The 284,996-nt window shown below is 45.9% G+C and overlaps 7 protein-coding genes and 1 non-coding gene across 20 annotated transcripts in view; 4 read left to right on the top strand and 4 right to left on the bottom strand.

Moving 5' to 3' along the window:
* Positions 1–2,006, bottom strand: part of Hsd17b1 (hydroxysteroid 17-beta dehydrogenase 1) — a 2,103-nt gene extending 97 nt beyond the window's left edge. Inside the window, exons 1-6 of the mRNA XM_051183384.1 lie at positions 1,694–2,006; positions 1,448–1,615; positions 1,132–1,311; positions 957–1,050; positions 425–599; positions 1–324 (exon numbers count right to left, since the gene is read on the bottom strand). The exon at positions 1–324 is cut by the window's left edge and continues 97 nt beyond it. Of these exons, the coding sequence (XP_051039341.1) occupies positions 4–324; positions 425–599; positions 957–1,050; positions 1,132–1,311; positions 1,448–1,615; positions 1,694–1,790 (1,035 nt within the window). The 5' untranslated portion in view covers positions 1,791–2,006 and the 3' untranslated portion in view covers positions 1–3. The remainder of the gene's footprint in view (positions 325–424; positions 600–956; positions 1,051–1,131; positions 1,312–1,447; positions 1,616–1,693) is intronic.
* A 492-nt stretch (positions 2,007–2,498) lies between these two features.
* On the bottom strand, positions 2,499–10,559 carry Naglu (N-acetyl-alpha-glucosaminidase). The gene is made up of 6 exons (XM_051177147.1): positions 10,123–10,559; positions 9,215–9,362; positions 8,003–8,149; positions 7,744–7,829; positions 5,644–5,900; positions 2,499–3,927 (listed from the first exon to the last, which is right to left on the bottom strand). Exons 1-6 carry the CDS (start codon positions 10,497–10,499, stop codon positions 2,723–2,725), a joined length of 2,220 nt encoding a protein of 739 aa, XP_051033104.1. The 5' UTR covers positions 10,500–10,559; the 3' UTR covers positions 2,499–2,722.
* Positions 10,560–17,757: 7,198 nt separating this feature from the next.
* On the bottom strand, positions 17,758–73,404 carry Atp6v0a1 (ATPase H+ transporting V0 subunit a1). Of its 8 annotated transcripts, none has more exons than XM_051177083.1 (22): positions 73,249–73,404; positions 71,267–71,426; positions 62,524–62,602; positions 60,637–60,734; positions 59,967–60,095; positions 54,568–54,671; positions 53,905–54,031; positions 52,062–52,144; positions 48,173–48,266; positions 46,519–46,731; positions 43,882–44,032; positions 41,560–41,699; positions 41,002–41,159; positions 40,168–40,258; positions 38,125–38,243; positions 37,078–37,294; positions 36,426–36,533; positions 35,522–35,596; positions 31,747–31,854; positions 25,598–25,715; positions 25,016–25,187; positions 17,758–19,209 (listed from the first exon to the last, which is right to left on the bottom strand). In XM_051177083.1, exons 2-22 carry the CDS (start codon positions 71,381–71,383, stop codon positions 19,116–19,118), a joined length of 2,595 nt encoding a protein of 864 aa, XP_051033040.1. In that variant the 5' UTR covers positions 71,384–71,426; positions 73,249–73,404; the 3' UTR covers positions 17,758–19,115. The 8 variants fall into 8 exon arrangements, with proteins under 8 accessions (XP_051033040.1, XP_051033049.1, XP_051033058.1 ...); XM_051177092.1 differs by having other exon boundaries at positions 54,568–54,650; XM_051177101.1 differs by lacking the exon at positions 35,522–35,596.
* Positions 73,405–100,626: 27,222 nt separating this feature from the next.
* Cavin1 (caveolae associated protein 1) lies at positions 100,627–112,886 on the top strand. Its single transcript, XM_051177071.1, has 2 exons — positions 100,627–101,268; positions 111,298–112,886. The coding sequence occupies exons 1-2, from the start codon at positions 100,792–100,794 to the stop codon at positions 111,994–111,996; spliced, it is 1,176 nt and encodes a 391-aa protein (XP_051033028.1). The 5' UTR covers positions 100,627–100,791; the 3' UTR covers positions 111,997–112,886.
* Positions 112,887–119,450: 6,564 nt separating this feature from the next.
* LOC127221793 (U6 spliceosomal RNA) lies at positions 119,451–119,559 on the top strand. Its single transcript, XR_007834497.1, has one exon. It is a non-coding gene; the product is annotated as a U6 spliceosomal RNA (small nuclear RNA).
* Positions 119,560–131,028: 11,469 nt separating this feature from the next.
* On the top strand, positions 131,029–181,293 carry Stat3 (signal transducer and activator of transcription 3). 4 transcript variants are annotated; one of them, XM_051177059.1, is made up of 24 exons: positions 131,029–131,246; positions 156,702–156,852; positions 158,463–158,607; positions 159,183–159,281; positions 161,418–161,513; positions 161,659–161,740; positions 162,038–162,132; positions 162,293–162,444; positions 164,686–164,844; positions 164,953–165,045; positions 165,681–165,740; positions 170,482–170,511; positions 170,605–170,698; positions 170,800–170,847; positions 172,829–172,912; positions 173,593–173,691; positions 173,778–173,913; positions 174,274–174,326; positions 174,566–174,660; positions 174,769–174,908; positions 175,243–175,452; positions 178,264–178,306; positions 178,646–178,708; positions 179,267–181,293. In XM_051177059.1, exons 2-23 carry the CDS (start codon positions 156,725–156,727, stop codon positions 178,668–178,670), a joined length of 2,166 nt encoding a protein of 721 aa, XP_051033016.1. In that variant the 5' UTR covers positions 131,029–131,246; positions 156,702–156,724; the 3' UTR covers positions 178,671–178,708; positions 179,267–181,293. The 4 variants fall into 4 exon arrangements, with proteins under 4 accessions (XP_051033016.1, XP_051033000.1, XP_051033007.1 ...); XM_051177043.1 differs by having other exon boundaries at positions 131,030–131,246; positions 178,596–178,708; XM_051177050.1 differs by having other exon boundaries at positions 131,030–131,246; positions 175,243–175,455.
* A 1,272-nt stretch (positions 181,294–182,565) lies between these two features.
* On the bottom strand, positions 182,566–205,076 carry LOC127216372 (signal transducer and activator of transcription 5A). Its single transcript, XM_051177033.1, has 19 exons — positions 204,838–205,076; positions 203,928–204,065; positions 203,483–203,639; positions 202,205–202,294; positions 199,786–199,960; positions 193,673–193,803; positions 193,323–193,474; positions 192,763–192,918; positions 192,259–192,438; positions 191,135–191,222; positions 190,919–191,041; positions 189,540–189,632; positions 188,204–188,410; positions 187,527–187,621; positions 187,300–187,430; positions 186,743–186,898; positions 186,117–186,168; positions 185,776–185,880; positions 182,566–183,976 (listed from the first exon to the last, which is right to left on the bottom strand). The coding sequence occupies exons 2-19, from the start codon at positions 204,053–204,055 to the stop codon at positions 183,814–183,816; spliced, it is 2,382 nt and encodes a 793-aa protein (XP_051032990.1). The 5' UTR covers positions 204,056–204,065; positions 204,838–205,076; the 3' UTR covers positions 182,566–183,813.
* A 9,161-nt stretch (positions 205,077–214,237) lies between these two features.
* Stat5b (signal transducer and activator of transcription 5B) lies at positions 214,238–281,551 on the top strand. 3 transcript variants are annotated; one of them, XM_051176532.1, is made up of 20 exons: positions 214,238–214,537; positions 240,263–240,441; positions 253,660–253,797; positions 257,795–257,951; positions 260,375–260,464; positions 261,211–261,385; positions 263,480–263,610; positions 263,809–263,960; positions 264,366–264,521; positions 264,846–265,025; positions 265,465–265,552; positions 265,629–265,751; positions 267,007–267,099; positions 271,507–271,713; positions 273,330–273,424; positions 273,617–273,747; positions 274,976–275,146; positions 278,287–278,338; positions 278,591–278,695; positions 279,169–281,551. In XM_051176532.1, exons 3-20 carry the CDS (start codon positions 253,670–253,672, stop codon positions 279,293–279,295), a joined length of 2,361 nt encoding a protein of 786 aa, XP_051032489.1. In that variant the 5' UTR covers positions 214,238–214,537; positions 240,263–240,441; positions 253,660–253,669; the 3' UTR covers positions 279,296–281,551. The 3 variants fall into 3 exon arrangements, with proteins under 3 accessions (XP_051032489.1, XP_051032472.1, XP_051032481.1); XM_051176515.1 differs by lacking the exon at positions 240,263–240,441 and having other exon boundaries at positions 214,239–214,537; XM_051176524.1 differs by lacking the exons at positions 214,238–214,537; positions 240,263–240,441 and adding an exon at positions 242,342–242,477.
* The last annotated feature ends 3,445 nt before the right edge of the window (positions 281,552–284,996 follow it).

Below are 284,996 nucleotides of genomic sequence, written 5' to 3'. Positions count from 1 at the left end.
GGCTTAGTTCTTTTGCTCATTACATGGTTTGTTCTGATCTGGTTTATCCGATGTGGGCCAGCACAATTCATATGCCACCCCCGGGGTCTCGCACCCGGGGAGGCAAATGAGGGAGCTGGAGGCCCTGTCCTGGTTCCCTGGAACTCCAGCCCCAGCCTCTGCACCCTCCTGCGCCTGCAGGTCAGCAAAGGCTTCATGGTGCATAGCTGCGACATAGCTGCTCCCGCTGGGATCCTCTGTGCGCGTTCGGACCAGCGCCAGGAAGCGGTCAGTGGAGAAGTAGCGCAGAGCTGGCTGTGGGGCTCGCAGCGCGGTCAGGAAGAGCTGCGGCGGGAAGAGCAGCGTGGGTTTGTGGGGAAGCCACTGGGGGTGCACCGCTGTAACCCACCCGGATACTGCGCCCTGAGGCTCCGTTTGTACCCACTTCCGTCACCTCCTCTGGGTCCTGCGCCTCGCTCAGAACTTGCTCATAGCCACGCTGGTAGTGTGCGAAGAGGTGGCGGGTCTGGGCATCTGCACGCTCCAGAGCCCCGCCCGGGCCACCCTCTAGCTTCTCATAGAAGGCTGTGTGCACTGGCCCGCACTCGATGAGGCTCACGCTGCGGGGTGGGGGGTGGGGCAACAGAAGTAACTGGTTGGTGGCGGCGATCACAAGCCTGACCCTAGCTTCACAAAGGGAGGACACTGAGGAGCTGTGCCCGGGTGGCAGATGTGCTAGAGAAAGGCTCCTATGTCCATCTGGGATCTAGTCATCTACTCTCTGTTACCCATCCTAATGTGCCTTAAGAGCTAGGATGGCTTGTGAAGTGAGATAACCCGTACCAAGCTCCCTGCATAGTGTCTGGCACACAACGTGAGCTGGAAAAGGAGGGCCAGAGGCATTGCTCTAGCGTGTCTCCAAGATCTGGTGCTGGGCTTCCCATGCTTCAAAGGGTTCTGGAGGGCTAGTGACTCACTGGACTCCAAAGGGTGGCAGCAGGACCGCTAGACTCTCGCACAAACCTTCGAGCGCGAACTTGCTAGCACAATAAACTTCGTGGAATGGCAGCCCTAGGACGGGAGACAAGGTTACAAAAGCCCTGGCATTCCTCGCCCTGGTCTGCACCCCATACTTAGCGCACTTTTGCTCACCCATCAAACCTCCTACACTCGCAGTCACTAGCACACGCCCGGAGTGGCGCCTCTTCATGTCTGGCAGAAAGGCCTGCAGCATCCGAACCGTTCCAACTACATTCACATCCAGCACAGCGCCCACTGCATCCAGCTCGTGCGCCTCCAGCGGCCCGAACAGGCCCCGGCCCGCATTACACACTGCAGGGAGAGAGGACAGACACGTCTCACACACTGCACTCTCCTCTCCCCGCTTGTCCTCCCATGTTCCCTGAACTCGGAACTTTCAAGTTTGGCTGGACACTGGGTAGTAAAGACGTGTTTTATGTAGGCTCACCCAGAACATCCACACGACCCTCGGTCACGCATGCCTGGGCAGCAGCCACAGATTCTGAATCCCTGACATCCAGTTCCAATGTCTCCAGGGAGCCAGGCGGGCATCCTCGAGCCCGGGCTGCCTCCAACAGTGGTCCCTGTGTCTTCAGGTCCCTCAATGTGGCATACACTGAAATTTAGGAGGGGATAAATGACTATCACTACCTGTGGGGGCTTGTCCCTGGCTCCATGCCTGCCCCTCCTGTACCTTTGAAGCTCTGGGACTGGTCAGAAGCCAGACGAATAGCCAAGTGCAGGCCGATTCCGGAGGAGCAGCCGGTAATGAGCACTACTGTGCGGTCCATGACTCAGAGTACCTAAGTTCAGAGCACGAAGGGTCCTAATGGCAGGCTGGGGCTGGGTATCGCTTGGCTCTGCTCCTGCCCCCAGTGCCCACCCCTTGTTGTGTCTGCTGGCAATCTCAAGGCTGAGCCAGGTCCCTGGCAGGCTCTCCCCACCCTGCTGTGGGTCAGAGCTGAGAAAAGGACATTGGTTGTGATACCAAATTGCTTTAGTTGGGGGATGGGGGCTCTACAAGTAGTAGCTGGGTGCTCGGGTGCAAACTGAGCAGTACTGGGCAGATCTGGTTACAGGGACAATACTTCTTGCTTCGGAGACAAGGGTCTTGCCAAGTAGACCAGGCTGGCCTCAGACTCACAGAGATCCACCTGCCTCTTGCCTCATGAGTGGCAGGATTAAAGGCATGTATCGCGATGGTTTTTTGAGACAGGGTATCTTATACCCAAGGCTACCTTCAGACTCATAATATACCTGAGGTTGGCCTTGAACTTCTGATCCTCCTGCCTCTACCATTACAAGATTGTTATTACAGGTGTGTGCCACCACATTCTGAAGGGACAATTATAGTTACCAGCTTGCTACTGTACACTTTGTAAGGTTGGGGACCAGTATTAAAACAGGAAAGCTAAAGTGAAGGCTGGAAAGAAATGCCTCCACACCAGGGTCCACATGTACACCCAAGCCCCTCCAGACACTCCATTAGTATATGGTACTTTAGTGTAATAGAGCCAGTCTGATTCAGCATTTTATTGCTAACAGAAAACGGTACTTTAACCCCTGGATCTGCACTGGAGGAATAGAGCAGCTCATTTCCCTCCAAGCCATCCATGTCGATCAATCACTGGTTGACACTGGCTTTCCCCCAGGTGTAAGGACCATCCTGTGATTTTTTTTGGGTTTGAAGACCTGTTCCAGCAGGTCCTGGATGGCTGATCTGTCACAAAAAGCCTGCCTGGGGGTGATATTTGAGGAAGATCTTCTTGGCTAGGTCCACAGTGTCCCCTTGGGGCTGACTCGGATACCTCTTCTTGTCCATAACGAAGGCCTGCTCCAGGGGGAAAACATTCTTCTCAAACTCATGCTGTTGGAAGGGGACGCCTCCGGCTAGGCTGTGAGCCAGGGTCTCCATGAAGAGACCCCAGCGTGGCTGGTAGTAATTAGCCACCAGTCCTGCCAGCTGCTTATTGGCATAGTCCAGAATGTTACCCTCAGGCCCCCACAGGGTCAGTTGGTAGCGGCTGTTCTGTTCATAAAACTGGGCCTCAGTTTCACTCACAGCCACTGCCCGGGCCTGATCCAACCAGGTGCCCAGCAAGAAGCGGCTGTCACTTGCCAGCAGCTCATCTAGCGAAGGCAGGAGTTTATAGGCCAGAAGGCCTCCAGCCCTAAGCAGGAGATCAAGCTCCTTATTCAGGAAGGCAGTCCTTGCCTCCTCATAGCACAAACTGACCAGCTCCTGCACTGCTTGGCGGGTGACATCCAGCAGGTCGTAGCGGAAGGCTGGGCTGGTGGTCAGGTTTGGAGCAGCTGTTAACAGCAGTCGCCAAGCCTCAAATACATCTGACCGGTTGTACCAGACAGCGGTACTCATCTGTAGGGACGGCCGCTTGACCAGCGGGCTTCGATTGTGCCCAGTGCACATTTCCCAAGAGCAGTTGTAGACACTCCTGAGCAGCAGTCTCCAGGCTGCCCCTGCGTCCGGTTGGGAGATGCCATATCGGCGGCTGGCAAAGCTGCTCACCCAGGCTGCCAAATCTGGCACAGGGTCCTTGCGCCAGCCCATCTCAGCCATGAGAGCATAGACCACTTCATTCTGGCCGATGCCCTCAGGGACTATGCCAGTGCCGACCATGGTGGAGTTGGGGAAGAGGCGGGCCGCCCTGGGGCCTTGGTTCACGGCCTCCATGGTTCCAAACAAACCGTGGTTGCCCCCAAAGTTGTGAAGCATGCACCAGATGAAGGGCTGGCCGTAGAAGGAGGCTGTGTGTATGTAAACAGGCTGGCTCTCAGCAAACAGGTCCAGAACCAGGAGACGACCACGAGGCACAGCTTCCAGCACAGCCTTGATCTGAGCAGGGCCCCAGAACCGAGGCTGGTGCTGGAAAAGCCAGCCTTGGAGCAGCCATATAGCGTCAGGGTCCACTGCAGTGGGGGGAGGGGAACAAAGATGATGAGAGAGGGGCTGATGTGGACCCTATTCTGCCTATTCTGTCGATTATCACCGGTCACAGCGGCTCCCATGACCGGTCTCCCTGCCGAACCACCATCACTGGGACCCTTCTCTCCATCCCATCTCCTCCAGGACGGTTATTATCCAGGACATCAGAGCTACCCAGAAAGCTTAACAAGGATGCCTGAGCCCCAAATTCTGGACCTGCTCAATCAGGAGATCCAGGGGTTGGGCCTGAGAATCCTCGTATTCTGGCAGTATTGGGGTTTAGATAGTGTTTGAGTGTGTTCCCCAAGGGTTCACGATGAAAAGATTAAAATGTCATGCCTAATCTGCATTGTGAGATAAAAAGGTGGAGACTCAGGTCTGTGAGCTGGCCCTGCCTGCTAGCAAAGGTTCTTAGTGCTAAACCTGAAACTCACTCTGTAGACCAGGCTGGCCTTGAATTTAGAAATGCACCTGCCTCTGCCTCCTGAGTACTGGGATTAAAGCTGTGCACCACCACTGAATGCCCTGGCTATAACTTTTCAAATAAGAAAAAACAAAAACAAAAACAAAAAAAAAAAAAAAAGAGGCTGGGTTCGGTGGTGCATGCCTTTAATCCCAGTACTGCCTCTGCAGGTGAATCTCTGTGAGTTCAAGGCCAGCCTGGTCTACAAAGCAAGTTCCAGGACAGCCAGGGCTACCCTGTCTTGAAACCACTCTCCCCTTTCAAAAAAAAAGTAAAAGAGGAAAGAGAATAAAGAAGGGTAGGCTCTGAGTGAGGCTTGGGCCTCTGGTTTTGGATCTTGCTTGGAGAGTGCTGCGCAGGGGAGCCTAAGCCACTATGTCCCTTTCAGGGTGACAGAGCACCCTCAGAGGGCTCTCCCTCACTTGGGCCCCTCCTCTTTGTAAGTGGTAGAAATGAGCCTGGGCCTCAGATCTGTTGGTCAGGATGGATGTGTAACCTCTGGCCTTTATGACCGATTTCAACAATGAGGCCGAGACCAAATAAATCTTTGTTGCTGCTGTTTTTTGTCTTTGTGTGGGTTTCATGCATCAAACCCAGATCTTTAGGTTTGAATGCCTTTGCTCACCAACACATCTTGCTACTGCCACCACCCTCTTCTGAGGTAGCTCAGGGTCTCAAGTAGCCCAGGCTGGCCTTGGACTCCTAATCCTCCTGCCTCTATCTCTCAAGCACTGGGGTTACAGGCATATGCCATCATGCCTAGCTTTTATAAAAATCTTCATTTATTTATCTTTCTTCCTATTTATTTATTTTGAGATAAGAGTTTCTCTGTGTTGCCCTGGCTGTCTTGGAACTTTTGCTGTAGAACAGGCTGGCCTTGAACTTAGAGATCCATCTGCTTCTGCCTCCTAAGTGCTGAATTAAAGGTGTGTGCCACCACTGCCCGGCTTAGCTTAAAAATCTTTTGGTAGGTTGTGCTCAAAGGCTTTTTCAAAAGGCTAGGCACCCTGCTCTCTGAGCAAGTCCCACCTCAACAAACACTGTGGGAGAGAATGTGGTCTCGGCCATAAGCCACTTGCCAATCTCTGCCAATCTCAGCCAGATCTCAGCACCCAGAGTGGGTAAGTGCGATGGTATGTGTGCGCAAAGACCTGTTGAGCTGCAAAGTGTGGTGTCACCAGGGTACAGGTCCTGCTCCCACCCATCCCCTCTCCCGGGGGGTTTCCTATCACCATACCTGCAACCATGGCCTCATAGACGGCAGCAGTGGCTTTGGAGAGGTAGGAGGGCTCTGAGGAGGGAGGCTGCATCTCATTGAAGGTGTCAGCCCCGTAGATATGATCTGTGCCAAACTCTTTGGTCAGCTCTTGCAGGAAGAGGCTCCCGATGAGGGGGAATACAGGGTCTCCTGGATCCAGAAGGAAGGAGCAGGAGTAGGAGCAATTGAAGTGTCCCCAGCTGCCCAACTGGGTGACATTAACCTGTGGGAACACCCTATGGGGAAAAGAAAAGGCTCAGGTTTGGTGGAGGCTGACGAAGGGGTTGGCTTGGTCTTATACCCTCTTCTGTCTCATATCTGTGGCTTTCTAGAATGTGTCTGAGTTTCACACGCCCCCCCCCCACCTTTACTCATACTATGTCCCTTGCCTGGTATCATTTCCTCCACCCCCGAGGCTTAACCACCTGGTTCTTCCTCCCGGTCCCTAAGAGGCTCTGCTACCTTCCTCTACCAATTATTGATCCTTAGGAACAGAGCCATGGGCTTGTCACCTAGGGCTAGGACCTAGCACAGGACTGGGTCTGACACCCATAGACACCTGAGAGAATGTTCCACTGTATGAAAAGAATGAGGTTCCCATTGCTTGGTGAGCAAGATGGAGGGGTAGCCAGGCCGCTGGTTCCATAGCCTGACTGTGGTGGGAGCCAGGTGCTCCCAGGTGTGACGGGGTCCCTGGAGGAGCTGGCAGGCTTCACAAAGAGGGAGCCTCATCTGGACCTTGAAGTCTATCCAGCCACAGAGGAGAAGACAGAGTACAAAAAGCAAGGAGAGAGACCAACACACTTCCGAGGGCGAGAGCAGCTACTCATGGACATTCTGTGCCTGCAATATGAGTATCCAAGGCCTGCAGGACAGCCGGTGAGGGAACTACCTTGTTACTTAGTAACTTTTTTTTTTTTTTTTTTTAAAGAATTCACTCTGCAGACCAGGCTGGCCTGGAACTCACAGAGATCCACCTTTCTCTGCCTCCCAAGTGCTGGGATTAAAGGTGTGCGCCACCACCGCCCTCACTGCCACCGCCTGGCCATTACTTAGTAACTTTTCATTCCCTTTAATGATTCTTTTCACAGTTAAGAGACCGAAGAGCTATGTCAGCAGTTAGCACTGGCTGCAATCAGGTGGTGGTGCACACCTTCAACCCCAGCACTCGGGAGGGAGAGGCAGGCGGATGTCTGTGAGTTTAAGGCCAGCCTGGTCTACAGAGTGAGTTCCAGGACAGCTAAGAGTACACATAGAAACCCTGTCTCAAACAAACAAGAGCACTGGCTGCTCTTCCAGAGGACCCAGGTTTGATTCCCAGCACCCACAGGGTAGTTCACAGCCATCTGTCACTCCAGCCTCAGGGAATTCGATGCCCTGTCCTGTTTTCCACCGGCACCAGGCATGAATGTGGTACACAGCAATACACACAGGCGAAAACTCCCATCCACATAAAATAAATTAAAACCTCTTTTAAATTTGGTGAGTTTCCTAAGTTTGATGCTAACAGTTTGGGAATACGTTAAGACGCATTTATTTTTATTTTGTGAGTATTTGTCTGCATTTATGTTGGTGACTATGTGCAGGCAGTGCCTGAAGGGTCATCAGATCCCCTGGAATGGGAATTACAGATGGCGGTGAACTGCCAAATGGTACTAGATACTGAACCATGGTCCTCTGCAAGAGCAGCAAGTGCCATCTCTGAGCTGTCTCTCCAGGGGTGTGTGTGTGTGTGTGTGTGTGTGTGTGTGTGTGTGTGTGTGTGTGAGAGAGAGAGAGAGAGAGAGAGAGAGAGAGACTGGGTTTCTCTATGTAGTTCAAGCTGGCCTGGAACTGATGGTGCCCCTGCCTCAATCTCCCCGAATACAAAGGTCAGAGGAGCTTCCCATCATACCCAGCAGTGATTCCATTTTACAAGCAAGAACAACTGCCACAGAGATGTCAAATAATCTGTCCAGGCAGTGGCCAATGGCAGGACGAGGAGTCAAGTGACACCAACATCCAGGGTTTCAGGGTTCACATCATGCTTTTCAGGGCAGACCTTTTCCCTTTGAGTGAGTTGAGTAGGGAGAGCCTCACCTGGTAATGGCCTTGGGGACATGCCCTGAGAAGGCAGGCAGCACTGGGATCATGCCAAAGGAGCGCATCCGGTCCAGGATCCGATGCTGGGGGCGGGGACAGAGGTCAATGTGACGGGACCTCTGCTGGGGAGGCCCTTGCTTATTCAGGGAGGGGTTTCCTGTGGACCAGTTAAGAGCCAGAGGCTAGCTAAGCACCACATCCCTGGATCTGAGACTACTCAACTCCCCATCCTGCCTTTTCTTTCTCTGCTCTTTACCTGCAGGTAGAGTTGCTTGAGGTGCCAGGAGCGGGGCAGGGGGCCACCCCAGGTGTGCAGGTTACCCATGCGTTCCCAGGCCAGGAAGGCGGGGCCGGTGAAGTACTCATCGATCTCTGACTGGGTCAGGCCCAAGGCCAGGTATACCTGCAGAAGAGGAAGAGCCCCCACAGCTACAAACACTTGACTCTCCAGTCGTCCCTTAGCAAATACACATTCATCACTTCTCTGTGCTGGCTACTCTTGCTACTAAGACAGAACTGGAATCCAGCCTACAGGGAGCTAGCTCCCAGTCCAGGAGAAACAGACCTGTGAGTAGAAGGCTTTGAAGTGTCATCTTTGTGGGATAGGGTCCAAGGGGGCTTCCCCTGTGACCCACGGAGGGTCTCCATGCCAGTTATTTATTTATTCTGTCAACTTTACTTTTGTGGCCTGGGAAGAGGCTGGCCTGGAGGCAAGCCTGTGGGGCATTTTCTTGACTGAAGATTGATATGCAAGGACCAGCCTACTGTGGGCGGTGCCATCCCCCAGCAGGTGGCTGTGGGTGTATGAGAAAGCAAACTGAGCAAGTCAGGAGGAGCAAACCAGTTATCAGTGTTGCTCCATGGCCTCTGCCTCCAGGTTCCTGCTGTGCTTGAGTTCAGCCCTGGTGTCTGTCCCTCAGTGATGGGCTGTGATTGGGATGTATAAGCCGAAACGAACTCTCTCCTTCCCAAGTTGCTTTTGAACATGGTGTTTTTATCACAGCAACAGAAAGCAAACTAAGAGAGTCTTTGAGTAAAGTTGGCTAAAGGGAAGAGAATAATCAGGGTCTCCCTTGCCCTTGGCTGGCTCTAGACTCACTATGTAGCTGAAGATGACCTTAAATGTGTGATTTTTTTTTTTTTTTTTTTTTTTTTTTTGAGAAAGAGTTTCTCTGTGTAGCCCTGGCTGTCCTGGAATGAAACTCTGCAGACTAGGTTGGTCTTGAACAGAGAACTGTCTGCCTCTGCCTCCTGAGCACTGGAATGAAAGGTGTGCACCATCCCCCCACCTGACCTTGAGTGCCAGGATTGCAGGATGCACCATTTCCAGTCGTTTCAGTCCATTGCTGGAGTCTCATCTCCAGGAAGTACCCTTGGGGTTTGTCCCACCCGGGGAAGCCTCAGTCCCCCTGGGCCAGTGGGTGTGGAAGTTGGGCAGAAGGGTATGAGGGACCAGATCGACACAAACCCGCTGCCAGATAGCCTCCTGGCCACTCCACGCCAGTGCCAGGTTGATGCCATTCAGGGCCATCCAGTCAATCTCTTGCTCCCAGCGAGCCCAGTCCCACCACACGAAGGAGTAGCTGTGTGTGCACACATTCTGGTAGAAGCGGTACCTGCAGATAGGGACACATTATTGGGGATGCATGGAATGCCTCACTCACCAGTCACCCTGGAACACTACCCACAGCACGCGCGCGCGCGCACACACACACACACACACACAGAGAGAGAGAGAGAGAGAGAGAGAGAATAGTGGGTAAAGATCTCAAAGTGGCTCATTCCAGATCCACTCCAGGTAAATCCAACACACAGTGAGTGCTGGAATTTCCCTCAGGGCTCCATAATTTAGTAGCTATTGTGGATACCTAACTTCATTTTCATTCAGTATGTTAAGACCCCCTTATTGTGTATCGTGGGGTGTCCTAGGATGTCAGTGCCATAAAGGCAAAATTGGTCTTTTTCCTGAAGTGGGTTTCCAGTTCCTATGGTTTGATGGGGGAGGCCGATGTGTGAACATATCATGTCTGGGGCTTCGGGAAGGGTCATTCCGCAGCATCTTCAGAGAGGTCGAATGCATGGGTCAGGAGAATGCCTTTCAAGTTCTACCATCCCGTGCTGATTCTCAATCAACATTATTTGCAGGTGGGGCTCTGAGAAGCTAAGTGGCTTTGCTTAAAAACACGCATCTATTAGATGGCAGCAAAGATTTGAAGGCACAGTGGCGGGACCCCAGAGCCAGCACTTCCTTCTCGGTCTTCCAGGCGTCTGTAGCTGTGGCTGTCCCCATTCCAGCATGGTGGGCCTCACCAACGGTGAGTGCCGAGGCTATCCCCAGCCGCTACCCCAGCCAGGTGGAACCCACAGCATCAATACCTGTTGGGCGTGGCCTCGGTCAGCTCGTCTTGCACGGCGGGCAGCGGCCGCGGCAGGTGCAGCTGAGAGCCGGACCAGGCCACTTGGCAGCCGCAGAAGTCGCGCAGGTAGCGATACAGCCCCGCAGCAGCTGCCACCCCCGTGGAGCCGCGCACACGCACCGGCGCCCCTCCGCCGCCGCTCAAGCTGTAGGTGTCCAGACCGGACTCGGCCTCCAGCGCGCGCTCTACAGACACTAAAAAATCGGCTGCCGGCCCGGGACCCAGCAGCCGGACCACCAGCTCCCGCACGGCTTCTGCCTCCCGAGCCTCGTCGCCCACCGAGCCCCTGGCCAGGAGTAGGAACCCCAGAGCCACGGCCAGCACCGCGGCTTCCATGATGCCAACCTTGCGGTGGACCGCTCACAACCAATACCTAGCTCAGGGCCAGGGGCGGGGCTGCCCGCATCCAATCGGTTGCGGACATTAGGTCACGTGGCCTGAAGGCTGGGCTCCAGCTATCTGCCAGGAGTCCTGGTTTCCGGACTCAGACCCTCCGGGTCTGCTGATCGCGCGCGTGACCCCATTTAACATTCGTGGCCAAATGGGACGCTGCGCATGCCCAAGCTCTTTCGGGTGCAGCCCGCTTCTCTTTCTATTTATTTGTTTTTTTTTTTTTTTGGTTTTTCGAGACAGGGTTTCTCTGTATTGCTTTCGATCCTGCCCTGGCACTCGCTGTGCAGACCAGGCTGGCCTCGAACTCCCAGAGATCCTCCTGCCTCTGCCTCCCGAGTGCTGGGATTAAAGGCGCGTGCCACCAATGCCAGGCCAGTCGCTTCTCTTTCATCCAGCCAGACACTCTTTCAAGCGATGAGAATTGAAGGCAGCCAAGGGCTTTACCACTACGTTCTATCTCCAACCCCTCCTCTAATATCTGTTTTTAAATTTTATTTCGTATCAGACACTGCCACTGCTACTGTTTGTTGAACCAGTGAAGGATGGTCCTAGCTGTCATTTGTGGCCAGAGACCTGGAAGTCTGGATGAGGGGATGGGTCTGTGGGAAAAGCACTTACACCTGAAGCTGGCCCAGCAGGAGTCTGCAGTCCCAGTGTTCTGTGAGACAGAGATGGAGACAGCTGGACTGGTACACAAAGTGACAAAAAAGAAGAAATCCTATCTGAGATAGAAAGTGACACCCGAGACTCTCTGTTGACACAAAAACATAACTCTCACTTCAAAAGGACCGAGAGTTTGTTCTAGAACCAAATATGAGTGACCATGGTCTGGGAACCGTTTTAGGTCTCCCCAAATTCCATGTTCCACTGTGGAAATGATTTGTGGAAGCTTGTACAGTAACAGAGCAAAGAAAGTCATAGATGAAGACATTTTTGTTTTCTTAAAATTTATCTTATGTGCATTGGTGTGAAGGTGTCAGATCCCCTGGCACTGGAGTTACAGACAGTTGTGAGCTGCCATGTGGGTGCTGGGAACTGAACCTGGGTCCTTTGGAAGAGCAGCCAGTGCTCTTAACCAGTGACCCATCTCTCCTGCCTCTCAAGACACTTTTCAAATATAAGACACTTCAAATACATTGCTGTCTCCAGCAAAGGTGGGTTATAGTGAACCTGGGAAGTGTCACAGGCTTCGGATGACAGCCTTGGCTTCTGGGATGATGGAAGCTGGTGGTTTGCTAAGTCAATGCATTCCAAAGGAAAACTAGTGGTCTGTACATTCCAAAAGATGTACCTAATTGTCAAAAGTTTTAGGTCAGGAACAGAGGAGGGTAGGGATCAATGGCTGTTGAGAAGGCTGAACAACATTTCCAATTTTTCAGAGCCCTGAAGTTCTGGTCAGCTGCTCAGCGTGGCAGAAGGTTCAGGAAAAACTGCTTTCCCCGAGCTCTGGGTCAACCTTCTGACCATCATGTGTGTGGGGGACACCTACACTCCCACACATATGTGTGCAAGCACACACAGAAAGAAAAGAATTTCACTCAGGGTTGTAAGGCTATGAAGAATACCAAGCTCTCTAAGGAGGCAGGGATATTTTATCTGAAACCCAAGGATGGGTAGGAATTTACAAGGACGAGGAAAGAGCGCCTTCTAGGCAGAGGCTGCACATATAGTTGAGAGTGGGGAGGATGATTAGCTTGGGGATTTGAGGAACTAAGTCAGTCTTTCCAGCTGACTCTCAAGGGGCTCTGGAAGCAGAACAGGGAGTTTTCCCCACAGCCTGGGAAGTGGGGAGGGGACCCAGCAGCAGCTGGGGGAGAATGGAAACTCTTAGTTCCCAGAGCTCCGAATGGGCCCCAGGAGATGTTCCAAGCCTTTCCAATGCTCAGGCTGCCTGTCTCAGAGCTCAGGAAAAGGGTGCTGGGCACTGGATGGGGACAGGAAGTAGTGGGACCCTGAGGAAAAACAGATTTTTTTTTTTTTTTTTTTTTTTTTTTTGAGACAGGGTTTCTCTGTAGCTTTGGAGCCTGTCCTGGAACTCACTCTGTAGACCAGGCTGGCCTTGAACTCACAGAGATCCACCTGCCTCTTCTTCCTGAGTGCTGGGATTGGAGGTGTGTGCCACCACTGGTGAACAGTTTTAGTAATTTAAAAAAGGAGGCAGAGGCAGGTGGATCTTTGTGAGTTTGAGGCTAGCCTGGTCTACAAAGAGTTCCAGAACAGCCAGGGCTATACAGATAAGCCCTGTTTTGAAAGACCAACAAAACAAAGCACAAAAAACCATTTTAGCTGGTGTTAGGAACATAATTTAAAAACTATTTTGTTTAACTCAAAAGCCATTTTAGGTGCCTTGGAATACGGAGAAACACTAGGCCTCAAAATCAAGCTCAGATACACCTAGCCAGGGACAGGCCTTGATATGGGAATGATGGTGTTAATATACTAATGAGCCAGCCCCAAGCGGTGTTGTGAGACCAGAGAGCACAAATTTACTGCCTAGTAAAATGATACAGAAACTGGAATTTGTTAATAGTCTATGGTTTGGCACTGCCCTTGCCCTGCTCTGAGACCCAGCTTCTCTGTGCGTGGCCATAGCTTCATGTCCAGTAAACTTGAGACATTGTTGCTGGGTCCACACACAGTTTCACCTAACAGCACTAAGCCATTGGTCTACACTCTGAGGGACCTCCTGAATCCCCAACAGTGCCATCCTTCCTCTTGCTACAGCTGAAGGACCAGGAAAGATCCCCAGTGGGACCCTGTAGCATTTCTGCCGGAACAATTGTTCACCACTCCGTGAGATGTCTGATTATCTTTTATATTAGCCCGGTATTTGTAAGGAATGTTTGTGTGAATACACCAAGCACATCTAAAAGACAAATCTTGTGTGGACATCCTAATTGTAGAGTGGACGCTTCATAGCCCACAGGCTATTCTTTCCACAGCTGGGCACGGTAGCACACGCCCTTAAGCCCAGCATTTGGGAGGCAGAGACAAAACAGACTTTTGCGAGTTCAAGAACAGCATTGTCTCAAAGCTAGCCAGGGCTACATATCAAGACCTGATCCCCAAGACAAACAAACAAACAAATCTTACTTGTAATTAGTCTCGGAGGAGGAGGAGATAGGTTCATTATTCATTACTCAAGGAGAAATTATAGATGTTAACACAAAGTAAGTTTGGGATGCCTTACTTTCTGGACCCAAGTGCTTTTTAGGAAAAGCCATTTTAAAGGACAATGCCAGCAACTTGGGGACACCATCTAGAGGGTTGTTGATCAATGAACTTCCTGCTAATCACAATATCTCCCTTTCCATTCCCCCCAGGGCAGCACTGTTGAAGGGTAGAGCCAGGAGGGTCATTGGGGCTAGCTGTCTGCCACAGCGGTGCTGGGGACAGAGCCCAGGTCTTCTGGAACTCATTGTGTATAGGCTAGCCTTGATCTCACAGAAACCTGCTTCTCAAGTGCTGGGCCTCTCTTTTCCTCTCTCTCTCTCTCTCTCTCTCTCTCTCTCTCTCTCTCTCTCTCTCTCTCTCTCGATAATCTCACTGGCTGGCCTGGAACTTTCTATGTAGATGAGGTTGGTCTCGAATTTGCTGTAGCTCTCCTGCTGCTGCTTCCTCAGTGCTGACACCCAGGACATACCACCAGGGCCGGCATAGAACTCACTTGTATTCCGGGCCTTGAGTACTGGTCCTTTCCGTGTGTGACGGGCTTTATTACTCTTTCACTAATGTGTAAAGCAAGCTGCCTGCGGGTCCTATCTCTGTTTCCATTTGTCTTTGACCACCCTGTCCCTCTGCTTACGCACTCCAGAATAACCCCAGATTCTTTCTGCCTGGCCAACCTGCTTGCTTGCCTGAAAGGCCAGATTCGACCTTAACCACTTGGTGTGAATGACTTTCCCTGTGTGGCCACCAGAGGGCGGCCTATACCCAGTGCATGACGGGTAGATTGGGAGCGGCCCCTGCAGTTGGGTCATTGCTTGCACAGCAGGACAGAGGCTGCAGTTGGGACGGGGGCGGGGGCGAGGGTAGGGGTGGGGATGGGAACTCTGTCCGGTAGGAAACTTCTACCTCTCATGGGGTGGGGGTGGGGGGAGGGGAGCAGCTGATTCCATCTTATGAAGGCAGTGATGGGATTATACCCATTCCTGTGAAGCTCGAGCCTCCCAGCTGACCCGTGGCCGCGCTCTCTGATGAGGTTGGGTCTAGGACCTCAGGATGCAGGTATTCCTGGACAGGCGCAGATGAATCAATCGTGAAGGGAAAAGGACTGTCCCTCACCTATAACCTCCCACACATTCCAGCCCTGGGCCGGATCAACTGGCTGGAGGAAACCCGAAGTTTCTAGATTCTCCTTGGCTCTGCTCTCTCCCCAGTTCCCATCAGTCAGACCTGAAAGGCATTTCTTTCCAAAGTCTTAGGTCCCACAGCCCTCCTACTTTACTCAGATTATATGCTGTGGAGGTTTGAGGGAGAAACGTCATCCATAAACTTATTTCAACACTTGGTCCCTGGTTAGAGGTTAGTGTCATTGTTTGGGGATGTTACAGAACCTTCAGGAGAGTGTTTCTCAACCTGTGGGTCGCGACGGACAACCCTTTCACAAAAGTCGCCCAAGACCATTGGAAACATATATTTATCTTGTGATTAATAACAGTGGCAAAATTAGTTATGAAGCAGCAATGAAAATGTTTTTATGGCTGGGGGTCAGACACCTCATGGAACTGTATTAAAGGATCTCAGCGTTAGGAGGGTGAGAACCACTGCTTTAGGAAGTGGAAAAGTTCATAGCCTCATCTTTCCTCCAGTTTGCCTTCTTTGCTTTCTGGTTGTGGTTAAAGATATGATCTCTCAACTTCCTGTTCTGACCACCTGCTGCCATGCCTCCTAACATTATGTAGCCAAAACAAAATCTTTTTTTTTTTGGCTTTTCAAGACAAAATTTCTCTATATAGTCTTGGCTGTCCCGGAACTCACTCTGTAGGCCAGGTTGGCCTTGAATTCACAAAAATCCACCTGCCTTTGTTTTCTGAGTGCTGGGATTAAAGGCATGTTCGACCTCCGCTGGGCTTAAGTTTTATTCTAAATCTTAAACTATTTTTACTATCAACCGTTGTGTGTATATAATGGGGTGTAGTGGGTAGATGATGGAGGTCAGAAGATAACTGGAGCTTTCCCTCTCCTTTCAACTTTATGTGGGGCCTGGGGGCTGTAACGGGCCATCAGGCTATTGTGGCAAGCATTTTTACCTGCTGAGCCATCTCACCAGATTTAAATTTTTTTGACAGTCTCTCATGTAGCCCAAATTGGCTTCAACTTCTGTACCTTCTGGCTCCAACTCCAAGTGCCAGGACTATAGGGATGTGGGGCCCCCATCTTATACAAAGCGAGGCTTCTGTGTGTGTTGGGGGGGGGTGTAGGCTGGAGAAGCAGCAGACAGGGAAATCTGCAACAGCATTCCCTTAGCCCGGACACAAAGTCCTTGGAGACAGCTATCTCTGAGCCTTTGCCTTCTCTCCAACAGTCTCAGGGGCTTTTACAGTTTCCTTAAATGACACAGTTCAGACTGACTGGGTATTGGGTTTTGACCTTTCTCCTATCTTTCTGTCTCCAGGCACTTTGATTCTGGCCTTCCATACACAAAAGCTTGCCAAGGGATTGAAGGCTAACATCTGCATTTTTATCTTGTTATTGCTTGAAGGCCACTGGAGTTGTATAGTATTAACTCTTCCATTTAGGTCTATGATCCACTTTTAATTCCTTTTTAGGTAGTTAAGACATAATCTAGCTATACAGCAAGTGCTAGCTTCAAACTCAAGATCCTTCCTTCCCAGGCTCTCAAGTGCTGGGCTCAGGGGCCCAGGCTCAGTGTTTGAGTTCATTTTTGTTACGGAGCAATCCACATGTGTCCTTTGCTGGTGGACACTCAGTTGTATTAGCACTAATGAAAACAAAGGAGTTTGTGGTGTGTTGTCTTGGAAACTGGGTCTCATGTAGTTCAGCCTGGTCTTGAACTTCCAATCCTGCATTTACCCCCAGAGTATTGGGATTATAGGCATATAGTGTCATGCCCAGTTCTCTCTTCATAGAATTATCTTGGCCTCTTTGTCTAAAATTCACTGACTGTAAAATAGGATTTAATCCTGAATTCTCAACTCTGCTATTCTAATTGAGCCTCCCTTTTGAATAGGTAATAGCAAGAGGTTAAGAGTTCATTAACAGAATTCCCTTGAGGCCTTTTATTTGAAGATCCATCTGGAGTTGGGGAGTACTGCTCCCCAGGTAGGTGTTCTGTTGGCTGGGAGGGGTTTAGGCTAGGGATAAGAAGATGGAATGAAGTCCGGCAATGGTGGCACACTCCTTTAATCCCAGGCAGATCTCAGTGAATTTGAGGCCAGCCTGGTCTACAGAGTGAGTTCCAGGACAGCCAGGGCTGTTAGACAGAGAAACCCTGTATTGAAAAACAAAACAAAACAAAACAAAAAACAAAACAAAACAAAACAAAACAAAAAGATAGAATAAACGATGTCCCAGCCTTTCCCTGGCTTTCAGGAGAAGCAGGTGTTACATTCCTCCCTCCCTCCCTCCCTCCCTCCCTCCCTCCCTCCCTCCCTCCCTCCCTCTCTCTCTCTCTCTCTCTCTGTGTGTGTGTGTGTGTAGGGGAGGCGTGTGCAGAGAAAGAGTGCATATGTTTCGGGGAAGGGAAGGTAAGTGCCTCCCACCCAGCCATCTCCCTGCAGTCTGCTGGTTTTTGGGCCATAGCCTGCCTACTTCAGCTCCTCACATTCTCCAGCTGCCCTGAAGAGTCTGCCAAACCTCTACTTACACCAAGGCCAAAGGCATTAGGGCTCAAAATAGCCAGGTCAAGGAGCCCTGGAGAATGCACACAGAGAGGAGTGGGGGCAGACACCCCGGCCCCTTCTGCGGCTGGGCAGCACAGCGGAGGGAAGGGAGATAAAGGCTGCCCGAGCTCTGCAAAGCTGACTTGGCTCCCAGGAGTGGGAAGGCGCCTGGGAAACTCGAGATAAGGTGCTAATTTCACAAACCAAGTGCCCAGCCAGGGCTATGGCAACTGTGGCCTCAGAGCAGGAAGAGAAGCAGAAACGCTGGCAGGAGGAAGAGGGTGTGGGTACCAGATGGGCTCAAGAGGCTGATCTGGAGTGACGACGGCTGTGCACTCAGAGACAGGAAGCTTGTGTGAGAGTCAAACACACTTTATTCAGCACAAGAATGTCTGAACAGAAGGCTTTGAGCAGGGCCCCTTACAAAGAGCTCGGCTTCAGGCCTCACTGTAAACAGAGCAAAGGTCTTCATGTAAACTGGACAAGAAAGGGGAGGGGCTCAGGACAAGGTCACAGTGGGCCAGCCCCGCCTGGGCGAGTGTGTGAGCAGCTCTCTGGGTGCCAGGGTGGGAAGAGGGGATGGGCCTTGCTCGGTTAGTGTTACCTCGCAGAGAAGGCAGTGGGTGAACTGAGGGGGAGCAGCCAGGGCTGCTGGGTCAGCACATGATTAGAAGGTCTGAGATTCACAGCCAGGAATACACTAGGTGGGTGACCGGGGCTTGGCAGGCCTGTACAGCGCTCACCACACCTGGTGGCAGCTTACTAGTCAATCACCTCCAATTAGCAAATTGTAAATGACACTGACCTTTCCTGCCAAGGACACCATTTCTGAAAACTGGGGTCAGTGTGGGAGTTGGGGGGGGGGGACTATCAGTGGGCAGATCTCGGCAGGCCTGCCGGCAGAACCAACCTTACTGACCACAGCCTCAGGACATCATGATCAGGATGGGGAAGGGTTCAGGGCTGCACCGGGAGAGCGCCAATTTTAACCTCTGCCCTGGGATGTAGGGTTGGGCAAGCCCCATTCATACAGACTGGGTGAAAGGTAATCTGAGGTCGGGAAGCCCTGTGCACAAGTTGGTTAGAGTTTCCCCTTCCCAGGGATGCTGTGCTGGAGAGGAGGGTGTTTAGGGGGGATAACCTTCGGGTGACAAGGAGAAATCACTTATCATGGCCCAGATGGGACCATTTGAAATCCCCATTAATACTAACTGGAGAGGGGTGGGCAAAGGGTGACAAGAGCATCTTCCTGACTGTCCTTGTTAACTGGAGTGGGATACGGTCCATAAACCATGTCCCCTACTAGGAAGAATCTGTTTTGATCCTCCTCCAAGGTGTGACCAAGACACTGGACTGAAGAGGGACCCCCTCATCCTAAGGGTTCTGTGCCCCATGTGGCCATGCAGGTTGGCTCACCATCAGAGAGTAGAACAGCACTGTCTGTCTGGAGGCAAGACTGATGCTGTAGGGATGGATGGGTATCAGGTACAGCCATCCAAATCTCGACAGGAAATCTACATTACACACAAGGCTTGGGGTAGAGACCCAGGGAAGGCCAGCGCCTACCTAAATGACTCATGGCTGGGACAGGGACGGCAGAGGTGACACAAATGCCCTGGTATCCAGGGATCACAATCAACAGGCAAAAGGGACAAAGACAATCACTACGGAAGCAGGCAGGAGAGCTGCTCTGGGCATTCGCACCGCTGAGGACTCACTCATCAAACTTCCCCTCCCGAATATGCTCAAAGGAGAAGGGGAGGAACTTGAAGCCGGCCCCAGCATAGAATTTATTCTGGAATTCCACCCTGGAAAGAAGAAGAGTAAAGTCACCATTTCCCAGGGAAAATAAGACAGGGCTGAGTGTGGTGGGGCATGCTTCACCCCAGCACAAGGGGACAAGGCAGGCAGCTCTATGGCCAGCCAGGGCGACACAGTGAGACCCTATCAAAAAATAACATAAAATGGCTCAGTGGTTAAGAGTGCTTGCTGTTCTTGTAGAGGACCTAAGTTGTTCCCAGCACACAAGGGGCTCCTCACAACCGCCTGTAACTCTAGCTCCTGGAGATAGGATTCTCTTCTAGCTCCCACGCTCTCACTCAGACATATAAAAATATTTTAAAAATAAAATAATAAAGCCAGGTAGTGGTGGTACATTCCTTTAATCCTGGCCCTCAGGAGACAGAGACAGATGGATCTCTGTGAGTTCAAGGCCACCCTGGTCTACAGGGTGAGTTCCAGGACAACCAAGGCTATACAGAAAAACCCTGCCTAGAAACCCCCCCCACAATAAATAGAGGGTCTTGCCGTGTTGCCCAGGCTCCCCTGAACTCTTGGGTTCAAGCCATCATCTTGCTCTAGCTTCTACAACAGCTGGGACTACAGGGGATGCCACCATGCCTGGTCCAGAGCAACCCTATTCAGATGTTTGTACTGCTTCCCCTCCAGCCCTGCACTCCTGGGTGAGCTTGAGAAAACCTCTTCATTGCTTTCTGCTCACAGTCCAGAGCTGCTTTTATCTAATCCATTTTAATTTATGGTACGGGTATACGATGTGTGTATGTGGTCCCTGAGTGTGCGGCAGCATGCGTGTGGGAGTCAGAGCGCATGCCCGTGGAGATGGCTCTCTCACTCCATCGCTCAGTCAGCCCCACCTTGTGCTGGATAGTTTTACGTCAACTTGACACAGGCTAGAGGGGTTCAATAGATGAGCTCTCAACTGAGAAAATGCCTCCATAAGGTTGGACGGTATGCAAGCCTATAGGAAAGGCACTGTCTTAATGACTGATGGGAGAGGGCCCAGTCCATTATGGGCGGGGCCGTTCCTGGACTGGTGGTCCTGGATTCCATGAGAAAGCAGGCTGCGGCTTCTGCATCAGCTCCTGCCTCCAGGTTACTGCCCTGCTTGAGTTCCCGTCCTGATGAACGGTGATGTGGAAGTGTGAGCCACATGAACCCTTTCCTCCCCTAGCTGCTTTGGTCACGGTGTCCCATCACAGCTTCCCCCGCAAGCAGGGAGACCTGGGAGTGAATGCTGGAAGTGGTCAGTTCAGAAGAGGAAACTCAGGACAGGGGCGGTGGGCGTGGGTGGGGTGCTGTGGGTGGGATTCTTCTCAAAGCAAAAATATTCTGCAGCCATAAAAACATCTGAGAAAGAATTCTTCTCTGGGGACCAAAAGGAAAAACAGGGCCTTAACTCTATTCCCAGGCAGACTGGCAGCTATTCCTGCTGGTCTCTTTGGGGCCTTTTCCAACTCAGAGGGGCGGGAAGAAGTCAGGAGCAGGTCTGCCTCACTGTTTCCTCCCGCACACTCCCCTGGCCAGCAGCCCGGCAACCAAACCACCACCAAATATGGGCAGAAACACGCATGCTTGATCCAGAAAAAGCCAGGCTGCCCTGGAGCTCTTCCACTAGGCACTTTTGCAAGAGCAGGCAGGGATGGGACTGTGGTGGGCTCCAGGGAACAGGAGACAAAGGCTTTAGGAAACTTCTAGGCCTGAGACTAATTTAGCCCCCAGCTCACCCCTTCAGCATTAGTCAGGGTTTCTATCACTCAACTAGAGAAAGTAGGTGGGAGGCGGCTAGTGGTACAGCAAAGGGTCCCTCGGTTCTGCAGTGTCTACTGGAGGACACAGTGGCAGAGCTATGGTATACCTGTTGGGAGAAGTGGGAAGAACTTTCCGTGCAGAAGTGATCATATGGTGCTTTCTCCTACCACCCTCACATTTGCAGGAGCAGGGTCCAGACCCAAGGCCTCCTGGAGAAAATGGAACCCAGCAATGGTGCTCTGAGCTCACATCAGCTGCAGAGTTCCAGGGCCCAGATTCACCCTACACCCTGCACTAGCTTTTAAGATGTCCCTCTGCAAGTTCCAGGAACAGAGCTGGCTCTGGGGGAGGGTGGTTAGGCTCCTGCTAGGCCTCATTCATGTATATCAAGGGTATCCCTGAACAAAAAATGGACATCTCTCCTCTTTATTCTACACTGTGTAGCCCAAGATTGCCAGCACAGGGTTCCAACTCATGCCTCCAGTTCTAAGAATGCATTCTGAACGACTCCCTGGCTGGCCAACCACGCAGGCAACTCTATCTTCCAAACAGGGCAAATGGAGCCTAAGTTTTGCTTAGATGGTTACAGAGTCACCAATCTGCTTGGCAAGCTCCTATTTGCCTCATATTTCTGCAATTCTGCTGTGTGGGCTGATAGACAAGGTCCCTCTGATGCTACCTGTCTCACTAGCTCGAGCACAGGGCAGTCCTAACCAGGGACATCTTGGATCTTTGAAAATTTCTGTTGTTGCTACAGTGCTTAGGATGGCAGCCAGGGCCTTATATATGAGGCCCCCATCTTGGGTTTATCTAGAGGTTAATTGAACTTTACCTCCCGCCCCGATAGTCCTCACCCCAAGCTCCCAGTACAGAGATGGAAACAACTTCCCCCTGGGTGCCACACCCAGGGAAACGTGCTTCCTGAGAACACACCCCCACGGCCTTGTGGGGTGAGGTGCTGCCTCCTTCAGCTGTCCCCTCAGCCTCTGAAGTGCACCTAGAAGCCAGCAGACGGCCTTGCCTGTCACCCTTCCAGCTCCAGCTCCTGGCAGAGGCCAGGAAGTGAGCCAGGGGCGCTGTGAGGGCAAACATGAGGGCTGTGTTCCAGGGCCCCTCTTTCTGGGGTTGGCAGAGGGAGGAAGGGGTTGTGGGGCCTTTCCCCTTCCTGGTGGGGGGTGATGGAGGGAGGCAGTTTTAGAGGAGGCTGGGGCAGCTGCTTTTCTGGCTCTGCCTCCACTCTCTGGGGACAAACATACATCTCTGAGCACTGCTGTCAGCCCAGGACTGTCTCCCGAGGATTTTTATTGCAGCATCATTGCATTCCTCACGCCTGCTCCCCATTCTGTCTCCTCAACCATCATCCCCCCTGGGAGCACAGAGGTATGAGCATGGACACACGCATGGACTCTACAGAAGGGGTCCTCGCCCCGGGTTACAGTCTACGCCTCATTCTGATGGCCAGTTACAGCCAGATCCCCGCTTTGTGTCTAATTATGGTGGGCATGAATGCCAAGCACACTTTACATGGTAGGTGGGGAGACACAACCCAGCAGACAGAAATTATGTTCTCAAACGTCACTGGCCTTAAGACAGTCACGTGTGGTTTATGTTACCAAATCAAATCAGAATCAAATTAAATGTTTTTCTTCTCAATCCCACCAAAGAAACGTAGAACTTGTATATCAGGGGAACACTAGGGGTGACAAGAAAGCTGTGAAGATGCTGTGTCTGGTGCTGGAAAACAGCAGAACTATCCCTGGGCAAGGACCCTTCCCACCCCTCACCAAAGGGCAACAATGCAGAGGTCCCTGCAGCCCTTGGCGCACTTCTGCATTGAGGCCAGTAGAGGGCTCACAAGCACCAATTAAACTTAAGCAGTGGTGTCAATGCCACCCAGCCCTCCAAAGCAGGATTCTGAAAAGTGCATGAGAAGGCTTCCTCTGTTTCCCCGCTTGCTCAATAATTATACTGCCACATAGACAAATAGAAGTGAGCATCTATCTCAAGCCTGCTCCTTGCGGACCATACCTAAGGGCACTCAGATGGCAGCATAGGTCCCCTTTATGGGCTCCCCATTCTCTAACCAGCCTAAAAAGTTCGTTTGTGGGGCATGCCAGCCATCTAGGTCTCTCTCTACAGGGAATCCTACTTTTCAGCCATTGTCTATTATGGTACATCAGGGCCTTGTAACAGACACCTGGTAAGTACATTATTTCCTATGTTCTCATAGTAACTCTGCCACGTGGCTATTGTCTTCTCTCTCCACGTGAGACACAGCTATGTTCAGAGAGCACAGGGTCACCAGTGGGGTCAGTTTTCCTCCGAAGCCTGCCTCACATCACTCTCCACTCCCCCATGCCCTTTAGGGAGCAGAGGAAGACACTGTCCTTGAAGTCAGGCCATAGGTGAGCCTGAGGGTGAAGCCATTCACCTGGTAACAAAACATGGCATCCCCAACCGCATCAGCCGGACCCAAGTGACACCCAAGTCAGGCAGCCTCCTCACGCCTGCGCTCCTGCCTGTTGGTTCTGACCCAACCTGCACTGCTCCTCCCTTGCCCAGAGTGGGAGGTACCGGGCCTGGGCTGCAATCACAGGGGTGGGGGTGGGAGTCTTCCCTCAGGTCCTGAGCTCAGGAGACACAGCTGAGAACAGGAAAGCTCGGAGGCCAAGAGGGACAAGAAAAAGTGAGTCACCAGCGGGGGCTGGCTACACAGACATTCCCTCACTGGAGTGGCTGAGGAAGTGTGCTGGGAGAGCTGGCTGATAACCCCAGGGCAGGGTGCCAAGCCAGCTGAGAGCACACAGCTCTCCCAACCTTCCAGTAAACAAACCACTGGGTACGAGAGAGGAGCCAGCTCAGAGAAAGCAGCTTCTACTGAAGTGCGGGACGAAGCACAGGCCTCCTAAGGCAGCTATGGAGGGAGGGCTAATGTCAGTCACAGCCTACCCCTAGAGTGCCTCAATTCTCCCCTGTAACTTGGCACAACCAACAGGAGACTCTTAAGGACACTTTCGATGGAGCCCAGGAACCACCTATCACCTCATCCAGGGGTCTCTGAGGCAGGGTCAGCGAGTGTGTGAGCCCTTCAGGGTGTGTGGTGAGAGGTGTTCTCATGAGTCATCTAGAGCGCCTTCCTGGAAGGGAGAGACTTCAGGATTAACCCTTCCCTTCAAGGGAGAATGGCAGCACGTCTGAGTAACTGGAGCTCTGAAGGGAGGAGTCTCGGGCAGGGCAGCCAGGGAAACACAGGCTGCCAGACTGGTTGTGTGGCTGTGTTTCAGGCACATTTGAGAAATACTCACACAAACATTAATCACTGTTTATCTGAAGCCCCTCCTAGCTGAGCATCTTGTGTTATTAAAGAATTTCAAAGTTACAGTTGCTTGAGTGAGTGTGTGTGTGTGAGTACAAGAGTGGACATGTGGAGGTCAGAGCACAACTTGCAAAAGTTGGTTCTCTCCTTCCACCATGTGGTTCCAAGGGACTGAGCTCAGGAAGTCAGGTACACATGCCTTTAATCCCAGCACTCAGGAAGCAGAGGCCTGAGGATCTCTGTGAGTTCAAGGCCAGCCTGATCTATAAACCGAGTTCCAGGACAGACAGGGCTACACAGAGAAACCCTATCTCAAAAAATAAAAAGAAAAGAAAAGAAGCAAACAACAATAACGCAAAACAAGCACAATCTAAAGCACCGAGGAATACAAAAGCAAGGGGCGGGGGCCTCTCCTGGAAGCACAAGATGAGCTGGCTTTCCCGGGCTTTCCCAAGGCTCCTGCCAGGGCAGGCGTGTGCGGTTGGGCTGTGAGGAGATCAGGCTAGGAGGGGAGAGTGAAGGAGTGAGCCGCCCCTGAGCCCACTCCAGGTCATGGGACTGCACTTCTCAGCTCACACCTCACCTGTAGAGGGGCTGGGTACTGGCACTGACTTCAGTGATGACTCCCCCCAAATCCTTCCTGGCCTGGCTTCCATTCCCTACAGGACACACTTCCGGTACAAAAAGCACTTGTGACCAAGGGGGTGGCCTGCTCTACCCTGTTCCACCTAAGACCCGTTGCCACTCACCAGTGTAACCGGAGTGCGTGGAGGAAGGCTGAGAGGCCCTCCATAATCAGCAGGATGGCCACAGTCAGAGTAGCAAAGGCGGTGAAGATGAAAAACAGCGCGAACCCTCCAGCCAGACTCCGAACATGCAGGCCAATGTGGATCACCATGGTCCAAAGTACTTCAGAGAGCTCTGGGGAAGGAGGAGACACAAGTTGCAGTTGAGGGGGGGTTTGATCTTTTCATTTTACTCTGCTACCATTTACCTGGGGAGTTCACTGAAAACTGAATTTCTAGCCCTGGCTGTCCTAAAACTCACCCTGTAGACCAGGCTGGGTTCAAACTCACAGATCCACCTGCTTCTTCCTTCTGAGGGTGGTGATTAAAGGTGTGCATCAGCACTGCCCATTGAAAACTGTGTTCCTGCAGTTTGGGCAGCATCACCCCAAACAGCTAACCTGAGTAAGAGTGGATACATCTTATCTGCACTCTGGGATTCAGGAACTGGACTGACTCCAAGCTTCACGGATTTCCATGCTGAGGAAGCCCCCACTGCTCTAAGGGAGCTGAGGTGGGAGGGGGGCCTGCAGAGAACACACTCACGTGCATGTGCGAGGCTGAGGGCCCAGAGTCGCAGATAGGAGGCAGTGTTGGAGATGCAGCCCAGGCAGTACTCGATGGTGTGGATGGCCTGGTGCACCATGGTGTCCGCAAAGTCAAACTGGCATGGGAGGAAACCACAGAGGAGACATCAGGCGAGGAGGGGAGTGTGTAGGAGTTGAGCCGCCCCGGGAGCCCACCGGGGCTGGGACTGCATTTCTCACAGGGGGCATCTCACCCCTGGAGGGGCTGGGTACTGGTGCTGACTTTGAAAAGTAATTTCAGCAATGACTTCCTCAAAAAGCCTTCCTGGTCCGCCTTCCAACTAGGCAACTCTAATACACTACACTGTTTTTTTTTTTTTTTTTTTTTGTTTGTTTGTTTTAAAACAGTTTCACTATGTAGTTGCAGGCTGATCTTCAACTTGGAACCCTGCATCCTTAGCCTTCCTGTGCTGGCTTTGCAGTGTATGCCACTGCATCAGGAAATTCCTATCTTTTTATTTTTATTTTATGTGCTCTTTTTTAAAGACATATTTATTTACTTTTTCGAGACAAGGTTTTTCCGTGTAGCTCTGGCTGTCCTGGAACTCTGTCTGTAGACCGTACTGGCCTTGAACTCAGATCCTCCTGCCTCTGCCTTCTGAGTGCTGAGATTAAAGGTATGTGCCACCACTGGCCCACCTCATTTATCTTTCTTGCATGCAATCTGTGCATCATGTACATGCAGTGCCTACAGAGGCCAGCAGAGGGCACCAGAACCTCTGGAACAGGAGTTAAGAGTCTGTGAGCCTCCATGTGGGTGCTGGGAATCGAACCCAGGTTCTCTGGAAGAACAACCAGTCTCTTAGCCAGGAAAATCTCTCTCTAGTCCTATATTGTGTATCTTTTTGTTTTTTTTTTTTTTTTTTTGACACAGGGTTTCTCTGTGTAGCTCTGAAATCACACAGATCCACCTGCCTCTGCCTCCTAAAAGTGTGGCATGTCCTCACCACCTGGCTTTACTGTATCTTAATGAGACTCTTTTCAACAATTTTTTTCTCTCCTTGATGGTATCTGATCTCCACAGTGGGGTATACTGAGTCAAGGATGATGTCTTATTATTATTATTTTTCTGTCACTATGAAAGAGCAACTTAGGGGAGAAAGGTTTATTTGGCTCACAGTTCAGGTTGTAGTTATAATGTTGGGGGAAGCCGAGGCAGCAGGTACTTAAAGCAGCTGGTCACATCCTCAGCCAAGCAGCAGAGAGCAATGTATGCATGTGCTGTTTGCTTTTTATTCAGTCCAGGACCCCAAGCACAGGGAATGGTGCTACCTACTTGTTTGCTTTGTTTTGTTTTTGTTTTTTGAGACAGGGTTCCTCTGTATTGCTTTGGAGCCTGTCCTGGGACTCACCTGCAGACCAGGCTGGCCTTGAACTCACAGAGATCCGCCTGCCTCTGCCTCCCGAGTGCTGGGATTAAAGACATGCACTACCAATACCCGGCTGGTGCCACCTACTTTTAAGCTGTGTCTTCCCACTTTAGTTAGCCCAACTGTGATAACCTCTCAGACATGTGTAGAGGCTTGTCTCACAGGTGACTCCAGATTTTGCAAGTTGAATTTAACTGTCAGGTGTACTCAACCTAGATCCCACCTGTGCTGGAGGTGGTAAGGACCTGCTGGTGGGCCTGGCCTTGCTGACCCCCGCTTTACCGTGGAGCATCTGTGCCTGGAATATGGCAAGGGCTGGCAGGGAGCTCCTAGGCTTCACTGTAGGGGAGGAAGCTACTTGCACACTGAGCTCTGCAGCCTTTTGAGATCTAGATAACTTCCTTCTTCTGTGACTTCTGAAAAGATCCCCTGGGGGATTTTGCCAAATGCTCACAAATCCCCACATGAAGAACCATGCGGGAAATGCCGTAGGTGTGGCTGGCGGTGCTGTAACCCTCGTACTGAGGAGGCTGAGGTAGGAGGACCACCAGCTTGAGGGCAGCAAGCCACCTTGGGGAAATGCCTCACTTCCAGTCATCTCTGTCTAACTGTGACTTTCTGGGCTTTTCTCTCCATAAGCCTCCCACTCTGAAAACGAAGAGTCCTTGTTAAGTTATCCAGAGCTACCTCAGTCCAGCAACGCTAAAAGAACACTCCCCACCCGGCTGCATGAAGTGATGGGGAAGAAAGTCCAGAGCTCCAAGGAGACCCAGTCTTTATTCCTGAGCTGAGCCAAAGTCCAGTGCTTTCGGTGTTTTCATCCAACCCAGTTTCTCTCATTAAAAAAGGAGAACCATAATCAGGATACACTCACTACATGAGAAAAAGGGTCTTTTCAGTAGAATGAAAAAAATAAAATAAAGGAGCACCAGGTATAGTTGAGGAGACCTGTGACCCCAGCACTTGAAGGGCAGAGGCAGGATGCTGAAGAGTTCAAGGCCATCCTTGGCTACAAAGTGAATTCTAGGCTAGCCTGGGCTACAGGAGACACTATGCCCATCCCAGTGGAAAGGAGAGAAGGGGTAAACCTTCACTTCCGGGCAATACCCCTGTTTTCTCTTTTTCTTCCTTCACATCTCCCCAGGAATGTTTTCTCAGGTGAGATGAGAATTAGGGGGAAATCTAGGCCAGCTCTCGGAAGGTGCCTGTCATTCATCGCAGGTCCAACACAGGCATCTCTGATGTGCATTCTGTCCCAGCTTCTGTCTGGCCTGTTTGTTCTTCACCCTGGCTTTCACCCTTTCACTCCAGAATGGCTTTTCTAAGACGGCTACACCATTTCCCAGGGGTTAAATCTAACAGACACTGAGTCCTGGCTATACTTTGTCACTGGGGCTGCTTCCTTCCTCCCTGAGATACTTCCTGTCATTTGGTCTTCCTCCTCCTCCTGACATTCCTTCCTCTGCACTGATCTCCTCCCAAGATGCCCGGAGTCACAGCTTCACCCCAAGCCTTTTCTGCAGGACTGACCAGGCTCACTGGGCACTCTGGAGTGATGACTCTCACACAAACACCTGTCTCTGTGCTGCCCATCCTCGGTTAGGTTAGCTATGCGGAGTCTCCTGCTGTGCCACAGCCCTCGGACTCAACCTCACTGGATGAAACACAGCGATCTGTCCTCGGGTCCCACCCACTCTGCTTACTGTCCCACAACCATGCCAGCAGGGCCTTCCCTTCCAACCCCAGTAGGTGACTTCACTTTAAGCTACCCAGTCCCTTCCTTAATCATATCACACTACAGGATGTTCTTGCCTCCAGGCAATGGCCCTCCCATTCCCAGTGTAACCTACATCTGTCCTTCTGGGGTTCCAGTAGTGCCCATGCACCTCAGTTTCACTACTCTGATGGCTCCTTGTTGCCAAAATGAGGCAACAACTACTATTGCCCTCTGCCAACCCCTCCTCTCATGAGTTCCCCAACCCCACATCAGCCCCAGCAAGGCTGAGCCACTGCTGAACATGGGCTCGGCCTTCATCTTTTTAATGCTGTAGATGCAGTGGGTCTGCCCTCTCCTCGCTCCCTGCCTCCCGACACCCAGCTCAGGGGAACCCTGTCTGGCACTCTTTCCAGTTTCTCCCTAGTGCCTGTCAGGTGCCCTCTCTGTTCCCACACCCATCACGGTGTCTGTCTCCAGACCGTCTCTCCATTTCTACAGCACTAAACACAGTGCTGACGTGCACACATGACCAAGCAGATGGGAGGGTGAGTGTGAATGAGCTGATGGGAGCAACTGGTGAGGACACAGCAGGGGGAGGGGCTGCTGACCCTTGCTGAATGGAGCAGCTTCAAAGATTTCCCAGATGCCAAGCAGCCTGGGTCTGGTTTGGACCTGGACTAGGTGTCTCTTAGGACTAGGGCACAATTGCCCTGCCTGGAATTATATAGAAGGCTGTACCACTATTTAAGAATCTTGTTTGAAATCATTACATATCAGTTCCCTAAACTTGGCTGTGGAGAATCAGTGCTGGACAGAGAAGCCAGGGAGAGAGAATTCTCTGAGTGTGATGGGTGGTGGCGAGTGGGAAGATTACACCACGGCCTATCTTCTTGACAGTCCACCTCCCAGGGACATGGCTATAAATGAGGACATTGGCACTAGATAGTTGACTAGAACATTCTGCTGCTGATGAGGGTACTGGTACAGAATGAGGTAGACATTTGGAAAGCAGTATTGGTGGTGGTGATGACACTGGGGAGGGCCAGGCTCCTTAGCAATATGGAATCCCATTCATGCCCCTTCAACCATGCCAGGCAGCTCAGCCAGCAACTATGCACAGACACCTGGTCCAGGAGTGATGGTTGTTGTTGATGCAGGCAAGGGAGCCTCCCCAGCTACCAGGGAGAACAATCACTGCCTGTTTCTACACACAGCAAACAGCAAAGGTTCTCCCACGGCCACGCCCTGCCCCTTGGAGAGACCAGGAGAGGGACGAGAACGGTTCATAGGTACAGGCATGTTAGAGAGAAGTTTGGGGGAAAGACGTAAACAGTGCAGGAACCTATCTCAAACCTTTTAAAACCTATCTCAAAATCTACATGTCGGTAAGTGAATGACTGCCCGGCTACAAGGCCTGGTATTCTAGATGTGGCCTGAACATTAGCTTTCTCTCCAGTCTGTTATTCCTTATGTACTTAACATATGAAAGCCTTTCATGCAGATGGATTGCTTTTCCCTGAATATATCTAAGAGGCAAAGCTCATTTTGAAAACAGTTCACTTCTCAACCAAGTCATGTGAGCTGGAACTGACTCCAAGCAAGGGTCTTGGGGCCCTAAGTTGAAGCACCACCAAGCTGATGGGGGCAGCAGGACGAGGCTGGCTGAGGAAGGGTAAGCTTTGCTGGGAAGCACTCAGAGGAGTGGGGTGGGGACCACCCCCCCCAGGTGGCAGAGCAATCAACACGTCACAGGAGAGGAAGTAGAGGCCCATGGAACTTAACCAGGCAGGCAGTGACTTCAAGAATGCCAGCACAGACATTACTTGCAGCTTGTTCAAACCCACTTTCAGAGGTGTGAGATCAGCAGTCAGCAATACAAGGACAGAGGTGACCAACATGAGGTGCAGTTAATGGAGATGAACTGTTTCAGAGTGCAGGCTCACAGACTGGTTAGAAATGGCCAATGAGGTGCAGGATGCATGGCGTCATGTGTGTGGCCCCGGGGTGCAGTAGGGTTGGCAGAGTGAGCACAAGGGTGGGAGAGAAGCCCCAGATAGACACAAAGGCTTGGGTCTTACCGCTTCGTCCTCGGTAGGCTTGAAAACACAAATTCACACTTAGTGGGAAGCTGTACCGCACACAAAGTCACAAGCTATGAGCACGTGCTACTGACTGTTTTGGGAGAGGATGGCTAACAGGGATGAGGTGCTGGAGGCACTCCTACTTAGCATACACGCAGAGGGGAATCACAGAATTAAGATATACACTTTTAAAGGAAACCCCCATTGCTTGAAATTGAAAAACAAAATAGAACACATAAAAACATAATCAAAGTGGCTAGATTGAAAAACGCAGCCTGGGTCGCTCACTGCTATTTCATTTGCTTTAAAATTAATATAATGAATTGGTGAGAGCTAATAGTTCAGTTTGGATGCATTGTGCCACAAGTGCTCGGGCAAGGAGAGTGAATGTAAATAGCCAGAACTGGAAGTGTCAAAAGGAAAGGCTAGGCAGGCCTGATTCCTTTTCACTATTACTCTAAAAAGATGACAGATGGCAATTTTTAAAAGCTCTTAAAAAACAAACAAAATCCCCTGGACCAAGAATGTATCGATGGGGTAGGCCTCAAAAAGAAATACTGAGTACAGCCAGTAAGCAGTGTGACTAAGGATTCTTGGGAGGATCAAAGGATGGAGAAGCTATTCTGAAGGCTCCCATGTTTCTGGTAACAAGAGGTGGGATGCTGGGTGCTGCCTGGGGAGGAGGAGAGCAGTTAGTAACTGAGGTCACCTGTAGCGCACCACAGATGGGCAGGATTCAAGACGAGCAGAGCAAAGCTACATGGGCTCTGTGGCTGCACCGAGATTAGAGCAGGGCCCACAGGGCAAGCCTAAAAGCAGGCCTGACAGGGGCCAGTCATTAGTGGTTTTATTTTTCAAGGAGATGATTGAGTAAGCCTCTTAGAAAACAAGACTAGAGCTGCCCAAGGTAGGAGAGAAAGCCCACAACACTGCATCTTACCTCTTCTGCGTCCTCTGAGTGGGTGGAGAGCTGGTCATGCTGAATTATCTCAGCATCCTCCTCTGTGGGTCCGTTGCCCACCCTGATCCCACCAAAGTTGAGAGTTCCCTACATAGATGAACAGAAAGAGTAGTGTTCACCTGGGCTTTAATGTGGCACTCTGTGAGGTGGGGAAGGGTGATGGTTAGTACATACAATCCTCAGAGAGGCATACATCCTAACAACAAAAGCAACATCCACTGATTGAACAAGTTAAATAAAAACCAGTAACTGTTCCACCCCAACCACCATCGCTCTAGCCCCCACAAGGGGCAGCCTGCATTTACCACCTCATCTGGTGATACCAGGACGGAGTAGCACTGCCTTGGTCAGCACTAACAGAGCTCTGCACGAGTGAGGAGCTGAGCATGGACATGCTCTCATAACAAGTACAGCTGGATTTCTAAGTCCAAAACTGCTGCCGGAACTGAAGATTAAACTTTCCAAATGGGGCGTGGGGGGACAGATGACAGCAAATGACATGATGAGTATACTCTAGTCTGATATGCTTTCAACAGGAGCACAAGGGTCCCAGCATCCTCTACCAGAAATGTACCAGGCCTGCCTAGGATCAAAGGACTCCCTAGATCAGGGAAACAAAACAAAATAACATCCTAATAGACACTCATTTGGGTAAAGTAAACCAAAGACCCCTTTTCACCAGAGGGTTCTGAGTAGAGCGAAGAGGGCTTAGGAAACAGCCCTGAACTATTTCCCGTGGATTCTATCAACCCAAAGCTGAGAATTGCTTGCCTGCAACTCGCCCTTCCCACTAAGCTCAAACAATGTATAAAAAGGGCTGGGAACTTCCCTGTGGTCCCCCATCTTAGTTTCACCTTTTGAAGCTCCTCTTCTACTACAGCTCATTGACCAGTTCAGACTCCAGGGTTTATGTAGGTAGACTCCTCTTACGAGGCTGCTCATAGAAACAGCCACAGGAGGAGCACTACCTTTTATTTCTTCTTCTTTTTTTTTCAAGAAAAGTGTTTCTCTTTGTAGCCCTGGCTATCCCGAAACTCAGGCCTCAAACTCAGAGATCCACTTTCCTTTGCCTCCTGAGTAGTGGGACTAAAGGCATTTGTCACCAGTTCCAGCTGGAAGTTACGTTTTCAATAGCTTTTCAAATGCTATCCTCGGAAAGTATATATTTAGTAGGTCTGAGATGGGGTACAGGAAGGCATTGCCAAAAAATGGTATAATCATTGTGCAGGGTACAACAAAATACAAAACACATTGCACCCATGGAGATTCAATAGTTCCATTGCTAGGGCGTCTATATTTATGAAATCCAGTAAGATACATATGCATCAGGATATTCTCTGCATTATTATTTATAATAGCAAAGAATTGAAACAAGTACCACACCCATCATTGACAGTGATTACATAATTTCAGCATATCCAGTGGATTTTAGAGAATGCTGGGCACTATAAAAAGATTGGGGAGTACTATGAAAACAACCTCTAAGATACACCAAGAGGTGGAAGACTGATTCAGTTTAAAAAGGTTCCTGAGCCAAGCAGTGGTGGCACACACCTTTAATCCCAGTACCTGGGAGGCTGAGGCAGGTGGATCTCTGTGAGTTGGAGGCCAACCTGGTCTGCAGCATGAGTTCCAGGACAGGCTCTAAAGCTACACAAGAGAAACCCTATCTCAGAATACCAAAACAAAACAAAACAAAACAAAAGGCCAGGCGGTGGTGGTGCACACCTTTTGTCCCAGCACTCAGAAGGCAGAGGCAGGCAAATCTCTGTGAGTTCAAGACCAGCCTGGTCTACAAGAGCTAGTTCCAGGACAGGCTCCAAAGTCACAGAGAAACCCTGTCTCAAAAAAACAAAACAAAACAAAAAAACCCCACAAAAAACAAACAGAACAACAACAACAACAAAACAAAAGACCAACCAAGCAAGCAAGCAAACAAAAAAACCAGTTCTTGATACATCTCTCTCCTTCTAGGTATACATACAAGTATTGACAGATGACAGACAGAGTGGTGGGGACTGAGGTCTCTTTCTGTTTAGTAGTACAGTTCTCCAGCCAAAATGTACCCATCACTCTCCTTCTTTCGTTCGTTCCTTCCTTCCTTCCTTCTTTCCTTCCTTCCTTCCTTCCTAGATTGGCAGGGTCATGGAATTATGGGCCACTTTAATTTTTTTCTTCAACTCCTCTCTTTTTTCCCAGATTCATAGTTTACCAGGTGATTCTGATACAGTTGGGTTTGGGAACCGCTGAAGCCTAAGCACTTCCAGGTAGGGTACAGGTGGCACCTCGCTACCTCCAAAGGGAGGACTCTAAGCATTCATTACAGAGGGCACAAAGGAAAGGCCACTGTCTCTTGGCCTGGGTTATACAGGGGAGAGGAGGAAGGTTTCAGAATTCAGATTCCCCAAACAGAGGCCATTTCTGAAGGTTTTCCTAACCAGCAGAGAACAGACAGGTTGGACCTCCCAGTCAGACTAATGAGTTCCCTGCAGAGTGCAGGGAACAAGAGCTACAGTAACAAGATGACAGACACATCACCAAAGATCGGAAAGGAAAAGCTGAACTGTGATTAACACCACTTACAGAGACAACCAAGGAGACGAGGAGCAGAACAAAAGCAGATCTATGCACTTAGCCTCAGCCCCTGGAGGATAAAGGTCCAGGGTCCTCCTTGGAGGATGGTCATACTGATGCTGTTGGGCTACTCTCCAGAGAGAGATTCAGCTACAGGACCAGTGACTAAGAAGACCATGAGTGTGAAAGCTTCCAGATGAGCAAGGTTTTGCTATGGAGTTTATCATGAAAGATGGTGCCAGACTTAAAGGCATCAAGAACTTCTCAGATGCACCTTGTGATGCTGAGATAGCAGCAAGAAAACTACACGGAAAGGAAATCAACGATGGGCAGTATGTGTTCCCACTGGAAATAATTTCAAATAGCATGATGAGAGTTTCATCTAGCATAAGCATGCATTTTCCTTAAAGGAGTATATGCTAAATAGAACAATCCTGACCAGTGAGATGGAAAATCTAGAATGCTGGACCCCATAGATACTAGTGCATTCTAAGATTCTGGTGAAGAGATGATTTCTTAGGACAAGTGCTCAAATGCCTAATGTTCAAAGCATGGTCACTGGATTGAAAGTTAGTATCAGACGAGGGGAAGGTCTGGGCAGATGGATTTGGTTGCTATGACAGGTGTGCAGCATGCAGGAGACATGTGAGAGGGGAGGGCTCAGTAAAACAGCTGAGTACACAAGGCTTTGGCATCCAGGAAGGGAGAGGGATACAGACCTTCTCTAGGGAAGGCAAGTCATGGCCAAGTATCCATTAAAGATGGACTTTCAAGTACACAGACATCAATGAAAGAGTCTGAGCCCCTCTTCCTCCATGCTGAAGAAAACTTACCCCACACGTCACAAAATACAGACACAAAAGTGCCTGAGTCCGAAAGCTGCTGTCTTCGAGAAGATGAAGGGACTTGAGGAGAAACAGCAGCCACTTTGCTCCTGAGGGTAGGACTGTACTTACACATCTGAACGGAAACTTAGTAGGCCAACGGTAAAGATGATACCTGAATCTATTCCTAAGAGGTGGAAGTCCTCTGTCATCGTCTCAGTGAGCAACAAGGACACACTTCTTGAGAGTACACGTGCCACACTCTCAACAGCATTAAAAAAAAAAAAAAGGAACTGGCTGCACTGTTTGTCACCTCTTTAAACCAACATTGGCTTGGCTGGAATTAATTGACTCACTGTTGCAGCCGATGCTGCCTCTAGTCCCTTTTGACTCGGGGCTGGGCTGACTGGGGCCTCCACAGGTTGCCCTTCCTGATAGTGAAGGGGAGAAAAGAAGGGAGAAGAGAACGAAAGAGGGAGGGGGAAAGGGAAGGGAGAGACGAATGGAGGGCACATGAAAGGATGAAGATGGTCGGAAAAGGGAGAAGGAGGGTCTTGTAACTCAGCTGCTCTCCAATGGGAGGGATCATCTCACAGCCATAGGAGTCATGCAACAAGATCTCTTGGGTTTTCCCAGGCAGTACAATACGCAAGCGTTATTGGATAGTCAGAAATTACACCCAGTACCGAACATTCGGCAAGGTTAGCTTTGTGTGTATGTGTGTAGAGCTGGCATACACACATACATTAAGTAAACACCTGTTTGTGCATACACTGCTTTTTAAAAGAAAAAAAAAATCAGTGTGCTTCAAATCAGACCCCTTTCCCAGATGAAAACATCATGGTCTCATTTAAAAAAAAAAAAAATGTCTTGGTGTCAGGCCTGTGGCTGCCCAGGCAAACTCACACAAGTGAGTTTGCCATCTACGGCTTTTCTAACTTTGTTTTGGCTGACGCTGCATCTAGACAGGCTGAGGCCTGGGGTCTGCTGAGGAGAGCATGACTACATCATGACCAGGAGAAGGAAAAACATATGATTGATTCACTCCAATCCAGTCACTTGAAGCTGGAATTCAGGTGTCTGAGCAACAAATACATAGTTCTCTGACATTGGCAGGCCTGGTGTTCATGCTCATATGTAACACAAATGCATTTTAAGAATACATGCATGTGTACACAATTAATTATGTCCTATAAAACTGCCTTGATCATGAACAAAGAAAAAAAATCTAGTAATCTTCAGCTATAGAAATACACTCACCAAATGCTTCTTCCTTAAGTACTGATGGCGCAAGATCAGTGGCTTAAACAGCAGCATCCAAGGGACACAAAGCATGGCGACCACTATGAGGAAACACTGAATTCCTTTCTGCAAAATAAGACACACGTTACTTCACAAAGTCCACTAGTCACATCATTTTCAACTATAGCACAAATTTTCCTCCAACAGAATTTTCTTATTGGTCTGTGAATATTACCCAGTTCTCTAAATAATGAGCAGGTGCCATGACAAACTCAGTAATTGCCCCATAAAATGCTAGTTCTAAATTCTGCCCTCTCTTTACTCATCTAATTGTTTGAGATAGGTCCTCATTACGTAGCTCACCCTGGCTTGGAATTCACTGGGTAGCCCAGGCTTGCTTAGCTCTTTGGCCCCTCCCACCTCAGCCTTCTGAGTGCTGGGATTACAGGTATGTGGGACTCGGCTTTACAATTTATATCCTTTATAATACAGAATTATAGCCAGCCCTCCCAAGTTAAGAGGGGTGGGGGAGTGGTTTGACTTTATATGTGGTAGCTAAAAGCCATGTATCACAGAACAGTGTTTGTTAAGCTTTCTTCAGGTCTGAGTTACATGTGGCTTTGTGACCTGGGTAGCCACCTACAACACCCCTCCTCTGGGGCTGACTCACCTGTCCAGAGTACAGCATTGCATTACCAGACTCTGGGTAGGAGAAGAGGAACATGTTTATGAAGTGGATCAGGAGGCTTGGTGCATTCTTAGAGGAATGGACATCGTAAGCCGTCCACTTGTAAAAGATAAGGATGACCAGGTAGCCAAACAAGGAGGACATGAAAATTATTTCAGGGATAAAGCCAAAGTAGATGTTCAAGGGTTTCTTGAAATAGCTAAGAAGGAAAAGAGAAAATGATATTAGGAGTGAACAGGCCTATGGCACTCGTGCTCAATAAATTTTCCTACACACTGCTCCCTCAGCTCTGTCACCTTAAGTAATGGCCAGAAGCACTGGGGACAACTGAGACCACACCTCCAAACTTCTGGGCCTCGAATGGATCCACCCCCTCCACTCTCTGAGAAAGTACCTGGGAAATCTGATATATGGACACAGCTTGTAATTTTGTATGAATTACACATCAAGGAAGAAGTTATGAGGTTGGAGAGAGGCCTTGTTAGCTACAAGCACTTACTACTCTTGCAGGCAATTCAAGAGCAAATTCCTAGCACCCATATCAGGCAGCTCACAACCTCAGGTGACTCTAGCTCCAGGACATCCGATGCCTCTGGCTTTGAGTACCACCTACACACAGGTACATGCCTCCCATATACACACATTTCAAAATAAAATTAATATATATTTTTAAAAATTAATTCACTTAGACTTGGGGTCTAGGTCCATTATAGTGTCTACCTGGCAGGTACAAGAACTTAGTCAATCATCATCTTCAACAACCAAAGATTCACTAAATTCAATGAAAATTGATGTGTCTTTTACAACGGCTTTTTTTTTTTTTTTTTTTTTTTTTTTGCACCTATAAACAGTTAAGGAACTAATATTAAGCCTCATTTAAGACCACAATGTCTGTACTATATATAGACTGCTTCTACAGTACAGAATGGAGTTCTGAGTTTCTGATTCCTCTCCAAAGGTGTGATGATGACTTCTTTAGGCAAAAGTTTATCTGAACAAATAACACAGTCTTCTTGGACAGGGACTCACATGTGGTTGAAAAGGCTCAGGCTGACTCCAAACAACATGTGGATGATCCCAAGAATAACAGACATCTTCATCTTGAAGGAGTTGAGGAAGGTCAGTTTATTGGTTGCGATGTTCCAAATCTGTTACAATGCAGGAAAACCAGAAGGTACTACACAAAGAATTCTCAAGTAGGAAGACACTATCCATCTACCTAAAAAATACCTTTTTGTTATGGAAAATTCTAAACAATTTATCCAAATAAGGATAATACTAAAACAAACTTTTATGTACCTACCATGCTTTGAGCATTCCCATCAACTTAACGACTCAGGGAAACCTGGTTTCTCTGTACTATCTTCCTGCTTCCATATTACTTTGGGCAAAGCTGAAATAGCCTACTGTTTCACTTATAAATATTTCAGTATGGATCTCTAAAAGGTAAGTGTAAGGAGTAAGGTTTTTCCACCCGCTGCTGGTCTTGTTCCACCACTGCGCCAGCCCCAATTAACACACATAGACTCTGTATTTGATATTATGCTATTGGCCTGTTACTAGTTTCTTATCAGCTAGCTCTGTCTTAAATATTAACCCATTTTTATTAATCTAAATATTTCCATGTGGTCTCATCTTACTGGGGAGTGGGGCCGGCGTCTGTTCTCCCCAGTCTCTCCATATTGACCCCTCCCTACTCTTCCTCGAATCCTCCTAGTCCCACCTATCTTGCTTTCTTATTGGCCATCAGTGCTTTAATCATTAACCAATAAGAGAAACATATTTACAGAATGACATCTCCCATCATCTCCTCTTTTCTGTCTAAATAAAAAGAAGGGTTTTAACCTTAGCATAGCAAAATATATCACACAACAGTTATCAAATAAGAATCCCAGTTAGTCCATTAACATTTAGCAAGCTATAAAGAAAATATTTCATCATCTATCCTATCTTTTTGAGTCTAAAGTCCTATATGTAACTTATCTTTAATCCTAACTAAGGAAAACTATAACCATAAGAATGACATCTCCCATCAGGTAAGCTCTTCTTTTTAAAACATGGCCACAATACAATCATCATATCATAAAAGTATCAACAGTGATATTTTGTGTATGTGTGTGCTAGAGTCTGAAGCCAGGGCTTTATACTTTTTTTTTTGTCTCTTTGTGTAGCCCTGGCTGTCCTGAAACCCTGTAGACCAGATTGGCTTCAAACTCACAGAGATCCGCCTACCTCTGTTTCCTGAGTGCTGGGATTAAAGGTGTGCTGCCCACCATCACCCAGCTGCTTTATACATCATGTATATACCAGGCAAGAGCTACACCATCGAGCTAAGCTCCCAGCACTCCTGCCTCTGGAAGCTGCTCTCCCCCTTCCCTATTCCCAGAATAAAAAGCCTCTGTACTTGGACCCTGTCACGTGGTGTCCTTCTCTCTTGCACCACTTTTAAATTACAACACTCACAATAAGAACTTTATCAAGTGAGCTCCTATTTTAATTTTTAGGTAGTTTTAGGGTTTTGGACAGGGTTTCACTACATAGCCTGAGCTGGCCTCATACTCTTACTACCTCAGTCCCAGTGCTGGGATTATAGGTGTGTACTTTACTTATTCCCACCTTAAACCTCTCATTTCAAGATCAGTTAAAAACTTCAAAAACGAAGCAGGAAGATTAAAAGGCTCAAGTCCTGCTTGAGCTAGAGTGTGGTAAGAACATATCTTAGATGAATTAAAAAAAAAAAAAAAAAAAAAAAAAAAAAAAAAAAGAGTAACCCAAGGGCTGGCATACAGCTCCAGAAGCAGAGCAGTGTCTAGCATGCACCGGGCCTTCTTTTTTTTTTTTTTTTTTTTTTTTAAGACAGGGTTTCTCTTGTTGTTTTGGAGGCTGTCCTGGAACTAGCTCTGTAGACTAGGCTGGCCTCCAACTCACAGAGATCCTCCTGCCTCTGCCTCCTGAGTGCTGGGATTAAAGGCATGCATCACCAATGCCTGGCTTGGGATCAATTCTTAGTACTCATAACAAACAAGCACCAATCTTTGGAGAAAGCCACATGTAGGAAAGAGGCACACTTACCGGATCAATGCCAAATGGGTATGGTCCACCAAAAACTCCAGGGATAGCTGGGTTCAACTGGAGAACAGAGCTCCCCAGAAGTGTTTCTTCCCTGGTTGGGTTAAAAAAAAGTCACATTTATTTTTGATGGAGAAAAGGAAACTACTACCAGGTCTAAAAACTGAGCACAAAGAAACTACTAGCTGGAGGGATGGCTCAGTGAGAGCATGCTTGCCTGGCAAGCAGGACTTTATATTCCCCAGAACCTGCATGAAAATCAGGCAGGTATAGCAGCCCTTAGAGGAAGTGGGGAGGGGAGACAAATAAGCTGGCCTGCTGAGCTAGGTGGTGGCTCCAAGTTCAGGAGGAAACTCAGAGTCTGCTGTGGGAAGAGATGAGTTAGGAAGACAATCAGTGTCAATCATGGGCCACCACAAACACTCACATGCATTTCCACACAACTGAACACACACATACACATCTCTGCACCACTGAACACACGCGCGCGCACACACACACGTATCTCTGCATAACTGAACACACACACATGTGCAAAAAGAAAAAAAAGGAGAAATTAGTAGCCAAGAACAAGAGGAAAGCAAACACAGAGAAAAAGTGAGCACTAACACATAGCAGGGAATTTAGGTGACTTGCTCTTAATTTACAAAAAATGAAATACATGTTTACATTCATTTATAGGCTCAGATCCTTGATACTTGCTGAACAAATCATATAGCTCTTCATAGACTGAAGCATAAATGAGAGGAGACAACACACCCCTCTGAAACAGACATTTTCAAGTTCAGAGCAGCACATATAAGGAATTAGCTTTGATTTTTGGGTTTTACAACTTACGTCCAGTTGCCTAGAGTGAACATTGGCCGAACACTCCACGATGACCCAAAGATATTTAGAGACTTGGAAAAACAGTCATTGTAGATGAGACCAGTGTAGATGGAGAATAGTCCCATAAGAAGAATAATGTATCGACCACTGAACACAGTGCTGAACATCTGGAGTCAGAGGACAGGAGTTATAAGAACAAGTGTGGCAGCTTCTGTTGTGACAACACTACTTACAATATGCCAACCATGCACCAGCCCACCCCATCCTGGCTCTGAAAGCTTCAACTAATGATCAAAATATAAGGGTAAGACGGCTGGGCGAGTAACTCAACGACATGGCAGAACACTTGTCCAGTCCCTGTGAGGCCCAAGGGTCAACCCCCACAACCACAAATGAAATAAGAAGAATGCTAAGTTAAATTCACTTGCACAGCTCATGGCCCCTTCAAAATTCAAACAACTTTATACCCTTTTTTGTAAATTCATAGACCTTTAGATCATTACTTTCATCATGAATGCTAGAGATATTACACAATTCAGTCCAGCACAGGAGTTACTGAAATAGTACCTCATTCTCGTTTTTCTGGGAGAGGATCCGGCTCTCCCTCAACACCATCCACACTGCAAAAAGGGTCATCAAAATGCCATGGCCAAAATCTCCAAACATCACAGCAAACAGAAAAGGGAAAGTAATGATGGTGTACGGAGCTAGAGATAAACCGGAGAGAAAACCATGAGCTCCATAAAAACCATGAGCCCCACGTGCCTCATTCTGTCTAGACTCTGAAGTCAAATGGGTGGCTTATTCCTCCATGCTGGATGAATGGACTCCCTCAGGGAACTCTGTCACAGTGAGATCCACACCCTCACAGAGCAGCTGATGGGCTATGTGCCACAGAATACTCCATACTATGAAGATGACAGGAAACAGGGGACCCTGACAACACTAGCTTGTTGTTCTATTCCCTTTCTCCAGCCTCAGGACTCTACTCTGGGTGAGGCCAGCTGTCACCTCTCTGTGCAGCAACCCTTTCTGAGCTGATAAGTCCTCAGGCAATAGGGAGAAGCCTGGAACCAGAGCCAAAGCAGGTCCAATAATGAACACTCAGACTCTTGAATTTATAATTAACTGAATGCACCAGAGACCTGACTTGTAGCAAAAACAGTTACTATTCCTGTACTTTTTTTTTTTTTTTTCTTTCTTCTTCTTCTTTTTTTTTTTTTTTTGAGACAGAGTTTCTCTGTGGCTTTGGAGTCTGTCCTGGAACTAGCTCTTGTAGACCAGGCTGGTCTCAAACTCACAGAGATCTGCCTGCCTCTGCCTCCCAAGTGCTGGGACCAAAGGTGTGAGCCACCACCACAGGCTCTATTCCTCTACTTTTTGTCTAGCCTCAGGTCAGGGAAACCAAGAAGTCATTCTAAAATTTATGACATTAAAAATATTTTTTTTGTTTGTATGTTTAAGAAGCTCCTTCAAAACCAACTGGTATTTTGTTTGATTCTTTGAGACAGGTGTTGCTATGCTGCCCTGTCCGGTCTAGAATTCACTATGTAGACCAGGAAGGATTTGAACTCAGAGATTCCCCTGCCTGTACCTCCCAAGTGATGGGATTAAAGACATGCACCAGCATGACCAGTGAATATTTTTGTTGCTATTTTGAGAGGTCAGGTATTTTGTAGCTCTGAAGGCACAGATAATAATCCAATAAGAAGCTCTCAGTGAAGCATTATTCCGAGATAGATCTGCTTATGTCTAATGGGTACACTTTGCATACCAGCTGAGACCTAAACATCTCTAAAGCAGTTGTCCAACAGGGTTATTAGCAAGACAGTGGTGGCACACAACTTTAATCCCAACTCTCAGGAAGCAGAGGCAGGCAGAGCTCTGTGAGTTCAAGACCAGCCTGGTCTACAGCAGAGGGAGTTCCAGGACAGCCAGAGCTACAGAGAGAAACCCTGTCTTAAAAAGCAAAAAACAAAAAAAAAACAAACAAAAAAAAAAAAAAAAAAAAAAAAAAAAAAAAAAGAAAAAGAAAAGAAAAGAAAAAGAAAAAATGAAAAAGGAGGAGGAGGAGTAGGGAAGAAAGAAAAGAAGAAAAGACTGAAATATCAGCCAAGTGTGGCGGTGCACTGCCTTTAACCCCAGCACTAGGAAACAGCAGCAGGCAGGTCTATGTGAGTTGGAAGCCAACCTGATCTACAAAGCAAGTTCCAGGCCACCCAGAGATATATGATGAGACCTTGTCTCAAAACAAAACAAAACAACAAGAAAAAAAAGGAATTTAAAACATTAAAAGAATCATACAAAGTAGTAGGCATGTCTAACCTTTTGACACTTTGACACAATGCTGCCATTTACAGAGTTTGTATTAGAGAACTACACAATTAAGTTAACAAAAAAAAAAAAAATTATAAAAAAAAAAAAAAATCCCCCAAAACATTAGTTAAATCTTCAATTTTGTGCTGGGCTCCATTCACAGCTATCGTAGGCTCAGTGTTAGTATTCAGGCATCTGTCCTGCCCTTGGGGTTCTGACAGAATGTGCCCTCAGCTGCAGCCACTAAGAGCACCACCTGTGCATATGCACTATGTTCCCTTTTAAAAAGCCCTGCCCACCTCACATCCCCCTCTCTCTCTTTCTCTCCCTCTGTTCTCCCCCCTTATCGCTCTCTTCTCTCTCCCCACCCTCTTTCCTTTCTCCTCTCTCCTGCTGCTCCTGTCTACGGAGGCTGGTCTCTGCCATTCCATTTTCCCTTTTTATGATCTCTTTCCCTAGTAAAAACCCCCTCTGCTTGAACTCTGACCCATGGCATCTTTCTCTCTCTCACTGCTTTTCTTAAATTACAATACTGCGGACACCTGCTAGGGAGAAAAGATGAAATGTTTTTACCTGGGTTTATCTCTCGGTAAGTCCCAATCCCATAAGCATCTACTATGTTCTGGAAGCCATGTGTGAACTTGTTGGTTTTGTTGTACGTTGGGGGAGTCTGATTTGTCTGCATCCTGTTCAGGATGGAGGGGACAGTAGAGCCGCTGTGTTCCTAGGAGACATCAGTAAGTGTCAAACTCGGGTGTCCCTTATGGCTATGCAGATACACATATGCATCACACTTGAAACTTCACCCCTAAACTCCAATCTTCTTTATAGCTACATTTCAATTCAACTAACAAAAATCAAGATTATTTTACAACTTTCTCAGTCTTTGGAAAAACTGGGACTAGATCTAAAATTGACAACAATTAAGTCTCGGAGCCAGGCACAGTACATGCCTGTGATCCCTGATGCTCCAGGAGATAGAGGCAAGAGGACTGATAGCCAAGGCCAGGCTGAGCTACACAGTGAGGAATGGTTTCCACAATTGGAAACTGCAAAAAGCAAAGCAAACTAGATATCTGCAGGCCAAAAACAAACAAACAAACAAATAAATAGTAAGCTCTAATTAAGCCTTAGGGAGTATATCATTATGGTGAAAAAACTTTAAGCCAGGCAGTGGCACACTCAGGAAGCTGAGGAGGAAGGATCACTTAATTCAAGAATTCAAGACCACAGAAAGCAAAACATGTTGTCTCTGCCTCTCTTATCCACCAACTCCACATTCCCTAAGGCCTGTGGTTCAGCTAATACTCAGGAAATGACCGGCTAGACACTAGCTCTGCCTCTGCCCACCAGTGTCATGGCAGGGCTCCGAGGGACTCCTTTTTCTCTCTTTAGGATCTCCTCTGAGGTCTCAGTGTCGCCGCTCTTGCTAGCACTCTGATTTCTTTAGTTTAGCCCCAGTGTCTGCTTGATATTTCCTCATAGATTTCTGTTCAGGGCCTCAGAGTAACTGCAGCTCAACCTGCTGTCCTTCCCTTTGAGAAGTTCCTTCTCCTGGGTTCTGACTTCCACAAACATTAATCCTCAGGTACACACAGCCTGGTGCCTCAGAAACAGTTTTAATTCTTGTTCCTGTGCTTTGCTATAAAACATGAGGATATGCACTCATTTTTTTTCCCCCTTCAGAATGTCTCATGAATTCACCATGTGTTCTCAAGTCCCGCTGCAGCCCTTATCAATGAATGACAACTGTGTTCACAGCAGCCTCATGACTGGCCACCCACTCCCAGCATTTGTCTGATCTTCATGGTCTGCTGGTCATGTTTCAAATCTGTTTTAACCACAGCTACATAACCCACTGCCTCTCTAGCCTCCTAGAATAAGTCATAAACCCTGTAACCTTTGAAAAATCATTCATAACTGGGCTTCAATCTATCTGATACACTTTTAGCTGCTATTCTTTCAGTTAAACCATTATAAACCCTGTTTTTTGCCTAACACCATGCACTACTGCACTGTACTTCCTTCCAGACTTTACACTTTATCTGTAGTGTTTTTCTTTTGTTTTGTGGGGTTTTGTTTGTTGAGACAAGATCTCATGTAGCCCAGGCTAGCCTCAAACTTACTACATAGCCAAGGATGACCTTGAACTCCGGATTCCCTTGCTGTTACTTCCAAGTGCTAGAATTACAAGGACATGCCAACATATCTAGCTCATGCAGAGTTGGAGATTAAACCATGGCTTCATAGCCAGGAGCAATGGCACACATCTTTAACCCTAGCAACCAAGTGGCAGAGGCAGGTGGATCTCTGAGTTCAAGGCCTGCTTGGTCTAGAGTTCCAAGACAACAAGGGCTACACAGAGAAACACTGTCTCAAAAACAAAACATACAAACAACAATACCAGGGCTTCGTGCATGCAAGACAGGCAGTCTCCCAGTTCAGCTGCTTCCCTAGCCCGGTCCATATGGTTTTATGCTTCGTTAACCATTGTTCCCATTCAGGTCCCTGGTCACAAGTCACCTTTTCATTGTTGGCTTATTCGTTTGCAGCTCTGGGGACTAAACTCAGGGTTTCACACATGCCAAGTGAAAGCTCTGCTGTGGAGCAACACCCCTTGTTCCACCAAACTCCACTTTTTCTTGAAGCTTTTTCTGGTTAGTAGGAAAAGCTCTACCTCCACCCCACACATACATCTCTACTCAGCCTAGACTGTCTTGTATGTCTGCCTGTCTTAATAAACTGTAAGGTACTTTTAGGCATAGCTTGCATACCTCTGTGTGTGTGTATACATATATATGTGACATACATATGTATGTATGTATACATATAGGCATGTATATGTATATGGCTATGTGTGCATATATACATACATAGGTATATTATACCTTCCCTGGCTTAGGTCAGTATCTTAGAAAGCAGCTGCTCTAACCACCAAGCAGAAGCTGTCAATCAGAGTGAGTCAAGAAGCTGATGCTCCCGCATGGTCTGCCCCAAGGAATCAAGGCCATGGCCAAATATCCCTTTGCACAACTAAGCTGCAGTTCCTGCTCTGTAAAATAAGGCCAGTCCTCCAGGCAACAGACAGACTATACTCTCAGGGTATAAGCACACACTAAAAAATCTGAAAGCAAAAATGTCATAAATACAAAGTTGGTTAATAGGAGGCTTTCCTCCTACCCACTACATTCATTGTAGCTGGATACTCACCGTGCCTCTTCTAAGTGCAAACTGGATGGAGTCAAGGTCAGTGACAGGGCACCACACTTCTGCAATCAGGCATTTCTGGGTCACATCTATGTTACACAGGTTCAGGGTATGGTAGATTGCCTTCATCTTCCGCACCTTGATGAACCAGACCCGAATGTTCTTAGCAGCTGCCTGCAGAACCCTCTGGCGGTGGTCCTCTGTTTGATTCAGAACCTTTTGGGAGAAGAGGAAATAGGGGAGAGATCTTTCTAACACAAGTCTTCCATCACAGGATAGGACGGCAAAGTGGTATCACTTTCTTCCTTCCTTCCTTTCTTTCTCTTTTTAAAAAATTTCTTTTGAGACAGGGTTTCTCTGTATAGTCCTGGCTGTCCTGGAACTCACTCTGTAGATTAGGCTGGTCTTAAACTCACAGAGATCCGCCTGCCTTCGCCTCCCGAGTGCGGTGGTTAAAGGTGTGCATCACCATGTTCAGCTGTGGCATTGCTTTCTAAAAAGGGTTGCCAAGGAACAGTCATATTCTTTCTGTAGCAAGATGTATTATGTGGGGGGCTTATGGGTTTAGGGTGGTAGGGGTTGGTCAAATTACAAGAAACATGAGTTCTTACAGTGCTAGGAACTAGGAATGGAACACAGAGCCTTGTACATGCTATCCAAGCATGCATGCTACCACTGAATTATGTCTCTATAGCTCAAGAAATTTGAGTTCTGGAGCTGAGAACATAATCAGTAGTAGAGAAATCTGCGTAGCAAGCATGAGGCCCAAGGTTCAATTTCTAGCAGCATCTCTCTCTCTCTCTCTCTCTCTCTCTCTCTCTCTCTCACACACACACACACACACACAAAGGGAAGGAAAATGAGCATCTCAGAGGAGGCAGCAACAGTTCAAGCTGGTGGGTCATCTACAGTGGGGGCTGGAGGGAACATGAGAAAGGAATTGAAATGGGAGCCATCACATATGTGTGACAATATGACTGCTTCAAAGAACTGTCTCCGAGGTGAGGGGTGCTTATTAGTGTTTTCAGGAAAGCAAACAACTACTACAGTCTTTCTTTCAAAAAGTAATATGCTTCCTTGGTCTCCTTTCCCCTCCAAATACTCACACATCATGACTCGTCCTTTAGAACCCTGTTAGGGCCATGGTGTGCATGACTTTTGCACTGTAGATTGATAAGAATCTAACAGTCTCTTACTTGACTCTGGGCTCGTTGGCCAGCCCATGTGGTTAAGATCAAAGGTAACCAGAAACTATATCATGCTGTTAAAAGTGGCTGCCAAGAGAGCATGAGGGCAGAATGGACTCTGAATTATTTGAGTCTTCTTTTTCTTAACTCAGCATATGTAAGAAAAAAATGTATTATTGGAAAAAACATCTCGGGTTCATGAGGCAAAGGGGAACGGGCTGCTCGTAGGCAATAAGGATCCCAGACGCATAGCATTTCTTTCTTGTTGGAGGATGACTAATGCTATTTTTAAGAGTTCTACCCTGAGACTTTTGCCAGTTCCCAGGGGAACTTAACTACCCACACACATTTCTTTTTTTGGTATCCTCAACTGCTGAAGGTGCCTTCACAGACTGTCCAGGACTCAAGGGAGCAGAGTGGCTCACTGCTGTCATAGTTCACAAAGTAAATTCCCATGGTCCCCCATGTACCATTTGGAGATCATCAATCCTGGTATTAACTCCGGAAGCCATTTCTTTCCTCTCCTGTGGAGTCTCAGGACAGGGGTAGAGGGAGGCTCGGAACCTGGAAGGGATAGGAACAGCCTTAGGAACACTGAAGTTTCTGAGTAGTTCTATTCACATCACCTCAGAAAGTAATCCTAACTTAATAGTAGTAAGTCAGTAGGATCAAAACACAACTAGGTCAGGCTATTGTGCCAATCAACACTAATGACTTATGTGAAGCAACCTACAGATAGCTACAACACTGGATAGTCTTGACAGTCTCTGTAGCTATGAGACCGCTCTGAGATTAAGGGGCTGGAGAGATTGCTTAACAGTTATAAGCACTTGCTTCTCTTTCAGAGGACCCAGGTTTATTTCCCAGCACCTGTGTGGTAGGTCGCAACCGCCTGTAATTGCAGTTCTAGGGGATCTAACACTCTTTTCTGGCTTCCAAGGGCACCAGGCATGCATGTGTGCATAAAATAAATAAATCTTTATCAAGGAATTTTGAAAACAATAATTTAAAAGCAATTTTTATCATGTTATTAGAGAAATATGGCACAGCAAATTTTCTATCCATAACACAAAATTCCACAAAGTTTGTGTAGTGCCTATGGCACTACCCTGGCGTGTAAACCCACTGTCCCTGGATAAAGGACTTGTGAGTTTGGTTGATTTTTTGGGGTGAAGGTATGAGTATATATGTGTGGTGTGCATGTCCTGGAGACCCACGGTTGATGCCGATAAGAAACTAGTAACAGGCCAACAGCATTGTATCTAATATAGCATCTCTGTGTGTTATTTGGGGCTAGCACAGCAGTGAGAACAGGCTGGAGGGAAACTATCCTAACAAAATGGCACCGCAATGTTTTTACTAAGAATTTCTGCTTAAAATTTAACAAAAGCTTAAGAAAGTGTCTTAGAGACAAAAGAACAGAGACAAGCAAGGCTTCTTGGTAACAGCATTTTTCTTGGTTGGACAAACAGAAATTTGCGCAGCTCCTTTAAGGGAGGTTTCCTGACTCAGCATAAGTGGCAAAAAACTGCAAGGCTTTTAAAGAGCTCTGCTAACTGAATGATACAAGAGCTGGCAATGGCAGTGACCACATCTCTAAGCCGGCAACATGCTGCTGGATGGCAGCGTAGACCCAGGCAGTGAGCACAGCTATCAGTTCTGGCGGTAAAAGTACCCACTGCCATCTTTGATAGATGACAGCTAATACAGCTGTGACTTTCATTTGACCAATGTTGTTTAGCAGATAAAAGACTCGTGGCCAGAAAAATATAAAGATTTATAGTAAAGACAGATTCAGATAAAGAAAAACCTCTAAAGGTTTACAATGTGTTTTAAAATATACGTAGGCTTGAAAGACAAAAAGAAACAGGATAAAATGGTTTTAAAAAAGAATAATAAAAAGACAAAGGGTAGCTGGGTGTGATGGCACATGCCTTTAATTTCAGCACTCGGGAGGCGGAGGCAAGCAGATCTCTGTGATTTCAAAGTAAACCTGGTGTACAGAGTAAATTCCAGAGCAGCCAAAGTTACACAGAAAAAAACCTGTCTCAAGAAAAAAAAAAAAAAAAAAATAGAAGTAAAAGAAATAGAATAATAAAAAAGTCACATGAAGATGGAAAGCACACAATGAATCTGGATACTGTATGCTATTGTGTTGTCTTTAAATTGCTCAATTACTAAGGAAGGAATAACTGCTACAATACACTTGATTATCAATGCTGTTAAATTAATCCAATTTATATATTTTAAAAAATGCTTTGACTTCAAAATTTAAGGACAAGGACAGGTTACTGGGGAAACAGATTTCAATTTTTCTTTCCACAGAAAATGAAAAGCTGTGGATTCCTTCTAGACTAACATGGTTTGATTAAGCAAGACCCCCTGAAACAATGTCCCAGGTGATCCAACATTCAAAACAGCTGGGACAAGGCAGCCTTACAGACCACTACAGCCAGGATTTCTGCCTCCTCTTAGGATCCCCAAGATAGTATCCCCTATCAACAGGAAGCAGTTTGGAAAGAATTATGCCCAAATTCCCAAATATTGTCTATAAATGTTTCTTTTCATTTAAATAGGCTTGGTTATAAATGATTAATGATCACAACCAATCTCTTTTTAAAGGTAAAAAGGGGATGATGGTATAGATAAAAATACTTTGTTCTGGAATGAATTTTCATTTATTGATACAAATTTAAGGTCAATTTTGTGATATGTATATTTCTCCTCTTGTTTAGGTATTGTGTTTATATAGCTCATTTAGAAATGTTATGTATAATAGATTATAGAGAGTTATCTATACTAGTCAAAACTTATAGTTAGGTGAGGTAGGTTTCCTAGATATACAGAGATGTAATTGAGATGAATAGGATTCTTCAAATCTTGCAAAGACCTACATAATATGGCATTTAAAATGGTTTAGGGTTTTTCTTAACAGCGAGGCACAATTGCTCCTGGCAACACCACCTACATCAGAAAGGAAGATGGACATCAAAGAAACTTGTTATGGAGTTTACTTTAATATGACAAGACTAGTCATTTGGGCAAGATACTGCTCTTGTCTGGACTGTTTGATTTTATGCTGTATAAACTGGACATGCAGGACCCACAGGAAAGTGACTGCTGATACAAGATGGACATTACTACAGGGTTTCTGCTTCATGGAAGAGTCTGCCAGACAGTCTGCAGGACACAGAGAAAAGTGACTAACAAACTGCCAATACAGGTGGGCAGTTTAAAGTTTCCTGCTTTGCTAAGGAGTCTGCCAGACACACAATGACCTATGGGCTGAAGATGAAACATTACAGAAGAACTTCGGGTGACTGAACAGGTGAGATGTCTCTGTCATTTCTAGAGTTTATGTATTATCCTTCTGTGGTCTTTGAAGGAGTTGAAGACAGATAGTTATAGTTTTTCTTAGTTAGGATTAAAGATAAGTTACATATAGGACTTCAGACTCACAAAGATAGAGTAGATGATGGAATAGTTTCTTTAATTCTTGCTAAATGTTAATGGACTAAATATTGTTAACTTGTTTGATAACTGTTTTGTTATATATTTTGCTATGTTAAGGTTAAAACCCTTCTTTTTATTTTAGACAGAAAAGAGGAATGATGGGAGATGCCATTCTGTAAATATGTTTCTCATATTGTTTAGTGAATAAAGCACTGTTGGCCAATAGGAAAGCAAGATAGGCAGGACTAAGAGAAAAGAAGGAGAGAGGAAGGAGTAGGGAGGAGATTCAAAATGTAGGACACAGAGAGCAGAATATCGGGTCCTCTCTCCAATAAGATGAGACCACATGCAAATACCTAGATTAACAGAAATGGTTTAATATTTAAGACAGGGCTATCCAATAATAAATTAGTAACTGGCCAATAGCATTATATCTAATATAGCATCTCTCTGTGTTATTTGGTGCTGGCAGGGGGAAAACTGCTCGTAACAACCAGGAGTCTTCCTGGATTGCTCTCCACCTTAGTCATTCAGGCAGAGTCTCTCCTGATTCCAGAGTACGCCCATGCAGCAAGCATAATTAGCCACAGTGCTCCAGGGACCCTGTCTTGGTATCCCAAATTCTGGGATTACAGGTGGCTGCCATGCCTGCCTAACACTTATGTGGGTTCTAGGGATCTGAACCCCAGTCCTTATGCTTGTAGAGTAAGCACTTTATCCTCTGAGCTGTGGTTCTGATACTCGACAAAGTAAAACCCGAGCTACTTCTGATGGTTGAAAATATTCCCAACATCAGTGAGCAGTGCTCTCATTGTGTAAAGCAGAACAAGGATCTGTGTGTCATTTCTCTAAGCCATAAGCAGCCAGCACAGCTGTGTCTCTCAATTGGAGGCAGGCATCTCTTACCCTTCACAGATTTTCTTGACCCTGTTTTTCAGCTGATCGCCTTGGAAAAAAATGATGAATACAGACTTGTGCACGTAGTCGCCCTAGGTCCCAGAAGAAAAACCAAGGGTTCAGAACTCAATATGGATGAGAACTACCTTTCAGACAGCCTTACACTGCAACTCAGGCTAGCCTGGCATTCACTGTGTAGCCTACACTGGCCTCAAAGTCGTGGCAGTCCCAGCCCAGGCTCCTGAGTGCTGGGCTTACAGGTCTGGCTTACAGGTCTAGCTGAAAAGTTCTAGAACAACTAAACCTGGGTGGCAACAGAATGATTCCTTTAAGGACACAGCCTCTGTACTCTACCCTTACTGCAGCTCCTAAGCTTCACTGTGAGAATATGTGCCCTATAACCCCAGATCCACAAACGTCTTCCTGTTTTCAGACACAACCGGAAGCCTGACACAGGAGAGGCTGCTCAGCACAGTGGAGCTTTCTCTCTAGTTCTACTTGGACTCTTGTGTTCCCAGGATGACAACAGTACAGAGTGGAGACAGAGGAAGCCTGTCTATAGATAAAGAGTTGGATGGCTACAAGGAACTAAGTCACTGGCAAGAACAGCATAGCTGAATCTCTAGAATCGCACTTAGACTTTATGCAACAAAGAAGGCAGACAATCCCCATTACCAAGCTCACATCTTGAGTACAAGGACAGCAAGGGAAAAAAAAAATCAGAAAAAAATGTGCGTATGAGCTATTAACCAAGATACCACAGGCTGCCTATAATGCCTCACACACAGAGTGTGTACTGTTTTTATAAAAGAAAACAACTTCAGAAGCTACCACAAGACAGATTCGGGACACTTACTCCCTAACTCTCCTAGCTAAACTGGGGCCCATTCTTAGCGCAGCTGCTCTGCTAGAGATATCATGTCCCACTTTCCTGCATGTGTTGATAATATAATCTTTCTGCTGTGGAGAGGAAACTTGATGAACATCCCTTAGAAGGGCTCCATATTAGGTATGACTACAGATTACAATGTTTCCACAACCCAAGGCAGCCTGAAAAACTACTCTCCAGGGTTACACTGTCACCATGTTCCTACTCAGCAAGGGGGTGAAAGACAGAGTTCTACCCACCAAAGCTGAGAAATTTCCATGCTAAATTTCTCTTAGGACAAAAATTACTACCTTAAGACATTTATAAGGTAGGCTAACTTTGGGCTTCTGAATAATACTGAGGTAAGAGTGACATGCTGTCTCAAATGACACATCTGACCTTTGCTGAGATCCCTGAGATCAGGACCCCATGGCATGCAGATGTTGCTATGAACTGTGCCTTGTGTCAGATGCCAAAACATTTCAAAGAGCAGGGTGGACAAGACCACCCTCACCTTGCATGTATCTATGCTTAAATTAAGTTTCTAATCTTCCCAATAAGCAGGCAGATAATAAAATCTTGGCAAGCAAAGTTTACATCAGCTTATAAAGACTAAGATTTAGGAAATCTTTCTTTACACATGACATCAATTGGAATTAGGTATGTTTTATGTTAGTTTCCATAAAAGGCTATTTTTCTTGCAGCCCAGATTACTAACAAGAAACATATAAAGCTAAAATTTAGAATAATTGAAGAAAATGTGCAAAAAAAGAAAAAAGAAAAAAATACTATATAAGTTTTAAAATGTGTATATCATATCTACGTGGAGAAAGATGTCTACATAGGGGAAGCTAAGTTAAAGAAAGGGGAGTGAGCCTTCAAGTCTCTGATCAAACAAGGGCTCCTCTGCCGGCACCAGCTGTGCTACTGCTCTGGGCTCACTTTACAAGACCTACTCCCCAAGGCACAATTTCCTTGTCTTACAGTCACAGGATCCTCCAGCGGGTTCTCGATTTCAGCCTGTCTCAGGAACACATTCCCTCGGCACACTCGCCAAAGCATGCGCTCAAAGGTAGGGATCCGCTCCCGGTTAATCACACCAGCCACGAAGCTGTGGGGAAAAGAGTTGGGTTGAGAACTTTAGGCCAGGGGATTTAAGACAAAGCAGGAGAGTGAAGGAAACGGAAACGATTACACACTGCATGAGACTACACACTGTGGTGTCGAGAAGGCTGGCTGGCACTCTATTATTCCTGACCTCATTTCTAGACCCAACAGAAGGTTGAGAGACAATCCAGGAACTAAATCCAGACAAATCCAGGAATAACTCTCAATGGCTCAGAACAAACTGGCTCCTGACAGCAAACCAGTCCCAAGACTCATAATTTCCCTTCACCCCCTACCCAAAATAAAACCCAGGGCCTTGACATGTCAGGTAAGTGTCCTACCACTGATCTTTATCTCTAGCCCATAGTTTATGATAGGACCCTGCTATGTGGCCCAGGCTAGCCTCAAATGCATCATCTTCCTGCTTTTGCCTCCTGAGGGGTGGGATTATATACATGCACCACTATATCTGGTACCACTCACTGTTCTTTTGAATAGCAAAGAGAAACACAAACCCACCAAGGCTGAAGTGCTACTTACCCAAGTCTTAATGGTGTGCCTCTTCCCATCTCATTTGGCTCCAAGAGTGATGAGGATTCTTCCAACAGGTCTGGATCCGCCATCTGCTGATGATGCAATTCAGCCTGAATTCACAAATCAATTAATATCTAATGAAAATAGTTAGTGGCATGCAGGGAACGAGGAACCAGGAGATGGGTTCAGAAAATAAAGATGAAAAGAAGAAAGAGAGAAAAAACAAAGCAAAAAGCCAAACAAACCCAAAACACCAAAAGACAGAGCGTACCCACAAAAAGAGAGAGAGAGAGAGAGTAAGTAATAAGGAGGGAAACAAAGGAATACACAGAAGCAAAAGAAAGCAAAACTTCCCCAGAAGAGCATCTGGGGAAATGGTTTTAGAAATAAAGAACAGAAGAAAAACATGAAATGATGGTGACATGTATAAATCTGTTACTTGGTGGAAGTCATTTTTTTCTTTAATGTTTTCCTAAATAAACCTGCCAAGTTCTCCTTTTTTGAGAGTAAAACAAACAAATATACATACACACATACAAAACAAAAACAAAAAATCAAAAAACAAAACAAAACAAAACCCCAAACAGCTCTGCAGATATTGTGACTACTTCATTTCTAGACAGCCACAAGGACACTTCTGTGCAAACACACAGATGGTGGGACACTATTTCAAGTAAAGGACCTGGAGCTAGAAAGGGCACCTCCAGCCTTTGGTAAGTCCAAAACAATACAACTGCTAGCAAGGCCACACATAAAACACCCAAAGCATAGGATTTAAAGAGTTTTGTCATAAGGCTAAGAAGCACAGCAGCATGGTGGCACAAGAGTTTAATCCCAGCACTCAGGACTCTGTGAGTTCAAGGCCAGCCTGGTCTACAGAGTGAGTTCCAGGACAGCCAGAGCTCCACACCTGAGGTGAAAAACCAAGAAACCAGAAAAGAAGTGCAGAAGCTGGACAGGCCTGGGCCTCTGTTGCACATAAAGGCAAGAAAAAATGAAAACATCCAAAGGTTGTATTTTCTGACTAAGAATCTAGGAATTGTGAAAATTTCATGTACAGTTTATAGCAGAGAACAAGAATTAAATAGAGAAAATAACAGGCCACAGCTAAACAATCTAGAGCCCTGGCCTTGCTTAATTGGTTAGACTTAAAATGACTTCCACTAGGACAGCTTATACAATGAAGTGAAGGCACAGGGTTTCTCAGAGGTCTACTATTTCCTCACCTCTCTCTTTAACACCTAGTCTCATCAGAATAGAGAAGCTGCCCTAAAACGTAAACGCCCATCAGCCTAATCTACCCAGCTGTAATATCCAAGCATTCTGTGTTTGACCAAAGACTAGAAGAAACCAGAACAACAATCTTACCCTTCAAAAGCAAAACAAAACACCAAGAGAAATTCCCTTTGTTTTCATTCCAAATTTCGATTTCACCTTAATCCTGTCAATTAAACTATGAGGGGGGAAACAAAGTCACATGTTACCTTATGTGGTAAACAGTATAATCCAGGTAACTCTGAAGGGCCAAAAGGTGAAAGTAATTGTTTTGAGAAGTTATGGTCAGGGCTGGTTGTTTTTGCTGCTGCTGCTGTTTGTTTGCATTTTAAAGCACATAGTGCAGAGTAATATTGTCACGTGATAAGAAATGTTTAAGATGAGATAATGAGGACACTGGTGATTACTTGCTGTCACAAGGATGGAAAAGGATTATTTTTTTCAACCTAGAAACAAATCAGCCAGCTGAAAGCAATCTGAATTTTCAAATTACTACATTTCAATGGTTATTCTCTGTATTTCTCTGTGTAACAGTCTGGCTGTCCTGGAACTCACTTTGTAGACCAGGCTGGCCTTGAACTCACTGAGATCCACCAGTCTTTGCCTCCCAAGTGCTGGGATTAAAAGTGAGCACCATGTGAGGTCTTAAAGGGGACAGCCAACAAGAATGGTAGACTGCACTTAGATTGGCCTGCTCAAAAAATGATATCTGATGCTGAGATTTAAAGAAAACAGCAGAATTAAAATTAAATAGAAAGATCAAATTCTAAATACTAATTTCACCACTTAATAGATAGGAAGAGCTAGTTCACCACTTCAAGTCTTAATTATAAAATTATAAATGAAATCATGCCTGATGGGAAACTACAGTGACCAGAATTAAGGGACTTTATAAAAAAAGATCTAAAACCCAAGCCTGATCACAGAGACCATGGTTCTCTCTCTCCTTAAGTTTATGTTATGTGCATTGATGTTTTGCCTGAATGTGTGTCTGTGTGAGGGTGTCAGATCCCCTGGAACTGGAGTTACATGCAATTATAAGCTACCATGTAAGTGCTGGGAATTGAACCCAGGTCCTCTAGAAGAGCTACCAGTGCTCTTAACCACTGATCCATATCTTCAGTCCAACACCACACTTCTCTAGTAACAACTGCCAAGTTCTCTAAATCACCTGTTATTTTTTCCGAGTTGCCCTTTTCCCCATCGAGAACACTGAAAACCATACCTTACAAAGAGCCAGTTGCTGAATGGAACTTCAGCTGTCTGTAGCATTTCAATATAAGCAGCACACCCAGTCAAGCTACATCAGCTACTAAGACCCCTGTAACTGTCTAGCTACAGCGAGAAAGAAATGACATGTCATTACTTGAGGTATTCACCCAGAGGAGATGGCAGATGGAAAAGAAAAAGAAAGCAGGTGGGTGAAAAAGGCAGAGGGGAGGGGAGGGAAGGGGAGGGGAAGCGGGGATCTGCATGCCATTAACCATTACTTTCCCAGTCTTCTTTACGCTCTCATATGTTATGATGCTTATGGTAAAAGATGCAGAGAAACCTCTCCAGCTCTTACAGTTCTTCATAAGCAAGAAGACTAGAAAAGGATAATCATTAATAAATCATTTTAAATGCTCTGGGTAAGAAATGGCTACGTTGAATTGACAATCATCTTAAATCATAAGAATATTCAATATGTTTACTCTTCCCTTTCTACACACCCTGCCAATTATTAAAACCAATAAGAAAACATCATTTTCTGATTTAGCCATTTCTGACAGATTACTATGAGTTATTGATTGAATTCACCCAATTAGAAGAAAAGGGGAGAGGTTTGTAGTTGGCAGTGTTTGGTGCCATTTACAAACATTATAATTTCAAACACGAAGCAAAATCTCATTATGAGCTGAATTTCCGACATCTAAGGTCCCAGGATTGCTCACCTTTCTGGGTTGCTTCTATGTGTACCTGCACACAGTGTGATACTCAGTGAGGCTTTGCCTCTGATCAGGGCAGCAGCATCTGCAATTGCTATTTGACAGCAGGGCAAGGTCTATGGAAAGGGACCCGGCTGAGACTATGGAATAGTGGCAAGAATGGGCCAGGTGCTGAATGCAAGTGGTAAGAAACAGCACAGTGGCTCTGGCCAGGGGTCTCTGCACTGCTGTGTCGTGCTTGAAATGAAGGGAATTGATGAAAAGAGCAGTGGAGAAGCTCTCACAGCCAAGGCCTTATGCTCAAAGCGTCGGGGAGATTGGGCTGGGGGTAGCTTTGCATAAGAAAGAGAGAACAATCCACCATGGACAGGGCATGAAGATCATAAAGGCTCGAGTCTCTTCAAGACTGGCACTTAATGTCAATCCCATTGTTTCACATCTTCTAAAGTTATCAGGTTCAAAATTCTCAACTTGGGCACAAACAAATATCCATATGGAATTTCTATTATTTTGTAACCAGATTCCTACTCTTGGGGAGACTAGGTAGTTAACATTCATATGAATTTTTCTCTTTTCCTTGTCTCCACAGACCCTTTGGATTAACATGACTGATCAAATTCATAGTTATTGAGAAAGAAATGTATCACTTCCTCTGAAGGTTTTTTTTTTTTTTTTTCTCTAGACAGTGGTTTTCAAGAAAACACGTCTGTTAAAACATGTTAAAACAGCTAGCTGGGATCCACCCCCAGGGTTTCTAACACAGTAGGTCCTCAGTGGGGAATGATCATTCATATTTCTCACAACATTCCAGAAGAAGTTGTTGACGCTAGTTGGAAACCTTGAGAACTATGGAGGACTGGTCTCTTCTCCAGCAATGTAGAGTTAAAGTAAAACTGAGAACATAATAAGTACTACCTGAGATGAGCTCTTTATATCCAAATATCTTTTTTTTTTTTTTTCCCCAAGACAGAGTTTCTCTGTATAACCCTGGCTGACCTGGAACTCGCTCTGTAGACCAGGCTGGCCTAGAACTCACAGAGACCTGCCTGTCTCAAGGCTTTTTGTCAAGCAAAGGAAATCAACTTTATGGGTGGAACACAGTAGTAACTAGGGTGATGTCTGAAGTGTCTAATGTTTGGTTGGGAAAGACCTGTCAAAAAAAAGCACTATCAATATTTTAGGCCACCAGAAAAACTACATGCAGGTTGGATGCCAATGCTCCTTCCCAAGATTAATTAGGAGAAGGAAGAATTCCACAGATCTGAGCTAACTCCTTCTTGGGTGGGTGGGTGGGGTCTCCTCAGTAAACTGTCACTTGGCAATTCAGTACCTTTATATTTAACCAGGGAAAACTTAGTAACATTTTTCCTTATAAGTAATAACTGTGTCTATGGGAAAATTCAAGCTAGCATCAAAAACCAATACCTCCATAGGACACAATGAAAACTCAGGAAAATGTGGTGATATCTTGTTTATGATCCAATAAAGCCACTGAAGATCAGAATTCAAAGCACTAAGGAAGTAGAGACAGGAAGGGATATGGCTGGGTAGAGAGAAGAATATAAGGTGGGAGGAGACAGGAGCTCATCGCATTCAGTCTGAGGATTTGTGGAGACAGGATTTTGTCCACTTTGGTCTGAGGATTCAGTAGAGGAAAAAGGTCTCTCTAGTGGCTGGCTCTTTTATTTCTCTGATCTTCAGACAAGCTTTATTTGTTAGAGTACAAACAAAATATCACCACAGGAAAACCAGTGTGACATGAGCTCTAAGTGATGAGAAGAATTCCAAAGGGTTGGTGAACAAAGTAATTTGATGACTAAAGGTCTGAAGATTGAAACCTCAATGTAATTTTGCTCACAACCAGACGTTTGTTTCTTCATGTATATTGTACTTACCTTATAACACACAGCTAGAAGTGTCACAGAGACATTTCAACTAATTATAACTATACTTACTTATATATCAACTTTAGATTCCGTCCCCCACCTTGAGATGAAAGTTTGCAGATGTGAAAATATATGGAACTATGGTTGCTGTGTACTACATGGTAACTGGAACACAACCCAACACTCTAACTAAAATAGGGCACAAAAATGGCACGGCTTCCAAACTAGCAAATTAAAACAATTATTGTAATAAAGATATGGCCCACTTGTGCAGGTATACCAGCTGCTCAAGTACTAGAAGAAACAATAGTCTGACCTCATCAAAAAACTGCTGAGTTTTGCGAAGTATAAATTTTAATTCAGTCAGTTCCAGGAAGTTTCTCTTCAGAGCTTCCTGGTTTGTGTTGATTTCCTTCAGCTCGTTTTCAATCTTCTCGAAATTGGCCTAGGGTTTTAAAAAAAGGAAAGCTGTTAATTCAAACTAAGCTCCCTGTGCTTGCTCTAAAAGACATTAGCTGAATTTGCACCCCAGAACTGTTGCTGTGGTAACACATTAGCTACAGCTACCAAGCCAATGCTTTGATTTTAAGAGCAACTTTAAGTAAGACATTTTGTTTAAATGAGCCTTTGTCTCTACAGAGTCCACTGTACACTCACTCAGTGAATTTCTTGCGTGAATTCAGACACTCAAAAATGTCAAAAGCTCACTGGCTATTTATTTATTGTTCTGTGAGTGTTACCAGCTAACAAGGAACCAGTAAATCAATAAGCATTAATTTGGTAGCACATTCTAATATGCTATCTCTGTGTGATATGCTTTTTGACATTATAAAAGAGGGAATTCACCTCAATCCCACCTAAAAAAAAAAAAAAAAACTTACAATGAAAGACAACACTCACAAGTTTGGTAAGAATTCCTCTCTCTATGCCAGCCACTCAGGAAGGCAATCCCTGCATTTACGTAGAGTTATCTGAGAACTGTTTACCTCTAAGTCGATCATGTCCCGAGGGAAGGGCACCTCTGGGTTTTCACCAGTGTCCATAATTGGGATGTTTGCTTTTCTTATCTCCTTCTCAACAAATCCTAAAATGATAGATTCAGAGCACTCACATGTAGATGCCTGGAATTCCCATTATTTGAGAACACATACACACACACGCCTGGCTAAAAAGAGCTTCATCCGAGGAAGGACCGACAAACAAAAGAAGCGTCTCTTTTCTGTGCATTTCCCTTTCTTGCACTTTACACTCTAAGGCTATCCCAAAGAGAGCGGTCAAGTCCATGACTGTTTCCTTTCTTTCTTCTGGTCTTTGCTGTTGCTTTGAGGATGACCTGAAATTACCAATTCTCTTCCTGTTTCTACCTGTGGCTGTAGGCATGGCTTTCTCTGGGTTTAAAACTGGCTTGCAACCACTTGACTCGCCACCTATGTGATGTGCTTTCTTCAGGTTTGACAACTCTCTTTGCAGCTATTATTGGTCAATCAAAGTCCCAGAAAAATACAGCATTAATAGGTCATTTGGCACATAACATGAATGGGATAATTCTAAGTAAAAAAGATTCATTTAATTTAGAAACAACTGGGTCATTTTTTTAAACATCAAAAACAAAAAGCTAAGCATAAAACGACTCAAAACACCAAAAAAGTGTTTTCATGACAGCTATCAACTTTGGTTTTTTGTAGAATATGAACCAATTTATCTATGGGCTTGGTAGAGTGGCAAGATCATGGGTTTGGAGCCAAACAGAACCACCTAGTTTCAAATATTGACTCCATCATGACTGTTTATATTCTGGAGTATGTCACAGGCTTCTCAGTCCTTACATGAGGGATACACCCTTTTTTTTTTTTTTTTTTTTTTTTTTTTTTGAGACAGTGTCTGTGCAGACCAAGCTGGTATGGAACTCACAGGATTGTCTGCCTCTGAGTGCTGGGATTAAAGGTGCATGCCACCACTCCTTAGTGAATATTCCATTTTTCATAAACTGCTCAGATGAAAAGACAGCTCAGCTGACATCTAAATTTGATAGTATTCTGGGTCCTATCTTTTGAGTTCTATAATATGGTTCTGCTATTAAAAACCCATGAGAATCTAAGCATAGTGGCATATACTGGTAACCACAATACTCCAAAAGCCATGGCGGGAGGATTACTGCCTGGGATAGCTACAAAGAGTTCCAGGTTAGTCTGAGTTACAAAGTGTCAAAGAGTAAAAGAAAAAGTAAATCTAATAAAAAAATAATCACAGTGTTTTCAGTTTGTTGTTTGAACAAGATTTCCCATAAAATCCATTTGAATACAAAAAGTTAATCTTAATGTCATGGTTAAAGATTTTTTTTCCCTTCTCCTTTGTCAAACCTTTTAAGAAGTTTATTTTGTGCACTGCATGTGTGTATATGTATGTGTGAGTGTGGGTGTTCATGTGGCGGTCAGAGGACAACTTTGGGAGTTGGTTCTTGCCTTCCACCCTGTTGAGGCGGGGGCTTGTTCTTACCTCAGCTGCCCATGTACTCTGGGCTAGCGGGCCTACAAGCCTCTCTCCCACCTCACTACAGGAATGCTGAGGGTTCAGATGTACACCATCACATCTGGTTCTGTTTATTTATTTATTGTTGCTTATTGAATACACTGCAAAGGGACAACAGACTGGATAGGCACTAGAATCCTACTGGTAGCCATATCTGACTTTTTACACAAGTCTGGAGGATTGCACCCAGATCTTCAGGCTTGCATGGCAAGGGCTTTCACCTGGTCGGCCATCTCCCTGGCCCACTTCCCTTTCTATTGTTTTATTCCTTTACTGAGAGGGCTAATGACTCTAAGACAAATCATTCACTACAGGAATGTCATATAAAACCAAATTGTACATACGAAGCTTTCGATCCATTTCTTCACATCTTCTAACTTCATTCACAAATTTCCTCTGGAAAACATTCACATCTGGATTTAACTGAAAAAACAAGAACATAATAGCAAATTTCAAACACTGAGTCTACATCTTGTGGAATATTCCTTTACACTGTTTGAAGATATATCACTGTGACTGGTTTAATAAAGAGCTGGATGGCCATTAGGTAGGCTGGAAGAGGTTAGGTGGAACTTCTGGGGACAGAGAGCTCTGGGAAGGAGTGAGATGCAGTGAGATGCAGAGGAAGCAGGAGGGGCAGTATAGAGTAAAGGTAACCAAACCATATAAAAGAACACAGATTAAAAGATATGGGCTCATTTAAGTTATAAGAACTAGTTAGGAACAAGACTAAGCTAAGGCCAAGCTTTCATAATTAATAATTATGTCTGTGTCATTTTTTTTTGTAAGTTGGTGGACCAAGAAGAAAAATCTGTCCACAACATCCTGTTTTATTTATTTATTTATTTGCTTGTTTTTTAGTTAGCTATTTTTTCAAGGCAGAGTTTATGTGCAACAGTTCTGGCTGTCCTGGAACTTGATATGTAGAACTCACTGAGATTCACCTGCCTCTGTCTCCCGAGTGCTGGGATTAAAAGTATGTGCCACCACCGCCTGGCAACACATCCCATACATGGAATCTCAATTTTGTGCCAGTGTATAATGCAACTTGAACCAAAATTGTCTACTGATCCATATATAGGGCTTTGTGCCAGCCACACAAGCTGAAGCTAAAAGCCTCCTTCCATGCTGCAACACAGCTGGGATGGAGTCAAATCAGCCAAAGTTGGGAGCTCCCTTCCTTCCCACCCACCTCAGGCAGACATGTCATAGGTGCTCTGCCTGGTCATCCTCTCTGTTTCTTCCCGAGCAGAGGGGACAGACGGCAAATGTCTGTTCTGCCCCGGTTTTCACCTTCTGGGGATAGTCTGATTTTATTAACTCACTAAAGCCATACCATAAGAAGTATCACTTCGCACCTGTTAGAATGGCTTTCATGAAAAAGATGGGAGTGAGGCTTGGCCATATATGTAGTGATTCCAACTCTATAGAAGCAGGGGGATTAGAAGTTCAAAGACAGTCTGGAGAGCAAAGCAAGCTATAGGCCAGCCTGGACATAGAAAGACCTCTGAAAAGATGAGAGGTATGAATTGATGAGGATGTCGGCAAAAGAGAACTCTGGTTTATTGTTGAAAGAAATATAAGTTAGTACAGTTATATGGAAAACAAGGTAGTTCCTGAAAAAAATAAAAACAAAACAAAACCAAAAGTCCTAAAACAAAAAACCTACTGCCAGGTGGTAGTGGTGCATGCCTTTTACTCCCACACCTTTAATCCCAGCACTCCGAGGCAGAGGCAGGCAGATCTCTGTGAGTTTGAGGCCAGCCTGGTCTACAGAGCTAGTTCCAGGACAGCCAGGAAACCTTGTCTTGGAACAGTACAGAAAAGATCTACCAAGAGGTGGGGATTTAGCATGCACAGACACTTTGGTGCAGTCCCAGCAACGAGTGGGTAGAACTGCCATACAATCCAGAATTCCACTTCAGGGTACACAAAGGAACTAAAATGAATATGCAGGGCCACTTCCAATAGCTAATGTATACCTACCAAGAGATGCACCAATGAATGAAGAAAATGTGGAAGGTGAAATACACCAAGCACATTGCATCTTACCTACATGTTGTTGTGGAATATTAGGTGAAGATGTGTTACATTTGTTTATGCTGTGGAATATTTGTTTAATGATGAAAAGATGTGTTACATTTGTTTAACTCTATAAAGCTGTGTTACTTTGCCTGCCTAAAACACCTGATTGATCTAATAAAGAGCTGAATGGCCTGTAACTAGGCAGGAGAAAGTTTAGGCAGGGCTGGCATGCAGAAAGAATAATAGGAAGAGAAATCTAAGAAGTAGAGAGGAGTGAGAAAAGGAGGAGAGGAGGGTGCCAAGGCCCAGCTTCAGAGTAAGAATAAAGAAAGGTAAAAAGCCCAGGGAGGGGGGACATATTAAAGAAAAATAGGGTAATTTAAGTTAGAAAAGCTGGCTAGAAACAAGTCAAGCTAAGGCCAGGCATTCATAAGTATAAATAAGTCTCTGTGAATTTATTTGGGAGCTGGGTGGTAGGCCCCCAAAGAGTAAAAAACAATTACAACATGTAGAATTTCATTTTGCTATTAAAATTTTTTTCTTTAAAAATTTTTATGAGTATAGATGGATGCTGTGTCTACATATATTCTCTGCACAATGTGCATACAAGGTGCCTTCAGAAGCCAAAAGAGGGTGTCAGATCCTCTGGAACCTGAATTAGAGATGGAGTGTGTGCAGAAGGGTGCCTTGTGGGTGCTGAGAGCGAACCTGGGCCCTCTGGAAGAGCAGCCAGTGTTCTTAACCTCAGAGCCATCTCTCCAGCCTCCTACATGTAGAATTTTAGACAGCTGAATTCATAGACATATTGAAATGGCTACCAGAAAAGGAGACAGAAAGGAGGTGTGGTGGGTGGAGGAAGGTATAGGTCAAAGTTCACAAATTTTCAGATAGACAGGAGGTAGGGAGGAAATGGCAACTTGCTGACCAGACAGTAAACGTTCGAGCTACGAGGGGTACGTTTTGTTTTTTATATTTATTGATTTACTTCTTTGTGTATATGTGTGTGTAGTCATGTAGGTATGGGTGCATGTTTGCTGCAGTGCATATGTGGATGTGAGAGACTGCAGAAGTGGGTTCCAGGGATCAAACCCATCTTGTTAGACTCGACATCTAAGCCATCTTGCTGACTTCAGGAATACCGTGTGTGCGCACACGCCCACAAAGATGAAATGGTCTGATTCCACATAACTGGAGTGATGTGAAACTGGGAACCAAAGTTGGCTCCTCTGGAAGAACAGCAAGTTCTATAACCACTGAATCATCTCTCCAGCCCACGAATAAAAATTTCAAATAGAACTCCAATAAAGCATTTCCTGCCACACAGTGACTAGCTACATATGTCACAGCCAGTTCTGTTGAGAAATTTGGTTGCTAAAAATTTTCTTCCTACAGAATCCCATGGAGCAATCATCCCATTTCAGCAGGAAATAACCTTAAGATAACGACACCCCCTTTCCCTACCCTTGGAATTTTGGGATAATAGTCATCGTCTTTGGGTTGGTTTTAGTTATTTAGGGTTGGGTATGGAAGGTGATGCTTACACTTGGGTTTATCTTTTAGACAGGAATAGGGAATGGTTGGGAAAGGTATGGTTTAGATGGGATATAGGTAGATTAGCCTATTTTCTTGTGAATTTGAGTAAGAATGAGATAGTATTTTACAGCTTACATTGTTATGTATTCTTATATGTGGTAAGCTATGTAAAATTAAGTTTATATTTTGTTATATTGTGTGAAATCTTTCCACTTACAATGTTTTATGCACATTATTTTTTACCATATTCTATGTATGTATACTTTTCTTGTATTCAAGACATTTTATATATTGATACAATTTGGGATATTTATCATGCTGCCCTTTATAGTTCTACCTCTTGTTTTGACATTTCTACTCTACCTCTATTTTAGGGATTTATATGTATGTATATGTATATAGTTATATTGTTTAAGTATTTGTTCCTGCTTTACTCAGGGAAGTTTTAATCAGTTTTTTAGCTAAGTTCCTGAGTATTACAGATTATCTTCACTCATGTTTCCTGTACCTATGAGATTAGTCAGATATAGATGCTTAATCTTCAATCACTTCATAGACATGCAGAACATGGCATTTAAATGTTTTAATATTAGTACTCCATTGACATGAGACACTGTTGCTCCTGACAGCACCGTGCACTTTCCCGAAAATATATTGGACACTGTTGTTGCTCCTGCTGGAGTTCATTCTCGCCTCAGCTAATGGCCTATTGGGCAAAGAATTGCCCCCACCTTGACCACTGATTTGGACATGCAGTCCTATGTGCTTGCAGGAGACAAATATAGAAGACTGCTGGACCTTGCCAAGTCAGGGTAAGACAGCCATTCTACCTCCCTGCTGTTGTTGTGGCCTGTCAAGTTCTCTTGGCCTTTGCCAAAACTGGGTGTACCAATGTTGCTATGAGACCTTGGGTGACTATCCAGCTTGCTGTTTCTGTCCTTGCTGCACCTTTTGGAAATTGTCCATCCGCACTTCCTGTCTACTCTAGTATCGTTATTTTCCTTCTCAGGTCTTGATGAGGTTGAAGATTAAACTATCACAACTATTATTCTCTCTTCCTAGTTAGATATATTAGGTACTAGACTTACGTTTTCCAGCTTAGGACAACTCTATTGTAAACTCCGTTATGCCTTCACCCTAGGACTAGATATGTAGGTCATTTTGTTCTCGATTTTCCTTTTCTTAGAGCACACTTGTTATTCACTGTTTTGTATATAGTTTTGTATTAAGCCTAAATCTTTTCTTTAGACTAAAAGGGGAATTGTAGTGAGATAGTCCTTCTGTGGCACTGACCATGCCCATTGGGGGGTGGAGCCATGGGCAGAAGTGACCTGTGGAAGGAGGTCGGAGAGAGAGCCGGGAAAAGCTCTTGCTGGCGAGACTCGGACAGGAGAGCATCGGGTGGAATTTCCTGGTGTTCATCTGTCTAGGTTGTAAGTTATTTCCCCCTGAATAAACATCTATTCAGCCTATTTGTTTATCCTGATCCTTATTTAACCGCGATAACCCTGTCTCAAAATAAAAAGGGTTGGGAGTGTAGCTCATAGGCAGAGCACTTGCCTAATACACATGAGGACCTAGGTTCAATTTCCAGCACCAAGAAGAAATAAACACATAAATACACTAGTGAATAAATGAATGAATGGATGAATGAATGAATAAATAAATAAATAAATAAATAAATAAATAAATGGTATGATAGTGCCTTTCTCAAAAGTAATAATAGGAGCAGGAAAGCCTGATGTGGGTGCTGGAAATTAAATTCAGCTCCCTCCCCCCAAAAAAAACAGTAAGTCCTCTTAACCTCTCTCCAGCCCCTTAGTTGAAATGTTTAAGACAAGGTCTAATATACAGCCAAGATAGCCTTGAACTCAGTATGTAGCTGTGGATGACCTTGAACTTCTAATCCTCCAGTCTCCTCCTCCCAAGTAGGATTATAGGGGTTCACTGCCCTGTCCCACTCACTCACAGCAGTTAAAAGAGGCAACAGTGCAGCTTGCTATATAGCCCAGGATAGCCCTGAGCTCAACAGCCTTCTGCTTTTGCCTCCCAAGTACTGAAAGGTTAAGAAATCAAGATGCATACAAAAGAACACAAGTTATAAAGGAAAGAAAAAAAATATTTTTCTACATTGAAACCTAGGCTCAGCATTAAAAACGCTTGTTGCTTTTCCAGAGGACAGAAGTTCAATTCCCAGCAATCCAATAACTGTCTGTAACTACAGTTCCAAAGGGAATCTGGACTCCTCAAGCGCCTGCACTCACATGTACATCCCCCATACAAACACATACAAGTATACATAATCAAATATAAACTTTAAGCTGGGCTGCCTTTATTCCTAGCACTTGGGAGGCAGAGGAAGGTCAGTCTCTGTAAGTTTGAAGCCAACCTGGTCTACAGAGTGAGTTCCAGGACGCCAGGGCTGTTACACAGAGAAGCCCTGTCTCAAAAATCAAAATAACATAAATAAATTTTTAAAGATTAAAAAAGTAATAAGTAAGCTGGGTATAGTGGTGTATGCCTTTAATCCCAACACTCAGGAGGTAGAGGCAGTCAGATCTCTGTGAGTTCAAGGCCAGCCTGGTGTAGATAGGGAGTTCTAGCATAGCCAGGGCTACATAGTGAAACCCTATGTCAAAATAATAATAATAATAATAATAATAATAATAATAATAATAATAATAAATATTTTTAAAAACTACTGAGTAAAACAGTTCTGGGAAACAAGATAGTTACACAGCTTTCAAAAGTATCACCCCAGATTACTTTTTAATTACACAGGGGATAAGATACTTTTACAATGGAGAAACCTAAGCAATAACAACTTAATTGAGTGATCAAATTTATGTTTAATATTAGAGCAAGGCTGAGGACATGGCTCAGTCAGTAAAGCACCTGCCATGGAAACATTAAGACCTGAGTTCAACCTCCTAAAATGCACATAAAAAAGCCAGCCAGGCTGTAGGTTCAGTGAGGAAACCCTGTCTTAAAAACTAAGGTGGAAGCTGGGAGTTGGTGGCGCACGCCTTTAATCTTGGCACTCGGGAGGCAGAGGCAGGCAGATCTCTGTGAGTTCAATGCCAGCCTGGTCTATAGAAGGAGTTCCAGGACAGCCAGGGCTACACAGAGAAACCTTGTCTTGAAAACCATACTACAAAGCAAGGCCTTGTCACAAAAAGAAGTGGAAGGGGGAAGCTGGTGGGAGGTAGGAGGAGCAAGAGAGAGGAGAAAGGAAAAACAGCAGCATCTAGCATACATGGGAAACTTGTACAAACCTCACAAGTCAATAAATAAGCAAAAGTCAAGGAGTTCCACTAACAGATACAGTCAGATGAAGGAACACACAGTTCAAGGCAGAGGAAAGCCCCAGTCCACAGACACACAAAACGATACTAACTGTACATACAGAAAATGCAGATTAAAACAAGATCTCATCTTTACACCAGTAAGATTGGTATATTTCTTTATCTAGGCACAGGCCTATTGATACAATGGAGACATGACAGAACCAAAGGGGCATAACACATTTTGATGTCACAACATCTAAGATGTTCAAGATGTATGTGATACTCAGTGGACCCTCAGGAGCCACCTACCATGGTTTGTTTGATTGTTCTTTTCTTTTGTTTTTGCCTTTTGAGCTAGGATCTCTCAGTAGGACCTGGGGTTTACTAATAAGACTGGGCTGTCTGGCTAGCAAACTCCGGGGATCCACATGTCTCTGTTTCCCTTGTGCTAGAATCACACACATATGCCACCACAGCCAACTTTTTAGAGCTAGGGAGGCAGTGAAGGCTTCTATGTGGCAAGTACTTTATCAGCTAAGCTGTTACAACAATAACCTCTTAGTCACAATAACCATGTAGCCCTGGCTGGCCTAGAACTCACTGTGTAGACAATGTTGGCTTCAAATTCATGGTTATCCTCTTGCCGATGCCTCCCAAGCACTACTTGGGGGATTTGAGATGTGAATTATCATGTCTGACTTTTTTTTTAAGCCAAGTCTATTGACTACACAGAGGGTACAATGTGTGCACAGGAGTGCCAGAACTTCTTGGCAGCTCACCAACTCCAGGACCTTTATTAATCCTACCCATTTCTGATCACTCTGATTTAATTCACTTACTCATACCAACCATGAAAAAACAAACAAACAAAACAACAATAACAACAACAAAAACCTGTATAGGCTCTAAAGATATAATTATGAGAATTATGAGTAAAAACAGAGAAGGCTCTTGTCCTCATGGGGCTTAGATCATTGTGGAGGGACTTTAGCCAACCATTCCCATTGATAAGTGTGGAATCATGCCCATTATGAATGCTATGAAAAGTGCCTGGATTACTGAGAGCGCAGGAGCTGAGTCAGGGACCCTCCTGACTACCCACACCTTTCATCTGTGTGCACTGTGGTAATTTTTAAAAAGGGGAAGGTTTTTTATTAAGAGAAAGGGATTGTAAAAAAAAAAAGGGAAAGGGAAGGGGGAGACCAGCCTCTGGGGACAGAGCAGCGGGAGAGAGAAAAGAGAGTCAGAGAGAGAGAAAGGAACAAACAGATGGACAGAAAGAGGGGAGAAAGAAAGAGGGGGATGGGAGGTGGGCAGGGCCTTTTAAAAGGGAACACAGTGAATGTGCACAGGTGGTGCTCTTAGTGGCAGCAGCTGAGGGCGTATCCTGTCCAAACTCCAAAGGCAGCCCGGTAGAGATGCCTAAATACTAACTTCTTGCTCAAATTATAAATTCCCAGAGCAGATTAAAAAAAAGAAAGAAAGAAACTTAGACTGTCCTTTTTGTTTTGAGATCCTTTCCAAGTATCCAAAACAGTGAATTACTGGTGTATGCTTACTTACATATGATATGTTTTATTCATGTATATAGCTGTCTCAGATTTTTGTTTAAAAACTTTCTTTTTGATCCCACTGCAAGGAAAAACTACAGTTTTGATGTTAAGGGGACCCAAATAAAGTAAAAAAAAGATTAGTGTCGTATCCTCTGCCAGCATTCCTAACAACTACCTGACAGTACTTAAAATAGTTTTCCTTTTTCTTTTTTTTTTCCCCCAGACAAGTCTCATGTAGCTCAGGCTGGCCTAAACATATTATATAACCAAGGATAACCTTGAATTCATAATACCCCTATCCCTCTGAAGAGCAGGGATCTCAGACCCTTTGCCATCCATCTTGCTCAGTTTGTTTTTGATTTAAGTTTTCTGTTGTTGTTGCCTTCTCCTCCTATACAAGGTCTCACTCTGTAGCTCAGGCTCACCACCTCATTGCCTCAGCCTCCCAAGTGCTAGCACCATGCCCAGCTAAGGTTGACTGACCAAGGAAGAATTAGCAAAAACCATAGAAGGGTTGGCTGAAACCATTTCTACCTCTAGAAAGATAAAAGACAACTTGAAACTTTTCAGTATTAAGCCAGTGACATATTACTTTGTAAATAAGAGGCAAAAGACTCAGGACAAAACAGTTAAACATAACAAACGAAACAGTTTGATGGTGATCAAAAAGCAGTCTGGCTTCCACTTACATCACGAAACTGAACCTTTCCGAGTTCTCCTAATTCACTGACGCAACAGTAAGCGGCTTCTGACTGTAGAAATAGCTGGGCTAGGGTCATCTCCTCGCTCCGGAAAAGTTCCCCCATGTTGGCAGAGAGTAGTCAGTAAGTATCTGTGGTTCACTCCAATCTGAGGCAAGAAAGAAAATGACATGGCTTGAGTCAACCTCTAGGACCAAGGTAGTATTTTGGGCGACACAATACGATGGAATATATGCTGATTAAGGACACAAACTGGGAACTCCAAAAAGCTCTGTCCTATCATACAGTGACATTCACAGTATCTGGGGATTTGGATTTATTTTGTTTATATAACCTCTGCTGGTCTCAAACTCAACATATAGTAGAGGCTGGCCTTGAACTCCTGATTCTCCTACCTCCACCTCCTTAGTGCTGAGATTACTGGAATATACCAACAATCTTAGGGTTTTTTGTTGTTACCCTTTATTTTTTTCACACTTGACACAGTTTTGTTGCTAAAAGAGATCCTCTTGATCCTCTTTGTTGTTTCATTTTGGGTTTGTTTTGTTTGTGAGCAGAAAACAAGAGACTTTGCATAAAAGATGTGTCGACTGACAATGCCCACTTCCAATATTCAAAATCCCAAGTACTATAAAAAAAAAGACCTATGGGTAAAGGGATCAAGCTTACAAACTCCTAGGAAAACACCATTCTTCTTCTAAGGAATCCCAATATATAAAATCATTGTAAAAAGACAATAGAGCCCACCATGTTCAGCTCAGTTTCAACTCAGGCATGACAGGAACACGTTGGTAATGATAAATCACTTTTAACAAGCCAGGCGAAAAGCCTTCTGAAGTTCTTTACTTCCCATCCCCACCATCCTCAAAGCAATTGTCATCTCCCCTTGTAAGCCACGAAGACTTCCGTTTCAGGTCAGCAACTGGCGCTATCAGTGGTACTGAAATTGCAATTATTTCATTCTCGATAAGCTCAAATTCAGCTCAGGTACAGCACGGTCTGCAAAATCTAATGCCAGCAGAGCATACATTATGTTGCTTTTAATGTCGTAAGGTCGTGCAAATTCCATACTGATTGGTAGGTGAGACTGACATTTCAGAGAAGATTTGCTCTTCGGGAAGGCAGGAAGACATTTTGAGGACCCGAACAACAAATCCTTCCTGCATTGGACAGCAAAACAACACACTCTGCTAAAGCAAGGATTTCTCAAGAGATTATGTGGGTTGACTTAAGACTGTGAACATCTGAATCACCCACAAGAGCTATTACCAGTCTCTCTCCACCTTGAACTAGGATACCACAACCTCAAAATAAACGAAATCATGTCTGATAGGCATAGACCAGGAGGTGCCAGAGATGACAACATCAAATAAGTTGCCACCCTCCTCCTGTTCCTTCGTGATTACAGGCCTCTCTATCTCTATACACACATTGAAACCAAACACAAAACGAATTTGGAAGAACAGTTTCCGGGGGTCGCGAAATGAAACATGAACAAAGAATAATTCTGCAAAAGGGGGGATCCAAACCCAACATCCTCCCTGAAGGACTCTATCTCGCTCCAGTTTTCCAATCTCCCCTTCCTAGCAGGGAGCAATTGTCGTTCATCTGCTTCGTTTCTGGACTGCACAGTGAGAAAGCAGAAATTCTCTGGACTAAGCACAACCTGTCTCCCGTAAGGGAGAAGCCCCCAGATTCTAAGACCCTTTAGGAAATTCCCTCAGATCCCTCTGCTTATCCTATCTCCTCGATCCTGTCGCCGCCCCTCACGGGTCCTCCCGGGGCAGTGGCCCTCCAGTTCCTCTGCCCACAGGAAGGGTATCTGAACAGGGGGATGAGGCCCCCACCCGTATTTTCCTGAGAGACCTAAGACCCCTGCTAATTCTTCTGACAATCGAGGTTTCGGAGTGCGCCCCAATGTCCCCTTGAAGGCCGCACCGGGACGCGCTCTTTCCACAACCCTCACTCACCTCTGGCCCGCACCGCCGCCGCGACCGCAGCCGCCGCAGCAAAGCCCCCGGCTCAGGCAGAGCAAGTTCCGAGGAGCGTACGCAAGCCAGGCTCCGCCTCCACGCCACCGCCGAGTCCCGCCCCCAGGATGACTTCATCTCAGTCGACCAATGGGATGCTGCCTCTCCCCGGCTGCCGCAGTGCGGAGTCCTGGGGGCTCGGGCGAGTCTTGGTGTGCTGACGCCATCTTTGTTCCGGCGTTGTGATTTCTAACCCGGAGTGTTTGGAATCGTCATTGCTGGGCGTGTGACTTTTTAAAGTGTTTGACTGCTGAGCCCGTCAGAACCATTTCTATCTGTTGTCCTTGGAGCAAGGTTACTTGCCATCTGTATTTTCCAGGGAAGCAATTCACTTTTTCTTGAAGAAAGCAGCATGAGAGAAATGAACATTGTAGAATGATGCCAGAGCTGCAGGGGCCTTCAGAGCTTTTACACACACACACACACACACACACACACACACACACACACACACACACCCTTTGTCATTCTTAGACCCTGGAAATATTTGAGCCCCAGATTAGAGAGCAACTTAAAATTTACACACACACACACACACACACACACACACACACACACACACACCCTTTGTCATTCTTAGACCCTGGAAATATTTGAGCCCCAGATTAGAGAGCAACTTAAAATTTACACACACACACACACCCTTTGTCATTCTTAGACCCTGGAAATATTTGAGCCCCAGATTAGAGAGCAACTTAAAATTTACACCGAGTCCAGGATTAATTCTTCCAGTAGCTGTCTGGGGTTTACACTTACACAAATAACAAGAAATGACCCAGAAGACCGTATGTGGGGGAAATAATTATTTTTATCTTGCGTAGTAGATAGATTCCTGTGAACTCATGTGGCCACGTAGGAGTTTTCAGTTCCTCAAGTCTTTTGAATGCAAAATGATACCTACCTACTATTTTTTTTTAAAAGCTCTTTCCCAAATATCGAGTCCCTTTCCCCTCTGTTAGAGATGAGTAGGGAGTCAGTGTTAATAACCAGAACCATCAGGAGGAACCATCAGGAGAACTGGTCAGTCAGTCCCTGTAGGTGGCAGGACTTTATTGAAATTCAAATGTAGTGAATGAGATATCAGATTAAAAAGCAAAACAAACAAACAAACAAATGGTGCTGATAATTTTGTGGACCTGATAAAAATACTATAAAACCTGTTCTGTAAACCTGAACAAAATGATGGACACCGTGAACATTTTATTTGGATTTCTCTATAGCATAAGGTAACTGAAGATGTCACTTCATTACCATTCTCCTGAGAAGGAGCACTTCTGAGACCTGACTTTTCCTGCCCCTTCGACTTTGCTGACAAGGCAGACAGGGACCCACAACTGAAGTCCTGTGGAGTGTTAGAAAAATGATTTCACAATGACTGTCACTTCCTTCCTCAGAGACTTGAAAAAAAAAAAAAAAGCCAACCTCAGAGTCAGCTGCTTGCTAACCACAAACACAAATGTTCCCTATATTACCTGTAAGAAAGCCTACCCCCAACTAACTTTAATTCCCTTGAACTTTTTTTGTGGCTTCCCTGAAAGTACATCCTCTCAGACGTCCTTAAAAATAGTAATCATAATTTATTTATTGGGTGTGTTTGTGTGCTTTTGTTCTACAGCACAGGCTTGAAGGTCAGAGGTCAACTTTAGGGGAGTTGGTTCTCTTCTTCAAGTGTTTCCCAGAGATTGAACTCAGGTGGCAAGCTTGCCTGAAAGTGCCTTAACCTGCTAAGCCATCTTTCATGGCCCTACAGTTCCTTTTCTTTTTCGTTTCATCTCCTACCAGACACCTACCTTTTCCCAGTGTCCCTTTTGTTTTATTTCCATGCACTGTTCTTGGCCATCTTGCCTATTGCAAGTTTCAAGTACCTATGTTTAGGGATTCATATTTATTTCTCTATCCACCACCTTGCTATATGGTCAGAGATGGTGGGACTTCTGCCTGCTAAGTAATATCTCATAGGCAATATATTTGTTGAAGTCTACTATGAGCCGAACAATATTAGGTACCACAGATAGGAAAATGGAGCCGATACACTTCCCATCCCAGAAATCCCTTGAGGAATAAGTTCCAATACTTGTTAGAAAGTGGGATGTAATGACTCACGCTTGTAATCCTAATAATGGGATGCTGAAGCAGGAGGATTGCCACCTAGTGAACACCAGGACAACTAGAGCTGCAAAACATTAGGAGAAAAAAAAATGCAAGGGAGAGAGGTGAGTGCAATAGTTATTATACTTTGTGCCAGGAGAGTTCCTCAATGCTTTGTAAATACAGACTCACTTAACTTTCACAAGAACCGTAGGAAGCAGATACACCCTTTAATCAGAAGATGTGGCAGAATTGAGAAATTGTCCAACAAGATCAAGTTTTAAATGCTTCTGAAGCTGGGGGTATGGCTCTGAGATAAAATGCATACTTACCATGCAAGAGGTTTAGTCCCAAGCATAGAGACAGTAGGGTCACTGAGCCCAGAATTTCTAGGTCAGTTTGGGCCCCTCTCCTCCCCCCCAAAAAAAAAACAAAACAAAAATAAAACAAAATGCTGTTGAGTGTGCTTTTGGCTCTAAAAGATGTCAGCAATTCCATATGAGACTTAGGCAAAAATATCAACTCTAAAGTGAGATTTTGCTTAGACATCTAAATGGCAATTACAAAGATTAATTAATTCTTCCCTACCAAGACAATGTAGATAGCAGATACATGGATCTAAGAAAGAGAATGTCAGAAAGTCACTAGAAGGCCAGCGAGAAGAGGTATGTGCCTATTTTCAATTTTACTTTGAGTTTCCCAAAATAACACTCCAGGTTTTACTTTCAAAGTCCAAGAATGTTTAAGATAAAGGTCTTTTGGTAAAAAGCAAAAACCTTTTCAAAATGCACTTTGAAGCTACCGTTGTTGTCTTAAGGGTCACTTCCCTTTCGTTCTATTAATGATTACACAGACAAGGAGATGTGAATGAGCCTAAGGCATTTGACATTTTAAGCAAACCTCATGACTCTCAGACACACCAGGCTGGGAGTTCCTTAGCTCCTGGGGATTGGAATGCTATGCAAAAGGGCAGAGTTGAAGAAGTGAAACTTAGAAAGCTCCAGGGTGGGGGATGAGGGACAAGGTGGAGGGACACAGAGCAGAGCAGTCTCTGTCACTTCAGACCTCATATACTTGTCTAGGAAAGTGAGAAACCACGTTCGGTCTCTGAAGAGATAATTATAATTGTGTTGGCTTTCTACCGATTCACCTGGAGTGAAGAAAAACACGGAAAATTCCAGTGGAAAAAAATTTAGTTAAACCAGATATAATGGCACAAGCCTGTGATCTTAATACTTGGGAGGCAGGAGCCAGGCTCGGGTACAGAGTGATTCCAAGGCCAGCCTGGAATAAATGACACCCTGTCCCAAAAGTCAAAGGAGAGAGAGAGAGAGAGAGAGAGAGAGAGAGAGGGAAGGAGGGAGGGAAGGACAGAGGAAGGGAGGGACACAGGGAGGGAGGGAGGGAGGGAGGGAGAAAGGGAAGGAGGGAGGGAAGGACAGAGGAAGGGAGGGACACAGGGAGGGAGGGAGGGAGGGAGGGAGGGAGGGAGGGAGAAAGGGAAGGAGGGAGGAAGGGACTCAGGTGGGTGGTGCTGTGGACCCTTAATCCCAGCATTTGGGATTAAAGTCATGTGGTGTCTAGAAAATACTGCTAAACTCTGCCAAAAGACAGATGTCATTTTGATCCCTTCAAACCTGTAGAAAGTGTAAGTGTGTGTGTGTGTGTGTGTGTGTGTGTGTTTAAAGATTTATTTATTTGCCAGACTGCATTACAGATGGCTGTGAGCTGCCATGTGGTTGCTGGCAATTGAACTCAGGACCTCTGGAAGAACAGGCAGTGCTCTTAACTCTCGAGCCATCTCTCCAGCCCCAGTAATCTGGGTTTTTGTATTTTAAAATGCTGTACCCCTGTGCTTCAGCACCAAGAGCTGTGGCATGAGCAGGCTCTTGGTTGTGGGCTAGTAAAAGGGTTTATAGCCAGGTGCAGCTGGCCTTTAATCCCAGCACTGGGAGGTAGAGACAGGCAGATCCCTATGAGTTTAAGGTCACTCTGCTCTATAGAGAGAGTTCAGGACAGCCAGAGAAATCAGAGAAACCCTATCTTTAAAAACCAACCAAGCAAACAAAGAAAAAACAACAACGAAAGGACTTACATACTCCTAATTGGGTGTTCGTTGACATCAGTCTCACATAGATCATTTCATCAGAAGTTCAAGATCGTCCTCAACAATTTCAGGAGTTCAAGGCCAGCCTAGTTTAGAGAACCAGTCTTCGAGAGTGTAGTACCTGGGCGTGGGGTGGGGGAGCATTTCGTGGTTTTCCTTTGCCAAATACCTCCTCACATGTAGTATATTCCTCTTTTTATTTTTAATTATGAATGTGTATGCATGTGTGTGTCACACGTGTGCAGGTGCCCTCAGAAGCCAGACCATCTCTCCAGCGAAGTTACTTTTTTTTATATTTTATCCACGTGTGTACTTCTTATTTAGGAAAGGCTTGCTGTGAAGTGACTGTTCCTTTGTTATTGGAAAGGGAACTCCCTCTGGTTTTGACAGGCTCCCATCCTATGAAGGAGGGACTTGCTTAATTTCTGTCAGAACAGGGTGTTCCAGTTTACTTTATATATTCTCTGTTCTGTCATCCATTTCTCCAAGGAGCTCTGCTTGGGTTTAGTGAAGAATATTATTTAGAAATCCGGCCCTGGGTACCAAGTGTGTACAAGGTTACAGACTTTTACTGCTTCTGGGTTTTTTCAACAGGAAGAGACAGGGTCTCTATTTATAAAGATGGTTCCAGGGTTGTGTGGTTACACTGTTGCCTTTGGCTCTTTTTCTTTTTTCCTGAAACCGAGTCTCATGTAACCTTTTGTGAGCCAGGAAGTGATGGCACAAATCTTTAATCTCAGCACACTGGAGGCAGAAGGGGTGGGTCCCTGAGTTTTGAGGCAGCCTGGTCTACAGAGTTCTAGGGTAGCCAGGGTTACAGAGAGAAACACTGTCTTGACAAACCAAAGGGACCATTTTGTGTTCTGGAGAATTCAAACTTTTACCGCATTACAGGCTCTGTTGCTCAAAGTTTTTGTTTGTTTGTTTGTTTGTTTGTTTTTTGTTTTTGTTTTTGTTTTTCAAGACAGGGTTTCTCTGTGGTTTTGGAGCCTGTCCTGGAACTAGCTCTGTAGACCAGGCTGGTCTTGAACTCACAGAGATCCACCTGCCTCTGCCTCCCAAGTGCTGGGACTAAAGGCGTGTGCCACCGACACCAGGCTCAAAGTTCTTTAAAATGTAACAAACTCAGTAAACTATTTTGACAAAAATAAACAATAAATGAAACAAGAGCTAGAGGTGGTGCCTCGTGCCCCTCATGTCAGAAATCCCAGACACTCAGGAGGCTGAGACAGGAGGATCAGGTATTTGGTCTAGAGAAGACCCTATCTCAGTGCTTCCCAAAGCCTTCCAAAAGGTAAGTTTGAGGAAGTAGCTCCCACAGAGAGGACTCATCTAGCATGGGTGAGGCACTGGGTTCAATTCTCAGCACCAGAGAAAGAAAGAAATTAGCCTAGCCAGTGGTGATGGCGCATGCTTTTGATCCCAGCACTTGGGAGGCAGAAGCAGGCAGACATCAATGAGTTCGAGGCCAGCCTGATCTACAAAGTGAGTTCCAGGACAGCCAGGGCTGTTATACAGAGAAGACAAAACATACAGCTCAACTATAACATATAAATCTCTAGCCTCAAATAAAACTCAGCAACCTTTAAAAATAGACATGTCCACTCCTCCCCCACCCCTCCCCTTCCCCTCTCCTCCCTTTGTCTCCCCATGCTTCTTCCAGACAGGCTTGTGCATACCCCCTCTCTCTTCCCCACTCTCTACTAATAATACTTTTAAAAGTGGGTTTTGTTGCATATTTTGTGGTCTGTTTTCCCATAGGGTAAATAACACTAGCACCACTCAGGAGGCCAAGGCAAGTGGATCCCTGTGAGTTCAAGGCCAATCTGATCTACATAGCAAGTTCCAGGCCAGTCAAGGCTACATAATAAGACCCTGTCTCAAAATAAAACAAATTTAAAACCTTGGCATAGTGGTCCATACCTATGAATCTATCATTCAAGAGGCACAGCCAAAAGGATCACCAAAAGTTAGAGGCCAGGCTTAGCTACATAATGAGTTCCATTCTAGCTTGAAATGCAGAATAGGACTATGCCTTCCTGATTCTAAAACAAACAAACAACTGCCCTATCCCCAAAACCCATCAGGTGAGAGTGTTTGCTGCCAAGTCTGAAGACCCAAGTTCAATCCCTGGGGCCCATGCAGTGGAAGGAAAGGAGAGAACTGACCCCAGCAGGTCCTCTATACTCTTTGGCACTCATGCATGAGCGAGCATGCCACTTCTCCACAGAGAATACAGGAGTAAACGTCATAAAACATCCAGGAAGAAAAACTAAAACAAAACTGGAAGGTTGGAAATGGAGATTGCAGGCTGAAAAAAAAAAAAAAAAAAAAAAAAAGGAGAGGTTCCTGGGAAGATAAGTTTAATAGGCAAGAGTCCAGCATCCATTCAAAAGCCAGGTATAGTTTTGAATGCCTGTAAGCCCAGCACTGGGGGACAGAGGAAGGAAGATCCCAGGAGCTCTCTGGCCAGAGAGCCTGGTTGAAATAGGGAACTTCAAGTGGAGCGAGGAACATTATCTCCAGGGAATAAAGGGGAGCATGACAGAGGGAGACACTGGCTACCATCCTCTGTCCTCTATGTGTGCATGGGGCATAAACATGAAGCAATTAAAGTGAAATGCTAAAAATAAAGAACTCATTTACAAAGTCTGAGTGCAGATTGGAGAAAATAATCTATGACTGCTGGTAAGTAGAAAATGTTCTACTCAAGGAATAGAAACTTTCAAATTAATAGGCTCTCAGAGACCTTAGCTTCCTGAGTGCTGAGTTCGTAGGTCTGGCCACCATGACCAGCAAGAACAATTTGAAAAGAGAGAATACAGTGGCGTGTGTGTATGACCCCAGTACTCGCACTCAGAGAGTCAACGTCTACATAGTGAGTTGGAGGCTAGCCTTGGCTATAAGAGAACCTTTGTAAAACCAGGAATGGTGATTCACACCTGTAATCCTGGTACTTGGGAGGCTAAGGTTGAGGCTAGCCTAGGCTACATAGTGAGACACCGTGTCAAAGAATATGTCCAGTACATTGTGATGATTAATCTTCACTGTTGGCAGCTGGAGAGATGACTCAGCAGTTAAAAGCACTGACTGTTCTTCCAGAGGACCCGGGTTCAATTCCTAGCACCCACACTGCAGCTCACAACTGTCTGTAACTCTAGTTCTAGAGGATCTGATACCTTCACCCCAATGCATATAAAATAAAGGTTAAAAAAAAAAAAAAAACTTCATTGTCAACTTGAGTAGATTTGGCATCACCATGGGAACACACTTCTGGGTGTTTCTGGAAAGGTTGAAATGAAGTTGGAAGATTCATCCTGAATGTGAGCAGCATCATTCCATGGGCTGGGGTTGGAGACTGAATAAAAAAGGAGAAAAGGAGCTGGGCGATAGCACTGGTCCCTCTGCTCCTGACTGTAGAAGCAGTGTGAGCAGCCACAAGTCACCTTGCCACCAGGGACTGACTATACATACCATCAAAGCCTTAGGCCCAGTAAACCTCCCTCCCTCCCTTCTCCCACCCTCCTCCCTCCCTCCTCCCCTCCCTTTTTCCCTCTCTCCTCCCCTCCCTTTTTCTCTCCCTCCTCCCCTCCTCCCTCCCTCCTTCCTTCCCTCCTTCACTCTCTCCCTCCCCCTCCCTCCTCCCCTCCCTCCCTTTCCTCTTTTCAGGCATTTTGTCACAGCAATAAGAAAATGATATGTCATTGGAGTTCCAGAAGAAGAGAGAAAGATGTCTCTGCTCTCACAAACCCAATGGGAGGATTTCAAGCTTGAAGCCAGCCTAGGCTACACAGGCCTGAGCTACGTTTCTGAGTTTTCACTGGGAGACAGAGGGGAGGGGGGAGAGAAAGGAAGCAAAAGAGGAAGAGGAAGAAAGAGGAAGGGGAAGTGAGAGGGAGAGACTGAAGTAGGCAGGAAAAAAGATTCCAAGAAACTCTTACCTCATAACTGCCGGCAGAACAAATACAAAGAAAACCCTGATAGGCACATCATAATTAGCTGTAAACACGTGTGTGTGTGTGTGTGTGTGTGTGTGTGTGTGTGATGTAAGCTCATACAAATGCTTACTGATTTCTCATCACAAACAACAGAGGCCGAGGACAGAGAAATGACATCACTAAAGTGCTGAAATAAAATAAATGGTAATCTAAAATTCTAGATCCAGTGAAAACATTCATGAATAGAAGCAGGGGCTGGAGATATAGAGTCGGTGGCAAGTGCAAGGCCCTGGGCTTGACCACTGATGCGTTCAGGAGGAGGGGGAGAAGGGGAGGTAAAATAGCATTTTCAGATAACAAAAACTAAGTTTGTCACTGCTAGATCTGAACCATGTGGATTCTAAACAAAGTTCTTCAGCTGAAGGGAAATAAATAGCATAAGATATAAACTTTCATCTTCAAGAACGAATAACACCAAATACATACATGAGTACATTGAAAGGACTTTTTTCTTTATTTTTTAAAATGTATTTAATTTAATTTATTTATATATTGGTGTGAGGGTGTGGGATCCCCTGGAACTGGAGTTAGACAGTTGTGAGCTGCCATGTCTGTATTTAGGCACTTGTACTGGCCTGCCTTTGGGGTTCTGACAGGATACACCCTCAGCTGCAGCCACTAAGAGCACCACCTGTGCACATTCACTATGTTCCCTTTTAAAAGGGCCCTGCCCACCTCCCGTCCCCCTCTCTCATTCTCTCCCTCTCTATCTGTTCCTTTCTCCCTCTTCCTGTCTCTTTCTCTCTTCCCCCCTCTCCCCGCTCTCCTGTCCCTGGAAGCTAGTCTCTCTCCTCCCCTTGGTGGTATGTAGCTGTAATGCCTGTATTTGGAGTTTGTTTTATCAGGACCACCAGTTCCCCAAAAAAACTACACAGACTTATTAATTATAAATGTTCAGCCGACAGCTTAGGCTTGGTACTAACCAGCTCTTACAACTTAATTTAACCCCTGTTTCTCACCTACGCTCTACCACGTGGAGCGTGGCACATTTATCTCCTGCTTCCTCCGTGTCTTGCTGGCGACTCTGAAGCCCTTCTTCCCGTCATCCTCTCAGTTTGGCTCTCCTACCTAATCTCTTCCTGTCTAGCTATTGGCCAGTCAGCTCTTTATTAAACCGATGAGAGTAATGCATATTCACAGTGTACATAAAGGATTATGCCACAGCACTGGACAGGTAGAGTCGGGAGGATCCTGGGGCTTGCTGATTATCCAGCCTAATTGGTGAGCCCTAAGCCAATGAGAGACCCTGTCTCAAAGGAGGTGGACAGCATCCCTGAAGGTGACGACTGAGATGTTCCTTTGGCCGCTGCAAATCCACATATGCATAACTGCACACATCCATTCATGGAAAAAAAAAAAGTAATTCAGGAAGCTGGAAAGATTCATCAGTGGTTAGGAGCAATTGCTACTCTTTCCGAGGATTAAAGTTAAATTCCCAGCACCTATGTGGCAGCACACAATAGTGAACAGGTATAGATGCAGGCAGAACAGGCATACACATAGAATAAAGAGTTCAGGCTAGGCACGGTGGCACACACTTCTACTCTTTTGGGTGGTAGAGAGATCTCTGAGTTTGAGGTCAGCCTTGTCTATATAGTAGTGAGTTCCAGGCCAGCCAGGGCCATGGGGTGAGAGCCTGGCTCAAAAATACATTGACTTAGTTAAACAGAATTCTTAGGGGCACTTGCCTCCAAGCCTGATGGTCTGACTCCTGGGACCCGCAAGGCGAAAGAGAGACCTGTTACCTGTAAGTTGTCTTCTGAACTCCATACAGGAGTCTACACACTAAATCAACAAATAGAATAGAATTCTGAAAATTATGCAATTAATTCCATATAAGATGGCAAAAAAGAACAGGAGAATAACAAAGGAGACAGGCAGAAAACATAGAAAAATTGATTTAATAAATAACATAAAAGATAAATAATAAATAATGAAAGAGCAATAAATAATTATAAATGAAGATGATAATACAGTTCAGAGATTATTGCAACTGGAATTAATAAATGACCCAGAGGCAGATGTTGGGGTTCAAGCTGAAGATTCAGGAAGCAAAGCAGCCAGCCACTAACTTTCACCTCTCGCTCAGGCTAAACAGGCTTATCCACGCACAAGCTCTTCACCAAGCCTCAAACGGCTGCCTCTCCTCAGTGTGGCTGGAGAATGAATGCCTCATACTGAAGATCCTTCTTTTTTCTTTTATGCCTTTCTAGTACTGGGATTACAGGCGTGTGATCTGTTACTCTTTTAGACCGATTCAATCTTGTGTATCCCTAGGTGGCCTTGAACTCAGAGAGATTGGTCTATCTCATAATCCTGAGTCCTAGGATTAAAGGTGTATACCACCACCTCCTAGCTTCTGGCTGCTGGGATCAAAGGTGTGTGCCCAGCTTCTATGGCTTGTGGTTGACTTTGCTTTCTGAATTCTTAGGCAAACTTTAATAAATCATAAGTAATATATCACCACAGATTATCAGAAAGGATAAAAAATAACATCCTAGTATATGCTGTCCAGACATTTTACATTACTATTATATTTTACTTAATTTAACTTTATTTTACATGCATTGGTGTGACAGTGTTGGATTCACCTGGAACTGGAGTTATAGATTATTCTTAGATGCCATATGGGGGCTGGGAACTAATTCTGGTCCTCTGGAAGAGCAGTCAATGCTCTTAACCACCAAGCTATCTCTCTCCCCAGACATTTTAAATTATTATTTTTTTTTTCAAGACAGTTTCTCTGTATTGTTTTGGAGGCTGTTCTGGAACTAGTCTATAGACCAGGCTGGCCTCGAACTCACAGAGATCTGCCTGTCTCTGGAGGGCTGGGACTAAAGGCATGCGCCACCAATGCCCAGCTGACATTTTAAATTATAAAGTTGAAAGTAAATGGGTAGAAAAAGACCTGCCATACATCTCATGCAAATGCTCCCAAACTGATCTACAGTGGTGGTTGCACTGCTTAGTAAAGTTCACTTGAAAGGAGTGAACTTTATTATGTAAAAATATAGCTAGGGTCGGGGTGGGGGACGGCACATGCCTTTAATCCCAGCACTCAGGAGGCAGAGGCAGGCAAAGTGAGTTACAGCACAGCCAAAGCTGTTACACAGAGAAACCCTGTCTCCAAAAAGACAAACAAAACAAACAAGCAAGCAAACAAACAAACAAACAAGAAAATATATAAAATATATGTACTTCAATACGTTCTGCATTGTGTGTGCGATGCTCTCACATGGGTGTGCCTGCTTGCAGGGTTAGTTCTTTCCTTCCACCATGGGTCCTGGGGATTGGAACTCGAGTCCTGACAACAGGACTTGAGCCATCTCATTGGTCTTGGGTTTTCTTGAAAGACATTTAAAAGTCTTTACTAACCTGATGGTTCATTTTTAAATGACAAGATAGTAACTGGACGGTTACAATCCACTGAACAATAGCTGGGTAAACACTGGATGATTGGCAGATCCATGACAGAGAGCCTACTAGCTGCAGGAGGCATGGCAGTTAGAAAATCATTGTCTTGCAATGACTCTAGTAAAAAAAAACATAGTTGTTAAAAGGAAAGCAGAAGAAACTATTTGGAGAGAAGAAAGGGACCAGAAAGAGAAGGGAAAGAGGTATAGGGGAGAGCAAAAAAGACTAATCCTAGCACCCTGGAGGCTAAGTCTACAGAGCGAGTTCCAGAACATTCAGGACTACACAGAGAAACCCTGTCTCAAAGGAAACAAAATGAAAACGTAATATGTAAATTGTATCCTAGAGGAAAAAAAAAAACAAAAAAATTAAAAAAAAAAAAAAACTACCTGAATAAATCTGTCATGTTCTCTGTCCCCTCCGCTGCTGTAAAAGAAAAGGCAGACACCCTCCTTCTGTGTCTGTCAGTCTGCAATCATCTAATCCTCACTTCCCCAAAGGAAGCTGACCAAGCATTCTAAACTATGGGAGCTACAAGTGGTGCTCTGATGGACATGCATTAACTGAAGGCCGAACTTTCCCCCTTCCCCTGCTGATTGGAAATCACACAACTTGACTGCAATCACGGACATGGGCTACTCATCAACTACAGGTTGTGAGCCATGCCGCCTCCATGGGTTATGTCAGGAGGGTACCTGCTTAGCTGCAACTCTCCTCAGGGACTCAGCCTTTCTGTCTATCCAAAAGCCAAGTTCTTATCCAAAAGGGCAATTTGCCTCAGTGACCCTCTTGAACCCCTAGCCTGAGATTTTTTTCTTTTTTCTTTTTGTTTTTTTGAGACAGGGTTTCACTGTAGCTTTGGAGCCTCTCCTGGAACTCGCTCTGTAGACCAAGCTGGCCTCACACTCACAGAGATCCACCTGCCTCTGACTTTCGAGTGCTAGGATTAAAGGGGATGCGCCATCAATGCCTGGCTCTAGCCTGAGATTTTACATAATCTAAATCTTATTACAACATATAGTAAATCAACTAAAATTGGCATGCATGCTACAAAAACAAACGAATAAACAAACAAACCTACTCTGGGATGGCAGAATGGTTCAGGAGATCAATTGCTACTGTGCAAGCCTGGGGCCTGAGTCCAATTCCTGCAACCCATATAAACGAGATGGAGAAAAATTGAACCTACAAAGTTGCCCTCTGACTACCACTATCCCCATGGTGTGTCACATGTGCACAACATTAATAGTAATAATAACAATAAAATTTAAAACAGCAGCAAAAACAACTAGCTTGTTAAAACATTTCTAAGGACATGATGCTATGGGGTATCCACCAGAGAAGACCACTCAGACATGAGTTTAAGCTAATAGAAAGCCATTGTATTAGTTGGCCTTCTACTATATTAGATGTTTGGGATCCCAGTGTAGCCCTGAGCCTTTTTCAGGGTGAATTTTTAAGCACACACACACACACACACACACACACACACACACACACAAAACCAAAACAACAACAACAACAACAACAACAAAACACAAATAAACAAAAAAACATATCTTGGGTTGACATACCTTCATTCAGTTAATGAGAACAGTTAGCCAGAGGCAGAACTACAGAAGGCAAAAAGCAAGGTTAGTCCTTTAGAGACTTTCCCAGAACTGTGGATTTGGATGGATGAGGTCTTTGTTTTCGTTTTGGCAGGTGGTGCTGTCTACGTGCTGAGTTTTACATACTAAACCCACTTTCAACGTGGAGTCAGTTGCAGTAAGATTTGGGGGGCCTTTTGCAATGAAAGGCTTCTCTAAAATGCACAAACAAGAGGCTGGAGAGGTGGCTCAGTGGTTAAGAGCACTGGCTGCTCTTCCAGAGGTACTGAGTTCAATTCCTAGCAACCACATGGTGGCTCACAACCATCTGTAATGAGATCTGGTGCTCTCTTCTGGCTTGTAGGTGTACATGCAGACAGAACAAAAAAAATAATTTCTTTTTTGAATTTAGGGAAGACCTGAGTTTGAGTTTGGCCCTTAACTTCCATATGAGGGCATACAACCATATGACTCCCAGGGAGCTGATGCCTTCTGACTTCCTCGGGCACTGGGCATGTACATAGTATACATATAAAAATGCAGGTGAAGTCATCCGTACACATAAAATAAAGTAAATCTACAGAAGTTAACAAGACATGACAGTTTATTGCAATATGTGGTCCTAAACCAGATTCTGTGCCAGAAAAGGAAAGAAAAAAAAAAAAAAAAAAAAAAACTCAAAAATGTCATTATTGGCCCATTGATGAGATTTTGTGATGGATTAGATAGTGTCACATTTCCTCATTTTAACAGTTGTACTGTGGTGGTTACACAAGAGGCTGTGTTCTTGTCATTAGGAAACAGCACTGTAGTATTTGGGGTAAAGGACATTGTGTCTACAACTCTCCTGTGGTGTGTGTACACTGAAGGAATGATGGAAGAGGTGGGTGACATATCGACGGATGTAGGGTGCAGAGAATGATAAAGCAATTGTGGTAAGATAATAACTACACAGAGCACCTGCTTCTCAGGGTGAAAATCACATTTGTTTTCTTGTAACTTTTCTGTAAGCTCACATTGATTTTACGATAAAATGTTTGCAAGGCTAGATGTGGTGGTTCCAGTATTCAGGTGGCTGAGGCAGAAGGATCCAGAATTTGAAAATTTGAGGCCAGCCTGGACTACAGAGAGAGACAGAGATATTTATAGCTCTAATGAATATATTAGAAAAGAATAAAGGCTAAAAATTCATGAGCAAAATCTTCTAAAGAGGAAGAAAGTAGTGAATAAAGATAATAGAAAATAGGGGGCTGAAGAGATGGCTCAGGAGTTAAAAGCACCAGCTGGTCTTCCAGAGGTCCTGAGTTCAATTCCCAGCAACCATATGGTGGCTCACAACCATTTATAGAGGGATCTGATGCTCTCTACTGGCATTCAGGTGTACATGCATTCAGGTGTACATGCAGACATCGCATTCATATAAATAAATAAATAAACAAACAAATCTAAACCACAAAACAAAACCCAGGTGCTGGTGGGACATCCCCTTCTCCCCAGCGGGAGGCAGAGGCAGGTTGATCTCTGAGTTCAAGGCCAGCCTGGTCTACAAAGTGAGTTCAAGGACAGCTAGTACTGTTACTGTAAATGTGACAAGAGAATATAATGAAAAAATTCAATAAATTAAATATTTGGATGGGATGGACAAAACCTTAGAAAATTTACTGTTAGATGAAAAAAAGAGAGGTCCCTCAGTAAGGACTTTTAAAAACAGGGGCACACAGTGTAATATTATGTGGAAATTTCTGGAGGAACCACTGAGTGCCAGTGAAGTCTAACTAACACTCTTGCTGGTTTTTTACTGTGTTTTAGAGTATTGCCCAGAGATTTTGCAGATTAAAAAAAATATTAAAACATCCTAATATGAAAAATAACAAAATAATGTTTAAAAGAATTATAAGACTCCCCAAATCATCATTAATAAAAGGCAGTTTGCAAAATGGGAGAAGATTGTGTAGCACAGGGAACCAAGGGCATGCACAAGGTTTCTTGGGGATGCTGGTCATATTACTATATTTTTAAAAACATGATAAAAATACGAGGGTGATCTGGTCACATCCCACGGATTCACTGGGCTGATCTGCCTGACTAGGAGAGTGTTCCGGTCCGCAGGGCTCCACTACTGTCTCTCCAGAAGTAGGATTGGGTGGGAAAGACCCTCCTGGGATCAAAGAAGACTGTTCTTAGGTCAAGGATATAGGAGTAGCTGTGCTCACGTTAGGACACCAAACACGTTGTCAAGGTCCTCAACCTTTCAAGACATATAAAGCCTGCTTCTATGGGGGAAAAAAATACCCCATAAACAGGTGACTATTTCTTCCTCAATTGCCCCCCTCCCCAAGATGCAGCTGTGCCCTCCTAGAACTTTACCCAGGGTTTGATTCTCAATGGAGGGGTTAGGAAAAGGGACTCAGAGAGGAAACCCAGGCAGTGACACACTCACCGCTGTACCAGAGCGCCCCCTGGTGGGATAACTTAGAGCTGAGCCCCCGCTGGCCCGCCCTTCCTGGGTTGCAGTGGAAGACCCCCTACTCTCCTCTAAGGCGGGGTCCAGGCTGTGCTATTGATAATTGTCTTTGGACACCTCTTGGCCGAGGTTTCTACTTTCCCAGAAGCAAAATAGGAGACGGTGGGATCCAGTTCCCCTTGGCTTCCTTGACTGCCTAGTGACCCCTGAGGTACAGCTCATTTGGAAGAGTGCTGTCCTGCTGTGCACCAACAGATCTCCTGCAAAAGATTAACATGATGAGATGGTGCACACCTGTAACCGTAGAACTGAGCAAGGAGAGACAAGAGAATTAGGAATTTGAAGCCATCCCAGACTTCACAGTGAATTCGAGACCAGACTGGGCTATACACAAAAAAACTTAAGTTGTAACTGTCCCGTCTGACTTTATAGTCCCAGATAGTGAGTTTTGTTTTGTTTTGCAGTACAGGGATGGTTAAAGCATGGGCGCGGGTCGGGGATGGAGGTGTGGTGGGTGGATTTTAGGATCTCAAGTGTTCCAAGCAAATGAGCCAAAACTGAGGGGTACTCCCATCTCCCCCTCTTGTGCCCTCCCTTCCTCCTTTGGGATGAGTAGTGGTCCATTCTAGAGCAGTATGGCAGCAGGTACTGTCGGTAACCAGCAGAGCCTGCTGGAGGGTCTAGGAAGCTGTGTCGGCTGTCACACGCTGTCAGGAAGCAGCTGATGGAGCTCATATTGAGCATCTTGCACTACAGAGGGTTCGAGAAATTATGTGCAGTTGGCAAAAACGGTATATAAACTACCTTGAAGAACTTTCTACTCCCAAATATGGGATAATTAGAGCATCGCATTGATTCTGCTTGGCCCAGTGTCAGGAAGCAGATCTGAAATAAGGTAGAGAAGGAGGATCAGGAGTTCAAGTGCAGCCTAGGCTACATGTGACCTTGAGGCTAGTCTGGGCTGCATGAGACCGAGTTGAAACAAACAAAAATAATGATAGTAAAAAACATTATATACCGTTAAATAAAATAGTAAGCCAAGAGTCTATATTTATATATGCAAAATAGAAGAGTGAGATTCCTTTGTAGGAATATCAGTGTTGAATAGAGAAGAAATAATGGAATTAGAAAATTACATTCTGGGGATGGAGAGACTGGTGCTCTTGTAGAGGACCTGGGTTCAATTCCCAGGACCCACATGACAGTTCACAAACAGTTCTAGGTGGATCCAATAGGCATACATGGTGCAAATATATGCATATATGAATGCAGTCAAAACATTCGTATACATAAAGTAAAATAAATCTAAAATTAAATTTAAAAATTATCATTCAGCGGCTACTATAGAACTCAATAACTCAATCAGGAAACTTCAATTTATTCTTAAACTAGTTAGCAAAAATTTATTGAGAAATGAAATATTAAACTAGTTTCAAAATATTAGCCTATAAAAATATTTACTGATGCACACCTTTAATCCCAGCACTTGGGAAGCAGAGGCAGGTGGTTCTCTGTGAGTTTGAGGCCAGCCTGGTCTACACAGCTAGTTCCAGGCCAGCCAGTGCTGTACAGTGAGATCCTTATTTTTTTCCCTGAAAAAAAATAAATGAACATTTTAAAAGTGCAAATTTGTAGCTTAGGAGCAGCCTGTGATCTCAGCACTTAGGTGGAGGATCGAGAGCTCAAGGTCATCCTCATGATCATGAATTGAGGCCAGCCTGAGCTACAAGAGACCCTGTCTCCAAAACAAAACAAAAACTTTTATTTTATTTATTTATTTATTTATTTATTTATTTTGGAGACAGAGTTTCTCTGTAACTTTGGAGGCTGTCCTGGAACTCACTCTATAGATCAAGCTGGCCTTGAACTCACAGAGATCCGCCTGCCTCTGCCTCCCGGGTGCTGGGATTAAAGTTGTGCACCACTAACTCCCGGCGAAACTTTTATTTTTTTTAATAAAAGGAAGATAGTGTCTTCCTTTTATTCTGGAGATCCTAAACATTGACTAATCTAGTATATATTTGTTTATACTGTGTGGCACTCGCCTATTTGAAACATCTACCTATCCTTTTAAGGATTTATTTATTTATTATGTATACAGTGTTCTGCCTGCATGTTTGCATGCACACTAGAAGAGGGCATCAGATCTTCTTACAGATGGCTATGAGCCACCATGTGGTTGCTGGGAATTGAACTAAGGACCCCTGGAAGAGCAGTCAATGCTCTTAACCTCTGAGCCATCTCTCCAGTCCTGAAATGTCTACTTTTTCTTGGCTTGTTTGTTGTTTATTTAGACAGTCTCTCTTTTAGAAAACATTTATTTTTATTTGCATTGGTATTTTGCCTGTGTAAGGATGTCAGGTCCCCTGGAACTGTAGTGTCAGATTGTTGTGAGCTGCCATGTAGGTGCTGGGAATTGAACCCAGGTCCCCTGGAAGGGCAGTCAGTGTTTTTAACTACCGAGCTATGTCTCCAGCCCCAAGTTAGTCTCTTTGTCTCTGTTTCTCTGTTTCTCTCTCTCTCTCTCTCTCTCTCTCTGTGTGTGTGTGTGTGTGTGTGTGTGTGTGTGTGTGTGTGTGTGTGTATCCTACCTACCAGGCAGGTCTGAAACTCATTTTGCAGCCAAGGCTGGCCACTAACTTGTAGAAATCCTCCTGCGTCAGTCTCCTAGAGCTGGCATCACAAGCATGAATCACCATATGCGATTTAAAACTTTTGCCAGGTGGTGATTGTCGTAATTTTTAAAAAGCGACTCTAGAAAGAAAGATGCCATGAGACAGAGTTCAAGTGGAGGGGCTTTTTTTATTAAGGGAAATGGATCATAAAAAAGGGGGAAGGGGAGAAGAGACTGGCCTCCAGGGACAGGAGCAGTGGGAGGAGAGAGGAAAGGGGGGTGGGTGGGAGGGAGAGAGGAACAGACAGAGAGGAGAGAAAGACAGAGGGGGATGGGAGGTGGGCAGGGCCTTTTGAAAGGGAACATAGTGCATATGCACAGGTGGTGCTCTTAGTGGCAGCAGCTAAGGGTACAGCCTGTCAGAACCCCAAGGGCAGGCCAGTACAAATGCCTAAATACTAACAGTGATGGCATACACCTTTAACACCAGCATTTGCGGCAGAGGCAGTTGGATCTCTGAGTTTGAGGCCAGCCTGGTCTATATAGTGAGTTCCAGAGCAGCCAGGGACACATAGAGAGACCCTGTCTGGAAAAAACAAATCAAAGCAAACCAAAACCAAAGCAAACAAAAACCCTGCCTTTTGCTTTTTGTGTATTATTACCTTAAAAAGACTATTAGACACTTCCAAGGGTACAGAGCCTGATTCTGTTGGGTATCTTTCTGGTTGTCACATAGTCTCTTGGCCACTTGTAAGCACTACACGGTTTGGTGCATAATTATCTGCATAGCTCAGAGACCTCTTTCCATTTCCTCCCAAAGGGAAACCATTGTATCTTGGAAGCCACAGAAGGGATCCAGGAGCAGAGTCTGTGCTATTGCCCTTGCACAGTACTCAGAGCCCCTGGGATTCAGGAATATGTGTCTTGAGGGAAACATGAGTCACTCCGCCAACGCACAGCTGGACTCTCCCAAGCTGAGCACAATGGAGATGTGGAAACTAGAGGCCGCACTGGAATCTATATCCCAAGCGGGGTTCACACTCTTCCTGTTGTTACATTGTGAAATGGAAACACTGTTTCCTGGGAAAGGGGCCAAATTCCACCAAAGACACTGTGCTGAAACCTGCACAGCTGCTAAATGCTTCTGTGTTTGCAGAGGATGTCTTGTTTTGAAAGTTGGGTGTTGGTTCCAAACAGGTAGTTGAAAAGAAAGTGTGGGGGGGCACTCAGCTTATATATAAGTTTGTCAGGAACACTCTAGAACCTTGTTCTTGACTAGTTCAAGTGAGAGAACTTGAAAAGGGCTATGCAGGTTGCTTGGTACATACACATGTCAACTGTTCTGACATATCCCTCAGGGATACGAGCGCACTTCATACTTAAACATCCTTATTTATTATTGCTGTTGCTTTAATGTAAAAAAATATACACGTTTTCCTTGCATATATGTCTGTGCACCAGTGGTGCCTGGTGCCTAAGAAGGCCAGAAGAGGTATCGGATCTCTTACAGAGTTATAGACAATTCTCAGCCACGTGTGGGTGGCTGGGAATTGAACCTGGATCCTCTGGGAGAACAGCCAGTGTTCTGAACTGCTGAGTCCTCTCTCCAGCCTTGTTGTATTTTGAGTGTCACCTTGGTGGCCTGGAACTGTCTATGTAACTGAGTGTGACTTTGAACCCTTGATCCTCTTGTCTGCACCTCCTACATGCTCATATCACAGGCATGCACCACCAGGCCTGGTCTTTTGTTTGTCTTTTGAGACAGGGTTTCTCTGTGTAACAGCCCTCGTTGTCCTGGAGCTAGCTTTGTAGACCAGGCTGGCCTGGAACTCACAGAGGTCTGCCTGCCTCTGCTGGGATTAAAGGCTTGTACCACCACCACCTGGCCCCAGGCCTAGTCTTTTTGTTTCTTCTGGCTTTTCAAGACAGGGTTTCTCTGTGTAGGGCTGGATGTCCTGTGGACCAGGCTGGCCTCAAACTCACAGATCTTCCTGCTTCTGCCTCCTGAGTGCTGGGATTAAAGGAGTGCACCACCCTGCCTGGTAGACCTAATCTTAAATGTGGGTTTTTTGTTTTGTTTTGTATGGTGGTTTTCCATTACATTGTTCTTGCTGGGTACATTTGAGTATATGTGTAGCTGCCAGAACTGACTGTAAACTCCTTAAGCCCCAGACCATGTCTTTCCATCTCTAGGCTCCTGTTACTACATCTTCTAGCTATCTTGTTATATTTCTGGTTGTGATCCCAGCCTTTACCAGCAGAGCCATCTCTCCAGTCTTCCTAGCTGCTTCTCAACCCAATTTGTTAAAAAAATTTAGTTGCATTTATTGTGTATGATGCAATACATGCATAAGTATTGAATATACATGTGTGGAGGTCAGGGAACAATTTGATGGAATAAGTTCTTTCTTTCCTCTCTAAGGGTCCTAGGATCAAACTCAGATTGTCAGCTTGGTGGCAAGCACCTTTACCCACTAAGCTGTTTTGCTGGCCCCTCTCTACCTCCTTTTCATAGAGGAAATTTATGATACATAATAGTGGGATGAATATAAATAGCTGACCTGTTTGTTTATCACTGAATGATTAAATCTAATTAAACCAGGAAACATTTTCAAGAGTGGCTATATACAACTGAGAAATAACAAAGTTTAATTTTAGGCTGTTGTTTGAGAATAGTACTTGTGTAGCCCAAATTGGCCTCAAACTTGCTGTGTAGCCTTGAACTCCTGGTCCTCCTGTCCTCCACATTTGTAGGATGTGGGATAACCTGGTTTCTATGCTGGGGATCTAACTGAGTTTTGTGTATGCTAGGCCAGCACTCTACCAACTGAGCTACAATCACAAAGCTGAATTACTTTTGAAAATATTGTTTGGAGCTGGAGATGTAAGTTGTGATGGAGCATATTTTTTGAGGTAGTCTTTCTTATGCTGCCATGAAGTCCAGCTAGCTTTGAACTCAAGATCCTCCTTCTGGACTAGAGAAATAGATAGCTCAATGGTTAAGAGTGCTTGCTGTCCTTGCAAAGGACCTGAGTTTTATTCTAGCCAACTATGTTGGGAGTCTCATAATCACCTGTAACTCCAGCTCCAGGAAACTCCAGGCCTTTTTCTTTTTTGACTTTTTAAAATTAAAAACAATTTTAGATTTATTTTTACTATTTTATGTGTATGAGTGTTTTCCCTGTATGAATAACTGTGTACCACATTCATGCTTGGTGCCCAAGAAGATGGTAAGCCTCCATGTGCATTCTGGGAATTGAACCCAGGTCCTTCACAACAGCAAGCAATGCTCTTAACCATTGAGCCAACTCACCAGCCCCTTTTCTGATTTTTTTTTCCTTAAGAGATGTTGTTTTTATTCTATGTGTACAGTTGTTTTCTTTATATGGATGTCTATGCATCACATGCATGCCAAGGCCTGAGGTATTGGCTCCTCTTCTCTAGAACAGGAGTTACAGATGATTGATAACTGCCATGTGGACGTTGGGAACCAAACCTGAGTCCCTCTGCAAGAGGATCCAGTGCTCTCAGCCGAGCCATCTCTCCAGGCGCTCTTCACCTGCTCTCACAAACCTGGACCCACACACAGAGACAAGTGTTTGCATAGAAGTAAAAATAATAGATTCTGAAGAGATGGCTCAGTTAAAAACACTTGCTGCTCTTGTAGAGGACCATAGTGTGATTCTCAATACAGGTAACTCAAGGCTTTCTATAACTCCAGTTCCAGGGAATTGGATACCCTTTTCCGTATTTCTAGGGGAATCTATACACATATATGCACACACACAGTGTACAAACACACATACAAATAAATTTTAAAAATCTTTGGAACAATAAAAATAAAATAAATCTTTTTTTAATGGATACAGCAACATGCTAGGAGAATATAGTAACAATTCAGGCATCTATGAATGACAGTAATATGACTTCAGGAACGGAAAGGACTGGGAAGTAATAACAAAGGAGGAACAGGCAGACCAGGGAACTTGGCTTCCTTTGGGAAGGGTGGGGAGGGAGAAGTTAAAAGAAATTCCAAGGTTGGAGTGCACTGTGCCTTGAGAAGACAATGGCACCATCAACAAATAACCTCACTCTCCTATTGCAAGAAAGATACTTACTTTAGTTGAGTTTGGATAATGTAGGATGCCTAAGTAGGTTGTGAGGAATGGGAGAACAGAGCCTTACATTTGGGAAATTGGCAAAAGTCCAAGGCTAATTATTGAACATACTGAAATAAGCTGGCCATGGTGGTACAGGTCTTTAGTGCCAGCATTCTGGAGGCAGAGACAGCTGGATCTCTGTGAGTTCAAGGACAGCCTGGTCTATACAGAGGTTTCCAAGATAGACACATATGAGACCCTGCCTAAAAATCAAACAAAAACAAACAACAAAAATTAAGCAGGACGTGGAGGCACACACTTTGAATCCCGGCATTCTGGAGGCAGTCTCAGGGATCTCCGTGAGTTCAAGGCCAGTCTTGTCTATATAGCAAATTCAAGGAAGCCGGGGTTTCATAGTGAGACCCTGTCTTGAAATGAAATAAAAAGTTATTGATGGATTCATGTATTGCAGTTCTGAGGATGGAGCCCAAGACAGGGCCTTACATACTCTAGTTATGTGACTCCACTAAAATAGATACCAACCTGGTACCTATTCTGCTGTTTGTTCATTTGCCCGAGACAGCGTCTCATTTAGCCAGAGTGTCCTCAAACTCATTATGTAACTGAGGCCCTTCTACTCCTGATTCTCTTGTTTCTGTCTTCCCAAAGCTAAGGTTACATATGTCACTACACCTAGCTGCCAACATATTAATTTTTTTTCTTTAAAAATAGAGAATGAATTTTTGAGGAGGAGAAACAGCCTAAAGCCCCTTTTTATATACACCAGAGAAACAGTGCCTCTAGAGCTGGTGTGGGGATGCCTGCTGTTCGTGGCAGCTGTGAGCCAGCTGCTGAGGGGCTGGCCTTGGTTTCTCTGATGTAAGGACACATCATCCATCCCAACTGTTTATTGTTCACAAAACACACTGTCTCCCTGGGATCTGTCCCAGCTGGGATCCAAAGCTGAGCGGAACAGATTTTACACCTTTTGTTGCATTTCCTTAAATGTAAGCTGGTAAAACTAAGGACAGAACCATGATGAGATGGACAGTGCTTGGCTATGTTTACCACCCACTTCCATAACTTATGCTGTTTCCAGAGTTGTGAAGATCCCTTCCTTTATAGGCTCTGCTCTATCCCAGAAGCCCTCTCCCTCTCCCACTCCCCCAGAAGCTGGCTCATGGTGAATTCTTGCCCTTTATTGATCAGATGCCTGGTTGGAGGTATGTCAGAGCACTGGAAAAGTCTAGCTGCTGACAAGTCTCTCTCTCTTTCTCTCTCTCTCCCTCTATGTGTGTGTGTGTGTGTTTCCTGCACCAAAGGAAATTTTGTTTTAACCTTACTATCCATGTTGTGAACTCCTTAGCAGCTGATGCATACCACAGAGCAGCACTCATTTCAGTGAGTGGACAGAGCAATTGCAAGACAAACCTGAAAGCCGGCAATGGCATGTGGAGTGCAATAATTACAAAGGAAAAGACAGTTTCCACTGAAATGGAGTGAAGTTTCTGGAAAGGATTTCTGGGCTCCAGGTCCGTGTCAGCAGAGTTGGTAAAGCATTGCACAGAGCTCAACATTTCATAAGAAGACCCCCGAGAGAAGCTTGCTGATGTGGACATTTTTTGCAACATCGCTGTGCAGGGGTAGGGCCCTTTTTCAAAAATTCTTTGGGAGGGAGGAAGGCATCAAATGAGTCAGATCTGTATTCATAGGGCTACCCCCTGGGACATAACTTGACTCATCCACAAATACTGACATTCCTTTTGAAGAAGTGGACTGCAAATACTTTCCTGGAGGGAAAGCCGAAACTGCATTGACTTAACGATTGCTTTAGCAATCATGCATAGATGCTCCTCTTTAATAAGTATTCTGTAATTGTTCACTGAGAAGGAACTGGTTGAATATGCTATAGTGCATGCATACATGGGAAAATAAGGCAGTTCTGTATGGAAAAAATCTTAGGCAATATTAACAACTCGAAAAATAAAAAAAAGACTATGTATGTATATATAATATAATCCTATGTGCACAAAATGTCTTTCTTTTCTTTTTCTTTTGAAACAGGGTAGTACTGGCTGGCCTGGAATTCTCCTCTGTAGACTAGAATGGCTTCAAATTTACAGACACCTCCCTGCCTCTGCCTCCCAAGTGCTGGGATTAAAAGTGTATGTCACCATGTCCACTTTTTTTTTCTGTTTTGAAGAAAAATAGGGGGCCTGCAGTGGTTGAGAGCACTGGCTGCTTTTACTAGAGGACCTGGGTTCAATTCCCAGCACCCACATGGTGGCTCACATCTGCTTGCAATTCCAGATCTTGGAATCCAACACTCTTACACAGACATACATGCAGGCAAAACACCAATGCACACAAAATAAAAATCTTTTTTAAAAGAAAGAAAAATAGGGTCTTGCTATTGTAGCCCAAGTTGGCCTCCAATTCATAATCATTTTATTTCAGCCTTTCAACAGCTGGGATTACAGGTATATAGGATTACACCTAATTTGTGTGTATAGAAATATGCTGTAGACCTGGTGGTGGTGGCATACGCCTTTGATCCCAGCACTTGGGAGGCAGAGGCAGGTGATTTCTGTGAGTTTGTAGCTAGCCTGGTCTACAGAGTGAGTTCCAGCCAGGGCTGTTACACAGAGAAACCTTGCCTCTCAAAAACACACACAAAAAAAGAAAAAAAAAAAAAAAAAAAAAGAAAAAGGAAAAAAAAAGAAAGAAAGAAAGAAAAAAAAAAGGAAATAAGAAATATGCTATAGAAAATTCTGCAGGGAAATACTAACAATGGTTTCTTGGGTGGGAGGAAAATTAATTGCTGGGATAGGAAAGGAAGAACAATTTCCTCAGCTGGGCATGGTGGAGTATATCCATAATCCTAGTATTCTGCAAGCTGAGGCAGGAGAATCACCATGAGACCATGAGTGTGAGGCCAGCTGGAGCTGTCAAGACCCTGTCTCAAGGAACAAGAATAGCTGGGCATGTTGGTGCATGTTTATAATCCAAAAGAAAACAACAAACAGATGACTTCCTCCCACACTGCATTACTTTTTGTACTATTTTTAATATGTACCTTGCCTGTTAAATAATGTACTTAGGGGCTGCTGGTGAGATGGAGCAACAGGTAAAAACGCTTGCCACCAAGCCTGATGATCTAAGTTTGTTTCCAAATATTCACAGTAGGAAGAGAGAACTGACTCCCAAAAGTTGTCCTCTGACCTCTGCACATGCCTGCACACACACACACACACACACACACACACACACACACACACACCAATGTAACTAATTCTTTTCATTTTTAAAGGCTTTATTCATTGATTTAATGTGTCTGAGCATTTTCCTTGCATGCATGTATGTGCTTGCCTAATGCTGGCAGAGGTCAGAAGAGGGTATCAGACCCCCTGGAACTGGAGTTATGGATGGTCATGAGCCACCATGTGGATGCTGAGGGCTGAACCTCATCTTTTGCAAGAGCAACAATGCTCTTTGTTTTTGAGGCAGGGTTTCTCTGTATTGCTTTGGAGCCTGTCCTGAAACTCACTCTGTAGACCAGGCTGGCCTCAAACTCTCAGAGATCCGCCTGCCTCTGTTTCCCTGGTGCTGGGATTAAACGTGTGTGCCACCAAGGCCAGCTAAAGGTCACTCTTTAACTTCAAGTGAGAGAGCCACTTGTTTCTGAGGAAACCGATTGGAGTGTTGGGGGGGGGTGCATTATTCTGTGGTCCCTAAAGTTCTGTAGCCTACATGGCAATCTCCTACTCCACAGGTTGGTGATTCTCTGACCAGACTGATGACACTTAAGTCCCCACTCTTAAAGATAGTGGATAACAGACCAGAGTGACCTTTTGCCGAGCCCCAGCTGGGGAACCCCATGCCTGGTTTCCTAAGCAGGGAAAAGGTTTGCAGAATCTCTGTGGGAAAGGGAATTAGGGTGGCTCCAGGGACTGCTGAGCACCAGATGTGGAGCAGGGCAGCCTGTGTTTCTAGACCTCTGTGCTAAGGAATCTTCTGCGCCTGCTCAGAACTGCCAGCTCCTTGGTGTCCACTAGAAAGAAAACTGTTTCCCCATTAGGGAATATCGCCATAGTTGCCTTCCTTCTTCCTGCCCCAATGAAAGATTCTGAGTACTGGAGTCCAGTAGACCTGGGGCTAAGAGCAAAGGCTAACAGTAACCTAGAATGAACCCTGGCGAGCCACCTGCCTTCTCTTGGCCTTCCTTTCTCTGCTAGATAAGGGGATGGGGTTCCATGATCTCCTCAAATACTCACTCACCTAATCTTTCTGAGAACCGCGGGAAGAACAAGTGATTTTAGAGGTGATTTTAGAGAGGGGACTAAAAGCCTTTACTATGTTTTATTTCTCACCTTAATCCTGCCCTGTTATGACAATTCCAAGAGAAACCTAGAGGCTTTTGCAAGCCGACGTCATTCTCTCGTTCCTCTTCACTAACAGTGCCATGAGCTTTGGGGACAGTGGTAATTCAGTATAAAGGTGGTGGGGCGGACCCTCAAATCCCTTTGAAAAAGATTGTGTAGGGCAAGAATCTTACAAGGACACTGGGCATAGACAAAAATATTAGCTTACATCTAATTCACACTCCATCTGTACTAATCTTGATCTTAAAAGGCTGCAGTGGGTTGTGGGGGGGAAAAAAAAACTAAAAGAGAGAAAAAGTCGAGTACATTCAGGACCTGATTCCTTCCCCCAGCTCACATTCCTCCGCCCCAGTCCCGCGGCAGCAGCCTCCACCTCCAAGGGGGCCCTAGACTCCCGTTCCAACTATTCCAACCATCCTGAACAGGGTGGGGCATTTGGCTATGGTATCCCCCTCCGTTCCCCTCTCGGGTTAGTCTCCCCTTCTGCCCCGGTTCCTCCCTTTCTGGGGTGGGGCCAGCCAATGGCCGACGAGACTCCGGGTTTGGCCTGGGAGCCGGGCAGCTCGCGGATTCCCCGCCCCACAGTTCTGGCCAGCGTCCTGGTGCGCACGGACGTGGCTCGAGTTTCCTCCGCTCTGGGCTCCTGCTCTCTCCCCTCTCTCGCTCCTCCTCTCCCGGTCTCCCGCTCCAGCTTCACTCGTCCGGCCCCGCACGGTTCCGGGAAGCCATGGAGGATGTCACGCTCCGTATCGTCGAGCGACCGTATTCCGGATATGCCGATGCCTCCTCCGAGGGCCCGGAGCCTACCCCAGGGGAGGCACCAGCCACGGAGGAGCCGTCGGGGACCGGCTCTGACGAGCTGATCAAGTCGGACCAGGTAAACGGTGTCCTGGTGCTGAGCCTTCTGGATAAAATCATCGGCGCCGTTGACCAGATCCAGCTGACCCAAGCCCAGCTGGAGGAGCGACAGGCGGAGATGGAGGGTGCCGTGCAGAGCATCCAGGGAGAGCTGAGCAAGCTAGGCAAGGCGCACGCCACCACGAGCAACACCGTGAGCAAGTTGCTGGAGAAGGTGCGCAAGGTCAGCGTCAACGTGAAGACGGTGCGCGGCAGCCTGGAGCGCCAGGCCGGCCAGATAAAGAAGTTGGAGGTCAACGAGGCGGAGCTGCTGCGGCGCCGCAACTTTAAAGTCATGATCTACCAGGTGAGCCCGTGGGCAGACTACGCCCAGAGTGGGGGGACATCCTGCCCGTAGCCCTGGCCCTGAGATCTGGGTGGGGACACCCGGCTGAAGTTCGTCTCTCAGCCAACCTGGCCCCGTGGGAGCGGTCAGCAGCTCCTCCCTCCTTCCTGCAAACCCAGCTGGAGTGGGATACGGGGTGGGGTGGGGTGGAGGATTCTTGGGACGCAGTGAGGGGCTCACTGAGGGATTCACTCATGCCTTTCCAGGGCCCAGGCTCCTCTCTGCGGTGTGTACCTCCTAGTGGAAAAGTTAACGGGTTGGACTTGGGAACTCTAAATACTCCCGGCTTGTCTCTGTGAAACGTCTTCCCACTTGAAGGAAGTTTTGTGGGAGGAATACCCGAGGTCCCTGGTTGTCTTTTAGGGACCCTCTGTAAGCGGACACTGACTGTGGGGCCCTGGGCCTGGGGCCTCCGGTGCCGTGGGCCCGATATAGCGGGTGATTCAGGGCTCAGGCACGCACCAGTGGGGGCGCCATGCAAGGGACACGACCGTCAGCACCCCTCACCCTACTCCGCGCCCCCGCTCCAGCCTCGACTGCCCACGCGCGTCCCCTTGCTTCCATCTGTCCCTGGCCTCCAGGCACTTTGAGGTCCTTGGGGACACCCTGTCTCGTGGTGCTCGGGTGCCCTTAGCTTCTACTGGGAGCGCGTGGAGCGGGTAGAGGTGGGCGTTGGGAGAGCAAGTGGGGCTGGGGAAGGTGGTGGTCTGGGCGGGGTGAATCACCCACCTCTACCCTGCAGAACTGCGGAGGCGGTGTCCCGAGCGGGGAAGGTGCTAGCGGCTGGGGGCTGGCACACTCAGGCTCCACCCTTTGCCTTCTTAGCACCTTTCTGAGTTCCTTCTGCCTGCATACAAAAGTAGCTTTTGTATCCTAACCCTTAAAGCAGCTGGCAGTCTCAATGCTGGTTTGCCCCTGCACACCCCAGCCTTGACCCCACTCAGAGTGAGCCTGAGCTGAGTGAGGAATTGGTGTTCTTTCCCTAGAGGTAAATATGCTGAGCCCTGCCTCCTCTGTGTTGGGCCTGGTTGATGCTCCTTCTCCTAAACTGAGGGCTGGGGTGGGGGAGGGGGGTTAGTTTATGCTCCTGAGGGGAATGGAAGGAAAAGGAAGAGTAAATTTCCCACATGTCCCACCCTCCAGAACCTGTATGAGGGAGCTGTGGTCACTAACGAGCCTTGCTTGATTACCACGCTTTAGAGTGACTACACGGTCTGAGATGCGGCCCTTGGCACGGTTCCCCTAAGGGAGCTCAAGAGCGGTGCAGATGGGGGACAGCGCCTGGGGGAGAACTGGGCCTATCCTATGTTCTGGGACTTTGGTGGTAGGACCTCGGCAGAAACAGGACCACTCCCAGCCCCTGCCCCTACATACTGCTGAGGGACTCTTTCAAGTACCATGTAAAGAGTTTTGCCTTGCTGATGCATACCCGTGGTTCCATCATTCCAGAGGCCAAGGTAGCCTGGGACATGTAACACCTCCCCGTCTAAAAACAAAAACACTTTCTTCTCCCATTTATAACACCCATTAGGTAGGAGGAAGTGCTTACTTGGAGCTGTTTCCATGCAATCTGACTGCTTAGTGGTAGGCTGCGGACTGGGGGGAGGCTGTAAGTTAGTTGTTTGGGGACCTGTGTGGCCCTTAAAGGGGACATCTAGGGAAAGAGAACAGGGTCTGAGACAGTAAGTGGCTGTCTCCTTCAGAACCTGGGCTTATCACAAAGAATAAGTGACTTTCTCATTTTAAATGCTCCAGCTTGTGCTGCGTGGGGACACTTTCAGCCTGTAGGTGAACCTTCCTATGCTGATTCTGAGAGAAAGGATGGGTATTGGGTGGATGGGGGACTTCTCTGCCGAGGTCAGTGCCCCTCTCTGCTCTGTTCCTTCCATTTGGCAGTCATCACCATCTGAATAGTGGGGTGGGGGTGGGGACACTCACTAGATGACTTTGAGTACATGTGAACCGAGCCTGTGGGTCAGGAGGGCAGAGAGTTGAGGTGGAATGGCTTGAGGCTGGAAAGATGGCTAAGTTGTAAACGGCACTGGCTGCTCTTCCAGGGAATTAAGCCTTGGTTCTGCACACCCAAATGATGGCTAACAACAATCTAACTCCAGCTCCAGGAGGGTCTGACACCCTCTTCTGCCTCTGCTGGGACACTGCATACATGTGGTACACAGACTTGCATACACCACACACAATCTGAAAAGAAAGAAAGACTCACTTTAAGTTGAGCCCCCAACCCACAGGGGAAATAACTAAGAACTAAAATGGTCCCTAGCCCTGGGACAAGCTCAGAGGTAAGGACTAACTTCCAGTGCATGGGGTAGGGCTCAGGCTTGCAGGGTTTCCTTGAGCTGCCCCACAGATGTGCCAAGTGGGGGTGAAGGGGTGGGGGGCTGGAGGGAAGCAGCTTGTTCTCCTCTCGGGTCTGCAGAGGTCCACGGTCTGAGAAAAGAATGGGGTAAAAATAGCCCTGTGTCTTGGCAGGCCTAATAGGGAAGACTGGGGGCAGCAAGCATTTATGGGAAACTCAGGATAAGGAGATGGCCAGGCAGAAAGAGCAAAAGAGTGAGGGGGTGGTGTGCGGCTGGAAAGGGGCTCCCAGATGATATGAGATTTTCAGAGGGAAAGGGGAAATGAGATTCTACCTTCCCCACTATGGGTGTGGGAGGTCATGATGTAGAAGAAGGTACTCAAGGGTCTGGAAATCCCAGGAGTGGGATATAGAGATCCCTTGTATGGCTCTAAACAAAAGCTAGCAACTTGGCACCTCATTCTGTGCTCTAGAGAGACACCCAGCTAGGGAACCGCTAGTGGAAGGGGAGAAGTGAATTCTACTAGTGGTGGTGGACTGAGCGATTCTGGGAAGTCTGGGTTGCATTGGGCCAGGTGGAAGCAGTTGTTCTGAAATACCATGCAACCTGGGAGAATTAAAACTCACACAGCCACTTGTACAAGTGACGATTTGGATGCTTTCAGAGCTATATTAGAATCTACAAGGGGAGATAAAGTGGAAACAAATACTTTCTGGGAGTTGTAATTTTTCCAGTCTCAAGCATGCTAGGCAAGTGATTTATCATTGTCCCATATCCCCAAACCATGGCACAAGGCAAAGTTGACACCCATTAGATCTGCTCCAAGGGCTTGGAGATAGGACCTAGAAGTACTGAAGAGATCAGGTTACTCATGGCCCTTAAAGGGGAGGACAGTATGGTTGGAATGAGGGTTTGCTGACTTCTCCTCAAATCTTCACCCAGCCTTTAATTCCTTCCTTCCTGTACTCCAAGTGAATCACAGATACCTTTCTGTGGAAGAACCCTAAACCTTAATCTAAAAATACTTGAATCTTGTTGCAATGGTCTCTTTCCCCCCTAAGTCTCATTACCGCGGAGTATGTCTACCATGTCATTCTTCCTAACAGACGACTTTGGGCTGTTTTTCTTGGTCTCGGGCTCCAAAACAAACAGGATATTTTTTAGGGGACATTCCCAGGACTGAAGGCAATCTTACCATCTGCCCACCCACCCCGCTTTTAAAAGTCAAATCTAACTGTTGTAAAAGCCAAAGTTAAAAGGGTGAGGTATAAAGCAGGCAACTGGCGTCAAGAAGGGATGGGGTATTACGGCAAGCAGCGACCTCAGAGATGAGGGGTCACTTGTGCAGTTTTTGGAATCTCATAGGTGTGAATATTGCATCATTTGTCCTAGACCTCTGAGCTAGAAGATAACCAGCTTTACCCTCTCCATGGTGCATCATAGGAAGCTGGGGCCCAGGCTGGAGAAGTTGCTTGCCTATTGTCACTTAAGGGGTGAGGGATGAAAATGGGCCAGCCGAATGTGGTGGTGCACAACTGGACCCCAAGCTCTGGGCTTGGAAGCAGGATTTTGAGTTTGAGGTCAGCCTGTGCTACTTAGGGAGACAACCACCAACACCCAAACATGTAAACAACAGGGAATAGGACTCTAGCTTCATTGGTAGGGTGCTTGCTTAGCATACATTGAAACCCAGGGTTCCATCTCTAGTACCATGTAAACTGGCTAGGTGGCAAGTGCCTATTATCTCAGTACTCTGGCAGTAGAGGCAGGAGGATTAGAAGTTCAAGGTTACTCTCAGGAACCTAGCCTGGTTGAGGCCGACCTTAGCTACATGAGACACCAACTCAACTACAAGCAAATTAAACAAGTACTTGGTATGTTGTTTTGTTGCCTGGATGCTCTGTGATATGTGTTTGTACACATGTATGTGTGCAGACACATGTACAATGTTGGCTACAAGTGGCCAGCAGTGGGATATCAATGACCATTAGCTACTCAAGCTTCTGAGTGCTGAAGTAGAGGTAAGAATGGTTGCCCAGTCCCACGGCAGTGGGGAGAGGGAAAGGTGCCCAGTGTAAGGACTAAACCCCAGGCCAGCCATGGGTATTCATTGCTTAGGCTCCCATTCTAGGGGACAGCCATTTTCCACCCCATCTCCTTACCACTTCTGCCTCCTCCCTGTACTTGGCATGTCAGGACCTGTTGCTGCTCTGGGGTTTTAGGAATACAAGCCTTCCTGAACATTGCTATTGTCCAAGTCTGCTGTTCCTTCTAAATGTCCCTCTCTTGAGTTCTCACCCAAAGCAAGAGTGTGAGCTCAGCTCTTGAGAGGGTCAGAAGCTGCCACTGGGAATCCTCATAGGCCCACTTATCCTAAAGACGGCTTGTTTTTACATTTTGATTATTTTTTCCTGTGTTATAGTGTCGGACAGTCTAAGCTCTGGATATAAGGGAGGCATGAGGTAGAAAGATGGCCAAAGGGAAGTAGCCAGAGTCCCTCTTCTATACATGTCCCTCTTCTTATCTGGGGCGGCACCTACATGAATGCCCACCCTGCCTCGAGGAATAACACGAAGGAAGGGGGTGTGTGCCTCTTCCACTCATCGGAGCTTCCCTGTTAGAATTTACCAATTGGTCTCAAAACATTCCTTCTCCATTCCTTGGCAGTTCCCCCCACCTTCTCTCCAGCCCCTCAGTAGCCATAATCATCTCATGCATGACAGGGGAATCCCAAGGGTAGAAGGCAGAAGCCCAAGGAGAGCACCGAGGAACATTCTAGAGGACAGGCGGGAGGTGGGAGGGGTTCAGTTGAAGCTGTGTTTATTAATTCATAGGCTTGGGTTCATCCCACCCCTTTTAGCCCCAGGGCCCTCCCAAAGAAGTGGTTCAACTGTAGTTTTGGCCCACCCTAATCCATTCCGGAACCTCTCCCTCTTCAACCAGATCCAGCTCTGCATTGCCACAGAGGCCTCTTTCTGTCAACCTCCCTGCACCCATCCATCCCGAGTGCCATTTAAACCCCTTTTCCTCATCTTAGCCCAAGAAGAAGCCGAACGCACCCTTTGGCTCCGCCACACCCAAGATCGTGCCTCTTGACCTTCTGCCTGAGACTGAGCCCTTTCACCCGAAGCCTGAAACAGTACCTGAGCGCCCAGCCTTTGAGCAGATGCCCAGCCCACTGCCCAATTACCCAGAGCCTGGGCCCCGACCCACCCCAGAGGAGCCAACAGCTGGTGGGAGCATGTAGGATCTCCTGGGACCCTAGGGCCAGTGGGGACAGGGTGTCCCTCCTGGCTACCATCACTTGATGGAAGTCAGTGCCTTGATGGGCTGTCCTTTCAAGCTGCTCTTCCTTATGGGCTGGCAATGGGTGTTAGAAAAATGCTTGCATTGTGCAGTGCTCAGGAAAATGTGATGTGTGCAGTGGGGGTGGGAAGTAAAGAGGGGATCCTCTCCTCCTCGGTGGTGATGTTTTGTTCTCCTAGTGCTGGGGATGGACCCCGGGACCTCACGCATGCAAGCAAATGCACAACCACAGAACTGTATTCCTTGATGTCTTTTTTAAATTGTAGCTCTTCCAGCATCTTCCAGCATCAGACTGGAACTGCTGGAAGGCTGGCTTGCATGAAGCTGCATGAAACTGGGCGTGTCTTCTGATCTCTCTCCCCTCCCTCCCTCCCTCCCTTCCCTTCAGGGGCAGGCCAGTTTGGCTCAAAACCTCTTTGGAGGAGAGCCTTCGTGAGGCCCAGGCCTGGGAGCTGTTCTTTGCCCTCTTCACCCACTCTCTGTAGCTGAGGAAAACATTTGCACTTACTTTTTTTTTTTTTCCTTCATTTTTCTTTTAGAAAATGTTTTGCAAAGGGATCCCTCATATTTGCCAGATCCTGCCTTGGGTGGGGCGCCCAAAAGCTGCCAGCTCAGAGAGGCCCAAAGGGCAGACATTTTAGCTGACTCCAGTGCACAAGGCTTCTCAACTCCTTTTTTATTTCTTTCTCCATGATTGCCCCCCCCAGAAACCCTTGTAGATTTTTCCCCCATCTACCTCCTCATGAAAATTGAATACTATAGATACACTATGTTATTTATGTATGGAGGTTTTTTTGGAGCACCACAAACCATTCTAATACCCAAGGCCCTGCCACCTTCTGAGACTCATTTCCATCCTCTTGGGAACAACGTCATCCCTGTCAAGAAAGGTGCTACAGTAGAAGAAAGTCCCTTCCTGTCGTTGATGTCTTATCTCCTTATCTTGCTAACCCGAAGCAGAAGTCCTGGCCTTTTAGAACTCCCACTTCCTTTCTCCTTCATAATGCATCTTCTGCCCCTGCCTCCCAACGCTGGGATTAAAGGTGCCGCCACTGCCACCGCAAAGCCTTTTTAATGTGCTTTGTAAGCAGATTTGGGGTCTTGGAATCAGCTCCAAGTGTCTCAGCACTAGCTGTAGACAGATCTGGTTAGCATTAAATCAAGAGCGGCTCTTACCCACAGCTGGGTAGTACCTGCCCCTTCTCTCTAACAAGTATGAGATGCTGAGGGTATAGGGGGTGCTCGATTAGATTATATTCGTAAAACGATCTTTCTCAGCCAGCAAGTCTTACTTTTCTGCAGCAGGGTTGGGAGGTGAAGTGTAAGAGGTGGGAGCCTCCCTGGGGGCCTCTCTACATCCACCCTGGACCGATGCCTTCCTTGGCTTGGGGAGTTGTGTGTGTTTGGCAGGGGCTGGGGAAGCTGTGCATGCTTTTGTTTGGACTTGATCATTAAAGGTAACTCTGGAATCCAAGATGGTTGGGAGTGGTGGTTTTGTTTAATAAAAACGGGAAGACCCCTCCCTTCTTGCTCTCCACAAGGCCCCTCCATGGCCCTAATCACTCTTCCAGAGCAATAAGGGTGAGACAAAGGTACCTGACCCCGGTGCCCAGGGTAAGGGGAGGTACTTTTGGATTGTGTTGGTGGCTGTTGTAGCAACAGGCAGACTGGGTGGGCCCAAGGCAGCACTCCAAGGCTGTGAGTCATGAGGGAAGCCTGACTTGGAAATGGGGGTGGAAAAGAAAAATCCACTAATGGAGGGGAAAAGCTAATGGTGATGTTCAGAACCAGCCTTCAGGACAGTGTACAGGGACTCAGGCCAAGTTGTTTGCCTTACACTACCCAGAAGATGGTGGATGTCTCCAGTACAAGCTATCATTCCAGAGGAAACCCACCATGAAGGGGTTACATTTCCCAGGGACCTTACCTGGCCAAGCACACTCCCTGGGGCTGCTCCCCAACACTGCCACAATGGAAGTGGCAGGCAGGAAAAGCCTGTAGTTTTTGAGCTCAGCTGGCAAAGACCTTTGTCTAGAAAGTAAAGGTCAGGGAGACCAGCTAGCTCCATCTTTGGGGGTTGGGGTGGGATGGGGGTGGGAGTTGGGTATAGGAGTGAGGCAGGCATTTGTTCCCCAGGAGTTGGGACTGTTTCCTGACGATTCCTTGTTTGGTCCACGTTGCTTGCCCTTAGTAAAAGAGGGCATGGGGTGTTCTTTCCTACTCTTTGGGGAGACATGGGGGGAGTTCAGTGTGGGAGATGAGACACAGACAAAATTTTTAATTTTTTAAAATTAAGGCAGAAAAAAAAAAAGTTAAAACAGGACTTCACTGTGTAGTCCTGGATGGCCCGGAACTCACTTTGTAGACCAAGCTGGCCTCGAATTCAGGAGGCCTTCTGAGTGCTGGGATAAAAGACTTCCACCACCAAGCCTGGCCTAAGAGGTGATTTTTTTTCTTTGTTTGTTTTTCAAGACAGGGTTTTTCTGTGTAGCCCTGACTGTCCTAGAACTTGCTTTGTAGACCAGGCTGGCTTCCAACTGACAGAGATCCACCTGCCTCTGACTAGGCTCCAGAGTGTTACCATCACCTAGCTTTTTTTTTTAATGCTGGTATTAGATGTAATTCTGGATTGATGCATAAAGAGGAGGCAGAGAGTTAATCCTAGGGAGTCTTAAAATGATGTCAGTCTCTAGGTGCAGGCAGGATGACTGCAAGTGACTCAGAGTCAGAAGGAATTTAGGAGAGGCTGGGACCGTCCTACACTCAGTACAAGAAAACCATTCCTTCAATGCCTCGGCGAATAAGAGGCAGAAAGGTGGCACATGCCCTAGGAGTCCAGTGATAGTACTAAGTCCCTACTTATGGCAGTAGAGACTACAAATCCCAGCATGCCTTGTGCTCAGGTTATCTTGCCTGCTGGGAGGTGTAGTAATGTAATAGATACCTTGAGGTGGCTTGGTGCCCTAAAGAGCTGGTGTCCAGTTGGGATACTACGTGGAGATAGCCTTCCCTCTTGTGTTCCTGCTAATGTTATTGACTAGGAGGGAAGGAAGTTGGGAGGAGGTGTTCCTAGTTTCTAATGTAAACCAGGAAGCCCTAGGGGATGTGAATGGGAGGGAATAGGAAAGGGATTGGGTGTGGGGAAGGGATTTCTGCAGCAGGTGGTATAAAGATTTCATGGTAGCTTACCAGTAGGTGTGTGTGTATTCTTTTTCCCCTTTTTTCTTCTTGTGTATATCTTTCTATGAGAAGAACCAATTTATGCTGCCTCATTTTCTCAGGGGATGGGATTATTTTACAGTTCTGGAAAGTGACCCCGAGAATCATTTTAGAAAAAGAAAAAAATGTGTCGGTTTCCCCCCCCCCCCCACGCCTCACTCCTTGGACTTAAATACCTCTGTAGGAGCTTCCATTTACGATCAGGGCCACACCCTTTTCCATTCTGTGATCACCCACATCTACTCTTTGGTGGTGGTGCTGTGTTTGGGGAACCCTAAAATGAAGACATGTCGATCCCAAGTCAGGTTATTGAAAGATCTCCACAGAATCAAGACTAGGACTGGTGCTAGGGTCTCTTGAGAGGAAGAGGATAGCTTCAGATGCAGGCCAGGATCGCTTTCCCTACTCCAGGCTCTTTACTGGCCTGAAAAACAAAGCAAGAGTAGAAAAGCAGCCCTCCCCTATACTCCAGGGCAGGGAATGCAGAACCAGAAGAAATGTCCAGAGCGGGGAGAAAACAGTGCCTTGGCGTTCAGCCAGCATCTTCCCTTCCTTCCATTAACTCACATGCGGGGGTAGGGGATGCCCACTGGTGGAGCCAAATAACATGAGAAAGTCAAGGACGGAAACCGGACTGCAGGCAGAGCGCTCCTCCCCCGAGACTGGTTTAATCTTAAGAACTCACTTTCTTTAGCTTAAAACTACCCACCTGGGATCCGCTTTGAACTCACCCCTAGCTCATTCCAAACTTCTAAACTCTCCCAAAACGACTATTTTGTTTGGGGCAGCGAGTAAACCAGGGCACCAGAGGGCGCTCTGCTATTTACAAAGTTAAACTACCTTCACAATGGCTCGCAGCAATCATAGAGGTAGCGGTAGCCATAAACGTGCAAGGGTTTGAGGATCCCTGGAATGTTTAACCCAGGTACAGTCATAATGCCGACCAGAGTCTAACCAATGCTCAGGTTGTGACCAGTTCTGTACTGGGCACTGGGGTGTTCAAGAGTGAACAAGTGCGGTGAATTTTACCCTCACAACATAGGTCCCCATGCTCTCCCCAGAATCGCCACTACCCAGTCGGTTTCGTCTCTCAGCCCTCGCTCTGGCCGCTCCCTTGGCATCTCTCATCTCGGTTCTGTTCTCCTCTTAGGATGAAGTCAAGCTGCCCGCCAAACTGAGCGTGAGCAAGTCGCTGAAAGAGTCGGAGGCGCTGCCGGAGAAGGAGGGTGACGAGCTAGGCGAGGGCGAGCGGCCCGAGGAGGACGCTGCGATCGAGCTGTCGTCCGACGAGGCGGTGGAAGTGGAGGAGGTGATCGAGGAGTCCCGCGCCGAGCGCATCAAGCGCAGTGGCCTGCGGCGTGTGGACGACTTCAAGAAGGCCTTCTCCAAGGAGAAGATGGAGAAGACCAAGGTGCGCACGCGCGAGAACCTGGAGAAGACTCGCCTGAAGACTAAGGAGAACCTGGAGAAGACGCGGCACACGCTGGAGAAGCGCATGAACAAGCTGGGCACCCGCCTGGTCCCCGTGGAGCGACGCGAGAAGCTGAAGACGTCACGCGACAAGCTGCGCAAGTCCTTCACGCCCGACCACGTGGTGTACGCGCGCTCCAAGACCGCGGTCTACAAGGTGCCACCCTTCACCTTCCACGTCAAGAAGATCCGCGAGGGCGAGGTGGAGGTGCTGAAGGCCACCGAGATGGTGGAGGTGGGCCCCGATGATGATGAGGTTGGTGCGGAGCGCGGCGAGGCCACCGACCTGCTGCGCGGAAGCAGCCCCGACGTGCATACGCTGTTGGAGATCACGGAAGAGTCAGACGCCGTCCTGGTGGACAAGAGCGACAGCGACTGAGCAGGACTCTGCCCTGGAGGCGGGTGCCTGACCCTGTGCCTGACCCTGCCGCTCCCTGACCCCCACCCCTGCCCACCTCCTTTCTCTCTTCAAACTTTCTATTTTGCATTGTCCTCAGCCCCATTCTGGTTGAGCTTTTTCTAAGCTGAAAACACACCCTGGAAGCGCATCCCTTCAGAGCACAAGCCTTAGTCCGAGGGGAGGTGGTTTTTCACCTTGGGCAGCCTCCATTTGGACACAGACTGGGTAGGAAGTAGGAAGAATGGCCCAATGCCCTGGTTGTTCTGGTCTAGGATGTTTTTTCTGAGCTCTCTAGTTGGGCCCTGTCGGGGCTTTTTGCCTCCCTCTCGGCCTCTCCATCATAGCTGCATACTCAGCGGCACCACTCCCGCTTCCTGAGCTGTTTTACCTTATCCCCATCCCAGGAGATAAAGCCAAACCTTCTGCAAGAGGAAAGAGCGACTCCTAAAGAAAACCCTTGTAGGGGCAACCTTTTAGTGCCAGCTCGCTATCCCAGCTACCTAGGAGGCTGAGGCGGGAGAATTGAAAAGTCAAGGCCTGTCCGGACTAAAGAGTGAGTTCAAAATCAGCCCGAGTAATTCAGTGAGACCCTGTTTCAAAATAAGAGATGGCTGGGTGTATCAGTGATAGAGCCCATGCTTAGGAAGTGGTGGCGGCGATCAAAGCACCAAGAAGAAAGAATACGTGTAGGGAGACCTTTGCTCCCATGGGAGCACTGGAAGACCTGAGGGCCCTTGTGGGAACCTAAGGCAATAGGGTGGGGGTGGAGGCAGAATGTGCCTTGACCCTGGATAAAGGTCTCTCACTGAAGTAAGCAGGAGGAGGCGAGCAGAGATCGGGGAAAGGATGATAGGTGTGTGTGTGTGATGAGGGGGGGGAGGAGGGGACACGATACATTTGCAGTCTACAAAATCTGCACTCAGGAGCACATGAGTACAGCTTTAGAAAGGGGAACACACAAGACAGTTGAAAAGAATAGGAAAGAAATGCCCTCATTAGCAACACAAAGAAACCGAAGCAAGAATCCCACTCTGGTAGGGTCTCAGGGCACAGGACGGTTTCAGGAACAGAAGGGCAGTCAGTTCTAGAACGTGTGTTCCAAAGGATCCTCTCTTCCAGGGTCTGCCTTCTGGGAAGCCTAGTTTCCCAAGCTCAGAAAATTGGGATTCCAGCAGGGGGCAGCAGCAAGCTGCGGAGAACTAGCAGTTCCGGCGGGAGGTAACAGAGAGAGCAAGGTGCTAGGACCGGAACAGATTCCTAGGAGAGCTGGCGAAGCAGGGCTTGCTGACTTGCTCCCTCCCAGCAGCTTTTAGCGTGGATCTTTCCCTAGTGTAAAGCTGCGGAGCTTGCCAAGACCTCACCCTAAGTTCCTTGCCTTTGGGGGCAACTTACCTAAAAATTTGGGGACGGGGCGCTGCGTCTTGTAGGAGGCTTCGTTTCTATAGTCATTGACCAGGTTTTCTACTGAAGACAGTGGTCCCCTCTTCCCCTCCCCAGCAAAGGCTACTCGGAAGCAAAAACAACACCTCCCCCAAATGATGGCTAAAGGCTGCTTCTTTCTCCCCCAACTACTTATCTTCCCTACTCTGCTTTTTAGAATTGCAGCTAATTGATATTTGGGGTGGGGGTGGAAACCACAAACCTTTTATACAATACAAAGCTTTGCTTTTTTTCTAATTTTCCTTTTTTCTTGGTTCCCTTCCCTCCTCCAAATGATTGAAGACACATAAGCCGAGGAGGGCAGGGAAAGTAGGACGAGGTCCCTTGGTGCTGGTGGGCTGGAGGGGCCTAAGTTGTGGGCAGATGCAGTTTCCTGTGGGCTCTAGGGGAGTCCCTCATGTTGCTGTGTTCTGGTGAGCAGCCGGACCAATAAACCTGCTTTTCTAAAAGGATCTGTGTGGGGTTATATTGTTCAAAGCAGTTACTGAGGGTGTTAAAGGATTATGGGAAACCGGGAGTGAAAAGAGGAAAAGTACAGAGGGATGAAGGGAGGAAGGAGGGGAGGAAGGAGGGGAGGAGGGAGGGGAGGAGGGAGGGGAGGAGGGAGGGGGGAAGGGAAGGAGGAGCACTTTTGGTATATATTTGCCTGGCTTCCTAGAGTGGGCTCGGGTGGTGGAGGTAAATGTGTCAAGCTCCTCTGCTGGGACAGTTAGCATTTTGGCATGCAATTGTTTATTCTAAGGTCACACTGCAGGCAAGTGGCAAAACTAGCTGGCTCCACTAACTTGTTTAAGGGTTCCAGTCTTTAATCTGGGTCCCGTCTGAATCTACTTCCCAGTGGCCAGAGCCTTCATCCCCCCAGATATTCCCCCACCCCAAACTAGGCCCAGAGGATGATGGAGAATGAGAGGCTGCTCCAGGGGACTGCATGTCAACAAGAGTGCATCTACATACCAGTTGCACCCACACAGCATTTTACATTCCCCAGCAACCCTGCTCCAAGCACCTATTTTCTGTGACCACCTCTACTTAGAGCAAATGTACCCTACCCACAGGTTATGAATTTCCTGAAACAATGGGCTTTTGCCATCTTGTGGGTTCTGCCTGTCTCAGAATCTCGGGAAGGATGTCGTTATAAAAGTAATGCCATTTCTGGGGCTGTACCCTATCCTCATGCTACTGGCTCAAACAGACTGATTTTTCCTGAGCTGTGCACACTTTTCTCTGTCCCTGCCTCCAGCAGCAGATTCCACAGGTCTAGAGTTCTTGGCTTCCCACAAAAAGAAATGGACACTAGTGCTGAAATTTCAGAGCCTCCGGGCCATCAGTGTTCCCATCTGCCAGGAGAGACAAACGAAAGCTCAACTCTGGGAGGAAAGTATGCATCTGTGAAGGATATCCCCCGAGACACCCAGCCATTCCCAGTTTGCACACGCATCAGCTTTTCCTTTGTCTCCCATTAGCCCCTCCCTTTAAGCTAGTCACTCTCACCCAGTTCCATTCCGGCCATTTCCTTGGTGTATTCCTGATTCTCTGACTAGTTGCTTTTGCTGGGTACCATGACACCCCATGTCATTCCTCCTTTACCTCCCTGTGCCCCAAAGCTCTTCCAGAATCAGAAAGATTTCCTTTCACTACAATGAGGAAGGGACAGCTGGTCATAGGCATTGGATTAAACATCCTACTGCCTACCAGTAGGAATCTATGGCATTCTGAGGTTTATAATTACATGGTATCTTCCACCAGCTGCTTGTGAAGTCACTGTCCTCACTGGCATTAATTCCAATGGTTGCACCGAGACAATCAAGTATGGAAATTGTCTGTCAGGGTGTAATGTCACCGTGAACCTATGTAGTCCCTTTATAGCCTCAAATTGAGTTGCCAGGTCTCCTTGTGACACCTTCCAAGTCCTTATTTTTCTGTTTTCATTCGCAAGTGTACCTGGGTGTGTGTGGAGGCTGGAGGATAACCTTTGGTGGTGTTGTCCTCAGAAATCCTACTCACTTTGAGACAGGGTCTCTCATTGGTCTGGAGCTCACCAATCAGGCTAGACTAGGCTCCACTATCTCCTCAGTGTTGGGGTTTCAAATAGATGTCACTATGCCAGGCATTTTTATGTGAGTACTGAGGATTGAACTCAGGGTCTTGTGCATAAAAATACTGTTATTTTCTCAGCCCTTTTATTTTTACATACTTTTTCTTTGTGTTTGAGCTCTCTCTCTCTCTCTCTCTCTCTGTGTGTGTGTGTGTGTGTGTGGTGTGTGTGTGTGTGTGTGAAGAGAGAGAGAAAGAGAGAGCTAGAGAGAGATGTTTTGTGTGACCAGTGGGTTAAACTCACCTCTGGAAACAGACAAAGCACCGAAGTTAAACATATACCCAGAGGGATTCCCATAATAGAAAACTTTCAGACTGCAGAGTTGGCTCAGCAATTAGGAGAAAGCATACTGCTCTTGCAGAGGACTTGGGTTTGGTTCCTAGCATCGATGTTGGGTGCCTCATATCTGTTGCTAACATCAGCTGCAGTGGGCCCCTAGCCTCCTGGGGCTTGCACTCTTATCCAAGTATCTATATCCAAACGCACATGTTACATAGTAAAAACCAATAACTTGCTGCTCTTCCAGAGGACCTGGGTCCAATTCCCAATACTTACATGGCAGCTCAAAACCCTCTGTGACTCTAGTTCCAGGAGATCTGATGCCCTTTTCTAGCCTCTGAGGGCACCAGGGATGCACCTGGTACATATACATACATACATACATACATACATACTTACTTACAGGCATAAAATAAAAACAAAATAAAATTTATAAGTAAATAAATCTCTAGGGGGGAAAAAAGGAAAGAAACTTCCTTCAAACGAGTCCAGATGTGACCAATATTATATCAGGTTCTGGTAAAATATAACCAGAAGTATAGCCCTCTTGTGTCTTTTCCTGTGTTACCATGCATTAGTCTGTAAATAAAGCACACGCTTGCCATGTGGTGGTATAGATGACTGGCAACAGCTGCAGGCTTATGGCTTAGGAGCATCCCTGTGGGCTGGGGATTACTTTTCAGATCCTTTTAGCTGGAGTGTTAGACATGATGATACTCCTTGTCCCCTTTGGGTTTACCATGCTTCTGATGGAATAGTGACCATGTGATTACTTCTAGACCCCCTTCCTCCCAACCTGAAACCGTGGACTGAAGAGTGAAGGAGGCCAGGTGTGGTGACACATGGCTGTAATCTCAGCACTCTGGAGGCTAAGGCAGGAGGATCTCAAGTTAGATCCTTGCCTGGGCGACATAAATAAGTTCAAGGCCAGCCTAAACAGCTTAATGAGAACATTTCTTTCCTTCCTCCCTCCCTCCCTTCCTTCTTTCTTTCTTTTGTTTTTTTCAAGAGGGTGTTTCTCTGGAACTTGCTCTGTAGACCAGGCTGGCCTCAAACTCAGATTCTGCCTCTGCCTCCCAAGTATGGGGATTAAAGGTGTGAGCCACCCAGCTGAGAACCTTCCCTAAGGGAAAAAATAACATAAAATACTGGGGGGGGGGGTAAAGCTCAGTGGCATGACAAAACCAAACCAAGCCATACCCCCTATACAGGCATGCAGAGGGGAGGGGGCATCATCTGTAATCCCAGCACTTATTAAGTAGAGGCAGGAGATCAAGAGTTCAAGGTCATTCTTGGCTTCATAATGAATTTGAGGCCAAACTAAACTACATGAAATCTTATCTCAACCCAGCATTCAAGAGGCAAAGGCAGATGAATCTCTGTAAGTTCAAGGCCAGTCTGGTTTACATAGAGAGTTCCAGCATAGTCAGGTAACATAGTCTCAAAAAACTGAACGAAACAACAAAAAGTGAATGCACGCGCGAGCACACACACACACACACACACAAAGGGATAAAGGAATGAAAGACTGGCAAAAAAAAAGGGGGGAGGAGGAGAAAAAGGAGGACAAGGAAAATAAGAAAGGGTGAAGGAGAGTTGTCTACACAAAGGAAAAAGAGAAACTGAGTCAGTGATATCAACAGAGAGGGGGAGGAAGATAGGCAAAGCAAGTGCTCTTTTTAAATAATGTTTGTGGCTCTGTGCTAAGAGCCAGGGACTAAAATGACAGCAAACTCTTGTTCTTGATTTGAAAGGGTTTGCAATTAGTGGTAGAGGCAAATGTTCAAAATAGCTGCAAAAGCCAATAAGAGCTGCCACACCACAAGGATTGAAGACAATGCTCGATGCTGCCTTGGCCCTCAGAGGGACTATGGAAAACCTAAAGAGGAAGGGTCTGTTGCATTGCTGATCTAAACACTGGTAGCATTCCAGCATCACTGGAGCATGGAAGTAGGTTTTTTGTTTTTTGTTTTTGTTTTTTTTTTTGCCTGATTTTCAGATCACCAAATCAGTTTTTTGGCTAAAAGTACAACCATGCACTGCTGAAGCCTGCACTGCAGACCATTTTCACATTGTGTAAGCATTGCATAGAGAAGTTACACAAACCAAGAGGCTCTGACATCAACAGAAGTAAGGCTCTTAGGGGACCACTGGAGTGCATGCCATCCATCACTGACTGAAAATGTTATGTGACACATGGCTGTAAGAGAAAGGACATTGGCTAGTTTAAAGGGGAAAGGATAGTTCGTGTTGGACAGCAGCCAAGATAGCCCTTGGTCTCCAAACACTCACTGAGCACAGACTAGGAAGAGTAGGAATAGGGCATCTCCAGGGACTCTTATAGATGTAGATGATGGACAGCCTTCTCTGACGTGCTGACATTAATGGAACTCAGCCTAAGGGCTCTCAGGATCTTCGTCTCAGTTTCAAGTTCCACATTCCTAGCAGAGAGAATCTGATTAAATCAGTTAACACTGATGTGTGTCCTGGATTTAATAATCTATGGCCAGGAGGATAGGATCTGTGTATGTGTGTACACGTTCCTGTGTTCAGGTGCAGATGTGGGCATATGCTTGTGTGTATGGGCCAGAAGACAACCTTTGGTGTTATCTCTGGGGGGTGGCGGCCACCTTGTTGTGTTTTTTCATTTGGTGTGTATGCTACTAAGTTGCTAGTGATGATTACACGAGAACAGTTGATTACGTGAAAACGAGATGAGGCAAGATGGTTCCCCCAGGCAAAACAGTGGGTAAGAGGTAACAGAAAGACAGAAAGTTAATATAAAAGTCATCTTTGTTTTTGTAGGCCAGTCTGGCCTCAGACTCACAGAGATTTTGACGACTCCAGCTTCCAAGTTCATCACAATACCCGGTATTTGTTTTTATTTATTTATTTATTTATTTAGAGTCAGGATTTCATGTAGGCAAGACGGTTTTCAAACTCACTATGTAGCAGAGGATGACCAACCAATGTTTCCTGCCTCCACCTCCTAAGTGCTGGGATTATAGGTATATGCCACCAAACCAAGCTGAGGTCTTGTTTTATAGATGAGAAAGCAGTTCATTTTACAGCAATGCTACAAACCCAGGGGAGAGAGTTATTTCCCTGTACTGAATGAAACTTAGCATAAGAGAGGTCAATAAAAAGCTGTTCAGCTGGAGAGATGGCTCAGTGGTTATGAGCACTAGTTGCTCTTCTAGAGGTCCTGAATTCAATTCCCAGCAACCACATGGTGGCTCACAACCACCTGTAATGAGATCTGGTGCCCTCTTCTGGCCTGCAGGCATACATGCAGACAGAACACTGCATACAAAATGAAGAAAGAGGAGGAGAAGGAGGAGAAATAGTAGTATAGTAGTAGTAGTAGTAGTAGTTTGGACTTGTGAAACAATCCTGTAAGTTGGTTTACATAAATAAAAAAAACTGTCCTTGGCCAGTCAGTGGTGGCACATACCTTTAATCCAAGCACTGCAGAGACAGAGGCAGGGGGATCCTTGTGAGTTTGAGGTCAGCCTAATCTACAATGCAAGTTCCAGGACAGCTAGAGCTGTTATATAGGGAAACTCTGTCTTGGAGAAAAAGGAGGAGTAGGAAGAGGAGGAGGAGAAAGTTGTCTTTGGTGCTCACTTCAGCAGCACATAAACTAAAAATTTGGAATGATACAGAGAAGATTAACATGGCCCCTGTGCAAGGATGCTATGCAAATTCATGAAGCATTCCATAAATAAATAAATAAATAAATAAATAAATAAATAAAGTTGTCCTTGAAGTGGTTAGATATTAGATGAGTGGCCAAAGGATGGAGCTAGCAAAATAAAAATAATAAATAAATAAAAGAGCAAAATGAATTAGAGACGGGGCTGGAAGTGTAGCTCAGTGGTGGAGGTTCTAGGTTCATCCCTAGCACAGCCAACAATCAGCCAAGTAAATAAACAGACAGGACAGTCCTCCTTTAGGAGATCATGGGTCTAAAAAGTTCATGATCAGTAATGAGAAGGCCATCTGTTTGCGTGGTTTCAATGAAAATGACACATATCAGCCAGGCATTAGGGGAGCACACATTTAATCCCAGCAATTGGGAGGCAGAGGCAGGTGGATATCTGTGAGTTTGAAGCCAGTCTGGTCTACAGAAGTGAGTTCCAGGACAGGCTCCAAAACTACACAGAGAACCCCTGTCTCGAAAAACAAACAAAAAAGAAAGGAAGGAAGGAAGGAAGGAAAAAAGAAAGAAAGGAAGGAAGGAAGGAAGATATTAGTGCGCACATAAGTTCATCTATCTGAATGCTAGGACACCTAGTTGGTAGAGCTGTTTTGGGAAGGACTAGGAGGTGTGGCCTTGTTAGGTGTGCCACTGGGGGTGGTCTCTGAGCTTTTGAAAACCCACACAAGCTAGGCCTTGCCTTGCTCTCTCTGCCTCCTACTTTCAGATCAGGATATAGAGCTCTCAGCTCTGCTTCAGCAGCCTGCCTGCCTGCCTGCCTGCCTGCCTGCCTGCCTGCCTGCCTGCCATGCTGATGAAGGACTCACCCCAGAAACTAAGAAAGCCTCCAATTATAGGGTTTCTTTTGCAAATTGCCTTAGCCGTGCTGTCTCTTCACAGTGATAGATAGCTAAAACACCTTCCTACTGGCGAAGGACTCTTTCATAAACATCACTTTGAGCCATTCTGCTGTGTATATTTAATGTCCCTTGCTCAGAAATGCCCTGTTCCTTCCATCGAGGTCTTCATGTCCGTGAAATGACACTCTGTTCCTGTCCTCAGTTGCTCTGTTAAGGATAAATGCAGAGTCCTATCTGGGTCAATGAACTTACAAGCTCTGACAGTTTGGAGTGGGAGGTCATAGAACCAGATCCTGTTTGTAGTCAATTCACGATAAGCAATGGGCAGGCCTTCCGTGGGACAGTTCACAAAGTCTTGTTCCTGGAATTGCCTTTCCCAAGGTATGGCTGCCCAACTCTTAGTTTTGCAATTTGAGCCCAATTTCAGCTTCCTTATTCCCTCCTTCCTTTAAACCTAAAAAAAAAAAAAGGGGGGGGGGAGCCTGGAGAGATAGCACTGGATGTTCTTCCAGAGGTTCTGAGTTCAATCCCTGGCAACCATAGGGTAGCTCATAACCATCTACAAAGAGATCTGATGCCCACTTCTGGCATGTAAGCATATATGCCTGTAGAACACTATATGTATAATAAATAAATAAATAAATCTTTAAAAAAAATAGCTGGGCCATCGTGGCAAATGCCTTTAATCCCAGCACTCGGGAGGCAGAGGCAGGTGGATCTCTGTGAGTTCGAGACCAGCCTGGTCTACAAGAGCTAGTTCCAGGACAGCCTCCAAAACCACAGAGAAACCCTGTCTAGAAAAACAAAACAAAACAATATATATGTATGTATATATATATATATATATATATATATATATATATATATAAAATTACATCATTTTCTACTTTCCTCCCCTCTAACAACCCCTCCCATATACCCTGCCCCTTGCTTTCTTTCAAATTCTCGGTCTCTTTCTGTTTGAGAGAAATAGGATATATATGTGAAACACACACACATATGTAAGTATTTTCTAAATGTATACATACAACCTGCTCAGTCTGGAATATGTTACCTGTAAACTTATGATTCCAGGGCTGACCATTTGGTATCGGATAACCAGTTGGGGGCTCTTCCCTAAGGATGACAGTTTCTCCCTCTCTCAGCATTCCTTAGTTGCCTGTAGCTCTTTGTTGGGGCCCTGTGAAATCCTCCGCCCATGTTAGCATGCTCTCCTTCTTCAGATCTTGTTTAGGCAGCAGCCATGTTGTTGAAACTTCTCAGGTGCAGCCTTCCTGATGCTTGTAGGAGCTGCAATCTTGTAACAGATGTTGTTTCTCTGGCTTTTTCAATGTTACTATCCTCTCTTTGGAGATGCTTCCTGAGCCTTAGGTGTGGGAGTTGTGTTATAGATGGATCAGTTGGGGTTGGGCACTGCATTATCACTTATTGTCTACATTTTGGTTGGTTGTAGCTTCCTATAATTCCTATAATGTTCTGTTGCAATAAGAAGTTTTTTTTTTTTTTTTTTTTTTTTTTTTTGAGGGTAAGGACTACACTTATCTGTGGTTATAAGGCTAGACCTTTAGAATGCAGCGTATTAGGTGAGGTTCCAGGAGTGATTCCTTTCTTTCTTGTCAAGTGGGCCTTAAGTCTAATAAGAGAGCTGTTGGTAACCACCAAGATATTAATTATTACACCTTTAGGGTTAATGTGCCAAGCTGAAGGTTGTTGTAGTTGATGCATGTTATATCTAGGTGGGGCTGTTGGTTGCTTCCCTCTCTTGGATGCTTTCACATCAACTTCTGGTCTCATGGAAGACGTTTCTCAGGATGGAAGTTTTCAGGTCAGATCCATCTCAGATCTTCCAGGACCTTGTCTGAAGCATATGGTATCTTTATTCATAGGGACATACACTCAACCTCTGGGAGGCAATCAAGGGCAACAGCAATAGCCTATAATGTTTTAGGAGTCTTTTGAACTCCTCTGACCAATAACTCATAAAAGGGCTTCTCATACTTGGTGTTGGGATTTGTTAGATGGTCTATGGGTCTTGGGGGGAGTTCTGTCATTCAAAGCCCTTCTTTTAAAAATATGCTTCTTGTTTGTTTGTTTCAGATAGGCTCTCCTATATCCAAGGCTGGCCTTAAACTTGGTATACAACCAAGAATTATCTTGAGCTCCTGATCTTTCTGCCCCCAACTCCTAAGTGGTAAGATTTTTGATATTTACTACCATAGCTGGTTTATGTGGTGGTGGGAATGAATAGAACCTAAGAATATACATGTGCTAGATAAACACTCTACCAACAGAAAAACTGGTGTCTTACATCATTAACAGAAACTTAGTGCAAGTTAACTAAGGGAAGAATTGTTATATTCTCTCTTTTCTGATGGGGGTGTCAAAACTTGAGAGAGGTTAAGGAATGGTGTATTGTGGGTCAGAGTCTAGATTCTGCTAATCACTGTGATGGTCAAGGGATGCAAGAATGTCTTAGAGGGAAAATGTAGATGACTAACAGTATGGGATTCTATAGCAAAATCAAATTCTGGAGAAAAGACATCAGCTCTGGTAACAAGGCTCCTGGTGCCTGCCAGCATCCTGTCCTACAGACAAGAAAAGGCAGAAGGCTCTCTGAAACAAGTGAACTAAGAGCATGGGGGGTAATGATGGAAGGAAGGCAACTTGAGGAAATATCAGGTTCCAAGACAGGAAAGAGAAAGGATCTTCAAAGACAGACAGAAGAGACTGAGACCAGCAGCTCATGTAGCTGTTCATTTTGTTTTGAAGGGGTGAGGGGAGGAGGACAGGGTCTCACTACAAAGATCTAGATACCTGGAACTCTGTACCTAGAGCAGGTTGGCCTCAAATAACAGTGATCTGTGCCAGGATTATAGGCAAGCACCATCATGCCCATTTATTCGTTGGAATATTTTATTAGTTTTTAACTATGTACATGTATATGTCTGTGTGTGAGTATGTGCACATGAGTGCAGGTACCTGCAGACGCCAGAAGAGGGTGTCAGATCCTTTGGAGCTGAAGTAAGAACCCATCTTGCGTCCTCTGCAACAGCGGTATGGTGGTCTTTTAACCACTGAATCATTTATCTAGCCTCTTACTTTTTTTTTTTTTGATAGAGTCTTATGTACCCTGCGATAGCTATGAATTCACCAAGTACCCAAGGATGACCTTGAACTCCAGAGCCTCCTGACTCTACCCCTTAAACACTGGGCTAACAGGTGTGTACCACCACACCAGTTTTATAGGATGCTGAAGCTCAAACCTAGATCTTCATGCATGCTAAAGCAAGCATTTTACTAACTGAGCTACACTCCTAGCCCTCACTCACTAGTTATCAAGCACAAAATACACGATGTGCATTGTGTTAGGCATCAGGGAGACAAAGGAACAGACATCCCCTTCCCTGGAACTACCAGTATGATGAATAAACAGATAAGACTGAACAGATATAAAAGAACTGTGAGGAGTTCACAGGAAACAGAAAAGAGAGAAAGAGAAGAGGAGGTGGGAAGCAACTTTAGATAAAGCCTGTCTGAGTAAGATACAAAGTGTGAGAAGGAACAATCTATGCCAAAGCCAGGGAAGGGACAGGAAGAGCATCTGCAGAGGCCCTGAACTGGGAAACGGCCTGGCTGGAATCCAGTGGGTAGCAGGGAAGCTGGCAGCAAGCAAGGCTTTGAAGGGTGAGATAAAGAATCCTTTCTATATAGGGCCCTCCAGGAAGTCACTGCAGAAACAGAATGACAAGGTATGAATAATGGTTTAAGCAATATAGGAAAAAACCTTGGCCTTGGTACTGAATAGGGAGGACCATTCTCTAGACAGGAGGAAAGAGAGATGTGCAGATACGGATGCCTGAGAACTGTCTTGCAGGAGAATCTGAGCTGTTCTCAATAAACAGATCTGCTGATTTCTGTGACAATAAGGACAAAGCTCAGACAGTCCTGCCTGAGTTTTTGTGTGCCTGAGACACATGAGAATCCCAGCACCTCCACAGTTGCTTCTTGTACTATTTGATCACAACAGCAGCTTATCATTCGCTTAGCATCTTCTAGGCACTTCTCTAAATCTTGTCTCTACCATGCTTTCTTTATACTTAGGGACCAAGAAGACCTCCTCCAGGGAACAGAGAATAAATTCAATGTTTCTAGAACCTTACAAAGTTGAATCAATATCAGTTCTTGAGCTAGCCTACAGTTCCTGAATCTTTCAAGTAACAAGTAGAAAACTAACTTGGCTACCTACTGTCATGTGATGAACTATCCCTAAGTTTAGTACTGTTTTTTTTTTTTTTTAATTTAAAATATGGGCTGGAGAGATGGTTCGGGGATTATAAACATTGGCTACTCCTAGAAAAACCTGCATTTGGTTCCCAGGTATAACATACCCATAAATATTTTTAAAGATTTATTTATTTTTACTTCATGTGTGTGAGTATTTTGCCTGAATGTATTTATGAGCATCAAGTTCATGCAGTGACCTGAAGAAGGCCAGAAGAGGAACATTGGATCTTCTGGAAGGGGAGTTACAGGTGGTTGTGTGCCACCCTGTGGATGCTGGGAACTGAACTCAGAACCTCTTGCTAATTTTTAATTATGTACATATATATGTCTTGGTATGAAACATGCACATAAATGCTGGTATCCACCAAGGCCAGAAAAGGGTGTCAGATCTCTTGGAGCCGGAGTTACATACAATTATGATATAACTTGACCTGGATGCTAGGAACCCAAGTGATTTTCTTTGTTGTTGTTTTTGGGTTTCACTATGTAGCTCTGGCTGGTCTGGAACTTGCTATGTAAATCAGTCTGGTCTTGCACTCACAGAGACACACCTTGCATCTGCCTAAGTGCTGGGATTAATGGTACGTGTGATTACTCCAGACTCTCACTGAGTACTCTTAACTGCTTATCCATCTCTCTAGTCCCCATTCTTAAATTTGGTCATTCAAAGCAACAGTAAATTTTGCTCATGAATTGCTATCTAGGTAGGCCTTAGCATAAACTGATCATTTGTTGCTGTTGTGACACACTTAATTGTCAGGGTGATAGGTATGCTTCACCACACTAGAGCAGCCTTTTATTTTCTAAATCTTAGGTTTCTCTGCTGTTAAATAAAAACTATATGCCTACTGCTTGAGAGGTAAAGGTAGGAGAATCAGCAGTTTAAGACCAGCCTCAGGTGAAAAGTAAGTTGCAGGCAAGCTTAGGCTATATGAGACCCTGTTTCAGGAGAGGGGGAAATACAGGCATTGTAGCTCAAACCTCTAATCCAAGAGCATGGGAGGCAGAGGAAAGGGGACCATTTACAGCTTGAGGCCAGCGTGGTTTATGTAGTATATTTTAGCTAGTCAGAACTACATAGAAAGACCCTATTTCATAGCCTATCCCCAAGATGAGAATTACAATATCTACCACACTGGGTTAGATGCCCGGTATAGTTTTTTAAACGTAGACATTACTTGATAAATGTTAATCATTTATTTTACTTACAAGGAAGTAGGCTAACAAATGGGTTCATTACAGTTCAAGGTGATGAATATTATTCTAGATGGGGAGAGACCTGTCCAGGCAGTCTAGCAGAAGAGATAAACTTTGCTGAAAATATCTAGGAAAACCCAGAGGAGGTGATTTTTGAAGAATCATAGTTTTCTCATAGGACATGGGGGAAGGTATTCTAGCTGGAAGAAAGAACAGCCATAAAGACACAAAGTTACAAAGGACCTGACCCATTCAAGAGGAAGGAGATGTGATACATTTAGTGCCGGGAATTTGGGCTACTTAGGATACATGGGAAGAGGCTAGAGTTCAGGTCGGACTGGGTTTGCTGAGTCAAATCAAGAGGAAAGAAGGGGCAGAGATTGAGTTCCTACTGTATGCCTGGCTCTGTGTTGGGTGGTCATCAATTTACGTTTAACTCTGATTTTTGTTAGTTGTAGAGATTAAGACTTTATTGCAAGACGGGGATAGGAACATTTCTGCTGGCCTATCAATTCCTTTCACCCTCTGATGGCAGACTGGACTGTGGTAGCAGAAATGGTGACGTGGGTGGAGATTCCCACAAACCACTGTTTTTTACAAAGGAACTGCAGTCAGTGCCTGCAGCCCATCTTGGTTTTGCTGCAGAAGAAGCATGTGTATTTGGTGTGTTGGTGGATTTCAATTTTCGGGTGGAGATTCCCACAAACCACTGTTTTTTACAAAGGAACTGCAGTCAGTGCCTGCAGCCCATCTTGGTTTTGCTGCAGAAAAAGCATGTGTATTTGGTGTGTTGGTGGACTTCAATTTTCGTCGCCTTTATAACCATTGAGCCATCTCTCCATCTTCACCATTTTCTGGAGGGAGGCACTATAGTGGGTCTGACATTTAATGACCATGTTGGCCTTTCAGTGTGTCTAGCCATGTCTCTCTGTGATGTAGGTCCAAGCCCAGAGAGTTGAAGTCTGTTTTTTTTGGGGGGGGCAGGGGTTCCTGTAAGCATATTAGAGAATAGGAGTGACATATTGCATATTAGTTTATTTAACTTTTAGGATGAAGTCTGTGGTAGCAGGGGAGGTTAGGCTAGAGTGAGGAGAGAACAGTCCTGTAGTGAGAGAAACCATAGCCTTTAGACAAGAGGTTTTCATGGAGGGGTGGAAAGGCCAGTGGCAGGTGTGTGTGTGTGTGTGTGTGTGTGTGTGTGTGTGTGTGTACATACATAAATACATACATTATTACTATTATTTTAATGAGATGAACCAAATAGACCAGGCTAGCATCAAACAGTTCTCCTGCCTCAGCTTACAAGTGCTGGGAATATAGTCATATACCAAGCACCATGCTTGGTATAGTGTTTTAAAGATGGGCAAAGCAGATGGCTGGGTGGTGGAGCACGCCTTTAATCCCAGCACTCGAGAGGCAGAGGGAGGTGGATCTCTGTGAGTTCGAGGTTAGTCTGTCTACAAAGCTACACAGAGAAACCCTGGGTTGAAAAACAAAAAAAACAAACAAACAAAAAAGATGGATCAGATGGGTTCATGTGAGATTATAGGGTGATGGAAGATGTACTCGAGGAGGGCAGGGCTGGAGTGGTTAGATGAAGCTGGGCTGCAGGAGACAAAATGTGCCAGTTGGCAAAGTGCTGAGTCACTCAGGTTATTTTGACCTGAGTGTTCTCCGCCCCCTCCTTTCTCTCTCTCTCTCTCTCTCTCTCTCTCTCTCTCTCTGTGTGTGTGTGTGTGTGTGTGTGTGTGTATGTGTGTGTGTGAGAGAGAGATAGGGTCTTCACTATGTAGCCCTGGCTGTTCGGGAACTCTTTGTGTAGACTAGGCTGGCCTCCTTGAACTCACAGATATCTGCCTTAGTGCTGGGATTAAAGCTGTATGCTACCACACCTGGCTCTCCTTTTTTTTTTTTTTTTTTTTTTTTTTTTTTTTTTAAGACGAGAGTGGGTAGTAGGTGGTGGGTGGGTGGTGGCAGGATCTTATCTGTAGTGTGGATTGATCTAGAACTCACTATATAGCCCAGGCTGGCTTCAAACTTTCAAAGCTCAAAGCTATTCTGTATTCTCTTCAGTGCTTGGGTTATAGATGTGAGTCATCATGCCAGCATTTTGTTTTGGCTATTCACCCCCTCCCTACTTTTTGGGGGCTGGGAAGGATCCTGGGTATTGAACTCAGGTTATCAGGCTTGGTAACAAGTGTCTTTTACCTGCTGAGCCATTTAGAAAGCCACATACCTTATCATTTGAAGTGGTCCCTTACTGAACCTAGAACTCACTGATTGGCTAGCTGGGCTGGCCAGCAAACTCTGGGGATCCATCTGTGTCTGCCCTACCAGTGCTAGGATCGATCATACATGGCTTTTTTTACGTGAGTGCCAGGGACCCGGGTTCAAGTCTTTAGGCTTGCATGACAGGCACTTTGTCAACTGAGCTATCCCCCTGGCCCCAGCTGGGTTTATAAGCTTGAGCCACATGCTTATCTTTCAACCTTAGTGTTCTATCAGTGCAAAAAAGGAAAGAGGCAATAAGATGGGCAAGGTGGCTCATATCTGTAATCCTAACATTTGAGAAGCACAGCCAGGATTGTAGCTGTAGGCCAGCCTGGGTTACATAGACAGATTCTGCCTAAAACAAACAAGCAAACAGCAACAAAAGGGCAATAAATATATATGTGTTTTGTCAGCAGGAAATCATTAAACAAATGTTAAGCTACATTATCAGGGAGCTAGCTAGTCAACTGCATGATCAAGCTCAAACAGAATTAGGTGATATGTGGGATATCCTGCAGTGATGATGAATGCTTGTGTTCTCCCTCCCTACAATTCCCTACGTAAATATAACAGTTTCCATCCTGGGGTGGAGCTACTGGTCAACTGAGACTTAAATCCATCGTTAGTGACCCTACCCTGAGGTACTCACTTCTTACTTTGAAAACAGGTATTGGCCAAGGAAGTAGCTCAGTGGTAGAACATATGTTTAGCATGTTCAGGTCCCTGGGTTTCATTCCAAACATTACACACCCATAAAGATGGATCTGAAGTGGTACCTGAGGTCCCAATCTGGAGGCTGTCTATTTCCTGGGGCTTAGAATCCATAATCTCTGGCAGTCTTGCAAAAATATCCCTGACCCAGGAAAGGTTAACAGTCATTGATTTTTTTCTCATCAGAAATTAATAACAATATCTACTTTTAGGGAAAAGGACTGATGGTGGAAGTAGGAGGTTTTTATTAAAAAATTTCAACCTAGCTGGGACGTAGTGGGGAATGTCTGAAATCTCAGCCCATTCAGGAGGTAGAGGCTAGAAAATCTCTGAGATCCTGTCTCAAGAAACCAAGTGATAGTAATAATAAAGAAAACAAAAACCTCAAGCTTCTTGAACTGTTTAGGTATGTATTAGCTGTGTTTTTAAAAAATGTCATAGGAGTTATGTGTGTGGTGAGATAACAGTCCTTTTTAGATTTTATCTTTATCCCTCTTTGTGTTTAACACAGACAATACAAACATGATTGATACACTTGTAAATCTGCATTATCACATACACATACAAATCACTGCACTATTCAAAGTTCATCCTCTATTACATAAAGCAAAGCATATCTAAATACCACGAATGGCCAGTTTCAACTCAGTAAAATCTGCACACCCAACAGACAAGATGGGAAAGACATCTTCAAGAGCTTCAAGAACTCAAAAAAGGTTAAATAAAGAGTATTACCCCTGCCATCTCAGGCTTGTCTTTTTTTTTTTTTTTTTTTGAGACAGGTTTTCTCTGTGTAGCTTTGGCTGTCTTGGAACTCCCTCTGTAGACCAGGCTGGCCTCCAACTCAAAGAGAGAGATCCACCTGCTTCTGCCTCCTGAGAGCTGGGATTATAGGTGTGCACCACCACTACCTGGCTTGCTACCTCAGTCTTAGGCAGTAGTGGAAGAATGTCTCAAAACTGTTTGTCTCAATTGGACATTTAAGCTTAATGGCAAAAGATCAATTAATGATAACAATGAATCCTAAAGACAAGGAGGATATTTTATGGGCCTTTTGTGTGTTAGTTTTAAAAATTAGCACCTAATTTAAAAATTACTTAAAGCATATGGATGTTTTGTCTGAGTGCATGTTTGTGTACCATATATGTTCCCAGGTGATGGCAGAAGTCTGAGGAGGTCACAGATCCTCTGGGGCTAGAGTTACAGATGGTTGAGAGCCACCATATGGGTTCTGGGACTTGAATTTGAATCTTCTAAGACCAGCTAGTGCTCTTTAACTGTTGAGGAATCCCTCCAGTCACAAAACCAGTTATCTTTTAATGGAAACAAATTGATCAAAACTCTTTTACAGAATTTCAAGAGCCAATATAACGAAGCAATAAAACAACACAAAACTCAGACAAGTGGAACTGTCAAATACTGTGTATTCTAGTCGGCTGTCATGCGTGTTGCTTTCTCCATTTCTGTGATCTGACCCATAAAGCCTTGCTGTTGAGTTTCGTGGTTGAAGCGATGGAACACAACATTGGGTTACATCCACTATTCTCCCCCACGCAATCTAGTAATTTCTCTATTTTCACGTCATATTTCCGGGTGTATGTCCAGACTCACGCAGAAATTGAAGTTCAGAGTAGTCAAGAGCCTCTCATGCTCTTTTTGATGTCCCCAGAAACCCAAATGCATTATGTGGGGTGACACCCGGAGACCGCTGGCTGATTCCCACGTGCTAAGAGGCTCACGGTCTCGCCCCCACGTGGTGCCAAGGGCCGGGAAAAGGGAGAGCGGGCAGAAGCGAGCCCTATCAGGGCATTTAAAGTGTCTTGACGTCACGCACTGCCAGGAACTCAGCTGAGTTTTCAGCAGGACATTCCACTAATGTTTCCTCCCTCCCCCCGAGCTTTTGAGAGCTAGGCCTCCGCTCTTCCCTTGATCGCGGAGGGAGGAGCACGAAGCTCTCGGAACAGCCTGCTCAGGGAGGCGTGCCCAGACGTCTCCCGACCCCACCTTCTGCCCTAGAGGCGCTTCTCATTGGTCAGTGGGCGGGGCTTAGGAAGCAGGGCTCTCGCCTCGAGGCCTCAGGGTGGCCTAGCCAGCTGGCCGTTCTTTAATTATGCATGGGGGCGTGTCTTGGCCAGTTGGGAGCTGGGTGGGGATTGGCTGGAGGGGCTGTAATTCAGCGGTTTCCGGAGCTGCAGTGTAGACAGGGAGGGGGAACCTGGGGTTCCGACGTCGCGGCGGAGGGAACGAGCCCTAACCGGATCGCCGAAGCACAACCCGGCTCGGTGTCTCCTGATCGCGTAGGCTAAGAGAGGCTAGGCGGCCCTCGGGAGCCCAGCTGCTCGCGTCTCCAGCCAGCGCAGCCCGGCCAGTCGGGCCTCAGCCCGGGAGACAGGTGAAAGGGGGTGCAGGGTGGGGCCACCTCCCCGACGGCATGCCAGCTGGTGGACTTCGCGGGGCGTCGCGCGGTTGCGGCTTTAGGGGTGGATGGACACTTAAGTGAGGCGGGAGGATAGGAGGAGGCACAGAGGGTCGCTCAGGAGGGACTGCTCCGCTGATGACAGGAGCCGGCCTGGGAAGGGAAGCGGCGCTGGAAGTTTCGAAGGGGAGATACGGAGGGAGAGTAGGAGTTCCGGGGGAGGAATCGTGGGGCGAGGGCATTCTAAGCTGAGGGTGACAGATGTGAACTGCGGCCCTCCAAAGCCCGCTCCCCGAGGCTAGGGACATTCAGGCCACCGGAGCCACTGTCACGCCGGCGGAGATCATTGGGGCGGGGGAGTTAGAAAGCGCCTCCTTCCCGCCCCCGTGCTGGGCCAGGCGGCTCGGTGCTGAGCCACTTTCTTCGCCTTGTCTTGCTTCTGCCCCTTCAGTAGCCAGCTGTATTCCTTCGGAGGTGGGAACTGGCGTCCTGTCCCCCCACAGCCTCTTGGGCTGGCTAGCTGTGGCTACGATTTTTTTCCCCATAAGAATCATATTTCCTATAGGAAATTGACAAACTTGTGTTCTTTCTAAATTTTCATCCACCACTTTCAATGTTAAACTATGCTTCCCCCTCACCTTGTTAAAAACATTTTTTTCTTTTTCTTTTTTTAATTCAAAGTAAATCCCTGGTCAAACCAGCTCTAAAGAGCGACAAACCTCTTTCCTCTTTGACATTGTTCTCTCATAAATACCTGGTAAACTGGACTAGACAATAAATAATTGAGCCATTGCGTTTACTGGATTGTGGTGTTGCTTAATTGCACAGGGCAGAATGAGCCAATCAAGAGTGGGAGTTTTCTGTCTCAGAGCCAAGCTCTTGGGTAAATGCAGAAGATAGGGAAACAAAGACTGGTTGGCCTTGGCTGAGCTCTGTGTGTAAACTTTACCTGTTGGGGTGTGTGTAGCAAGTTCAGTCACTGAAGTCACTTTTCTTACCTAGCCACATCACTCTGTTACATCAGATGATATGTGTGTTCATACAGTCAGAGATTAGTCATTTTTCTTATTCAAAATGTATACAGCCTATATCTGTTTCCTATATTAAAGGCCTTATTTATTCTGTGTATGCATTGAAAATGTCGGGCTGACAGGTAAAGCATTGATTTAAATTTATCAAAACAATAAATCATCTCCACCTATGTGGAATTAGACTGTAGAGCTTGAGCCAGCCATTTTTTTCTTTTTATATTAAATAATGTCCATGTTCCTTGAGGAAACATGTTTGTTTCATTATTGTATGTGCCAGCCCAGAACACTAGCAGAATTTCTTTTTAGATTTTACTTATCTTCATTTTATGTACGTGTGTGTTTAGCCTGTATGTATGTGTGTATACCATGTGTGTCCAGTGCCCAAGGAGGCCAGAAGAGAACTTTGGCTCCCCTGGAACTAGAGTTACAGATAGATGACAACATGTGGGTTTTGGGAATCAAACCCAAGGGTTTTGGAAGAGCCCTTGGAAAGAAAATCTGGACTAATAATAATGAAAAAGTTGGAATTTGTTCTTAGTCTGTTGGCACACTCGCCACAAAAAACCGTTAGCAGATTCATGAATCTTTTATTTTCATATGTAGTTAATTGGGGACAAATACCCACTTAGAAATCATCCACAACCATGAGGAACTTCAAAGGGACTGTGAGGTAGGTTGTTCACATTCAAAGGGACTGTGAGGTAGGTTGTTCACAGAATGTTAACCTCATTTTGTAGATAAGGAAATTGAGGCCAAAAGGACAAGACACTTGCCTAAGGCATAGTGTGTCACAATGGTGGAAATACTTAGCGACTGCTAGCTAGCTTTAGCTCTGATTGTCCTGGAACTTTGTAGACCAGGCTGACCTTGAACTCACAGAGATTTGCCTTCAGAGTGCTAGGATTAGTGCTAGGATTAAAGGCATGCCCCACCACTGCACACCCCTTTTCTGTTTCTTCCTTGGGAAGTAATTTTTTTTTCTTGTTAGCATTATTTACTATCAAACTCAAGCTATTTATTTAGTTTTCAAGACAGCAATTCTCAGTATAGCCTTGGCTGAAAACCAGGCTGGCCTTGAACTAAGAGACCTGCCTGCGTCTGTGCCACAGGTGGTGGTGGTGGGGCACAGTGCTGGGATTAAAGGCATGTACCACAGCCACCAGGCAAAACGTCAGTTATTTGTTAATGCGTTTATTAATGGATATGTTTAGGTAAATTTTAGGTGAAGGGTAGCTGTGACCTCAATGACATTTAAGCCAGAGAGCCTTGTGGTCAGTAGTCATTTCTATCTGCCGATAGTTCCTTTTCTTTTGGCTTCTGTATGTCTTGACATTCAAATGTGAGAAGGGCAGAGGTGGTGAACACCATTCTAGATGCCCAAGCCAGCAGCCTTTTACTGACGTTTTGTGAGAGATGGTGTACAACTCAGTGGATATGTACTCTCTTTGTGGAAACTGCTGGGGAAAGTAGGATATGTCTTGTTTGTAGAATTTGCATTCTATTGGGACAATTTGATAAATGCTTTATCATCCAATACAACAAGTTCATGTCATTAAAGAGAGGAAAGCATCACACCTAGGGAGGAAACTTTCTTTCTCTTCCCCTCCCTTCCCCTTTCCCCTTTTCTGTTGGGATGGAACCCATCTTGCTAGGCAAGTGCTCTGCCATGAAACTCATTTTATGTCATTTGTATTTTAAAGTTCTAGCCAAACTTTTTGGTCTTTTAACATAAGTCATCTCATAAGACAACCTCAAGTCTCGACAGATTCCCGTTGTTGTGCATCAGCCCCAATGAGATACAATAGGATGCCGTTGCCTCGTTGTCTTTGGTGGTGAAAAGAATTTCCTGCTTGGGAGCCTTGGCTTATTGTAGTACAGATATTTGGGGTGACCAGATTGTATTTGGTGGCAAATTCTTGGAAATAATGTGTTTAAAGGAGTAAGATTTGGAAGAATGAATTTCTACTGTGGTTCTTACTTTTCATATTACATTTGATGTGATTTTATTCAGGTTAGCAAACACACAACACACAAAGGTAGAAAGATGAGCCTTGCTGGTTGCATATGTCTTTAATCCAAGCACTTGGGAAGCAGAGGCAGTTGGATCTCTAAGAATTCAAGGGCAGCCTGGGCTACAAATTGAGTTCCAGGCCACTAGAGACTACATAGTGAAACCCTGACTGAAATAAACAAACAAAAACAAAACATTATTAAGCAGAGGCTGACCATGATGGCTCATGTTCATCATTTCAGCTTGTGGCTAAGTTCTGAGGCAAGAAAGTTGCTGAGTTTGAAGATAGCCTGGGCTTCATGGTGAATTCCAGGTCTGCTTAGGGTAGAGAATAAAACCCTGTTTCCAAAACCAAAAATAGCTAGGTAGATCCAGGTATGATGATGGTACATGCTTGTAATTCAAGTATTTGGGTGGCTGAGGCAGGGGGACCACTACCAATTCAAGGTCAATTTGTCCTGCATAGATAGCTAGTTGGAGGCTATATAGCAAAACCCCATTTCAAGAAAAAATACTCCCACAGAGGCAGAAGGATTGCTGCAAGTTTGAGGTTAGCCAGGTCTACATGTTGAGTTCTAGGTCAGACAGGGCTATGTAGGGAACCCTGTGTTTATCAGAACAAAACAGCAACAAAAAAATCAAAGCTAGGCAGGATCCAAGGAGAATGAAGTTTTGAAATCTCACCCCTGTTTTTATGACTGAAGGAGTAGTGGATAACAGTTTTTTTTTGCCCCCATGCCCCATGGGGACCAGGGCATGTGCTATTGTAGTTGTAGACTTAGGAGTGGACAATGGCTTAAGACTAAGCTACAGAGGCAAAGAAATCTGGGTTTTGACCCTGGATTGGCCGCTTCCCAGTCAGAATATGAGCCTCAGTTTTCCTGTTTTTTTTTTTTTTTTTTTTAAAGGAAGATGAAGAGACCGGCCTGGTGACACATGCCTATAATCCCAGCAGTTAAGAGGCTACGGCAGGAGCAACTTGAGTTCTGGGTCACTTTGAGCTATACAGGGGGACTCTGTCTCAAAATGAAACAAATTCATTAGGATGTTTACAGCATGCTGGTCCATAGCAGCCACTCTGAGTATGTAAGTTCTTAGTGAAGGCCCAAGAAAAGAGAGGTTTGTTCTCTTCAGGGGTGAGAGGGTACAGGAGACCACCTGATAAGTAGGAATCTCTGCAGAGCAGTGAACAGTTTCGTTCAGGGAAGAAGCTTGGGTGTGCAGAGCTTAAAACAGCACAGTGTGTTCAGGGGCTCTAAGTGGGATCAGAGGAAGGAGGCCACAGACAGCCACACCTCTTATTTATTCCCTTGCTTTTGTTCATAATTGCCTTGAAATAGCCTTCAAGTAAGTTGCATTCTTTTCATAAAAGTAATACATGCTGTTGTAAAAAATGAAACTCCTTTTCATGTTAATAGTTGAATGTGTGCTTTTCCAGACACTTTCTTAGTTTACCCATTTATCTTGGATCTACTTACTGAAAATCATTTTAACAGCTCAACAAAATAATATGGAAGACAGATCTACCCCCAGAAGAAAATGATATTTAGACCCTGGCTGTCCCTCCTGTTAGCTACTAGATCTATGGTAATGAATGACTTTACTAACCACTGAACAATTTGCCTGGATTTTGATCTTTTAATTACATCAGTCAGGAAACTCTTTTGACTTTCCTAAGGTAACCATCACAGTGTCAAGCACTTGGGTAATGGGCTTGAGGGTTTCGAGGTATATAGTTGTGTCGGCATTTTAAAGAATTGCTAAGAGGCCAGGCTCCCTTTGTCCTTAGGCTGGTCCTTAGCTTGCTTTAACTTCTTTGGTTTCAATTTCTTTGTCCTAACTGCCCACTGGGTTCACTCCCAGAGTAGTTGTGAAGACCAATCGAGATAATTTGTTACATGTTGTTTTGTATAGTGCCTAGCACATAGCTAACATTCAGATACTATTAATTATTATTATTATTAAAATCTGCAGTCTCTCTCTAGCTATAAAGTCGGACAAGTTATGATTCATGGTACCATTAGTGACCCGAAGGAAAGAAAGAGTAACTGGGAGATTTTGACCTACTGGGAAAAAAAAAATCTAAATGAATAGGGACTGGGGATTTACACTGTGGTAGAGAAGACGGAGGCTTTTTTCACATAAAGATATAACATGGCAAACTGTGAATTCCTGTTACACAGAGGCCTTTATGGGAAGCCTCTTTGCACCTTCAAAGATCTATGATTACGCTCCCATTTATTTTAAGTAATAGTCAACACATTAAAAGTTGATCACCACTCAGTAACAGTCTCTTGGAGTTTTTCTTGCTGTAACAAGTACCGCTACAAGCTGGGAACATGGCTGAATTGTAGAACGCTTCTCTCATGCATAAAGACTTGGCTTCCATCCCTAGAACTACATAAACCCAGCCCAGTGGCACACTCCTGTAAAAATCCCAGCACTTGGGAGGTGGGAACAGAAAATGAGACTTTAAGGTCCTCTCGGACTACAGTGGGAGTATGAGGCCAGCCTGGGCTATATGAGACACTGTCTTGAGAAATGGATGGTGGTGGGTGAGTGTTGCTGGTGGCATGGCTCAGTGGGTAAACTTGCCACCAAGCCTGACCACCTGATTTTGATTCCTGGAACCTGTGTGGTAGAAGGTGAGAACTGACTTCTACAAGCTGCCCTCTGACGTCCACACCTACAACATGGTGTGTCATGGTGTGCACACGCATGTACACACGCCTGGAACCCTAGCAATGCTGAAGGCAAGGCAGGAAGATGTTTGAGACTGGCCTGTAACTTGCTGATTTTCCTGTCTCAGATTTTTGAAAAAAAGGGCCAGAGATATAGCTCAGTGGTAGTGTATATACCTACCACGCACAGAGCTTTGGGCTCAGTCTCCAGTACCATGTAAACTTTGAAATTTTTAATTTGCTTTAATATATTCCTTTATTTGGAGACAGGATCTCAGTATGTAGCTCTGGTGGTGGCAGTCCTGGACTATGTAGACCAAGCTAGCATCAAACTCACAGAGATCTGCCTGCCTCTGCCTTCCTATTGAATAGCTGAAGGGTAGAGGAGTCATTAGGGTTGAGTTTTTCTTAGGAAGAAGCTAACAGGAGGAATCTTTTACATTTTCTTTTATATTTTAGAAAGATGAATCCTGCTTCAGCCTCCTGAGTAGCTGGGACTACAGGCAGGGACCCTGTCAGTGTAGAATTTGGTTTGTGGGCAGGGAGAGGGGAGGAGGCATTCAGGTGGATACCCCAATGTCCCTAATGAATTTGATCTGCTGTGTGCTATGCAGCTGATCCGGCTCCCTTCACACCTGTACATGTGTGTAAATGTTTATGGATGTCCTTCCCCGGACATGTAAAGCTTTATTTTTCTGTCATGATAACTTTTTTTTTTTTTTTTTTTTTTTTTTTTTGAACACTAAGTAGTGTTCAGAATGGCATTTCAGATAAGAAAGACTTGGCTTCCGTAGAACCAGATTCATTCACCTCTTTAATTTCGGGTTGGAGAAGACAGGAAAGAACCGGCAACCCATCCAACCCACCGGGCCCCATGTGGGGCAGGAGGAAGCCAGCCACGCTTGAAAGAGAAAGTAAAACTTCTCATAAATAATGGCTTCCCTGTTGTGGAGGAGGGGTGCAAATTATTAAGGGGATGTTTGGGTAGTTTTTGTAGACGCCATTTCTGAAAACTGACTGGGATTAGGGAAGGAAAGCCCTGCCCTGTCTGTGTAGTTGCCTGCTTTCCCGACGGTTGATTGATTTGATTAGTTTGCGGTGTCCCAACCTCATGCTCTCTCTCGATATGAGAGTCTGGACTCCACACCTGCTTAGGTGAAAGCTTCCTAAAACAGTGTTTTCCCACATCTTAGCTAATGCTAGTTTTGTTTTGCTTTAAGCAAGCTCTTTTTTCTTTCTTCCTGGCAGAATCTAAATGCATTAGACTTTTCCTTTTTTCTCCCCCTCCAACCCCCCCAAAATCCTAAAAACCTCAAAACCCAAATGCAAACTGTATAATTACCTTTCCTGTAAACCAATTTGAGTTATCATTAAAATAGTTAGCCTTTGAATTTTTTTGTTTTCCTATTTGTGGTTTAGACACAATAAATATTTAATGTAAGGCTGACTTTCCCTGGCAAATCAGTTTTGCTGTGGTCTTCTTTTTGTCAACATGTTTAGGAAAAACAAATTCTTTAACATTAATCAAAATAAACTTATGCATGAGGGGGGGTGGGATTAATTAAAGCATTCTGCAGTATGCATGTATATAGGTGTTTATGTGTGTATGTATATTTTGTTTTAATAGGTTTCACTCTCTAGCTTAAAGAACTCGCAGCATTCCCTTGCCTGATTACATGTGGAAAAAACAATCCAGTGTGACTTCATTCATCAGAGTAGGCTCTGTAGAGGACTGTGGTGGGGAGTGTTCTGTGTGTGAGGCACTTCCAATGACTGTTTTGAAGATTTTCAGGGTCATGGAACCATCAAGAGATTCCTTTCTCACACGGACCATGTATGGTTCAGAGTATCTGCAGGTATGGCCCAGCCAGGAGGTGATGGAAATGCTGTATTCTGCTCAGTTTTGCTCTGAACCTAAAGCTCTTCTAAAGGCTAAGTGTAGTGGGCCACTCCTGTAATCCTTGTACATGGGGGGGGGGGCAGAAACAAGATCTTGGTGAGTTTGAGGGCAGAACAAGTACTAGGCCAGCCAGGGCTACAGGGTAAGAGCCTATCTCAAAATGCCAACTATGAGTATACTGAATAAAGTAAAATGTGTTCATTGCTTTTTCTGCAGAAGTATTTGGGATACTCTGGATTAGAAGTGTTCTGTAGGGTTTTGGGGTGCAGTCTGGTCTAGTGCATGCCTAAACTGTGAAAAGATGACAGCTAGGATGTGGTAGACACTATCTCAAAGATGAGAGAAGTTGTTATTTGATCAAGGGGGAAAAAAAAACTGGCAATGTTTTTTGCAATTTGTAAAATTTGAATTTAAAAAAGAAAAAAATGTGAAAATTGAGCTCGAGTAAAAAATTAAAAATTGAGAAAACTGATACTAATGAATATACGTAACTCTTTAGCATTAACAAATGTACCAACATTTGGAAGGTTTGTAAATTTTAAAACCAGTGTTTTCTAAGTGACTATTGTATATTGTCAAAGCAAATAGGGGACATTCTATGAAAAATACAAAATAGAGTGGATATTAATGTAGCTGTGAGTGACCCCAGAGTCCACACCTGCCTGACCTTTAAGTAATTACCACCTGCCAAGTTTTTGAGTAGCATTAAAGGCTTCAAATTACCTTGAAATATTGTATAAATAATCTCTTTGCTATTTGCCATATCTGGGAGAAGCCAGCTTTCACTGGAATACTTCAACCAAAACAACATATTGCAACAGACATAATAGGAGCTCCAATAAATCTTTCCTTTCCTCTCCTCCTTGGATCTAATGCATCTTAGGCTGACTTCACACTTGCTTGCTGTGTAGTAGCCCAGGTTAGCCTTAAACACCTGATCTTTCTGCCTCCACCTTTCAAGTGTTGGGATCACAGGCTTGGGACAGCACACCAAACTTAACATTTTTCTATTGAACCAGAAAGTAGGTTTCTAAAACACATAAATTATTATTATGATATTCTCTCTCTCTCTCTTTGTGTGTGTGTGTGTGTGTGTGTGTGTGTGTGTGTGTGTGTGTGTGTGTGTGTGGTCAGAGAGCAATTTTGGGCAGTTGCTTCTCCTTTCGCTTTGATGCAGGTTCTGGGGATGGAACTTGGGGTGTGGGACATGCACAGCAAGCAAGCACCTTTCCCTGCTAAGCCCTCTCACCAGCCCTAGATTTGTGAACCTTTCAGCAGTGCCACTTTTTCCAGAAAATGTAGCTACATTACATAAGACATCACTGTTACTTATGTTAATGTTCATTGAGTTGATTGTTTAAATGATTTTGTTTTGTTTTGTTTGAAACAGTGTTTTCCTATGTAACCTATGTTGGCCTTGAATTTAGGGAGCTTCCAGAGTGCTGCCATTATAGATGTGTGGTCTCTTTGTCTGGCATATAATTTCTATTGATAGATAATATCTAGTTGGTATGGGTTTTGTTTTGAATCCTTTTTAGTGTTTTGAGTCAAGGTCTTGTATCACTTATCTTAGGCTGGCTTCAAATTTGTAGTAATCCTCCTGTCTCAGCCTCCTTAGTGTTGGGATTATAAGTACGTTCTTAAGACATTTCTAATATATTTGGTCTTTGTAAACAAGACTTTGCCCTTAAAATTTGAAGTAATAGATAGTCCCAAGAACAATGCTATTGAGAACTCTTACTAAGAATTCTTGTGCTATTTGAGGAGGTGGGGTGGGGGAGAGATATGATTCTGTGGCTCTGATTAAGTTGATCTAGGGCCATTTCAACTACTCTGCCAAGTATTACCTTACAGATTGATTCTTAGTTTGAGAAACACTTTTACAAGGGCCATAAATTCTTCAGATTAGTGGTGCTATGTCCAGGGGTTTAGAAATTATTGTTTTGAAGATAGAATGCTTTGGAGATTTCTTTTTATCTTTATTTTCCTTATGTTTATGTCCCTGAAAATGAATCTTGGGCGGGTTTTAATTGAAAAACCGTCCCATCACCAGATCAGGGTTTATAGTCTGGCTTTGCTGACGGATATTCAGGAGTATATACTCATAGCTTCTGATCACTTAGCTGGTTTCTTTCCTTTTTTGTTTTGTGTTTTTGTGACAGGGTCTCTAAGCAGCCCTGACTGTCCTGGAACTCTGTAGACCAGGTTGGCCTTGAACTCATAGATTCCGCCTCTGCCTGCTGAGTGCTGGCAGTAAAGGTGTGGGCCACCACATTCTGACACAGTTCAGTTTTGTAAGATCTGTTGACTTAAGTCAGATATCTAGTAAAGTTAACTTTTCATTGTTGCTTAAAACAAAGGGAGACTTTTTTGGTACAGGTTGGAAAAGATGCTTGTTAGATCATATCTGCTTCTAGTCTCTTCTCTTTTATCTGTTTGTAGTCACTTCACTTCTCTGTTCCTCTCTTTGGAATGGAATGACTTTTACTGGGAGCTTGCTGATGGTATCTTGGCCCCCTCAGGATTCCCTCTGGCAAAGTGATTGACTGGGAGATCCCATGTGAATTCTTGCTTCAGGCTGCATTCTGTGTGGGTGTGAGTTTTAGAGTTTAGGTTACAAGTTCTCCCAGAAACCTGGGTAGTGTTTCTTTCTAGTTTCCGCATTCTTTTCTTAAAAACAAACAAGAATCTTGTTTCTTAAATTAAATTTAGTTTATTTAGAGTGTTGTATCCCCTGTGGAGATCAGAGGACAACATTCAAGAGTCAGGTCTTGCCTCCTATCATGCGGGTCCCAGGGATCGAACTTAGGTCTTCCTATCTGGCAGTAGCACCTTTCCTGCTAGTTCTAATTTCACATTGTTTTCATGGTCAGTGTATGAGCTAATGGATGAGGCCAGTTGCTCTCACTTATTTTTCTCGGTATGTTATTAATTTTGATAAGACTAAATAGAAAAGCTTGTGTAGTTAATCTTTCTGAGGTTAGATTAATACGCCGGGTTTTGTTGTTGTTTTGAGACGGGTCCTTATCCCAGGCTCATTGTATAGCTGAGAATGACCTTGATTTTTGTTCCTGTTTTTTTGAGACAAGGTCTCATGTGTGGCTCTCGCTGGGCTGGAACTCATTTCATAGACCAGGCTGGCTTTGAACTCATAGATTTGTCTACCTCTACTTCTTAAGTGCTGGGATTACAGCATATGCCACCACATATGGTTTATGTGGTGCTAGAGACAGAACCCAGGACCTCTTGTGTGCTAGGTAACTACTCAACCAACTGAGCTACGTTCCCAGCTCTAGGCTTGTCTTTTTTTTAAAAGCTTTCCATAAAGTTAAATTCATACATTTCAAACACACACACACACACACACACACACACACACACACACACACACATGTTTGTTTGAGGCAGTGTCTTGCTATTAAGCTCTGGTGGGCCTGTACTCAAAGTCTGTAATCCACACTGGCCTTAGACTTATGACAGTCCTCCTGTTTCCACTTCCTGAGTGCTGGGATACAGGTAGGGTGACAGACATATGTTCTAGAAAATACTTCCTACTTTCCCTCTTCAATTTCTCCATTGTTGACATCTTGAATCAGTGTGATACATTTGTCGCAACTGATAATAACAGCTGTATGTTGCTATTAACAAAGAGCACAGTTTCCATCACAGTTTACTCTGTTCCCTATTCTGTGGTGTTTGCTAGTGTTGGAGACATGGTATCAATTATGAAGGTAAATCAGGAATCTGTCTAGCTCAGATTCCTGAGTCCTGGCATTACAGGTGTACACCTCTGTCCAGCCACTTTGTAGGTTATCATAAATGTGACCACTTAAAGTAGACACTGTCTCCAAAGCCAAATATTCTACCTATCCACCTCTCCTGCGGCCCCTGCCAATTGCTCATCCTTTATACTATTTCCATAGTTTGATCTTCCGGGATACTGATACAACTGTCATCTTGCAAACAGTAACCTTTTAGATGATAATGGTACAGTGGCCTCTCCAGTTTGCCTTCTTTCACTTAGCAGTGTGGATTCAGGTTCCTCCTTGTCTTTGGTGGTGTGATGCCCATTTCTCTTCATTGCTGTGTAACAGTGTTTTGCATGGCCTTTCCCTTGATGTATGCTGTTTACCCGAACACTATCTTGCTTGCTTCCTAGTTTGGGCTGTTATGAGTGAAGCTACTTGTTACTGTTTTGATTTGCAATCTTCTAGTGGCATCTGATATGCTTCTTTTCATATGCTTGGCCATCTGTGTGTTCTCTGTGATGTGCTATCTGTTCAGACTCTCTTTAAGTTGTTTTGTGTCTTTTTGATGTACTAGGGGGATTGAATTTAGAGTTCCACAGCTGGGTGTGGTTGTGCACACCTTTAATTCCAGCACTCAGGCAGGTGGATCTCTGTGAGTTCGAGGCCAGCCTAGGCTACACAATGAGTTCCAGGGATAGCCAGGACTACACAGAAAAATCTTGTCTCAAAAACAAGCAAACAACAACAACAAAATTAATTTGGGGTCCCACATACTGATAAGTGCTCTCTACCACTGAGATGCATCCCTAGTCCTTTTTCAAAATTCTTTTTCAGACTAGGGCCTCACTGAGTTGACCAGGCTAGCAAGTGTCATTGTAGCTCAGGTAGGACATATCCTTGGTTAGGAAGCACCTGCCTTAGTTTCCCCAGTAACTGGACTTATAGACTTAGTCTACCAGGCCCATCTCTCAACCAGCTTTAACTTGAGATGTGTATTTTTTTTAATCATTGAGAGTTTTAAAAGTGTTGTCAGTATATTTTGGATATCCAAACATATGTGTGTGTGTGTGTGTGTGTGTGTGTGTGTGTGTGTACGCGCGTGCACATGCACGCGCGCGTACACATTGACTTATATCCACAGTGCTCCTTGGATGTATTTAATTTTTTTTCTTCATAAAATTCAAGGTCTTACACGTGTTAGACTGAGCTATGCCCCCAGCCCTCCTCTTTAGAACATTTTATACAGTTTTTGGTTTTTCTTGTTCTGGACTTCAATCTCATGTAAACAGTAATGCTGGGAAGCTTGCAATTAGTGAACTGGGGACAAGGAAGTGAAATACTTGTATCTCACCACTCAGTGCTGGTAATTATAATTTTAACCTTTAGCTCCCCTGTGTCTAGATAAGGGTGGGCATAGGGCTTTAATCCAGACTATGCACTTAGATGCTGACACTTCTGTTTAGACTGCTGTCTCTGCACTCGACCAGTCCCCTGGATTATGATCAGTTCCTCCTATAATTGTCTCCTCCTCCTTGCTGAGCCTTACTGACTTGGATCCTGCCCAGCTTTTACTTTTTGTTGTTGTTTTATTCTGGTTTGGTTCCTTATCGTGGGGTTCTCTATGTAGTCCCAATGGTCTGGAACCCAATATGTAGACCAGGCTGGCTTAAAACTTGAAGCAATCCTTCTGCCTCTGTGTGAGTGTTTTTTTTAATTCCTTGAAACAGGATTTTATGCATTTTCAACCAGCTATGCAGAACAAACTAGCCTTAAATTAGTGCTGGGATATAACCTTGGGCAAGCATTTGACAGTAAGCTACATCCAAATAATCTTTTGAGAGAGAAGAATCCTCATTTCTAGAGTTCTTCTTGGGCTTCCCCCCCCCCCTTTTAACTTAAAATACTTATTATTACTGTGTATGTGCATGATGTATGTGTTGGGGTTATGCAAATACTTGGTGTATGTATAGAGGTCAGAGGTCAACTTTGTGGCGTTTTCTCCTTCCACTTCTATGTGGGTTCCAGGGTTAAACTCAAGTCACCAGGCTTATACAACAAGCACTCTTATCTGCTGGGCCATCTTGTTGACCCTCTTGGGGCCCTTTTAACCCCTGGCTTTTGGGGGGGCGTGTAGATTAAAGGAGAAAAGAGAGGCAATAGCCTTCCAAGGGGTCCTGGGTATTTTTTTATTAAAAATTTTAAACTTATCTTGACTTTATGTGAATAGTTGTTTTGCCTGCATGTATGTTTGCATCGTGTGCGTGCAGTTTACAGAGGCCAGAAAAGGATGCTGGATCCCCTGGACCTGGAGTTAGACATGGTTGTGAACTGCCGTGTGGGTGCTGGGAATCAAACCACTGGGCCGTCTCTCCAGCCCCTTTGCCTGAGTCTTACGGACCTTTCCTGGTGTTCTTCCTTCTCATCCTTTCCCTGAAGGGTCAGGTTCTCTTCTCCTTCTGTGCTCTCTTGGTAGATTATTTCAGCCTCTACTTTAATGTGCTATGTGTATGTGTATGTTACAGTGCTAGAAGCAAACCCAGGGCATTCTGCAAGGGAGGCGAGCACTGTACTAACTGAGCTGTGGCTCCAGCTCATTTAACCAAGTCTTCGGCCATGACTCCAATGATGACTGCCAGTTGGGCATCTACAGCATCCACACTTGTGGGCTCCTAGCACCTGCCTTCTGCTGCTTTCCTGACATTTCCCCATGGGTACCTTGTGTCAACCTGTCTAACACCTAACTCTACGGTTTCTCTTTGAAAGTCTGCGCCTCTCTCTTAGTCCAACATTGAAATAAATGGTAGATCTTGGTCTGCTGTCTTAGTTGCTGCTCTATTGCTGTAATAAAGCACCATGACCAAGGGGACTTATAAAAGAAAACATTCAGTTTTAGGCTTGTGGTTTCAGAAGGCTAGAGACCATCATGACAGGGAGCATGAGGCAGGCAGGCAGGGTACCAAAGAAGTAGCTGACAGCTCACATCTTGAGATGAGACCACAAGGCAGCAGGGGTGGTGGACAGAGAGGGAGAGGGACAGAGAGAGACACAGACAGACAGACAGACAGAGATGGAGAGACACAAACACACTGGGAAGGGTGTCAGTCTTTTGGGTTTTTTCTTTTTTGTTTTGTTTTGAGACAGAGTTTCTCTGTATAACAGCCCTGGCTGTCCTGGAACTCACCCTGTAGAGACTAGGTTGACTTCCAACTCACAGAGATCTGCCTGCCTCCTCTGCCTCCCAGGCGCTGGGACTAAAGGCGTGCACCACCACCGCCTGGCAGCGCCAGTCTTTGGAAACCTCAAAGCCTGCCCCCTCTGTGATGTATGTCTTTCAACAAGGCTATACCTCCCAATCCTTCCCAAACAGTTCCACCAACTGGGGACCAAGTATGCCAACACACACAGACTGAGGGTCCTTCTCATTCAAGCAGCCACACGATACAAGCCAGAAATCTAGCAGGCCTCCTCGATGTCTTTCTTCCCTCATACTTCTGCCTCCACCCATGGCTTGTCAACTCCCTTTGATTGCCATGTCCCTTCTGTGGTTGAGATGCTAAAACTGCTCCTGCACAAAACTTCTGGATAAATGGAGTTCTCAAGTAAAAAGTGAAACCTTCAGATGCAAAAGCGAAGAGTCTCCTCAAAAGAAAGACCAGAAGCTGTGGTGGAGGAGATGGTGTCTCATGCCACACCACTTCTAAGTACTGCTTCCCTGTCATAGCTCTAGAAATTCGTTTATCTACCCCATCATTCCACCACCTCCCATCTCCCTCTCTCCTCCTCCCCCTCCCTCCCTCTCTTCCTTTCTCCTTCTTTCCCTTCTTCCTTTCCTGTCTTGATAAATTGTCCAGCCTAGCCTCAGCCTTGTAACCCCCTGCTTCAGGCTTCTAAGTGCTGGATTATAGGCATGGGCCATCATACTAGGCTGTCCTCTCATCCCTACCTCCTCACACCTTGACCTGGTTCACTGTGTAGCCCATAGCCCAGGCTGGCCCTGAACTCACCATTTTGTCGTATCAATTTCCCAAGTATTGGGGCAGGCATGTGTTAGCACACCCAGCTTATATGGACTTTTGGGTGGTTTTCCCACTTTTGACCCTGCCATCCATTGTGCCTCCCACCTGCAGCCTTCAGATGTTGAGGTCGCACACCATGCTTCTCATCTGACAGGAGATGTGCAGGCCCATCAGATACCATCCCTGCACTGTCTGGATCCTAGAATTTCTCTCTCTCTCTCTCTCTCTCTCTCTCTCTCTCTCTCTCTCTCTCTCTTTCTCTCTTTCTCTCTCTCGTCCACTGTCGTCTTATTTTTCACTCTTTGTCCATGTGTCATGTTATTGGGCTTTTGGGTCATGATCACCAGAAGATATATGTCGCTCCTTGTTTGCATATGTCATCCCTCCACCTAGACTGGCTACCCCTATTTCTCTTGTAGCTCTGCTGTCTTTATGAAATAGGCTTTCTAAGTAGCACTGAGCCCATTTCCAGGTAGCTCTCTTGTTCATAGGGCTGCCTTTCCATCAGAACAGTGTTCAGTATCGTAGACATTAGGAACCAGATTGCATGCCCCTTGGGGAAACACTTTGCCTTATTAGATGTTGCCTCTCAGGTGTTCATTCTTGCCCTAGTGGGGGTTCTGGATTCTTTTTTTAATTATTTTTTTAAAAATTTTATGTGCATTGGTGTTTTGCCTGAATGAATGTGAGATGTCAGGTCTTACAGTTACAGACAGTTGTGAGCTGCCATGGGTGCTGGGAATTGAACCCAGGTCATTTGTAAGAGTAACCAATGAGTGCTTTTAACCACTGAGCCATCCCTCCAGCCCCTGAGGGTTCTGGATTCTTTACCTATATTTCTTTGGGCTTAGCAAGGCACCTGGGAGTCACTCAAGTATTTACCAGGCCAATGCAGACCTTTATACTTGTCCTAAAACCATGTATCAGTTAGGAGGCCACAGAGAAAGGTATGTATTTTGCATTTCACTCTGCAAGGCCTCAATTATAATCTTGCTTTTCTTTTTCTGAGATAGCCTCTGAGCATACTCTCAGCCTCATAAAGTCTTAATCATCTAAGTGTTGAGGAGGCAGCTGGATGTCAGAGTCTGGCATTCATGACAGGATGGGGCTAGAGGTGAGACTCTAGGGACTGTGGCATATAAAATGTGTTTTGAAGGAGCGAGACTGGATGAATCATTTAGAAAGTGAGTTGCAGAAAAAAAAAAAAAAAAAAAACCCCAGAAGGTTTATATTAGAGAGTTTTCACAGCAAAGCCTGTTCCTATAAAATTGTGAAATATTTTCTCATGAAAGCTGGACTCTGTAAAGATCGCATTCAGTCATTAGGTTGGCAAGAATGTCATGGGAATCAACAAGAGCAGTGAATCACCTCAAATTTAGTGACTTACGGGATAAATGTGCCCACTGGTTCTGTGGACAGGGATCCTGGTGTGCACAGCAGAGGGGATTTGTCGCTGCTATTTGATAGCTAGGGTATCAGCTGAGAAGCCTTGATGATCTGCACTTTTCTCCATTTCATAGCCAATGCCTGGCCCAGGGTGATCAAGTGGATGCATGTGGCTTGCCTGCCTGCCTTTTTCAGCCCACATTGGTTTGAGTAACTAGGACTTCCTTAGAGTCACTTAAAGGGAAAATGACCTGAATATAAATTCAGGAAGTTTCTTTCTTCTCCCCAGTAAGTATTGAGCCATATCATAGGCTTGTGACTTTAACAAAATTTGTATTTTCTTTATCAGCTTTGTTTCAGATCCTGTATTTCTACCTCCAAAGCACTGGCTCACAGACCTGCACTGTGGGTGCTGGGATCTAAACATAGGTCCTTCTCTTATGTGGCAAGCCCATTACTGAGCCATTTCCCCAGCCTTGAAGTATTGCTTTTGTATTGAGTAACTTTTCTCCTGTTGAAAGATCCTAGCAAGCATTGGTGGTGCACACCTTTAATCCCAGCACACAGGAGGCAGAGGCAGGTGGATCTCTGTGAGGTCAAGGCCAGCCTGGTCTACAGAGCTAGTTCTAGGATAGGCTACAGAGCAATACAGAGAAACCCTGTCTCAAAAAATAAAATGAAACAAAACAAAAAGGAAGAAAGATCCCTAAAAAGTCTGTCTTAGTGAGGGTTCTATTCCTATAAAAGAGACACCATGTGACCATGCAACTTTTATACAGGAAAACATTTAATTGGGGCTGGCTTACAGTTTCAGAGGTTTAGTCTATTATGGCAGGGAGATTTCAGAGGTTTAGTTCATTATAACGGCAGGAAGCATGGTGGTATGCAGTCTGACATAGTGCTGGAGAGGTAGCTCAGAGTTCTACATCTTGACCCATAGGCAGCAAGAAGAGACACATTAGGCCTGCTTTGAGCATGAGACCTCAGAGCCCACCCCAATGACATAATTACTCCAGCAAGGCCACACCTCCTAATAATGCCACAACCTGTGACCAAGCATTCAAACACATGAGTCTGTGTGGCCATTCTGATTCAAATCACCATAAGGTCATTCTCTAGTTTTCCAAACAGCAAAACAGGAAGAGTTGGACTTCTCAAAGAATTCTTTTCTGTTGGGAGCTTGGCATAACCTGGGAGAATCTGGTTCCATGATGCAAAATAATTCACTCCAGTGGTTCATCCATCCCATTACACATGTTTTTTGTTCCTCTGTTATGAACTGGACATTGTGCTGGATGCTGGGTAGGGGGACACATTAGTGAGTCAAAGCCAAGGCTCTCTTTGTCATCATGGACCTTTGAGTACAGGACTTTAAGGCATGGGTCCATATGCTGCTGGAAGGCATGCATGCAAGAGGGCCTGTGAAAGGAGGAGCTTGATGATATTGAGGGGCAAGAATGGCCAAGTGAGTGCTTGGAGCTGAGCTAGCAAGCAGGTGGCAGCTGAGACAGGAGCAGGGTCATCTAGGCCATTGACCATGTTGATAGTACTCAGAGATACTTGCCATGCATGCTTGATAACATCCTCATAGCTTGTGTACTTTAAGTCAAGTCTGATGGTGACCCTGTGTGTGAGTACAATTTAATTGTCTTCCAACATACGCATAGGGAAATAGGTAACTGGCATGCATCTCGATGGGGGAGGGGGGGCGGGGAGGAGTCAGGATCTACAATCCCTTGCTTTCATAGTTCATGTTTTTTAATCTGAGAACAAAAAGTGGTGAATGGACCGTTAAGGAGGCCAGTGGCAGGTCCTTAGAGGGCCTGGAGGGATGCAGGCAGATGTGAGGGAAGAGCTAAGAGCTCCTGTGTGTAAAAGCCCAGGAGTGTTCTAGAAATTCCAGATTTCTGGTTGATTTTTCTTTCAGCTTGACTCTCCCTGAGGACGTTGGAGTTCCTGTCAGCTGGAGTGCACTCTGGACATTTGACCCTTTTTGGTTAAATGTCAACTTGCTTTGTCTCATCACAATAGTTTTGATTGGGTTGTAGCAATCTTACTGTCTTGAGGGAGTAGAGCTGAATAAACTTTAGAGGCCATGCAGCACCTTGCCCTCCCTGAGTCTGCATTATGGCTGTGACACCTCTTAGAAAGGTCATCTCCTTCTCCGTGTTAAATGCAACCGGAACCAAGGGGTGTCCCTTTGCCCTCCCGTCCTCTGCGTCACTTTTGCTGCTCAGTCTCTGAGCTTGGGCTCCTCTATGTCATCTGTAGATATTCACCTCAAAACATTCATGCCATCTCCCACTGTGGTTATACCTGAAAGACCTTCTCTAAGGCGAGTCACATTGTCACTCATGTGTACCGCCTTCCAGACTTCTCCATCCCTGTTTCTCAGTATCGCTTTCCAATCTTTTAGAAACCCCATCTCATGTTATAGTTTCTGTTCTGCTTCATGGACCTGGACCCCATCCCTAGTCATGTGACTCTCCACCCTATTCCTTTGAGACAGGGTTTCCTTGTGTAACAGTCCTGGCTGTCCTGGAACTCTGTAGACCAGGCTGGCCTTGAGTTTAGAGCTCCATCTGCCTCTGCCTCCTGAGTGCTGGGATTAAAGGCATGTGCCACCACCGCCAGGTTTAGAATTCCATTTAAATTGTGATCTATACTATTACAGTGTGAGTCCCAGATGTGTCCAGGCTCAGGAAGACTAAGAGACCCTTTAGCAGAGACACTGTATGTCTACTGGGACACTAGAGAAGTGCTTTGGCTTAGCACTGTGCTTGGCTCATGATTTCCTAAGACAATTCCCGTCTACCTCCCCTCCATCCCTCCAGAGGTTAGCAGCAGCACTTTTGACAGCACATAGGATGCTGCTCTGTGCCATTACTACCTGTGAGACCTTGGATAGATTGTAAAACTCTGTGCCTCCATTTCTCCTCTATAAAATGAAGGTAAAAATACCATCTTGAGCAATGAGATGACTCAGTGGATAAAGATGCTTGCTGCTGACCCTGGCAGGCTATGTTTGATCCCCATAACCTACATAGTAGGAGGAGAGAACCAATTCCCTGAAGATTGTATTCTGGACACACACACACACACACACACACACACTAATAATAATAATAATAAAAATGAACAAAACTATCTCATAGGGGTAGTACAAAGATGAGATGATCAAAGTTCCTGACTTTTTCTTCTTATTTTGAATAGTACTTAGTGAGTTTTTACATCTTGATTGGTGGTTGTCTCATGTAGCTTCAAACTCACCATTTAGCAGAGGATGACCTTAAACTGGTCTTCCTGCATCACATTCCAAGGGCCGAAGCTGAAGGTGCACAATTTCATCTTTAGTGTGTTTTAGGGCCTAAAGCTATCCTGTGAAAAATATGTGTGGAGAGATTTGATCAAGTGACCCTCCAGTCCTTAGATGTGGTCACCAGATACTAATTCCCTCCCTCAGGATATGACAAAAGGGTCCAATATAATGCACATGCTTTCCCATATGAGGGAGAGCTCTGTGGTTATCTCAGGTAACCCTTGCTAACTGGATGAACTGGGGTAGGTTTCTGGGCTCCCTGGGCCACTGAGAAATAGATTTCCCGTTAAGCACTGATGACAGGGATGCAGAGGCAGATGGAGCAGCACAGGAGCACTGAACACCTGGCGCTGCAGGAAGGCTACTGTTCACCCATGACGTCACCTAAATTTAGAACCATTCTTCCAGGGCGGACAGAGACCTGTTCACTGGTCAAGTTGTGTTTCCCCAAGCAGATCCTATGTGGTAGGCAGTGTTTGTACCCAAGCCTCTGGTCCCTTTGCCTCTTATCACATAAGTTAGAGGGAATATGTCTGCTTGGGGGACTGGAAGAGTCACAACCTGGGGAGGTGACCTTCTATGCAAACTTAGTCTCTGTTGTCTTAGGCAGCTCTGAACATACACCGTGCTTAGTGGCTGACAAAGCTTGTCTGTCTGTGTCACTTTCAACCCAAAAGTTTGTTAGGCTCTTGCTCCTTTAATCTGAAATATTTCAGGTCAAATATGGTGCATAGTCCACATCAGCAGTGATTAACACTTCAGTTGTTTCTTTCCCTTAACATGTTGGGCATGATGGCTCACATCTTTAGTCCTAGCGTCCAGGAAGCATGAGTAGGCAAGTCTTTGTGAGGTTGAGACCAGTCAGGGCTGCACACATGGCCTCTAAAGAAGTTTTGTTTTGTTTTGTTTTTGTTTTTGTTTTTGTTTTTGACACATTGCAAAATGGAGCAGGAATTGTCTTCCTTTTAAAAGATAGGGTCCCATGTAGGTCAGGCTGGCACTGAACTCACTGTGTAGCTGAGGCAGGCCTTAAACTCCTGAGCCTCCAGTTTTGCCTTCCAAGTCCTGGGATTATGGGCAAGTCCCATTATACCCATCTTCAGAAATTACTTTGTATCACTTTGTATTGCCGGTTTTTGTATACATTTGAATTTTGTACCTCTCTCCATCTTCCATCTCCTCTATCATAGGTCCATACATGTGGGATACAGGCCTTAGCTTAGAAAGTTTACCAGGTTGTGTGATAAACCTCTTTTGTGTATATTCCCCTATAGTTCCCTTGGTTTCTCTCTACTGAACTATACAAATGAGGACATTCCTTTAATGGTAATCTTTCCGGTAAGAAGTTCCTCATTAGACTCGAGTTATTTTCCTTATGACTTACTGTTGGTAAGTTATCCCCAAGGGGCTAAGAAATTCCTGTTTTGAGAAGTCTAGAAAGTCTTTGGTGACTTAGTGTTTCATTTTCCTTTTCTCTTTTGTTATAGAACCTAGGATCACTGGGGGATAGAGAGTTGGCTCAGCAGTTAAGAGCACTTATTGTTCTTGTAGGTTCGTTTTCTAGCACCCACGTTGCTGTTCATCAACCACCTATAACTCCAGTTCCAGGGAATTCAATGCTCATGTCTGGTCTGTGCTGGCATACACACAGTGCAGATATATAATATGCAAGCAAAACTCTCATATACATAAAATAAAAATAAATCTTTTTTTAAAAAAAAGAAAACAGGATCACACTATCTTAGTTACTGTTCTGTTGCTGTGAAGAGACACCATGACCCAAACAAGTTATTAAAGAAAGCATTTAATTGGGGGCTTGCTTATAGTTTTAGAGGGTCAGTCAATGGTCATCGTGACAGGAATTAGACAGGCATGGCCCTGCAGCAATAGCTGAGACCTTTACATCCTGAGAGACTGGGCCTGATGTGGGTTTTTAAAGCCTCAAAGCCCAATTCCAGTGACACACCTACTCCAACAGGGCCACACCTCTTAATCAGTTATCAGTAACTGATAACCAACCGTGCAAACAGCCAAGCCTATGGGGGCTGTTCTCATTCAAGGAACCACACACACTTTGCCTTTCCTTCCTTTGTATGTTTACATTGATGATCTACTCACCAATCCTCATGAAAGCCAGCAGAGCAGGAAGCCTATGTCATGTTCTAATCCAGCCACTGTAGCAATGATGTGGTTTCTCTTCAGCCATTCAGGATGGTACTTGGCATTCAAATTGTTGGGCAGATCACTTCATGTGCTCTGGTGTTTGGTGAAGTGGTTATTAAAACGCAGGCTTCAAGTGCTTTTAAAGACAAAAAGCTTTAGTTAGAACTTATAGTTCTGGGACTCAGAGACTGAGGCAGGGAGATCAATGAGTTCAAGGCCAGCCTAGGCTACATAGCCAGTCCCTGCTCAAAAAAGATCTCCCTGTGGAGTCATTCAGGCTAATCTGGGCTTTTTGTTTTTGTTGGTGTTTGTGATGCTGATGATGGAAGATGCTGGGTAAGCACTGCACTACCAAGCAAGGTCCTCAGCCTCTAAATCTAAATCTGAAAAACAGAATTGAGATTGTAAAGTGACTCTTTTTAATGTTTTCCAGTAAAACAATTACTGCCAGTTGGCAATGGTTTTCCTAGACAGTTTGGCTAGTTAGCACTAATGGATCTTCGGCTCTTGTAAAGAACATTTGGTCCAATTGCTCTGTGCTGTCTGTTAATTAACACAGTTTTCAGCTAAGCAGCATGTAAGGACATAGCTGTTGGACACTCAGGGCTAAACCATGTCATCCAAACACCCAGGCTTTCTTTCCCTGGAAATACCACCTGCTCTTTGCCGTTAATTCAGAATAATTTTCCTTCATGTAGAATAGTTTGACAGTATTGCTTACCTTGATTGGGCCAAGACAAAAATACTAGTCTTTTTTTTTTTTTTTTTCCCCTTTCTTGATATAGGGTTGCTGTGTGTAACAGCTCTGGCTGTCCTGAATCACTACATAGACCAGGCTGGCCTTGAACTCACAGAGATCCACCTGCCTCTGCCTCCTGAGTGCTGGGATAAAAAGTGCCACTACACCTATCAAAATTAGTGCCCCCAAATGCTAGGCTTAAAGATAGGTGCTATCATGCACAGCCTATTGTTTTCTAGTAGCTGTATTAAACATAAAAAGAAATGGGCAAAATAATTTTAATATATGTATTTAATCCAACATTTCTAAAATAATGTTTCAGCATTGGTATTTGCACATTTTTTTTCACTCACTGTTTTCAAATGCAGCCTATGAGGGTGTGAATCATCCGCATTTCCACTGCTCAGGGGCCACGTGCGGTTGGTATCTTCTATGCCAAACAATGGAGTCTTGTGCTTCAAGGCAAACCTGTGCAGTGGCATTGACATAATTGGCATATAGATTTTCTTTGTGTGCGTGCTCATGCATGTGTAGGTGTGTGTGTGTGTGTGTGTGTCTAGGTCAGAGGACAACCGTGGATATCATTCCTTTCACCTTTGGCTTTGAGACAGTGACTCTCATTAGCCTGAAACTTTGCCAAGTAGGCTAGACTAGCTGGCCATTGAACTCCAGGGGTCCACCGATCTCCGCCATCTTGCCGTCACTGGGATTATGGGTGTATATCACCACACCCAGCTTTTTATTAATGTGTGAGTTCTGGGAATCAACTCGGCTCCTCAACAGTTGTGAGGCAAGCACATTTCCAACTGAGCCATCTTCCCAGTCCCAGCTTGTTGAGGATTGCGTGCAAATAGGGTCCTGAAAAACACAGGACAGCAGTGATGCTTTTAACCTGTGAGGACGCTGATTCTGACTTGGTCTTTGTGTCAGAGAGTCCTCATAGCATTTGGTTTCTTACTGGGGGCACTACATAGACAGTCACAGAGCTCCAGGCTGGAACATGGGCTCTGGCAGGCTGTGCGCTTTTATGCCAGCTAGTGTTTGCTGTACGCATACCACTCCCTAATCTTGGGCTCTTCTTACTCAGGGCTATTTTTAGATCTTAAGACTACTTGTTCTAGAGAGACATTTTCATGAGTGGCTAGCTGAGTTGCTTTCTTACAGCTGAGCATTTCAGTGGACTAGTCCCCATCCCAGGATCAACTTTTTAACGTGGTATTTAGTTCTACTTTTTTTTTTTTTTTTAACCCAGATTTAGAATCTTTTTTTTTTTTTTTTTTTTTTTTTTTTTTTTTTTAAATTCCTTTTATCGAGTTGGCAAATCCCAGGCACCTGGCACTTACCATTGTAACCCTGCAGCTCTCTGTGCTTCCTCAGCACGCAGTCTGCAGTTTGACTTCGGTGCAGGGTACTTTGTGTAGCCTCACAGATGGCCTGAACGCAGTGTGGTGTGGAAGGAACTGGCATGTGTTGAACATCTGTTGGGTGCTGTGCTCTTAGTCACGAGAGCTTTAGAAATACTACTTCAGTGGCCCTGAGGGGTAGAATAATGATCTCATTTTATAGATGAGAAAATAGAAACCCAGAAGAAAGGAACTATTCAGCTTCACATACCAATTTGTTAACCTCACTAGCCTCTGGTAGACAATAGGTTTGTTGTTGTTTGGTCAGGTTTTTTTTTTTTTTAATTCTTTTAGTTTTATTTTATGTGTATGAGTGGTTTCCCCACATGTATGTATGTGTGCTATGTGCCTTTCTGCTGCCCTCAGAGGGTAGAAGAGTGTGTCAGATCAGAGCCTCTGGAGCTGGGGTTATGGATGGCTGTGTGCCACCATGTGGGTGCTGGAAATTGAAGCTGGGTCCTCTGCAAGAGTAACAAGTGTGCTACACTGTTGAGCGACGTCTCTGTGTCCCCGCCCTCTTTTTTTTTTTTTTTTGAGAGTCGGTCTTACTATGTACATATAGAGAGAGCTCAGGGTTGGCCTTGAACTCTTCATCAGACTATCCTTAAAGTGTTGGAATTGCAGGCAGGAGCCACTGTGCCTGGCTTGAGAATGGATTCTAGAGCTTGGAATCACGCCTGATTGCAATTTTAAAGGAATTGTGATGCCAAGTATGGTAGTAGCTCATGCCTGAAATCCAAGCAGTTAGGAGGCAGAAGTGGTGGGAGATAGATAACAAGGCTAGCCTGAGACCCTGTTTCAAAATATCAAGGGCCTGGGGATTTACTCAGTGGTGGAGAACCACATAGCATGTGCTAGGTCCTGGGTTCAGTCCCCAGCATCAGGGGCCAGGGAGAGCTGTGGTGGTAGGAACTGTATTATTCAAAAGACTACAAAAGCCATACAAGATCCTTCTCAAAGCTGCTGAGATATTTGCAGACTCTTTATCCTCTATGAGGGCTTGTGGTGACCATACATACATTCTGGCTTACAGTTCCGCCCCCTGATTGCGTCAGGATGGCCCAATGGAACCAGCTGCAACAGCTGGACACTCGGTACTTGGAGCAGCTGCACCAGCTCTATAGCGACAGCTTCCCCATGGAGCTTCGGCAGTTCCTGGCGCCTTGGATTGAAAGTCAAGATTGGTAAGTCTGCTTTGGGACACTCCATTGACTGGGAAGTTTGGGATGGAGTTAGGGGACACAACCTTTTCTAGCGTGACACTCCACTAACCCTTTCATCAAGGACATGAGTGCAGGTGCTGGGGGCAGGTCAGGAGAGCAGAGGTTGTTAGTTCTTAACACATTCTCTGTGTCTGAAGAGTGTATGGGTCCTGGCTTTCAGTGCACTGAGACAGCTTACTGGTAGGTGTTTGGAAGTCAGATTTGTGTCTCGCTTACTTGGTGAGATCTCTGCATTTTGACTCTCTAATACTGAGATATAGATTTTTAATCTGAGAATTTTGTCTCAGGTAGAAGTTGGACTCCACCACACACGTGGCTTTCCCCTATTAAAGGAGAGACACCGGGTAAGGGAAATAGAGTCATAGAGGAAACGATGCCAGCTATTTACCTTACTTTAATGTATTCAGGCCTATATTAATGTGATCTACTTCTTCTAGAATACCTATGCTAATTTAGTGAAGGGTCAAAGAGGTGACACAGAGCAGCCCAGCCTGGCAGTGCTGATTATGTTAATAAGAATTTATATATACCAGTCTGACCACAGGGATGATGGGGAATTTAAGGCAAAACAACCTTATCTGTTCTTTTTTTAAAAAAAATTTATGTTTATATATGTATGTTTGTATAGATGCAGAAGTGCACATATATGCAAGTACGGTGTGTGTGTGTGTGTGTGTGTGTGGTGTAGGCCAGTGGACAGTCTCAGGTTTTATCCTTGGGAATGCCTTCTGGGTCCTTTGAGATAGGGTGTGTCATTGGGTTAGAGCTCACCTATTAGGGCAGACCCTCAGGGGTCCTTCCATATATCTCTGTCTTCCCAGTGCTGGAATTACAAGCATGTGCTACCATGTCCAGTATTTTTAAAAATAGATTTAAAAAAATACAATATATTCTGACTACAGTTTCCCCTCCCCCAACTCCTCTCAGATCTTCCCTAGTTCCCCTCCCACCTCTCACCCACCCCTTGATGATGTGATGGGGGATGTCCTTCTGTATGCTGTGAATATATGTTTCTCTTTTGGTTGATGAATAAAGCTGTTTCGGCCAATTGACTGACAGGAAGTATAGGCAGGGTTACCAGACTAGGAGAATTCGGGAAAGAGGAAGACAGAGAGGGAGTGAAAAAGGAGACCCCATGTAGCTGCCAGAGGAGTAGCATGCTGAAGCATTATGGGTAAGCCACAGCCTCATAGCAATACATAGTTTAGTACAAATGGATTAATAACTAAGAGAGAACTAGCCAGTAAAAAGCCTGAATCATTGCATCAGCCAAACAGTTTATGATTAATATAAGCCTCGGTGTGTTTATTTCAGACTGGAGGGCAGCAGGACAAGACAGGACAGAAGCTCTGTCTACAATGGTGGTTTTTACATATGTATGTTTTAGATTCCTGTTGCTATTGTTTTTGAGACAAGGTTACCCAGACTGGCTTGGAACTCCCTTGGTAGGGAAGGCTGGCCTTGAACTCTTGATCTTCTTGCCTCCAGCTCCCTAGAGAGCCATGGTTGCAGACATATGCTATCACACCAGGCTCTCCAAATTCCTCATGCCACACACTTCCTTTTCCTAGGGCATATGCAGCCAGCAAAGAGTCACATGCCACGTTGGTGTTTCATAATCTCTTGGGTGAGATTGACCAGCAGTATAGCCGCTTCCTTCAGGAGTCCAATGTCCTCTATCAGCACAACCTGCGAAGAATCAAGCAGTTCCTGCAGGTGCGATGGGAAACTGAGTGGGAGATACAGGCCCCACAGAGTGGAGTAGTAGTGTTCTTTCCCGGAAGTCTTTCTTTCCTCACTTGGCTAAATGATGAGAGCCTGACTTGTACTCTCAGTCAGAGGAAAAGTAATTAGCTCCTCCTCAATTCCCTGTACACTGGCCCTGGGGTACCATTACCGGAAATTCACTTCTCATGTTACAGTTGACGCAATAAAGCAAGGGCTTAATGTCATTCTATGTTATAGTCGCATGCTAATAACACCTACTCATCCTAGCCACGTGACTCTTAGTTTTGAATGTTAAAGTTCGGCCATTAATTGAGTACTTCTGGGTGAAGTCGACCACTTCCCTATAAAACCAGATAGCATGCGTCTCAGGATGACTAGTGTGGTTCTGCCATTGCTGTGGCCACCATTCTCCTCCCTTTCTCTCCCTATGGGTTTCAGTCAGATTATGAAGCCTTTGGTCTGCTGTTTCGTGGAGGCTCTGCCGACGTGAGTTCTAAGCTAGCCAACTTCAGTCTATACCTCCTTGGTTGGCTACAGCATTCCACTCTCTCTCTTACTTACAGAGCAGGTATCTTGAGAAGCCCATGGAAATTGCCCGGATTGTGGCCCGGTGCCTGTGGGAAGAGTCTCGCCTCCTCCAGACGGCAGCCACGGCAGCCCAGGTAAGACTGAGAAGCCAAGTGTAGGGCGGGGGACTCAGGAAGCAAGCAACTGTATAGTGCAGTGAAATAGTAATGGTTAAAATGGCTGAGAAGGAAACAGTGAACTAGATCAAAGCCTTAGCTATACATTGAAAATGACAGAAAACAAAACAAAGACGCACACAAGCCCTTCCACCCCACCCCCTAACTGAGGATGAACTTGAACTCTGATTCGCCTGCCTCCTCCTGAGTGCTGGGATTAGAGGTGCACACCACCATATCCTGTATATGTGGTGCTCAGGACAGAACCAGGGTCCTGTGCGTGTTAGACAGGCGTGGGCGCTGTATCCCCAGCCCCTGGGTTTTTGTTGTTGTTGAGTCACTGCTGCGTAGAACAGCTGACTTCCAGTTTGAGGCAGTCTTCCTGCCTCTGTCACCCAGTGCTGGGATTACTGGTGCTGCCACTACTCTTCCCACACACCTTTCTCTTGCTTTCACTTTCAATTTTTATTTTATTTATTTATTTTTGAGATGGAATCACATTCTATATCCCGTGCTGACCTAGAACTCACTGTGTAGGCTGGGCTGTCTCAAACTCATGGTAATCCTGCTTCAGTTTCTCTAGTCACTGAGATTTCAGGCACAGGCCCCCCCCCCCCCCATGCTCTGCTTGCTTTTGAGACAGGATCAACAGGATCCTCCTATCTCAGCCTCCCAAGTGTTGGTATTAAATATGTGAGCTGTCATGCCTGGTCCACAGGGGCTTCCTAATGCCTGACCTCTGTCTGAGGTTGAACCTGCGAGTCTGCCATCCATCCATATGGACCACGGCTGGCTGACCACAGAAACTGCTTCTAGAGACTTGGCTTTCATCTCTGCCTCAGGCGAATGTAGGAATTAGAGATGGGAAAGGCACACCTTGGGGCTGGGCCCTTTCAAAGTCTCTGTCTGTGGTACTTCTTTGCATCTTATCAGCCAGTCACTCCCATGATGGAGAGAAATGCCGGGGCTGGGTTGTATTCTATGGTTTGAGCAGCCAGGAGACATGAGAGGAAAGTCTCTCTAAAATTGGCCTGTTCGGTCCTGCCGTGGAGACTTGTGGCAGCAGTGGAGAAAGCAGGCTGGAAGTGAGAGATCTTAGGAGCAAACAATGGGCTGGAGAGCTGGCTCAGTGGTCTAGAACACTTTCTGCTTTCGAAGCAGAACTGGGTTCAGCTCCCAGTATCCACAAGGTGGCTCACAACCGTCCAGAACTCCAGTTCCAGGAAACCCTTCTGTAGGCACCGGGCACAGATGAGGTGCATGTACATACATGCTGGCAAATCACTCATGCACATAAAATAAATAAACCTAAAGAACAGGAGACAAAAGGAAATAAAAGTAAAAAGAGAAGCAGTTGGGGCCTGATTTGAGCCCTTGACAGGTGTGATGGATGTGAGCCATCAGAGTGTGGACTTAGGGTGTGAGAATTTCTGGCTTGGAAAACTGGATGGATAACATCTCTCCTTCCTGGCTCTGCTTTCTCCAAGATTGCTGTCTTTATCCTTGGGCCACTGTCAAAAGGACTGCCTTGTTCTTGTAGCTTTTACTTGTCTTTTCTATCATCAAATGTCTCTTTCTGTTCCTTGCAAAGTCTGTCATTTTATGTTTTGCTTCCTAATTGACCTTCTCAAGGCAGCAACCTCTTCTCCCTGACAGAAGCTATGGAAACACAATTTTGAAAATCCCTGGAAAATTATCCCCCCCCAGGTCCCCATGGAACTATATTGCACTATGCTGTCGTCAACTACTTTGAATTTATTTATTTATTAGCTAGCATAATCTCTACTACTGAACTGTACCCCAATTTCTTTCTGGATTATTATTATTATTATTATTATTATTAAATTTTTTTGGACAATTTACCCATGAGCACTTGAAGACTGGGAAAATGTCTTAGTTCAATATGTGGGCTCCTGGTTTAGTGCGGAGAATGGGTTTACAGTGTTTCCTGTTGGTAAAAAGCCAGTGACAGAGATGGAATGACCCAGGGGTTTTTCCCAGCACCCTCCCCTCTTGCATCACTGCCCATTTCCCAACAGGACAGGTAACAGGTTGGGATGGCAATCAGATGACGGGTTTCCATGAATTCACGGTGTCTTAATCCCCTTTTGGCAGCAAGGGGGCCAGGCCAACCACCCCACAGCTGCCGTGGTGACGGAGAAGCAGCAGATGCTGGAACAGCATCTCCAGGATGTCCGGAAGCGCGTGCAGGTGACCAGGCCTCACCCGGGGAGCTGTGCTAGGGCTATAGAGTGTAGTCCTTCGTGCACATTTTCATTATCTTCTAAACTTTCTGTTCCCTCTCCTGAAGGAACCCTCTTTTTGACTTCTGTTTGTGGTTTGTTTGTTTAAACAGGATCTAGAACAGAAAATGAAAGTGGTAGAGAATCTTCAGGATGACTTTGATTTCAACTATAAAACCCTCAAGAGTCAAGGAGGCAAGTGGCCGTTAGAGACGTTAAGATTTGTTGAAAGCTAGGCTGTGTCATTGAGTCTCAGGACCTGACTCCATTCATGTGACTGCATGGTAGGAGAAGGGGAGCTTCTGGCACTTAGTGGGGCAACCTTTTGTTTGTTTTTGAGATGGTATTTGACCATGTAGCGCGGGATGACCTTGCGCCTGCTGCCATCTTCCCTCAGCTCTCAGGCTGCATGTGCACACAGGGTTTGGAGATTCATTGAGAAGGCTGCACTGAGTATTCTCCCTGGTCAAGGGGTCTTTCCTCCCCTATTAGACATGCAGGATCTGAATGGAAACAACCAGTCTGTGACCAGGCAGAAGATGCAGCAGCTGGAACAGATGCTCACAGCACTGGACCAGATGCGGAGGGTAAGCATTCTGGACAGCTTCTGGGACAGCTTCCCCAGTGCCACACACCTCCCGTGGGAAGACTTGACTTGTTGTAAGGGTCCCCTCTCTGATCAGACTAGATAATGTGGTTAGACATGGTCTGGGGAAATGTCTTCTGACTGTGTTGGTTTCCAAACAGAGCATCGTGAGTGAACTGGCTGGGCTTTTGTCGGCAATGGAGTATGTGCAGAAAACACTCACAGACGAAGAACTGGCTGACTGGAAGAGGCGACAGCAGATTGCGTGCATTGGAGGCCCTCCCAACATCTGCCTGGATCGCCTGGAAAACTGGTAAGAGTTGGAAGGAAGGCTTCTCTCTCCTAGAGAACTGGGTTTAGTCAAAGGCCTGCAGAGTGGGCCTTCCTTCCTCGTGCTTTTGTTTCTTCTTTTCATTGCGGGAGTAGGAATCCATCCCTTGGACATGTACTAGACACTATACTCCTAGCCTTGGATACGCTATTGCTAAGATGGGCACTTTTTTTTTTTTTTTTTTTTTTCCATTTTGAGAAAGACTCTCACTGAGCTGCATAGGCCAGCCTTGAACTCACTATCGAGCCAGGCTGACCTTGAACTGCAATCCTCTTGCCTCAGCTTCCCAAGTATCTGGGATTTTAGGCATGAATCACCATGCCTGCCTTAAGGTAGCTTCTTTTACACACTCAAATGTAGTCCAAGAGTTAAAACTCTTAACCAATTTTAACAAATTTTTAAATTAAAAAAATGCTTATATCACTCATTTTAAATACACTTAATTTTTAAATTTAAGTAATATTTTTAGATGTATTTAACACTAAATTTTCCATTTTAGTTATTTTATTAATCTAAAACATTATATGTTCTTTGTTAAGGAGGTAAATTTGAAATATACAAAATTAATAAAGTGAAAGAAAAAATTCAAGTCTATTCAGTGGTACCAGACTCTGTGACAATCTTTTCTGTAGACATCTGTCATGCCTGTACATGTGAGTCTAGAAGTCCAGTTTCAGGAAGCAGCTGCTCCATTTTCTTCCTTCCTTCCATACGATGGGAAGGATGGCTCATGTGGCCTTGTGCACACAAGGCCAGTGCTCAGCCCCTGAGCTCTCCCTGGGCCCAGTTTGTTCTCTATGTGCTCATCTGTTATCTGCTGTTTACTGTCCATCTAGCATCGTGTGCAAGGCTCCATAGTGAGTGTGCCCCACCACCTTAAACTAGAAGAAGCTTGGCAGGACAGGGTGCCCGCTCCATGGAGCACGAAGCCGGATACTCAGGACAGGTCCATGTGACAAGCATGTCTGTATTGTCACCATCACTGATTGCTGTTCATTTACTGAAGGCAGTCTGAAAAGCTTCCGGATCAGAGCTCCAAGAAGTTACGTTCTGGGGCTGAGACGTTCAGATGGCAGGAAAGGACAGGCCAGGAGCTCAGATCCCTGCAACTGTCCTCCATTCACTTTCTACCTTTATTAAACTAGTGGTAAACCATAAAGGAGAGGCATTAGATTTAGAAAGGGAAGAGAAACACTGATATTCCCTTTTCTTGGGGGCAGAATTAATCAGCTTTTTCTCCCTCTCTGCCCATTTTTTCTTTTTTTTCTAATTGTTTGCTTTTATATAGCTCTGGCTGCCCTGGGAACCCATTCACTATGTAGACCAGGCTGGCCTCAAACTTACAGAAATCTGCCTGCTTGTGTCTTCCAACTGTTGAGATTAAAGGCATGCACCACCATGCCTAGCTTTTCTAAGTACTATTTTCCTTTTGTAAACAAAGAATTATTAGTGTGTGCTTGCCTGCTTCTTTGTATAGGTGTGCAGTGTCCAGGTTGGCTAGGACAGGGCAACAAAACTCCGGGGACTGGAGTTACAGATGGTTGTGAGCTGCTGAACATGGGTGCTGCTGGGAACCAGACCCGGGTCCCCTGCAGCAGCCCCAAGTACTATTCATGGACTGTCTGTCTCCCCAGCCCCTCTCCTCGCCTTTCTTATATACATATCATCAACATTCTGACGTATCATGTTGTATTTTTATGATTCATGGAAGGGTGGCATTGAATGGGTGAGGCTCAACTCTGGTCTTCTTTCAGGGATCACATAGTGCAGGGGCCTGACCACCCTTGTGCAGGTTGTGAATGGCAGCGCTAGCTCAAGCCCTAGGATGGGGAAAGGGGATACAAGCATTCTTCATATTTAGTCTCAAATTCATTTATAATCCACTGACAGCTTCGTTAATGCCCCCACCTCCTAGTGATGTAAGCCTTAACCCTTCCTCAACTGAGCTATATGGTTCAAATTATTGAAGGGGCCATTCTTATGCTCTGTGTATCCCCTTCCATTATTTTAGGGCCCTTTTTCCCTCCCTCTCCCTCCCCCCCCCCCTTTTTTTTTTTTTTTTTTTTTTTTTTTTTGATGAGACAGGGTCTCACTGCATAGCTCAAAGTGGCCCTGAAGTCACTATGCAGCCCAGGCTCAAGGTCCCTTTGCTCTGGTCTCCTGAATGCTGGGGTTACAGCTAGACAACAGAGGTAACTGGGAACTGCCTTTCATTATTGGCAGGATAACTTCATTAGCAGAGTCTCAACTTCAGACCCGCCAACAAATTAAGAAACTGGAGGAGTTGCAGCAAAAAGTGTCCTACAAGGGGGATCCTATTGTGCAGCACAGGCCAATGCTGGAGGAGAGGATTGTGGAGCTGTTCAGAAACCTAATGAAAAGGTAACCTTAAAAAGCAAAGAGCAGGAAGAAGCCTGGTCAGCACAGTGTGACGTGCTGTCCCTTCCCTGGTCAGCCCAGCGTGTGACATGCTATTCCTTTCTCTTGTAGTGCCTTCGTGGTAGAGCGGCAGCCCTGCATGCCCATGCACCCTGACAGGCCCCTTGTCATCAAGACTGGTGTCCAGTTCACTACTAAAGTCAGGTGGGCCCTGGTCTTCACACTTTGGGTGGAATTTTTATAGATGTCCAGTCCTCTCCTTAGGGATTTTAAGGGGAGGAGTAAGGCTCAGTGATAGGCTAGCTGAGGTGGAGGTGAAGCCACTCACTGCTCACATTGAATCACAGGTATGGAGGGTTGCCCCTCTACAGTGAAATCTCCTTCAGAAATAGCTGTGTTGGGTTTTGGGATTTCACCTAAGGAATACCAGCTGCAGAGCATGTTCATGCAATATTTCTCATTAAATGCTTTTTATTACCTTTTCGTGAGTCTCTTATAGCTTGGTTCACATTCTTAAGCATTTTTTAGTACTTCTTGGCTGAAGAGTCAGTGTTCAGCTTTAATATAAAAGATGACTCTGGGTGGAGATAGAATTGGGGTTTGTGAATATATATAGGTTATATCTAGAGAGGGTTTTTCACTTTGTAGACAAGGCTGACCTTGAACTCAGAGATCTACCTGCCTCTGCATCCTGAGTGCTCAGATCAAAGGCATGTGCCACCACACCCAGAAATATATTTACTTCTTAGGAATTTAATTATTAGGGGTTTTATATTTTTGTAAACTGGAGGTCATGGTAAGGAGCCTACTAACTGTCCTTGACCATATGTTTTTTATAGGTTGCTGGTCAAATTTCCCGAGTTGAATTATCAGCTTAAAATTAAAGTATGTATTGACAAGTAAGTATCCTTTATTATTTTAAAACAATTTTTAAATTAGAATATCTTTTGAGCATATTCTCCTCAAGTACATCCAGAGCTGCCCCTTCTCCCCACCCATCCAACTTTAAGTTTTTTCTCAAAAACAAACCCCAAACCTACAAAACAAAATACAACACCTCAAAAGAAACAAATAAAACAAAGCAAAACTCAAAGCCCACCAAACCACAACCAAACAAAAAAGTACACATAAAAATGATCAGGTCCATTATTTGTTAGGCAACTACTCCTGAACATGAGGCCTGTCTTGGAGTGATTGAACTACCCAGTGTCATTCCATTGGAGAAAATTGATTTTTCCCTCTTCAGTAAGAATACATGACAATTCTAGTGTTAATCTTGTACCCTAGTGGCTAGGTTTACATTCAGTCATTCATTTTTTTTTTTTTTAATTTGACAAAATAAAATATAACAAATAAAACAAAAACTATCACATTGAAGGTAGACAAGGAAAACCAACAGAAGGAAAAAAGTCTAAGAGAGGGCACAAGAATCAAGACCCATTGTTTGCACACTCAGGAATCCCTTAAAAACACTAAACTGAAAGCCTCGAACTCACAGAGATCCTCCTGCCTCTGCTTTCTTAGTGCTGGGATTAAAGGTGTCCGCCACCACTGCCCTGCCTATTTCCCTTTCCAAATGAGCTCCTTTCTCTATACCTACATTCTGTGGGTCTATGGATTGTGGCTTGGTTATCATTGATTTAACAGCTAATATCCACATATAAGTGAATACATGCTGTATTTGTCTTTCTGGGTCTGGGATACCTCACTCAGGATGATTTTTTTTTTTCCTAGTTCCAGTCATTTGTCTACAAATTTCATGATGTCATTTTCTTTTTAAACAACTGATTAATACTCAGTTGTGTAAATGTACCCTATTTTCTTTATCCATTCTTCTGTTGAGGGACTTCTAGGTTATTTCTAATTTATGGCTATTATGAAAAGAACAGCAATGAACATGGTTGAGCAAGAGTGTCTATGGTAGGATTAAGCATCCTTTGGTATTTGCCCAAGAATGGTATCACTGGATCACGAGGTAGATTGATTGCCATCTTCTTGAGGAACTGCCACACTGATTTCCATAGTGTCTGTATGAGATTGCACTCCCACGAGCAATGTGTGAGTGTTCCTCTTACTCCACATCCTCACCAACATGAATTGTCACTTAATTTGTTGATCTTAGTCATTCTGACAGGTGTAAGATGAAATCTCAAAGTAGTTTTGATTTGCATTTCCCTGATGGCAGAGGATGTTGAACATTTTTTTAAGTGTTTCTCAGCTATTTGAGTTTCCTCTATTGAGAATTCTCTGTTTAGACCCCATTTTTTAAATTGGGTTATTTGTTTTCTTGATATCTAGTTTCTTGAGTTCTTTATATATTCTAGATATTAGCCCTCTATCAGATGTGTAGCTGGTAAAAATCTTTTCCCATTCTGTAGACTGCCAATGACAAGTAAATATTCTTAAAATTAGCTCTTATTTGCAAATGAGGGATGGAAAAACAAAAATTTTGACAGACATTTGACTTTAGAGATGTCTCCATTCAGGGATCTTTGTTTTGTGAACAATTGTATTCAAAAACCTTTCAGAGACTCATCAATTTGCCTCAAATGTGAAAATAAAAAAGGCTTAGTGTTAGAGCACATATCTAGCATGTACAAGGCCCTGGGTTGAGTTCCTACCCTTAAAAACAAAGACGTAGCTGGGCAGCTATGGTGCACACCTTTAAACCCAGCACTCAGGAGGCAGAGGCAGGCAGATCTCTGTGAGTTTGAGGCCAGCCTGATCTACAGAGTGAGTTCCAGGACAGCCAGGGCTACACAGAATAACCCTGTCTTGAGGAAAAAAGAAAAGGAAAGATATAAATAAATAAATAAACAAACACATACATACATACATACATACATAAAACTTGCCAAATTATATCAGTTGAAAAAAGTAAGCCCCTCTCTCTCTCTCTCTCTCTCTCTCTCTGTGTGTGTGTATGTGTGTATGTGTAGAACAGAAGTCCACATGAAGTGGCTTCCTCTATCATTGATCACCTTAGTTTTTGAGACAGGGCCTCTCACTGAACCTGAAACTCACTCTCTGACCCTGAAGCCCTCAGCACTGGGGCTATAAACATTCAATGCTGCACTCAGACTTTATGTAATGCTGAGGATCCAAACTAGGGTTCTCATGCTGTACACCAAACGCTTTACCACTGAACTATCTCCTCATCCCTGTCTTCATTCCTAAGTGTATGGTTCAGTAGCATTGGACAGTCACATTGCTAAGCAGCAGGTCTCCAGAATGCAATCACTTTGCAAACCCGAAGCATTGTCCTGAACAGCTGCTCTCCTTCCCTTTATATCTGACACTCACTACTTATTTCCAAAAGAGTTTTTTTATATAAATAAAAGTAATAGGAGGCATGGGTATAGGAAGCTGCCTTGCCAGATATTACAATGCATTAGAGTTCCAGTTGTTAACTGGGTATATTACTAGGACAAAAAATGTCTTGACTGATCAATGTAATAAAATCTGAAGTCTAGAAATAGATGCAAAGTTAATATAAGAGATGAGCCCATGTTAAAGCTAGTCCCACGAAGTAGGTAGAGAGGGCAGCATGGATGGCAGTGGGACAGCTTCAAATGGGTCAGAGTGAAAAGTGAGGGTTTCCATTTATGGACTATTAGAATAAACCCTAGGCTGCCGGGCATTGGTGGCACACGCCTTTAATCCTAGCACTCGGGAGGCAGAGGTAGGCAGATCTCTCTGAGTTCGAGTCCAGCCTGATCTACAGAGCTAGTTCCAGGACAGAGAAACCTTGTCTTGAAAAACCAAAAATAAAAAAGAATAAACCCTAGGCATATTTACTATATTTACATGTTAGTAAAAGCATCCTCAGACCACAGGTGTGTAATGTAATACAGTGATACAGAAAAGTGCCACCACCACTTCGTCTGACAGTATTTTAAAAAATAAACCATGGACCAATGATATAACACAGCCATTTCATTCATAGGTGTTAGCACAAGAGAAATGAAAAATATAGATGCATGTCCACTAACAGGAATGAATAGACACTTTGCACTCTGTCATACAATGGAACACTGTTCATCACCAAAACAAAAGGAACTAGGAACTATTTTTTTAGTTATTTCCTTTTTATTTTATGTGCATTAGTGTTTTACTTGCATTTATATCTGTGTAAGGGTATTGTATCCTCTGGAGCTGAAATTACACAGAAAGTTGTGAGTTGCCATGTAGGTGCTGGGAAATGACCCAACGTTCTCTGGAAGAACAGCCAGTGCTCTTAACCTTTGAGCCATCTCTCCAGCCCCATCAAAGGGACTACTGATAGTTGCAAAACATGAATAAATCTTCAAAGTAGTTATATTGAGTGAAGGAAGCCAGGTCTCCTAACCCCCAAAGGAGTGCCTGTTTTATATTTGCATGTATATATTTCTAAAAATGAAAATAAGTCTATAGTGACAGAAAACACAATAATGGTTTTTCTGGGGCTAGGGTAGGGTGGAGTATGAGATTGGGATGCGTGTATAGGACTTATAAACCAGACCCATAAGGTTTTACATCATAGATTGTATACTTTATTGATTATGAGTTATAAATAAAAGCTAATAAAAAGTATATAAAAAAGATACGATTCAGACATGAGGGAGAGCTGATAATTGATTTGAAAATGTTAACACCTGGAAAGGTTGTTTTAAAGATCAGTTTTCTTCTACAAACCCACTAAAACATTCTATTTGTAGGTAGATATATAACAATGGAGAAGCAATTTTATTTATATGATTTTTTTTTTTTTCAAGATAGGGTTTTGCTGGGTAGCCCTTGCTGTTCTGGAACTTACCATGTAGACCAGGCTGGCCTTGAACTCACAGACATCTGCCTGCCTCTGCCTCCTCAGCACTGGGAATAAAGGCATATGCCACCACGCCTGGCTGAGAAGAACTTTTAAAATAGTACTCTAAAGGAAGATAAAAACAGTAATATCATAAATAAAAAGATGGCACAGAAAGGGACAGAGGTAGCAGTAGTTACATGGGGATAGTGCTTCCAGCTGCATCATGGGAGGTGTTGTGAGTTGTCGGTAATAACATACCTTTACGGAAAATCTAGCATGGCTTAAATAATGAGGAAATTTACAACCCGCGTAACTGGAAATGCAATTGGGGCAAGTACTTGATGATGAGGTCAGTGAGTCACAGGTGTCTTCAGGAACCCAGAGCCCTCCGTCCCATCCTTAGTATATCACCTGTAGACTGGGCTTCCCTTCCAGGCTGCTCTGTGCCTTCTAGAAGCAGTGAACCAATGCTGTTTGTCTTCTCACACACATCTGTGGAGCAGAACAGCCTAGGACACCATTCCTTCCTTGGTCTGATTGAGACAAAGCAGACCCCGGCTTCACCTGCTCTGTGGCTTCCTCCGTTCTGAAGAATGTAGTGATCAGGGTTCCTCTAGAAGTAGGATGGACTCTGCCATCCCATGCTGAACAGAATGGAGGGTTTTTAAGGAAAGGCAAAGAAGCTGTGGGGTAGATGCCCAACTGAGGCTACTGTTTAGGTGCATGTAGAGTTTCATTTCACCCCTAAAACATTACTGGACAGCTAAAAGCATTTCCCGTCAAAGTTGGTTCTGGAAAAAAGTAGGGTCGATGACTTCCATTTTGTTAACCTTCATCTGTGTTCTTGACAGGGACTCTGGGGATGTTGCTGCTCTCAGAGGGTGAGTTCCAGTCTTCTTTGTTCGACTCCATCCAGCTTTACCCTCTGGCCGCTCAGTGATCACGCATGTGTTGGTTTTTCTCGCATGATTCAGGTCTCGAAAATTTAACATTCTGGGCACAAACACGAAAGTGATGAACATGGAGGAGTCCAACAATGGCAGCCTGTCTGCAGAGTTCAAACATCTGGTAGGGTATGGTGGTAGGGGGCAGGCTCCCCTGCACAGAGGGCAAGTGGCAGAGGGAGAGCTTGGGCAGCCAGCACATGACACTTTTCCCCTTTCTTCCAGACTTTGAGGGAGCAGAGATGTGGGAATGGGGGCCGTGCCAACTGTGACGTAAGTTTTGTTACGGCTGAGAACTGTCCAGAAGTGTTTTCTTTGAGAGAAAGAGAGAGAGCTCTCTATCTGGCCCAGAACGAAAGTCTTTAGCCTGCTGCTTCAGCTGCTGTCATTTAGAAAGGTTACCCTGGGCCAGTGGGACATATTCAGAAGTCACAGGTGCTGTGGAATTGTCAAGGAGGAGCACTTTCCTGAGAGTTGGGGAGTTGGGCTCCCTTTCAGTAGTGGGAAGTCCCTGTTAAGCTGTTACCCACATCCATTTGGCAGAAAAGTTTCCACCTTGCCTGGGGCTTCCCAAAGTCCCTTGTCACCACCTGCCAGCTGGCTCCATTTTCAGTGCCTTGGTGAGATAGAAGGCAAGTCAGAGTTAAACTTAAGAAAACACACACACACACACACACACACACACACACACATATACCATACACACACTGTATACACACACACACACACACAAATATACCATACACACACTGTATACACACACACACACACACACACACACCACACACACATATACCATACACACACTGTATACACACACACACACACACACAAATATACCATACACACACTGTATATACACACACACACACACACACACAAATATACCATACACACACTGTATACACACACACACACACCACACACACACACCACACACACAGACACACACACACACACACACCATACACTCACAGACAGACAGACACACACACACACACACACACCCCTCAGCACTCGGCAGGGGATCATGAGTTTAAGATTATTGTGTCCTTTAACACACATGTAAAAGTACTGGAATTTCATTCCTAAGAATTCACTAGTAATTCTGTACAAACAGAACTGCCTAACCACTAGTGGCAGTAAAGGTTGTTACAGTCACTTTGGAAAGCAACTTGGCATTGTAAAAATGAGCATGCCCTGTAAGCCAGCAGTCTGGCCCCAGGATTTAACAGTAAAAAAAGCTTTGCATAGGTGGACCAAGGCAAGTACATGATCACAGCCACCTGTTACTCTCCAGACACAGCCCAGATCTGTCAGCGCTCTAGGGGGACATGGGTTGTGGTATAGCCACAGTGGAATACTCTACAGCTGTGACAGAAGTGGGACCTGCACAGGACCGGCACAGAGCTGCCTCACACTGGAGGTCAGGGGTCAGCAACTGGGACGTGCTGACTGCACGTGTGTGGGATTCACAGACTTTTCATGTAAAATTCACATGCTAGGAAACAATAGAGCCATGAGGCTTAGCAGTACTGCAGGAGGAGGGGAGAATCATCACCAGGGGATTTCAGTGGTGATAGCCTGTCCTTAAACTGGACAATAATGCTGGGTATAGTTCACTGGTGGGGTATGCTTAGCGTGCGTGAGACCCTGAGTTTGCAACCTAGTATGGATGGTAGAAAGGAGAGAGGAGAGAAGAAACTCAAATCAGTTTGCTTGCCTGCCTGCCGGCTCCCTCCCGCCCACCTGTCTGTCTGTCTGTCTGTCTGTGTTTGTATATGGACATTCATGTGTGCATGTGGAGGTCAAGGGACCATTTGCAGGGCTGTTTTTTTTTTTTTTTTTTCCTCCCACTGTGTGGGTTTTGGGGATTAGACTCAGGTTATCAGGCAAATGCCCTCGCCCACTGAGCCATCTTGCTGACCCCCAAATAAGTAAATAAGCAGGAGGGGGAAAGTGGGGGGGGACTCGGGGGGTGTAGCTTTGGATGTACATTGCTTTGTTGTTATTTGGTCCTTGAATCTGTATATTATAAAATATGATTATTTATTATGTAATACATAATAAATAAATCAGGTGTGAGGGTCCTGACCTTGAGGGTCTTTGTGTTGAAGAGAGAAGGTACACAGCTGTGTTTCTGACACTGTCCACAGCCACCTCCTTAGTGTGGTGAGGCTGTGGCACGTTGCTTTCTTCTGTTGCTGCTGAGAACTCAGTGCCATTGCCTGAAGACATGACCTTGCTGTTCTAGGCCTCCTTGATTGTGACTGAGGAGCTGCATCTGATCACCTTCGAGACTGAGGTGTACCACCAGGGCCTCAAGATTGACCTAGAGGTGAGTCCTGCGCAGAACCAGGCCGTGCACGCGCAGGGGCAAGGGCACAAAGTGTCTGGGGCATGGTGACTGTTTGCTAAGCCTGTGTTTAGTTTTCACTATCTGTCTCTGGAAAGTCCTTGACAGCCACTCACTGAGGAGAAAGTCCTGCTTGAGCACATAACTTAAAAATCTGTCCTTAGTGATTGCTTTGAATTGATTTGATGAAGTCTTGGCAAGTGGATCTCAGTAGCCACCATTTCAGTTTGCAGAAAATAATGGCATTTAGATTTTGTTTTTCCAGCCCTGTTGGTCTTATTAAGTTAGACCTGGAAAAGCAGGGATCCTCATGTTTAATTTCTAATACCTCAGTTTCATGGAAAGATGTAGATGCTTTGTGTTTTGGAGGTTGCCTTCCAGGTCTCTGGAAAGTTGGGGACAGGGGCCTAGCTTTTGAACAGGTTACATTTTGTATGTCACTGATTATATTCAGGTGTGAGCAAGTCCGGACGCTCAGACTGTTCGTTCATTCTTCTCCTCTGGGTGTTGAGCATCTTCACTCACAATCCTGCTTAGAGCTGGCATCTGGTGTGGCATGATTGCTCATTCTAACCTGGGGAGGTAAAGGGGAAGAGGCTTCTGTGCTGTGATAGCACAGCTGTCTTGTTAAGTCATCCCCACCTGTCCCCTACACTCTACAGACCCATTCCTTGCCAGTTGTGGTGATCTCCAACATCTGTCAGATGCCAAATGCTTGGGCATCAATCCTGTGGTATAACATGCTGACCAACAACCCCAAGGTGAGTCCCCCAACTCACCCTGGCTCTCTCGCGCCTTCTCAGCCCCTGGTGTGGGTCACCAGCGTTCTCTGTCACCTTCTCAACAGAACGTGAACTTCTTCACCAAGCCACCAATTGGAACCTGGGACCAAGTGGCCGAGGTGCTTAGCTGGCAGTTCTCCTCCACCACCAAGCGAGGGCTGAGCATTGAGCAGCTGACTACGCTGGCGGAGAAGCTCTTAGGTGGGGATTTGACAGCCTCAGATGAGGTTCTGGTCTGGGGGGGTGGGGGTTGGTCACTCAGGCAAGGTTTCCCAGGGTCTACCTAGCGTCAGGCTCTGTGCCATCTAACGCCAGGTGTCAGTTTGTTAGTGTGTGACCCTAGTTCTCAGAACCACACACAGCAAGGAAGAGCAGGAGCCCAGTAGGGCATCAGTGCTGGGATGTGTGTGGCCATGTTTGTGCACATGCACATAGAGACACATGCACACCTAGCCATGGTGTGCAAGTACATGAGAGCAAATACATGGGACGAATGTCTGCAAATTCTGCTTGAGAAATAAAGTCTTTAGCCAAGGCTGAAATTCTTGTTCTTTTCTCCAGGACCTGGTGTAAACTACTCAGGGTGTCAGATCACATGGGCTAAATTTTGCAAAGTAAGTGAGTGATCTTGTTGATTCTTATGCTTATCGCCTGGAAGGCAGGTCTGGAATGCTCATTTGTAAGGTGGTTGTGGGGCAGCATGAATACAGAAAGCCTGGGACCCCTTTGTCCAGTGGCTAGTAAGGAGCTGCCTGAGGGTAGAGGAGCCCGCGGGTACCGAGGTTCAGGCATGAAAGGGCTGGGATGGATGGATGGTGGTGGACTCGCCTTTCCCATTATTCTTTTTTTCCAGGAAAACATGGCTGGCAAGGGCTTCTCCTTCTGGGTGTGGCTAGACAATATCATTGACCTTGTGAAAAAGTATATCTTGGCCCTTTGGAATGAAGGGTAAGGTTGAAACTTGGCTGTACTGTGTAACCAAGTCACTAGCTCCCAGCAAGCCTGTAACAGGAACACGTTCTGAGCCCAAGCAACATTGGTTTTCCTTGACTCCAGGTACATCATGGGTTTCATTAGCAAGGAGCGAGAGCGCGCCATCCTGAGCACAAAGCCCCCAGGCACCTTCCTGCTGAGATTCAGTGAGAGCAGCAAAGAAGGAGGGGTCACTTTCACTTGGGTGGAAAAAGACATCAGTGGTAAGACCTTTCACCTGCCCCTCCTGTCTCACTTGCTCCACCTGGTGGTCACTGACAACACCTGGCTGCTCCTTGTTCTGTTTACTACTGCCCCCTGGAGGGCAGAGAGGGCCTGTGCCGCCTCATGAAGGGGTGGCCTGCGGTTTATTTTGTTCATCCCACTGGCTACTATTTGTGTAGAAAAGTGTGACTTGAATCTTATTTCCACATTCCCTTTTCTACCTACATCTGAGTGTTTTGCCTGGATATTGCCACAGTTCCAAGCCACTGAGTACAGGATTCAGGGACTCCAGCACTAAACTGGCATAATCTTCCTTCCTGTGTCCCATGACAGGCAAGACCCAGATCCAGTCTGTAGAACCATATACCAAGCAGCAGCTGAACAACATGTCGTTTGCTGAAATCATCATGGGATATAAGATCATGGATGCTACCAACATCCTGGTGTCTCCTCTGGTCTACCTGTACCCTGACATCCCTAAGGAGGAAGCATTCGGGAAGTACTGTCGGCCAGAGAGCCAGGAGCATCCTGAGGCTGACCCAGGTAGTTGTTGATTTTCCATGGTTCCGGTCCCATTTTTAGGGAAAGTGGAGGACTGACTGGTACCCTGGGGGGGCGGTTGGGTGAGTCCTGCTTGATGGGAAAGAACTATTTATTGGGTAGTTTGACAGGGTGACTGATGGGTTTCAAGAGAAGAGCAGAGTTAGGCCTCACAGGGAGCTTGTTGGTCCGAAGATGAAAGTAGACACACACACACACACACACACACACAAACACACACACACATACACTCAAAACGCCAGGAAGGGATACTCTGATGTTTCTTACATGATGGATTCCAGAAGACTTGTGGCAGATTTGAGTGCAGTGTACTTCTCTCTCACGTGTTAGCCATGTCAGGTAGTCTGAGGAAAGCCTTTCTGGGACAGTGGCTGTTAGCAGCCTGGGGCAGGGCTCACAGCAGAGTGGGGAATGTCCCTGTTGCAGATGACAACCCAGAGGGGATGTGGAGCTGCCATTTAGAATGTACAGCTGTCGAAATGAGAGCATTGTATTATGTGGGAGTGCGTGTGACTGTATGCATTATACAAAAAGATAGAAATTATGTTGAGTTAAATCTGTAGTCTCTGGGGCCGTCCCCAGCCTGAAGACTCAGAGCCGTTGGTGCTTGCTGCGTTGCCTCTGTCTTCTGTCTACTGGTGCTGGTGAGGAGGCTGGTGTGTCCGTCTGCATTTGTTCTGTGACTGTTCTTAATCATTGTGCCTTGCTGAGCTCTGTGATGAGACATGTGAGTTGGCCTCCTTGCCCTGGCTACTTTCACCAACTGCGTTTGTCCATGTTGCACCTGTGCACACATACTCCTCAACTCGCCCTGGCTCTGTCCCCGGCATTCTCTGAGGAGTGCCCAGTTCTCAGGCTGGAGGAGTTGGGCTTGTTGACAGTTATTTTCCTTTCCCTTTGTTCTGGTATTGAGTTCTCTTCATTCTGTGGAGGAGTTTAGCTCTCACTTCCTGTCTGTCCCTTATCTCTGCCTCCACCTTGCCTTCAGTTGGGAGATCTGTTTATCAGCTCCTCTCACATTCCTCTTTGTTCTTTTCGCTGAGGACTTTGAAGTCCAAGTGTTGATTTTTTTGACTAATTTTGCTTTCGAGATCCAGGCCCTTGGTCTGAGGCTGCCATCTCCATCACCATCCATGCTGTAGCCACCCAGAGACATTCCTCAGGGGCAAGGCACTGAGCATGCGCAAGGGATCTATTACCCGATGGGTTTGCCTGTGAGGGTAAAGAAGGTGCACTGAGGGCTTGAGAGACTGATGAACCTCTCAGAGGGGTGATCTGTGATGGCCACGTCTCTGCTTCTACTGCAAGAGTATCATGGTGTAAACATCAGTCAGCCTCTTCCCAGCTCTTCCTTGCCTGCCAGAAGCCCACAAACTGTTCCTCTGGAGGGATTTCGAGCAAGTTCAGTCATAGCTTGTCCAGATCCAGACAGGGTTAGGTCATTTCTTCCTTCTTAATTCTGTGTTTCACACTCCCACCTCAAGCCCAAAATGTATTTGTCATTCTCTTGATCATTGGAGAATTCTCTCATTGTGTGTGTGTGTGTGTGTGTGTGTGTGTGTGTGTGAGAGAGAGAGAGAGAGAGAGAGAGAGAGAGAGAGAGAGAGAGAGAGAGAAGGGATGTAGGAAGTCTTGTTGGAGGTCAGAGAACCTTGAGGGGTCAGCTCTCTTCTTCCACCATGTAGATCCTGGGATTGAACCCAGGTCACCAGGCTTGCCAACAGACAACTTTAGCAGTGAGCTGCCTTACTTAACTGCCTTATCTTACCCCTCTGTCGTCTCTCTGGGGAGATGGGGGGGGCAGTTCTCACACTAGAGAACTCTTCCGGACCAGAACAGTTGGATTTGTGGGCGGCACAATTGCCTCAGTAATTCCTTTGACTCCCAGCTGAGTTAACCTGTTTCTTGGCCAAAAATGAACCTGGATTTTCATCTGTGGCCACTTTGCAATGGCTTCTCTTGGGTGGTTATCATGTGTCCTTCTTGCTGCTTGTAGGCCCCAGTGTTAGTTAGTCTCTGCTTTTCTCAGCCTACCCACACTGCCCCAGGCCTGCTGCATGCTTTGTTCAACTGAACTCCCAAGGTTTCATGCCAGTGCCCCCAGGGCTTTCCGATTTCTTTGCCTAACATTTCAGTCCTCACATTTCCAACATAAACAGCAGAGAGGAAGAAAGCCAACCCTGCCTCTCCCTCTCCTCCCATACGTGAGAGAGAAGGTACTTTGGCCGGGTCTCCTGGCTGCTGCACATGTGCTCCGACTTGGGTGTCCTGTACTTCCCAGTGGCTGGAATGTGTTTTCAAGCTTGGAGATGGCTTTGGAACCTCCAGCATTAGCTGTCTTTGTTGGCTTAAATATTCAGACCTGTTTGTGTCTGGCCTGGTCACCAAACAGGGAAGTCAGTTCATAAGTATGGCCGCGACACAGTAGAAGCCTAACAGCACACAAAGGCAGGAACACAGAAGTCAGTGGCAGTCTCGGCATTGGTACAGGTGGGTGGGGCAGTAGTCTCGGCATTGGTACAGGTGGGTGGGGCAGTAGTCTCGGCACTGGTACAGGTGGGTGGGGCAGTTGTACCCAGAAGTTCTACAGCTGTGGAACGCATAAAACTTCAAACTTCAAGTACCTTGGATGTCAAGTAACATGTGACCAGGGAGGCCAGCCTTAAGGGGTAGACAGGTGTCTGGGCAGTCTCTGTGAGGTTGGCTCAAGCCATCTGGAGTGGCAGGTGGGCTCCTCCTGCACTATTCTAAAAGCAGTTTCAGTCAGCTAAAGCCTGGGTTTCCTCTCTACAGGTGCTGCTCCTTACCTGAAGACCAAGTTCATCTGTGTGACACCGTAAGTGGCTTCCCTTCCCAGTTTTGCATTCATTTCTAGTGTCCTCAGTTGTCCCCAGGAATAGGGAGGACGAGGGATGAGAGCCACTGTGAAGGGCTGGATGCCCCTGGGCTGTTTAGTGCTCAGAGTGACCTTGTGTGTTTAAAAAGCTTGAGTTTTTATTTTTTTCTGTTGGAGACCAGAGTTTGATGGCTTGTGTGTGTGTGTTTTGTTCTTTTTTTTTTTTCCCCTCCATTGTGTCTTGTCAACCCGGCCCTTCCCCTTCCTGCCGCCCCCCCCTTTCCTACAGAACGACCTGCAGCAATACCATTGACCTGCCGATGTCCCCCCGCACTTTAGATTCATTGATGCAGTTTGGAAATAACGGTGAAGGTGCTGAGCCCTCAGCAGGAGGGCAGTTTGGTGAGTGTTTAGAAAGTTGGGTCCCTTCCTGTCTGATGCCTGCCTATACAGAGCCAGAGCCGGCCATCCGCACTGGCTGGAGGTGGCCTTAGAGTCACACTGTCCTATGGAAACAGATGCCATACATGTGTAATTTTTCAACAGCCACAGTAAAAACAGTAGGAAGTGACAAGTGACATTAATGCCTTACATAAGCAGCACACTTTAGCACCTGAAGAGAAAGACATTAAACTATCAGCCCCCCACCCCCCGCCCCTTCTACTAATTCTTTGAAATGTGGCGACTTTGACATCTTGATTTAGACTAGTTTCAGGTGCTCAGGGGCTCTTTGTGGCTGAGGCTGCCACTACCAGGGCAGCCTTTGAAATAGAGAGCCGGGTTTGAGGTGACTGAGCTCCTCTGGAGGGCAGGGAAGTCTGCCTTTTCTGACCTTGCCTAGGCTTAAGGGCCGGGAGACTGGCTGACAGCAGTGCCTGAGCCCCTGACAAAGGGGGAGGGGCTTATGAGAAGCTGCTGCAGTCAGGTGGCTGAACTGGCCTTGTCTCTCTGTCCCTGCAGAGTCACTCACGTTTGAGATGGATCTGACTTCGGAGTGCGCTACCTCCCCCATGTGAGGGGCTACAAATGGAAGCTGCAGAGATGACCGGGGCACCTGCCTGCCCCGGGTTCCACCCTTAAGCAGTCAAACCCCAGCTCATCTGAGACTCCTAACTTTGTGGTTCCAGATTTTTTTTTTTTTTTAAATCTCCTACTTCTGCTATCTTTGAGCAATCTGGGCACTTTTTAAAATAGAGAAATGAGTGAGTGTGGGTGATGTGCTTTATGTAAAGAGGAAAGTACTCTGAGTCCGCGATGGGGATGTGAAAGCCGGAGGCTGGGGGGAGAAAAGCAAATGCCTTGTGTCCCGTTCCCCGCCCTCCCTCCTCAGCAGCTCATTGCCGTCCTTTGTTGTTAGACAAGTGCCTCCTGGTGCCCATGGCATCCTTCTGCCCATTTCTGTGAGCTGATACACCAGGCTGCCTGCAGCTGAGGACTCCTGGCATTGCACTTTTAACCTTGCTAATGTCCAAATAGAAAATAGGACTAAGCCCATAGGTTCTTTTTAAATTAAAAAAAAAAAAAATAAGAAGAATTAAAGGGCAAAACACACGGAGACAGCATGTAGTATAGCCTTTCTGTAGCAAAGAAAACTCATCCCCAGCTTCTTTGGTGCTTTAAGTGTAAAAACCCTGAGATGGTTTCTGATGAAATCTGGAAAAGACATCTGAGGCTGTGGCTTAGCCTCTGGTTTGAACATGAAGGTTAGAGAGAACCTAGATATCCCAGACTCTTCATAAACTGGGTTTTATTTACCCAGGAGTGTGCTCCCCTGTTGGAGGGGTGAGGGTAGACCAAGGGCACTGAAAACCTGTCACCCTCCCTATCTCCAAGACTCCAGACCCTGTTTCCGGGTCAGCCTGTCCTGCAGGTGCCTTACTGGGCCTAGAACCAACCTGGCTTCCTTTCCCACTTGACCTTGCTCATGGTGTCTCCTTCCCATGTCCCAAGGCCCCTGTCCTGCTTGCATTGGGAACCCTGGTCTCAGGACCCTATGATCAGAGAGACTGAGTTACAGCTTTGAATCTGACTTAGACTACAGGTCCTCAGCAAAGCTCAGGGATTGTGGTCCTTATTCTATTTGTTTGGTACCCAGGGGTACCTATAACCACATGGCAAAAGCTGACTAATAAACTCCAGGTCTACCCCTGGAGGTATAACCTTGGCCTCTCCTGAGACTAGTGATTGTCTGCTCCTCATTGGGGCCCCTGGGGTGAGGTGGAACAGGGTGCCTGCACCTACTGTGGCCTTCATGTCACCTGCTTGCTTCCACCAATCTACTTGCTTGAACAAGGCAGGCCTCCTCTGACACGGAGGCATGGCTAGATTCAGTGACTCAGAGACACCATGCTCAGCTGGCCAGTGTCTGGAATTCTTGTTTGTTTCACTCAAATTAACCAGTGTCTGAACTAAGAGGGTGAGGACATTGTCTCCAAGACAGACTGCTTGCCTTGGCTACCCCCTGGCCTTCTGCTTTGAGACAGTTACTGCTCTCCCTTCCCCAGAACATTCTTTAGTATGCAATAAGCTGAAGTCCCAGGCCAAAAGGGTATTTAGAAAGGCAAGGCTGGGACTTTAATGCCTGGGGACCTAGGGAGCAAGGGCTCAGGCTTCTCTGGGGCAGGTGTTGTAAAAGCCCCATCTCTGGGAAGTTACCTGGGTGGCCTGGGCTAATCACCTGTAATGACAGCTCCAAGGAGAGCAGAAACTTGCCCCATGGAGTCCTCAGAGCAGCTCGCCCACTTTGCCTCCTTTGACCATGCCTGTCCCCAGCCTAGCCCAGCCATGCCTGCGGATTGCTTAGCCTCTCTGTACAGTGGTTTGTATTCTATCCTAGCCACTGCATTCAAATTCCAATGTATACTTTCTAGTGTAAAAATTTATATTATTGTGGGTTGTTTTTTGTTGTTGTTGTTTGTTTGTTTGTTTTTTTGTATATTGCTGTAACTACTTTAACTTCCAGAAATAAAGATTATATAGGAACCGTCTGGTGGCAGTGGGGGCTGGCTGGCTTGTGGGACTGCCATTGCCCAGCTTGTGCTCTGTGAAGCTGGGAGCTCATGAGGGGATAACAGCCCAGTTCTGGGCCTGAAGTTCTGTTTGCTTCTCATTGCTGAGGCAATGCAGCCCCCACCCCCCAATTTTATATCAGCTGCCATCCTCCAGAGGAAGCAACCCAGGAGCCAAGGGTCATAGTCCAGTGGCGAGAAAGTGTCAGAGTGGCCCCTTCCCTCCACCCTCTCAAAGCTGCTGTGTTTGTTCTGGAGTCAGATAAGCTGCCTAATGGAGGGGGGTTGGGGTGTAGACCCAGGCCTCTCCTTCCACAGTCAGCCCATTATCGCTTTCTTTTCAGTTCCATCAGTGGGGACAACTGGCAGCCACTTCCCTGGCTGCTGGCTGCTGGCTGCTGGCTGCAGGGCCCCCGGGCAGTCAACAGTGACAACTCAGGGAAAGGCCACAGTACCTTGGAGCCCAGCTCTTAGAGCCTCTGTGAGATGCCCCACTCCCCCTGCAGAGATGGAAGCAGAGATTACTGTTTAGTGAGGCTGAGCTGGGGGCAGACCCTGCTTCCCACCCCCCAGCCACCCTGGGCCTCACTGGGGCAGGGTGAACTGAGCTCCTGTACCCATGCTCCCTTTGCGCTCTGAGGTAACCTGTCACAGTTCCTTATGCCCCAACTCGACCCAAAGGGTTGTGCTTCTGTGTCCAAGGCCCCAGGCCCAGGCCCTGGACTAACTGTACCTGGTGACAGAGATCCAGCAGGCCTCTCTCTGTCCTGGTCAGCTTCCTTTACTCTGTCAGGCCACCACAGCGGTTGGATGGTGCCACCTACTGGGCTCTGGGAAGAGGCCAGGGGAGAATGGGCTATTGTCCAGGCTCTCTGCTGTCCTTGGCCACAGGAAAGTTGGGTCTCTTAGGCACCATCCCCAGTGATCCTTCAGTGGCAGCCTGGACTATAGCTTTGCTCTTCACCTGGGTTTCTCTCCCAGCTGTTCTTGTATCTTCTTTCCCCAAGCCCTTGAGTCCTTGTTTTCCTGAGTATGCATCCCCAAACACACACACACATGCGCGCGCGCGCGCACACACACACACACACACACACACACACACACACACGCCAGTTCTTTAGCTTTCTGACACTGTTCTAGGAAAGCAGCATCCTTGAAATCACAGCAAAGGGAGTAGAGGTGACTCCAGAACAAACCGGAGAAGCCCATCACCCCACTATTGCTAGTCCACTAAAACAGGAGGCAGGCTGGTAAATTACAAAACAACAAGAAAAACAAACAAAAATTTTATTCAAAAACAGTTTACATAAATGTGAGGTCTATGTACAATGTATAAAAAAAAAAATCCTTCTGCTCAGCCTCTGCTCCTTTCAGAAAGACTAAAACCAGGGACTCCTAGTCAGCCAGCCCTGGCTGCCTTGTTAGAGCCTCAGAGGGAGGAGCTGGTGAGGCCTTCCTAGACCACAACCCATGATGCAACAGTGCAAGGCCTGTTCCAGGTTCCACCTCCCGGCAGAGTGGACCCAACTGAGTGCTTCTGCCTGACCTTGCAGACTATGCTGTCTGTTGCTTTTCTTGTGCCATAGATTTTTCTCCCTATGTCTATTCCCCAACATTTAATATTCCCCTCCTTTCTGATAATAAGCAAGGTTGCAAACAATAAATGAAGAAAGACCAGAGCCAGGTATGGTTGTACATGCCTGTAATCCTAGCATTCCTGAAGCTGAGGCAAGAGGATCATTCATGTCCAGCCTGGGCTACATGGGGAAACCCTATCTAACAAAACAAAAACCAAAAGCAAGAAAGCTGAGCCCAAATGGAAGGATGAGGATACTAGATGGGGGAAAAGGGATGTTGGGAATGTGGACAAGGCCATCAGACTGGAAGTTCATGTCCACACTGGCTCGAAGATAAAAACCCAAGAACTGACATACTCAGTTGTGGTAGCCCTGACTCAGATTAACCCAGGGCTGCTGTGTTCATGGCTGCAGCCTAAGCACACGGAGTAGTCCCAAAGTCTGCAGCCCACAGCCACTCAAGTGTAATGTGTACCAAGAGTGAACCCCCCTCTCCCTTTGGAGGGAGAACATCGATTAGGCTACCACATGTGCAAGAGGACAGGTACACACCAATACAGATGAAGTTTCTAGCTCAGTAGTGAGACTCCAATTTAATTGCCTAACCCTGCCTCCTTTTCTAGAATTACTTCACTTCAGTAGCCATTGAACTGATAAAGTACACAGGGGGAAATAGGTTTGTCTGGAATGATAGATCCAGCTCTCTTGATAAACCCGGGGCCCTGGAGGCCTAAACAAAAAGTGCACCACTGCTTTAGCCACGGACCCAGAGCTGTGTAGGCAAGGTGGCGTTGCCGCTGCTTACTGCACCAACACATATGCACTCCAAGCTGTCGGAATATACAGAGATACTACAGTCACAACTGACATGGGCTCTTCACATCAAAGGTGGCTTTCCAAGAGAAGCAAGGCGTTCCAGCGTTCAGGACAGGGAGCCTCTGGCAGAGGTGAAGAGGCCAGCAGGTGCGGAGAGGCGGGAGTCAAGACTGTCTATGGGCCGTCGTAAAAGTTCCTCCACGTGTCTGGCAACATCCATGGTCTCATCCAGGTCAAATTCTCCATCTTGGTCGAGGACAGGGTCGGGGCTGGCAAAGAGAGGAATGTTGGGGAAACCGGCAGGTCTCATGGCTCCAAACCCCCATAGAGAGTCCTTAGTCTGCTCCCCACAAATACTGGAGTCTCCTAAGGACAGGACCAGCAGCACTCTGGCTGGAACTCCCACCAGGCTGGACAGTAGTCTCTGGGTCGTGAGAAGATGGTCTACTGCCTCTCATATCTCTTGCTTCACATCATGATCTCGAGGAGTTCATTTTCCCTCACCTGCACTCTTGTGTGATTGGCCGGCAGGCTGTACTGTTCACCTGTGATGTCCTTCACTGCCTTATAATCCCAAACCATCTACCAAGCCACCGCAGTAGCTTTTGGCCACTTAACGCTAATCCTCAGACCACCTTAAGGCAAGCATTAGGAGTAAGGAAGCTTGTTCTGGGCCACTTGCAGCTAGAATCAGAATCTAGGTCTTGGCTGGGTGTGAAGGAGCAGGCTTTTAATCCCAGCATTCCCACTTGTAAGGCAGAGGCAGGTGGACCTTTGTGAGTTCCAGGCCAGCCAGGGCTACATAGACCCAGTCGAATCAGAGCCTAGCTCCTGAATGCTAATGCCATCATGTAATATCACTTTGTATAGTGCACATTGCTGGTAAGAACTTTAAAAGGAGGCTGGCTCAGTCAGCAGACTGCTTCACAAGCATGACGGCCTGAGTTAAGATCTGTAGCGCCCACATAAAAAGCTGGGTGTGGCAGTGTGTGTCTGTAACCCCAGCACTGGGGGGGGGGGCAGGCAGAGAGAGGAGGATCTTTAGAACTCATTGGCCAGCCAGCTTAGACAAATGGATATGTTTCAGGTTCACCAAAAGACAGAATCAGAAAATAAGGTGGGAGGTAACTGAAAAGTGTCTCTGATGTTGACCTCTGGCCTGCACATGCGCATACTCAGATTGGCACATATGCATAGAGCCACATAAACACATAGATACATACCATATACATAAATAGCAATAACAAAAAAAGCAGAAGCTGGTGATACGGCTCAGTGACACTTGCCAACAAATCAATCCTGGTGACCTGGGTTCAATACCAGAGCCCACATGGAGGAAGAAGAGAACTGATTCACACAAGTTATCACCCCCTCCCCACCCCCTCACACATGTATTTTTAAAACTTAAGAATATAGGCAGTTCACAATTGCCTGGCATTCCAACTACAGGATGCCCTGTTCTAGCCTCCACAGGCGCACACACACACACACACACACACACACACACACACACACACATTTTAAAATTAAAAGAATCTCTGTGGTTTCCACATATGTGGTGGTCCAACTGCAATGTGCTACCTCCTTAGTCCCAGCCATCCAGCCTAGGCTACTGTAGTTTAGAAAGGATTCAACACTCCATTCTGTTCCCACCTTATAACCACTCCAATAATAGTGACACTGTCCCGAGTCCTTCTGACAACTCTATATGGAAAAATTTTATGGCACCATCTCATTCGATTCTCATCCCGATTCCGTGGGGCAGGAGCACCTGTCACCTCTAATTTGCACATGAGGGAACCGTGCATCCAAGAAAAACTTCTCAGGCTCACATAGACTGTACCAGAATGAGGGCAGGACCCTAGTTGTCTAACTTCGTAATGCTCCATGTTTTTTCCTAGCCGACTTCACCTTCCTTTCGCTTGGGCCAGGCTGGACTCTGGGCCTAGGCTGGATGGAGTCAAATCCAGGGGGCCTCTGGATTCCTTTGTCCCTCAGTCCTCCAGGTGTCCAGCCTGAGGCCAAACCCCAGTTCCTCCCCATGGATCCCCATGAAAACAGGACCTACTTCTGTGGGTACATGTTGTAATGCGGCTGGGGGCACACTACTGGAGAAGGGGCCTGGTCCATGTAGGTGGCGTTAGCTCCAGCATCTGCAGATGCATTGATAAACCTGTGAAAGGAAGCAGAACACGGCCTCAGTGGCCAGAGAGGCCAGCAACACCAGGACAGGGACTTCTGGTCAAAGTGTCCCCATTGGTGTCTGGAGCTCAGGGGTTCTGGGTACCATCTCAGTACAGTTGAATCTTTCCTCCTCAGGGGCCAAGCCACATTACCTAGTATTAAAAGAAGAGCAAGCAAGGGATGAAGAGGCAACAGGAGACCCAGAGCTGGGCTCTGGACACTTACTCGGGGACCACTTGTCTGATCTGAGGCTTCACGTATCCATCAACTGCTTTTGCTGTAGGGGGAGGGGGAAGGACACAGTGAGGACAACATGCCATCAGCCCCCTGCCCACACCACCCTGGAGCTTTCTCAGGGATGAAAGTTCCCAAGGGCTTCCAATAAACCCCTGCTTATAGATCCAGCCAGAGGGCCACTGGGACCCTTGGCTGCTATCCTATCCCCTCCCCTGGTTTCTTTCCTGGCCATTTGCATGCCTGCCAAGCAAATGGCATCAACAGGATGTAAACTCCACCAGTGGACCCGAGAATTAGAAAAGAAGAGCCCGTCCATTTTGCTCCTCTGTTTAACTTGGGGTGAGTTGCGGGGGTGTGGGAAGTGGCAAGAGCTGCTGACTAGAGGGGCAGTTAAGCAACTCTTCGTGGGAACGACCCCCGCTCCCCCCTCAATAATTCCGACCCCTCTCAGCTAAGGTAGAATTGAGAACTTAGCTGTCTGCACAGCATAGAAACAAGCTGGGGGCAGGTTTCACTTTCTCACCTCAGGTGTGAGCCCTGAAACCCTCCATGCCAGAGACCCAAAGCCCACAGAGGAGATGCCCCTGCCCAGCCCTCCTGGAAGCAGGACGCACCAAGTACAGGAGTGTAGTACTTGGCAAAGACCTCATCCTTGGGTCGGTCTGGGAACACATAGATGAGGTAGCTCAGGTCCCCCAGCCTGTCAGCCAGGGACCGTATGGAGAAATCTCTCGTGGTGAACGGCTTCAGATTCCAGAGGTTTCGGTCGGCTGTGAAAGGGATAATTCATTCCACAAGCTGCCCTCACAAGAGGGCCTTTCCCAGCATGCATTGGCCTCCCGTGCACTGCAAACCCAGCCTTCCTGCTCCTCCATGCAGGGGAGCTCATCTAGAACATTACACTCAGCAAGCTGGGCATGGGAGAGATGTGAACCACATGAAGCTGCAGAAACTCACCAGGCATCCCATGTCTGTGGAATGCGTGGTTTTTAGGTTCTTGGAGACCAAAAGTGATGGGGAGAGGTGCCACTTCCCTCCCATACCTCCCATGCCTTGAGCTCAGTACCTCCCTCTCCTGAAAGTGGGTGACTGCTAAGGAAAGGGGCATGGCAGTGAGGAAATGGAAGACAGCTCATGGGGTTGGGTGTGGGACAGGGAGATGGGAACTCACGGGAGTCAAACTTCCAGGCGATGGTGATGCCTCCGATTTCTGAGTCGCTGAAGCGCAATAGGAAGGTCCCATCTGGCTTGTTGATGAGGAGGTCATGGGCCTGTTGCTTATTCACAAAGCCTAAGATGGCCCTGGGTGTTTGGTACATTTGATGTCATTGCTGGGTAAGCAGACACCATTCCCAGAGCCCTCTACGCACCTGCCGCCCCCAGGGCCCTGCTCCTCACCCATCATTCCAGTGGGGCTTGTGATGCTTCTTTAGGACCTCCATCACCCCATCAAACCACTGCCAGAAAGTGTAGTTCCAGCCTGGCAGGTTCTCCTGTGAACCCCACGACACCCCACGTCATAGTAGCCCAGGAGTCAGTGCCCTTAGCTCCCTCCATGCCTGCCCCCAACTCTCCTCAGGGGGCCCTGTGCTGATTCCCCGCCTGCCCCCACTCAAGGTCTCATGTACATGGGCCAACCCCGGGAGTGGGGATAGAGGCTATGAAGACTTATCTAGGCTGGAAAAACCCAACAAAGTCCTATTCTTTCACAGATAGATGGAGAAACTTGAGCACAAAGAACAGACAAGGCCTAAAAATCAGTGGTAAGCCCATGAATGGATCCCTGCTCGGGGTCCTCTCAGCCTACTTTGGCTTCCATGACTGAATGAACATAATGCCTCATGGCCTCTGCTTGCATTCTTGCTGTCTGACTGTCTGAGAGCCAGCCTCTCCTGATTATAGGGAGTGTGGTTGGGGTCGAGGGTCGGATGCTAGCCTCAGAGGGTGGTAGCCTGACTTCAAGATAAGAGAAAGCGTGATAGGACCCTGATGGTCTCTGGCAGGTAGCAGGGGAACTCCCGCAGGCAAACGTTTGGAAAGATTGGAGTAAGAGCTACTGGCGGCTGGCCACTCACCCGGTTGAACTGGGACCAGGACACCGACATGCTGTTGTAGTCCTCGAGGTGGCTGCTGCTGCTGTTGAACAGTTTCTGTGCCAGGAACACTAGGTTCTCCTTGGTCAGGCCCCGGCTGCTCTGCACCTCGGCCTTGAATTTCATGTTGAGCGCCTCACACAGCTGCGGCCACAGCACCTTGTCAGGCACGGCGAATGGCACCCTGCCCTGAGAGGGAGAGAAGGATGAGAAGAAAAAGCAGACTGAGAGAGCTGGAAATGTTCACACACACTCACACTCACACACATACACACTCACACATACACACTCACACATACACACTCACACACATACACACTCACACACACATACACTCACACATATATATACACTCACATACATATACTCACACACACACTCACACACACACATTCTCACACTCACACATATACACATACACACATACACACTCACACACATACACACTCACACATACACACTCACACACATACACACTCACACACACATACACTCACACATATATATACACTCACACACATATATACACTCACATACATATACTCACACACACACTCACACACACACATTCTCACACTCACACATATACACATACACACATACACACTCACACATACACTCACACACTCACAATACACACACTCACACACTCACACACATACACTCACACACACTCACACATACACACATACTCATACACTCATATACATACATATATTCACACACACACTCACATACTCACACATACACATTCACATACACTCTCATTCACACTGACATACACACACACTCACATACACACTCACACACACATACACTCACACACAATTCACACTCACACCCACACAACGCTCATTCACACACACTCACTCACACACACACAACGCACACACTCATATACACACACACTCACACACACATGAGATATGCAGGGATTAAGGGACAGAAAGGGCTGAGAATCATCCAGAAAGAATACACAAACACAAAGGGGAACGAAAAGCAGAAGGGAAGAGGTAGGTAGTGAGGTTCAGCAGAAGCAAAGGCCCAGACCACAGGACTGAGGACAGTGGTAGGGACCTCAGCCATAGGACAAAAGGAAAGCAAAGACCAGGCCCAGAAACCAGTCCCATTCCTTGGAGAGACCAGGCAATTCTGAGTCCCAAAACCTAGCCAGGGCCTTTGGCCAGACCAGCAGACAGGCACACGCCTCACCCTGCCACCTCACCCCCCAGCTCAGCTCTGGGGTCTATGGAGTTGGTCTAACCCAAGGACAGTTCTAGGGCTCAAGGGCCAAGATGGAGAGCCCAAGAGAACTCACCGGCTCAGCAAAGGCATTGTCCCATAGCACAGTGGCAGTAGCATTGTGGTCCTGGCTGCCATGAACGATGACTACCACAGGGAGAGACAGGGTCTATGAAAGTGATAGAGTAAGAGTTGAAGAGTTTCAACACAGTATGTCCTCTGCATAACCAAGACTCCTATCCCTTATCACACACCCACCATTCAGCCACAAGCCTTCCTAACAGTCCTAAGCATAAGCAAAACCGGACCAACATAAGCTAGGCTTGCTGGCTCATGCTCCAATCCTAGTGCTTGGAAGATGGAGGCAGAAGGACTGAGAAGTCAAGGCTAGTCTAATATAACAAGACTTTGTTCGAAAATAAAAACAGAACTGAGGATGTATTCCTTCTCAGCCTAGTGCCCAAGTAATATGCTAATGAACACAGCAAAAAGGTCCCAGCAGGATCCACGTGGGTTCTCAGGGCATTGCAAGGTAACTGGGCGGAGGCAACAAGACTTAGAGCCCTGTGGTATTTTGTATTGTATCATATTAGGTATTCTTTTTGTTATTGACTTGTTTTGTAAACAGGGCCCCATGTATCCCAGGCTGGCCTTGAACTCCCTATGTACCTGAGGATGGCCATGAACTTCTGATCCTCCTGCCTATATCTCTGGGTTAAAGGCATGCACCACTATTCCTGGTTTTATATGGTGCTAGGGATCAAACCCAGGGCTTCCTGCATACTAGGCAGACATTTTACCAACTAGATAGATTCCTAGCCTGCTTCTTAAATTGCATTTTATTATTATAAGTGTGTGTGTGAGAGAGAGAAAGACACACAGAGAGAGAGAGAAAGAGAGAGAGTACTACAGCATGTATGGGTCAAAGGACAATTATTTCCCCATCTAATGTGGGTTCCAGGGTTCAAATTCAGGTTGTCAGGCTTGTACAGCAAGAGCTTGCACCAACAAGGTCATCTTGCAAGCTCCACATTTTTGTTTGTTTTTAAAAGGTGGGTGTGAGCCGTCCTGTATAGGTACAGAGAACAGAACCTGGGTCCTCTGCAAGAACAGCAAATGCTCTTACATACTGCTGAAACATCCGGCTCTTTTTTTTTTTTTAAATATTTATTTTGTATGGGTGTTTTGTCTATATGCATGTATGTGCCCTACATTCATGCATTGCCCACAGAGGTCAGAAGAGGGCATTGGATTCCCTGGAATTGGAATTACAAATGGTTGTGAGCTGCCATGTAGGTACTGGGAATTGAACTCTGGTCCTCTGGACGGGCAGGACTACAGTTGTATAGCATCACAGCCAGCTCAGTCTGCAGCTCTCCCCCAGCAGCCGGTAACTGTGGGCAGGTCCCTTCACTAAGCTGGCTGGCCCCATGAATGGTGTAGCCAGAGCCTCACCTTCACCTGGAACACCAGCTCATTGCTGCCAACACTGAACTGAGACTCAAACAGGACTGTGAACTTCTCCTCCGTCACGGACTCCGCACCACGCCTATCGGCACGCTTGATTCTTTTCAGTGACTGCAAAGCAGGAAACCAGCATGAGACTGGGATAAAGGGCCACTGAGCCCCTGCCCTGGACAGACCTCCTCTCCAAGGCAGCCCTGGCCTCACCATGTTCCTGAAGTGGGCGCTGAGGGTGCCTGTGGCTTGGTGATACTCCATGACACAGCAGTTGTTCAGAATCTCGCCGCTGCAATCACTGTAAAGAGAGAGGAGCCCAGCTCCATAGTGCGGTGCAGGGTGGAAACCCAGGGCTCTGTGCACACTAGGCAGGCATGTGTCGATAACTGACATCTCTGGGCCTGGGAGACCAGTTTTTAATGGGACCATCAAAGATGGGGCTAGCCTCCTGCATCACTCCAATGGGGCATGTAAGTAAGCGCTACATGGGTAGCTTTTCAGGACCGGTTTCTTGGGTCTCATGTGCCTCTCTACACTCTTACAGCTCAACATGTGGGTTCTACCTGAAAAACAAACAGACAACCCCTCTCGCCAACTGCTGCCCTGATAGTACTCATAAGGATTTTTATTGTGTATTCTCTTTTTAAAGACAGAGTCTCACTATGAATGTAGCCCTGACTGGCCTGAAACTACGTAGGCCAGACTTGAACTCACAGACATGTACCTGCCTCTACCTCCCAAGACTGGGATCAAGGTGTGCATCACCACACCTGGCTGACTTTGTAGTGAGTTTGTTTTGTTTTTGTTTTTGTTTTTTTGACAGAGTCTTTTGTTGTCCAAGCAGGCCTCCAGGTAACTAATGAGCTGAGGATGACTTTGAACTCTTGATCCTCCTGCCTCTGCCTCCAAATAACTGGAAATACAAGGGTGTGCTAACCCAGCCACTCCAGGCTTTAAATATCAACCAATCACCAGCAACATGAGTGTGTGTGTGTGTGTGTGGTCCCATAGCTGTGCCTGCAATCACAGTTCATTGAACGCAGTATACTCTGCAGGTCAGTGGTCCAGTTTGGAAAGAAGCTAGTGCTCTTTGGATCACAGCCGTGTACCTACTGCTCAGCACAAATGATTGGACTATGTGGCAGTTCAATGTTGGCTGCCCTATTAAAGGTCAGACACAACCAAAGCTGGGAAAGCACACTGAGGGAGAAGGCTGTATTATGGAGAGCCATAATGCCTGGAAGGGATGAAAGTTGAGCTATGCCCCCATACAGACCCCACCTGAGCAAAAGAAGCTGCATCCAAACCCAGCAGGGAGGGACAATCACACTCACTTGCGGGTGTTCTCGTTCTTGAGCAGGGACTTGGCTTGCTGCTCACTGATGATGGTCGCCTTCACCTGCGGGGGGTTCATGTGCACATTCAGCTTCCCACCCACCAGCAGGCGCACGGTGGCTGCGAACTTGGTCTGGGTCTTCAGGACCTGAGGAGGTTGCTTCTCGATGATGAATGTACTGCAGGGGGCACAGGGACCAGACAGTTGACCAGATGCTGGCTCAGGGGACAGAGCTGGGAGGCCAGCTAGGAGGGGAGGACCTTCCCGTGGAGCCCACTAGGAAGGAAGACGGGCAGAGGAGGAGGGGCCTGGCCTCTGATCCCGGGGAGGACATGGGGACTGGAGACAGATGTGAGGGAGGCTGGACTCCATGGTGCTTCCCGCAGTGTCCCCAACACACACTGGGCTGGAGGAGCAGGACTGGGGCAGAGCTCCCGGGCCTCAACATGCCCACCCAGGAACTGCCATGTCCCTGTGAGCATGGCAGGGAGGCAGCAGTCACCTGGTGACCAGGGCTGAGATGATGTCTGTGATGGTGGCGTTGACCTCGGCCAGCATCTCCTCCACGGGGCCTGGGATGGGCAGCTGCTGGCACAGGTGCTCAGCCCTGCGGATCTGCTGCCGGTTCTGCCAGATGATCTCGGCCAACTTCTCACACCTGCAAGGAGCCAGGGCCCTCAGAGGGACAGTGGCCTCTGTCCCAGCACAGGCCAGGGGGCGAGGCCACATGACACTGCTCCTCCCTCCCAACAAAGCCACAGCTCCTCTCAAGGTGCTGGCATTGGCCACCACTACCCTGCACAGGCACAGAGCAGAGTCCCACTTTGCAAAAGCAGAGGACAGACAGGGTGGCCCCAACTTGGAACCAACCAGCTCAAGAGTAGCCCTGCCCATTCCAAGGCACCACTGTCCCTTGGGGGAGGCGGCACGGGACTGAGGAGCCAAGTCCCATCAGGAGCCAGGACACTGACAGAGTGAGAACTGTCACAGACGGAAGGACAGACGAGGCAGCTGGCACCACTGCCCAAGCCCCCGCCCACCCTGCCCACCTCTCGCCCTCACCAGGACTGCAGCACGTCCAGGCTGCCCTCGGGGGACCCCCCGTTCCCGGCCAGCTGCTGCCTCCGCTTCCACTGGATCAGCTCGTCGTCCAGGATGATGGTCTGTTGCTTCCTCAGCAGCTGCAGGGTTTTCTGGTGCTTTTCAGCCAGCTCCTGCATGAGGGAGGGCACAGCAGCCTTCTGGCTCCCGGGGAGCAGCCCACAGGCCCTCTCCACCTGCTCCACCCCACATGCACCCCAGGAAAGAGGGGACCTGTTCTCGGCTTGGCTCTGTCCCCTACCTGGTGGGTGCCCTGAATCTGGGGTGACAGGGCTCCCTCCCAGGGGCAGAGGGATGCAGGACCCACTAACCACACGGTACTGCTGCAGGGTCTGTGCCTCTCGCTGCAGCCAGGCCTCCAGGGACACTTGCTTCTGCTGGAGGGCTGTCTCCCGGCTCATGCGCTCCTGGGGGTTCAGCTGGGTCAGCTGGGCAAACTGAGCTGGAGGAGGGGACAGGGCACCCACCACCGTCATCTCTTGTGGGAAGTCTGGAGGGTCTGCACTCATGCTCTAGAGTGAGTTCCTCAGAGTCAGACATCCCATCAATGACAAAGCAAGGCTCCTACCAGGCATGAGTGCCCAGTGATAATCCCTTAGAATGGCTCACAAACCTCCTGGATGAATCTCCCCTGAGCAGTGGGAGGGGGTGTCCAGAATGAAATAGAAGAGGGTCCCATGTGGTTGGTGGCCCTTGCCTGCCCCACATGGCTGTCAGCAGGCCCTCCCCACAGGGCTTGGAGATAGGTACAAGACGCCCTGCTGTTTAAAAGCTGGGTGATGATGGGCAAATACCTTCCTTTCCTGTGCCTCAGTTTCCCTATTTGTAAAAGGGGGAGAATCCTAACACTGGCACAGCAGGCTATTATGGAGATTGAAAAAAATGATGATACATTTTTTTCTTCTTGAGAACTGCCTGTTGCATGGAAGATCTACACAGTTTGGTCCTAATTGGTAGACAAACGACAGTTGGCAATGAAGGGTCACAGAGACAAGCCTTCCTCAGCCCCATCCCTGACACAGGAGCCCTACCCAGAGACCCTGGCTCTTTCATCTCATCCATTCATCCCTTTGGTTCAGCTGTTTTCCCAGGAGCAATGAATCCGAGCTCAGCTGAGCACTCAACTAAGAAGGAAGGAGAGACAGATGGACAGACAGGCACAACTATTTCCAGGATCCCCTGGGATGCCATCAATAAGATTCTTATAAAGAACAAGGTGAAAGGTGACAGTGACTCACCACTAGCTCCTGGGAAGCTACAGGTGGCAAGAACAGTTGGTGAGTGAGGTCCTAATACCATTACCTGTGTGTGTGTGTGTGTGTGTGTGTGTGTGTGTGTGTGTGTACCTGTGTATGTTGTGTCGGGGGTGGGTATAGACACAGATCATGAAGCTGAGGATGGCCTCAAACTCACTGAGTAGCTGGGGATAATCTTGAGCATTTAGTCTCCTGCCCCTGCCTTTGAAAGTGCTGGGACCACCATAACCATCTGTATGTGGTACTGGGAATTGAACGACTTTCCTGCATGTTAGCGAGTATTCCCCCAGCCAAGCTACACCCTCATCCCTCAGCCCAGTACCTTTCTTACACTAGAGACATGGTGGGTCAGAGCCACGTCGGGGAACACAAACTCAGCAGCTCGGCTCAGATCAGCATCAAACACATTGAGGGTTGAAACTGTCTGTCTACCTCACTGCTGGCAACCCTGAATGCTAGGATGTATCACTATCTTCAGTGGCCCTTGAGTCTCCCTGAATTCTTACTCAGGTCTAGTCAAGAGTTTGTGCACGCTGGCAGGTCTCATTCAAGTTCATGGCTGGCCTCTCAGAACCATGTCACACTGACCTGGTCCTTGCCCCAGGGACACTCAAGCTGGGATAAACAAAAGCAACATTAGACAGCCAGGGCAAGCCCACAACTAGACTTTAGGAATATGGTTCCCACCTTCCTGCAATGTGGCAGGCAGGAGGGGTACTGTCCAGATTCACAACAACCTGCGGAAGACAGCAGGGGCAGTACCCTGGCCCAGATTCCCCTTCAAGGTTCCATGTAGGTCTCTCCTGGCCATTCGCACAGGGTTCTGGGACAGAAGCCAAAAGATCCATGACAACTATTGGCTCTACTGAAGGAAATGGGTCTTCCCTTCGGCAAACAGACCAGTACTTTGTGTTTTGTGTAACCCTAGAGATCAAATTCAGGGTTCTGTACATGCCAGCCGAATGTTCTTTTACTGAACTACATTTCCAACCTTCTGTGTTTACAGTACTGAGCAGGATAAACAAGACAAACTGATACCACATACGTATGGATGCAAACCTCACCCAAAGTCCAAAGCTAGATCTGTACACAGGCAATGGAAACAGCTCAATTAAAAATGGATTGTCAGTAGCTGGCACTACATGCCTGTAATCCCAGCACTAGGGAGGTTGAGGCTGGAAAACCAGGAATTCAAGGTCATTGTCAGTTACATAGCAAGGCTGAGACCTGCCTGAGTTTAAAAATAAAAAGGGAAAAATACAAAGCAAAACTCAATAGCACGCTGCCGACATTATAAAACCTTTTTATGTTACAACTAGTCTTGATATATTATAAATTTTTTAAAAGCATGGCTAAGGGGCCAGTGAAATAGCTCAGTGAGTCAAGTGTTTACTTGCAAACATAAGGACTTGAGTTTGCATCCCCAGCACCCATGTAATAAAAGCCCAGAATGAGGGTACTCATCTGAAACCCCAGTGTCATCGAGTGGGAGGTGGGTGAAGGAGCATGTCTCTCTGAAGCTCAGAGCTCCAAATGACAGTGGAGAGAAACTGAGAAGGATGCTTGATAGCAACCTCTGATCTCCGCATGCAGAAATGCACAGGGTACCAGTGCTTACAGGCACACATGCACACACAGAGAGGAGAAAAAGAAGTAAAAAAAAAAAAGAAAAAAAAAAAAGGAAATTTAAGAATGAGCATATGTGGTGCCTTTAATCCCAGCACTTGGGAGGCAGGGGCAGGCAGATCTCTGTGAGTTCATGGTCAGCATGGTCTACAGAGCCAGTTCCAGGGCAGGCTCCAAAGCAATACAAAGAAACTCTGTCTTGAAAAACCAAAACAAACAAACAAACAAACAACAACAACAAAAAAAGCAAAGAGCTCTTACTGTTTTTCCAGAGGACCCCAATTTGATTACCAAAACCCATGTTCTAGCTCACAACTGCCTGTACTTTCAGCTTGCACAGACACACACATACATGAATAAAAATAATAATTACCAAAAGAAAGAAAGAAATGAGCATGACAACGCACATTTGCAATCCAGGTTCTTGGAAGGTTAAGACAGGAGGATCATGAGTTCAAAGCCAACCTGTGCTATAGAGCACAAACCTGTCTCAAAAGCCTAAAAAAAGAAAAACATTTCAGAAACATCAGAATGATTGGCAACTGACCAGAAATTCATACTAATCACTGAATGATCATAAAAGCATTCTAACCATATGTACATTGATTAACAATTTCAAAATTCATAAAGGAAATGCTACAAAAATCGTTACAGAAGTAAACAATTGCATAATCATGGCAGGGTGTTTTGATACCTCTCTCTTAGTAGCTGATCAATCAGCTAAAAAAAAAATGATCAATCTGGGGAGGTGGATTGTTAGAGAAGAAGAGAGCCAGCTCCCACAAACAATTCTCCGACCTGCAGTGATGTACATATGCCCACAAACATGTACACATGCATGCATGAACACACACAATAAGTAAGTAAATGTATTTTCTTTTAAAAATCAAAAGACCAAGACCAATGGTTCTCAAAGAGAAATCTAAGAAACCCCTGGTGAGTATCTGAGACCCTCAGAAAGACCCACAAATGGAAGTCACTTTTCATAAAATCAGAAGACTTTAATTGCCTTGCCATAGCTTTTACTTTGTCTTTTGTTTGAAACGTTTTGACTGGTAAAATTGCATAGTATATTGAAAATATAACAATACAACCAAAAAAAATAATTTGTTCACAAAATGTTTGATGTTTTCTCCCTATACATTATCAATGTTATATGCCCTAGGGGCAAAATCGTTGCAAATAAATCTTAGGTTTTAACTGGTAACTTTGTAATTGGTAGTAATAACGGCTTTTTAATTTTCTTGTTTCAAAATAATTTTGATTTTCTCTTTGATAATTTTACACAAGTATATAATATATTTTGGTCATATTTACCCTGCCATGGTTTTTTTTTTTTTTTTGAGTGGGGGATGTGGTTTCACTATATAGCCCAGGCTGGCTTTAAATTCCCCATCCTCTTGCCTCAAGCCCTTCTCCAACTCCAATGCTGAGATTATAGGGAGGCACCACCACACCTGAGTCTTCTATCCTTTTTGTTTTTGAAACAGGATGTAATTAACCCAGGATGGCCCTGAACTTTCTATGAGGGAGACCTTGAACCTCTGACCCTTCTGTCCCCACCACCCAGTGACTGGAATTACAGGTATGGGCCACCACATTCAATTTATACAAACTGAACCCAGGACCTCATCATTCTAGGCAAGCACCTTACTAAACTCACTGAGCTACATCCCCAGCTCTGAGCCTTCACTCTTGATAGCTAACAAGTGTACAGTGAAATCTTCCAGAGCCTACATGACACCCCCACAGACTGAAAGTAACAGACAGCTATCTTTTATCAAGGTTCATACGAAAGACATTTGCAAATAGAGTCATGAGTCGCTTAAGGTTGTGGATAAGTTCTGAGAAATGCATCACTGGGGGATTTGTCATTGTGTAGATATCAGAATACTTCAAAAGCTAGATGTCATGGCTTACTACATACTTAGGCTATGTGGTATGTAACACCATAACCATGTTCCATTGTTGGCCAGCGCATAGTCATACAGCTCATGCTTATATGAAAGCCATTCCTGTTCTACTCACTAAACTAGGCTTTGCAAAAATATATTACAGAGTATTTTTTCCTTTATTTTCCTTTTCTGTTAACACTATTGAATTTGTTGTGGCTATTTAAAGAGACAGCCATAGAAGACACACTCTTTTCAAGCATACAAGATGGATCCGCCAAGACAGAGCATATACTGGGCCATAACAAAGTCTCAATAAGTTTGTAAGTTCCAAGAACATACAGGACATGTTCTCTAGTCACAGTAGAGCCCAATGAAAAGATAGCATCAAAGCCCGTAAAAGTGCGATATCTAAACATAGCAGACAGATGGAAATCAAACAAAGCGTTTCCAAACCAAACACAGGTGATGGGATTAATCAGGGAAGAGATTAGAGATACTTCAAAGAGAACACTATGAACACACGGCATCTTCAGCAGCATGGGTTACTATAAAGCAGTTTGTAGAGGAAGATTTATAACTTTGACAAATATACATAGAGAGAGCATAAAGTGTACCCTTTCCATGCTTTTAAATCTCAGCACTTAGGAGGCAGAGGCAAGCAGGTAGATCGCTATGATTTTGAAGTTCAGCCTGGTCTACAGGGTGAGGTCCAGGTCAGCCAGGGCTACACAGCAAGACCTGTCTCAACCAAATAAAAGTCACTCTTTCCTACAATTTCTGGGACTGATAAAATATTTTATATTGACAAGTATATGTAAGTATATGTAGTTGGCTTTTGAGTGTACATTCATAAATCTCAATACATACAAAAGGACTAAAATTGATATCTAAGTCTCTAAGAAACAAGGATAAGGGCACAGGAAAAGGCAGTATGGCCCTGCCTGTTCTAGATGGAGCAGTGGAGTCAGCCTATATCTAGGGTCAGTCTCCAGACAGCTCAAACTGTACCTGGAGCTACTTCCTTCTGAGATAATTCTTCTTTCCCCACACCCTAATTGTGGTAGCCATTGACAAATTACAGAGCTGGGAGACAGCAGTTCTACAGCCACCTTGCCTCCAGGACCTGGTCCCCTTAGAGTCCCAACTAGGGGCAAAGTTTGTATTCTAGCTCTTCTCAGCCTTCTCAACCAGTGGACTCCATGCCAAGTGCTCCTTCTGGTTGGGGCATCCTTGGTCCTTGTCCTTTTATTCACTCACATTTCACTGACTGCCTTAGACTAGTGGGAGTCTCCTGCTTAGGAGGATGCAGGGGTTTTATGAACTCTCTCTAACTAAGCTCTGACTCTGCCATTTATAGGCAGCCTAGGCCAAGTTATTTGTTCTCTATAAACTTCCCTTGCAAAACAGGGACACCAAGCTATGCCCTCATGAGGTTGTCTGATATCATATATGCCAAGGGCTTAGCCTAGAGCCAAGATCACAGCAGAGGCTCAAAGCCCCTGCAAGTCATGATGATTCTTATGAAGCTTTGGGCAAAGTGCTCTAGGGATGGCGAGCCTCCCCTCCTACTGGAGATCACAAAACCCTTCTCCCTTCCACCCACAAGATGCTCATGGCATCCTGGACCATGATGCAGGCAGGCCTCACCTTGGATCCGCAAGCTCTCCTGATACTGGATGATGAAGTACTCTTGGGTCTGCTGCAGCTTCTTCAGCTCATTCTCCGTGTCCTGTGTGATCAGGCGCAGCTCCTCAAACGTCTGGTTGATCTGAAGGTGCTTCTGGGACATGGTATCAACCAGGGCACCAGCAGGGGAGCTACACTGGGGACAGAATAGATTGAGAGGAAGTGACAGGAGCAGTGTGCCAGGCAGAAAAGAGAGGAGAGAACCTGAATCTGTGGGGAGCGCTAGACACCCCAAACTCCAAACTAGGCTTAGAAGGAAGACCAGAGGACAGTCCACACTGCAATCCAAGAAAAGGAAGAGAGGAGGGAAATGAGTGGCCTGGAAAATAATGGAGGCAGACATTTCTGTTTCAGATCTGGTTTTACACTTGAGAATGTTGAAAGAGCCCATCAGATTTCCTTCAGAGAAACTAGAACTGAACCCTGGCAGGTGTCACGTGGATGGATGATCTTCCTCCCAAGGATGCTGCACCTCCTCGTTCCATTGTTATCTACTGACCCAATATCACTGACTGTGCTAAGTGCTGGGGACACAGAAGGAGACGGGGCCCATGGACCCACATAGCCTTTGTGTCCTCACTCACACCTGGAGGGAGGGAAGAAGCAAACCTCTCATGAGAGGATAAGTGCAGGAGAGACATCAAGAATGCCTCTTTGAATCTCGACATTCCTAGAACATCTGGTTCAGAAGGGACCATGTGGTTGGGGACTTTCCAACTGAGAGTTCTTAAAATAAAATCCAAACTCCTTCCGTCAGCCTGGCAGGTGGCCTCTGCCTGTGTCCTCCTAGTTTCCCTGCGGCCAAAGCACAGCAGGTACATGTACTTTCTACATCTGCTCCCTCATCACGGTGTGTGCCTGCCTCCGGGCCTTTGCGCTTGAGGTTGCATCAGCCTGGAGCACTCTGGCAGCAGATCCTCCTGAGATAAGTACTTCAACCCCATATTGTGGATGCGTGTTTCTGACCCAGCTCGATTCTTTCGTGTGGGCAGTTTCAACAATTCAAGGATGCGATATTGGGCATCTGGAAGATGCAGTGCCTGGTTCCTGACTCCTTCCTTGTCCATTGGTACACCCCATTTGGTTGTTCTCCACTCCCCAGTGGCATTAACAACTTGCAAAGTCTCCAACTATAAGGCATCACCAACACCTTCCTGCCCCAACATATGCTGTTGTTTTTTTGGGGGATACAGATGTCTTCCTTGCTTCTTTTCTCCTCTGCCCCCTTAGGACACACCCTGTCAGCTGCCCTGTACATTCTCTATAGCACTCAGTGTATTCAGTCTGGTCTATGCTGGGACTCCTTCTAGGTGGAAACTGCTCTGTTTTAATTTTTATTTCATGTCTATATTATTTATTTGTTTTTTTTTTTTAAGACAGGGTTTCTCTGTGTAGCTTTGGAGCCTGTCCTGGCACTTGAATGTAGACCAGGCTGGCCTGGAACTCACAGAGATCTGCCTGCCTCTGTCTCCTGAGTGCTGGGATTAAAGATGTGCACCACCGCTTGGCTATTATTTTTAAATATTTATGTAGTTGTTGGTTTTTCGAGATCAGGTATCTTTGTGTACCCTGACTGTTGGGAACTCTGTAAACCAGGCTGTCCTTGAACTCACAAATCTGCCTGCCTCTGACTCCCAAATGTTGGGATTAAAGTTATATGACACAACCCCCGGCAAACAAACAAACAAACAAAACAAAACACCCCAAACTTTATTTTAAAGATTTCTTTGAGTATATGTTTAAAATTTCCTTTTCTTGTCCATCCTTAGCCTGCATTTGGTTTCATTTAATCCTCACGATGACCTTATAATGCAAGTACTATTACTATCCCCATTTTACAACAGTGGGAGCTGGGGATATATCTTGAGAGCACTTGCTTAGCATGTTCAACACCCTGGATTTCACTGTTAGAAGTCAGGAAAGAAAGAAGGGAGAAAATAAAGGGGGAAATGAAAGAGAGGCTGGAGAGATGGTTTAGTGGTGAAAAGCATGTATACTGTGCTTGCAGTGGATCCATATTTGGTTCCTAGTGCCCATATCAGACATCCACAACTGCCTAGAACTCCAGGGGATCTGATGCCTCTGGTTTCCAAGGACGCCTGCACACTTGTACACACACAGTTGAAAATAAGATGTCTTGTTTTTTTAAGAAAGGAGGAGAAAGGGAAGGAAATGAAAGAAAAGAAGAAATAGAGGTGTATAGCCAGGGACTAGCCCCAGGGGGTCACTCTAGCTACAGTCTGAAATATACCGCCTCTTGCACTGTGTTTTATTTCTTTTGTGCTCTCCATATAGCCATGTTACATAAACATGGAGGGATCTAGAGAGGAAGTCATGTGGATTGCTCCCTAACTTTTCTCCTATGCCTATAGACACTCACGTTGTTGGCTTCCCGGACCAGCCTCTGTTCATTGTACAGAATGTGGCGGATACAGCGAACCAGCTCCATGGGGCAGCGGTCATAGGTGTTCTGAAAGGAGACAACAGGAACCACCAATGGCCACCTAGTTCTGACCACGCTGACTTCCTTACCATGTCCATCCCTTCCTCTCCCTCAGCCTCAGCTTTTCCCAGGAAGCCCCGTGAATTATCAGACACCCCCAACTCTCCTTTGCCCTTCTTCCCCTCCCAGAACTTCGTACTCAGTTTATAGTGACTTAGAAACTCACAGTCTAACAGAAAGCTCATCCAACCTCCCCACCAGCTTTTACTCTCTGAAGCATGAGAATCCTATGACAGAAACTCAAACAGTTCTCATGTCATGGATGGGAAAATTGATGTCCAGATAGATTAGGCATGCATCCTGAGACGTGTGTGTGTGTGTGTGTGTGTGTGTGAGAGAGAGAGAGAGAGAGAGAGAGAGAGAGAGAGAGAGAGAGAGGGAGAGAGAGAGAGAGAGGTCAAGACTGGAGTGCCTGATGCCAACATCAAGGTACTTTCCATTAGACGCCAGACCCCAGGTTCTTATTTTGCTTCCCCTCAGGATTCTGCTGTCTCTTCCTTTTTCTGGGATGAGTTTTTATTTCCCCAGCACCCTGCTGTTTGGATGTAAGAGGGGTTCTCTAAGAAATACAAGTGAGTTCCGATAAATGCTTGACCATGAATACCACCCACACCCCTTTCCTGCTTCCATAAAATCCCTGCCCTCCTCCATGGAAAGGGGAGGCCACTTTTTCTTTCATTCAAAGCTTTTTATCCCACTCTTGCTCCAGGGAAATTTCTACTTCTCTTCAGCAGCTCTCTTGCCTCTAAACGAGTCCCAGGGGAATGTCTGTTTGCCTTGTCCCCTCATTTCTAGACTATGCCAGTTTTCCTTCCTTTCTCTGTTAAGAAAGCAGTCTACCTGACTCCATTTGCTTTCCATCTCTACAGCTTGATCTGTCCAAACTGCTGCTTCACCCACTCCGCCCCCTTTGCTGGAAGCAACCTCCCTCCTCCCTCCTCCCCTCCCACCCTTTGCTTTGTAATAATGTTAAAAGAATCTCACAGGTCTGACTTAGAGAGAGGGGGTGGGGGAAATTGAAAAAAAGTTGCCAGTAAGCTTTTGGTCACATGGTGACTCAGTGGCCAAGCCAGGAAAACTCCCAGGGGTTCTGATGTTGGAAGAGAAAGCTTAAGGGGGGGGGGCTTCCTTCAGAAGGAAGGCATTCACACCCACCTGGAGCTGTGTGGCATAGTGCCCCAGCTTGATCTTCAGCAGAAACCCATCTTCGCCCACCTGGTGCTCTGCCTTCTTCTGCAGCTCCTGCACCAGGCCCTCCAGGAGCTGGGTGGCCTGGCCTCGGTCCTGGGGATTGTCCAAGTCAATGGCATCCCTTGGGACAACACAAAGAGAGAAAAACTGTACCAAGGAGATCAAACACCAAGAGCGATTCGGGGCGTTTCAGTCCCACAAAATTTGCTCCTGGAGGCTGTGCATCAAAGTCTAGAAATTCTCCCCTCGGTAGTTCCCACTGCCCTCTTCCCTTTTCCCCGGGGACACCACCCCTTCCGCACAAGGACTGATAGAATCAGAGTCATACCAAACCACAAAGAGGAGACCCTTTGGCCTGGATAGTAGAGACCCACACTGAAGGTGAAGGTTCAGGACATGGGACACCTACCAGGGCTGACTCTCGATCCACTGGGCCAAGTAGTGCCGGACCTCGATGGGGAAATGCTGCCCATACAGCACTTGCATCTGGCGCAGAGCATCTCCCTGCAGCTGCTGGGCCTGAATCCAGCCCGCCATGGCTGTTCACCTAGGGGAGAAGGTAAGCCATTTGTTTTGCAGAGGTTTCTTTCTGGCCTGCCGGTGTCCTGAAGTGCCACCAAAGGACCTAAGAACTGCGGTGAGGCCAAGGCTCCTCCCCTCACCCCAGGCACGCTTTCCTGTGCGGGAAGAGAGATGGCTACCCTTCCCTTCCAACAAGGAACCCTCCAGGCTGGGGGTGGAGATCTGGGCAGGCAGATGCCCTCCTCTCTTCCTGTCCCCTTGTCCCAACGTGTCATCCCCAAATTAAAGGGGTCTACAAATCGAAAGAGAAACTTAAGAGACAGAGGCCCACAGTCACCCCCTCCCCCCCGACTAGAAACTACTGCAAAAATTCTTCCCACCCAGCCTAGGACCCACACTCCCGATTTCTGGGAAGGGAAGCTATTCCAACCCAAAAGTTAGGGCAATGCAGTGATCGCCACTCGAGGTCCAAGTCTCCTCAGGCACGTGTCTGGGGCTGTCAGGGAGAGAGGACTAAGAGATCGACTGTCTTTAGAGCAGCCCCGGGCTACACTCCAGTGTCTGACCGCTCCAGGTGGAGCCTGACAGCGTCGGTGTCACAGCGTGCGTCCACCTCTGGCTGCCCCCTGCACGGGTTCCTTGTCCCTGATCCCTCTGAAGCTCCCACTCGAAGCCCAGACCGATGCTTGTCCCGTGTCAGGCCGGAGGGGACTCTAAGGTGCTGGGTCCCAGGGACGCGACTGCAGCCTAAATTCCCTATCCACGAGTCAAGGGCGACGCCACGCCGACTCACCCACCTGGTGCTGCGGAACGCCTGAGGCTGTCGCTCCCGGCCCGGGCTCCTGACGGTTCCTGACGGCTCTTGACGGCGGCGGCGGTGGCGGCTGTTACTACAGGAAGGAGCAGAGAGCAGCGATTTCCTCCTCAAAGGTCAGCTGCCTGCGATAGACCATACACAGCGCGCGAGCTCGCGCCAGCACCCCTCCCAGCGGCCGTCGCTCCCTCCTTGCCTCCGCCCTCGATCGCCGGCTCCCCAGCGACTGCACTGCAACTACGGGGGGGTGGGGGGAGACCCGACGGACCACCCAGCTGGGCGGCGCCGTGCAAAGGACCTCCCCGTCGGGGGGGGTCCCTCGGGAGCCCCGGTCTGTGCTCCCTTGCGCCTCCGAGAGTGGGGGTGGGGGTGGGAAATGTCCTGGGACAGCTGAGCTGGAGCAGCCGAGGGTGTCGGGAAGTCCCGAACTCTGGAAATCCCAAACTAGGGCCTCAGTTGTTACCCTCCGTTAACTGGGGGTGGGGGGGGTGTGGTGGGGGTGGGTGTAGAGTACGAGGGGGAAGAAAAAGACTACCTGTGGATGCTAACTACCTCTGCCGTCACCTTCTCTGTCTGTAAAAGTATTGGATGATATTGGATGAGTGAGTGCATGCTGGTGTGTGTGTGTGTGTGTGTGTGTGTGTATGTGTGTGTGTGTTTGCACGCTCAGCAGGTGTGGTAGGTGTGGCTTCCATGACCCTGTAGAGAAACTTTAGAGAAACTGGGGATTCCAGAAAAGCCAAGCCCACCTCTAAGGTCTCCCCACTTCTCTCCTTGCATGACTCCCACCATGTGACCTTCCCCCTTAAAGCAGGACCAAGAAAGACCTCGGCAACTATATGCTTCAACTTTCCACCCCCTTTCCGACCTTTGCAGGTAAGAAATGTCAATCCAGAGAAGAGAAGGGGTCTGCCCAGGGCCACACTGTGGTCACATCACGGCCTCATCAGCTGTCTGTGGCCCATAAACTAGTCATTCCCTCTGTCACCTAGGAGGCGCCCCAACTGAAGTTGGTTCTACCTTGAAAAAAAAAAGTGCCCAGAAAGGGGTATTTTTCATTTCTCAACTTCACATCTGCCTACAGACTTTGCCATGGCAGCAAACCTGCACCCTGGAGCTTTGCCTGGATCAGAGTCCCCATCTCTAAGAGTTCCCCCTCAAGGACCAAGGGTTGGACAAGGCCAGGTTGGAAGTCTGCCATCCCCTTTGCCCAGCTTCCCTCTCCTCTGGGACTCCTCTCTGCCTGGCAGCTGGCATGGGCAGTACCAAAGGAGGGGCCAGCCTGGCTGCCTCACAGCCCATCTGGGCCAATACCCAGTTGCCTGGGGGGATCTTTCTCATTGGCTTTCTCTCTCACTAATTCCTTCTTGTATCTTTTCTCTGCATTCCTGGTTCCTGATCCCTCTTTCTGGCTTTTAAGGTCTTTATTCTCCCCAGTTTTATTCTCTTTACTTTAGAAGGGGAAACCTGAAGTTTTTCTGCAGAAGTTGAAATGTCTGGGTTCTCCCCACCCCTGTGTGTGGTCACAGTGACTACTTGGCGGGGTCACGAGGAAAGGAATTGAAAACTTGGGGGGGTGTAAGGAAGATGGGGGAACCTTGCTTCTCAGATGCTCTGCAGGGACCAGGTAGGGCGAGGGGCTCTGGAGGAGGAAGCGTAGTCCTTTCTCCCCTCTTCCTCCTCCCCTCTGTCCAGTGGGTTGGAATGGGAGCCAATTATGCCTGAAGCTCCAGATGAGCATCAATGGGCAATGCTGGCAGTGACCATGAAAGTGATTTTACCAATGGGAATAAAAGGCCAGTCAGGGGAAATGACTTGGCCAGAGTCTTGAAGCCCATCAGTAGCAGATCCAAACGCACTGTCCCATGATCTAGGGACCCCATTTGACACCTGTGCCCATCAGTCTTTCACAGCACACAAGTATGGAAGTGAGTGAAGCAGATCCATCTAATTCCTTAGGTTTCCCAAGTTCTCTGAGCTAACTCTGTAGGCAGAAAACCACGCTGGTCATGACCTCTGTCTGGACACCTGAGAGCCTGTAGTACAGAGCTGCCCACCCACTTCCAGGCATCAGCTTCTCCAGACCCTTCTCCTAGGACCTGCAGAAGTCTGCTTCTCCTACCAAACACCTGGCTGGGTGGGCTTGGCGTGCTGGGAAGATGGCTAGGCCTGTGTCCTAGAACACTAGGATGGCGATGTCAGCAAGCAAACCTAGGAGTAGAAGAGTCTTCAGAGCCCACTCGTGTCCCCAGACCCAACCAGGGCTCACAGGTCATTCCCCAGCTGGCCTCTACTCTAGCCCTCTCCTCTTTAAACATCCCCCCACACCTTTTGCTTTTTTTTTTTTTTTTTTTTTGAGACAAAGTGTAGTCTTGTCTTAGCTGTCCTGGAACTTGTTCTGTAGACTAGGCTGGCCTCGATCCATCTGTTTCTGTCTCCTGAGTGCTGGAATTAAAGGTGTGTGCCACCACTTTCTTGCCATTATTGTGTGTGCATACACTGTGGCACTTGTGGGGAGGTAAGGTGACAACAACATGGAATAAAGCCTCTCTGTTAACCTTACATGAGTGGCAAGAGACTTTACCCATTTTACCCAGTGCAGCTTGTGCCTTTTGCTTGTTGATCAGCGATTAGTGGGCAGTGGAGTATAGGAAAGCTCTACGACTTTCCCAAGATGGGAGCCAAGGAGTTGGCTTGGGGGCAGAGGTGACTTCTGGATAACACAACTACCTAGAAGTGTCAACTTTGTTTTTCCTTTTATTTTTCTTTCAGTCCTTTGGTTTGTTGTCTGCCATTTCCCACCACAAAGCACCCTGGTGGTTTTAGGGGACCAAGCTCTAGAAGAGAAAACAGGCTGGGGAGAAAGGGAATAGGAAGATGAGACACTGCCTGGTATCTGGATGGAACTGGGAGTAGAGGCTGTGTTTCATTCCCAATTCTGGCTTGCAGTATTCAGAGGGGTTAATAAATTAAACACACATACACAGACACACACGAAAGCTCAATATGATGGCATGCACTTGTAGACCCTGCACTAGGGATGTGGAGATAGGTTGGTGCCTGGGGCTCACTGTCTAGCCATCTTAGCATGGTCCACTCTCTCAAGTCCCAGTGAGAGATCCTATCTCAACAAGTAAGGTAGACAGCTCCTGAGAAGGACACCTGGGTTTGACCTCTGGCCTCCACATGTGTGTGTACACATGTTCCCGTACACACGTGTACCCATACACACGTATACCCATACACACCAGTGCACCATACACATGTACACACACCCAAAAAAAAATCACACAGAAACAAATTCCTCTCCACGCCATCTTGACCTGAATCATGGCACATTTGTGCTAATATGCTAGGTAGCTCAACCAATCTTTCCTACAGCCTTGGAAGGGAGGCACGTCTGGAATCAGGCCAGTGATTCATCCATGAAAGAGACCTGTCAGAAACTATATGTCTGGTATTGTATGTAATCGCCGCCACCAACAGCTTGTTGGGTAGGGTCTCAGTGACCATTCCTAGGTGTGCCACCTCCAAGCCCAGGCCACACTTGCAAAGTAAGGAGGTCTCCTCTGGCTGCCCTAGCCCTGATGGTTCTATGGTATTAAATGTAGCTCCTGTATCATTCTAAGCAGGGTCCTCTTGTACAGAATGAGCCTGTGTTAGCATGTATTGAATGAAGGTGGGTTTGATTTTATAGAGAGGAGAAAGGTAATACTAAGTGTTTTTTTTTTTTTTTTTGCCTTGCCCTCAGAGCCCAGGGTAGCCTGAAGGGCCTGCAAAGTACCTGTTAGGGAGACTAGAAGGAGGTAGAGGTCTCCCTTGGCCTAGCTGTGCCCAGGGTAGGCAAGTGGAACAAAATCACCACTATTTCATCTGCTCAGCCTCCTCGCCAGAGGGGCGTTCCCAAGAACATTAGGGTGTCCCAGGAAGTGTTTGTGTCCTGTAGCTGGAAGTGGGGACCAGACACCCCTGAGGCTCTTCAACACCCTCCTTCACACCATCTGAGCTCTGCTTGGACTGTCTACAACCGTTTCAGCCTCCAGCCTTGGCCACAGACCAGTGCTCAGCACCTACCCCACATCTCTGTAGAATTGCTGTTCTGTTAATGGCCTTGAAGCCAGAGTGAGTTGGATAGTGTGTGTGTGTGTGTGTGTTTTCTCTGTGAATGCTGACTAGGGGAAGGAGCCTCAGGATTGGGGTGAACCCCTTTCTGTCCCCTGGTCTCTAACACTCTTCAGAGAAGTCAATTTACAGAGAACTCACCAAGAGAACACAAGGCTGCTCTGCCTGAGGCACCATGACTATCCTTTGTTTCTGGGAATAGGGAGAAGGGAGGGAGGGGGTAGGACTAGCCTGGCTGGTGTGGTGGAGGGTGGGAAGCTTGCTTCCTTTGCTCAGCTGCCATGCCCACCTACCCAGAAGACAGGGTGATAGATCAGGTACTCTAGACACAGAGAAGAGGATGCAGATACCACACTGGGTATCCATGTCCTCTCTGGCCAGGTGGGCAGAAAGATACCTGCTCTTTGCACACCCTGCTTACAGCAGGCATAGGCCAGGGACATGGTAGGAGAGAGTGGAATGGGCAGGAGTGGGCTTGGCCATGGTTCTGAGCAGCCAGACCGGCCTGGCTTTGTGTCCTCAGCCTGATGACTATCTGGGCCCCTCTTCCCGCTGAGCTAGTTTGTCCTCCTTCCAGCCCAACAAGAACTCTTTTGTGCCTTGACCAGCCTGTGCTCAACCTCAAGTCTTCTGGGGGTATGCAAGAGAGGGCTCCTTCCCCCCCCCCCCCAACGCTCTGCCACTTTCCTTTGTTATGACTTCAGGGGGTTGCTTTTCACTGTTCCTCATTGTTCCCTGGTGTCTTAAATCTCCAACCCACCCACATCGTCCTTGCCTGCTTCCTGTGCTCCAACCTTCAAACTAGGCCTCCATCATCCCAGAAGCAAATGGAGACCCTAACATCAAAAGAAGGCTGAGCCCATGCCCCAGTCCTCTGCTTTGGCTTTGGGCCAGGCCTCCTTAGACTGCTGAGCTCAGCCTCAGCTTGGGCTTTCCCTTCACCCTGGATTTCAGCCACCCTAGTCCCCTTGCTCCCCTTTCCAACCCCAGGCCATTCCACCCACCTTTGGCCTGTTGCTGAAATTATTTGGCGATCTAGAAGAAAACACAAACTCTTTAGAGAACATGGGCCCGATACAAACCTCTGCCCTGTGATCTTGTGCAACCCACTCTACCTCTCTGAGCTGAGCACTCCCTTTTGCAAAAGGAGGATAGCAAGACCCATCTGTCAGGATTTCTGTTAAGACTCCACCACAAGGCTGCAGATTGTAGCATCAGGGAGGCTGAGGCAGAATCGCTTCAGCTACATAGTAAATTCAAGAACCACCTGGGCTGACTCTGTCTCAACAAGCCAGCAAACCAGTCAGTCATGGTGCTGGGCATTATGTGGGTCATGTGACCCTTCTTCTAGCCCTAATCAGTTTTTTCAAGCACTGTGTCCTACTGCTTATTCAGAACAGGGGCTTTATACATACTTGTTAGATAGGAAGCCTCTTAAAACAGCTCAGGACTTTCTGAGGCTCCAAGTTCAGGGTATATCCCAGACCACTCTCCCCAGCCCAGAGCCCCCACAAGGGCTCTGCCTTTTACAGTCCTGGCTTATGCCTGCTCACATCTTACTGACCTGTTTTCCAGCCCATGGCAACAGCAGCAGCAGCGGTGGTACAGCAGCAGCAGCATCTTTGTTTGCTGCTGACCTGACTTTGGAGTTCCTAACCTGCCCTGCAAGCCAGCAAGATACTGGCTGTGCTGGAACTGTTTCCTCTGCATCAGCCACACCCTCCCTTGGTTAATGCCCTATTGCCCCAGGACTCTGAGTGTAGAGGGCATGGTGACCCTGTCCCAGGAGACACAGGGGCCCCTGAGCTTTCCAGAGAGCCACCCTTTAACTATTCCTGGAAGGGTGCCCAGGTAGGTGAGGTACACAGGTGCCAGACAGGAGTGCCTGAGAATCTCCAGGTGGTGAGCCCTGCCTGGATCCGTACCTCCATCACTCTGCTCCCCTCCCTACTCCTCCCCTCCCCTCAGCAAAAATCTGCACCCTACTGACCTGGCAAACTGGCTGGGACTGAACTGAGAGAACGAGAAAGCATGTCTTCCTTAAACCAGGCAGCACGCTTAGCTGGTTTCATAAGCATGTCTCTCTCTCTCTCTCTCTCTCTCTCTCTCTCTCTCTCTCTCGGGTTTAACCTTGCAGTGATCCTCCAGCCCCTGCTTCTCAAGTGTTGGGATCACAAGGCTGTCTCAGCACACCCAGGCACATTTCCTACCTTTTCCTTCAAAAACAAAAATACCCATTTAACTACTTTTCTTCCCCCCCCCCCCCAAGGAATAAGAGGCACAAGGTCCAAAAGGACAGGCAGAGAATAACTGGTTCTCTTTCCCTGATATTCATGTCCCTTCTGGAGGGACACCCACTGCTGTTAGGGTCTTGCGTGTACCCCGAAAGATTGTATTTGCTTCACTCCCTTCCCACCCCTGCCACTATGACTTACACGTGAGGGGACACTGAGGCTCTCAGACGTTGAGCAGTTAGAGGGAGGACACGTGGTTGATAAATTGGCAAAGCTGGACGAGAGTCTAACTGTTACTCTTGAGCAGAAGCAATTCTGAATCCCATCAGAGCCCCTTCCAAGACATTGGCTGGGACAGCTTCTGCTGGCCCTAGAACTCTGGGGTCTCTGGTGTCCTGTCTGTCAAGTGTCTGGCCTCCTCTCTGGCTCTACAGGCCTGTTCTGACTTCTTCTCATACCAAAAAAGGGGAATTCCCATGAGTGCCCTTCCCTGGCTAATCTGTGGCAGGTGGTTCCCCGGGGCCAGACTGATTCCTGGGATCCAGAGACATCTTTAGAGGGAAGCCACATAAACATGGGTCTCTGGCTGCAGGGGATCATGGTTGTGGTTTCAATTACGTTTCAAGTAGATGGTCTCATGATGTCCCTGTGGCTATGAAGGGAGGATGTGAAAAGAAGGAGCTGTTCTCTGTAGCAGCCATATGGCCATCCATGAGCGTGAAGGACAGAGGCTCCAGTGAGAACCAGAAGTGTGTAGAGCCTTAGGCCTTGAGGCTCTTCCGAGCAGTCTCTTGGCCAGGTTGGAGTGGACTGAGAGCTGCCCGCAGTGGTCATCTCTTTACCTCCAGGTATCTTTCTGGAATCTTCCAGGGTCTTACTTTCCTATTCAATTTCCTTCCAGCACTTTCTGGGTCCTAACAACTTAGGAGAAGTGTGGCCCTATGATCCAAAGAAGATGTATCCAGGCTCTTCTGAATTGTCAAGCGGGGAGGAAGCTGTTGAACTTTACTTCCTGTCCTGGAGTGACAGCCTTCTGTTTTGCTGAGGTAGCCACAAAACATTCCATCCTTTATGTCTCCAAACACAGGACTAACTGGCTACCTAGTGAGCAGTCAGAGATGTGCCATGGTTTTCATGAATAGAGTGGTAGCTGAGTTGAGTCCTAGACCATCCAATCTTGGGGAAAGGGCTTTAAATCTTAGCTCTTATTAATAATAATAATAGTTAACAGAAATATAGTGCTTGACAGTGTTTGAAGTATGTCATGTCTCTTAGCTCACTTGATTCTCAGGATGCCATGAGACAGTATTGATATTACTATGTGGTGAAAACAGAGATCAAGGCAAAAAAGAAAAAAAAATGCTTACAATGGTATGACTGTTTTTGGGCCTTGTGCTCTTGATGTGTACACAGTACTTGTAATTTCCTTTTCCAAGGTATAGCATATTTACTGGGTGTCTACACCAGGCTGGGTGTGGGTGGGGGGATTTAAAGGTGAACAGGATATTTTGTCTGCCTTTGGAGGAGACACATGCTAATAAATTGCTCTTCGATACAAAAGGTATGGTGATAAGGCATGGCATGTGGTAAGAAACAGGAGGGTAACAGTCATACTGCCTAGACTGTAGGCCCTAGAACAGCAAGTTGTGGGTCATGGCCCTTTCACAGGGGTCACCTAAGACCATCAGAAAACAAAGTTATTTACATTACAATTCATAACAGTAGCAAAATCACAGTTATGTAGTAGCAACGAATATAATTTTATGGTTGGGGTCACCACAACTTGAGGAACTGTAAAAAGGGTCGCAGCATTGGGAAGGTTGAGAACCACTGCCCTAGAGCAAACATCACACAGAAAGGTAGGCATCGAGAGGCCAGGATTGTGTTCCTGGAAGAGAGGACAGATGCAGGTATGGATGCTTGAAAGGAGAAATGTGCCCTGAAGTTTTAACACATCATAGGCTGGCTGCAGGATTGGGGTTGGGGTGGGAGGCGACGACCCGGGGCCCAGGACCACTGCTTCCATCCACCTTCCTGCTCCAGCTCCAAACTCCCTGCCTCTATTTTTGTGCTGTGCATTGTCGGGTGTCGCCCATCCTGTGGGGCAGGAGCAGAAGGGCTTTGTGATCCGTTGTAGACCCCAAAATCTTTGTGGCTATTATTTTTCTTAAGATGAAGGGAAGGCTCCTGGGAACAAGCACATGGGAGAGCTTGCCTCTTGGTCGTGCGTGGCTAGGGAAAATTTGAGCAGAACAAATTGTAGAGAAGGGGTGTTTTGTGTGTTCGCATGGGGCTGGGAAGGGGTCCTCCCACTTTTGCCCCTGCAGCTGGGTTTCTGTACCTCCGATGGGCGTTGCTTCCAGGCTGGCCCGGCTGGCCCTTGGAGGGTTGCCAGGGAAACCACTGGCCAGCTCCAGAGATGGAGCACAGGAGAATGGGTGACTCAGGTTGCCTTCTCTTGCACACAGCAACCCCTTCCCAACATCAGGGGAAAAATCATAGAGACCCTGTACTCCTGAAGTGGACACAGACGGCCCTTGATAAACCTGTCACAGGTGTAACCTTGACTAGTGGCAAAAATTCCCAGGGAAGAAGACATCTCCCCTGTGACCCATAGATTCAACCAGGAACAATCCACCGATCCAGTCAGCTCGATCCTGTTTGTGTCCGTCGGGGTAGTGCCACAGGGGCCCTGGTTTAAGCCGCCCTCCGGGGAACAAACCCGGGATAATTATTGATCGGGGTTACCATGGACTTCTGCCCTCAGCCTGAGTGCTAGAGGACTCGGAACGAGGCCCTGGTTCCCGGCGGGAGGGAGGTGGGCGGGTCTCGAGGTGGGGGTGGTGGTCCAATGGCCGGGATCACAGCGGCCCGCTCCCTTGAGAGGTGGTCGCCCCCACCCAAGCAAAGCAGCAAGTGCCGGGCGCCCGGGCGCGGGCTCAGCGAGCAGCGGGAGCGCGCGGCGCAGGCCGGGCGGAGAGCGCCACAGCGCCCCGCGGCGCGCAGAGGGTTCCGGGGCCCCGCAGGGCGGCCGCGCAGGGGGCGCGAAGGGACCTCGGGGCTGGGGAGCACGCGCTGGGAGGAACCAGGAAGCAGGGCGCGCTCGGGGCTACGGGCGGGCGCGCGTCCCCGGAGCCTGGGCGCGAGAGCGGCGCGCGCGCCCCCGTGGGCCCCGGCGGGAGGAGAGTCGGCGGCTCAAGCCGTCACCCCGGGCGGGGACCGAGCGCCGGCGACGACGCGCGGAGGTCCTGCGCGGGGAGGGAGCGAGCGGACGCGAGAGAGCGTGAGGGGCCGGAGGAACCGCTGGCTCCGGTGGGGCAGAACGAGGTAGGCGCTGCGCCCGGCGTGGGGCCGCGGGCCGGGGAGCCCGGGCGGGGCCCCCGAGCTCTTACTGCCTTGAAGCTGGGCAGGGCCGCGCTGCCGCCATCGCTCCGGGGCCGTGGGGAGGCCGCGGGGGCCGCGCGCCGGGCGGCTGCGGAGGGGCCCAGGGCGCTGGCGGGGGGCGCGAAGGGGGCGCGCGGAGGCCGCGGCGGGGGGCGCCGTAGATGCGGTGGAAAGTGTTGGCGCGTGCGTGTCATGATGGGTGTGTGAGGGACACCCCCAGAGCCGATCCCCTGGGAGCGAGGGGGACTGCTGTCGGCCGCCTCACGCCTTGCTGTTGCAATTCTCAAGTGTCTGTTCTCTCCCAGTTTTTCCTCTTACTGTTATTATCTCCCACCCCCAAAAAGTGGGGTGCCGGAGACCCTGGGGAGAGAGATGAGCCGGAGATGCCCACTGGGGTGGGGGGGTACTAGCAAAGCTTCAAGAAATAGCGCCTTATAAGGAGCCAAGACAATAAATACGAGTATTTTGATAAGGCTCTGGGCTACGGGATCCCACGTCAGGACCTGCCAGGCCTGGGCTTGTATGTGTGGTGTGGTGGTGGGATGCGGGCTGCCTCCCTCCCTCCCTCCCCCCCTCTCTCTGTCTCTCTCTCTCTCTCTCCCTCCTTTCCTGCCTCCCTCCCGCCTGCCCCCCAAGCCAGGGTTGAAGAGTGAAAAAAAAGTGCTCCTGGTGTCGGGGGTAGATATGGGGAGTCGGAAGGAGAGCTGTCTTATCACCAAAGCTGGTCTGAGGCTAAAGGAATCTGGCAAGATGGTCAGGGTGATCAAAAAACTTGTGCAGAGCAGGAGGCGTTTGCAAACACTTGTAGCCAGCAGCGAAGGGAAAGGCGAAGAAAAACACGCGCCAGCGTTTAGGAAGCTGGGATGTGAAAGCCACCAGGATTTTGAAGGCAAAAAGAGATACCAATTCTCTTTCTCCAAGACCCGTGCCCACTGTTTTGTTCTTGTCTTGCTGTGGATCGTAATTTACATTACATAAGTAATGCCAAACTGGTTATAGAATCTTAGATTTCAGAAGCCTCCACCCTCCATGGAGGCCCAGACAGGTGGAATTCCTTGCCAGCTCAGGTCACTGTTTAGTAGTTTAGGGACTCAAACTTATCCTCAAGGACCCATCCTGTGCAGTGAAGTAGATCTTTGCATAAGGAGGATTCTATAGGCTGGCTGTCCATTAGCATATCCTCAGAGAGTATCCCTTGAGAGGGCTAGTGTGTCACTGTTGGCTTTGTGCAGCCTGGTAGTAGTGGCATTTATCATCTGCTTGTATCTTGGGTTTCCAAATCGGTTGGATAGCTGCCTGGGCCATAATAACCTTTCAGCTGTTGAGTTTACGTTATTGTGTTACCATTCAGTTAGGATACAGGACTTCTCTTGCCTGGGCGCTCTGGTGTTGTTCATTTGCTTTTGTTGTCTGACGTTCACTGTCTGTAGTATGTGTTTCATGTATGTGTTATTTATTTCCTGTTTTTCAACTTTCATTTGTGAACTCTGAATTGGTTTTGAACCTTTTCAGTTGGGGGAATTCTGTTGATTGGCCTCCGCATACATTTATGTGTTTGTGTGCTGGCCATTTTCATCCTTGTGAAAGAATACAAATTCCTAACTGATAGTGCTGGATGGGAAAGGGGCTGGTGGTTTTAAGGAAAAACTTCACCACACAGCCCTTGGTGACATCTGTCCGTCCAGTTAAAACATCACCATACCTTTGGCCAAGCGTCACTGAAGGGTAGCCTGTTTTCTGTAGGTTTTAAGGATGGTTATGTTCAAGCACCAAGTTGAAATACAGCAAAGGAATGGGAAGGTCTCCCCACCCCACCCCCACCCCCACCCCCATCAGAAAGAAAACAAAAAACAAGAGCTGATTTCTGTCTGTAGCAGTCTGGTGATTGCATAACTCAGGGCTGAATTTCTCCACAAACCTTTGCCGTAGACCCTGTGATGTCACCTTCTCCCTAATTCTTACCTTCCCTGTTTTCTTGTTTCTGCCAAGAAGCTATCAATGTATGTTATGTTGAGTTTAAGATGGGTATGTTTCTTAAATGTGTACTTCATACTATATAGAGGAGGAGGAGGAGGAAAAGGTGCTATCAATGCTTGAAGTATTACAACATAAATATTTTGGTCAACACTTCCTATTGGCTCTGAGTTCTCATTTTACCTCCATTTTCTTAGTCTCAACTGATTTCTCTTCTTCCTTCTCCTTCTCATACACAAAGACCACATCAAGATCGAACGGGTCACTTACTACCTTTTGGTCCATATTTAATTTCTTCCTCCCAATGATGTTAAAGTTAGTGTGTGTTTGTATGTGTTTATACAGATAAATCTGCCTGCAGTGTTTCCTTTGGCTTGTTACTATGTAGGCAGGTGACACATGTGACCTTACAGCAGAAGGAAGGTGATTAGAAAAAAAAAAGGTAAATAACACGTTTAAGTCTGATATTAGCCGGAAGTGGACTCAATGGACCTCTCAGTGTCCTAGCACCCTACAAGGTGTCCGTGTATCTGCCAAGTCACGTTCCCTCAGATGTGCGGACTCTGTTGTTAGTGATATCATGCCTTTCTTTTGGAGTGTGGATTACCATAGAATTCCTATAAAGAAAGCATGCACACTGAACACAAAACAACTCCCCCCTTCCAAGTTGTTTTGTTGTTGATATTTGAGCATTTGAGAATTTTTTTAAACTACCTGAGGATAATTCCAAGTTACCTCCAATTACTGAGTTCTTCTAAAGAATGTTCTCGTACTGTGTAATGAAATTTCAAAGTCCTTTGACTCATGAACTTCTGTCTTCGTCTCCTCTCTTCCCCCTTCTCCTCCACTCGCCTTGTCTGGTTTTTAGTTTTGGTTTTTGCCCTAAAGCAGGGCATTAGGGTGCCTGCTTATAATTCTGGCTGCTAGGGAAGCTGAGGCGGGAGGGTTCAGGGTTTGAGGCTAGCCTGGGCCTCAAGAATCTGTCTCAACATAAGAAAAAAGAATGGGGGAGGGTAGTTCAGTGTGTGTCTGTGACTCTAAATCCAATCCCCAGTGCCAACAGTCTCAAACAGCTGTTCCCAAACCTATCATATTTAAAGGAATAGGGTTTTTTTTAACTTTTTTTTTTTTTTTTGAGACAAAGTCTTACTCTGTAGTACTTACTATCTGGCCTTGAATTGTGGCATTCTTCTGCCTCAGTCTCCCAAATACTGGGATTAGAGACATGAGTCAACAGGTCTACCTCCATCTTTTTTTTTTTTTTTTCCTTTGTTTAAATTTTGTGAATAAAACTGTTCTAAAACCAGAAGAGGCTTTTTCCTCTAGAGTGGTATGAACTCAACAGTTCTATGCTTATTTCTGGGAATAAGAAAGTCAGATTTAACAATCTAGTTTCCATTGATTAGGCAGGGTATTCTTTTTTTTTTTTTTTTTTTTTTTTTTTTTTTTGTACATTTAAGTTGTAAACATCATGGTGAAATTAAAAAATTAATTTGTTCCCAATTATAATGGCTTTTTTGAAGTAAATATTGGCAATGGATACTTTATTAAGGACAACCTTTTACTACTTAAAACAAACAAACAAAAAAACCCAAAAAACAAAAAAACCCAAGATGTGTTGGGGATGCCTTGGTGTATCAACATCTATGTTATTTTTACTCATTCAGGGAAAGAAACACTGCAGTTACCAGATTTTTAGTTGACATTATGAGACCCTCACTTTGGTGGTTGCAGTGTCTTACATGGTGGCATTTAGTGACTTTCGTTAGTTTGTCACACCCATGACTTCCTTGGAAGGTATTTTTGAGGTTTTCTTTCCTTTTTTTTTTTTTTTTAAATGGTAATATTGGGGTGGGGGTACTTCCTGTTTATATTTTTGACATTAGGTCCACATGTTAACCTTCTCATCAGGTCATGATTTTACTTTAAACATACAGAGACCAGCATCAGAAGTCATGCGTTTTGTCTTTGACTCATTGTCCTGCTTCGTGGAGCAGCATCACTGAGCTCAGTCCAAGACCCATTTGGGAACACAAGGCATTCTTGAATCTTTTCCCATCTCTCTTCAAGGCGGAGCACTTTTGGAAGGAACCTTAAGGCAGCCACAACAACAGAGGCGCAGTTAGTAGAGTAATGGGGCTGTTGCCAGCTCTTCCCTCCCAGGTGCCTGGAAGTTACAGCGGGAGTTAGAGTGCTGTTGATGCTAAGAAAGAACTGGCCCAGTGCGGAAGCTATAGACCCTTGTGTAGCAACTGTAGCAGCTTTCCTGATACACTGTATCATTGAGGATGAAGTAGGAACCAAAGGAAATGCAGGTCTAATAGTAGATCTCTAGAGGAATCACCCTCAGCCTGAAAGCTCTTCTTTGGTCCTCTGGGATGTTTGCCCCTGTCACACCCTCTAGGTCAGTGGCTCTCAACCTATGGGTTGAGATTCCCCTCGGGGCAACCAGGAGTTGCATATCAGATATCCTGCATATCAGATATTTACACTACAATGCATAACAGCAAAATCACAGTTATGAAGTAGCAACAAGTTTATGGTTGGAGGGTCACCACAACATAAGGGACTGTATTAAAGGATCTCAGCATTAGTTGATAACCTCTGCTCTAGGGCTTTGTGTAGCCTAGCCTAGCCTTGAACTCTGGAAGTAGCTCAGGATGGCTTTGAACTTCTCATGCTCTGTCCACCTCCAGAATGCTAGGATAACAAGGTGGTACCACCAGACCTGGTCTGATGCAGTGCTGGAGGGTTTGATGAATGCTAACACTCTACCCATTACACTGCATCCCTGGACCCTCAATGGTTTTTCTACAAGTCACTGTGAATGTAAATGCTGGCAAGTTCTGTAGAGCCATAGAGCCTTGGGGAGAAGGACCCATTCGGTGTTGTTTCTGTTTCCCGGTCTCTACTAACTTTCTTCTAAATAGCGGAATGACTAAATAGACTCGGAACTGACTCGGCTGCTGGTGTTTGTGGTTTCAAGGCAGTTTCTCTCTTCTATGTTTTCTTTTGGATCACAGCTCCAAAAGAAATAAGCACCTTGGCATGAAGCAGGGTTATGCATAGTGAAATTTGCAAACCGAGTTGAGTTAAGCCTTGGGGTGCCTTGACCTCCTGTTCTCTCCATACCATTTGTCTCACAGGGTATTTTCTTCTTTGGGTTTAATTACAGTAATTACTCCCATTTCCTCCTGTATCGTGCCATGAAGATGAAAAATACGGGAACTGGTTGAGGGACTGGTTGTCTCTTCCTTGCTCTTCCTAAACCTACCTACCACTTCACTCTCCATTAATCTTTCCATTGCCTCTGACACTCTGAAGAGCCCTTTAAAAATTCTTCGCACATTTCTATTATGAAGAGAAATAGCTGCATATTCTATGCACGGTTAGATTTTTTTTAAGTACTTTTACTGACTCATTTTAAAAATCATACTAAGATAGAGAACATGGTTTGAGAGCAGTAATGAGATTCTCAGAAAATATGAAAACTTTCCTTTCTGGCTGGTTATAGAAAGGTTGGGGAAGGCAAGGGGAAATACATCAATGAGCCAATCAATTATTGTTATTTGTTGAGATTAATTTGGTGACTAATATTTTCAATGCCCATTGGGCTAGTAGATATGAGTGGCTTTACTCTGTAATGATAATAGGACAAACCTCAGGGTTTTCTGATATTGCTTGTTTTTCCCTGGCAGGGGATTTCTTTGCATATGGGGAACCAGGCCAAGGTTGCCAATCATAGCCACATGTGTGATTTGTATTAAAAATAATTGTTTAAAGCCAGGTGTGGTGGCCCATATTTTTAATTCCAGCATTAAGGAGACAGAGCAGGGCTGTGAGTTTGAAGTCAACCTGATAAGTTCCAAGTAGCCAGAGCTACATAGGGAAATCGTCTGAGCTGTGGTTATTGTTGTTATTATTATTAAATACTGTGGGCTACAGTACTGCATAACATGGCCTTACAAGTAGATACACTACTTATATAATAATTATTTTGCCACCCTTCAAGAAATAGACAGGAAATTAATTAAAAAGTACTTCAATTTATGTCCAGACTCAGAGCTGAATGTTCAGTGTGTCAGACAATGTTACGTGTGTGTGTGTGTGTGTGTGTGTGTGTGTGTGTGTGATGTATAGGTTAGAGGTGAATTTCAGGTATTAGCTTTTGAGACAGGACTTCAAACTGGGCCTTACTGATTGGATTTGGATGTTTGGCCAATGATCCTCAGGGGTGGGTCACCCCTTCTTCATCTTCCCAGGGCTGGGGTTACAGATGTTCACCACCACCGTACCCACCTCTCTTAGATGGGCTTTAGAGATTGAACTCAGGGCCTTGTGCATGTGTGGTAAGTGCTTTACACACTGAGTCATTCCCCCAGCTCCCTGCTGCTCTGTGTTTTATGGTCCTCAGAGGAATGGATATTATCTCCAGATAAAAATGAAGAAATGACCACAGAGAAGTTAAGTAACTCATCCAAGGTCACACTGCTAGTAACCGCAGGGCTCAGGCTAAAACCCTGACCCATCCTTAACCACTGCACCCAGGGACAGCAGACACCTGCAGCTTTGGAATGACACAGGTGGTTTCCTTAAATCTATGTTTCTTCATTTTTCCATAGGAGAAGAGTTATAAGCTGCCCCCCCCCCCGCCTCTGCATACAGACAGAGGGATGATTTGTGCTATGCAGTAGCTGTAGTTTATGTAAGATATGTCTCCTTACAGAGAACAGACTATCTGGCTCATTTTATTTACAATTTTATTTTGAAAGGACTTAAGCTTCTATTCTTGAAAAGCCTTCTAGAGATTTCAATTACAATTTCTGAACTACAACAATTTAAAAGTGTTACTTAAGTGGGGTAACTTTTTCTTTTTTTTAAGTTTGTATATATGTGTGTCTGGGTGGAGATAGGCAGGTGAGTGCAGGTACCAAGGCCTGAGGCATTGGACCCTCCCCTCCCCCAGGGTGGAGGTGCTGGGTACTGAACCAGGCAGAGTCCTATTCCTCTGCAAGAGCAATGTGTGCTCTCAACTGCTGAGCCATCTTTCCAGCCTTTGGGGACATCTTTTGAGGGAGCTCAACCAATTAATGTGTATTGAGACCAAAACAAAGGCCATTAGAAGTTCCCCCAAGCTGGGAGTTGGGTGTGAAATTAAATCTTAGAGACAGAATTCACAGCCTTGAAGTAAATGTGACCTAAATTAGGTAGTTCAAGTCACAGTGGAGGAAATCTGAATTCCCTAGGCAGAGTCTACCCCTCTTTAAACAAACAGAGGATGTCAGCACCTGTCACTGCCACCTTTGACCGGGGCTGAGTTTTCTTTGAATGTTGACAAAAGTTACATTGTCAGTGGAAAAACCTTAATGTGAGATGTCTGTAAGTCAGAATTTCCTTATGCCTCACTGTAGGCAGCGAGAGCCTACAGCTCAAACCATTCTCTTTGTGTGTTTTCCCCCTTTGCCTGATATGTTTGCAAAGCCTTCAGTGGGGTTTTCCAACATTTTAGGTGAGTAAACGAGAAAAGCTTTGAAAACTCCTTCATGTTGTCTAAAATGCAAAGCCTATAGATGGTAGAGCATGGTTTGGGGAAGTGTAGGACTTTAAAAGCCCAATCTAGGCCAAATGTCTTGAATAAACTTCACTCATATAATTTATTAGAGCACAACAGCGTGCTTGCAACAGAAGGGAATCTTAGGACACTTAATCTCTTACAGTACTTTATCAGTCCTAAGATATATGCAAGGGAGCTACAGTTTTAAAAGAGGCAAAAATGTTCTCTCAGAAATAATGTTTCTGTTTATTTCATTGTTCTTTTTTGTTTTGCTTTGTTTTTTGAAGGAGGTTCTCACTGTGTAGTCCAGGCTGACCATATACTCTCAATGTAGCCTAGTCTACCCTCAGCTTGTAGGAGGCTCAGCTCTCTAAGTGAGCTACTACACTTCTCTTAGAATCCAAGTCAATTATATATTTTGGTTTTGTTTATTATGTTTGTGCGTGCTGCTAGAAATCGAATCCAGAGATTTGTGCACAGTAGACAAATCAAGTACTCTACCACTGAGCTATAGTCTCAGACCCAGGTCACATTTTATGGTTGGGAAATGTAGCAAACTAGAGAGTATCCAGAATATACAGTTTTAACAGAGTGAAGCAGTTTAGGATCCTGTTTACAGTGGGAAGGCTTTGCACATGGGCATATGATGCAAATGTCCCCTTCTTTGACATCACCCCCGCCAAACACATTAGTCTGTAACTAATGTATCTGGAAAATCTGAATGTGCTTATATTGTCAAGACGAGTTGATCTTGCAATGAGTTTGAGTAATAATCATTATGTTGTAGCTGATGTCGGTTGCCCCTCCTTCTAACTGTTGAAGACATCAAAACAAAATAGAAAATATTTGGCTTCCCGAATGACATGGCTGCAATTCACAAGCTGAGCTGTTGATGAAGTGTGACCCTCTGGTTTTGTAATACCAGAGCCAAGCATGTGATGTGAAAGGGATGGGCACTTGAGTAAGATAGCCTACCACCACAGGACTTTGTGCTTTGCCCCTTGTGGTTTTTAAGCCCTAATTCATTTTTTTTCAATCCCTTTTGTGTGTGGTGCTGATAATTGACCCCATGGTTTCATGCATGCATTTCAGCAATAGGCTATCCTCCCAGCAACCGATCTGCAGTTTTGTTACCCAGATATGAAATATGTAGGTCTGCAGTGAGAGTAAGCTAGAAAAGTTGTGAAAATGAATGACATTTGGAAAAGACAAAGGTAAACTTTATGAAATAATTTATAAAAGGAAAAAATATATATAGACAAATAATAAAACAAAACATTTATACTCCCAAGTGTCAGAAGTCAAAATGATAACATAAGAAAAACATGGTGCCTTCATTATAGGGTTATGGATTAATATTTCATGATGTCTATATCACTTATATAAATAATAAGAGAAAGATGGATCCCAAAGAGGGAGTGGGGCAGAAGAACATGGCCAGTGTGACATCCAATAAAAACCGTAAGCAGTGGATGGGGAGGCAGAGGGGAGCTGGGGAGGAGGGGGGAGGAAGGGGAACCACTGTCAGGGTATAAAATAAATTAAATAAAAAAAATAAGCTCCTTGAATTAGATTAACAAGGACTGATATTACTGCAAGAATACAGTGTTTGGGGGTAAGGGAGCCTGGCACCCCTGGTGGGTTTTTGTTTTGTTTTTGTGGGTTTTTTTTTTTTTGTTTGTTTGCTTTTGGGTTTTTTGAGATAGGGTTTCTCTGTAGCTTTGGAGCCTGTCCTGGAACTGATTCTGTAGACCAGGCTGGCCTCGAACTCACAGAGATCCACCTGCCTCTGCCTCCCTAGTGCTGGGATTAAAGGCTTGCCACACCGCCACAGCCACTAGCACCCGGCCCCTTGGTGTTTTGTGTCAGAGTTAGTGGCCTAAATTGTCCCTCCCATCTCTGTTTACACAATGTAATGTCACCTGGCTATTTCAAACCATGCCATAAAATAATATTTAATGATTACATAAATTTCATAATACATTATTAAGTGGAAAAAAAACTCAAAATAAGAAAGAATTTTATACATACAAATTTACTTAGAAAACAACCACAGAGGAACCCTGGAAGTGATTGGAGGTGTAGGGTTTCAGAGCTTTGGGCTTCAGGGCATTTTCCAGTTTCTTCCATCCCTCGGCAACAGAGAGATCATAGCAAACAGTGTTTTCGTGTTGGTGGTTTTTAAAAATGGCTTTTCTATGTTGACTCATCTTAGAACATAAAACCTGTTTTTGTTTTCAGTTTGAAGAAGCAGAAGAACGGGTAGTGGCTGCTGTGTGCCAGCTGTGTGGTGCGGCTTGTTGTTGTTGTTGTGTTGTTGTTGTTGTTGAAGGGCTCTATTCAAATCATTTTCATTGTATTTGATGTTTTCAGAATTACAAGAACATGAACCTGGGGACAGAGTTGCTATTCTTGGTGAAATGACCTGCGCCGTCTTTAGGTAGAAAGTGATGAATCATACTGTTTTGTAAATATAATAAATTATATTGCTTTATCGATGCACACGTCTTGCCAAGCTGCCATTCATTTAGTATTTGTATTTATCAACTTTTGAGAAATCGTGTCTTGGGTGATATTTGCATTGTTTTGCATGTCACAATGAAGCCTGTGAGAGCTCCACCCCGTGGGACTCTTCCCATCCCATCAGTCAGGCCTAATGGCTTCTGTCCATTGCTTGGGAGTGTCTGCGAAGGGACACCCCTGCAAGAAGAGTCTGTTTTTCCCTAATTAAACCCGAATTATTTTCTTTGTGACTTTGTGCATGAAAACTTTTTTTTTTTTAACATTTTGAAGAACTTACCGAAGAGTCTAAAAATAATTCACAAGGTGATGTTACTAAAGGATTCCGGAGTACAGCTGTTCCAGGCTTATCACGATGGAATCAATACGGTGACAACTGTATGAAAATACCTTTGAGCCTAGCAGATCTCTTTATTTCATTTAAAGTAACTAGGAGACTGCCTTCCCTTGGGTTATGCTTTATAATTTATTGTAATGAAATTTGCTATACTAGAATCTTATTTTAATCCAATTTGGGCAATAATAAAAAATCACATTCATTTCTTCTAGTGCTTTTCAAATCCAAATCCATGATAATTAAAATACATAAAAACAAGTATTTTTATGTGTTGAAGACTCAGATTGCCTTTATTTATTTATTTATTTATTTATTTATTTATTTTTAAACAAGATCTTACTATGTAGCCCTGGTTGGCCTGAAGTTTGTTGTGTAGACCAGACTGGCTTCCAACTCACAGAGATTCATCTGCTTCTGCTTCTTTCTCATACTAAAAACAAAAAAAGCAAAAGCAAAAAAAAAAAAAAAAAAAAGTACTATTATTGACTTGGAAGGGGACTGTTTGTTTTTAATTATTTCTTACCTCATCTGCCTCCAAAAATACACTTGTCTCATTTAAATCAAAATTTTATTTTTTTCTGGGGTGTGGTAGCACAAACCTTTAATCCTCGAAGCTGGAGACAGAGGTAGGTAGGTGAGTGTATATGAATTTGAGGCCAGCCTGGTCTACAGAGTGAGTTTTAGGCCAGTGAGGGCTACACAGTAAGGCGCTGTGTCAAAAAACTAAAATAAAAGACACTAAATAATATGCTTCCTATGTGTTTAATTCGCTTATTGTTGCTGTTTTTGTTGGCTCTTGGTTACCATTAGGACACTCTGATAAGCAGTTAGAATAATTTCCCCCCTTTAGGTATAAGACTCATTTTCACAAGACCATGTGATGTTTTAAAAGTCCATATACATTTGGGGCTTGACATCACATATTTTACAGTGTGATACCAGTAAACTGTAGAGTTTAATTTAAAATTATTATAAAAATGATTTGCTGCCGGATGGTAGTGGCACACACCTTTAGTCCAAGCACTCTGTGAGTTCCAGGCCAGCCTGATCTAGTTCCAGGACAGCCAAAGCTACACTGAGAAACCCTGTCTCAAAAAACAAACAACAAATAAAAAAGATTTGCAGCTGTTTTCATTTAGAACTAACAACTTGGTTGAGAACTAGTATTTATTTGATTTTTTAAATACTGAAATGGCAAAGTTTTTTTTCCAAGTCTTTACTTTTAATCTCCAATAAAGGAGCTCAAATATACCTAAGATTCAAGAGACAATTAAAAAACTTAACCCCTCATTTGGAGGCAAGGCATACTTGTGCACGTCTGCAATCGCAGCCCACTGGAGACAGAGGCAGGAGGATCTGTGTGAGTCCACGTAGCCAGCCCCAGGCCAACTAAGGCACCACAGTGAGGCCCCATCTCAAAAAGAAGACAGGGGGGGGGATGGGGAGGAAGATGGTACTGAAGAGCTGGCCCAGCGCTTAGGAGCATTGACTGCTCTTCCAAAGGACCCAGGTTTGATTCCCAGCACCCACATGGCAGCTCACAAACTGATCTCTAACTCCAGTTCCAAGGCATCTGTTGCCCTCTTCTGTCCTCTATAGGAATTGCATGCACTTAGTGTACAGACATGCATGCAGGCAAAACACCCATAAACATAAAAAAAAAAATATATTTACACATATGATTTCCAAAAAACAAAACTTAATTTGGGAAGTTAACAAACTCTTAGTCTATTTTTTGTTCCTTACTTGCTATGGACCTTTTGAGGGGATTTGTGTATGTGAATGTGTTTACAATGTTTATAAAGTAAGTAATTTATCCCTAAAGTTTTTGTTAATTGTGTCATCAGGCAAGGTACAACTTTGTTGGAACCAAGTTAATGTTTGTGACCAGTGAATGAATGGGCTGTGTAATCACATTTGCTTTTCAAGGTCAAGGTAGACAAGTTGACCCATTAAACTATATAACCCAAAGGTTTCAACTGTTTGAGAACCAGGGAGGGGTTTTCAAGATTCTAATGAAACTATTAATTGTCTGTTCCAGTGAAATATACAGAAAAAAATTAACGTTCACTGTAAAGAGTTTGTAGACTCAGGTTCTAACAGGGGCAGCTAACGGAGCTAAGTGGATATAAGAAGCATAAATGTGTGTTTAAAGCAAACATCCAATTTGGTTTTACTTGGGGTCTTGCATTCCTGGAGAAGCCTATAAATATCAGTGCTCTGCATTTTAAAGGGTTGCATCCCATTGTGTGTCTCCATCATGTTAATATTCAACCCACTAATGAATGTCATAATAAGTAATAATTAATAGGTGGTGAGGTTTTTCCAGTTTTTTTAATTTGATGAGTGTTGTGGTGGAGACAGCTTAAGTGGATATTTTTTTACACCTCCATTGGACTACTCTCTTTATGGAAAGTTCTAGAATGGAGCTGCTGAGTCGTTTGCATAAACAGTGATAAACATCTCCAAAAACTAGCCCAGTCCATTAGTTGATACATGCCGAGGTGTCTCCATTTCCATTACTGAACGCCGATGCTTCTGCGGCCCTGCCAGACTTATGTGCTTGTCTGTATTGTTTTGGTTTCTGGCAAGGCTGGACCTCAATATCCAGAGTCCATTGCCCATTTTCTTCCTTCTTTGTGGTTTTTCTTTTCATATCTATCATCTAATGAAACTATTCCCAATGCTCTTTTTATTTTATTCTTTATGTATTTTTCTTACAGTTTTGGTTTTTGGCATTTAACTTTGTGTAAAATGCTAAAATATTATATTGTGTAGTTTAATTCTTCTAGCCTGGTTGTTAAGACGTACATATTTTTAAAAATCCCCACCAAAAGATTATAAAACTTAACATTTGCATTAAAAATTATTTGGGGGAGGGAGCTGGTGATTGGCACAAAACCCTGGAAACCTGAACTCCATCCCACTTGAAGGTAGGAGGAGGAAGCAAACTCCTGAGGGCTCTCCTTTGACTCCCACACACATCCCGTAGTACACATGCGCCTATACATACTCGCACAGCAGCACACATGTGCATAATACAAGAAGTTTCCATCGTTTTTGAGGGGCTGGAGAGATCAGCGATGAACAGCATGGACTGCTCTTGATCAGTTCTCAGCAGCCGGGTGGCTCACAACTGCCTGTAACTCCAGCTCCAGGGGGATCCGAGGCCTCTGGTCTCAGCAGGCATCTGAACTCCTGTGTGTGCAATGCCCCCCATAATTAGAGGTAAAATAATGTTAAAAACACTTAATTCTATTTTTTCAATTACTATATGAGAAATGAGAGGAAATTGGTACTTTTCTCTTAATGATAATGACTAATGTATGTGTTTATGTACATATTACATATGTACATATGTATATGTACAATATGTAATAATTATTATTTTTGAGACTAGCCTGGGCTACATAGCAAGCCTCTATCTCAAAATAGTGGCTTGATTATTTTGTTTTGTTTTGTTTTTTAGTTTTGCTAGATCTTTAGACATGTTTCTGCTGAGGCTGTGTAACAACAGTCATTTTTAAAAATAGTGCCTGTACTTTGAACTCAAACACTGTAATTTCATTCTAACATTTTAGTAAATACAGGAAAACGTCTCCAGAACTGCTCTGAAGGTTTTCTCCTAAGTGAAACAGAATGCAGTGTCAATATTATGGGTGAGGTTTGTATGAACTAGAAAAGTACAAACACTAAGTGTGTAAGAACATAAAGTATTTATGTTCTAAACTAGCACTGTCTACTAGAAATAGAATAATATGATTAAATATGTAGCAAATGTCATTGTTTAGTAGTCATCATTGTAAACAGTAAGACAACAAAATCGGCACGATTAATTTTAAGTTAGTCGTGGTAGTGCATACCTGTAATTCTGGCACTCAGGAAGCTGAGGCAGGAGGATCACTGCCAGTTTGAAACCAGGAAGGACAACAGAGTAAGACCGTGTTTCAAAACAAACAAACAAGCAAAACACACACACACATATTAGCATGTAACCCAAAATACAAAACTACATGTGTTCAGCATGTAATCAATATGAAAATTATTGTGAGATATTTTACATTCCATTTTTTGTACTTAGTTTAGAAATTGGTGTATATTTCACCCTTATATAATATTTCAATTGAGATGTAAAATTTTTACCAGAAGTGATTAAAACTTTTCAAATTTCATGAAAACTTTTTTTTTAGTTTTTTTAAGACAGAGTTTCTCTGTGTAGCTCTGCCTGTCCTGGAACTGGCTCTGTAGACCAGGCTAGCCTTGAACTCAAGAGATCTACCTAGCTCTGCCTCCCAAGTGCTGGGATTAAAGGTGTGCACCACCATGCCTGGCTAGATTTCATAAATTTGGTAAAGTAGATCCACATATTCACCCAAATTGTTCCAAACATACTATGAGGTTTTTCAATAAACTGAACATGAGTTTTGTTGTTGCTTTAGTTTATTGTGGTGGGGATGGGAGGATGTTGACATAGGGTCTCACATAGCCCAGGCTAGCCTGGAACTCCCTGTGTAGCCCAGGATGACTTTGAACTCTTGATATCCCTACCTTTTGGGCACTAGGATTGCTTATGCCCAGAGTTTCCTCATTAAAATGAAGTTTAAAAATCAGTGCCTCAGCTTCACGAGCTTGGTTGGTAGCATGTGTGGCTCTTGACTGCCACAGTGGACAGGGCAACAGCAAAGCCTGCTGAAGAACCCTGGCAGCTCCCTTTACCTGGGGTTCTGAGTCCCTGAGATTTCTGTCCCCCCACAATCAACGATAGTCTGAAAGTAATACCTAGAAAATTCTGGGGAGAAAATTGACACGTCTTGAACTTCACACTGTTCTCAAGATCATGAGGTCTCACGCCCTACCGTGGTGTCCCACCTGGACCTGACGCATCCTTCATCCAGAAGATGTATGACAACGTGTCGCCTGCGGGCTAGTTACCGATAACTAGTCTCCACCATCAGATCAAGTCTTGAAATATTTCAGTGCTTGCATTTAGCAGCATTCACAGCTACTTCCTATGCCTCCACCGGTCACGTCATCTCATCCCATGGGTGACCTTGGAGGAAAAGGTGAGCACACTACAGTAAGCAACTCAGATCATTCTAGTTCCAGTTATTATTGGTTTCTATTGCTGCTGTAGAACACCATGACCAAAAGCCCCCTGGGAGGAAAGGGTTTATTTCAGCTTATAGTTCTAGATCCCATTGTTGAAGGAAATCAGACAGGAACTCAAGGCAGGAACCTGGAAGCAAGAACTAATGCAGAGGCCATAGAGAAACACTGTACACTGGCTTGCTCCCCATGGCCTGCCCAAGCTGCTTTTATATACAACCCGGGACCACCTGCCCAGGGTGGCATCACCCACAGAGGACATCACCTTCCCACATCAATCTCTAATTAAGAAATATCCCACAGCTTTTTCTTCTTCTTGACAGGGTTTCTCTGTGTAGCCTTGGCTATCCTGGAACTCACTTTGTAGACCAGGCTGGCCTTGAACTCAGAGATCCACCTGCCTCTGCCTCCTGAGTGCTGGGACTAAAGGCGTGCGCCACAATGCCTGGTTTGTCTACAGGCTATTCTTATAGGTGTAACTTGAGCTTATGTCATTTTGACATAAGCAAGGACAATTAGCAATTTCTTGTTGTGCCTAATATATAAATTAAGTGTAGCCATAGGGGTGTGTGTATAGGGAAAATACCCAATAGGATATATACGTTATAGGGTTTGGTCCTGTCTGAGGTCTTAGGCATCCACTGGAGTCTTGGAATGCCTCTCCTGAGGATAAGGCACTGTTAACTGTAAAATGGGATACAGATTGCCTCCTGCCTTGTGGCATCTGACCTCACAAACAGTAGATGCGCAAAGGAACTCTTGCCCTTTGTGAACTGAGGCCACTGCTGTCAAAAGGGCATTGACTCCCACCCCAAACACACACACACACACACACACACACACACACACACACACACCCAACTATACTCTGTTTTGGAAGCTGTTGCCCCCATTGCATGGAAGCCCTGTGCCCATCCTCCAGGCTCCCACTATCAGCCCCCTTTTGCATGATGTATGGGAGCACTCGTGTGCGCCCACACGTGTATGTATATGTCAGAGGTTGTTGCTCTCCACCTTATTTTCTGAGTCAGGGTCTCTCCTGGACCTGGAGCTCAATGATCGTGTTAGACTGGCTGGCCAGCGAGCCCCAGGGATCCTCTGCCTCTCCAGAGCAGGGACTGATGACAGGCGTGTGCCTCCATGTCCAGGTTTTCCTGTGGGTGCTGGGGATTGAACTCAGCTTCTCCCGTCTGCACAATATTTCCCCAGCTCTGGGTCCCTTCCCTTCCTTGGGAGCAGAGAAGCTGAGTTAGTATGGGGAAGGGGAACACACTGCTATGGGCGTTCCACCATTATTTCCAGTATTCTTATCTACAAGTCCTAGCATCTGCCCTCCAGAAGCAAAGCTATTGGGCATGATGGGCAACACCTCTTGTCCCGGTTCTGGGAGACAGGCTAGAGAATTGTGAATTTAAGGGTAGCCACATGGGATAGTATGAGATACATATAAGACCCTGTCTGAAAACAAATAAATAAGCAGCAGGCAAGAGGGCTCAACAAGTAAAGGACCTCACCAACAAACCTGACAACCCAAGTTTAATCCCCAGAGTCCACATAGTCAGAGGAGTGATCCTAGTCCTAAAATTAACTGCTGACCTCCGCACATGTACCTTGGGATAGATGCACCCTTTCCCCGGTGGATTTTTTTAAAATGTAAAATAAAAGAAAACCCTAAAGCATGAAGAGTAATTGGGCCTTTGTCACTTTGAGAGCAACAGGGTTTCACCAGGCTCTTCTCTAGGGATCTTCCGTCTGTTTATAGCGAGCGTGTCTGCCAGGGAAATGCTCCATGTTCCAAAGAGCATCTGTGCAGGTGAATTTGGGAGTAGTTCCATCGGTAAGGAGACTGAGCGGGGAGGGGAACACAAGGGACGGGGGATTTTATCGAAGCTCTGAGCAGGGTGTGATCCTTGGACCTGAATTGTCTCTAGTCATCTGCAAGCCTTCACACTCTGACTGAAACAGCCATCCTCGCTGTCAAATCACCTTTAGGCAGCTGGGGAGTCTGCTATTTTTGTTTCATTACAGGATGTGTGTTGTACATTGTTTTGGTTTGGTTTCTTGCTTGTGTTTGTGAAACTGAGTTTGCTGAGAAAAACAAAGTTGTGCTCCTGTTTTGAATTCAACTTCTATTCAATGAGAGACATAAAGCTGTTTGTTGCCTTAAGGGGCTGGCAAGATGGCTCAGCCAGTAAAAGGCGCTTGCTGATCAAGCATGGAGACCCGAGTTCCATCCCTGGGACCCACGTGAATGAGGAAGGGGAGAACTAACTCCCACCAAGTTGTTCTCTGACCACCACATTCATGCTGTGGTACATGCTTTCTCACACACATCATATTATATATATACAGTAATAGAAATAAAGCCATAAAAGTTGGTGTCTGAAACGTGACATCTAGTCACCAATGAAGAATTGTTTTCTCTAGTGATTTCCTCCATGGTTGCTTTAGCCTGGGGGAGGGAGGGGTACTGAGGGGAAGGCTGAGGTGTTGGGCGTGGCCTCTGAGATAGTTGCTGTCTCTGGGCAGGTATGAAGACCCAACCAGAGAGCTTCAGGGCCCACTGCAGAGAGATGTTGACCTCCAGGTGGTACCTGAGCTGTCTTCTCCACCCCTCAGCCTACTTCCTACTCGGAGTATCTGTTTTTGTTTTGCTTTTGAGATTGAGTCTCACCATACAGGTCAGGCTTACCCTGAAGCTGTGAACTTTTATGATTGCCCTGTCTGTGCCTCCCACATCCTGGGGTTGCAGACCTACAGGACCTTCATTATTTATCCTAACAGTCTTTTCAGAAAGGAACTCTGAAGAAATGGATAGAACCTCCGTGTCGCTTTGAATGTGGCCTCATACCTAAGGCAAATGTGTTGGTCATTATAATGTCAAATAAAATTCTCATTAGCTTTTACTACAAGATGAGCTTTAAGCTACTGTCTATTTTAGCATGGTGCCAAAGTAAACGCATCATAATATTGAATGCATTGATGCAATGTAGTAAATGGAATTTATTCCTCCTTAAGAAATGAGGGACGGGCAGGGAGGGCGGTGACCATACGTTCCTTTAATCTCAACATGTGGGAGGCAGAGGCAGGCAGATCTCTGCATTCCAGGACAGCCAGGGCTACACAGAGAAACTCTATCTCGAAAGAAATGAGGGGTGGAACTGGAGAGATGGCTCAGCTGGCAAAGGCACCTACTCCCAAGCTTCTCACCCTGAGTTCAGTCCCCAGAACCCGCATGGTACAAAGATAACCAACTCCCTGTAGTCGTCCGCAGACCTCCACACAGCTGCTGTGGCATGTGCAGTGCCCAGATACATTAAAAAAAGAATAAAATAATGATGAATAATGAGAATGATTTCCATAAACGGGAAAACACCTTCCAAACATGTCATCACAGCATAATTTACAACAGTAGGTTTCCTTAAAGGTGAATGTTTAAAAGCCTATGTGAAAGTTGTCATGGTCCAAGGTAGCGGATTTCTTTTGCTTTAAAGTTTGTTATGTTGATTCTACAACAGCACTGAATTAGGACACAAGTAGTCGTTTTCAGAGAGTTCACACATTTTTGTACATGCCTGTTTTCCGCATGGTGATGTTTGCTGTCTTAGTACGCTAGCGTTTGACCTACATCTTACTTTGTTTGGAGAAGAAACTGCCTGCCACCTTGTACTGATTCCTTTGTGTGAGGGACCTTCAGTCCCATGGAATTCAACTCCATGCTTTGTGTTTTTAGTACTCTGTAGAGATTAATCTGAAGATCCCCTTGGAAAGAGGATTTGGTTTGATTGTGACAAATTCTTCCCGTTAGTAAAACTGGATCGTAGAGAAAGGGCTGGACTCATTCTACACTGGGCTGTCCTTGCTTGACCCCGATTTGTTTAGCACACAAAGATGATCATCTTTTGGCAGTGGTGGGCAGTTGTCCTGATTTTTATCAGAAATTGCTTTCACACAGTTGAGGCTTCACAAAAGTCAGGGATCCCCATTGATCTGATGTGTCTGGCAAACTTTTAAAACTATTTTTCAAATGCTGGTTTGCATACACACACTATGTTGCTCATCTATAAATTTTTACAATTAGGTGGTGTCCTCTTTCCCCCCAATAGAAATAAAAGAAAATGGAAAACAACAGCAGGAAATATAGCAGAGGCAAGATTCAAGTATGCGTAACAACTTCCAAGCATTTAACACGAGAGCCCAAGTTTGGGGAACACACATCTGCTGTAGTCATCACTGTGTTGTTGGTATCTAGCACTGAGCCTGGCATATAATGGGAGCCCAATGAGTGCTTGCTGTTTCTGTGAGAGGTTTGCTGCAGGTCTATCTATTGATGGCAAGCAGATTCTTACCTATGAAGGGTTACCATTGATTGATGGTGGGGCATCTTGATTCCATTTGTTTCCCTTTGATCTCAGCACTGCTGGGTTGTCCAGAGACTGTAAATTCTCAGGGAGATTTGCCCTTTTCTGTGGAAGAAAGGAAAGAGACGGCAATACACTTGGCTTCCTTTGCATTCCAGTATTAAAGATGTGAGGAATTTGCCTTGTTTTAAAAGTTGTAACAACACATAATAAAACATGCTATTTAAAACGCTTTTGGGAGGCAGACACACGGAGACTATGCTCTGTACTGGCCATGGATCCGAAGGCTAGCAGTCACCAAGCTTCCACACCCCCAGCCCTGACTTCAACTATTTTTCAAGTGTACAGTTCAGTGGCACTAAGGACACACACGTTGTGCAATCATCCTGTCATCTAAAACAAAATCTGTTCGTTAAAGAATAACTTCCCATCTGCCCCTCACCCCAGCCACCACCAGCCTGCATGAATTGGACTCTTCCGTGTACCTCACATAAGTAGACTTGCACAGTAATTGTCCCTTTGTCGCTGCCACCCTCCCCCCTCCTCCCTGAGGACCTGGCAGTCCTCTCCTCTCTTGTAATCTAGTTCTTGTTTTGTGTGCAGACCTAGGCAGTGATGCACACACAGTAAGGATCCAGAGACAAGTCAATGCCACAGTTCATGGCATACCACTAGGGGGGTATTAAGCCTTTGAAGATGGGATTTCTAATCAGGATGTCTGTGGGCTTATCTCCTCCAAGTCTTGCTGATAAGCCTGCACCAACAGTAATATGGCAGATTAGTCTTTCCCCATGTTTCATAAAACAAATTGTTCTTCTTTAAACTTGATTATGGACTGGAAAATTACTGGTACATTGATGTAATTGCTTATACAGATATTCAGACATTCCCCACACAGGGGGCCTCGGAGACAGGAGAAGCTTTGATGAGGCTGTACTATGAAGTCATATGCCCATGCTTGTTGTTTTTCTCTCCCCCAGATTCTTACTCTTTTCTTTCTTCCCTTCTGTCCTCTCTCCCATCCCTTCTCCTCCCTCCCTTCTTTCCTTCTCTTTTTCTTTCTTGTTCATTCTTATTTTTTTTGGAGTAGTTGGTACAGAGACCATTTTGACCCTCTGGGTCCAAGTAGAAATGAACTAGTCATAGCCTAACTTAAAGGAGAGAGAACAGTCAGAACCTGAAAACGAAGGCAGGCATATCTATAATGTTTTTAAAGGACAGAAAGTGCTTGTTGAAACAAAAGATATGTATATCGATGTGATTGGTAGAAATGAAGAGAGAAAGAGAGACAGCCTTGGAGAATGATTTGAAAAGTTAACTGTGTGCCACATGTGATAATCCCTGCACTCAGGGATGGAGGTAGGAGGATCAAAAGTTCAAGATGAGCCTTGGATACATAGCAAGTTCAAGGCCACCCTGAGCTACATGAGGCCCTGACTCAAAAAAAGAAAAAAAAAAACGATATCTGAATATAGTTTTTAGACAGAATCTTGTTTTCTTTGGTGCTGGGGATGGACTCCAGGACCTGTGTCTGCTGTGCAAGTGCTCTACCGCTGACCTACACCTTAGCTTCTGGTTCTGAATGTGTGTGTGTGTATGTACATGTATGTGCAGGTGCACGTGTCTATACAGATGCATGTGTCTGTGTATACCAGGTGTATGTGTGTGTGCACGTGTGCATGTGTACATAGGTGCATGTATCTGTGTATACAGGCTATGTATGTATATGCATGTGTGTGCAAGTGTGCACCTGTGTGTACAGATGCATGTGTCTGTATACAGGGTGTGTGTGTGTGTGTGCAACTATGCATGTGTGTACAGGTGTATGTGTGTATACAGAATGTGTGTGTGTGTGTAAGGCAGGGGTCAACCCAGTTGTTCTTCAGGAACTATAAACTTTTTTCCCCTTATTCCATGTTCCTGTGTGTGTGTGTGCATATATGTATGTATGTATGTATGTATGTATGTATGTATGTAAAGGTCTGACGTTAATTCAAGAATCATCCTTGATTGTTTTTCTACCTTAATCACTGAGACAGGATCTCTCAATAAAACCCAGAGCTTGCAGATACATCCATCGAGTCTCACTGAGCAGCTTACTCTGGGAATTCCATCTCTGTCTCCCAGCCTAGAATGGCAGGTGGCCCTTATGCCCATAGGATATTTATGTAGGTTCTGGGGATTTGAACTCAGGTCCTCACTTTTGTGTGGCAAACACTAACCATTGATTCAGCTCCCAGCTTTCCTCTTGTTTATTGAGACAGAGTCTCTTACTGGCACTGATTAGGCTAGGCTGACTGACCAGAAAACCTCAGGGATCCCAGCCCCTGGCATTCTAAGCTTGGCTTTTTACTCTGGTGCTGGGAACCGAACTCAGGTCCTTGTGCTTGTGCAGTGAACTGTTGAGCAGGAAGCTAGCTATCTCCTCAGCCTCGGGCTCTGGGCTCTTTTTCTTCAGATTTATTTAATTGTATGTGTACACATGGTTTTTGCCTGAATATACATATGTGTACCTGGTGCCCATGAAGGTCAGAAGAGGGCATGGGATCCCTAGAACTGGAGCTAAGATGATTGTGAGCCAACATGTGGATGCTGAGAATTGAACCAGGTTCTCTGCAAGAGCACTGAGCCCTCTAAACCTGTTCAGCCCCTGGCTCTGGAATCTTCGCCCAAAGCACTAACCACCACCTCGGCGCTTTCTTCCCCTGCCCTCTACTCACCTGCATCAGGCGGACCCGTACTGCTTCCCCTGACTCCATTTCTCAGTCTGTAAAACATAGGGTCAGCAGTTCAACCCAAGACCATACACTGAAGCCGATAGAACGTGGAAAGCACTTTTAGAATTCACGGTGTTTGCAAACAGAGGTGCTAATATACCAGAGACCCAGAGATGGGAACCTGATGATGAAGGCTCACATGGAGCCCCAGTCACTCCTGGAGCTCAGCAGCACCGGTACCCTGGGAGCATCCTCCCACCCTTCCTGTTTAAAGAGGAACTGGCATCTGTAACCGTTATTGCCCCACCCCCACCTCTCCCGGATTTAGACTGTGTGTATAAAGCCTGCCAGCCACAAGTAGACTCTGTTTCCCACTCCTTGTTATAAGGTCTTCCTTCAGTTCTGTGTGCTTCTATTGGCACTTCCTCTGGTGTTCTTTACAGCAGCAGCTAATTAGTGACAGCTTTTGAGCAAGCAGCTTGCCATTTTTGGCAGGGACGGGGGACATCCGTAGCTAAGTTTACCATGCTCCGTGGAAATACATCTCACATTTAAAAGGCGTCTGTCGTCAAAGGTGGCTGTTTCTACTGAAATATCATCTTGAGTTGGCATTGTGTCCTGCAGTTGAAGAACTCCCGGGAGATTAAAAAAAAAAAATTGCATGGGTTCCATGTGTGTTGCTGACGTTGTGAGCCCTCAGTCACCCTCCTAGCCTTAACCTGCATTGGGGATGTCAGACCTCATCATGTTGTTTGGGCATGGTAATAAATCTTTCTGGTAACTGGGGGAGTGTGCTGCTGCTGCCAGTGAGAGCTGTCCCTTCCATTTACACTCAGCTTTTTCCTTGCAGCGTCATTAGAGGGAAGAGTTTCGTTCACATGGAGATGAAGGGGATTTTTTTTTTTAATTTTTAATTTTTTTTTTTTAACTTCAGGCCCAGATCAGGGTTGTCACATGTCATTCTTCTCTTTGGAGTCACTGCAGTGAGGTCTGAGCTCTATTTTACAAACTTGTCACGATATTTATGGATGGTTCAGCTGTTGATTAACACCAGCGATGAGTCGAAACCTCCGTCATGGTTTCTATAAAATGTGATTCACTCCTGTTACTCCTGTAATAAGGATCCAAAGATTGCGTTAAAAATAACACATTGAAGGAGATAATTGGCCTACCATCTATTTCTCCCAATTTGGTTCCCTTTGTAACATGGAGATCTACTGAAATTACACGTAATACTCAATTACCAAATACCTATCACGTACTGAACAGAGTGCAAGTTAAGCTGTAACTCTAGAGAGGTAATGCAATCTGTCCTTTAATAATGAGATGATCAAAATGATGAAAGACACAGCACACAAGTATTGTTGTGGTTCTGTTTCTCACTAAGGTGTGAAAGTCTAAAAGGAACCTTCCTTCTCAGGAGCTTGGGATTGTCCTTAATTTCCCCTTTGACATGTCATGCATATGGTAAAACTCACAAATTGTCTGTCATTACCTACTTCTTTGTAGGATAGCTTGGTGAACCCTGAGGATTCCTGGCATTAAACTGCCATTTAAAGTACACTGAGATAGAAACATAGTTATTTCTACATCTTCCAATTAGTATTTACTAGCACAGGAACTGCCTTACTCCTCTTTGGCTTTAGGTGCATCTGCATTAGATAAAGGGATGCTAAATTATTGCTATTGTGTGAAGAGCTTCCCTGGTGACACACCTAGCTTCAGCCTCCTCTACTAGCCCATCCTATCCTGCCCCCTGGGATAGTTGATGGGTTGTTTTCTTATTGTTTGAGAGACATTGTCCCTTTAAGGAAACCATGATTAGTGTTGGTGATGAAAAAACAAACAGCACAACTGGCACCCTAATTGTTTTGATTTTTGATTATTTTACCCTAATTGTTTTTAATGATTTATTTATTCTTATTTCATGTGCATTGGTGTTTAGTCTTTGTGTATGTCTGTGTGGCGGTACAGACAGTTGTGAGCTGCTATGTGGATGCTGGGAATTGAACCTGGGTCCTTTGGAAAAACAGCAACTGCTCTTAACCACTGAACCATCTCTCCTGCCCCATCCTAATTGCTTCTTCCAAGACACACCTCACTGCCCATTCCAACCATGAGTGGTCAGGACCAAGGTTTTAGCTTTAACGGAGAACTGCCCATTCCCAGGATGATCCCTCTATTGCTACCCTTTACAACCTCAAGCTTTTAGGTAACTTGTGATGGGTTCAGAAGGATGAAAATGAACCAACAAGCCCTCTTATGGCTTCTTCTGGTGAAGGCTTCCAGAAGGACTCTGATTTAAAGCTTTCTTTTGAACCGGGTGATGGCAGAGGCAGGCTGACCTGAATCTGAAGCCAACCTGATCTGCAGAGTGAGTTTGAGGACAGCCAGGCCTACACAGTGAAACCCAGTATGCAGAGGAGAAAGGGGAAAAAGCTTTCTTTTGGGGTGTGTCTGTTTGGAAGTTACACTCTATGATAATTTATTCTGTAGCTTCTATTCCAAAGCAGCTTCAAAACAAAGGAATGCTTCAGCTAAATGAAGATTTTTAACTTAAACAAACATATTTATTTTTGTGTATGTGTGTGCATGCATATGTACACCATGGCCTACATGTGCGTGTCAAGAGCAACTGCAAGAGGCGGTTCCCTACTTCCAACATGTGGGTACCAATAACCAAAATCAGGTTATCAGGATTGATGGCAAGTGCCTTTATCCACTGAGTATCTCAGTGGCCATTAATCAGACAAAGATTTTTAATAAGCAAAGTGGGATAGCTGAGTCTTAGGAGGTGTGAGGCCTCTTAGGGCCTTTGACAGCCCTTAACTCTTAAGCCTGTCGCCTCATCTGTAACACTATTAGTGTTGTTGAGGACACATGCAGGGTTCCTAGGTGTATGTGGCTGTGATGATGATGGCTTTGTTACTTTTCATTCCTTCTGCCACCTTCTCGCCTACATACCACCCCACCCCTACCCCCCTGCTGCTGTGAAGTAGACAGAGGAGTGGAAATTAAGTAGCTTACTTTGTGTCAACATGAAATAGTTTCCAGCATGTAGCTTAATTTAGCCTATGTAACAAGTTTTTTTCACCTCAGGAGCCCTCAGTTGTCTTCCTCTCCTGCTGGGTGTTCTGAGGCTCGGGTTAAGCCTGGATCATCAAAGCCTGGCTTCTGTAGAAGAGCCTCCCACAAAGAGCCTGGTGTCTCTGCTGCCACCACAGCAGAAAGAGAGTAGTTTCAAACCACACGGAGCTACGAAGCTGAAGGCATGCTATGTGAGCCCGCCTGTCTGAGGGACTCATCATGTATTGTTTTCTTTTCCTGTGTGTGTGTGTGTGTGTGTGTGTGTGTGTGTGTGTGTGTGTGTGTGTCAGAAGACAATTTTGTGTGTCATTCCTCAGACACCTTTCCTTGTTTAGCAGGAACTCCCATGGGCCTCAAATCAAGTAGGATCAAGTAGACTATATTATCTTGCCAGCAACCCTGTGTCTGCCTCCCATCTTGCCATTGCTAGAATTATAAACATTCACCACTATGGGCTCCAGTGATTTGAACTCAGGTCCTCAAGTTCTTTACCAACTGAGCTATGTCCCCAGTCTAGCCCATCACATTTTCTTGCAAGACATATCTAGATAGTTAAGTCAGGAACTGATCTGACTTCATTTTTTTTTCCCCTTCTCTCTTGTGCTTGCAAGGATCTCATGTTGCTGCCTCTAGGAGAACTGAACTTGACTCCCTTGCAATTTGTGATCTTTTAGTTCACAGAGTGCCCGGATATGCTATGGTGGGGACGGGGGCACTAAAACCTTCAGTGTCATTTTAAGCATTTGGAATTACTACTGTCTGAAGAAGATTTCATGCCTCTCTTGCTCATCAGTTTTTTGGTCTTTTCTCCATGTCTACTCTCAGAAACTGCGTGTGCATTCTCTGAGACCTCCGGGGTCCCAGCATCAAGTGCATGCTGGGCATAGGGATGGCTCAGCTTTTGTTTGTTTGTTCTGTTTTAATTTTTTAAAATGGTTTATTTTTTATTTTATGTGCATTCGTGTTTTACCCGCATGTATATTTGGGGGAGGGGTGTCAGAGCCCCTAGAACTGGAGTTATAGACAGTTATGAGCTGCCATGTGGGTGCTGGGACTTGAACCCAGGTCGTCTGGAAGAGCAATCAGTGTTGTTAACCACTGAACCATCTTTTCACCCCTTGATTGTTTTGACTTTAGTTTGAGAAGAGAAAAGGCTGACATTTTGTTTTTGTCAATCACTTACAGGCCTTAAATGCCACTGTAACTCTTATCGCCAGATTGCTATCATATTTTTAGATAGAGACTTCTGGAATATTCATGTAAAATATAGGAACAAGGAGACTAGCACGATGGCTCAGTGAGGTGGGTTAAGGCACTTGCCACCAAACCTGAGGACCCAAGTTTGATTGCTGGGATCCAAATAGTGGATGGACAGAGCAGACTGTGTCCTCTGACATGCCATGCATGTACCACCCATATAACATATAAAACAAACAAACAATTAAAATCTAAGATGGTTCCTGACCATTCCCCAACCCCCTCCCAAGTATGAGCTCACTTTGAAGCTGGCGGTTCTCAAAGGTTCTCTTGCTTTTTAGAAAGCATGAGGCCTCATGTTCTTACTGCCTTTGACTTAGGCAGCCGAGACCCTTCAGTGGCAGAGATTCTGAGTCTCTATTTGCTTGTTTTTCTTGGGAGCTTTACTGGAAACAAAATGTGATTTCGTACCAGCTGCAGTGGGGAAGTTGGCGTGAACTTACAGCTTTCTGTTTGGTCTGTCTGAAGCAGCTGACCTTTTGGAAGGAAATCGCTGCTCTTGCTTCTTCCTGTAACATCGCAGCCGCTGAACGGTGAACAAGCATAGACAGAGCCCTGCCTGTAGCCCGACTGCCTGCTGAAGGCACAGCCGTTAGGAGCAGGGGCCCCTGCACAGCCCCTGTTCACGGTGCTGAGCTATGTTTAGATGTCTTCGTCGCCGCATAGTGAGAGAAGATCTGTTTCCAGAAAAGTAGTTTCAGCAAAAGTGATTCCATTTGATGGCAGAGTCTCAATGCTAGTGAAGTAGTGAAGGTGAACAGCTGACAATTTCAACTCATCTCATCATCATACGTCCTGATAACGACACTGGTCCTTCTACCTAATCATTTTTTTTTTCCTGTAACCATTTTTTTTTTCTAAGCAAGAAGCTCTTACTCAAATGTCATGTCTGTGACCCAAAGTAAAAATGGATGATAATTCATGTCAGTGTGAGCAACACAGGAACTTGAAGCTGCATTGGGCTCAGTAGGTAGGTGTGCTTTTCCAATGTGCTCTCTCTCAGTAGGCTTCCTAGATTGACTGTTAGTGGCAAAGATTGTGGAGTGAGAGTTGATGCTGCTGTGGGGTACACTCTTGCAGTGCTAACACTTAGAGACTGAGGCAGGCAGGAGGATTGAAAGGTCAAGGCCAGCTTGAGCTACATGGTTAGTTCCAGTCCAGTCTGGGCTACACATAGGTTCTTGGCACAAACTGCAAGCAGCCCTGTTTCTCCCGGTTCTATTAGCCTTTGACTGGACGCTAACAGCCAAGGTCTTCTTTTGCTGCATGTCACCCCAGCAGCTTTGAATTGTTGCTCTGCACTATCCGGGGCCATTGTGCAGGTCAGCTGTGGCCAGGTGTGTGATTCGAGTGGTAGATGATTTTTTCCAAGGAAGTTTTGTGCTGTTGTGAATGGTTTTCTGTAGTTTTTGTTCTGTCTGCAGTTGCTATAAGTTTCTTGGTTATGCAAAAGGTGAAAAGGAAGCCGGCGGTACATATAAATAGATGTCAGTTCCACATTAATCTTAGCCATTAATAGTTGACCCACCACTTGAAAACATATTAAGTTGCTAAGTTTCTGAAAGTGATAGGGTTGCATTCCTTTAAAGAAATATTTTATGACTAAAGTTCTACCATTTCATGTCCTACTTAAATCAGGGCTATCTAGTTTGAAGACAATGTCATAACCTGGACACTGACATGTTGAAAAAATATTCTCTTCCTATGTCATTTTTAAAAAATTAATTAATTAAGCTGGGTGTGGTGACACATGCCTTTAATCCCAGCACTCAAGAGGCAGAGGCAGGCGGATCTTTGTGAGTTCGAAGCCAGATTGGTCTACAAAGTGAATTCCAAGACAGTCAGGACTGTTACACAGAGAAACCTTGTCTCAAAAAAAAATAAAAAAAATAAAAAAAAATAAAAACAAAAAACTAACAAACAAAAACCCCAGACAATCAAACAAAAAACTAATTAATTAACATGTGTGTGTTCATGGTTGTATGTGCACATGTATGTGCAGGTGCTTGAGTGGGAGACCAGCAGCAGGCACTGGTTCCCTCTGATTGAGTTACAGGCTTTACAGGGATGCTGAGATCTGAACTCTGGTCTCACTGTTTCACAGCAAACTCCTCTAATCTCAATCTCTCTCTCTCTCTCTCTCTCTCTCTGTGTGTGTGTGTGTGTGTGTGTGTATGTGAGATAGCGGCCCACTATGTGGCTCAGGCTGGACTTGAACTTGGAACGCTGTCACCTCAGACTTCCAAGTGCTGGCGTTACAGCTTGTGCTGTCCTGCCTGGCTGTTCTTATGTCTTTGCTTATCCTTTTGATCTTCGTTTCCATGGTATAGTAGGTAGTGATTGTCTATTGTTACTAATTTTATAGTTCACGTGCAACATTTTGAAAAACTTTTTTAGTTTGTGATATGGGGTTGGGGATCAGACCTATGGCCTCACTCATGCTAGAACACACTCCCAGGTTCTCAAGTTTTAAACAATTTAATACCTACAAAGAGGATCAGAACCCTTTTGCCTAAGTGTAACAGGGGCTTACGTTCCTTTAGACTGTCGTGTGGTGGTTCTTCAGTATACCTTCTGTACACACTTTCACTACATTCTTTTCTTAATCCTCAAAGATGTGTTGACATGGTGTTTGTATTTCAGCATGGTTGCCTCTATATGTGGCTTAAATGGCTGTGTGTCATCCCATCAGGCTAATGTGTTACAGCTTTCCCATTCCCTTATTTTATGTTATTTCCAGTTTCTCCCATAATATATTGTACTATTTAAGCAGTGGTTGTTCTTAAGAGTTGACCTAGAACAAAACACTCTTCAAAGCAAATTCTTGCTAAGTGGAAACAGTACTGTAATTCTCAGTGGGTAGAGAGTGGCTATGAATTTTAATGAAGAAAATATTGGGAACATGTTTCTTATTTTCTGTAGTGCAGATGTCATTAGTTATGGGCTCCAGCAAATGCTTGCAGTCATCTGGAAAATGGTACAATGATAATTCTTTTATAATGGCTGTTCAAATTGCTTGTTAGATTTGGACTTGGAGATAGTAACTCATAGGCAAGGATGCTGGCATCCTACTGCCCACAACACACAGCCTGAAAAGTCCAGACTTTCAGTACCACTCAGGACCAGTTCCAGAGGAGACACCAGTTGGTAGTCTGTTCCTTTGTTTTTCCCTTTTGAAGTTTTTGCTCTTACTTCTGATTTTGAAAAAAAAAAAAAAAAAGTTACTGTCCTGGGAAGTTGAAAAAAAAAAAAAAAAACAGAACAGAGAGTTCGAGACAGATTTCACCAACTGTGAACAGTTGTCACAGCTATGTTATCACACCCCCAACACACTGTGCTTCCCTTCTTTGAAGGTTAAAACACAGACTTCATGACCCTTTAGCCTTAGAGGCTGGACAACATGCTGCTGAGAACTAGGGCACCTTCTAGCAGAACCTTAGCACAATGTCACTCTCAAGAAATTTAACACAGACTCGAGGACTGGGAATATGCTCTGACTTGCCTAGCATTACAAGACTCTGGGTTGGGTCTTCAATGCATAAACCAGGTGTGGTGACCCATGCCTGTAATCCCAGCACTCAGGAGGCAGAGGTAAGAGAATCAGGAGTTTAAGGTTATCTTCTGCTATGCAGCCAATTTAAGGCCACACAAGACACAATAATACTCAATATATAGGCTATATGTAACTTTACTTGGTTGTCTCAATAATGTCTTTTAAAGCTGTGTTTCTGATTAAAAAGCAAACAAACAAGAAGACTTATATATATCTATATCTATCTGTCTATCTATCTATCTATCTATCTATCTATCTATCTATATCTATCTATCTATCTATCTATCTGTGTTTGTGTGTAGGTGTAAGGGAGTCCCCATACAGAGATCAAAGGGCAACCTGCAGGAGCTGGATCTTTTGCCATGCGGGTCATGGGAATTGATCTCAGGTCATCAGGCTTGGCCATAGGCATGTAACCTGCTGAGCCATCGCTCAACCCTGTGTTCAGATTTGGGGGGAATTTGTTTCTTGCCAGTTTATTTTTCTTTAGGTGTATAGTTTAGTTGCAGTTATTTACATTTGTCCAACAGAGCAACCCCAATGCTGTGTTCCATTTCTCATCAGGGAAGTCCTGGAAAACACAGCATGTTCTGTGTGTACATTCAGTCGTGTTTGTGCAGGGGCCATGCTCCAGTGTATATGTGTGAGCGCTGCTGATTGTTTCTTCCAGAATCTTTGTAATTTAGGATTTTTCCCCCTTCTCAGCGTAGGAAAATCTGGAGATGTACAATGCCATTTTGCCCTGTGGTTGTGGTTGTCCAACCCCTCTGTTAGAGTGTTATCCACCAGATTTACCTATTGTTGTACCTTTTCCCATCTTTTTTTTTTGGGGGGGGGAGGGTTAACTCTTTTTGTTTTTGAAGTTCAGGAAATTGATTGCAGGGCCTTGGGAATTCTAGGCCAGAGCTCTACCACTGGACTGTGTCTCCAGCCTCCTTTTCATTTTGTGAATTAGTGAGAAAGAATCATACAACTGCAAGAACATCCCATTTCTAGAGACTGGCAACACCCATGGCCTGAGCAGTGGAGATGCTGCTCCTTGTCTGCGTCTGCTGTGCGTGTGTGCGTGTGCACGTGTATAGAGGCCAGAGGTCAATGCTGGCCGTCTTCCTCAATTGCTCTCCAGTCTATCTTTTTGAGACAAGGTATCTTAGTGAAGCTGAAGCTTGCCAACTGGGCTAGAGTGGCCAGCAATCACCAGTGACCCTCCAGACCACCTTCTCAGAACTGGGATTACAAGTACATACTGCCCTTTCATTTGGTTCCTGGGGTTTTAACTCAGAGTCTAGTGACAGCACAGTAGGTGCTTTACCAGCTGAGCCATCTCCCCAGCCCAGACTGCTTTATTCTTGAGGTTATGCACATTGCAATAGACATGCACGGTGTATTTAGGTGAGAAGTTTAGGTAGGTAAGAACCCACCGATGGGGGCTTACTTTCTACACTTAGCAAGTAGTCCCTTCCCTTCATTACTGTCTTTCCAAAGTAACCCACAGTGATGCGAAGATCTATGACCGATTGTCTTCCCAGGATATCATTATCTGTGTTGCCTGGGTAACATTTTCCTTGTTTGTTTCTCTGTGCACCAAACACTTTTACACCCATTCCCTTCCTATCTGCTTAATGATTTTATTTTTCTAAAATAGAATCACCTTTCTGGATGCTTATAAGCCAGTGTTTAGGTTTTTGTGTTTTTTGTTTTGTTTTGTTTGGAGGGCAGATGGCTCTGGTATTGACCTACTTTTAGATGTGGTCATTTTACTCTAACCTTGATTGATGTCAGGCCAATATGAACACAATCTTAATCCTCTACTACTGCTTTTAATATTTTCTGTGTCTCAGATCATCACCACTTAATACAGTAACGATGTTGACATGAGCTGTGAGACCATGGCCATGACCAGGGATCTGGCCGTTTGTACTCCTCCCAGGGTTCCTCAGTCCTCAGTGTGTGTTGGGGAGGGGGGGCTTAACAGTTTGCAGTGCTGGCTCCTCGCCTTGAACTTTTCAGATCAGAAACAATGTTTATACACCCAACTCCTCTGCCAACTGGCCCAAGCCTTTGCCAAAGTCAGTCTCCCAATATCAGTTTCTCATTCTATTTTCTTCTTTCTTTTCAAATTTTGAAGTATGACAACATGTGGAAAAGTACAGAGAGTCACATGACAACACACCACAAGTCCTGAGGACACAGGCACCACGGGGTTGTGGTGGCAGGACACAGCTCAAGCCTCTTGGCACTGGGGTCAACTATTCGACTTCTGTCTCTATTTTGTTTTAATACAGAGTCTTACTATGTAGCCCTGGCTGGCCTGGAGCTTGCTATGTAGATCAGGCTGGCCCTCTCACTCAAAAAGATTTGCCTCCCTCTGCATCTTGGTGCTGGGATTAAAGGTGTGTACCACCATGCCTGGTTCCTGCGTCTATTTCAATAACGGCTTTATTGAAATAGATTCACCTCATAAAATTCACCTTTCTATTTTGTTTGATTTGTGTGTGCATGCATGTGCATGTATATGTGTTTGATAAGATGTATTTGTGGATGTGTGTGTGTGTGTGTGTGTGTGTGTGATGTGTTTGTGGATGTGTCTGTGCCATGGCATACTTGTGGAGGTCAGAGGACAACTTTTGGGTACTTGCTTTTCATTCCACTGTGGGTTCCAGGGGTCAAAGTCGGGTCATTAGATTTGTATGACAAGTACTTTTACCTGTGAGCCATCACCCTTCTAAGACGGCCAGGGGTCAGTGTCTTCTGGGTGTTGTACAGTCAGAACCACTGTCCAATCCTAATGCATCTTCGTCATTCCCCAATAGTCCAGCATCACTATTTCTGTCTCTTTGAATTTGCCTAGTGTGGACATTCCATGGATGGAAGTGTGTGTGTGTGTGTGTGTGTGAGAGAGAGAGAGAGAGAGAGAGACAGAGAGAGAGACAGAGAGAGAAAGAGAGAGATGTGGCATGATCATATGCATGCACACACACACAGGCAATAAAAATAAGAAAAAGAATACCTTATTTTTAGCAGAAGGTTAATTTCACCTTTGGGAATATTGGTTAAGCAGTAGGACAGCAAGGGCTGGTCATCTGTCAGAGGATCGACTTTGGAAAAGTTTGTTGGGTTAAGATGGAGGTGGGAAGCAGGAAGCTCTGTGTTTTAGTGTCAGAGAATCACTAGCCATTCTAGGGGACTGGCTGTACTCAGGTGCTGTGTTAAGTATTCATACACATGAACTCAAGTTTGTTACAACCTCCCTCCAAACACCGGCTCTTCTTCTCACTCAGCAAGCTCGAGAGCTGGGGTATAGAGACATCAGAGGGCAGCGCTTCTAAAGAGCTGGGAGTAGGTGAGTTCCACATCATCTTGCCAACATTAACCTCATTTTAAGAGGTTTTGGCTGGAGATGGGGTCCATCTGGATTAGGCTGGTATGGAGAGTTGACACTATAGGATGCTCTGGGGTGATGGAGCTGTCTGCACACACAAGGCCCTGTGTTCGAGCTCTGTTGACACACATGAAGAAAACTCAGCAATAATAAAATACCCCAAATAACAAAACTAATCTGGCAAGCCAAATCTCTCTACATGGGTTTGAAACTCTCATCTTTCTTCAAGCCAGAATTTGTTCAGTCCATTGGCAAACTTGCACCAGGAGCTGCCAGCTTGTTAGCCTGCCTTCCACCCAGGGTAGTTACAGCGAAACACAGACTCCATTGTTCTGAGATCCTTCAAAGAGTAATGGTTGTCTTTGCAAACGTTTATATTTTGGACTGGGAATGTATCTCAGTTGGTAGAGCTCTTGTCTAACAGGCACAAAGCCCTGTGTTTGATCCCCAGCATGGGAGTAATACAACACACCTATAATCCCAGGATGCAGGGGGTGAAGCAGGAAGATCTGATATTGAACCACATAATGTGTTCAATGCCAGAGGCAAGCCTGGCTGCCCGAAGCTGATCTAAATATATATTTGCTAAAGAGAGAATTTCTGATTAAAAAATATTAATTATTGATACAAAATAATTCCTGTCACCTGCATAGTAGTAATCCCTCCCTTTGGCTTTTGGTAAGCTTGTAATATTGTGAGCAATTAGACATTGAGGTTTTTATGAACAGGTATCTCTGGCCCCTTTGTTTAACCTTCCCCACCCTTGGATAGGTCCAGGTGTTATGGGTTAATGTCAGTGCTGGGTATGTTTACTGGGAATAGCACTCTGTCCAGGCCCAGCTGCAGTGGCTTGCTCTGGAAGGCTGTGAACTCCACAAGTGTGGCTGCAACAAAGCTTGGCTGGTTGTCAACACTGTACTAAAAATACGATGGTGAATCCATTTCCCAGTGTTTAGAGTGGCCCCTATGATGACGTACCAGAGATACAAACCACTTCCCTTGCCAGAATGTCACGCACCAAAGGCTGAGCTGCCTTTTAGTGAGCATAGAAGAGCATGCACGTGGTGGACTGTCTCCACGCAGATGGAGTAGTAGCTGGTGGCTGGATAGACAGTAGGTATGAGGGACAGGGCCCCTGCTTCCTAATGGGGGTGGGTAAGTGTTCTGGCAAGCATGAAAAAAAAAGCACTAATTAGACTATAGATCTTATACATTTTACGAGATGAGGGGTAGGAGCAGTTTGATCTGCAGTGAGTATTTAGCATTTTGGAGGAGGCAAGAGGGCCAGAGACTATAATGGGTACGTGATAATCTCCATAAGCCTCTCGTAGTCTATTCGGATAAAAGTCACAGTTTAAAAGTGTAATGAGCATGACTGTACTATTCACTGAGGGTTTTATTTTATAATTTTTTAAAATTTTAACTGACACAAACTTTTCATATTTGGGGAAGGTCAGGCTACTTCATACATACAATGTGTAATGACCAGATCAGCTTGATTGTCAAGCCTGTCACTTAGCATTTATTGATTATTTGCCCTAGGAGCATTCAGTTTCTTTACTATCGCCTATATTCTTTATATTCTTGACGGGCAGTAAGCAAAATGTACTCGGTAGCTCTATTTTCTATTCCTGTCAAAGCACTTTTATGTTGTGACACTATACAGCATTTATCAAAATAAAGCAATTACCATTTGGTATTTGCCAGCTATTACCCCTCAAGTAACATGCTATTAAAAAAATAATAATGATAACTGCCACGACATGCTCAGAATTGAAATCATAAAAATATCCTGACAGATTCTTAAAGCTCAGCATTCTACTCTTTAATAAAACTAAGAGCCAATATAAAACCTAAAATATGCATGGGACTTGTGGGGCACCCTGCCTGTCGTGGTCCATCGCCACAGCACTTCCACCTTTGTGGTTTTGTTTTTGGTTTTTGTTTTGTTTTGTTTTTTTCTTTTGAAGCTGGGCACACCTTTCATACCAACACTTGGGAGGCAGAGGTAGGTCGACCTCGGTGAGTTGGAAGTTAGCTGATCTACTTGTTAAGTTGCAGACGGCCCAGGGCTACATATTGAGACTGTCTCAAAAACCAAAGAAAGGTGTTTGATGTTTTTGAGAGACAAGGCATTTCATGTAAGCCCAGGTTGGCCTTAAGCACACAGCCTCCTGCCTCAGTTTATCAAGTGCTGGGATTACAGGTGTATACCACCACACTGAGCTGTATTTTCCTCTTAAGACAGTAATAGACTCCTGTAAGATGCTTGACTAACAGCACACGTGAAATATTTATCTATTCGTTCATTTAGCACAGTGGTTCTCAACCTGTGAGTTGCAACACCTAGGGGCGTAGATCGACCCTTTCACAGGGTTACCTCTGCCCACCAGAAAACACAAATTTTACATTACCATTCATAACAGTAGCAAAATTACAGTTGTAAAATAGGAACAAAAATAAGTCTTTGGTTGGGGACCACCACAATATGGGGAACTGTTATTAAAGGGTCCAAGCGTTAGGAAAGTTGAGAACCACTGATTTAGCAATACTTGTTTACCTCTTTCTGTGCCGAGCCACTACATATGTACTTTGGGGACAGGGTAGCAAGACATGTCCTCTTTACTTGTATTGGAGTTCGGGTGGGGAAAGATCAATTAAAAGGAGACAGAAAAGTGACAGGCATGTGTGACGAAATGGAGATTGTCACCCACATAGACTCATCCAAATTATTCAGTTGTAGTTGATGAGCTAATTTGAGATGTTTCTTTCTATACCTTAGAATTTCATACTGATGTTGTGTTCCACAATTAACTTTAAGTTTTAAATTTTATGTGCATTAGTGTTTTGCCCTGGGAAGTTTGCCTGGTCCTTGGTTTTTTTTGTTTTTGTTTTTTTTTTTTTTTTGATGTGTCTGTGTCTGTGAGTGTTCTGTAGGCTTGCATGTTTGTGCACTACACATGTGCAGTGCCCTTATAGGCAGAAGAGGGCATCAGATCGTTTGGAACTGGAGTTACAGATGGTTGTGAGCCATCATGTGGGTGCTGGGAGAAAGACTGCTACCTGAACCCCGCTTCTCACTCCTCTGTTGAGCTTCTTCCGAATACTTAAATCTTCAGTCTCCTTCGCCCCTGTCCCTTTACCCTTCCTCCGACCACGAGCTGATGCTGCTCTGATTACGAGATGTACAGTTGCCATCCAGATGTTGACAAGGAAGTAAAATTTTTCTTCTGTCCCGGTTTTCTTCTGATGAACCCTCACCCACTGAAATTTGCTATCTTTGGAAAACCCCACCGTTGTCCCAGCACTAAAGCCAAAAGCCCCCAAATTAAACCATGCACCGTTCAAGTGTTCTATAGCAGCTCACACATCTAAAATAGGCAACCGGCACCCAGCCCACTCCTCATTGTTGGCTAAGTGGCTTGTCCTATAAATAGCTCAGTGTTACTTGATCAGACAGCCACCCATCACAGGGAGAGAGATCTTTGTTTCCTGGCACACATGTACAGTCTCTGGTAGTCAACAAAACTCAGGTCCAGTGCACTGGACCATGGCTGTTACCTAGTCCTCAGGAGGGTTGTGAAAATCGGTAGCTAAATCACCTTTAGATGGGATTCAAGATGCCAAGTCCCACATTGCAGAAAGCAGCATTAGAGAAAGGTATGGGTTTTGGGTCTTCCTCATATAACATTGCTTCTCCAGTGTGGGCATCCCAGGAGGTCACTGCCAATGCTTTCAATTTGCAGGTCTGTCTGAAAAGGATCCTAGTAGTTTCTAAAGCCATGTTCTGATGGTATTTGTTTGGGTTTTGGTGTTGTTTCTTTAAGACAGAGACTCGGGAAGCCCAAGTTGGCCTTGAACTCTTGATCCTCCTGCCTTTGCCTCCTAAGTTCTAGGATTGCAGGCCTGCTCCCCAAGAGCCTGCCGTTAACAAAAACTCACTATCACTGAGTCTAGTGCCTCAAGCCTGTAATCCTAGGTTAGAAGTTGGCAAATTCAGCCGGGCAGTAGTGGCAGACGCCGCTAGTCCCAGCACTCGGGAGGCAGAGGCAGGTGGATCTGTGAATTGGAGGCCAGCCTAGTCCACAGAGGGAGTTCCAGGACAGCCTGTGTCAGTAAACGAAAATAAAATAAGAAGATGGCAAGTTTACGTCCTACCCCAACTACAGAGTGAGCACATAGTCAGCCTAGACAATTGAATGAGATGCTGTCTCCATATAAAAAGTTAAAAGACAGCTGGGCACATAGATCTTCTATGGAGCACTTACATGGTCAAGGTCAGAGCTTCAATCTCTTCTACAAAACTAATAACAAACCCCACCAAAAGCCTGCCCACCCCTCACCAGCAGAATACAATAGTCCTTTCTTACTCCTCTTAGTTGACATATATTATTGTTGTGTGGGACTTAATGCTATAATTTAACAAAACATTGTTATACAAATACTCCAGCAATAACTCCAAGGGTGAAGATTAGGGAGCTTGGCAAGATCAGCCTCTGCTATGGGTATGGCTGAAAGCTGGCTAAGATAACACACAGGCCCCGTTTGCTGTCTGTATCCTCACCTCTCTTTAGCCCCTTTTCAAACGTGTCCTTTCATCTCAAAAAGCCCAAACAACAAATCTAAAGCTCGTTTCTGATCATTCTGCTAACTGTTCCCATGACCGTGGAAAGCTATCACTCCGCTAACTCTTCCTGATGACTGTAGAAAGCCTGCTTAGCACCCATGGCATTTTCAGACAAAAGTAAAGACCAGGACTATGGTATCAAAGCTGTTGGCCATGCCGTGCCTAAAGCTGGTTTTATGATTTTGCATTTTGCCCACAATAGTCAACGTTTTGTAGGCCCATCTGGGGCCCCTTCCCATGGCCGTGAGTTTTGAAAGCATTATAAAGCTCTAAGTCAGCTAGAGAATATTGATCTGGGCAGGTGAGATGGTTCAGTGGGGAAAGGCGGTTGCTGAGCAACTTGGCAACCTGAGTTTGATCCCCAGAACCCACATAAAGGTACAAGGAGAAAATGGTCTCCACAAAGTTATCCTCTAACCTCTACACAATCACCCTGGCAGGTGTGCACCCCCACCTGTCACACACAATAATAAAGAAAAGCAATGTAAAGAGTTGACCTTTAGTGTGCCTGTGCATATATACTCCAGTGGTTTTGAATGGGGGAGAGAGGACTAGAAACAAACAAACAAATCAAGGCCTTTGCTTAACAGGTTGTGAACCATGGCAATGTGGATACAAGCTCAGCAGCTCCAGGGCGATGCCCTTCATCAGATGCAGGCCCTGTATGGACAGCATTTCCCCATCGAGGTGCGACACTATTTATCCCAGTGGATTGAAAGCCAAGCCTGGTAGGTGAACAACATTTTTACATCATGCTTTGGAAAGCACAGGATACTGAATTTTGATCAGAAAGATGTCCTGAGACTTTAAAATCTATGTATAACAGGGCCTTAGTGGCCCACACCTGTAACCCCCGTGATCCTAACACCTTGAAGGCTGAGGCAGAAGGATTGCGAGTTTCAGGCAGGCCTAAACTGCAAAGTGAGACCCTGGCCCTATCTTTTTAAAAAATTTAAAAAGTTGTATGTGTCTGGTTGGGTGTGGAGCTCAGTGGTAGAGTGCGTGCCTGAGGCTCTGCATTTAGTCCTTGGGACCGGTCTCCAAGCAGAGCTGCTTGTAAACTGTTTATGTAATCCACAAAAAGGTGTTTGGCCTTCCCTAAGGTTTAGGGAGATAAAAATAACTGTTGGAATTTTAATCTTTGTTGTTTTCTGATGATGTGTATATGTGTGTATCTGTATGTGGGCATATACACTTAAGGGCCAGAAGACAGCATCAGATCCCAGATAGCCTGGAGTTTCAGGTGATTGTGAGCCACCCAGAGTGGGTGCTGGGATCTGAGGTTAGGTCCTCTGGAAAAGCAAGAAGTCCACTTAAGCATACAGCCACCTCTCCAACCCCTGAACTTGCTTTTTTGGGGTGAGGGGGTGAGACTAGTTCCCTCTATGAAACCCAGGCTGTCCCTGAACTCTCAGAGATCCACCTGCCTCTACCTTCCAAGTACTGGGACACTGGGATTAAAGATGTGTACCAATGCCTGGCTTTATTTTTTTCCCAAGGTAAGTTGTTGTCACTGTGTAGTTCTGGGTGGCCTGCATTCATTATGTAAGCCAGACTAGTCTTGCACTCAAGATAGGCCTCCCTTTGCTTTCCACATGCTGAAATTTATATTTCATAAACCAAAAGTTTAATATATTAATTTAATGTATTAATAATTAAAATCAATATTTTAACTTAATATGTTGATATAATATATTAATATATTAAAACATTCCAGCTCTTTGTTTTTTTGTTTTTCTAAGACAGGATCTCACTATGTAGTTCTGACTGTCCTAGAACTTACTCTGTAGGCCAGGCTCTGTTTCAAACTCACAGAGATTCACCTGCCTCTGCCTCCTGGGTGCTGGGATTAATGGTGTGCACCACTGCACCTAGCTTGAAATATTCATGTTTTTAATTTATATGTATATATACAGACAAAAATATTCTAAAATATTAACAATGGGGCAGGATGGCTCAGTGAGTAAAGGAATTTGCTACCAAAATTGATGTCCTGAATTTCATCCTCAGAACCCATGTGGCAGAAAAAAAACTGACTCCTGGAAGTTGTTCTCTGATCTCTTTACTGTGCTGTGACATGCATGTTGTCTCTCTTCTCATACACACACACACACACACACACATACACACACATACACACACACATACATACACACACACACACACACACACACACACAGCGTTTTTGTTTTTTTTTTAATACAACCATTACATTTCACTGTTTTTATCTTTACTTCCCAAATTATGAATTACATACTTGAGCTTTACAATTGTTAGACTGGTGTAGAGCTAGGCGTTGGTGGTGCACACCTTTAGTCCCAGCACTTGGAGGCAGAGGCAGGTGATGTCTGTGAGTTCGAGGCCAGCCTGGTCTACAGAGCTAATTTCAGGACAGGCTCCAAAGCCATAGAGAAACCCTGTCTCGAAAAAAACAAAACAAAAATGTTAGATTGGTATAACACAGTCCTGTGACAATTCATTTGGACCAAAGATTCCCGCACACAAGACATCCCATCTACCATGAGCTGCTCCTTGGCCCAGCAGTGCCTTCACCGACAACATTGAACACCAGCATCCAGCTGTACCTGGCAGTGCTCAAGGCAGAGAGCTTGCTGGTTGGCCCCAGGCTGTCAGTCTATTCGTCAGACTAGCCAGGCTTTCACCAGGGTGGTGGGATCCTCTTTGTCCGGTGCTGTTGAGAGAAGGCTGTCCACACCCACTGGTGATGTTGCCTTAGAGTAATTGCAACAGCTTGTTAGCAGTGTTCTGTTCAGAAGCAAGCGTGCTGAAGAAAGGCAATTTTCTAGGCAATTAAAAAAAAAAAAATACTGGCTTCATGTAATTAAGGGAGGGAAAAAAAACCTGGCTAAATATGAGAACATCAACACACCTGGTTAGTGTTTTTCCTTTCCGTTTTCTTTTCTGTTTTAATGATCTGGGGGAGTTAGGAAAACAGTGGGAAGTTTCTGTTTATTTTAACTCAAATAGAGGCTGGAGATGGGATGTAGGTCAGTGGTAGAGCATTTGTCCAGGAAACGCAAGGGCCTGGCCCAACACCACAAGAAAACAAAACAAGACTTTCATTTATTTGAGTACAATGATGCATGTCTGTAATTCCAGCTGCTTGGGAAGCTGAGGCAGGAGAATTACTCGAGCCCAGGAATTCATGACAGTCCTAGGCAAATAGACTTTGCCTAGCAGATCTCCTGTGTAGTCTTCTTACTGAATAAGCTTTGAAAGGTTTGTGTTGGTATTAAGGAAAACCGAATTTTTAGATAGTTTTTCTTTTTCATAAGAAAATAAAGATACAGGCCAGGCAGATCTCTGTGAGTTGGAGGCTATGCTGGTCTTCAGAGTGAGTTCCAGGACAGCCAAGGCAACACAGAGAAACCCTGTCTTGAAAAAAATCAAAAGAGTAAAAAAGAAAAGTATCAATGAAGAGTCTCCAGCTCTTAATATTAAAGCTGTCATGAAGTCTCTCATTATAAGTCGCAGATGAGTTCAAATTGAGAGCCAGACTGATGAGTTCTCTGCTCAGAGACTGGATCCTGGGCTCCCAGTCAGAACAGAGGTACAAGGCTGTCCCTTCTGCCCTTCTAGACTTTCATTTACCTCATATCTTGTTCAATACATAGAGCATACATATCTAAAAGCTGGCTTTTCTCACTCACTGCCTTCTCCAGACACGCTCAGGTGGTCCCGATGACAATCTCAGGGCTTCTGTGCACCCTGCGCAGCTCCGTCTGCCACCAGCCATTCATTATCTGCAGGGATTTGCGGGTGGCCATCTTTTAGCTACCATTGGCTCTCTTCCCTGGCTCGGGACCTGGTCAGTAGTAATTAGATGTTATTTCAGCATGACAGCTGTTTGGTTTCTCATCGTGCTAAGTCACTTAAGTATTGCCCAGTAGCAATTGTTGCCTAACTTTTAGACAAAAATTTAAAAAAAAAAAAAAAAGAGGATAAGGAGGAAGTGCGCCCAATCCCTGTCACCAGCTGAATAGCCCTGAATAACAAGAGGTCTTTAGACTGGCTTCTCGCCTTCACTGGAAGAGCTAGCATTGCTTCCAAGCCCCACATGTGTAGTGATGACAGAAATTTCTCATGGGTGTGAAAACTTGTAGGCACCTTCTGTCTTGAAGCCTCCTTTCCAGGGTTCCGTACAAAGGGCAGTAATTAGGGGCCTGGAACCAGCTGAAGCTGGAAAGGACATGCAGAACAGTCTTGACCTTGGGCCCCTATTCCCTGGAACTGGCACTATAAATCGGAAGTTAGCAGACCCTTTATTCCCTGAAGAGTGCAGAAAGAAATCTTTCCCATTTGTTCCTAGGAAGCAAGTGGGGCAATACCAGAACCTGTCGGTAAAGGAAAGAGGGGGAGGGGGACTGCTGTTTTTTTTTTTTTTTTTTTTTTTTTATTTAAAGGAAGAAAAGTACTAAAGTAATTACAATAGAGTAATGTAGACATTTAGCTCATGTGTACTGGGATGTTTCCTTACACATATGAATATTAAGAAGATAACATGTTTTAGGCTCACACCTATATTCCCAGCTCTCAGGAGGTTGAGGCAGGACACTTGCGTTCCTGGCCAGTCCATGATTTAGTGTAGAATCCTGTCTCCAAAAAAAAAAAAAAAGCTCCAAAACAAATGTAGTATGTAGAGACTGCATGTGTACAGGCTCCTGTGCATGTATGTATACAGATTGTGTAATTTTTTTCCCCTAGGGACTCAATAGATCTTGATAATCCACAGGAGAACATTAAGGCCACCCAGCTCCTGGAGGGCCTGGTGCAGGAGCTGCAGAAGAAGGCAGAGCACCAGGTGGGCGAAGATGGGTTTCTGCTGAAGATCAAGCTGGGGCACTATGCCACACAGCTCCAGGTGGGTGCGAATGCTGACCACACATAGGCCCTGTCCCTTCCAGGACTTCTCCCTTCACTCAGCCTTCCATAGACACGTGCTTTCCGATCTTCAGCCCAGCACCGCAGGATCATGTGTCCCTGCATTCGATTCTGATTGGTTTTGTGGTCATTGGTTTACCTTCTGAGACAGGAGTGTCACTGTGGGGCTGGAGAGTTGGTTCTGTGTTTAAGAGTGCTTCCTGCCTGCCTGCCTTAGGATTATCATCACTGTGATGAAACCCCATGACCAAAAGCAGCTTGGGGAGGAAAGAGTTTATTTGGCTCACTTCCACATCACTGTTGGTCATAGGAGGAAGTCAGGACAGGAACCCAAGCAAGGCAGGAACCTGGAGGCAGGAGCTGATGCAGAGGCCATGGAGGGAGCTGATTACTGGCTTGCTCCTCATGGTTTGTTCAGCCTGCTTTCTTATAGCTCCCAGGACCACAGTCTAGGGATGGCCCTACCCACAATGGGCTGGACCCTCCGCCATCAGTCACTTATTTAAAAAATGCCCTAGGCTTTCCTACAACCCAAGCCTCTGGTGGCATTTTCTAAACTGAGGCTCCCTCCTCTTTGCTGACTCCGACTAGTGTAAAGTTAACACAAAACCAGCCAGCACACTTCTCTTCCAGAAGACCTGGATTCAGTCTCACATCAGGGGACTCACAATTACCTATAACTCCAGCTTCAAGAGCTTGGATACCTATCTCGGTAAATGAGGATCAGGATAAACAAATAGGCCGAATAGATGTTTATTCAGGGAGAAATAACTTACAACCTAGACAGATGAACACCAGGAAATTCAACCCGATCCTCTCCTGTCCGAGTCACGCCAGAAAGAGAGCGCCTTACTTGGCCCCCTCCGACCTCCTTCCACAGGTCACTTCCGCCCATGGCTCCACCCCCCAATGGGTGTGGTCAGTGCTACAGAAGGACTATCTCACTACAGATACCCCTCTTCTGACCTCTACAGAAGGTCATGCACCCACCATATGTGACACACAGATACGTGTAAATAAAAATAGACAATAAGATATTTTTTTAAAAAAAAAGGGAAAAAGCCCCACTATAAATGTTGGCCACAAACTGGAATTCTTCCTGCATCAGGCTCACTCCAACCCCAGTGTGGGTTACAGGTGTGCGCCACTCCCAGCTAAGACTTTTACTCTCTCCCTTGACTTTTTATTTGAAAATAATTTTGAATTTACAGAAATTTACAGCAATGTGCATAGAGCCCCCATGTACATATGTGCAGATGCATCCGTTGCCAACATTTACTTTAAACACCTCTCTCTCTCTCTCTCTCTCTCTCATCCCGCCTCTCTGCACACACGCACACACACATTTTAGTTGAGAGTAAGTTGTATGCATTATATCCCTCCCCTGAGTATTTTAGTGTGTACGCTCTAAGAATATGACCTTTCCCTTTCATGGTCACAATGTGGTTGTCAACTTTAGTGTGTTTACCATTCACATGTACTTTTACTTAATATTGTGTCTTTTATATCCATTTTGTCAACTGACCTTTAGGGTATTTTCCATTCTCCAGTCCAGGATCACATACTAAACCTACTTGTCATATCTTCTTCATGTTTCATTTGGTTTGGTTCAGTTTTGTGACTTGTTTTTGAGACAGGGTGTCCCATTATATCCCATGCTAGTCTTAAACTTGAAGCAACCCTCTTGTCCCAGCCACCCTGCCCAGCTCTCACTGCTTTTTAACCTAAACACACATTGCAGCCTTATTTTGCCTTTGACACTAACATTTCACAATAATCACTTATCTCCTTTCCTTACTTTAGATATTTTTTTTAAATTGTGTGTTTGTGTGTGCTCTCGTGCCTGTGCACATGTATGAGTGCAGGTGTCCTCAGAGTCCAGAAGAGGGCGTCAGTTACAGGTGATTGCGAGCCACCTGCCATGGGTGCTGGGAATTGAACTCCGGTCTTCTGTAAGAGCAGTGTGAGGGAGGGTCTCACCATGTTGTCTAAGCTGGTCTCAAACTAAATAACTGATGCTGTGTCCTCCTGGGGTGCCTCATCCAGAGGGGAAAAAAAGATACCCATCTTCCCCCTCACTGCGACAGTAATTCTGATTATAATTGACAGGAGATCTTAGGGTCCTGTCTCTTGTCTGCTGTGGCCTTTTAAAAACTTGTCCATTTCCAAGAATGTTGCTGTACTGCTTTAGGCATTTGGATTCAGAGTATAAAACAGCCTTACCTTTTTACTGTAATTGCATTTTCCATGATGTCTTTTCTCATTCCTGCCCCTATGGGAGGAATAGCACTGCCCATGCCTACACCATTACCACATCTCCGTCATGAGTGCTCCCTGTCCCTAGCCGGGTTAACCCACAGCACGGAGTGGAACCAAGTGATGTCTGCTGTTGGCCTCTTTCAGAACACATATGACCGCTGCCCTATGGAGCTGGTTCGCTGTATCCGGCACATTCTGTACAATGAACAGAGGCTGGTCCGGGAAGCCAACAACGTGAGTGCCCTTGGGTGTGGGAGCTGGGGAGCCCTTCTTGAACCATCCCCCTTTGGACCCCAGTTTGTCGAGTTCACCCAATATGCACCAGTGTCTTTTTAGGTAGCTGATCTTAGATTTGTAACTTCAGTAAGAATATAGTCATAAAGCAAGGTCACCATGTGCAAAATAATTTAACCCCAAGCAAATCATGTTTGTGTTGAAACATGCTCACATTCAGGTGAGATTCCTTAGGAGAAATTTCTTCATGCCCTCTGGGCCAGCTGTTAAGGGGTGGGATCAAACCTAGTCACTCAGTCAGGTCCACAGAGGCCTTGAGCATGCCTCCATAACTTCATCTGAGGGGCTTCAGGGAGAATTTTGAGAGGTGTGGCTTCATCCATGGTGGAAGCAAATAGACACCGACCATGTGTTTACAATGTGTCCCCAACTTAGCCACAGTCATGGTATTGTGTCAACGATTGACTATGGAATCAGGGGTCATAAACATCAATAGGGAAACCCGGATGACCCTGAGGCGTGTGGAGATTTAGTCTCTCAAGGAGTGTCCCATCCTGTATGGGGCCCAGAGCTGACGTGGAAGTTTTCACCATGAAGGTATCCTGCAGATCACCCTTCTCTCCATACTTCCTTTCTATCCCAGTTCTCACACATGACATTTGTGATTTTTTCTGGCCTCAGAGTTAACATTCTTCACCTACGGAGCCTCCCACCCTCACACCCTGAATCTCCCCATCTTTCCCTAGGGGAGCTCTCCAGCTGGAAGTCTTGCTGATGCCATGTCCCAGAAGCACCTTCAGATCAACCAGACGTTTGAGGAGCTGCGCCTGATCACACAGGACACGGAGAACGAGCTGAAGAAGCTGCAGCAGACCCAAGAGTACTTCATCATCCAGTATCAGGAGAGCCTGCGGATCCAAGGTGAGGCCTGCCTGCATCATGGTCCAGGATGCTCTGGGGGGTGGGAGTGAGGTCTAGGAGCATGATCTGTGGAAGTAGAAGAGACCCCGGTGGCATTCTGAGCCTTGCCTGTGTCCTAGTGAAATGGGACCATTCACACTGAAGAAGGCACTGGAAGGGTGAGGCTTAGGGAAGGAGAGTGTGGGGTCTCACTCAGGCTTCCTGCACTCAGGAGGTTTGGGGTAGTCAGAGGAGATGTTTCCTTTTAAGAAGGTATTCATAGTTTAATAAATAGCATATAGAGAGCATAATACATTGTATGGAGTTAGCATTTTATAAATGCAGCCTTGCTGAAGTGATAAATGGGAAGGACATCCCATTTAGGGGCCTAGTGAGATAGTGTTCGCCTAGCATGTGGGAGGCCCTGGCTTCTCTCCACTGAAGGATGTAAGGAGTACGGGTTTTTTTTGCCCGTCGCCTGGTCTTGTCCTGCCGCCACGCCAGCCCCAATTAACACACCGAGACTCTGTATCAGATACAATTCTGTTGGCCAGTTACTTGTTTTTTAACGGCTAGCTCTGTCTTAATTATTAACCCATTTTGACATCTCCCATTAGAAGGAGCTGTATTTGTGATGCCTACCATGTAGTGTTCTCTGCGGTTCTTCAGAAGGGCTTCTGATGCCCCTGTGTGCCTTATGGACAATGTTCCCTAGCCTTTGTTCTGGGGCACACAGGAATTGAGAACCCTTCTAAGGGTTAAGCAGCCTCGCATGAATGTTTCAGACTCTCAGGGAGCTGGAGAGATGGCTCAAGTGATTAAGAGCACTAGATGCTCTTGCAGAGGACTAGGCTTGATTCCCAGAATCCACTTGGTAGCTCAAAACCATCTGTAACCCCACTTCCAAGGGATCCAATGTCCTCTTCTGTGGGTACCTCTCTGGGTACCAGGCATGCACATGGCACACAGACATAAATGCACACAAAACATTCAGACACATAAAAACAAAATAAATCTAAGAACAATATTGAAAAGTAAGAACCTCAGGAGACTTTTGTCCCCAGGCGGCCAGGCACATAGCCTGTGTCTTCTAAGGGCATGTGTGAGGGACACAGTACATCACTGTCTTGACATTATTTACTGACTCCCAGGCTTCCCAGATTATAAGTCATTGAGAAATAACCATGTCTTTTAGTTCTGTACCCTGAGGCCAACATAAATTTTAGTTGTGGACTTGCCCTGGCTGTCTAATGTTGCTTTTGTTCGTCCCAGCTTGTGTGTCCCTGGGGCAAGGACCAGGTCAGTGTGACATGGTTCTCCAAGGCTGGCCAGGAACTTAAATGAGACCTGCCAGTGTGCACAAACTCTTGGCAAGACCTGAGTAAGAATGCTGGGCTGCTCAAGGGTCACTGGAGGAAACAATAATGCCAGCACTCAGGGTCTTTTTCTGGGCATGGAGTAGGGAACAAGGAAGGTTTGCAAGCAGTGGTAATAGACAGGTACTTCAACCCTTGGACATACTTGCTTGAGCAGAGCAGTTCAGGACAAACATTGCTTACATGTGTCTGTATCCTGCTCGTGACTCAGGATCTGTACTGAAAGGTGAGGCTCGGTTGGGAGAATGCTGGCCTAGCAGTCACCAAGTCCTGGGTTCAATCTCTAGCATACAGAAAAAGAAGCATGGAGTATTCGTCTAGACTGCAGCCCATTGACCTGTTGTCAGGTTCTCTATAGATGGGAGACTAGGACACAGGAAAGAAGAAAATTGGCCCAAGTTCAGCCAGCTAGAAAACCACTGGCCACTGGTACACACAGTCTAACATCAAACCTGACGCTCTGTGAGATGCTCTCTGTGGTGAGCAGGAGGCAGGCACTACCAAGGACTTGCTTCCCTATTGAACACCTGCCCCCAGCCCAGGAGAGGCTGTCAGGAGACCCCTGATCAGAGACTAGAGGCTGTCTGCTAAGAGAGCCCTTTCATCATTAGACACCCCTGGTTAATAGGAACCCTGACTTATTGGCGATGGAGTGTCTGACCCTGAGCATGGGAGACCCTCCAGACTTCCCACTGGACACAAGAGATGACGGTGGTGGGTGCCCTGTCCCCTCTTCCAGCTCAGTTTGCCCAGCTGACCCAGCTGAACCCCCAGGAGCGCATGAGCCGGGAGACAGCCCTCCAGCAGAAGCAAGTGTCCCTGGAGGCCTGGCTGCAGCGAGAGGCACAGACCCTGCAGCAGTACCGTGTGGTTAGTGGGTCCTGCATCCCTCTGCCCCTGGGAGGGAGCCCTGTCACCCCAGATTCAGGGCACCCACCAGGTAGGGGACAGAGCCAAGCCGAGAACAGGTCCCCTCTTTCCTGGGGTGCATGTGGGGTGGAGCAGGTGGAGAGGGCCTGTGGGCTGCTCCCCGGGAGCCAGAAGGCTGCTGTGCCCTCCCTCATGCAGGAGCTGGCTGAAAAGCACCAGAAAACCCTGCAGCTGCTGAGGAAGCAACAGACCATCATCCTGGACGACGAGCTGATCCAGTGGAAGCGGAGGCAGCAGCTGGCCGGGAACGGGGGTCCCCCCGAGGGCAGCCTGGACGTGCTGCAGTCCTGGTGAGGGCGAGAGGTGGGCAGGGTGGGCGGGGGCTTGGGCAGTGGTGCCAGCTGCCTCGTCTGTCCTTCCGTCTGTGACAGTTCTCACTCTGTCAGTGTCCTGGCTCCTGATGGGACTTGGCTCCTCAGTCCCGTGCCGCCTCCCCCAAGGGACAGTGGTGCCTTGGAATGGGCAGGGCTACTCTTGAGCTGGTTGGTTCCAAGTTGGGGCCACCCTGTCTGTCCTCTGCTTTTGCAAAGTGGGACTCTGCTCTGTGCCTGTGCAGGGTAGTGGTGGCCAATGCCAGCACCTTGAGAGGAGCTGTGGCTTTGTTGGGAGGGGAGGAGCAGTGTCATGTGGCCTCGCCCCCTGGCCTGTGCTGGGACAGAGGCCACTGTCCCTCTGAGGGCCCTGGCTCCTTGCAGGTGTGAGAAGTTGGCCGAGATCATCTGGCAGAACCGGCAGCAGATCCGCAGGGCTGAGCACCTGTGCCAGCAGCTGCCCATCCCAGGCCCCGTGGAGGAGATGCTGGCCGAGGTCAACGCCACCATCACAGACATCATCTCAGCCCTGGTCACCAGGTGACTGCTGCCTCCCTGCCATGCTCACAGGGACATGGCAGTTCCTGGGTGGGCATGTTGAGGCCCGGGAGCTCTGCCCCAGTCCTGCTCCTCCAGCCCAGTGTGTGTTGGGGACACTGCGGGAAGCACCGTGGAGTCCAGCCTCCCTCACATCTGTCTCCAGTCCCCATGTCCTCCCCGGGATCAGAGGCCAGGCCCCTCCTCCTCTGCCCGTCTTCCTTCCTAGTGGGCTCCACGGGAAGGTCCTCCCCTCCTAGCTGGCCTCCCAGCTCTGTCCCCTGAGCCAGCATCTGGTCAACTGTCTGGTCCCTGTGCCCCCTGCAGTACATTCATCATCGAGAAGCAACCTCCTCAGGTCCTGAAGACCCAGACCAAGTTCGCAGCCACCGTGCGCCTGCTGGTGGGTGGGAAGCTGAATGTGCACATGAACCCCCCGCAGGTGAAGGCGACCATCATCAGTGAGCAGCAGGCCAAGTCCCTGCTCAAGAACGAGAACACCCGCAAGTGAGTGTGCCTCAGTTCTCCTCCTTGGCACTCTCCTTGGTCCTTGAGATAGAAGATAAAAATTCTTTTTAATGTCTGATCCCTGTTTTCCCTCTTGTTCTTTCTGGACCTAAGAATGTATGTATGTATATATATACACACTTTATATATGTAATATATATATATATATATATATATATCTGTGTGTGTATACATATAATATACATATACATATAATATACATATACATATATATATATATAATATTGTAATATGTAAAGGTGGTGTCATTTCATTAGGTAGGGACCTGTTGGCTGAGAGTCCCTTTACTTCCGTGCCTTGTTTCGGGGGCTGAGTTCCTCTGGGTGGCAGCTGTTCCTAGCAGCCCGCTTTGTTTCCTAGCTCCAGCTTGCTCTCCATGCCCGTGTCATCTGCAGCCTGTTTTCTGTCTGATTTGCAGCGATTACAGCGGCGAGATTCTGAACAACTGCTGTGTCATGGAGTATCACCAAGCCACAGGCACCCTCAGCGCCCACTTCAGGAACATGGTGAGGACTTGAGAGAGGCACAGCGGACTCTCCCTCAGTGTCTGAGGCTTCTTCATCTCCTGCTTCTCCTTTGCAGTCCTTAAAACGAATCAAGAGGTCTGATCGCCGTGGTGCAGAGTCGGTGACAGAGGAGAAGTTCACAATCCTGTTTGACTCACAGTTCAGTGTGGGTGGAAATGAGCTGGTCTTTCAAGTCAAGGTAAAGTGTGTGTGCACAGTGTATATGCAATATGTTCCACAGTATGCAGTGTGTATACACGGTATACCTATGTGTGTGGTGTGTATGTGCAGTGTGTATAAAATGTATATAATATGTAAGTGTATGTTGTATATGTGCAATGTGTATATTCTATGCATGTTTACATAATGTGTATACAGTATGTATGCAGTGTATATATGTAGAATGTATATACACAATGTATGTATAATATGTATATACCATGTGTGTATATGTATATATATACATATATATACATATATATGGTATATAGTATATACAGTGTTCCTGTAGTGTGTGTATATACAATGTATACAGCAAGTGTAGTTGTATATACTGTGTTTTCATATCGTGTATGAATACCATCTGTGCAGTGTGTGTCAGCTGTTTTTGTGTATGCAGTGTGTATATAGTGTGCAGTATGTGAGTGCAGTGTTTGTGTGGTATTTATGTGCAGTATGTGTACATTTAGTAATGTGTAAGTGTACAATGTGTGTTTGTTTGTGCAGTATATACACAGCATATATTTGCATGTTGTTTATATGCCAAAAGAATTATGACCACATAGTATCTTCCTATTTATTGTTGTTAAGAAGAAATGGAAAGACCTTTATCCTTTGAGCTGTATCTTCTTAAATTCACTTTAGGCTTAAACAATAACAAACTGAAATAGCTCAGAATATGCCTGAAAAATGATCATGGGAAACCACTCAGTGTGAATTTAAAGAAAGATTGCAGTTGGACTTTTTGTGGTTGTGTAGTTTTATATTTGCTTGTCTATTGGGTTGGGTTTTAGTTTGTTTATTTTTTTTAAATACGTTCTTACTGTGTAACTCAGACTAGCCTAAAATTTACCCTGTAGCCCAGGCTAGCCTTGAGCTTGGAGTCCAGAGCTGGGATTAGAGCTATGTAGAAATATCTGTTTTATTCTCTCCTGTTCTTCGTGTGCTTGTGAGAATGTTGTCCCATTCTTCAGAAAATCTGGTACATATTTGTAATCCTAGCCTTTGGCAGGCTAAGGCAGGAATCAAGAGTTTGAAATCAAGCTGGGCCATGGCAGAGGCAGATGGATCTCTGTGAGTTCAAGGCCTTTGAAGTGTAGGTCCCAGCTGTTGCCAGCACTATTCCAGCTGTTAAGTACAGCACTGAAACTGGAAGGAAGACTTGGTACTGACCAGGGAACCAGACAAAAGGGGACAGAAGTCACCGGAATGCTCAATCCTTCTCTGCCTTCCAGACCTTGTCGCTCCCAGTGGTGGTGATTGTTCATGGCAGCCAGGACAACAATGCTACAGCCACTGTCCTCTGGGACAACGCCTTTGCAGAGCCTGTGAGTGGACTCCTTGGTCTGGGGTCTTCAGATCTCAAGACTGGTGCTTTCCCTCCCTCCCTCCCTCCTTCCCTGTATGTGGCAGTAGAAAATACAAGGAAGGGCTTGATGTCCTGACAGGATTTGAACTCAGCTCAGCCTCCTCCTGAGGTACCATGGGATGGGAAGTTCATTTGACCTAGAGGAAGGAGTTCAGAGGAGCTTCCCTTTCCAATTGTTACCTGCAACCCAGGTAACACGCTGCTCCATGGCGCCATCCTGAGGCTATGCTCAGTAGTAACACAGGAAATGCTCAGTAAATACTTGAATCCTCCAAGCGACCCAGAACACAGGAAATGCTCAGTAAATACTTGAATCCTCCAAGCGACCCAGGATGCTTTGGGCACCTGTAGGCCCTTTCTAGAGTTTACTTTAGCTGAGAACTCGACTCAGTCATTTGCCAGTGAATGAGGATGACATTCAACACTCTTCCTACATCTCATGGTCTGTGATTCATCCCAGCTCTCACAAAGAATGACGCACTTTGTCTGAGGGACAGATACGTTGTGGGCTTAAGCACCCTCAAGACACAGAATTACACTAGTATACTAACAAGCATTTGTGCTAGCTCGGCCTCCCCCTGCCTCCCTCCCTTCCCCTTCTCTCTCCCTCACTCCCCTTTTTTTTTTTTTTTTTTTTTTTTTTGAGACAGGGTCTCATGTAGTATCCCAGGCTGGTGTTGAATTCACTGTGCAACAAAGAACCCCTGGCCTTCTCGCCCCCGCCCCCGCCCCCTGTGCTGGGATCATGGGCATCCACCAACCACACCCATTTTTTTTTTTTTATGAAGTCCTGAGAATAGAACCCAGAGTTTTGTGCATGCTAGCAGGCACTCTACCAATTGAGCTACACCCCTAGCCCATGATGAACATTTTCAGAACATTTCACGAGCAGAGATCTGTCTAGCATATTTCCGTAGAACTCAATTTACAGGAGCATGACAAAAGGATCGCTGTTACTCCAGCTCATCAAAGTTTGTCCTTCTCCAGTTCATAATGTGAGATTCCTGGCTCTCCAGCTGTCGTCTCTAGAGTTCCGTGCTTTATTGCGAAGGCAGGGTTTTTATGAGTTTCTTGCCTGGGTGTGCTGCAAACCTACAGTTTAGACTCTTGAAAAAAAAAAAAAAAAACGGCTGACACACGCTGCCCTCATAAGCCTTCCGGGTTAGATTGCTTCCTTTTCTAAAAGTCCCCTTTTCTGCTCTTCACAGAGCTCTCCATAACCTTGACATGCCCTGCCCTGCAGTGTACAATCAGTAGGGTGTCTTGGCCAAATAATATGAATTCTCCCATTTTTAGTTAAACTAATGGCTAGGGTATCTTAAATGCTAGCTATTTAAAGATGAATGCAGAGACCGTGGCATGGTGATACACCTTTAATCTCAGCTCAGCACTTGGAAGGCAGAGGCCAGCCTGGTGGAAATAAGGAGTCCCAGGCAATTTGGAGTTACATAATGAGACCCTGCCTCAAAAAAATTAATAAATAAATACAGGGATTTAAGGAATGGCTCAATCAATAAAGTACTTGTTTTCTATGCATATTTCTTAAAACCTGTGGGGGAAGGGAAGGGTAGCTACCCTTGATTGTAATCACAGCTCTGGGGAGGCAGGGACATGAGGGTCTCTATGGCTCGCTGGCCAGACAGCGTCACCATGTCACAGAGCTCCAGCTTCAGTGAGAAAAATAAGGAAGACACTGTATGTCAACCTTTAGCCTCATAAATGTGCATGTGCACACCAGAACACCTACACACAAAATATGTATGTTCTATTGGGATTTTATTCTGTACAAATATTATGTGCGTGTTATATAACAAGTGCAGTATGGCCTTGTTTGTCTTAGCTAAGGGTGGGAGGCTGATAGATAGATGCTCGTGGGTGGGGCTTGGCAAATATTGGTCTTCCCTGTTGCAGAATGTTTAGCAACCATAGAAGAAAGTGAAGAATTTGCCAGGCAGTGGTACATCCCTGCACTCTCAGCTCCTGGGAGCCCAGACAAGAGGATAGTGAGTTCAGGGTCAGCCTGGGATGCAGAGCAAGACTTTCCTTTTTTTTTTTTTTTTTTTTTTTTTTTTTTTTTCCCTTCAGAAAGGAAGAAAAGGAAAGGAAGAGGAAGGATTTCTCTTTAGTGTTTAATTGGCATGACTACATATTTATGGCATACACTGTTACATTTTGATTTACACATACATTGTATAATAATCAGATCAGGGTAACTAGTGTGTCCATCTTCTCGACACATATCATTTTCTTGTGCTAAGAATAAGAACATTGAGCAGCTGGAGAGACGGCTCGCAGGTTAAGAGTGGTTACTACTCTTGCAGACCAGAGTTCAGTTTGCAGTACCCATGTCAGGTGGCCCACAACCACCTTTAACTCCAACTCCAGAGACTCTGAAACCCCTTCTCCATGATGCATACATGTACATGCACACGCAGAGATACATGACTAAAAATAAAGTGTCTTTTAAAAAAGAAAGAACAGGCTGGGCATTGGTGGTGCACACTTTTAATCCCAGCACTCAGGAGGCAGAGGCAGGCTGTTCTCTGTGAGTTCCAGGCCAGCCTGGTCTACAGAGCTAGTTCCAGGACAGGTTCCAAAACAATACAGAGAAACCCTGTCTCAAAAAACAAACAGAAAGAAGGGAAGGGAGGGAGGGAGGGAGGGAGGAAGAAAGGAAGAAAGGAAAGGAAAGGAAAAGAGAAAAGAAGAGAAGAGAAGAAAAGAAAATAGTTCCCTTGACCAGGCATGGTAACTCATGCTTGTAATCCTAACACTTGGGAGGTAGAGTCAGAAGGGTCAAAAGGTGAAGGTTATCCTTAAATATATATTAATATCAAGCTTAAGACCAGATTGGGCTGCATGAGACCCTATCTCAAATAAATTAAAGGAGGCTGGGAGATGACTTAGTAAAATGCTTGCCATGTAAATATAGAGGCCTGAGTTTTTATATTTTATTTTATATGTATGAGTGTTTTGTCCGAATGTATATATGTGCACCATGTTGTGCCTGTTGCTGGTGGAGGTCAGGAGAGGGCATCAGATCTGCTGGAACTGGAGTTACAGATGAATGTGAGCTGCCATGTGGTGCTGGGAATCAAACCCGGGTCCTCTGCAAGGACAGCCAGTGCTCTTCATCACTTGAGCTGTCTCTCTCTCTAGCCCCAGTAATAAATTAAAAAATACAAAGTAGAAAGGTCATGAGGAAAGGCAAGATGTGAAGTCAAACTAGTTACTATTGAGCCTTAAAATACACTTTTTATTTTGTTGGGTTTTGAACTTATTTATGTAAGATCCACTATCCCCCCCCCCTTTTTTTTTTTTTTTTTTTTTTCTAACCATTTGGGAATAGCTCTATCCTCTGCCTGTCCCATCCCCATATTTTAGAAGCAGATAACTGAATTTCACGAATTCATAGCTGGACAACTTGCTTCCAGATGAACAACATCTTGAATCTCACCAGGGATGACCCCCAAGTTTGACCTCTGGCCTCCACATATGTATGCCAACCTCCCCCACATCCACAGAATGGAGAGGGGAAGGAACAAAGGAGGAAGGAAAAGAGAGAGAAAATCCCCTCTTCTGGCTATTTAAAAACATACAGCTACAGTCACATACTGTGTTGTGAGCACCAGACCACATTCCTCTCCAGCCTAATCGCACCTTTGTAACCCATTGACCAGCTGGCTGGATGGAATAAGAAGCAATTTATTAAAAGTTCACATGCTAACCTATTTATCAATAAAGTTGCCAGCTAGAAAATTTCCACTCTTCCATGCCAAGTTGCTTCACTTTGAGCTGGAGTTCTTGGCAGGTGTCAAGGGCAAGTGTTACACTTGTGACCATACATGTTGTGTGCACTTTCTCTCTCTGTACTCACTTAGAAAGCCAGCCTGGTTGTTCTTTTTCTTTCTTTTTTTTTTTTTTTTTTAAGGGGTCTCATGTAACCCAGGCTGACCTCAAACTCTCTGTACCAGAAAATGACCTTGAGCTCCTGACCTTCCCGTTTGCACCAGTCCTGGCAATGTTTTCGATATCTAAATTCCCAGTGAATCTAGACCAGGAGCCATGACGAGACAATACTTTGTTCTGACGATAGTTATTAGAACCAGAGTCAGACTGCAGGGTTAGCAGCTCCCAAGCCAGCGCCCTGAGCACAAGGTGGCCCTCTAGCTGTGTTGTATATGAGGACAACATTGTGCAACCTTGTGTGTCTCTCGGAATGGGCAGCCTACGAAAGTCTGAGTATGCTCAGGTTTGGCAAGACAAATCCTGCCAACTCCTTCCAGCCATGGCTGCCTTTCTTTTGCAGCTGGAGAGACTCGGTCATGCAGCTCTTCTTTTATGTGCTGCCTTCTCTCCCTCTCAGGGCAGGGTGCCATTCGCCGTGCCTGACAAGGTGCTGTGGCCGCAGCTGTGTGAGGCGCTCAACATGAAATTCAAGGCCGAGGTGCAGAGCAGCCGGGGCCTGACCAAGGAGAACCTAGTGTTCCTGGCACAGAAACTGTTCAACAGCAGCAGCAGCCACCTCGAAGACTACAACAGCATGTCGGTGTCCTGGTCCCAGTTCAACCGGGTGAGTGGCCAGCCGCCAGTAGCTCTTACTCCAATCTTTCCAAACGTTTGCCTGCGGGAGTTCCCCTGCCCTGGGCCCCTGTTCATAGTTCTCATAAACTCTCCCCAAAGTCGCAGAAACATCTGTGTAGACAGACAGCTTGAGAGTTAGTTGGGTCTCATGAGGAGTCACATCTCTTCATGGTGTGGGTAAGCCAGACCTTGCATGCCTTGCGTGCAGTTAGCACATTTCTTCCTTTATGAAGGAAACAGTGTAGCAGATGTGAGCCAGACTCCTTCCCAGCTGTCCCAGAAGCTCTGATGTGGAATGCCAGCTCAGGCTTCCAGGGGGGGGACACTCAACCCCCAAAAAGGGGATATGGACAAAGGAAACATCTCCTCTGGCATCTGTCAAATCTGTGACTGGGTCAGACCTTTGATTTTGCCTGTTAAACTTCTCCCCCCCCCCCCGTATGTCCTCACCCCCAGACTTTCAGATGCCCTTAGTTGAGAGCGCTTGTGGCTTCTCCGTCTTCTGAATGAATGGTTCTGTGCTGGCAGCTGCTGGTCAGCAGAGGTCAGGGACTCAGACCTCAGAGCCCTATCTTTGCCATATCTTTGCCATTGTGGTGAAGCCCCCACCTCCCACAGAACCTGGTTACTGTACTTGGCTGATAATTACTGGGAATGTGTGTGTCTGATGTCAGCATCTCTGTGGCTTCGTACGATCTAATTCAGGTCAGACCTATGAACCCATCCTGTGTCTTGCTAAAGCATAGGCTGTGATTCATAGCAGGTCTGAGGTGGGCCTGGGGAAATGTACATTTCTCAGAATCTCCCAGGGGATGCCAATGCTATTTGTTACCCACCACACGTCAGAAATAGCCAGAGTCCAGTCCACCAAATCTAGCTGGAAATGTAGCAGGATCCCGCGGGGGTTGGTACCAGCACTGTGGCTTTCACTCCTTGCTTCTTTCTTTCTTCCTTTCTTCTGTGGTCTCTCTTTGGGGCTGTAAGAGCACTTAGTGCAAGGCAGGGTGTTTGCCTGCTTCTGGAGGCAGTGGAGATGTTTGTTTTCCATCTAAAAGTGTCTGTATAACTCCCATGCTGCCTGTCTGTAAGCACAAGCCAGGATTCAAAGCTTTTCAGTTTCTTTCAGAGGACTGACAATCTGGGAAGCCGGAGTCAAATCTTCCTTCCCCATCTCTTCCTCGAATATGTTTATAGAGAACCTGAACAAAGGCAACAAACCCATTCAAAGTTCTGTTTTAGTCTTCTGGTGGCTGGCTCTCTAAATTTAAGTCTTACTCTCCAGGCAGTTGGGTCCTCAGAGTTCAGCCTTATGCTTCCAGCATCCCTGAGAATCCTGTTCCCCTCCTTGCCATCTTGCTCTGTGTGACAGAGGTGGGTTCACATACACCAAGGCCACCAAGTCTTGTATACCTCCTGGGTGACATCTAGAGTTTATGTTAGTTCAGAACAAGCCAATCCTTAGCAGGTTGCATGGGAAGGGTCTCTCTACAGGATACAGGACCAGTGTCTTCACGGCAGATGCTGAAGTGCCTCTGTCATACATGCAGCGGGTACTCCAACACTTACTCTGGCTTTCTTCCTGTCCCATATTGTGTCTCCAACCAGGAGAACTTGCCAGGACGGAATTACACTTTCTGGCAGTGGTTTGACGGTGTGATGGAGGTGTTAAAAAAGCATCTCAAGCCTCACTGGAACGATGGGTGAGAATCATCTTTACTCCTGCTTTCTTTTTTCCATGTTTCCAAGGCTGCTCTTGAGCTCAAGCAATCCTCCTGCTTTAGTCCCCCAAGTAGCTGGGGCTGCAGTCACCTATTAAGTCGGTACTAGAATACAATAGTTTTCTTCCTGGCATTGTTACCCTCTGACTCTGTCCCTCTGACTCCTTCATCCAGAGCCATCTTGGGTTTCGTGAACAAGCAACAGGCCCACGACCTTCTCATTAACAAGCCAGATGGGACCTTCCTGCTGAGATTCAGCGATTCTGAAATCGGGGGCATCACCATTGCCTGGAAGTTTGACTCTCGTGAGTGCCTCTCCCTTTTTGTGACACATTCTGACTTTGTGTCCAAAGTTAGCTGCTTTTGTTGAAAAACAATTTTAATACATCTTTGTTGAGAGCATATTGTTTGTTGGGGCCAGTCCTAATTACAGGAATCACTAGCATAACCCTGACACAGCTGCTCGTAAGGCTGTCTGTGAGCAATCTTATTATGGGAAATGCTGAAGTCTGGCCTTAGAATGGGCAGCCGGCGCAGACACTTCCCTTTTGAAATATTTGCCTCATTGTTACTAGCCTGGAGCTCATTCCAGTCACCCTGAATAGTAACAATATGATAGCTCCATGATTCCCTAATTAATGTAAGGTGTTGTCACTGAGCATTGCCACCCAAGAATGTCCCTTCTTTAGTCTGACCCTTACAGTGAAGCGGGGTAGCTTGCTAGTTTACATGTTTTATGGTTTAAAGTTCTACCAGCTTGACCAGCTCTTATGCTTTCTTTGGCTCTGGGTATGCTCTTAGGGAATAAGATTTGAGTCCATAAGAGCTGCTTTTCTTTCTTTTTCTTTTTTCTTTTTTCTTTTCTTTCTCTTTTTTATTATTATTTTTGTTTGTTTGTTTGTTTTTCCAGACAGGGTTTCTCTGCAGCTTTGAAAGCTGTCCTGAAACTAGCTCTTGTAGACCAGGCTGGCCTCTGGCCTCGAACTCACAGAGATCGGCCTGCCTCTGCTTCCCAAGTGCTGGGACTAAAGGTGTGTGCCACCACCACCCAGCCACTACTTTATTTTATTTTATTATTTTGTGTGCAGGTGTTTTGCCTGCATGTTTGTCTGTGCACTGCATGAGTGCAATGGTCAGAGGCCAGAAGTGGTCATAGGATCCCCTAGAACTGGAGTTATGGATAGTTGTGAGCCATCATGTGGGTGCTGGGAATCAAATCCCAGTACTCTGCAAGAATAAGTGCTCTTAACTGCTGAGCCATCTCTCCAGCCCCAGAGCTTTTTCTTTTAGACAAGGAGGACTCTACTTGAACTTGAGCCCACTGAGATGTCTGGCTTTCCAGGGAAGTGATGTATATATCTGCTTATGTATTGAGACATCTAAGAAGACCCTATCTACAGCTGTGACTATTTTGGGATGAGCATTTCTGTTGGTGTGATTTTAATAAGCGGTTTAGACTTTAGGCCTGTGGATTTTAAGATCTCACATTCAGAAATTGTGGTTAGAATGTAATTGTTCTATTTATTAATCTAGAGGAAAGAATGTTTTGGAATCTGATGCCTTTTACCACTAGAGACTTCTCCATCCGGTCCCTGGCTGACCGCTTGGGGGACTTGAATTACCTCATATACGTGTTTCCTGATCGGCCAAAAGATGAAGTATATTCTAAGTACTACACACCAGTACCATGCGAGCCTGCCACCGGTGAGTGTCCATCTTTGATGGGTTTTGTACTGACTTTAGTTTTGGTTTTGTTTGAGGTTTTGCTAGTATGTGTGTGTACATATGTGTATATATGTGTACATGTATATATGCATGGATGTGCAGATTTCTTTCATGCAGGAGACTGAAACAGCACCCCACTGGTGTTCAAGAAATACCTTGGTCGGGGTCAAAATAGCTCAGTTAGGAAAGTGTTGGACTGAAGAAATACCCTGGGCAGATGTGAACCCTATTTGTGTTTGTCTATGAAAACACCTCTGCCTCTTGGGTGCCTGAGATTAACGTTGCACAAATATTCCATATTGTTGTAAAAATGTTAGGAAGTACACAAAATTGAAAGAAGAAATGCTTCACACACATCTAGAAGTTAGCTTCTGTAGACAGCTTGGTGGCAGCCTTCAACGTTCTGTACCTGTGTGTTCTGTTCTCTCCCCTGGTACTTGGGAGCTTCTTACATGGAGGCTGCATTCTGGTAAGAAAATGGAAGCAGCAAGTGAGTCAACGGTGATATGTGTCTGCTCAGCAGAGGATACACTGAAGGGAAACTGAGCAAAAGTGAAGGATGGAGACCCAGTGGGGAGAGGAGGTTTCTGAGGAAGTGATGCGTGACTAAACTTGAACAAAGTAAGGAAGCTGGCTTTGCAAAGACCTGGAGAGCAAACATCCTAACAGGGGTGTCCAAAAATCTTCCAGAGCCAGAAGGCTGCTTCCAGCCAAGCAGGAAGTTGGTGGTATGAGCTGAGACCAGGATACTTCGGCAGTAGAAGCTAGGGATAAAGATCAAACCATGCATAAACCTTTGTACCATGATTTCAGACACACACACACACTCATGCTCTTAAGCTTTACAGGTCAAAGCTGGGAGGGAGTGGTGCACAATTTTGATCCCAGCACTTGGGAGGCAGAAGCAGGCAGATCTCTGTGAGTTTGAGGTCAGCCTGGTCTACAGAGTGAGTTCCAGGACAGCCAGGATTGTTACACAATGAAAAAACAAACAACAACAACAAAAAAAGTAATTACAGTTCAGTAATACATTCATACCATGTCATCATCTTCATGATTGCACAGGGTTCCATTACACAGACTCTGTACTGTATTCAAGGTTAGGTAATGAAGATTCTTTTTTTGTTTATTTGTCTTTTTGTTGTTGTTGTTTTTCTTAAGATTCTTATTATCTAATTCCATTTTCACTTGTGACTGATACTGAAATAACCTAGCACAAGTATCTTGTTCAACTATTTCCCTAGGATAAATTCCTAAGCAGAGTTAGGTCAAAGGGCATATGCTTTTTAAACTTTTTGATACACCTTTCCAAAACTGCCTTCAAAAGGTCAAATTCACTTTCCCCACAAATACCTGTTGGACATCTGCTTCTCTGTCCTCTTGCCAACCACAGGCTAGCCATCCATTCCATGTCTGCCCGTCTGGTTGGCATAACAATGTTACCTTATACCTTATACCTTATAGCTGGGCAGTAGTGTCGTACAGCTTTAATCCCAGCACTTGGGAGGCAGAGGTCTCTGTGACTTGGAGGACAGCCAGGGATACACAAAGAAACCCTATCTTGAAAAACCAAAAACCAAACAAACAAAAACTACATTAGGTTTTGTGTGTATTTCTCTGATTCTAGGTAACCTTTACATGTGATGATAATAATTTCAGACTAATACATAGTACTAATACATAGTAGCATAGACTAATACATAGTAGCAGCAGCTAGCATTTGCTGAATGCCTCCTTGTGCCGGGAATTCTCCTAGACATGTTTCCTACAGTATCTGTCTTAGTTGCTGTCCTATTGCTGTGAAGAAACACCATAACCAAGGCAACTCTTATAAAGGAAAGCATTTACTTGGGTGCTGGCTTGCAGTTTCAGAGGCATTATCATCATGGCAGGGAGCGTAGGGGCATGTGCGGCACCAGAGCAGTAGCAGAGAGATATATCCTGACACCTGGAGAGAGAGAGAGAGAGAGGCTGGTCCTGCTATGGAATTCTGAAACCTCAAAGCACACCATGGCAACTCATTTTTTTTTTTTTTTTTTTTGTTTTTGTTTTTGTTTTTGTTTTTCAAGGCAGGGTTTCTCTGTGTAGCTTTGGAACCTATCCTAGAACTTGCTTTGTAGACCAGGCTGGCCTCAAACTCACTGAGGTCCGCCTACACGGCAGCTCTTATACAGGAAAATTTTGAATTGGGTGGCTTACAGTTCAGAGGCTTAGTCCATTATTGTCACGGTGGGACATGGCAGCAACGTAGGCAGACATGGTACTGAAGAAGGGGCTAAGAGTTCTACATCAGGAAGAGACTGCCACCGTGGACCTGGTTTGAACATAGGAGATCTCAAAGCCCACCCCCAGCGACACACTTCCTACTACAAGGCCACACCTACTCCAACAAGGCCACACCTCCTAATAGTGCCACTACCTATGGCCCTATGGGGGCCATTTTTATTCAGATCACCACGCCTCCTAATCCTTCCAATCCTATCAAACAGTTCTACTCCTTGGTGACTAAACATTCAAATATATGAGCCTACGAGGGACATTCTTATTCAAACCACCACAGTATCTCATTTAATCCTTGGACCACCTCTGTAAAGTACTTGGGGCAGAGAGTGAGTTCAAGGCCATCATGTGCAACTTAGTAAGATACTGTCTCAAAGCCACAAGTGAAAAGAGGGCTAGGAAAACAGCTTAGTGATAGAGCCTTTGCCTAGTATGTGAGATGCCCTAGGTTCAGCGCCCAATACCAGGCAAAAAGAGTCAGGCACAGTCATGAACCCGAGCCCAGCCTAAACTACTGCATCTGGAGTTCTTAGCCAGCCCGCCCTACATTGTGAGAGCCTGTCTCAAAGGAGAAAAAAAATTGTTTTCACAAATGAACAGCACTAGCTGTTGACTAGATGTGCATGGACGTGTCTGTCTTTTCTGTGTGGGCTCTAAACCATGTCAGCCAACCTGGAAGGTGGCTGATTTGTGGTCCCAGTGCTGCACATCTCCAGCAGGCCTTCCAGCAGACAGAAATATCACATGCTATGTCATGTCCTGAGTTACGATTAGGTGGCTGTGTTCTTGAGGGAGGTGTCACTGTGGACACTGGTTTTCACTGCTCTTCTCCCCGGCAGCAAAAGCAGCTGATGGATACGTGAAGCCGCAGATCAAGCAAGTGGTCCCTGAGTAAGTGTCCAAGCCCAGCTCTGTTCTCCTGGTGCATCTCTCCCACTTTGTGCTCTTCCCTCAGCACCCATCACTCTCTGCTGCTGAGTCCAGCATCCCTAACCCTCTGGTAAACCCAATTTAGTTTTTGAGAAGAACTGAGTTCCATCATGCTGTGGCCATGCCCTTGGGGTCCTGAAAAAGACATGAAGATGTCCTCAAGCCCCTCCTTCAGTCCATATGGCTGAGACTGTGTTCTGCTTCCTTCTATAGGTTTGCTAATGCATCTACAGATGCCGGGAGTGGCGCAACCTACATGGACCAGGCTCCCTCTCCAGTAGTATGCCCCCAGGCTCACTACAACATGTACTCACAGAAGTAGGTCATGCTCTCAGAGACTTATGGGGAGGAACTAGGGCCTTGGCTGCAGGCTGGACTTCTTAAGGCAATGGAATGAAGGTCAAAGGAACCTGCAGGCTCTCTAGACCTGACCTCACCCAGCCTAGGCCCAGGCTCTGGCCTGTGGGAGGGGGAGATTCCTTCCAGTATTTAAAGCATCAAGTGGCCATAAGCAAATGGCATCCACTTGTCTTCTCTGAAGATGGAGATTTGCCGCTCTGTGTTTAAGGATTAGGTGGAGTTTGGGTGTGGGCGGATAGGATGGGTACTGAGAACTGAATCTCTGCAGACCTAGCCAGCAAAGGCCTCTGAGTATATCAGATGATCTTTCCAATGAGGGCCTAGGTTGAAGGGACAGTCCAGATCTCTCACCGGATTGGTTGTGGGGTTTCCAGTGACCTCTGATAACCTTTTTACCTCCCCTTCATCATCATCTCTCTTTCCCTCTGAAGCCCCGACCCTGTCCTTGACACCGATGGAGACTTTGATCTGGAAGACACGATGGATGTTGCACGGCGCGTGGAGGAACTTTTAGGCCGGCCCATGGACAATCAGTGGGTCCCTCACGCACAGTCATGACCAGACCTCACCACCTGCAGTTTCATCACCCTCGTGGAGGGACTTCTCGTGGATGTTTTAATTCCATGAATCGCTTCTCTTTGGAAACAATACTCATAATGTGAAGTGTTAATACTAGTTGTGACTTTAGTGTTTCTGTGCATAGTGGCACCAGTGAAGGGAGTGTGTGTGAGTGTGTGAGTTTGCACGTTGTGTTTTTCCCACCCCTTGCTGTCCAGTCTAAGCTACAGTGCCAGGGCAGAGGCCAGGCTTGTTTTTACCTTGTGCAAAAAGGCAGTTGGTTCCCTGAATCCTGGAACCTGGCCATGTGTCTTAAGGGTGACTGAACTTTGACACGTGACTGTTCAAGTAAGAGAAAGACAAAGAGAGGAAAAAGCACCTCCTCTCTGGGGAGCCTTCATCCCTCTGCCAGGCAGTCCATAGTCCAAGCTGTCATTGTCTCTGCCTGCGTTCTGAAAAGTAGATGACTGTCTGTTGATAAAGAAAGCCGGTGACTCACATGTCCCCTATCCCCTTTGCACATGTGGATGGAAAGGGGAGCTGTATAGAGTGTTGGGGCAAGGGTGGTCACAGGTTTTTGGATGGGTGGTGGCTGTTTCCACCACTGAACCCATCCTAACATTGGCTCCTTGTCCTCTGCTCCCTCAATCTCTGTTTCTAGAACTGCCACTCAGCTTATGTGTGTGTACTCATGTGGAAAGGAAGGAGGGCCACCCAGCTCAGAGCTTACAGGTGATGCCCTGTGCTCGCTCGCTCTGCCAGCATAGTGTTGTGTACCCAGTCCTGGCCCCAGACACCGGGCGTGGCCCGTCTGTGCTACCCTCCCCCACTCTGTGCTGTGGCAAGGCTGTGCCTGCATTACCCAAGGCTTTTCTAGAAGCTTGTTGATAATGGCTTTCTGCAAATGTCCAATGGTGTTTTTGTCTCTAAACCAGGTCTTTTTATGTTTTTCCCATTTGCACCCTAATTTGACATCAAATTTCTCTCTTCCTGCATCAGGTCTGGGTCCTCTGTACCCAGGTCACCTCTTTTCCCCTTCAGTGTCACAAAGTGTCCTGAGGAATAGCTGGTAGGAACTGTGGCCTGCACCTGGGTCCAGCCTGCTAAGCAGGCAGCCGCCACAATGGGGTGCTGGGTGCTGCTGGGAGTTGGGGAAATGCAGTCAGCAGGTTTGCTAGGAAGTTTGGTAGACTGTAGAAACAAAAGCCTCAGTGTAATTTCCTTCCATAGTCTCTGTAGCGTCACCCGAGGGAAGGAAGGGGCTGCAGTGGGCAGGCAGGGAAAGGGGCAAGCAGAGAGCGGCTACCACTCAGCCTGCAAAGCCCCTCTTTGGCTTCCTCTCCAAACAAGGGCAGAGCCACACCCAGGAGAGGAAGGCCCCAAAACCTTATTTTTATACATGCAAGTAAATAAACATATTTTTTTTACAAAAATAACTTCTGAATTTATCAGTGTTTTTGCTGTTAAAGGAACATACTCCTGTGTCGTAAATTATTTATTGGAAGATGACTTTTTAAAAGCTGCTGCTTGCCTTGGCTGGGTTTTGTACACTGATTTTTCTATGCCTGGTGGTAGCCTCTGCCTCAGGTGCTCGCTTGGATGGAGGAGGTGAGGCCCCTCCCTGCCCCCTCAGGAGAAAGCGGGAACTGTTTGAGGAATCCAGGTTTAAGGGACTCTTCCCCACCTGTCGTGTGGCCTGTTTGTCACACAAGGGTGCGGATTAGACACACTTGTCAATTGATTGTGGACTTGGCCCCAGCGCATGGGGACAGCAGAGCAACCCCGCACACCGAAAGGTTCCCAGCTTTCTCTCAAGTTGGGTTGGAGCAGGAGGGCTCCGCAAGGCTGGGTTTTCCTGAGGCTGTGCCTGGAGACGGGAGAGGCTTTTAACTGGAAGTTCTTTTCCCTATCTGCATGCTGGTCTCTCTCCCCACTCCTGCACACAAAGACAGGGCAAGGGCAGGTCTCCACCCACCTGCCTCTTGCCTGCAAGCAGACCCACACATGAGTCCTGAGAGGTCTCAGCTTGGGGTGTGTCGTGTATGGGACTTTGTAGGGGTGGAAGGAGATTCAACATGTCTATCTCTTACAATGAAAATATTCTTTTATAATTTCTCTTTTTAACATTTTGTTTCAGATACATATTTTAGTGTCGAGGCAGATTAGTATATAGCCACCAAAAAGTATTGTGTATAAATTGGGGCAGCCAAAAAACTGTGTATTTTATGTTACAATAAAGGCGTCTTCTTAAGGGCAGTGTTGAGTCCTCATTCCTTTCCACCATGTGTCAAGGGAGGGTGGCTTTAACAGGAAAGCGTTTTCAATCCTCAGCATGACCCTAAGGGGAACTAGTTGGAAGCCAGTGGCCTGAAATGATGCATCATGGGCTTTGATGGCAGACAGGGGCATCTCTCGCCTTCCTGCTGGGAAATGTTTGGGAAACTGAACTGATAGCCATCTCAGACTCTCCAAATACTCTTCCTGATGGAAAAACCAGCCCTGATTGAATTCCTCCCCTGAGCCTGGCACCATGTCGGGAAACTGGTGATGATGGGACATTGGTTCCTGCCACCCCAGGTCGTTATGAAATACAGAAGAACATGAAGGAAAAATCATGGGAAGTCTGGGTTGGCCTTTCTTCCCCTCTCTTTTGTGACATTGGGGCTTGAACATAAGGCCTCACGCATGCTAAGGAAGTTCTCTGCCACTTAGCTATACCCCTAATGCCTGGCCCTCCTCTTGAGATAAGGTCTCAAATGTTGAACTCACTGTTTTCCTTTCTCAGTCTCCAGAGTAGTGGGCCTACATCCCCAGCCCAGTGTCTGGGAAAACTCAGGACAATCAACAGTTTAGGAAGGGAGAGGTCTTCAGCCCAAGGGAGCACGGAATGTAGGCTTAGAGGGAAGCAGGAGAGGGCTGGAGCCAAGGCATTACTGTGTGTACTAGAATTTCCTGCTTGGTGCAGTGCAGGCCAAAACTCCTGCCCACTCCTCACGTGTTCTCTGGAGGTCCATGCTGTGAGAGGTCCCTTGGAAGGGGATGAGGCTGCAAGGCAGGCAGGGGACCGAATGACCTCAGAGGCCTGGCTGAAGGCTTGAACTATGCCTGAGTGAGATGGTAGGAATGACCAGATTTCCATCTTAAGAAACCCTGTCAGAGTTACTATTGCTGTGATGAAACAACATGACCAAAAAGGAAGTTGGGGAAGAAAGGGTTTATTTGACTTACACTTCCACAACACTGTTCATCATCAAAGAAAGTCAGGACAGGAACTCAAACAGGGCAGAAATCTGGAGACAGTAGCCGTGAAGGGATGCTGCTTATTGGCTTGCTGTGTCCACGGCTCAGCCTGCAATCTTACAGAACCCAGGACCATCAGCCCATGAATGGCCCCATCCACAAAGGGCTGGGCCCTCCCTCATCAGTCATGAATTAAGAAAATCTACTACAAGCCCGCCTATAGCCTGATCTCACTGAGGCATTTTCTTAATTGAGGCTTTCCCTTCTCCAGTGACTCTAGTTTGTGTCAAGTTGACATAAAACTAGCCAGCACACCATACTATAAAGTAGGCATGGTGATACATGCCCATAATTCCAGCCTTGGTAGGCAGAGGCAGGAGGATCAGAGGTTCAAGGCCATCCTTGGCAACAAGAGACCTCATCTCAAAAAAGAACAGGGGGAGACCAGGTGGGCAGCACACCTTTAAGCCCAGACTCAAAAGCAGGTGAGTCTCTGGGTTTGAGGCTAGAACTCTGTTCTACAGTGTGAGTTTCAGGATAGTCAGGGTTACACAGAGAAACCCTGTCTTGGAAAGTCAAAATGAAACAAAGGAAGGGAGGGAGGGAGAGAGGGAGGAAGGGAGGGAAGGAGGGAGGGAGGGAGGGAGGGAGGGAGGGAGGGGGGGGAAGGAGAAAGAGAAAAGACAATGCAAAAGCACTTACTCTCTTGCAGAAGGCCGAATTCAATCCCCAGCACCCACGTGGTGACATAACTATCTATAACTCCAGTTCCAGGAGACTCAATACCTTCTTCTGGCTGCACTGGACACCAGACATACACGTGGTACATGTGCATCTATGTAGGCAAACATTCATACACAAAAAATAAAAACAATTTTTTGTTGCTTTTTTTTTTTTTTTTTTTTTGAGACAGGGTTTCTCTGTACTGTTTTGGAGGCTGTCCTGGAACTCTCTCTCTGTAGACCAGGCTGTCCTGGAACTCACAGAGATCCACCTGCCTCTGCCTCCCAGGTGCTGGGATTAAAGGTGTGTGCCACCATTGCCCGGCTATAAACACGTGTAGCCCAGGAGGCTGGCCTCGAACTCATGATCCTCCTGCCTCTGCCTCCTTCAGCAAATCCTATTGGCTTGTGCCACCTCAACCGGCCTTTTTTTTTTTTTTTTTTTTTTTTTTTAAGAAAGAACAATCCTATTGCAGCTTCAGCATGTGTAGCTTGAAAGGAGACGGAACAAGTAATGAAGGAAAGCTGGGAGGCCATTTCAGTAGTTCAAGCAAGAGAAGATGATGTCATCTGGGGACCCACGGCTGTGGATCTGAAGCATAGTCATAAATGTGATAACCAACATTGGAGTACAGTTGAAATCTAGACACATTACAAGTTTGAGGCCTGGAAACAGTTCTATGCTCCTCAAAGGGTTGGGACTAGTTCAATTGTAGAACCCTTGTCTCTTGTGCTAAAGGCTCTGTGTTCGATCCCTGGCACAAAAAGTTAAAAAAAAAAAAAAAAAAAAGAAGAAGAAGAAGAAGAAGAAGAAAAAAGCTGGGCAGTGGTGGCACACGTATTTAATCCCAGCACTCAGGAGGCAGAGGCACGTGGATCTCTGTGAGTTTGAGACCAGCCTGGTCTACAAAAGCTAGTTCCAAGACAGCCTCCAAAGCCACAGAGAAACCCTGTCTCAAAAAAAAAAAAAAAAAAAAAAAAAAAAAAAAAAGTCTTAGACAGTTGTTAATCATGGGGTAATGGGGAAGCATGGCAGGGAAGAAAGGAAACCGAAAGCTTCCGAGTATAAATCCGGGTGGGAATACATTTTGAAAACATTCATGTGCACTGAGGCTGTAGCTGTGTTGACTGAGCACTTGCCTGGTATGCATGAGGTTCTGTGTTTGGGAGGTGGAGGCGGGAGGATCAGAAGTAACATGTTTGAGTCCATCCTGGGATAGAGAACCTATGTTCTGTTCTGTTCAGTTACAACAGCTGTACTTGGGGGTCTGAATGAGCTTGTTAAGTTATAGCATGAAAAAGTAAACAAATAGCAGACACATAGCAAACATCAAGTCAGGCGTTTATACCATCTAGAAGAGATGACGAGAGTAGCCTGACTGGAAAGCACACAGAGGGGATATCTCCAAGCTGGAGGCTTAAAAACATCCAACAGAGATGGAGTGTGGAAGCCGGGACAGTCAAATGGAGTCCCTGATGGACCTTATTCTCTCCATCAATGGATTCTGATAAAAAATGTAGTCTGTCTGTCTTTTTTTCCACCGTGGGGTGAGCTATGGTAGCCTCTGTTAGAAATGGTTTCTCTCTGTAGCTGATCTCAAGGACATGTTTTTAGTTTGGGGCTGTTTTGCTGTTCTTCAGTCTCTCCATTCCAGAGCCAGGGGACTAGCCTGCCCCAGGACATGGGGGCTTGGAGGACAGTCACATCATGCACACACATACACTCACCATAATAATCA

Source organism: Phodopus roborovskii, unplaced genomic scaffold (assembly GCF_943737965.1).
Source record: "Phodopus roborovskii unplaced genomic scaffold, PHOROB, whole genome shotgun sequence".
Taxonomy (NCBI): domain Eukaryota; kingdom Metazoa; phylum Chordata; class Mammalia; order Rodentia; family Cricetidae; genus Phodopus; species Phodopus roborovskii.
Note: the sequence above shows the minus strand (reverse complement) of the source record. Positions and strands in the feature narration are given on the sequence as shown.

Coding starts and splice junctions, on each gene's coding strand:
- Naglu (XM_051177147.1), bottom strand. CDS start 10,499: ATGGAAGCCGCGGTGCTGGCCGTGGCTCTGGGGTTCCTACTCCTGGCC. Junction 9,363..10,122: donor ACCGAGGCCACGCCCAACAG/GTATTGATGCTG, acceptor CCCTATCTGCAG/GTACCGCTTCTACCAGAATG. Junction 7,830..8,002: donor TCAAGCAACTCTACCTGCAG/GTAAAGAGCAGA, acceptor CCCCGCCCCCAG/CATCGGATCCTGGACCGGAT.
- Atp6v0a1 (XM_051177083.1), bottom strand. CDS start 71,383: ATGGGGGAACTTTTCCGGAGCGAGGAGATGACCCTAGCCCAGCTATTT. Junction 60,096..60,636: donor GGGACATGATCGACTTAGAG/GTAAACAGTTCT, acceptor TTAAAACCCTAG/GCCAATTTCGAGAAGATTGA. Junction 54,672..59,966: donor CTCAGCAGTTTTTTGATGAG/GTCAGACTATTG, acceptor TTGTGAATTCAG/GCTGAATTGCATCATCAGCA.
- Cavin1 (XM_051177071.1), top strand. CDS start 100,792: ATGGAGGATGTCACGCTCCGTATCGTCGAGCGACCGTATTCCGGATAT. Junction 101,269..111,297: donor TTAAAGTCATGATCTACCAG/GTGAGCCCGTGG, acceptor TTCTCCTCTTAG/GATGAAGTCAAGCTGCCCGC.
- Stat3 (XM_051177040.1), top strand. CDS start 156,725: ATGGCCCAATGGAACCAGCTGCAACAGCTGGACACTCGGTACTTGGAG. Junction 165,046..165,680: donor CAGTTCACTACTAAAGTCAG/GTGGGCCCTGGT, acceptor TGTTTTTTATAG/GTTGCTGGTCAAATTTCCCG. Junction 174,909..175,242: donor GGTGGAAAAAGACATCAGTG/GTAAGACCTTTC, acceptor GTCCCATGACAG/GCAAGACCCAGATCCAGTCT.
- LOC127216372 (XM_051177033.1), bottom strand. CDS start 204,055: ATGGCGGGCTGGATTCAGGCCCAGCAGCTGCAGGGAGATGCTCTGCGC. Junction 199,961..202,204: donor TGGTCCGGGAAGCCAACAAC/GTGAGTGTCTAT, acceptor TTCTGTCCCCAG/TGTAGCTCCCCTGCTGGTGC. Junction 186,899..187,299: donor CGCCTGGAAGTTTGACTCCC/GTGAGTTCCCAT, acceptor TCCCTTTCACAG/CCGACCGAAACCTCTGGAAT.
- Stat5b (XM_051176532.1), top strand. CDS start 253,670: ATGGCAATGTGGATACAAGCTCAGCAGCTCCAGGGCGATGCCCTTCAT. Junction 253,798..257,794: donor TGGATTGAAAGCCAAGCCTG/GTAGGTGAACAA, acceptor TTTTTCCCCTAG/GGACTCAATAGATCTTGATA. Junction 265,752..267,006: donor AGCTGGTCTTTCAAGTCAAG/GTAAAGTGTGTG, acceptor TCTGCCTTCCAG/ACCTTGTCGCTCCCAGTGGT.